Below are 288,358 nucleotides of genomic sequence, written 5' to 3' on the forward strand. Positions count from 1 at the left end.
AAAAATAATCTGTTACCTCCGCAGAATCGACCAATAAAATGTCTTTATTCCAAACTCATTTGAAATTCAATATGGTGGCCAGATTTATTATGGGGTGAGTGGTTTATTTATGATCATGGGTTTACATTATTAATTTCAAAAAAAGTCGTCTCAATTTTGCCTCCAGAAATTACGTACAGTTATTTTACGAAAAAATAATGCATTTATCGTTATACAATGAGAAGGAATCTTTTTTTAAAGAATCGAAGCTTCCGAGAAATCCAGTTGCTTTGAAAGGCAACAAAATAAGCAAAAACATTGTAGGTCTACGACAAAAACAATTTTTTTGTTTTTATTTCACAGTATTTTATTTAGTCATTACCATTAGTATTTCGTGATATTTCTCAGTGCCGTGCGGTTCAATTATATCATCAGTATATTCATGTAATTTTTTAAATGTATTTTGCTCTGGTGACTCATTATTAAATTTGCTTTTTTTACGGATCAAAGAATTGGTGAAAATATATAAAAAAAATTTAACGAAAATAAACTATCGTTATAAAATTATTGAAAATTACAGATACAATGCATGATCGGTTGATTTATTTTGGCTGTTCTCTCTAAAAAACATATACATATGAGGGAAATCACAAAAGTAAAATAAAAATCTTTATTCTAAATTTTTTATCTTATTATATTTACAGGAATAATTATTCCAAATATTTTTGTGAAATGGCGCTGTATAAAATTTACCAAATAATATTGAGCAGTTAATCAGTAAAAACAGAATTACTACGTCGAAAATACTGGGTTTATACTTTCATTTGCGATCTCGCTGTGTTTTTGTCTACCGTCTTTAAATAAATGTATGTACATATATAATGGTTTATGGCCCATGTAACTTCTTTCTACATATTATATATTATCTGTGGCTGGGAATGTTTATCATTATTTAAAAAAATATATATTATTCAATAAGTTAAAGACATTTTTATCACTAAAATAACACCAAATATACATTCTACAACTCCAGTTTTAGCTCTCTTGAAATTCTCTGTATGTCATTGCTCAAAGTCTTGTCTATAAGTTCGCACATGTAATTCTGTCGTTGCGCACAGTCGAAGCCGAGATAGGAGTAGGTCCTCAGGTTGGGGGTGTACGAGAGCTTGAGGCAGCGACCCTCGCCCCTGATGTTGGCGGGGTTGGCAATATTCGGTGGGGAGTTTGTGGCATTGGAGACGATCTGCTGTTCGGTTTGGCCTCCACTGGAGACGGGGCGGGCAGAGTTGGACCAGATCCATAGCAGGCCGGGGTTGAGACCCCCTGTCCAATAGTCGTTACCTGAAATACATATTTTAATTTATATATTTTTACAGTGAACTTGTAACGCTGTTTTGTCATATTATTATAGCAATGTATATTCATTGTTACATTAGTGACAATCTCTCAAATATGGTGGTTTCAAAATATCAATGTGTTGGTTTTTTTCCACACACAGATGCCCCTGGGGTAAATAATTTTCCTCGGGACCTGTTTCATCTTTAGGGATGCATCGTGAAGGTTTTTTTATGATGAAAGGAAGAAGTGAACAAACGTATTGAAGAGACCCTTGTTGTAGGAGGGGCGAAACCCAGAGGCCAGCAAATCATTCGACAGACGAGCTGTTGAACTCAAGAACAAGTCGTAGAAACGATTCGTTCTCATATTGTGACGTATAGTAATAAAGTTGAGTATTTAAGCGATAGATGGCGCTAGTCATAAAGCTTACTCCTGAATCCGACAGATGTCGCTAGAGTGAAGCAATTACTTGTGAGATGAGATTGACAGGGAACAAGCTTCTCGAACCAGAGAATTACCAAGTTGGTAATACCAGAGGCGGATTTGCAGTCTTGGCCGCCCTAGGCCCCAGACCATGTAGCCGCCCCTTTCTCAGTACCCATCATATTGACCAGGAGTATCCAAACTTTTCAGTAAGTTCCTAGGGTCAAAACCGTTTTAATTTTCCTGCCATTATCATTCACGGTGCATGGGGTGAGATTTGTCCAGGTCTTGGCGGCGGATACGTCTGCCCACCTGCTTGCTGCGTGGCGGGCCGGATCGAGAGAGACTGGGAGAGGGAGGCCTTTCGACCTTTCCAGACGGACTATCTTGACCCATCGCCTTGCACCGCAGTTGGAGGGATGTATTCATACGTATGTCACTCCTGGACACACTAATCCCCAGATTCCTACCCACCCCTCATACATTTTCCTTTTCAGAACTTCCTATCCTTCCCTTCCTTAAAAAGACCCTCCACACAGCATCACCTAAGATGACATAGGTCGTGAGGGAAAATATTTTCCTCAAAGCCTCCTGTATGGAATTAATGTAAAAAAATACGTTTGCTAAATTCGCTAGTTCAATTACTGTATAATTGTCGATTGTCGCAGGCCGGATTGATGACATTGGCGGGCCGTTGTTTGGAGATCCCTGATATAGACTATAGACTACATAATGAATTTACTTTATTGACAACTTTTAGCTATTATGCATAACAATACCTTACGCGGTTCAGTCACTAGCGCAACTGAATCACGGTAGGGATTGGAAATACGCGAGCGGGCGAGCGTCGGAGCATGATAGGTGTGGCGAGGGCGGCTGCGGGGCGTGGGGGCGCGCTGTGTGCTGTGTGTGAACACGCTCTTGCATATCGCTATTTCGTACGTAGAATATTTAGGTACTTAGGAAGTAATTTCTTGTTATCATCTGTGACTTTTTTGTCACGATTGTCCGCCCCTAATATCTGGCCGCCCTAGGCCCGGGCCTACATAGGCCTAAGGGCAAATCCGCCTCTGGGTAATACCAACCCTCGGGTAATGAACAGTGTAGCTAAATCCGAACCTATTATTTGTAACGTGAATAAACACAATTATAAGTAGAACGTTTTACTTTTTACAAAGAGTTCCCAACACTTAAATCTGCAAAGTGAGGTAGATATAACACATATTGTGACAATATCAACCGTGTACGCGCGTTTGCTTATTTTCTGTCTGTGAACTGGTGGCACAGAGATCAATAAAGCAAGTTCCATGGAGCATCTTCCATTGAAATATCCATAGAACAAGGATAGCATTTCCACCTGTGCTTATTTCTCAAATAGAATTTAAACAATTAATGCATTGATCTTTCGGTGAAATATACTGATATAATAATGATCGATAGTGCATATACTTTTCATGGCATTTTAATTTGTACGATGCGGAGTAAACTAAAATGCTTTGAGTTAAAATACTATGAAAAACAATCACATATTACCTAAAATGCCATTAAGAAGATTAGAAAATTATTAAAGTTAAATTCGACGCTCGTTATAATTTACGTGTTCATAGATGGCGTTAATTAATTAATAATAACTCTACAATATTAAGACAAATTATTTGTTTGCGACCGTATATATGCAATATGAATATGAATAAATAGTTTTGTTCGTTTAAAAACTCAACTCTTTCGAGAAAGGCATACAAATACAATATATTTTACCGATGATTCAATCCATTATTGTTTTGTATGCTTTTCTTGAAAGAAATAATATTTTTTTCAGTACCTAAACCCTCAATTTACATCTCATTCTAACGTCTAATAATATATTCTCATTATCGTCCTGACAAGAGCCATCATTCAAAATCTAAAATAGGGTTTTAGCTATTAACACATGAACATGAGCAGAGTAGATATCCTTTAAGATGAGGTTTAACAAGGTGCTAGTAAAAACTTCAAGGGCGGTATATTAGGTGTCGGAGCGGACTGCTCCAATTGCAACTGCACAGGGCCGGCCTTGACAGGGTGATAAACAAAAAAAGTCTTCTAGACCATTGTAAGCTTCTGTCAATCCAAATGACTGTGATGGACTAGTCATATGAAAAGAATGCCAGATGAGAAGACGCCAAAAGTTTTGACTGTTTGGGTGCCACAGTGCTCCCATACCCTAAAATTCAATACACCATTCCTGAGAGTAGCATTCTTGTATTGCCTATAAGACATCCTAATCATACTTTTCTTATTGGATTTAGGAAGATGAATTTTGATCAAAACCTTGTTCTGCAGTACCACCCAGCATGAAATTGGCTTTTCCTTTCCTAAACACGCTCATTAAATACAAAAATATATATTATTAAAACAAATACCGGATAGTCCAATTTTCAACTATGTCCTGTGCGTGGGAACCGTATTTAAATTTCTATAATAAACAATAAACAATGTTAATCTCAAGTGACTTACCAAGTTATGGTATTCTTTATTATCTGCCTGTACAAAATTTACATAAATAAGAATAATAACACATGTACATTCTAGCATCATGTTCATTAATCAAATGCATTGTACATATTCATATATTTATTTCATTACGGAAAATTTAAAAAGCAAGACTTAAAAAAGATATACTACGGGCTGTGTAACTCAATCATAACCTGCGGTTGCATTGGGTGGGGAGGCACAGAAATCTATTTTACGTGTTATTATGAAGAAACCTTTCAGATATTCGAGCGACGCTCTCTTCAAGGAATTTAATGCACGAGATGTCCGACAGTGCTATATAAAAAATAGTAATCCATGTTCATAAAAATAAAAACAAAATGAAAACAGCCGAACACAAACATCAAACTAGAAGTAAGGGAAGAAATGACCTTTCCGTTCCAACAAGCAACAGAGCGGCTTATCAAAAAATATTCTCATATCTCGGTCCTAAAATATATAATAAATTCCCCTCTCAGCTGAAACTGTGTGAATTGTCATCCTTCGGTCCAAGAGTGACAAAATGGTTGTTGGATCTAGGCAGGACTGATTCCGAAATGAAACTAAAAAATGTAATTTGATAATTATTTATCACGAACGCCTTTATGTATCTTCGTTTTAACAAATGTACTTATTTTATCTACCTAGTCTTAAATCCTATATTACTTGAAACCTGTAAATTTGACTATCCTAAAACGGGAATCCTTCCTAGTTGACAGTCAAAAGCATAAAATGTAATCAATATTATAAAAAAAAATAGCTTTGTATTGGACAAACCGGTGGATGCAATCTGTTATCCATAAATTGATAATAGTTTGACTAGTCTACTCGTGTAGATAGTAATAACATAAATCATTGTAGAAATGTATTATATATTTGTAGAGCGCCCTTGATGTGAGTTTGCACAAAAATGGCGCTATGGAAATCATCCTAATATTTTTATTATTATTACAGTGAAAGAGACCCTGATGCATCAAGGAAGATGTGCATATTTGGATAGACTTCGTGGACGGATTGGTGCAGGACGGGAAAGACAGAGAACTGGAGACGAATTGCGAAGGACCACAGTCACTGGAAAACATTTGGGGAGAATGCCAAATCTCAACCATGTATTTCCATAGTGATGGAATAATCAATAACAGCAGAGAGCACCAGAAGAAGAAATATACGATAACACTCACCTCTGAGAGGTGCGTTGGCCTGTATGAATGTGACCACATCCTGATTTTCTTCTATAGTTTCCATCTCAGCCAGAGTGGCCCCAAGCCCCTTGCAGGCGTCACTGGCTGATTTCCAGTTCAGGGTTTTGCTGATGCCAAAGTGGTAGCAATTGGCACCCACACGAGTGAAGTCTTTAGCGCAGGGTTCTGGAAAAGGAAGTATTCCAATTGAAAGCATGGGATACACAAATTCAAACCGACACAAAAACCCCTTGAAAATTCACTGGATGTTATAAATTATTGCAGGATTTGTGAAGCAGAAAGTTTACGTAAAGAACAATGAACGAGGAACTAAGAAATTCACCTTTTAACTTAAATACCAGAATGTATTTTTTTATATGAATATCGATTTCATAGATAAAATAAATAGGTACTTTATCGCTTGTCTGAATCTTTACGCAATCAGTTCAAATTGTTAAAATTACACATGAATTCAAAGCAAATCCGAGTTAATTGAACCAGAGTCATGGACAGACATACAACCAAAATAAGTATTTTTGATAACATATGGTTAGAGACACCCATTCATAGCTTTAATTTTTAAGAAATGTAGCATTAATTATTGAAAAAATAGCTTTAATTTTGCGTTTTCATAGCGTTTATAGCTAATGGCGTTTATAGTTTATAGCGAATGGGAGTCGGTAAGATGGGAAAACAATTAAATTAGCAGAATAACTTGAAACATGTTTATTGTATTAAATTTGATTGAAACTCAACACGGCACATGTTTCTACTGTAGAGTGAGTCATGTTCGTTCTAAGATCTGTCAATACAAGATTATAGCGACTAAAAAATCTTTCTGCGTCAACACTATTCACAAGGGCCTGCACAGTCATCAGAGCTGCCTCAGCAAATTCTCTGTGAACAACAGAGCTTTACAGCTAAGAGTAGCTGAATTATGTCTACATTGACTCCATCCCTCACTTGCTCTACAAGCTGTCTTTGAAAATAGCTGTTACCTTCCAGGAATTGACTGTCATCAACAGATTTGAATGTTGGTGCAAGCCTACTTTTACTTGCTAAAAGAATAGCGTCTGATCGCTGGACATTCAGTTTCACAGAACTCTTCTGACAACTCTCTCTTATTTGGGTTAAGATGATAATCTTGTTCTTTACCTCCTGCACAGCCTTTAAGGTTCGCTAAAAACACCATTTATCGCTTATGAATGGGTGTCTCTTCATACGGTTAATATGGTACAACTTTAGGAAGATGGACCAGAAGTAACTTAGTTACCAATGGATTCTACTGACCTGTCTTCTTCCCACTCCCCGCCATAATGTAATATATCAACTCTTCCGCCTTCTTCAGTCGCTTTTCCATAAAGTCCACGCGATACACCAACTTCTCTATCGCTCCAAGCAGGTACAGATCCGTCTCCGATACTTCCTTCCTGCTTGCGGTGGCTGGCTTCTGACCCATACTTACACCATTGTTCCCAACACCACTGGGACTGTAGTTAGTAGGACTTTGATTATTGTTGATGATGGGTTTTTGTTTAGGGTAGTTGGTGTATTGGGCTGGTCGGTTGAGGATTTTGTTGCCGGGGGGTGGTGGTGGTGAAGGGGGGTTGTATTCTTGAGACCATGTAGATACTGGGGGAGGGGATGCGTCCACCCTATTTGAGATATAGTATCCGCTGGTGTGAGGGGCCTGAAGTATCCGTTCTTGTCTGAAATTTTGAAAACAAAAACTTTTATTACGAATTTCCATCGACAAATAACATACTTTCCTTGGAATATCTTAATTAACAAATTTTAAATTTTACACAACTGATAAGAAACTATTTATGTACCAATAAAAGTTTATTAAGTTAAAGTTTAAAACGTAATTATTTGAAATTTTCTCAATAGATAATGCTCCAAAAACACATCTAGTTATGTTATGGGTTCATGTTAAAGGTACGAACAAAATTCACAGTGTGTCTTTAAATGCTACTACTGCGGAGCCATACATGGTATTTACCTTCATGGCGGTAGTTCAGTTGCGTTAGCTTGGCTTAATTGCTTGCTTACAGCATGTTTCAAATTTATTTTTAGATTTTTTTTTTCAACTGTACTAACTACTTTACTTTTTTTCACCAAATACAATAAGTAGGCGTAATCAAGAAAAAATGATGTTTCTCAGTGATGCTTCTCAAGGAAATATCACTATGCGAAGTGTGTACATATGTACCAACACACAATCATCTCTAATCGCGCGACCAATTTTCATATCTTCTTTGTCATCAGAACAGGATTGTATTTTAAGTCAGTAGTTGTTATATTATGTACATAAATATAATACAGTATATTCGCTAACCTGTCACTGTGCCCCACTGCCCAGTCCTCAAGCAGGGCGCTCCAGGGCCCATTGCTGCTCCCGCCCCCCGCGGGGCTCACGTCCCCCCTCTCCACGCCCAGCTGTGAGATGGAAGGACACACAGCCAAAATCAGAAGCCACCAGCAACATTGGATGTATTTTGGTAACATTCTGAAATTGGAAAAAATAATGATTATAAAACATATTTTTAACCCTCCGCATGCCATGTAGGGTCTAACAGACCCGTAACATTTTAAAATATTCTATAACTATTTAATGTTCGACGCGTGAATGACGTGCGTTATGAGTGCCGCTAGTGAGTAATGCTTGCATTTCTTTATTTATTTATTTTAATGCATACGGCACAACATTAACATACTATAAAGAATAAACAACAACACAAAGTATAAGAAGTGAAGGGAAGAGAAGCTAGTTCTATCCACGCTGTCCACAGCAGCATTCACCAAAGTCAGCGCGGGTATGTGAGCCCTACCAGGCATATGAAATAGTTATTTTCTTTAAACAGTGTTTTTCGTTTTGTGAAGTGTAATTTTTTTTCACAAATATTATTTACCAAGTTAAATATTGAAAAATGGTTCCTGTACAACATAAAACGATCATTTTGTTTTTGACTTTATTATTATTTTAAGTTTTACGCGATTATAAAAAAAAAGCGTTATATTTTGGCTATAACCATTAGAGTGTTTGTTTTTAGGCTATCATGTTAAATAAAGGACTTTCTGAAATGTTTTGTGTTTATTTATTAGAACATACATTAAAAAAACGAAAGAAGAATAAAAAAAGAAAAAATTATTTATGCAAATGAAAAAGTCGCCGGGTCCCACAGACTTCATCAGGCATCATTAGTGTAATAATTTCACCGGGCATGCCGGTGTTAAATTGAAAGCGGGCTAGTTTCATAAGCTTATAATCCGTGATTTATATGATATAATAATAATAAAAATACAGTGTGTGGCAAGCCTACGCACGACGGAAGTGAAACTTTTAGTATTCTTCTCTCTCTCTTTTCATTTCATTCTCTCTTTTTTCTGTCTATTGACATATTTATAAATAGCATGTGATAAAAAAATTAAAAGTTATAAAAATATGGGATTCGAACCCGGGTCCTGCATAACGAGTGTCGAACGCTCTGCCTCTAGACCGCGAGGAAAGATATTTCGCGCGACGCGGCGTTATCGGCCTTGATTAGTAATTTTAATGATTCAAAATAAAAATAATTAATCAAAATTTGTAAGCTTTATTTCGACCAAAATATCATAAAGGTACCGTAAAGTAAATTAAATTTAAATTAACAAATTAATCTAATTTTTTACTACATTATTACAAATCATTGATAAAAAAAATTAAAAGTTATAAAAATATGGGATTCGAACCCGGGTCCTGCATAAAGAGTGTCGAACGCTCTGCCTCTAGACCGCGGTTATTACGTATTCGACCAAAATATCATATAGTCAAAATATCTAAAAGTCGCAGCACGAGAGCATTTTATCACTTTTAAAAAAATTATTATTAAAAAAATCACAAAAAGAAAAAAAAAATAGTTAAAGCGGGGATCGAACCTCGGTTATTCACGACGACAATCGGGCGCTTTGCCTCTAGACCGCGAAGCTGAGTTTGGAGAGCGACCGAAAGTAGGTATATAATATTGATGATCACGGTTTTTGATGACGGTCATGAGTTGGTTTTACTCCGGTCCTCAAAATTGCATAACGCGCGTAAAGAAGTTTCACTTCAATAATATTGGACAATTTGTATAGCGCCGCTTTTGTCAGATATCACCTCAGGAGCGCTTGTGTTTCTTGCTAACCCAATATTTAAATGGCGAAATATTAAAATGCGTGTTCCTTTTATTCCACTGCGTCCAATACCATTTATTTTTGTTTTTATTCATTACTTTGAAAAAGAGATACATATTATTTATTTTTATTTCACTCGAGCATTTTTTGGCATATCAAGTTTGTAAAACGTTTTAAGCTATCGCTTGTCATAAAAATATAGGATAAACGGAGAAATCTAGGTGGATTCATTGGCTTTAAGCTTCTGTAAGCAGTTTTATATGTTTTCATATTAATATTTTGAGGAACGGCATTAATTAAATAATATGGTAAATGTATATATCGAGTGGATGCACTTCACTAAGTATCATACCTGTTTTGAGGTTTAGGTAATTATTACAATAATTGTTTTATATTATTCTGTAGTGATTCGAATTTCAAATATAAAAAAAATTAAAAACGATTAGTGTGTTGCTTCTGTTAGTTGTGAGATTTGATCTCCCCATTCCATTAAAATATGTGTTTTCACCTTTTTTTATTTGGACTACTTTTCCGAAAATTGACAGAGGTTTATTTTAAACTAGTTGATGTCTACCCGGCGTTGCTCTTCTTTTCTCTAATTTCAATAAATATAATATCAGTTTTATCTCTCACGCAAATAATATAATAATTGACAAGATCCGGTATTTTACAGTGGTACAATGGTGTTCGACCTACATAATATTTGATTTCTAAAATGGCTGTATATAATTTATTTGATTCAGTACTGATAAATGAGTAACGTACAATATTGTATTCGAAGTAGATTACTTTACAATGTACCTTACAAATTATAAAGATTATCTCAATAGGGTTCGTGATAGAAAAATAGGCTCTGAAAATTCATAATTTTGTCGAATGTTGGTAGGTACACAAACTTAAAACGTCAGATAAACGAGTCAAAATTCAAAGCATAAAGTTTTTTTAACGTTAATTATACAGGAGGTTCTAATGAAAATGGTTTCCCTCAGGGCCTATGTCATCTGTGGGGATGCTGTGTGGTGGGTCTTTTTGAATAGAGGAAGGAGTGAACATGAGGCCGGCATTTTCACAAAATGTCTCAATAATAATAATAATTTATTTCACATAAAAATCATACAATAAAACATGCGGAAACTTTGACTAGCCGACTAGGAATGGATCCTGTTTTAGGCCAGTCAAATTGACAAGTTTAGTTCATATTATAATTTAGCACTTAATATAAAACAAAACCGGTAAAGTAAATAACAGCCAGATAGTAGTAATAAAAAGACAGATCAGCACAGGAGTTGTAAGGTAGAAAAAATGGGAAGGGTAGTTTATAAGTTTATAATACAGGGTGTCCGGAAACTCGTAGTACAAGCGGGAAACTGGTGAATCTACATCACATTTGGAGTCGATTTTGTAGTATATATTTTTTTATTTGAGCTTTCGTTATCGAGTAAATCGAGTTTGAAGTTGATTTTTTTTTTTTTTTTTTTTTAATCAAATTCTTATAAATTATTACTGAAGATCAAAGTACCCAACTAATTAAAACTATTTGAAAGTAAAACAAATGAAGAAACTCGGATTTGAAGCATTATTTTGAAATCACCCTTCATTTAACCCGGTGTAATCATAAAATATTTCTGCTCTGCAGGGTTAAAACATCTGTTATTCAACCCTAAACACCAGAAAAAACTTTAACCCTAAAATAGCCGAAAAATATATATATATTTTTTTTTGAAAATGCTCAAATCAAAAAACTTTATGTTTTTTTGGGTTCCCCATGTGGTGTAGATTCTCCAGTTTCCCGCTTGTACTACGAGTTTCCGGACACCGTGTATAGTTGGATGATTAGAAAATAATCGATAGCATTGATAAATAAAGTACAGATTAATACAGAATTGACAATTGTGTTCAGAGGTGATAAATATGTGTTTTTGTATTGTATGGACTTTAAAAAATTATGTATCAGTGTTTTGACAATAATGTAGGTACATATATATTTTTTATAATGAGATTATCCATTGATCAACATATCTTCACTTTTTACCTTCCCTAAATCAAGGAGCCAGTCGTTGACCAATTTACGCAAAACATTTGTACTTTTCGTTTTCCAAGCATTAGGAATTGGATTATTAGTTACTATTGGATTATTCCTTGAAAGTCGGGTGTCGTAAAGGTGGTCGATGGAAGGGAAGTGCTGACGTTGTTTTTGTGCAAGTAATATAATCTTTCTAGTATACAGTTGTCTAACATCGAGAACTTTTATTTCCGTGAATAATGCATCACTGGGATACCGGAATGGTTTTATTTAGTTAATATTTCTAACTAGGTAAGGGAGATAACGATTTCTCTAAGACTATATGAGCTGTTTCGTAAAGCGTTTCCATGGGTAATAACTGTTTGTTCCCAAAACCGAACAATTAGCCAGAGGATTTAATTTGTTTGTTGATCCACGGGCGGAGTGGGTGGACCCGCATGGGCGTCAAATGTTAGACAACTAAGCGAGAGTTAAACGCTACGATTATTTCTATTTACATACGTCACATCATTTCTAGGAATCGCTTTCACCTGCCGGCATCACGCTGTGACATCAATGTCACACACATACACTACACAGATAAGGTACGTATATATTATTATTACCTATGTGGCTTCGTTACACATTACGACATATCGGTAACACATGCGGGAATCCCCGATGTCTGCATTGCTTCATAAAATCTGAGAAAAATTGGCTGCTTTGTGCTGTGATCTTTTGAATTGTGACCTCCCTTTTGGGGAACTTGTGAGGTAAATTTAGTAAAAGGAATGTTTAGGAGGAAGGAGATGGGAAGAGGAAAGTTGCTATATATATTTAGGTAATTATTTCCATAACTGCCGCACTTTTAGGCACAAATTAAGGAAATTACACTTTGTTTTGACAATTACTACATTAAAGAACTATGTACATTCAAAGCAGTTAGGTTATTAGATTCTTAAGTTGGGTTAATTGAGTAATTTATGCATAGTTAGATTGAAACCAAACTTACGCAAATGTCACTCTATACAAAAGGATTCCAGTATAAAGGCAAAGGGTTGGTTTTATAAAATGGAATTATAATGCATATTTTATCATATATCCCGACGTAAATAGTTTTTTCTTGTAGTAATTAAGTCGAAACGAAACTTAATTTCCATAATCTGTCCCTATTAAAAGTGCGGTGGTTAGGTAAATATTTACGAATATTTAAAGCGACCAATACCCAATTCCAACCTTCTATCATGATCTTTCTACAGTGTTAAAAAGTGATATTGGCAAAGGTGTTCCAAATGTAGGTTGGATTAAGGAATCCCATTTAGAGGGATGTTGTGATGTTGTAAAAAGTGGAGAGGGGAAGGAGTTGATGAATAAACTTTAGCCACCTATTTAATAAGCTTATTTTCTGGACTCTTACATTTAATATGGTAAATGAATAAATTCCAAATGCCCGCATCCCGTTACGCCAGAACTATAGCCTCCCTATTTAGGGGATCCTGAGAGGTTGAACAAGTGGGGAAGGGAAGAGGATGAAGAAGATGATTGTTTCTAAACCCATTTCAAGCAAGATTTCGGTTGCAGGTATTGATGGTAGAAACTACCCGGATGATGCGCTTGGATGATTGCGAAAGGTTTGGCAGACAAGATTAGGTAATTTAACTAAAGGATATGTGATAATGGCTTTGACCGTGTTTAGAGATGAGCAGAGGCGGATTTGCCCTTAGGCCTATGTAGGCCCGGGCCTAGGGCGGCCAGATATTAGGGGCGGCCAATCGTGACAAAAACGTCACAGATGATAAGAAGAAATTACTTCCTAAGTACCTAAATATTCTACGTACGAAATAGCGATATACAAGAGCGTGTTCACACACAGCACACAGCGCGCCCCCACGCCCCGCAGCCGCCCTTGCCACACTTATCATGCTCCGTCGCTCGCCCGCTCGCGTATTTCCAATCCCTACCGTGATTCAGTTGCGCTAGTGACTGAACCACGTTAGGTATTGTTATGCATAATAGCGTGTTCACACACAGAGCTATAATATGCGTGGGATGGCGTATTTCAGCATATCGCTCGCCAAGACCTGGACAAATCTCACCCCATGAACCATGAATGATAATGGCAGGAAAATTAAAACGGTTTTGACCCTAGGAACTTACTAAAAAGTTTGGATACTCCTGGTCAATATGATGGGTACTGAGAAAGGGGCGGCTACATGGTCTGGGGCCTAGGGCGGCAAAGACTGCAAATCCGCCTCTGGAGATGAGATCTGAATAGTCAGGTACTTCCTAATCTCTCCTTTCCTCGACTCCACCGACCGTTCCCTTCCCGCTTCTTTCCTCGTAGCGACATACCAAAATCTCGTGCGATGTTCACTGTCAGAAATTATTAATTGAAATTCCTGTATGAATAACGAAATGCCTAATACGGACGATGTACAAGTATGGAAACGTATGGTGAAAATATCGTTTAGTTTCTAGTTGGAAATTTACTAGATTCAAACAAGAAGTATATCCTTTTTTTAAGAAATCACGAAATGACACTAAATCGCTTCCATTTTGGCAAATTTTTAAATTGTCTTTTGTATTATACGACGTAATAACGAATAACGACTAGACCAACAATGATGATGTGAAAGTTTTGAATAATTTTCTAATATACCTAACTATTGATGAAATCTAAATATTATCGATATTTTATTATTTTCAAATATGACTATTTGAATTTCAATTTTGTTTTCGGGAATAAATTAATGCAATTCTTCGAAGCCAAATTTAACCCACTTTCCTACATCCGATCGAGCTGAAACTCGGCAGATATACTAGTTGTTGATGACAATGCATTCTATTAACTTTTGGTGGCAATCACGTATACACACATGTAATAATTTTTTAATGTAAAAATTCCAGTAAATATTGAATAATTTGGCGGGTTTAGAATAAGCCAACATAGCTCAATTGGTAGAGCATCTGACTGTCAATCAGAAGATTGCGGGTTCAATTACCACCGGCGGCATGTATTTTATCTAGGAAGTTTTTTCAATTTAGGCTAATAATTATTGCTTAAAAATAATTAGTTAATTTCTTTCAATTTCTTACCTTTTGAAAAATCGATAACTTTTGCAAACACAATGTTAAAACTATTTAATTTTTAAATTAAACACACGACATCATTATTTTATTAAAGTTTTCACTATTTAACTTTCGTAACACTAAAATTTATTTGTTTAATGAATAACAGAAGATTAAGTTTGTTTTATAAATCATAGAAACATTAATTTGTTTACATGGAATATTCACAAACTCCGACACGACAAACAAGTTAACACTTTCACCGCTCTCAAACAACTAATGGAAGAAATATCTTTTTCGATGACCAGTGTGTGAAATACTCCGTCCCACGAGGCTAGGCCGGATAAAACTTTTACTTAATCAAATTATTTTTGGAAATTACGGCCATTCTTCCTGGGATAGAGTTTTTTTTTTTTTTGATGTTTCTTGAAGTTTTTTACTAATCAAATACCGTTATTAAATAATTACAGGTACAGCTCGACACAGTTAACTTTTCAGTCTAGAATAGTATTAAGGATAATTTTTTGTTGTTATTCGGCTTTAAAAATATTTTAAATACACCGTTTATACAGGGGCATACTTGACTTATTTTAACCAGTGATTTCTGACATTATTTGGAGAAAAAACAAAAAACCAAATATTGGTCGCCTGTGAAATTTTTGATTTTTTTTTAGTAGGAATTGAATTAAATAAAATAAAAAATATTTCCGAAAAAAAAATTTGCCCACCAACTCTCGGAACCCCTGTAACCCTTCTACAAAAATCTAGGGTTCCGCGGAATATATTTTAAAAATTGCTGTGATTGTTGACGCAACTTTATACATATCCCTTTAACATATGTTCCTGCATTCCACCACACAATTACTTGTCCATGTTTGACAGTGTGGACTACCTACATCAGTGACATCGCAACAATTTATTCTTTTTATTATTTTATTTTATTAGTTTTAAAAAGAAAGACAAACATTCCCATGTTACGAATAACCTGAAAATATTTGAAAATCTCTTACTACCACCATAGTAAGCGGAAAATGTTGCTTGTGTTGTGATAGAGGACTTAGCCAGCCGAGGAATTGAACACGCTACACCTGGGTGGGACCCAAACGCAATCTCTACTCAGCCACCGACTCTATATTACCAGTTTGTTAAGAAAACCTCTAGAGTGAACATGTTCCCTCAGTGCGTTTAATTCGAGTATATTACGGAACCTTGTGCAGTAATCACCAATATCGATTTGCAACAAGACGTCTACCAAAGCCAAGGGTAAGACAAAATCCCCTACTAATTTAATTCTAACTGTTAACCACCGCTACCCCAATACTCCACAATAAAATCAAAAATTGATTCGCAGACAAGATTTGCGGCTCCAGTGATCTACACATATTTTAAAGAAAACGGCTGCGCCAATTCACATAGACCTTTCGACGAGTATGCCCTCAGACAGGATAATAAAATTGAATATCTGTTCAAGAATGATTTTTCAAATCCATTTATAAAAATGTTTAACTAATTTCAGCCGAAATAAGATAATATTTATCTTACTTCGGGCACACGGACTCGGCCACAACTCAATTAAATCGGTTTATCTCAGCAGTGTCCATTAACAATATAAGTTTTGATAATCTTTGTCCGCGAGAGAGCAGAGAGTAGCAGGATATGTTTGGTGGAGAGCTGGTGTTAAGAAAGTATGACCTCATTGACTCATCGCTGGGTATTGCCGTTCCCTACACTGTACCGGCTGTGAGAAGTGACCAATTTAAATAATTCCGCAGCAGCAAGAATACAGGACCGTAATCACAAATTTGCAGTACTCAGAAAGTTTTTAAAAAAGTCTCGGTATCAATGTCGTAATTTTTTTTTCATCACTTACATTCGTTGGTAAAATTTTATTGTGACTACCACAAAATATACGCATATTTTTTTAAATATCTTCGATTCAACCTAATTACAATAATAAATCATCATTTCGGTTATCGAAAATAGAAAACAGAGCCATTTAAATAGCTATTTCGTTCAAATTTAAATTATTTTGTTTGGCCGCCATCTTTAATTTCTACAGAATTAAAGATAATAATAATGAAATATGTAGGTTTTTAGGCTTTTTATTTTTTGCTGCATATTTATTTCATATTACAGCTAAAGAAATATAAGCATTTCACTTAGTAACTAAATATAAGATATATTTATATATATTATCACACATAACAATTATAATTTTACACAATATAACAATAGTACATTCTGTTCGCTTATTTTAAGATTGTACATTTTTAAACCCTCATGGCCTATGCTTCTCTGAACACATTTAGTCTTTACTGTATAATTAATTATATTGTCTTGTATAATGTTCGTGTACTTGTGACGTTTTTATAAATGTTGTGTTCGTGTGTTTAATAAGTCCATTTTGTATTATGTAGATTAAAATGCATATTATGTTATGTTCAAAAAATAACTTTTAAATTAGTTAATTTCTTTGTATAGTTTTTTCGTGGGAGTATCTGAGTTATAGTTGAAAATTTTTTTGTATCGATGTGTATTATTTGTAAATCGTTTAAGTATGTAATACGTGTGTTTCCCCATATTTCTATCAGAAAATTTAGGTGGGACTGTATTAAGCTAATGTTTAAGCACCTCTTTACTTATGTTGGCAAAAGATGAGTGATGTGCTGTTCAAAAGTCAGATGTTTGTCAATGTATTAGGTCCAGGTATTTTCCATTATCTACAATGTGTCTTCTTTCTTCTATTTGTAATGGTTAAATTTTTAATTAAACTCTAAATAACGTTAATAATTCTAATGACATAACTTTTCATTCAATTTCAAATCGATTTCAATATTTTCAGCCGAGTGCATTGCAATAATAGAATCTCTCAAATATATAATCAAAAATAATTTTGAACATTCCCTCGTTCTCTCTGACTCTTACAGTTCCCTCCAAAAACATCAATCCAGTCCTTTTTTTCAACCTGATGATCAATTTTTATGCCTTTATTCGAGTAATGATAGCCTCCATTCAAAGCTCTGGAAAAACTGTAACTCTGATTTGGTTTCCTGGACATGTTGGTATCATGGGTAATGATATTGCGGATGCCTTGGCAAAACAAGGAGCGTCCAATCCTGTTGTTACCCTCGTAAACCACATTCCCCTATCTGACATTTTTTCCATCATCAAAGATAGATCCCGCAATGTCTGGGCAGAGTATTGGCACATTGTGAGCCTGCTATGCTTCAATACAAAGGAATATCCCATCAAAACCGTGGTTTCAACAATTCCCCCATTTTTCCAAAAAAGAAATTTCTTCACTTATTCGAATGAGGATCGGACATTGTTCCGTTTATTCCCACCTTTTTAAAATTCACGTCATTGACTCCTCAGATTGTACATTCTGTGGTCTATAAGTGGGAATTTTAGGTCACATATTTTTTGGTTGTACCTCTCTAAACAAATATCCTCTCTTCTATCAAGCCTTATCCAAAGTTGCCTCCCCTCCATTCAACATCTCATCTCTTCTAAGTCTGAACTCGACTCCAATTTTTATTACAATTTTGAAATTTGCCTATTTAAATAAAAAATCATATTTAAATTCACCTTTCATTTCTCAATAATTTTAAATGATGGCCAAGAACACCCTGATGTTTTACGCTCTGTATTATTCTTTTAAAACTTCACACCAGCACTAGCCTTTAAAATTTGATGTCTCATGTTGATAGTGTCAATGAATTTGAAAATTTTCAAACGAAATCGTCTGATTTCAATGTTTATGATTTTTTTCTTTCTATAAAAAAATCTGCAATCTCGATGAAAAAGTCGCACTGCAAGGTCATCCATTTTTCTTTGTAGTATTTGCAAGCTCGCCTCGTTAAGCAGGTTTATTTTAGTTGATCTCTGATGTGGATAATACCAGAAAGCTGGAGGGCGGCTTGTAATCGGATTCCGGTCAATGGAGAAATGAAAAGTCACGAATGAATGTTGCCAATATAAAGACGATGACGATAATGTTTACTGGTGAATAAAATAAATATTTATAATAGGTAGGTATTCGCTACAGTCAAATAAAAGACGGGTACTGGTTCATTTTCATAGTAGGTACCTACTTACTTCTTTTGCACTATTGTTATTATACAACTTACAATTTAGGAGTCGGGCTTGGGTACCGCCGCCCCGGGAACCATTTATTGAATAACCAACACCTCTGCCATATTTGGTACCATGTTTGGTGATCTAGCAGGAGTGCCCGGGTTCATCGGGTAAGGTGTTTTGAGGATACGCATGCCCGCCAGCTGCCGGCGTGGCGGGCCGGATCGGGACAAGCTGGTTTGGGGAGACCCTTTGACCTCTCCAGCTGGTCTCTCTTGACCCATCACCTTGAGCGGGAGGGATGAATCACACATACTGATCCCTAGATTCTTTCCCAACTTTTTCCTACACTTTTTTTTCTCAGTACCTTCTCTGTGGGGTTAATGTAAAATAAAGAAGAAAAACACACTTATTGAACTTCTTTGTTTAGTATGTTATGAACTATATATTATACAGGGTGTATCGGCACGTACCCGACAAACTTTAACCAGCTATTCCTTGGCACATTTGGAGTAAAAAATGTTATGGGCACTTTGCTGTCTGGTAACATTTTTTTTTAATAAAAAAATTATTATTCGTATTTTCACCATATTTCACCAATGTTTTATCCTTTGTCAAAGTTTGAAAACCCGTCTGGCAATATTTTGTTCCAGTTTCGGTGAATAATGTACGTACGTACCTACGTTGGCGCGCTTTTACAATCACAACGAAATGGCACGGCACCATTCGTCTCATTTTTAAGTATTATTATTTAGTGTGTACGAAAGAGCGAGGACACTCTTTGACAAACTTGCTAATAACAGCTGTTGAACACGAGAAACAATGCAAATGACAGTGACGGAGTGTGGATTTTTTTATTTATTTTTTGTTTTTAATGGAAAAAAAATGTTACCGGACAGCAAAGCGCCCATAACATTTTTTACTCCAAATGTGCCAAGGAATAGCTGGTTAATGTTTGTCGGGTACGTGCCGATACACCCTGTATAATATATAACTTATGGTTATGATTCTTTCTACAACTTACCCATAATAATGTTTACATGTAAAGCCTTCAAAGCGTGAATAAATAAATACATTTTTGGCGATCACAAATCGCGATGTGCTAATATTCATTCCACGAATATTTTGAGGAAGCTAAAAGCCAAAAATGTGTATATTCTTGGTATACCATTGTAGGTAATAGGCATTAAAATCACTTGAAAAACGGAGTCTAGAAACGTTCGATTTCAAGCACAAAACTGGTTTTTATTTATTTTGTAAATAATTTTATAGGAATGCAAAACATTTTATAAAGTGAAACTGTCACGAATAACCTTAGCTATAATACTGTATTTTTTTTAAGTTGTTTCCTTTACGCGTTTATACATTTCTAATGAGAAATTTTTTTTTTTAGTAGTTTAAAATTATAATTTTTACTGAGTAATTTATTTTTTTAATTGTATTCCACTCAAGCGAAACGATAGGAAAACCTTCAATAAATCATATTTTATTACCTTTTTGAATATTTTTAATCTTCCAATATAATATTATGCTTCGTATATACCATTGCCCATGGTCTTACGAGATCGATATATTTGATAAAAACACCTTAAAAACTTGAAGGAAATATTCATCTATGTATATAATTGATTATGCTCGAAAGATTCGGCCCTGTATTGTAGGAACAACGACCTACAGATTGTAAGTCGTTTATTTATGTACAGATTCTAGGTCACCTTCCAATATGCCTCTGTCAGGCAATGGAGAAAAAACAACGTAAAATACCTATTATCATAGTATGTTTTTATAAATTGAAATTTTCGATTTACGGCCGTAACATTGCCAATTTACTGGCCTTTTAAGATGTTTATAGTTCCTCCAAATAAACTTCATAAAATAGTAATTAATTATTTTAGTAGGTCACGCATTTTCAATACAGGTAGGCTGGTAGGTACTAGGAAGGCGATTCACCCATTTTTCGATATGAAAAATGTATTTATTGAATAACTAGCTGACGTTTACCCGGCTTTGCTCTATCTCTTAGGAGATATACGTATACCATCTTGGAATTTTATGTAGGCCTTTTAAATATATACAATTCCGCTGTACACATTATTTTGATGTATCTCATAAGGTTTAGCCAACGTTAACAATGTAGTGGACGCAAATATATTTTAACGACTTGATTATAAAACATCGACTTTTCTCTACTTTCTATAAATAATATATGCATGTTTTATATATGTAAACCTTTCTGAAGAAAATCTCTAAATGATAGTGAAAACCCTATCAAAATCTGCTCCGTAGTTTAGAAGACTAAGCGCACAAACATACAGTTTATAGAAACTATTTAGAGAAATATTACAGTTTTTTTTTCGTTTAAGATAACTTACTATCCTTTACATAATTTCCCCGCATTGGTAGGCAGAGTGGATAGACCGCCACACACCCCTTTCTTCTTTCACTTTTACACATCCTCTCATTTAAACTAATCTGTTTTTTTTACGCTAGAAATTGAATGACTCAAAGTATTATTTGATTCACTTGATTGTGTCATATTTTTCCGAATCTTACCATATCTGATTCTTCTTACAATTCTGTTCAAACTTTCTATGCGACAAAAGAAACCATCACAGTACCTAATGCTAATGGAATAATTAAATAATATCTTATCTTTTTGTAATTACTGTTTGTCAATTTGAAGCAATAAGTCTACGGTATTTTTTAGTATATTGACCACTTTAAAAATACAATATAATAACATACATGCAGCTGTCCAACAGAATGCCATTTTATTTGGAAAATACTAAACTTTATGGAAGTGAGAAAAAAGAATATATATGTACTTGAAAAAAAAAATGTTTATTGCATTATTATTATTTAATTTATAAACTTACTAGTTGACGTGTACCCGGCGTTGCTAAAGGGTTATTTACGGCTTTATCAGAAAACATTAGCTTTTCTCTACTTTCTATAAATTTAATATGCATGTATTATATGTATACATAAACCTTCCGGAAGAAATTCTAAATGATGGTGAAAACACTGTCAAAGTCCGTTTTGTAGTTTAGAAGAACTAAGCGCACAAACAGACATACTCGGATAGCGACTTTGTTTTATACTATTTAGAGATTCATTACGCCTACATCAGCCTTAGGTTCTTTTTGTTACCTTCTTTAATTTTGTTTAGTTACTTGGCAATGCAAAGAAAAACAAAGTAATTCTTTTAAATATTTAATATTGTGTTTTTTACAAATACTTATAACATAATACATTAAATATTTACAATAATAAAGCAATCATAGTAACACTTAATTTGTATATAATTCGATGCCTTAAATAATAACATGTTTTGATTATTATAGTATTATGTATTATTACTATTACAGGTAACAAATTTACTAGCCTATAAACAATATATGTTGTGCATAATATATTTATCAGGTTTCAGAAAAGCTATTCAAACCTCTTTGTAACTAGAAAATTGGCTGTCTAGAAAAACGTGGAAAATTATTGGAAATTCAAACAGAGTTGTTTCAAACAGAAACTTTAAACTAATTCGTTTAAATAGTGTGAATGGTATTTAGTGGAAATATTTTATAAGAAATTAGGTACATAATAAAATATACATATATTCATAAAAGAAATATCACATGAATATAAAATTGTCAATTATTTTACAAAAATGTTAAATAGTGAACTAAAATTTGATCCCAAATTGCCAAGAACATTGAATATATTCCATCATATTTAGTAGTGGTTTTATTCAGGTTGTGAAAATTCCACTGTTAAATTGTTTTTGTGATTATTTTTATAATAAATATAATATCATATCTTAATGCTCAAAATTATATACTAAGCTAAATAAAACAAATATATTTAAATTATATATTAGGGTCAGAACTATACATCATTATAATTAAACGGGTGTGTTGAACTGGGATAGATTTATAGCCTATGGTCCCTTTTCCGCATTTGTTTAAACATTCAATTCAAATACTAACTAATAGATACTAATACTTATCTATTTAATAAAATAATAATACTAAATTATTTGTGCAGTTATGTTTGGTATCGCAGGCTAGTTGTACTTAATTCTATAATATATATATTGTTTTTTAGCTATATCTATTATATAAGGGTACAAATAAAGTAATATCTAATTTAAAATTTATTTAATTATTACAACAATAAAACTAAAAATACACTGTCAGGTTGTGATGCTCTGAATTGGGGTTCCCTGTGTCAGTCAAGTCGGGTCCGCCATTCATACCCTGGAAATTAAAACAATATTTAAAAAACATTTAAAAAGCCATATAAGTTTATTCTGGCTGAATATTCCAGTCTTTTTCTCTTTAGCACACGCTACAAAAAGTCACTGAATTGCCCCCTAATGCCGGCGCCAGACATGTGTTCAAAGAAGTGTTCACATAAGTGTTCACATGTGTGGAACGGGCATTTGATACTGTGTTCACTTATTTGCGCACTTAAGTGCGCTTTGCCGTTCCGTGTCGGTTTCTTTGGCGCACATCAAAGGGAACAAAGTCAAAATGTTTGCATGCCTGCCACACTGCGCGAAGCCCAGAAGCGCGTGCGTCGCCGTGGAGAGTTGTCGTGCCGCGTGCGTACACAATAGGCCATAACCAAGCGAACTAGCGATGGAGTGGAACAATGACGGCCGGCATAGTCCAGTGGTAACGCATTGGACTGCCATTCCGAAGGTCGCGGGTTCGAACCCGGCGTGTGCAAATAAATTTTATTTGATTAATTTGTGTTATTTCACAATTAATTAATTAAAATAATATATAGTATATTTGCGGCACGTTCCAGAGTGGAAGATACTACCAGTATCGCCCTGGTGTAAGACCACCATTCAGAATTGAAACGTTGCTCCAAATGGCTTTAGCCGTGTTTAGTGACTAGATCTGAATAGCCAGGTACTTCCCCACCTTCCTCTTTCCCTTCCCCACTTACCTTCAGCCTCACAACATCCCCCAATTGGGGATGCCATAGTCTCACTGGCTCCAGACGGGAGCAGTTGGGACTCTTGTGAGGTATTCACTATAAAAAAAAATAAAAAATTAAAAAAAATGAGGGCGTGTTTGAATTCATTGAATTATTACAAGGAGAGCCTGACATATGGGACCCAAAACGAAAAGGGAATAAAAACATAAATAACATTAATGACGCCTGGAGTAATTTAGTGTAGTAATGTAATGTAATGTACGCACGTGTAGTAAATAATTACTAGCACATAAATAATATAAGCAAACTGTGTCGACCAAATCGTCGTCCATGTTATGTGAGGTCTATTTGAAAACTGTGAGCTCAAAGAAGTGATCAAATCTTTGAACACATATCTGGCAGAGACACACATAAGTGACCAAATGTGTGAGCAAAGTCTTCAAATAAGTGTTCACTTATTTGAAGACATGTCTGGCGCCGGCATAAGTGCATTGTGTTAAAACTGGACACTACTGCCATCTATGAATGAGCAAACTTCAAATGGTAAGGTTCTCAGATAAGTAGAGATTTATTTTGACACAATAAAAAATAATTAAACGCCAAAGAACAGATAAAATAAAAACGTTGAGAATATGGCATAAAAGCCGCCAACCAGGCTCAGTACGAAAAACCCGAAGATATTGATCTAATGAGTGGTTCATTTATGTCGCCAACTGTCGACGAGCTACGACCAAATTGCACGGGCTATCAAAGCAATGGAGCCATTGATGTAATTTAGTCAATGAATGGAGTCAATGAAAGTTATGCATTTGGTATGTATGTTGTACGCTGTGCATTGATGCGATTAGCAGTAGCATGGGTGAACATTGGCCACACTTTCGTAGCGTGGTTTCTTGTTAATAATGGTTCATGGCCCATGTTCCTTGTTTTTATTGGTAACTGGAAAAAACAGCACACTGACAGAACAAAATATAATGATAACATAATAAGTTGGGTTGGGTTAAATTAGGTTACGTTTGTTCTTTGTCTTTTTTTCTTCAATGTACTGTTTTATCACTGGTCTTGTCATAGAACAGTTTCTAATACATATATCTATCGCGATAGTTTAATTAACGAGGTTATAAAATGATGCGATAGATGTCAGTATTATAAGAGTCGCCCCTTCATGTTGAGTACTAAGGTTCAGGGAGCCATGCGATTTTGAGATGCAGAGAGATTTTAGAGCATTGTGGAGAGGGCATCAACTTCCAGGCCGTCCTATACACTTGTTCCTGATCATAAGAGTTTTCGGTCTAAATAAGGACCAGAGTTTTGTTGAGAAGAAGGAGTCATTAGTTCAAGAATCAATACACAACACGTTTGATATCAAAGTAGAGTGTGAGTGTTACCTTGGGGTCCCCATCGTCCCAGCTGAGCTTCTTGACCGTGGCGGGCATAGTGGCGGCTGGCCACGCCACGCCCGATCGGCCGCCCCCCGGGCTGTGCCCCAGGTGGCAGCTCATGGTAGCGGGGGTGCCCGGGGGGCCCGGGGCGCCCGACGGGGGGAGGCCCAGGCCCCCGCCCGCGAACCTGTGCGACGCGCGGGACATTATACCTGTAACACAAGCCTGGCCAATGTAGGGGATTATATTTTGTACATAATGACCTAAACAGCAAAATGAGAAATTGGAAAACGTATCAATTTTTCAGAAAACATGCACATATTAAACAAATTTATGCTAAGAACCAGAGCCATAGCCATCGCCGGGGCAGGTGGGGCAGTGCCCGAGCCGCCAAGTGGAGGCATAAAGAGTGAACGTTGGCAGACCAAAGTTTTTATCAAACTCATTTAGTTTCAAACAATATTATTTTTACTTGATATTGGCCACAATCCTACATCTGTTATCATAGTCAACTGGCTTTATATCAACTAACACTTTAGTTTCTTCCAGTGTTCCCCAAGGGTCTAATATTGGCCCATTCTTATTTATCAATACACTTCCCAACTGTCTTAGCTCCAGTTATCTTCTGTACGCAGATGATAAAAAGTATTTAATTTGATTAATGAATGTTTGGAGTGTCTGCACTTAATGGACTTAAGAGTCCAACGTGAGGCAACAACTCTATGATACAAAGATATATATTATATCTCTTTGTGAGATTAGAAGACTAATGTATCAAGTCAGAGGTTGCCGATACTACAATCACAATCTCCAACCTCAAGAGAAACCATGTTGGGCACACAGTATACCTTACACATGGTTCTTGAATTTCGGGAGAATTGATATTTTAGTTCAGTATTTCAGAGAAAGAAGTTTTGTTGATATAGTTGACAGTTAAGGCAGGTACCTCTCGGGAGCGTGCCCAGCTGACTGTCTCCGTGCTCCTCGTGACCCCCGTGCCCCCCTTGGCCTCCGAGCCCACCGAGGCCCCCGTGCAGGTTCAAACTGCTGCTGGAGTTGGCTAGGATGGTGCTGGCCCCTGCGCTGACGCTCAGCAGGGAGCCGCTCGCTGCGCCTGTGAAGATACAAATGATCTGTATGAGATAAAAGGAGAGACAATGGTCTACCGAAAACAAAAACCAGATGCTTATTGGAATGAGTAGGTACATCGGGTTTCCTAACATTTCTTCCTGTCTCCGTAATCGGAATCTCTGGAAAACATTATCTGTTTAGACGGTACAATTTACAAAATCATAATTTTGCAAAAAACAAGTAATTTATTACGAAAACAGAATCAGCTGGAATGAATACTACAATATACTACAAAATAGGCCCGATATGATGTAGATTTACCAGTTTTGGGTTGTACAGTGAGTTTCTGGACACCGTGTATAGAGCAGTCAAATATGGCGTGTCAAGATATTTGTGCTGTGCGATTATAAAGAGTTTGAATGAGATAATGTACATACGGACGTGCATGCAGCAAGGAGTGTGTGTCAGGACAGATTTGTGCAGCGGAATGGCGTGATGGTTAGTTTGTTAGAAAGTTAGTGACGAGTAATAGTTTACCAAGAGCTCCCGTGATGGCCGCCAAGTTCCCGCCACTGCCCCTGCCTCCTAGGGTCTCCGGGTGCCCCATGCTCCCTCCGCCATTCACCCCGTTGGAGCCGGGCATCTTCTCGTGCTGGACCAACACACCCACACCCACTTTGTTGCCTAATGTGGACTTGGGACGCTTGCTGGAAAGAGAAAGAATAAACAATGAAGATCCAATAGCCAGTTCAGATTTGCATAGCAAAAGACAAAAAAGAGTAATGTATTAAAATTTCAATTGAATTACGAGAGCACGACGGAGAGGAACATTAGAAAATTAAAGTTATTGCAATACAAATATTCATTCAGTCATGAACTTGTTAATCATCAGGACTGAAATCACCAATGACATTGGAGCTGCACAAAGTTTAAAAAAATGTTTTTCTTTATTTGCATGTTTTGTGTCAATGGCCGAAAATAAAAGTGATTCTTATGTTGGCATTTTCATAATAGTGTATTCTGATATTCCCATCAATGTTCCAGTATTTTATTGACTTACTTGATAGTTGAGAGCAGCTCAGTGCGTTGTACGGGAGTCTTGTGGACGTAACCATTCATAAAATATAAATTTGGAAGGTTGTTTTAAAAGACTATTTAGCTTCTCCTGAACATTAGGTCCTTACTAATAAACTTTTTTAAATTTTACACAACTTATAAAAAACCATTTACCAGTTGATTGTGTAAAAATTAAAACATGTTTATTAGTAAGAGGTAAGGATATTGTTATGTTCAGGGTTTCAAATTTATTCAATATGAAGGTAGAAGCACATAACCAACAAATAATAAGCCAAAGCCGTGAAAATCACAATGTGCCAACGTATATAAGTACAATAATATCATATGAGGTCAAGCGATGTTGAACTTACACTTTGTAGATATAACCGATCAGCAGAAAGATGACGACGGCCAGCAGTCCAAGAACAGTCGCAAATATGATTATCAGTAGGAGACTACTGCCCTGGAGAGAGGCCACTCGAGTGCTTCCCATTAGAGCCTCGGAGAAGTGGACGATGATTGGCACAGATGACTAGAACATAATAAACAAAGTCTTGTATTGAGCTATAATGGTTCATGGCCCATCTTCCTTGTTTTTATTGGTAACTGGAAAAAACAGCACAGTGACAGAACAGAATATAACGATAACATAATAAGTTGGGTTGGGTTAAGTTAGGTTAGATATGTTCTTTGTCTTTTTTTCTTCAATGTACTGTTTTATCACTGGTCTTGTCATAAAACAGTTCCTGTTATATCTATCGCAATAGTTTAATTAACGAGGTTATAAAATGATGCGATAGATGTGAGTATTATAAGAGTCGCCCCTCCATGTTGAGTACTAAGGTACAGGGAGCCATGAAATTTTGAGATGCAGAGAGATTTTAGAGCATAGTGGAGAGGGCATCAACCTCCACGCCGTCCTATACACTTGTTCCTAGTTTTTGGTCATTGAGCATGGGAATGGACAGCATGGTAACAGAGGGGCGGATCTAAGACTCAAAAGGCAGTCAGCAAACATAACCAAAAATGTTACATATTTCTTCCAAGTCCCGTGTTCTCAATGTGTATCATTTTGGCACCAAGCCGGGGCAACCTCCGTGCCTGGGGTAAGGCCAACGTGCTCAGTTTCAACATCTCAAAAACTCAAGCGTGTCTGATTTCAGCAAAGAGGGAGATCAATGACTGTCTTGTGCAATAAGATGAAGCACCCTCCCCAATACAGACTCCATTAAAATGCTTGGGGTAAGTATCTCTGACAGGCTCAAGTATCGGGGATCTATATAAGCCCGAGTAAATCTGGCTTCCAAAAAACTGGGGATGTATACGACTAGCAGATTCTTCAATAGTAACTCGCTGCTAACCCTATACAAATATCAGGTACGCCCAAAAATTAAATTCCGTAGCCGCTTCTGGACTGGAGCCCAACAATACTTGATAAACCTACTTTATTCTGTGCAAAGGAGGGCAGTCTGTCTGATTGACAATCCATTGTTAACAGACCGATTGCCATCTCTAATGGAGTCTGTTCTACTGGTATTTTAATGCCTGCTTTGAGGAGCTAGCAGTATTGATCCCCGTTGCACCGGTGAACATGCGTGAAACTCGACGTACACAAGCGGAAAACCCGTTCACCGTTGATGTTGGCTTCATGAGAACGGGCCGCTTCTTCGACTCGTTTTTGTGTAAGACAGCTCGTATATGGAACAAGTTACCGGCATCTGTTTTCCTCCTTCTTATAATCCAGGCATCTTCAAGACACGCATTAATAAATTCCTCTCTACAGCTCCTATCTTAACCCGCCTCACAATGCTGCCCAAACGGGTAGCGACAGCTCCACTGCCTTTACACTGTTCAGTCAGAAGTGATTTGTACGGATAGTGTAAGACACGGATATCCGTAAACGTGTACAATGAACATAGAATGAAGGTCAGAGAACGGTATGTAAAGAACGCAGTAAAAATGTAATATAAAATAATGTGTTACCTGACGAGGAGGAACTCCTGAGTCTGTTGCAATGGCCATCATGTGAACAAGCGAGGAGTTGACTAGAGGCAGAGCATTCTCGTTCATGAATATCTCTCCCTGCTCGTTTATGTAGAATAAACTGGAAGAAAATATCATTGGAAATACCCTACTCGATGCAAGATTTGGTGATTAATGTATTATAAATATTTATTTGGTACATTTACGGGTACTAGTGTAATTAGTGCCCGATTACTGTAATCTCCTTCCTTAGATTTTCCATGTTTGCCCATTTTATGTATCTACTTACATAAAATAAAATATGAATGTCAGCTCTACCCGAAGCACATCAAAATCGTTGCAGCAAAACCCGACGCTGAATGCTATTGAGTAATTGGAAAATCTCAGCTTCCCCACATAGGAGGTAAAATAATAGGAAAGAAATCCATAAAATGTAAATACATAAAACGGTCGGTTTTTCGGATGATCGGTAAATAAAATCAAATGTAAGCAACCAACACAATTTCAATTAAAAAAATATTCCTAATTTTCTATTGAATAGGTAATTGTAGATTACCTTGCATCTGCTCCGCTCAAAGCCAGATGCACTGCATCCCCTTTATCTCCGTCGGCAGCCTCCACCCTCCCTATGTGCAGGTGTCGGTGCGCTCTCGGGGGCTGTGGAGTGGAGGGGGCCACCCCATCCGCGGGCGTCTGACCCACGAAGAACTCGTACTGGGGATACCTGAAGCGGGGCTCCCAGTCATTTACGTTGAGGACTGTGATGTTGATTGTAGCTGTGTCATTCTGAATTAAGAAAATTAGGGATAAGAAGTTAACATATATGTCAGATCTTGTTTTGAAGGAATTAAGAGAGCTGTACATCGAGAATGAATTTTGTATATTTTTGGGAAGAAGACATTAAGACAAATCTTATTACAAAGAATATTGCGTCTAATCACGAACTATACCAAATATCTGAAGAGTTCTTAATAGCAATATTTATAAAAACTAAGGTTGGTTTTGCTGAGCAGGATACATCTCTTATAGCAAGGATCATGGATGGATGATAGGCTTATCTATGATGGTAGGCTTGCAGGACGAAGGAGTATTGGGTGGGGTAATCATAAGTGGCTGAAATGCGAGGAAGCAAATACCATATTTTCTTGCACAAGGACCTGAATGGAGACCGTAAAAGAAAAGCAGGAGTGTTTTTCTAGGAAGGTTTTAGCGACGATAATGTTGTTGAAAACGTATCTATGACTCAATTAGAATTAATGAACTTGAGAGACTCTTCAGTTACATGGTTTATTGAATTGAAATTATTTGATGATAGTTTGAAATTGTTTAAAGACAGTAATTTGAAATTGTTTAAAGAAGGTAATTTGGAATCGTTTACTTTTCTTTGAAGAAATTGTTTTTTATATTAATTTCAGAATGTTTAGTGGTAGTAGTAGTAATTTGAAGTTATTTTATGATGGTAATTTGAAAATTGTATACTTACAGCTTGGCCATCAGTGACCATAACTTGAAAGGTGTATTTGTCGTCCTCTTCGTAGTCCAAGTTCTTGCGGAGCACCACCTCTCCCGCCGTGCTGATTGCGAACTTACTGAGGAAGCGTCGGTCAGACACGAAATACTTCAAACCCTGTACAAAATAAAACAATTTTATTTTCACCTTAAGAGGCATCTTATTAATATTTTAAATTCCCATGTGCAATCATTTAAAATTTATCAAGAATTTAGAACTCGGGTTTTGGACATTTAAAAATAATGTGATATTTTAGGATTTTCACAAGGATCTATTTTCAGCCCAAGTTTCTTTTTTCAATCAACAATAATGCACAATTTATTTACAAATTGCTTTATCTAAAAAAATTGCAATTTTACTTAGTGGCGTCAATTACATTTAAATATAATAAATAACTTTGTATACACTACTATTTAATAAAAATAATCTACGACCTAATCTACGATCTACATGTTTCAGAACCAAAGGTTCCTTCATCAGGAAATAAAAATAAAAAAATAAACAACTATTGTATATAGAAAAAACAAAATGGCGCTGAGTGGCCATTTGACGACTTTGTCAGGCTGCGAAACAACTGGGCCTTAAAGACTTCTTTTTCCAAGAACACTATTGGGTATTTTTGTATTTTCTTTAGGTGTTTTCATACTAAAATCGCAATATAAAAAGCTCACCCTGTCTCTTGGACGATTTGTGTGAAGGGTCATGAGTACTGAGTTGAGTGGTAGATTCTCTAGCACAGTGGCGTAGAAGTGTCTCTGGGAGAAGTGGACTGCTGGTAGGGCCGATGACTGCTTGCTCACCGTGAGGGTGGCAAGAGCATAGCGGTCGGGATTGTCATACTGGGTTGCCTGGAGAGAAATGGGTTAGTTATGGTGTATCCGGCTCAAAGGACCAAATTATAATAAATTAGAAAACTAGTCATAGACAAAACTACACTGAAAATAATGAAGAAAATAAATTATGAAGAAAGCTTATAAAAGCGGTCAGCGCTTTATTTGTTTTAACAAAACCGTATTTTAGATAAACCTTTTTAATGTTACTAATTTTCAAGTTTTTTTTTTTGTTTCTTTTTTCCACATAGTAATTTCCCTGAAGGCCTATGTCATATTTCAGAGGAATAATCATAGAGAGGAAATTCCATTTAAAATCAATGGAAAACCTACCCTAACGACCAGGGTAACAGGCATGATCAGGTCATCGTCAGTGATCTCTCTCGCCACCGTAATCCTGGCAGTGTCCCTGTCGATGTTGAAGCTGGGGTGGTCAATGTTAAAGGTGTAGAAGAGGGCTGCATTGATCCCCGTGTCTTGGTCGGCGGCAGATATCTCCCGTGGGGATATCATCACCACAGAACCCTGGGAAACAAAAAAATGTTGATTATTGACTAATATTCATGGCACATGGCACTACCTCTCAGGTTGGGATTTGGCTTCTTCACAAATGCTCTCTACTGGCTCCGGTCTCTCGTCATTTGTCTTCAGTCATCATCTAATACAGCACCGAGACAACACTTGAGACTGGCGCCAAGGTCCGTTTGGCTCAGGGCTGGCCCTGACCATCAGGCCTTCCCGGCTTGCTCTACCTAATCCTCATCCAAAGAGTGTTAATGATTGTCTAATCTGTTCATATTTCGTGGTTGGATAACAGTTGGGTGTTTTTAATTTGTTGTGTTAAAAAAACCTTTTTTTATATTAAGAGAAAAGACAACAAATTAATGTGATATTTAGTCTGTAGAGATACTTGCTTTTCGAAATTATACATCATGTGCAGGATATTTGCTCCACTATAAAAAACCACCCATTTCGGTAATATTCAATTGAGCGTTGTTACTGAAGACAATGTCATATTGGTAGTTCCAATGGAAAATGTACCTTACCCAAAACACAAATATTTCACAGACCTTTGTTTTTAACCAATCATAATTATTATTGGATATAAATCCGGTCAGGTTATATATAAGTATCAAAATAATAGGAACACGGAAATTGGTCCAATGACAAAATTGAGGCCAAGATTTTGACAACTACTGTTTCAGAATATAACGAATGATAAATAGGATTGATTAAGCGAAGCATAGAGTTGACGAATAGCCAATTTCACCTCACACACTATCCAAACTTACCTGGCTGACTCTATCTGGTAGCACAGCAGTGTATCTGTCTTCCTCGAACTTGGGGTTCTGATCGTCGGAGTCCAGAACTTGCACGTGCAGCACCGTATCGGAGAACTTGGGTGGGGTACCCTGGTCTTGCGCGCGGAGGCCCAAAGTGAAGTTGGGTAGGGTCTCGTAGTCCAGCGGCTTGCGGAGCACCAAGGTTCCTTCCAGGGAGTTGACGAAGGAGAAGTAATCCTGAAATAGATATATTAAAATTAAAATTTATATTCTTGAGTTGTTTCCTCTTACTACTACACTCCCTATGGTCCTGCGCTGCATGTAGAGCCTTGGACACTTACCATCCCTGATCAGTCTAATGTATTCTGCTTTGCCTTTCACTTTGCTAGTGACCAGATCAGAGTTTTCAGTTTGCTGCCGATGTGTTCAAAGTATCTCAGGTTACGCTGAAGCAATACAGTTGTGGTTAACTAGCTTTTAGAGAATGGATATTTTTCAAACATGTTGACAAATAAACTTTGTAACATGGGCAGAGATTTGTGATGGAGTAGACCGTGTTGTATTCCCTATTTCTTTCATTACATGACATTTCAAAAATAGTTCTGCCCAGAAGAACAATTATTTGTCGATTGTGGCCGAACGCTAAGCTCATTTGTTGTGAACCCAGAGGTTACGGGTTCAAAATTTAACCTTCGTTCAGGAACGTTAGGGTTGTCCCCCATCAAGCGAAATGTAATTGGGATGACAGTGGATGACAGACTGTCATCACGATGACATTAAATGACACGAAATTTTCGTGGCGGCTCTTTACTTTTGAGCGTGCTTTTTAAGTGTTTTTTTTATGAATATTTTCAAGAAATTTAAGCAACTCCCCGCCAAACTAAAAATCTTCATGCAAAAAAAATAATATTCAAAAATAAAAATTAATATTTTGGGCTAAGACAACATCAATAATGTCGTAATTTTCAAACTTAACACTCAAATAATACTCAACCGCCACACTTCATGATATTGCAAGCTTTTGGAAATGATTGGTAGTTACTCCGAAATTCTACATCAAAAGTAGACTAAGGTAAAATATAGCCTTTGATAAGGGCGTGCACTCACGGCATGCGGCCCAGGTAGGACCTGATACTCCACTGTGGAGAAGGGCCCCTGCTGGTCCCGGTCGCGAGCCCTGGCCGCCTGCAGAGCCCTGGTGCCCGGGGCCGTTACCTCCGCCAGCCGCAGCCGGTAGGGGGCCCCGATCCACTCCGGCGCATTGTCGTTGGCATCCGTCACGCGGATTGACACGGGAATGACGAAGCCCTGGAGAAAAGAACAGTATTTTAGTGATATTTTTGCAGATGTTTTTGTTAGTTCTGAAGCACCCAGCGTTACCCTACTATATATTTATTTAATTTAATTTATTAATTTGATCCTATAGAAACAAACGGTACATGAGTTACAGTGATGAAACAAATTAAATAGTTCATGTTAGGTACCTATGATATGTTTCCTTGTGATGTCTTGTAAGTGGTATGTATATTCCTTAATGACCAGGAGAAATTTGTAGTGTATAGTTGTGTATGTGTGTGTATGTATGAGTGTATGTGTGGGTGTGTATAAGTATGCGCATTGAACAGTTTATATTATTGACATGATGCCACGTTTGAATTTGTGCAGTGAGTCCGAAAAAATGTGAGTTTAGACAAATATTATTTAGAGTATGAAGAGCACGGATAATAAGCTCCATTTCTTTTGTAATTAAGCTTGTGGAATAGCACTGTATGTCGTGTACTTCTCAAAAGTATATAAACTGAATAAGGGAGAGAAGTTCGATACTGTCGATGCTGTTGTTTAAAATTATATGTATAAATGTTAAATCAGCTACCACTCGCCCTTGCTGCAATGTTTGAAATTACTTTATTCTACTTTAAGGGGAGGGAAGAGGGAATGAGGTGGTTTTTCTTGATCTTATGTAGACCGTGACCCAAGTTTTTTTTGGTTTTTTTTCTGTGCATAAGAGAATATTGTTAATTTACAATGCACATGTAACATAAACTAAATATAAAAAAAATAGAAACACAAAATATATATCTATAGTGGGTAATAAATGATATTTACATGCCCCTTGAATCCTTCAAGGCTACTTGTTAAAAATGTCAACAGTTTTAGACATTTTATTTACTAGCGTGTGTTGCCATTGATATGGTTACTGCGCAATCAATGAATTGTGCCAAATGTCATAAATCTCGGAATAACACTGCAGATTTGGATAACAAAAAAAAACAAACCCACACACACCCTTTGTACAAGATTTTAAAAGTAAAAAAATATGACTTAATAACTTTTGAAATTCCGACGTTTCAATGTAAAAAATATTAATTGAGTTGAATGAAAAAATTAAAATATTTTTGAATGGAATATTTGAAAGAAAAAATCTTGTCAAAGTTGTTTATCTTTTTTACTTCTAGCATCATGTAGAATCACCTCCTGAAGTTAACGCACTTTACTTCTAGCATCAAGTAGAATCACCTCCTGAAGTTAACGCACTTTACTTCTAGCATCATGTAGAATCACCTCCTGAAGTTAACGCACTTTACTTCTAGCATCATTTAGAATCACCTCCTGAAGTTAAAGCACTTTACTTCTAGCATCATTTAGAATCACCTCCTGAAGTTAACGCACTTTACTTCTAGAATCATTAAGAATCACCTCCCGAAGTTAACGCACTTTACTTCTAGCATCATTTAGAATCACCTCCCGAAGTTAACGCACTTTACTTCTAGCATCATTTAGAATCACCTCCTGAAGTTACACTTTACTTCTAGCATCATGTGGAATCACCTCCCGAAGTTAACGCACTTTACTGCCAGACAACCGGTAGGTATAATTTTTTTTTTTTTTTGTATTTCTTTGGCATTCACTATGTAACAATTTCTAGACATTTTTTGTTTTTAATGAGTTTTTATTATTCACAATGTACATTTGTTACGTATAAATTTTTTATAAAATTAGCGACCGGTTTCCCTCCCACCCAAGAACCAAACTAAATAAAACCCCATATTTCTGCACTTAAAAATTTAGTTTTAAAATAGCTAGTTAATGACACGGACGTGTCGAAACCGGTCGCTAATTTTATAAAAAATTTATACGTAACAAATGTACATTGTGAATAATAAAAACTCATTAAAAACAAAAAATAATTATTATTACTTACAGAAGTTAGATTCGTCCTTCACTTAGAAAGTCTAGGTAAGTGACATCTTTAGGGTGCGTATGAACAGGATTAAATTAGCGCGAGCCGAACCACGAATTACGGGAAAGGAACGGCCGTTTGTGGTTGGTTCGTTCCTTTTCCATGATTCGTGGTTCGGCTCAAGAAGATTGTGCCACTTTAGTAACATTACAAAGCATCCTCAAAGATTATGACATCAAATAAAAAGCATCATCTGAAATTAACACAACGTCCTGTGATGTTGACAAAACGATCAACATAAAAATATGCACTTTCACAAATCCAACAAAATAATTACAACATTCAATAACAGAATCGCTGAAAACTCTTACCGGAACGCTTGTCCCAGCCACTCGAATATCCGTCACTTTGTAATATCTTGTTCTTTTCACCTCCAGAATGCATTAAACATGTTATTAAAAAAATTAATCACCGAAGCATTGTAACCGTTCTTAAAAAATTATACATAAATATAACTGACATGGTTTTCCGCATTAAGACCAATATTTTATAAAAATTATCAACGTATTTTTCAGGCAAGGTGTAAGGTAGGTAAATAGAATAATCGAAATTATCATAACTATGTCTTACCGCGTTGCTCGTTTCCGTCCCACGAAGATCTGTGGTTTTATTGTGTGCTTTCTCCTTGTATTAAAATAAAAACATATCAAAACACACATAATATTGGTCAAATATATTGGATACAGTTAATAAATTAGCTGGCAAGGAACGTGTTTTGGGCACTTTGGTTATTTTACTCGACCTAAGCTATAATATCTTTTGCACTTTTTGGAAACTCCACAATTTGTGAAAGTCATGATTGTTGTGTGAACCACATTTAATTAATTTAGAAATGTATGGTTATTCAAACTATACATGGATAATTGTATGCAAGAATTGAAAGAGGTAGGATTGGGCACGAATTTGAGTAATCTAGGAGTATGTTGCCTGCTGTATGCTGATGATGCGGTGCTGATTGCTAAAAGAATGGCAGATCTACAGTCTCTCGTGTCTAGGATGAACGAAGAATGAGTTAATGATGAATGTAAGTAAGTCTAAAGTAATGGTGTTTGAAAGAGAGAGTACGAAAACAGTGAGCAATATAGTTGTGAATGAGGAATACTTGGAGCAGGTGGACGAGTTGGTGTATTTAGGCAGTATGTGTACGAGAGATGGGAAGGCTGACAGGGATGTTGAACGAAGGGTAAATGCAGGTAACTCCGTTAATGGAGGGCTGAACGCAGTTGTCGCCAACAAAAAAATGACCAAAGAAGCGAAGCTAGCAGTCCACAATGGAGTGCAGGTACCTACCCTGATGTATAGAAGTGAGGCATGGAACTGGCAGAGAAAGGATGAAAGTAGACTGAATGCTGTAGAAATGTGATCAAAGGGACGCTTAGATGGTTTGGGCATGTCGAGCGAATGAGCGAAGAAAGGAGTGTAAGAAGAATATACGATGCAAATGTGAATGGTGGCGGACGCCCGAGGAAGACATGGCACGACCAAGTGAATCAGATACTTGAGTCGGGCCATGTCAAGAGCCAGAATAATAGAAGAGTATTTATGAGAAGATGTATGAATGTGAATGAGACAAGGAGTGTGTGCCAAGACCGAGTTTTTTGGCGGTCCATCCTCTTTGCCTACCCCTGCGAGGAAACGACGTGATGGTTAGTTAGTTAGTTTATTTTATTATCTTCAATGAATGCTGCCTGTAAAGATAATATAAATATATTTGATATTCGCTTACCGTGTAGTTCGTCTTCGTTGCTTGGGGTTCTGCCGTTTTATTGAATGTCTTCGGTTTGCATAAAAAAGTTACAATGAGATAACGAATTAACGCTTTTGACGGATACAAGAAGTGAACTTTACTATCATGTTAACTTTGGATAATGTCGGTAACTTGTCATCGTTCCCAATCTCGACTGCAGAACGCCAATGAACAAACAATCGTTCACAACGATTAAGTGTTCTCAATTTATTCGAAGTGAACTGTTGTTTTTACGTTAGAGTTTTGAAGTCGTGCTCAGAATGATGACAAGTTATCGATAAATTCTTTACCAACTGATACCCAGGTTTATAATTATTTTACCGCGGTATCTTCCTTCCCATAGAGATTCGACAGATATTAAGTGGGAGAAGATGTAGAAGAAGAAGTGGGTGAAGAATTAGGTTTAAATTTTGAACTTTGCAGCGCCCTGTAAATGGTCCCTTTCTTGCACAGATTTTCCAATAAATGTCCCATCGTTTAACCTTCCTCAACACAGAGATGTATATGAAGTAGGAGACGAAGTAATTAGGAGAAAGAATAGGAGAAAAAGTCGAAGGAAGTGATACACTGGTACACCAAAATTCAAGCAGCATCATAATCAAATTTATTAATAAATGAAAATTATATTATAGTTTACCGGATCGCTGGTCCTCTTTCTGTCGCAGATGACGTTGACGTACACGGAAGACGGCCCAAGAACACCTTCCTTGTCCAGGGGTCTGTAGAGTGTGAGGTTCTTGGATCCTGGGGCTATCCTCACAGGACTATCTGCCTCCTTGAGGCTCAGGGCTATTGTCCCGGAGGACTCGTGGGGGTCTCCGTGTATACCGAGGACACCTGCGATAAAAAAAACTGTATATAAGACTCTATTGATTTGTTCTATCTACCTGTTTTTCTACATTAATTAAGAATCACTTGTTCACAAATATGTATTAGTTGTAAGCCACAAGTTATACGTCTAAGTATCATCACTTATTTGCTATCTATGTCACCAGTAGTTATAAATCTTAGTTGCAAGTCACTAGTAGTTATTCTTAGCTGTAGGTTATCAGTAATAGGTTAAATAAATAAAATTGTAAAGCGCCCTTGATGTCATTTTCCTACGAAAAAACAATCCAATCTACATTATTATTATTATTTTTTTGTTATTAATACATGATTTGGAGGGTACATGTGGTTTTTGTGATATTTCACCCTCCATGCTAGGGATGACCCTGTGTTATGGCGGGTGAATTTTACAGTTTGTGGACATAGAATGTATACATTACTATAATATGAAAAAGAAAAATTATGTATAGCTAGTTTGGGTTGCAATAAGAGAATGGAGAAGTTAGAGAATTATTAGTAGATGAAAAAAATGATAAATTATTAGTAAATAGATCACAGTAATTAATTATGTACATACTATACCGCTAAGTTAGGGAATAAGGATATATTATGTTTTGTCTGAAAGGTGATTAAATTGATAGAGTGTAGAATGAATGGGTATTGTAGTTGTAATGTATTCCGTGTGTAATACTTACTTAATTAATATACTTATAAATCCTGGTAGAAATAGGCACTGGAATGTTATTATCTTCCAATATTGGTTAACGGTCCACTTGCATGCATTTTTAATTTGTCTTAAAAATGTCAGGTGAATAATACAGATTTCTACGAATGTAAATTTTAGCTTCTTAGCATTTTATGCTGTTCATTTATTGATGAAACCCCACACCCAACGGTTGGTCTTTCCAAATTTTATGGGATTTTTGGTTTTAACGAAATAGTTAAGTTATTTTCAATTTTATGATTTATTATTTACTTTTCTAAATATTTATATGCCTGTGTCTAACACTTTTATATAGCATTTTTCGTCTCTACCAAATAATACTGTGGCGCTGTAGTAGATAATGGGTGACTGGCGTTTTCTGTGATCTCACATAAATAAGGTACATCCTGTAGCTTGCTTTGGTTCAAGTCCGCTGCATGACTAATTCCTGGCCAAATTCTATAGTCACCCACACGTATCCAAAACACTTACTAAAGAACAATGTGTCCCAAAAGATAGTCATCCTAAATGAGTTTCATGCTGGACGTTATAATGCAGATACATAATGAATCATAAATATACGAAGAAATATAACGAAATTGTATTCAACAACTGTTGTAATGTATTGCAAATGGTTGTTTATCAGTTGTGTAAATTTAAAACGTGTTTATTAGTAAGGGGGATTATTTTTAAATGTAAGGGAGGTCAATCGAATTTATATTAATTTTTGTTTTGGTTACGCGTTCCATTTGCACCCATGGTAGATCCGACACCAATCAGAAAGAGTCCAGGACTGGCCAAAATGTCGACAAGTAACTAACGATAATATAATTTTTCATCGTTCCCGAGCACGACTGCAGATCACCAAGGAAAAAAAAAACAATTCACAAATGTTGTTTACTCTTTGGCCATCTACAATCGTGCTCTAGAATGATGACAAGTTACTGACGTTATCGATACAACGTTTATCGATGTGTTTGTGCTAGGAGGCTTGGAGGACCTTTCAGAGATAATGAGCCAGAAACCCAGTCAATATAGAAAAGACCATGGACGTAAGAAAGCATGAATTGAAGATAAGTCATGGAGACATTGGCATACGAGGAATTTCCTTCTACCATGGGAAGTGTTGTAACTCCCAGGATCTCTATACTCTTCAACAAACACTCCAGAAGGTCTAGCCCGAACGATCGATAAAGCCCTATGTCAATAAGATATTGACGAAATCCGTCATCTATGGTCAGTTGGCGATATTTGCGAGCACGGTCAGAATATGATTCCGACGGCCGCTACTTTTGGCGCGGCCTCCAAGGTGTCGGAAAAGCTTGTCAATATGTACAACTTTTTGGATAATGTCGTTCGATATGCAAAATAACTGGTTTATTAATGAATGGAGGCGAACTCTTAACTCAAAGTGCTTAGAACTGAAAGAAATTGTATAATCGATCCATAGCCTTAATTGATTCATCTAAGACGCGATTATTTGATTCCGCTTCAGCTTCGGGAAACAAAAGTTGTTAGTTTTGACTAATGACCTCACGAACGTGTTAACTTTCTTTTTCATGTCAAAAATTACATGCGGACTGCCAATGTACATTAAAGTTAATATTTCCAATTGATCTTGCCAATTTATTACTATTTTTAACGTTTGCGTAGCCTTGACAATTTATTAGTAGATATTTTTAACTTTTGCGTAGCCTGACGTTTAGGAATGTCAATTCATTGAGAGATGCGCCAGCGGTTTTTTTTTTAAAAGACTAACATTCCCGGGTTACGAATAACCTGAAAATATTATAAAATCTCCTACTACCACCACGGTAAGCGGAAAATGCTGATTGTGTTGTGATGGAGGACCGTGGAATTGAACACACTACGTCTGGGTGGTACCCAAACGCGATGTCAACTCAGCCACCGACCGGTCGTTGCCAGCTTTATTGCGTTATCAACATCAGTATTGGTTGGAAAATCGGTATGAAATTATCGGTAGTTATGCCTATCAATCCAATATTGTGAAGTTTTTTCGATTCTACTGTCCTAGACTCCCTCTGGACTCTTTATTGGTGATAGATTGTAATGAAGCTTTGACAGGCATTAGATCTGCGTCCTCGATATCAGGCAGCAGTAATGATTATGGGCGTGATTATTATTAATGGTACTTATCTATGTGTCAATCCTTGCATTATAAGAATAGCTCTACTGTTACAAATGCCATCAGTGAATAATCTCTTAAACTAATGTCTACAATGCTACATGAAGGATTCTATAATTTAACTTACCAATTACAGACCCAACTGCAGCATCTTCACTGACAAAGAAGCTCTCCACAGATCCACCGCTCTCCAGATAACATCGGCTATCACCAACAGCTGAAAGGAAAGAAAATATCTTAGCAAATTATGTAACAAAAATGATTAATTATTGGACATCATTAAGAATTGGACTGTTCGACACCACAATTTCTGAAGCCACTTTCCAAAAATCGACAATGGGATACATAATATGAGGAAGCTTTGTACCCCACAAAATTCCTATGTCCCGAGCCAGTTGTACCACGGCATCTCAAATAAAGGAAATTTGTGAGGCTGAAGAAAGAGACAAGGGAAAGGACATGGGCAACAAGAAGTGTGGGATGTAGGCACCCGGTGATTCAGAACTGATCACTAAACCATTACTGATCTAGAACACTGCAATGAAGTTAAGCTTTCTGAAACCAGCAAGGAAAGTAGAAGATTAGTTTTTTGTGACACCATGCTATAATTTCAACTTAGCCAGTGGACCACACAATAATACATTCCCCATTGAAGTTGTGAGTATAACGGAAGTGCGGTGAGAAAGGAGAAGTGGACGAAGAAGGTTTATAAAATTTCGCTTAACCTCTAAGGCTTTCAAATATTATTTACAAAGACATGGTAAAATGTCATGGAGTTTCGGAATGCTTCCCGTGTAATTTAAACAGGCTATTTATTTCTTATTTTTTACGCTGTCATAAAAATACTATTTTGAAAAAAGATTATGTTTGAGATGTTTATATTTGAAATAAACGTTGATATTGTTAAATACTACATTTTTAATATCAAGCATGAAAATGTTAAGAAAAAAAAATTATGTACCGACATATTTAAAAAAACATACTGATTTTGTGTAGAGAATAAGTAAGAAAACTGTCAGTTCGTTTTGAATCCCATTTTTGCAGTATTTTTTTTTTTTTTTTAACTTTCAACTATATAAATATTTGATATACACTGAGAATAATAACTACTTCTCTTTCTAACGACGAACAAATCACATATCTCTGCAATATAGAAAACAGAGATAAAAATACATTTATAATGTGTGGGTGTCCCAGCCAGATCTTTCCTTCAGAGGCTATTGGAATGTGATGTTTGTGGCTAGTAATGTCCTTGCGAGGCAAAGTTTCTCCCGTAATAAAAAAAAACTATTATACGTGAAAAAAAACATTGTTTTTTCCAGGATTAGAACTAGCTACCTTTGGGTTACAAAAAACAGAAATTATAATGTGCGCAGTACCTAGTAAATAAAAACGTTTTAAACAATTACGTAAAGAATAATTGATTTGACACAATCATTACCAAAACAATGCAGCTGCATTCAAAATATAACAATGTAATGGAATGATGCCACGTAGTTGGCCGATTAGTTTGTTTGTGTTGTATCCCAAATTTGAAATGCAGTTTCTTTTGTTCTGCTTATGTTGTCATGATGTTGTTGGCATAATTCTAAAGACGGGTTGTTTCAAGAATTTGAACAATTCATCAAATTTCATCGTGATTTTTCAAGCTCTGTAAAGATTGTATTCAAGTTTTGTTACTTTATTATTATTGCACAGTTGATTCACATAATAGAAATGAAAACAGAACTTGATTAGAACCTTCACAAAACTTAAAATTTGATGAATTTTTCAGATTCTGTGAAATAAATCGGTCCTAAGAGTTTTTTAACGTATGTACTTTAAGCGATATGTTTGCTTTTCTAACTCAAATCTCTTTTACAGAAATACACACTGAAGGGATGAACCGATATAAATGTGTGCTGAGCGTGTCTATGTTCGCGAAGTAATCTCCATTTCCCTATAATTCGGATAGTAATTATCAAAAAATTTCAAATATCGAAATTAATGTTTGTTTATTCTTGAATAAACACAAACAAAAAACTTTATTGGCCTTTATGGGGGCCTATGGATCGAAAGGTAAATTGGCGAAAATCTCTAAATAGTATATAACAAAGTCACTATCCGCGTCTGTCTGTTTGTACGCTTCGTTCTTCTAAACTACGCAACAGATTTTGATTGGGATTTCACTATCATTTAGAGAATTTCTTCTGGAAGGTTTATACAGGGTGCGGCAGAGAGGACGAACGGTTTTAAAAAAATCATAAGATAGTTAATTTTTACTCAAAAACAAATTTATTGATGGAATCAGGTTCGCGAGGAAATAGCATTTGAGACAATCAAGTGTGGAAAATCACATCAGGCATGTGGCGGCCGAAATCGTTGATGCAGTGCTGGAGGCGTTCTTGAAAGTTCGTGTAGACTCTCTCCAACATCGCTCTCTCAACTTATTTACCGAACTCTGCCTTACCTCTGCCTTACCGAACGATCACTGAGGCGAAGTGCAGCAGCATGTTTCCGGGCAGATCGAGTCGTACTGCGAAGAAAGACTTGTCGAACGCGTTCAACATTTTCAGGAGTTCGAACTGTTCGCGGAGCTCCTCTTGGTCTTCTGTTGATCAGTTCACCACGCCTGCGAAGTGATTCAACCCAACAAAGGATGGTGTTTCGAGATGAAACAGCTCTATTCCGATGAATGTTGAAGTGGCGACGAAACTCACGCTGTACGACGGTGACTGACTCATTATTTCGGACGAAACAATCATAGGCAAAAACGCGGTGCTCCACCGTCCACGGCTCCATGACGACAACAGAAAAGTACAGAAAAGTCTCAGATGGTATATGTCTATATCCTAAGGATAACCCCCAGCAACACCGGGTACACATAAGCTAGTTTTCAATAAAATCGGTAAAGATCCGTGTCTTATATATAACGAGTTCTGCACAAATTTCCAAGGTGTGTAAATTTGAAGCTCAATTTCAAGTCCAATTGAATGCATTATTTATGTCAGTTTGATGAATCAATTGCATCTAATAACGCTATCTGACAGGAGAATTATGTCAGACCTGGTTGTGTTACACAAATTCATAAAACAGGTAACAACAATAAACAGCGCCATCTGTTAGACGTGAAAGCCACGCGCGCTATTGTTTTTCTCTCTACACAGACAGATTAAGCCACAGCAACTTTCTTTGAATTAGGATTTTTTAGCTGTTGATTCTGAAACTAAAAGCAGAAAACCTCTTGGCCTCCGTGTTCGAGGGATTTTGGACGGAGATCGCTGGTTGGAATCCCGGCGTGCGCAAGTAAATTGTATTTTTTTATTTTTTATTTTTTTTATTTTTATTTATTGAATTTTTTTTTTATACATACATGGTTACATAAAATATTGAAAAATGTATAAAAAATATTGAAATAAATGTACATAATTTAAAAAAAATCCCACGAAGGCGAAGCCTGAGTGTGGGTATTATTAATATTTTTATCTTATTTCTATGGTTTAAGTGAAGATACAATATTAAATATAAATTTAAGTTATTTTAAAAGAGTTACTGTAGAGATACAATACAAGAAACTAAATCATGTAACATGTAAAAGTTTTAAAATAACACAAAAAATAAGGTAAATACTAGTTTTTGAAGACATCTTAAAAAGTGAATTAGCAGACAAAGCATTACAAACAATAAAATATATCCGCTGTTTTGTATGTATGTGAAATAATAAAAAATAATGTATACATTGATATAAATGTTACAGATAGCTTTGCTAAAACTTATAAGAAAAAAATATCTAGTTCAGTGTTTTTTAGCCAAGATTTGATGTACTTTTTAAAAGATTGAAGGTTTACACACGTGTCCCTTTTAAAGGTTGTACATAAAGAATTATACATTTTTGGAGCAATAAAACTAATATGCCTTTGGGCCAACCTGGTTTTGCAGTGAGGCACAGCATATTCACAAGCGCCATGTCGTTGGCTGGCACGATTTGAATTTTTAATAAAGTTGTTTGGTCGCGTATAAATAAATTTAAGACATTGAGCACTATAAGTCTGCTTAAGGTCCAAAATTTCAGTTTCTTGGAACAAGATTGATTTGTGTTATTTCACAATTTAATCTCTTCAATATTTATTCTTGATATTTATGGCACGTTCCAGAGTGAAAAATACTCTCAGTATCGCCCCGGCGTAAGACCACCATTCAGAAGTCAAATGTTAATTTAAACGGCTTTAGCCGTGTTTGGTGACCGGATCTCAATAAACCCACCTTCCTCCTCCCCATCTCCTTCCCATACCCGCCCCTTCAGACTCACAATATACCCCGATTGGGGGTGCCGTAGTCTCACTGGCTCCAGACGGTAGGGAACAGTTGGGACTCTTGGCGGTATTTATAATATCAAAAAAACAGGCTTCTTCCTTCAACAAAGTTGGTTCCACGAATATGAATATTACGATTATAATAACGTCGCTAAGGTCTCTGCGGTAAATCCACTAATGAACAGTTTTATGCATTATTGTTGCAAAAGTTTTGCATAACAATAATAGCTCTTCAACATTGCGTTAATGCGAAATGATTTTAACATAACCCGCCCACACTATTAAACCAACATCAGCCATGCATGGATGGGTGCTATTTTACAACGAATTCTTGCCGTTTCGTAACTTGATAATTTTGCATGCAACAAGAAGGTATGTGTACAATAAATTTTATTAGTCACCGTATGCAACGGAATCTTCAATCACAAATCGCATGACATAACTAAGAAAACGGTTATCTTATAAAATAGATATAGGCGAGAGTCTGTTAAATTCGACCACTTTTCGGATAGTAGTAAATTTATTGGGATGACATTACATTAGAGGACTTCAAATATACTGAAATGAAAGTTGCGTTATCAGACTACAAAGGCCGTTTATAATTTTATATTAAATGATAACAGTTATTTTATTAAACATATTTTACTTCATTTAGGCATTTGTTCCAAATTAGCCGACCGGTTTGTTAAATTGGACCTGTGGGTTTTGTAAATTGGACCTAGGATTATTCTATTGTTAGAATGTACACTTTATTTACCTAAAAAATAACTGTTATAAATGGTGTTAATATGAAAGCTTTCTGAGCACCACGCGCCTTTTTCAAACTTACACTGTTCCAGTGTTAGGAGATGGTTCACTAAATCATTTTCAACTGCTTCTGAAAAAAAACTGTTAGGACGGGTTGTTTCGGAGAATTTGAACAATTCATCAAATTTCAACGTTCATTTTCAAGTTCTGTGAAAGATTTTTTCAAGTTCTGTTTTTATTTCAGTTTGTCAAGCAACTAGCCTACAATGATATAAAAACAGAACTTGAATAAGTCTTTCACAGAACCCGAAAATGAACGTTGAAATTTGATGAATTGTTCAAATTCTCCGAAACAACCCGTCCTTAGTTGTCCTTGTATATTATTCTAATCTAGATCCCTCTTTAAAGTCGGTTTTGGAATTTTATAAACACGGGCACATTCATTCAAACCAACATGTTCATAACGAAACGCAAATATTGCATGCCTTAGGTCTTCTTTTTTCCTTTTGTAATAATGTTTACTATCCACCATCTAAAATAAATACAAATTTAACCGCAGTCAATATTTATTTTCACTTGTAGCAGCATTCAGTAGGATAAATTGGACCGGTCCGATATGCCGAACTCACGGTGCTCCAATTAATCGAACTTCTTAAAATAAAAATTTCTAGCAAACATTACCTAAATATTTGAATATTCGGGTTATAACGGGCATAAAACTATGAAAATTGTTGAGTTTATTATGAAAAGATAGTAAAAAACGTTAACCATGGTTGAAGTTAAAGACGTATGAACGTTTTCCAAATATTACATCGAAACAGAGAGATTTCTTTTTGTCCCTGTCACTTCTGTTAATTCTTCTTGAATGTGATGCTGGTTGGTAAGTCAACATTGAAATTAGCTGCGCATCATTCGGTATTGCCAGGATCAAGCAAATTTCGACTCAAAGGAGGAGTCTGCCTCTATAGTCGAGCTGACGTCAACTGTGTACGACTATTGAGTCTGGAAAACTCCAGATTCGACGTAATGTGGGTGCGCGTCAATCTTGCCAGTACGGCAAGATTCTACGCATGTCTATACCGCTCACCGAACCAAAGCGAATCAGACACTTCCGAGCTCTTCAAACATTTGAGCGATACTATTGATGATCTCTTGCCCCGCTACCCTTCGGCCGAGTTTGTTGTTCTGGGGGACTTCAATGTTCATAACGAACCATGGTTGAAGTTCTCAGGCCCAACGGACTCGGCTGGCCGACAGGCGGAATCCTTTGCCATTTGCTACGGATTAGAGCAATTAGTTCAGGAGCCTACAAGGGTTCCTGATGTCCAGACTCACCGCTCCAATCTGTTAGACCTATTCTTAACTACTGTGCCACACGGTTATAAGATTGACGTCACAGCGCCTCTGGGATCATCTGACCACTGCCTAGTGACGACATCAATCCCTGTTAGCTTCAGACCAACCAATGAGAGACTGAGGAGAAAAGTGTGGCACTATAGGTCAGCAGATTGGTTCGGTATGCGGGCCCATTTCAACGCTTTTCCGTGGTCAGCTGTTTGTTTTCGGACTTCGGACCCTTCAAGATGTGCCCAGGAGATTGGTGAAGTCATCAAATCGGCGATGGATGGCTTCATACAATCGACTACTAAAGAAACTGGTGTGGGCTCAAAGCCGTGGTTCAGTCGACAATGCTCCGAAGCAGTTCGACGAAAAAACGCGGCTTACCGAGCCTACAACACATCTCGAACGCCCGAAAGCAGATTAGCATACAACAAATCGGCAAAGGAATGCAAGAGAATCATTAATAGGTCAAAATTCGAACACGACCTGCAGATCAGCAAAAAGCTGGCTGCCTGCCCGCATGGCAGCAGAGCATTCTGGTCGCTTGCGGGCTCAATAGGTCGAAATTTTTGCAAACCCAGTTTGCCACCTCTTACCAGACCTGACGGCTCACTAGCAAACACCGCCACCGAAAAGGCTAACTTATTAGGGAAAATGTTTGCGGAAAACTCGACCCTCGACGACGGGGGTGCTGTTCCGCCGTCGGTTCCTCACTGCGGCTTCTATATGAAAAAGCTGAGGATTCGGCATCGGGATGTACTCCACGTCATACGGGGGCTCGATGTTAACAAAGCTAGTGGACCTGATGGAATACCTGCCCTGGTATTGCAGAGGTGTGCTGCGGAAATAGTTCCGGTTTTGACAAAGCTCTTCAAAATGTCCCTGAAGTGTGGCACTGTGCCCTCTGGTTGGAAAAAAGCGGTAATTCACCCTATTCCCAAGAAAGGTGACCGCTCCAACCCGGCCAACTACCGCCCCATAGCGATCACATCAGTTCTGTCCAAAGTGATGGAACGTGTGATCAACGACAAACTGCTCACATACCTCGAGAAGAACAAAATTATCAACGACCGTCAATACGGATTCCGGCGGAACCGCTCGTGCGGTGATCTTCTCGCGTATGTGACGCATGTTTGGGGGCGGTGCCTGGAACGTCACGGTGAGACCCAAACGGTCGCACTAGACATATCCAAGGCCTTTGACCGGGTCTGGCACCGAGGACTTGTCAACAAATTGCATTCTTACGGACTTCCCGCATCCCTGTGTACGTGGATTGCTAACTTTTTAAGGGATAGGTCGATTCAGGCGGTTGCTGACGGTTTCACCTCTTCCTCGCACTCCATAAATGCTGGCGTCCCACAGGGATCGGTTCTGTCTCCGACTTTGTTTTTGTTACACATCAATGACCTTTTGACATGTGCACCGATTCATTGTTACGCGGATGACAGTACAGTTCATGATAGCTTTTTGTTTGATAAGCTCCCAAAGGGCACACAAACTCCAACGGCTCGGAGGGCTTTGAAGCAGAGAATGGACGGTTATCTCGAGAGTATTTCCTCCTGGGGTAAAAATAATCTCGTCGAATTTAATGTTTCAAAGACCCAATCCTGTCTGATTACGTCTAAAAGGGATCCAAATGATAATCTAGTCTCCTTCAACGGAAGCAATCTTCCGAACAGGCCTTCCATTGATATGCTTGGTGTAACTATAAGTGACCAGCTCAGGTACGGGGGCTCCATCGAAGCCAGAGTAAAGTTGGCCTCTCAGAAGCTGGGCGTACTGTACAGGGCCCGCAGATACTTTAATAGTACACAACTGCTCACCCTGTACAAATCGCAAGTGCGCCCTACGGTCGAATTTGGCAGCCATCTCTGGTCTGGAGCCCCTAAATACCTGAAAAAAACCCTTGACTCTGTGCAGAAACGGGCGGTCCGATGATAGATTCCCCAATCTTAACAAACGGACTGCAATCTTTAGAGCACAGGCGTCAGGTAGGTATGCTGTCCTTGTTCTATCGGTATTACAATGGAAGATGCTCTGAGGAACTAGCGTCATTGATCCCTTCGGCACCGGTGCGTAGTCGGGATACACGCCAAACGCGCGCCCAACATTTGTACACAGTTGACACTTGTCACATGAGAACGGGTCGCTTCTACGATTCGTTCTTAAGTTCAACAGCTCGGCTGTGGAACGAACTGCCGGCCTCTGTGTTTCCTCCCTCCTACAACATGGGACTCTTCAAGACCCATGTTCACTCCTTCCTCTCCACAAAAAGACCCTCCACACAGCATCCCCAAAGATGACATAGGCCCTGAGGGAAATTATTTTCTTCAGGGCCTCCTGTGTGGAGTAAATATAAAAAAAAAAATTTAAAAAAATCAAAATATGTTTTGTAGTTTCGTTAATTTTACGCTGGTCCAATTAAACGACCGGTCCAATATTCCATAATCTCCCCTATCATAACATATAGACCAGGAATCTGATTGTTTTCCTAATGAAATTATCTTAAATTTTAAAATAAAACAATAAGTTACTACTTAATACAATTTTTACTACTTAATGCCAACCTGGTTTCGCTACAACCGTAGCTTCTTCAGGGTGGTATAACACTACTAAAATCTACATGTAACATGTGTTGTAACTATACACTCGGTGTCACAATAATCGTAATCTTCGAAAATAAGTTTCTAGCGTAATTTTCCCAAGCAAATACATCTAATCCAAACAATATTGATATTATTTGAAAGTACATTCTTCAACACCTTACGAACAATAGTGTCATTTCATAAACGATACAAATTATGTTTCGAGTACGTAAAGTGCCACAACTTGTGTCATCTTCCTGAGTATAAAAGAAGCAGTTTAACTCAAATGTAGGTCATTTATTATCCGAACGTTGAAGAGGACATAAGTGAATAATTAGGGCTAGAAAACAACCCCTTAAATGGACTCCACTGCTAACGAAGCCGCTCAAGTGGTGGCACTACTGCAATTAGAGATGCGGTATGTGATGTTGCTTGTTAACTAAATTTAAGCCGTTTTGCCGTTCGTCGGTTTTCCAACGGTTTCAAGAGACTGGTGGCTTCGATCAGGGCGACGATGCTGCACATCCAAGAGAGGATTGCTTTATTGTCTCGAAAGATTATGCGTTTACAGTTTGATGCAAAAATAAGCTGAGCTCCAGTGAAGAAAGTACTAGTAGGTGGAGGATTGTGAAGAGACTTTCCCTTTTTCCCGAAGAAATTCCCTTGGCTATAGGGAAAAACCCAATTTTCGGACTTTTATTTAGGTTTATGTGGTTGTTGATTATGTTGGTTATCTTGGCTATTAATGTTTTTGGCTTTCCGTAATTCTAATACATCTAAATTGTCTAGTCTGCTCCCTATTCCTTAGTTTTTTTTGTTTTAATTTAGCGATAAATAGAATTTTCATTCCGTTTTCCAATTTTACCGGAGACTCGTTGTCTTTAGATAGAGGTTAGAACAAAGCTATCAGCGGGAGGACTATATAATAAAGAATACCACAAGAAATGCGATGTGGGCGTGTTTCCTTTTTTAAATTTCAAATACAGAACAGTGTTTTACCGTAAATACAACATTTTCTTTTTTGATCGAACGGGATGGCGATATACGATATCAGACAAGTGTCAGAGAAACAGCATGCATACTGAATAGGTTAGAACTAATAGTTATTCATAGGTAGTTAGAGGCAAAATTCTGGTTTCCAATAAAATCTACATGAAAGGCTTATCCAGTATCTAGTGCGTATTATCTATTCAGTGGGGAGGACCATAGAAAGAGTTATATTAAAGATGTACATCAGCAATTAATCGATTACGAAACCATTTTAGGTAAATTTTTTTGAACTAAACAGTTCCTATCTTCAAATATCATGACTTATTTTAATTGAATATCCACGACTGTACAATTATTTACAAAAAAATAATTCATGCTAAAAATATTTCAAGGTTTAATAAACAAGACTGAAATTTTGATTTTATGAAGTATACAGGTTTATGCAAATCTTTAATCAAGTGAAAGTAGATGAAATCCTGATTTTCAATGGATCGTAGTTCATTTGATAGCAGATTGAAGAGAAAAGATAAGCCGGCCATATATCTCACTTTTGTACAGCATCTGTTACACCATCCTCTCCAACGGAACAACAATGGACCGAGCAATCAGTGCTGCAGCCTTTCTTTCGTTGTTTACACCTCCAGAATCCGCAGTAAGAGAAATAAGACGAGAAAGGTGTTTGTAAATGAAGAGATTTTGGTAGGTCAGGGAAAATTATAGCTTTGATTGGATAACAGTTATATGATTGGAAAGTTCATGGGAACGGCGTATCTTGGTATGAATTCTTTTAGTCTTGTTTGTACTCAAAATGTTTGGGTAAACTTGTCGAACATAAATATTTATTTATTCATTTTCGGGAAATCGACAGTTTACATTTAATCAGTTTGTACATAAGTATTATATAGTAAAATAAAACCAATTATGGATTTCCTCCTTTTGACTTTGCCTCTACTGAGACAGCATAATATGGAATAAATTGTTTAAATTTGTGAGAAAGGAATATGAATTAAAAAATTTATACAAAACAAAAGATTATATAAAACGAAAAATTTACAAAACAATACATTTATAGCCAAGGAGAGTGGTTGTAGATATGAATCAAATCATAATAGAGATATAAACAATAGAGACATAAACATTATTCACAAACCATCAGAGAAATATTCTTTTATGGACCTCTTGTATTTGCTAAGTTTGCAACTGAAAATATCAACCTTGGATAATACGCTATTGTAATTACTGGATAGTCTGTTCAGGCAAGAATGAATTATTATATCTAATGGAGACAACTATTTAAGTCGGGGTTTTAAGTAAACATGCACAAAATAGGTTTTTAGGGTTTAACTTGGGTTATTTTTAATAATTTATGTATATTTCCTAATCTCCTAACTTAACTTTGATAAAGAAAGAATTGAACTTTAATGCATTTTTTACCATCTCCCACCACATAATTAGTTATTTCTTGTAGAAATTAAGTTGAAACCAAGTGCTTTTTATATTTTTTGCGTATTTAGCATGCAGCGGAATTTGACAAGCTTAATAATATTTGTTATGGTTAATTAGGTGTTAAGCATCTCAATATGTAGTGAAAGAGATAAATAAAAATGATATTTGAATATTTTTTCTTTTTGAGAGGAGGTTGTGGTTTTTAATCGATATCTGCAAAGATTTTGATGGATATATAATAATATATCATAGGATTATTCTTGATGTGAGGTTTTGACGGTATGTTATATTATTAGGTTGTACTGTACTATTGACATCCTGGTTTTTTTTTTGTTTTCGTCTGACTGACAGCTTCTTTGTTTAAACTGAGTTGTTGCTTTAAAGCGTTTGATTCTGAGTTCGTATGAGTAGCTTTCTCGGCCATCTTGGATTTCAGAAATGTCACATCCTTAAGAATTTTCGTGACGTCAACGTGGTCAAAAGTCACCGGTGGTAACCTATTAAGGTTTCGGGCCTCAAACTTTGGAAGTTGATTCGGATCTGTTTCGTTAATTATTTTTTAATTTTTAATTGTTTTCCCGTCTGGAAGGTCTGGGGCGGTTCTACTGCGTCTACCATGACTGAGACATATTACACTTTATATTTCGTCTTCCAGGAAACTAGTGAAGCATATTATTTGTACCGCGACTGAGACATATTATTTGTACCATGCCTTACTATTTAGTCTAAAACGTCCGCTTTTTTGTGTAAATTTTAATGATTCGTTAATTATTATGCGTAAGATACATTTTTGCGTCATTTTACAAAAAAATAATAATTTGAAAATTAACTGTCAAACCGCCAGGGTAAAGATTAATAAATAACCTATCAATTTTTCACAGCGTTGTTTTGTGATTAACATAACCCCAAAACTAAAATAAATCCTCATTGTTTATCGATTATTAACAAACGTGTTTTAAAATTCACAAAACTGATAAACAAAAATTTACGATACATTAATCGATATTTATCAGTTGTGTAAATCTTAAGAACATGTTCATTTTAGTAAGGCCCTTACTATGTACTTATTGTTTTTTAATAAATTTCACAGCCATGTCTTGCAATGCTGAAGTTCCTACTCCGTTTGATGGTAACGGAAATAATCATTACCTCAGAGATAACGTCTTGGTTCTTCTATGTCATTACATTACTTTAAAGATTCAAAGTGGATAGTTAACGCTTTAGACCAGAATTAAAACTGTCAGTGGTAGAACATATTTGATCCTTGATAATAATTATTATTGGTTATGTGTTGTGTTAGTGAGTTATTTCAAAAATTTTGTTTTTTTTTAATAGTTTTGAATAAATTGCTAATTTCATTTGAAAGAACAATATGTCTATTTCACATAAAATGGTAAATGGTAAACTGTGTACAAATTTGTAATTTTTATTAAATTAAAAAAAATAAAGCATTGAAAAACACCTCCAAAGCTTAAATTTAAAAAAATAAGAATATGAAAATAACATTGATTAAAATGGCTACCGCCTAAACAAGTAACTAAAATCCAATAAAAAAAATATTAAAAATATTTTAAATCTAAGTATTTTCAAATATGAACACGGTCCGAAAGGGTTAAGACTTATACAAAGTACGGTTAAAGAAATGTAAATTTCTGCAGTCTAAACTGCGAATATTGCTTCTCATTGTGTGAATAGGTGCTGAGACTATTAGGTTCTCGTTTCCTTCATCTAGCCATTGCCGAAACTAAGTGAATCAATTTCCCCACAAGTGAGCAAGAACGCGCGGTACTTGACGGAACCAGCGACTCGAGTATGTTATAACCGGACTGGTGAAATATTGGTCTCGGAGGGTGAACATAACCCACATTATTATCGAAAACATTACGGTATACCTATGTGGCTTGCAGTTGGAAATATGATACTGCAAGACAACGGGGAAATGGATTCATCTTGTACTCGTACAGTATTGGGTATTTCTCTGCAACCATGCTTTATTCAAATTGAGCTGTTTGATGCAACAAAAGCCCAACACACAATTCAGTAAAAATTTAGTTAAATATATGTTTGAAATCTGATCTTATTTGACTATAACTTTAACAAACACCCAACCCCGTACTAAAATTTAATGGTACATGGTAATGGTACACGGTAATGGTACATGGTAATGGTAAAGTAATCCGAACATGTAGGTACATTAATAATTACATTCTTCCAGTACTGATGTTCGAACGCAAACATGGACTAATGAAAATAATATTGCAGGTTTGCTAAAAACAAAGATCAATGATAATAATGCTTTGGGAGCATGTCAAAGGTTTCCTTTTTTTATCTGAAAATCGCACAAAAGTCCCAACTGCTCCCAACCCTCTGGAGCCAGTCAGACAATGGCATCACCAATTGGGGTATATTGTGAGGCTGAAGGTAGTTATTATGTATCCATCATTATCTCCAATATTGTGTGAGGTTATGCTGGGTACGTGACACGATTAACATATTATGATAGAACCCAAATAAGATGGCATCATTGGTTGGGAAAGAGAAGTAGAAACTGGCCACGTAGTAAATGGGTTGAAAAGAACTACTAGCTTTCCAGTGGATGAAAGCCGCCGATATCGAAGTATCAATAAAACTGTAGTGATTTGAGTGAGACATAATCTATGTCAAAAACTAAAGTTCACGAAGAAAATTTTGGTAGAATATAACATGAATACAAAATACGCGTGACACGGAAATATATTTTTTCTTATTAATCCCATAGCCATAAGCCATAAGATGTGATCTAACCCCGATACGCTATATGGTTTCAGCTATGGCAAATGTTGTTTGGCTAGTTAATCTGCCAACTCCTAGTAGTTATCTCACTTCTAATCTCCTGTCCAACGTCTTCAGCATCCATGACTAGAATAACAACGCGTTTTGCTGACTTTGCCAAATCATGGCCTCGATGCCTTTTAATTTTAGCAAGTTTCAATTTTGATGTAGGTTTGGAAGTAGGCACCATGTATAACGGAACATAAATTGGTGTGTCAGTAGGTTGTTAGGTGTTTACTAATTATTTCTTAGGCCCGATTGTTCGATGTACCGCATCCTCCCCTTAACCACATAAATTTCATTGTGAGATTTGAAAATTATTGTAACAAAATAAATTTTATCTAATTTCGGGTAGATACTTCCTTCCTAAGACTTTGGATCATGTGTATTTGAACAGTTATCATTTGAAAAGCAGTTTTGATTTAGTGCTGGAGAGATAACCACTTTAGTAATAAATGATTGTTTATTTTATTGGAATAACTTTTGAAGGTTTTATACCCATCAATATAGGTAATATTAATACTTGAAGAAGAGTATAATACTAATAGATCTAAACGAAACATGAGATTTCTCTACATGAAGGAGTATGACTCTATTCTACCGAATTTCTTTTGGGTATGCTCTGAATGAACCATTTACGGGTCAAAAGGTTTATGCTAAACATTTTTCTCTTCTGATTCGTGGATGGTTTGAAAACTGAGAGGTTTGTTATTATGGAAAGCATTCATTTCTTTGTTCCCGATGGTTATCCTCATCACCGACAGCCTAGACTGTTCAATCTCCCAGCCTGCAGGACTAACTTGCCAATGGTCATGCCTGTGGGGAGACCAATCTTGCTGCTGAACAGAATCAATTCGGATTCAATTAGATTCAATTAATTCAGAATCAATTAGCATCAATCGAGCTGTATATTACTAGTATATTGATGTACCCACTGTCCATATTTATGGAAAAAAAAATTTAAAACAGAACAAGATAAATAAAATAAATAAATATAAATCACAATAGCCTAGTGGTTAAAGGCGTAAGAGAGACATCCTAAGTTCGATTCCCATTTGCGACCGTTAACTTTTTATTTTCTGTAGCTTTTTCTGTTTCATGCTTATTTTAGATTTATTAATATTATCTTCTTCTCCAATGATTAAGGCCCCGTAGTAAGCGTTCAAATATTGTTTGAATGGGAGATATGTAAATACGAATGTTAGAGGGAGCGCGTTAATATTTAAAAAAAACGATAAAAAATGAAATAGAGCAAAAATCTTTATAATATTATATGTTATTTAAAAAAATGTTTTAGTTGTATATAAAGATAAACTTTGAGAACGAAACGTGTTTTTGATAATTTTCGGAGCTTATTTTGCGATTTTTTTCTATCGAGAGAATTTCAAATAATTAACCTTTCGGCATGACGAATGTATACATATATCATCTTCAAAAACACATATATTTTTTTAGAACTTAAAATCTTAATTTTTTAAAGAGAAACTTGTTATAAATCGATAGAAATTGGGAATGCGTTAAATATAAGATAAATGATTGTTTGAACTCGGACGAAACCAGTAGTAACGCTAGTATTCTTATAAGCATTCAGTATCTGTTTTACCCTCGGAAGTTTACAATAATGACAAATAATATTTCCTAAACGATACTTAGATGTCGTAGATACCATTGTGTTACGTGCATAGACATAATATTATCATATCGATGATTGCGTGCGTATGAATGTATTCAGTAATTAAGAAGTAATTCTCAAAAAACCAAATACCTTCCCAAGTGAAAGGATTTTCAATGAGTCAGTAAAAACACCAACATAGAATCAATATTTAGTAGAGTTTCACCCCTCTCGTTTAAAATGTAAGTCAGTGCAGGGTGTATGAACATAAATATATATAAGTTGCAGTGGTGGGAAGTGTAGTGAGTTGAAGGGGAGGTAGTGACCATTGGCCGATGGCCAAACAGGTTCAATGCTCCGCCAAGAATACATTAACTTCTTGACTCTTGGTACAACTTTCATTTGGCAGGGGTGTTCCGCAAGGATTCAGGGGCAGACCACTTTTATTTTTTTTTTTTAAATAAAATGTTTTTAACAATTGTGGTGAACAAGATTGTATAATAATCTGAAACCCACATTACAATATGTATGTACAAGCTATTGAAAGAATAAAAAATAAATTCTTACGTTTCCTAAGTTTTAAAATGGGTATTCCAGCATTTTTGTTGAACTTTGACACTCTTTTAAATGTAATGTATATGCTTAAACAGTCTGACAGAAGGATTTTAACTGACTTAGTATTTTTATATAAAATACTAAATACTACATTTGATAGTCCATAATTGCTTGCATTGATAAGCTTTCGGCTTCCACTATGTAATACTAGAAGTCCGGATTTATTTCAGTGCAGAAATTCTAGTACTAACTACCATATGTATTCTTCTCTGCCCATAATACTAGTGGAGGGAAATAATTACACCGAGTCAGTGGACTTTTTTAATATACCACCTAACAAATACAAAAGATTGTTACTGAGGCAGTTTAGTTATGGATAATAAACATTTACTATATTAATATATAAATTTAACTATTCTCACGTAAAAGACCCTAAAAAGAGCATTAATAAAGTAATAAATAATATAAATAATTTGATTTTTTTCATAAATATGGGAACGGAAGCTTTTTGATTTGAAAAAAATTTATTTTCTGCTTTTTTGCAGTCTAGTCTTTTGGGTTCCATTTTCCAACAACTTAGCCATTGATTGACTTACCGGCTTTTGTCTTACTATCTTCTACAATATATAAATATATCTCATCAAAACCCAGGATAACTTTTTCCTACACTAAAAAGACCCTCCACACAGCATCCCTAGAGATGAAGATAACCTTTGAGCCCCCCTGTATGGGTATTATTTTAATGTCAATGTTTTGACATTTTTGTCTTTGTCATATTTGATATTAAACCTATATTTAACAATTATTTTTATAAGCAATAATTATTAGCCTGAAACACTCATCCACATTGAAAAATCTCCTAATAAAAGATACATGACGCCAACGGGACGTCATGTATCTTTTATCAGGAGATTTTTTCAGGTCCCGTTGGCGTCATGTATCTTTTATCAGGAGATTTTTCAATGTGGATGAATTATTATTGCTTATAAAAATAACTGTTACCCTTTGTGCTATGCATAAAAAATCTTGTCTTAAACATTAGTTTACCAAAAAAAATAAATTATTCTTATATTTGCCTACGATACCTTACTTATCTATAATACGTAATTGGCAGCAACCCTAGACCAAACTTCCCCCTTTTTAAGCTATTTCATTTAACATCGACTTTTATCTCCCAGAGGATCTCTACTGACCCAATCTATCGAATATTTCTCACACTACGCAATGAACACCCCAAGAAAAGGCACCACAGGGTGTTTCCCTGAGTTAATTTATCGGTCTGCCTTCATGATTGTTAAAAGCCTTCTTGGAAACGCCATGGAAAATCGTGGACCTGTTTTCCTGCATATCGTCAAGATATCGTTGCCGAAAAGGGTCAATAATTTCACAGAAAATTTGAAACAATTAAATTTATAACATGTTTTATCAAAATACTCATCTTCGACAAAAATTTCAATGCACTTTATAAGAAATGTGTTAAATTTATAGCGTGTGATTTCCAAAATACCCTGCTTCGACCAAGATTTCAACACACTTAATTAGAAAAATGTAAAATTTATAGCATGTTATTTCCAAAATATCCTGCTTCGACTGAGATTTCAACATACTTTGTTAAATTTATGGCATTTGCAAAACCAAACTTTCTATGTGCATTTAAAAGTACAAAAAAGGTTATATTTATAAATAACCTTTATAATACAGTAATTCAAATACATTATATACATAATAATGTTTTTTTTAGTATGGAATAAAGTAGTAAACAATACAATTTACAAAAACATAAGTAAGCGATTTAAAAAACTTTAACTCTGTTTGTGTTCAAATTTTCAGTAGTTTTAATAGCATTTGCCCGTTTGTAAAATTAAAACCTCGAAGAGTCTTTTATCAACATTCAAAAACAGTATTTCATTTTGCGATACATTCAAAAACAGCGAATCTATTTTAATCCAAGTGTAAAATACAAACTTTTGCTCGCCAACATTTTGCCAATTCCTTAAAATTAAAATTAATAAATATTGTTATTATAAAAAAATCGAATTTGCTAATTCCTGCTTTATAGTACCTAAATATAATATTTAATTTCACACTGCCTGGGGTCAACTTGGGTCACTTCCCTTTGCTCCTGTACTCCTGTTCACGCTCTCGTCACGCTAGCTTCTTCCTTATTCATGAATTATTCCCCTTCTTTAAATACTTGGCGGGACTACAGCAGCTGATTTAATGCACCCTCCAAATAAAAACAATTATTCCACAGGGGTCTTTCATTTATTTATTTTTCTCATTATATTTTAATTTTTAGTTTTGGAAAACATACAATTGCATACACATTTTGACAAATTGATTGTTTATTTGGTTGCATCAAAGGGTTCCGCTAGTGATATATTTTTTTTACAAAAAACATGGAAAATTTAAATGATAAAGTGGGAAAAACAGCATATTCACAGTGATATGGAAATAAATAGTAATATAAATTAATAATGGTCTGTTCGTCAACAAATTTTTAAAAATATACTTACGCATATAAGGTTGAATAAAACTTTAAAAAAAATAATGCACGTTAAGATAAAAAACGTGATAAAAATAAACAAAATAATAGAAAGAAAAATAATAAAATGAGAAAATTAAATAAAATAACTATAAATCTAAAACACATATTTATTTCATAATTGATAATTGAAATAATAATAAAACATCTAAATGAAACGTTAAACACAACAAGACATAGAAAATAAAATAAAAACGGTTACAACTGGGAATCGAACCCAGGATCTCTGACAACCCCTTTAACCACTCGACCATTGTGACCTAATTTTTTGACGTTATTTTGGTCGATCTCATATTTCAAATTCAGAATTAATAATATTATTCTTCAACTAATTTTCCCATATTATCGAATGATTACAAATCTCTTACGAATTTATTTGTAAACTAAGTAGTGTCATATTAGATTTTTATCTATATTTTTTATTTTTTTTATTTTCTGTGTCTTATTCTATTTCATATTCCGTTTAGATTTATTAGTATTATCTTCATTTTCAATCACTAATATTAACTTTAGAATTTGTTCCAATAAAATCATATACATATTTATTGTAAGTTTTTAATCCAGAGGTACTGTGGGTGGTGCAAACCTAATCTGCCATATTACACGACTTTCATGAGATAAAATGTACAAATATTAGTATTACTATTCTTTTAAAAGCAACTGGTTTACTTTTGTACTGGAATTATTATAAAACCTTATTCATGCAATTTCGAAATAAATAAAGGGTTTTCCAATAAGAGGTGTTATTTTGAAAAGCCCGCTATTTCGGTAGATGTTACTTTTGAAGCTGCCATTTTTTGACGTTTGACAAGTAAAAACTACGCCATTAATAAAAATGGAACGATACACGCTTTACTAACTCATTAAAATTCACTTGAGTGAATCAAATGCAAATCATCTTGAGTGATGAGGCCCATTTCCACCTCGGTGGCTTCGTCAACAAGCAAAATTGTCGCATCTGGGGCTCGGAAAACCCAAGAATTATTGTTAGAAAACCTCTCTATCCTCAACTTGTGACTGTTTGGTGCGGTTTATGGTCCGGCGGAGTCATTGGACCTTACTTTTTTGAAAATGAGGCTGGAGCAACAGTTACGGTAAATGGATTGCGCTATCGAGAGATGATTAATGATTTTTTATGGCCGAAATTGGGTGGTTTTGATCTGAACAATGTTTACTTTCAACAAGACGGCGCTACGTGCCACACAAGCAACGAAACCATCGATCTTTTACGATTAAATATCAAAATAACACCTCTTATCGGAAAATCCTGTATTATTGCTATTATTATTTTTTATTTGAGATTTAAATGTTATAATATTTATGTGAGTTTTGAATGAGAGTGAGATTTTGTTGTAGAGTTTAGTACCGTAGTACAAGAGTGAGGCTCCCTTTTACCGGGTAGTTTCCCAATGCCGGGTAATTCCATTTTTCGAAACTGCGCGAACACATCGATTGGTAAAACAGGAATTGAAAGAAGACGCTGTAGTTGAAAACAGCCTACTTACATGATTTTGAAACCTAGGTAAATTGTAGAAAAAAGTAAGTAAGATTGTCTTAATAATAACCACCCTCCAATAAGACAGTGGACCAAAGGAGAGCACATCATTCAACAAACTAATTTTACTACCAACATTCAAACGTCTCTTACTAACTCCATTTAAGCAAAACCAAAATAAAAAGCGTAGGCATTACAGTAGACCACTGCCTAAAATGGTCCACAGTTATAAACATACTCCAAGACAGAGTAAGGAAACTAACGTACATATTTAGAAGTCTAAGACATGTACTAAATAGAAATCTAGCCACGTACTTCCTAAATGTAGTTAATCAAAATATCGATATGTTTTTCATGTCCTACAACGCTCATACAATGTTTTGTAACTGCAAATACATTGTATAAACGGTACAATTATAACGACATAGACCCAAATCTGTAATGTTATTAAAAAAATTGTACAAATTGAATTAAATAAATAAATAAATGTACTAAAATTTACGAACTTTACCTTCTGCCAATGAATAATACAATATGGCATTATAGGATGCGTTAGAACTTGAAAACACACACACAACAGCTTTACATAACACAAAAATTAAGTTTAACAACAATTTTACTTAAATCATAAAATACATATTCATGTTTAAAGAATGTAAAGTCTGAAATATTTCTACAGTGTAACAAATTTACAAGAACAATATTTTTAGTAAGCCGGCACTATTTAAAAGTAATAGAAAACTCAAGACAAACATCAATTCTCTCAATTCCAAAATATAAAAAAAAACCATGGGGCAATTCAACTACAAGTATCTTGAATTTAAGTTTTTTAATACATTACCGAAAGTATCAGAAATATAAATTACAATCAATATTTATATCATCTCAAAAAACACAATAAAATTCTAAACTGAATACTTTAACATATTAACCCTTCAAGCCTTGGAAGGACATTACTAGCCACAAACATTACATATATTCAATTATAGCCTCTGAAGGACAGATCTGACCGGGGCGTCCATACATTAAAAAAAGTATTTTGATCTTTTTTTCTATAATGTGTAGATAGATGATATGTTCGTCATTGGAAAGATAAATAATTATTCTTTTCAGTTTGTATCAAATATTTATACCGAATTAAATGGATAAAATAAATAAAAATGTCAAAGTGCATGATTACGAATCGGCAGGATTTTAAGTTAAAATATGATTTTTATCGTATAATAACTATAAAAATTGAAGTGACAGTTTTTTTAAAATTACCCACACAAAAGGAATGTATTTTATAAATATTGAATTCTTTCAAAATTAAGGACGTTTCGATTCAAAATGTCTACGTAAGTTTTTTTGTTAAAATTTTAATGTTTGATATTAAAAAAAATATTTTTATAACTATCAATGTTTATTTCAAAAGCAAACATTGCAAATATAATTTTATCCAGTTTTTAAAATTGTATTTCTTTTAACGACAACTTCAAAAATAAGCAATATACTCGTACGTATAGCAGATTTTAGATACCTCAGAAGCATTCCGAAATTCCGTGAAATTTCATCATGTCGTTGGGACTTGTTGGTAAAATTATTATAAAACCTGAAGGTTTAATAAAGAAATAACGAAGATAATAACACATCCCCCATGCACACAAGCCTAGTTTTATTATCAGAGATGTGCTTTATTACAAATAAATCCATTTCAAATGGAAATGCAAAATGGGTATTTTCCATTTTGCATTTTAAATGCTTTTCTAAAAGCCATTTTGCATTTTAAATGCCTTTCTTTATGCATTTTCCATTTTAAATGCTTTTTTGTAACATTCTTCCTACTACAGGGTTTTCCAATAAGAGGTGTTATTTTGATATTCAATCGAAAAAAAAATAGTTTCACTGCTTGTGTGGTACGTAGCGCCGTCTTGTTGAAAGTAAACGTTGTCCAGATCAATACCATCCAATTCCGGCCATGAAAAATCATTAATCATCTCTCGATAGCGCAATCCATTCACCGTAACTGTTGCTCCAGCCTCATTTTCGAAAAAGTAAGGTCCAATGACTCCGCCGGACCATAAACCGCACCAAACAGTCACACGATGAGGATAGAGAGGTTTTTCAACAATAATTTTTGGGTTTTCTGAGCCCCAGATGCGACAATTTTGCTTGTTGACGAAGCCACTGAGGTTGAAATGGGCCTCATCACTAGATGATTTTGCGATGGAACTCCGGATCATTTTCACGCATTTCAAGGACCCGTTGTTGAAGCGTGTATCGTTCCATTTTTATTAATGGCGTAGTTTCTACTTATCAAATGTCAAAAATGACAGCTTTAAAAGTAACATTTACCGAAATAGCGGGCTATTCAAAATAACAATATAAGAATATTGTAAAAACTTGTATCTCCACTCATCTTTTTTTCATAAGCCCAAAAATCAGTTCCTCAACCTCGCTATGAGAGATAATTTACATTTGTCAAGTTGCTCCCTGGTAGGAGCCCTGGCAATTGAGTGATACCATTACAAAAAATACTGATTCAAATACTAAACATGGCCATGACGCTGTAATATTAAATGTTAGATAGCAGTTTCTATGTTTTTACGTTGGCAACACTAGTCCCGCTCAAATTTTTTGTGGTTTCATAATCTGTATTCGTGGTGTTTTTGGATTTACCATCATGTAATATGTTTGTTCTACATTGATGTCCATTATTAAATGACAAAATTGTTTAAAAATTCTATAATTATTTTAATTGTTTGACCTGAGAAACCATTTTGCATTTTCAATGCATTTTGAAAATAGGTATTTTGCATTTTGCATTTGAAATGCTTCTCTAAAAACCATTTTGCATTTTCAAATGGAAAAGTTTTGACCCATTTCTATTTTGCATTTCAAATGGTTTTGGGTACCCATTTTGCACATCTCTGTTTATTATGCTGTTAAATCTCATGTTGTACCTGTAAGATTATATAAAATGACTATTGTAACATATTTTTTTGTAACATTATTTATTTAATAAACATAACAAAAATATATAAATAAATTGTCACGTTATTTGAATCTATGAAAGGTTCTTGTAAATAAGTCACTTGATAGTAGAAAAGCATTGAAAGCACACAGCGAAACGTCTTTTCAACCTTTATTATTTCTTGTACTGGAACGGATTTCAACCAAACGCAAAATTATTACGGACCAATTCTTTGCATAGGCAATAGACAATCATTTATCTGCCGTGAGGTTTTTTCTTGCTCAAATAACGCCACCTGCCTTTTCCAACTGTTTCTTAACCTGTAACTAATATATACGATCACCTGTAAAATTCTGTTATTTTTTCAATCGGTTATGGGAAGTATTTGTATTTCTAGCACTTTATTTTGTGACATTGATTATTGCTTATTCATCTAACTAACCTGTTGATTTTCTCAGATAATACTAAGCAGTAGGAATCAGATTTCTAATATAACTGCTAACTCAAGAAGTTTTTTTTTTGCATTCTGTACATACTCTCCTGTTTTTCTTGTATTCTATGGTGCGAGTTTTTAAACAAATGAAAACACTGACGTATTTCTAACCCCTATTACAATATTCAAAAATCTGTAAATGAAAAAATAAGAAAATACACAGATCTACGAAATGAGATAAAAAGAATTTGGCATTCTCAAAATATATTACCATTTGTTATTTCGGCAACTGGCATTATACCTAGCTCTCTCATTATAAATTTAGGCGTATTAGATCTATCAAAAAAATTATATGTAAAGATGCAAAAGTCGGTCATTTTGAATACATGTAGGATAACGAAAGATTTTTTAAATATTTATGTTGAGGGATCAGTAGGATTTATAGGCCCTGTTAGGAGTTCTACCGAGCCGAACCCTCTGATATGAAAATATCTGGAGTCGGTGAATTATTTTCCCATTTGATCTCTGGTGAGTTGACGTGTTGTTCTTGTATTGTTTTGTATTTATTTTCCTTATATAATGCACTTACACAATGTTGATTGACTAGATGATCATTTGTGGTACAGTGTGTGGAAGGGTTTAGTTTATCCTATGGGGAAGATTTAACCCGGACATAAAATCGGAAGTTTAAAATTAATTTATTTGGTCGATATTACATTCTTCATCTCATACGTTTTAAGAAGCATTGACCAAAATGCATTCATTATATAGGTGTATTACATTTGTTCTATTTCCATAATATACTTGTTACTTAGTCCTGCTTTTTATATTTTATTTTACATTCACTAAATACTTAGTTATATATTACCAAATCAACCGTTTGTGAACATTTATAATTGGTCTGTTTCTTTTCCATCCTACTTTGTATATTAAATTAATATTAATACTGTTTACGTTCCCGAAAAACAAATAAATATATAAATTCGTTTGTTTTTAATCATTGTGGAAAACACAAAGACTTGTACCTAAGTAAGGTTAGTAAATGTTTGATTGTAGAGGCTTTTCAAAATCATTTTCCATTCAATCTTGTAATATTTGGTTATTTTCCATTGCGCAAGTGTTTTAAAAAGTTCAAAAAGTAACTTTAATTTGTAGTTAATGAGTAAAGCTTAGAATTTTCCGAAAAATAGAAGGTTTCGATTGCCAATTATGCAGGTCATTTGGTTATGGACTGTAATTAGGAATTATGAAATGGTAGAATATCTGGCCTAGTGAGTAATGATTGTAAAACTATGAACTATTGATTAGGTATAGCTCTATTGATTGAAGTCTTGCCGATATTTTATTTCGAAGAATTTGATAATTATGAGTATGATGTCATACTGGGGGACCACTCCAAATGGTATCTCAACCCATCGTCTTGCGCCGCAGCGGGAAGGATATATTCCCACTCATTGATCCCTAGATTCCTACCCTCCTCTAAAGCCTTTTACCTTTCCTTCAAAAAGACCCTCCACAGCATCCCCAAATATGTGGGGTTAATGTAAAAAAAATGACGTAACGTGGCATAGTGGCGAGAATCCTGTATCTGGGCCTTTAAATCGCTGGTTGAGCATCCGTGTGAGGGCATATAAACTTGTTTTAGATATGATTTGAAATTTTGACAGCCAAATGTATTATCGTGATTTAGTTTTGGGGTATTATGCCATGTTGCGCTACCTCATTCTTAAGCCAAAGTTCGCAGGTTCAATATCTGTTCGAGGGCATATAAACTTGTATTAGACATGATTTGAAATTTTGACGGCCAAATGTATTATCGTGATTTATTTTTGGGGTATAATGCCATGTTGCGCTACCTCCTTCGTTAGCCAAAGTTTTGAATAGCGTTATAGTGTCCATCATCAGGGCAGATTTATTTATTTATACATTTAAATTTACACACAGTACAATATGATACAAGATATAATTAAAATATTTTGTGATTATCGATTATTGTACCTTATCAAGTCGAAATTATTGGTTCCTAACTAGGCAAATTGCCCGTTCCAAGAAACCAAAAAATATGTGAAAGTAAGTGTGTGATTTGTCTATGTCTATAATATATCTTATTAATGTATTAATTTGTGATGTTTAATCGTTACAATCTTATGATAGAGTCGAACTTGAGCTCTTGTGTATGTTTCAATTGTGTATGAGCAATAATTAGAATAATGGAAGATATATATAGTGTGTGATTAGTCTATGTCTATTTATTACGTGACGTTTTTTAACATTTTTTCAGATTCTCCTCTGCCCAGTCCAATCAACCATTTAGGGTTGGGTTGGACCAACCGTTTAGTTGGGCCTACGTATGAAATATTACAAGTTTTTATGTTTAATTCAGGGGGGATTTTGTTGTACAATTTAGGTCCCAAGTATGTGTGTGTCTTTTGGTACTTTGCCGTATTGCTCGTTGGGATCATAAGGTCATTTTTGGTGTGGCTTCTTGTGATGTGTTTATGGTCAATTTTATTAATATTGTCTAGATTTTTATGTACATGGATAATAACCTTTTTTATATAGTTTTGACGAACATCAAGTACATTAAATTGTTTAAAGAGCTCATCGCTAGAGAACCTATATGGTTTGCGCATTATGACTTTAATTATTGATTTCTGCGATGTGTAATGAGATGTGTAATCTTATTCTATTAGATACAATCCTTTGCACAAAATCGTAGCAATATATATGAAAATGCACATCATGGTTTTAGAGTGAAAAATACCATCAGGATCGCCCAGTTGAGACATAACCATTTGGAATCAAAAGTTGCCTTGATATTTATGGCTTTATCTAAGTAACCGAATCTGATTAGCCAGACATCTCTCTACTTTTTTCTACCCTCTTTTTTATTCCCAGGGGAGAGAACTGATTTTCTTCAGTCCCAGCAAAATCCCTTAATTGGAATGTTTATTTGTTCCTTAGGCTCATTATTGAATACTATTTGATCCTCCTGTACGGTATTTAAGTCTGAAAATTTCGCCTGAAAAATATTTTTTTTTTCTAAAATTACACGAAGAAAAATGACTATCGCTAATTAATTGAAAATCTATTCAAACTATTTGTAATCCGGTTAAAAACGGGATTGCAGGCCCTTAACGAATGAATTGATAGGTTTATTATCACGATGTCGGAACACGTTTTTATAAAAATCCTAATATTTCGTATTTCATCATTATATATGCAGGCGCATTAACACGTATTCTGATATGTTAGAAATTACTGAAAGTTTATCAGGAAACTGCCTGCAATCCTGGTTTTAATCGGATTACCAATAATTTGAAGAGATTCTTAATTTAGCAATACTATTTTTTCTCCTTGTGTATTTTGTTTTCATTTATAGCTCCGTCCTGACTGTCACGAACGATAGGAGCGCGAAATTTGGACAAGGCTTGTGTGTTGCATTCGCCATAGAAGAACGATTCAATTAAATCACTTGGTAATGGTTTTGATAATTTTTGTTAAAATAGTAGCTTAACGAAGTTAATTATTTTTTACAATTGATGAACAAATTATTATTATTTTTAACAAAATTAAATCTACAAGATTACATCTGAAACATAATACCTGGTTACTTCTGAGTTCAAGGCCATGAGAACCAGCCAAGATACCTTACTCTTGATGAAATAAATGGCTCTGAAAAGTAACAATCAAAAACTCGCCGCGTAGACAGATCATGGGAAACTAAAAAAAAGAACATTGGACTACATAATAACTTGTATGAGGATCATTGAACTTGCGTTAAGTCATACTTATAATATAACCTTTAAAACGTTTCAGTCTATAGATATTATTACGAAATTCTTATTGTATCCGAATAAGAATGGCAAGGGTAACAAGGGTTGTCAACTGAAGAATGTTTCATTTCAAATGGGATTTTTGAAGAATATTTTTAATATTATTAAATGGTGTATTGACAGTTTTTTCAGTTGTTAGAATATCTATGTTAAAACTGATATACAGGATTTTCCAATAAGAGGTGTTATTTTGAGTAGCCCGCTATTTCGGTGGATGTTACTTTTGAAGCTGTCATTTTTTGACATTTGACAAGTAGAAACTACTTATTTAATAAAAATGGAACTATACACCCTTCAACAACGCATTGAAATTATTAAAATTCACTTGAGTGAATCAAATGCAAATCATCTTGAGTGATGAGGCCCATTTCAACCTCGGTGGCTTCGTCAACAAGCAAATTTTTGCATCTGGGGCTCGGAAAACCCAAGAGTTATTGTTGGAAAACCTCTCTATCCTCAACGTGTGACTGTTTGGTGCGGTTTATGGTCCGGCGGAGTCGGACCTTACTTTTTCAAAAATGAGGCTGGAGCAACAGTTACGGTGAATGGATTGCGCTATCGAGAGATGATTAATGATTTTTTATGGCCGGAATTGGATGGTATTGATCTGGACAATGTTTACTTTCAACAAGACGGCGCTACGTGCCATACAACCAACGAAACCATTGATCTTTTACGATTGAATATCAAAATAACACCTCTTATTGGAAAACCCTGCATATGATGTACGACATTGAAGATAAAACAGAACGCAAACAAAGATGGCGATATTGCATCATATTTTTACATGACTTAAGTAACCAAAAGAATATAGATTGTTGATTGGAATAAATCATGAAAGGAAATTGGAAAGAAATTGACTAAATAAACTTAAATGTTGTTTCTTTTTTACAGGTAGAAGTGTTAGTAAAAAGTGTATTAGTTTCGTTTGTTTTTGCGATATAAAACTGAATGTTAATTTGGTAAGGTTCTCGACTAGCAAGCCGAAGGTCACGGGTTCAAATGTGAATTTTATTTTATGAATTTGTGTAATTTAATTATTTATTAATTAAAAATAATATACAGTATATTTGCAACACATTCCAGTATGGAAGATACTCTCAGTATCGCACTGACCACCATTCAGAATTGAAACATATTTGGTGACCATATCTGAATAGCCAAGTACTACTCCACCTATCTCTACTCCATCTCTACGGCCTTCAGCCTCACAAAAAACCCCAATTGGGGATGCCATAGTGTCACTGGCTCCAGACGGTTGGAAGCAGTTGGGACCGTTGTTCGTTATTTACATTTAAAAAACTGTACTACTGCTGAATAACTTGCCACCTAGTTTTCACCATTGAATACAAAAAAAATATTGAACTCTTGTGCGATATTCAAAAAAATAGTAGTTTGGGCACGAAGGAAAACCCCCAAAGTTTCACGATATGAGCGTATTCCCAAAATCTGTATTAGAATTTATTATGAATTATCTACAGCGATTAATTCTTGACATCATTCATTGGAGAGTGAAATAAAAAAGAAAACCTGTAAAATTACCCAGTAAAGATAACATTACTTTAATTACGCTATCCGTTTCTTTGGAAATGATTTTATTTCTTTAGATTTGGTAATCATATAATTCCAATAGTTAAAATCCGTGATACTTTTCAAATTTATTTAAACCTCGGCCAAAAATGATTGAATTCTTCAACGAATCAAAACATTTATTCCGGTGGATCATAAACGCTTCAAAATCCATTTTATGTTAAATGCAGCCTTTCTCTTTTCGTTTATTGCGCGATTAATATTCTAATTGTTGAAATGTCTTTTGAAAATTTGCAAATTGAATAAGTGCCGCGGGTCTTTCGGAGGAAGCACTTTCCATTGTGCGGAGTGAACTTCCTTTTCCTTCAGAATTAGTTTCGACGACTGGCGTAATGACGAAACGTGCCATTGCTAATACCCACCAATTTAAATTGTTTTAATGTTAAAATTATTCAATTTCGTTTAGTTTTAATAGTTGCACAATAGGTCTCAAGGCTTCAGTGCCATGGGTTCACTGACACAAAGTAACACGAGTCGTGTATATACATAATCTATTACCACGTAAAAAACATCTTTTCGATCCAGTTTCCAATTAGTTCCATATTCCGTAATGCAAAATCTTATTAATATTCACAAAAGGACAGCTTGAGTGATAGCAGATTCGCATGAGAGGGTCGGGCATGCCGCAAGGCTCGCCGCCAGACCCACAGGTATTCTTGTAATTAAAGAAAGATCCATTGTGGTAATATATGTAAGTGCGGCAGCTGACCCAAATTCTTCACTATCTCCTATCTTATCTTCTTTGTTAGGCTTACAAAATGCGCAAGAAAGCGAAACTCCATTCAAAATATCAATCTTGTAACGGCGAACAGTGCTTCGTGGGTTTGCTTGACAGAAGTGGAAAAGATAATTTTGATTGTATCTTTTCCGAGATTTCCGGTTACTATGCTTTTTAAACTTTGCTTTGGGTTAGCTGAGGGATTATATCTTCGCAACACGCGAATTGTGTAAAAGTGGAACGCATTATACTGAGATTTATAATGTGCGTAGCCTATTTAAGAATTATAAATGAAAGTGTGTCCCTGAATTAGTACAGCTCAGACTGGTTAATTATCGCTTTAAGTCGATGCACCACGCTGTGTAATAATTGGAATCGGACCGCAAATAATAAAACTCCTTATGTAGGTGATGATAAGGTTTAAATTCCCGCTTAACACAAGTCACGTGATTTGATTTATGCATGAAAAAAGCATCGCCCAAAAGTGTGTTTAATTTAATTTGCGAAGTTCAGGCAGAAATGATTAAATGTTTTACGATCATTTTCTAAAGAACTTAATTTGCCACATTATAAAATAAAACGATAACCGAAAATGGGTTCGTAAGTAAGGGATTTTGAACGTTAAAGCAGTTTTTATAGGCCTGATACTTTTTTTCGGGCTTGTAAAAAGACGTACCAAATAATGCTAGATTATTTCAATTCATTTCTGATTGCAGTATGTAATCAAAATTAATTAATTCAAACCAAATACGCATAATTTTGTTTGTTTGTTGTTTCACAGAATTTGAACAATTCATCAGATTTCAACGTTCATCTTCTGTGAAAGTCCTATTCAAGTTCTGTTATTATACCATTATAGGCTAGTTTCTTGACAGAACTCAAATAATAACAGAACTTGAAAATTAACTTTAAATTTGAAGAATGATTCAATTTCTCCGAAACAACCCGTCCTAAGTAGTATTTCGCCTTAATTTCATTTTTTTCTTAATATTCGTTTTTTCTCATACTTAGGGGACCAGGAGCACAAGGGTCTTCTGATCTTCCGGTGTTTATTCCGTTTAGTGCCACAACATAAGGTAAGGGTTACTCGTTGCTTTTAGAGAACCTAACCTTAACTAAGCTGGTGCATGGGCTGTTTCGGGATGTATGATGAAGATAACCGGATGATAGCCAAACGTAGAGATATCACAAAAAAAAAGAAATACGCATAAAATAACCAAAATTAGAATATAGGAATGCAGCTATAGGTGTTTTCTGGATATTTTAGCTTTAATTATTATAATTATATAATATATTTATGCTCAAATGTATATTTTGTGTAAATACTTTTTTTTCTTAAGAATGTTAAAATAAGAAATCTTGTAAATTTGTCGTACATAAATTAAATGATAACAAACAAATATACGCAATAAGCATGCATTTATAATAACCCACACGGAGAAAAATGGATATTGCTAATCTATTAAGAATTGCATTGCGGGATTTCAGGCCATAACGAATAATTTAACAGGTTTTCTGGTAAAATTTTAGTAAATTACAAATGATGTCGGAATACGTGTTCATGAAATTTTCGCATTTCGTCATGACAGCAAGAAACACCAAGTAATAGATGAAGTATATAATAATACTTGTAATATCAAGAAATCCGTTAATTTATTCGTTAAGACCTGCATTCCCGTTTTTAACAGAATTACCAAAAATTGTAATAAGTTCTTACTAATTTTTTTCCGTGCAGCTGTCCTAGCACCACTGGAAATCTATAGCCACTTTGACAAAAAATTGCTTCAATTATACCAATTTATTGATAAATTTTGATTTTGTAAATATCATCAAATCATTTCTTCAATTGTCTTGTCAATATAAAAAATATTTTGGTGAATTATGAAACAGATCAATATGAATGACCCTCCTGAAGGAATCCCACACCCAACATGAAAAGTTGGTGTTCGAAGCATATGATTCTGCTTGGTCGAGCACCGAAGTGACCCGAGCGGTGTTCACTTGAGCAAGTCTCCTTGTCAACCTGACCACCTGAAGTAGATAGTATCACTTTGCAATCAGGGGTGCAAACTTGACTAAATATTTTTTTCAAAAAATTATAGACAGAAAAGGGTTTTTCTACTTCCTACAATCAAATCATAATTAATTTATTTTTTATCAAATTCTTTATGTATGGGAAAAATTGAAAAGGAATAGTAATACTGGAGTGAAAGTTTTATATTTTTTTAAGTGAATACCGCACAAGAACACCTACTGCTGAAGAGAGTAGGAAGGGGAAGGATATAGAGATGGAGGAGTGGAAGGTTTTGAAGTAAGTAAGATACTGAGAGTATCCAATTTTCTTTGAAATTACATCGCATAGACAATACATTTTGGTTTAGACAAAATCATAGGAATAGCATTTTACATAGCTACGTTTATTATAAATTTCATAAAAGAAAATAAATTTATGAAAACACTTAATTAACTTCTTAAAACACACTTCGGGCGAGAAAGGTAGTTCTACCCGTTCGAGTTCGGTCGATTGATGCTTTTAACCGCAGGAAGGGTAGTTCTACCTTTTGCGCCGTCCTCATTTCAACGGCAGAAAAGACAGAATTATTCAATGTTTTTATATGAATATTATATTCCAATTTCTATGTAAAGGTCCCAACTATGTGTACATAATTATCGAAACGTAATACAAGTCTTTTTATCTATGTGCCTTTCGTTTACATCGGTATTTCAACAAAATTATATCTTATTATTTAGATAACATATTTCGTTATTTTAATGAATTAATTCCTGGAATGAGGGTTTTTATAACCCTGAAACCCAATTCACGCTAGCAAGCGAGAGATGTCGGGCGTATTTAAAAAAAGCAGGTATGTGCAAATACTGATAGGCGGACCGTAATAAACATATTGCAAGGTTAATTGAGTTGCATTTCAAATAATATTCGATTTTCGTTTAGTAATTTTATAGCTTGGGTATGCTGAGTTACTACGTAGAAATTTTAATGAAAATATTTTCATTATTTTCGAAGATATAGGCGATTTAAAACCTTTATTTTCGCCCGTAGACTCATCGCGAAAAATACCCTCCAGAAATGTGTTAACGTCAACTTAACACCAATAAATACTGATAGTATTAACATATTAGGGTCACCTATTAGGGTCACAAGCTTTACGTATTTCGAACCTCACATCAGCTTAGATTTACATCGTAGTAATCTAATCAATTATCCGTGTTCCGAATTCTGTACTGACCCTTTATCGTTAATCTAATTCAATAAAGGTTTGGTTGAATTAAACTATCAAAACGTAACAAACTCTCAACTGTAAACATGTTTAAATTATCAATTGGAGTGTATTGGTATTATTTTGGTAATAGACAAAACACTCTCTAATACCTACGTTAATAATTTACAGAGCCCAATTTTTTAAAAAGATCTTTTGCACATACGATGTTAAAATTAAGTTGAATCGTACGTTTGTTATTGTATCGATTGTTCTAATTTAAATTAAACGAAACTGCGCTATATAAATGATATGTTATTATTACGATGTATGATTACTTGTATGTTCTGTTGGTACGAGTATTGTTAATTTTTTCATGTTATGTACATATCATTTCTAGGCACTAGGAGTGTATGATTACTTTGTTCTGTTGGTACGAGTATCGTCAATTTGTTTAAGTGTATACATAACATTACCAGAGCTACTTAAGATTCCCACTGTGGTTACAAATTCCACCTGAACGTATGGTAAGATAAGGCACTAATAGTGTATGATTACTTGTCCGTTCTGATGGTTCGAGTATCCTCAATTTGTTTTAGGGTACCTATCCCAATTTAAAATTTAGGCTCCCTTTAGCCTTCAGTGTTGTTTGTTTATATGTCCCTATTTCAAAATGTACCTTCCATCCTGTGTGATTCAAAGTTTGAATCAATTGTCTCATTACTCGTGATGTAATTTCCAAGTGATACTGATGACTTAATGGCGTCGATGACGATTATGCTATCAGCTGAATGAAGGGGAGATGATGAATTATGACATGTTTACGATTCAAAAATGATCATTGGATAAAGGATTATTGGATGAAGTCCATTGCAAAATTTTTGAATCAGAATAATTAATTTATATGTTTCTTTTTTTTCCATATGGCTTCGAAACATGGACACTCAACAAGGTGTTGACATGAAATACATAAGTTAGTCTTTGATTTGTGGATCCAAAAGTGCTTCCTCAAAATACCTCTCTAGAAGTACTTCACCGATAAATAATCATTGAAGAATAAGCCACCTCAAAAACGGCAATTTGAAAGATTATACGAATATTTGTATTTACAACTAGCTGTACCCATCACGCGTTGCTAATGCTCAGTCTGTCTAAGCAGGCAGAGAAACAATAGAGCGTGTAGCCTTTAAGTCCAACAGATGGCGCTATTTAAAAAACATTTTTGTCCAACAGATGGCGTTGTTTTTTAAAAAAATATGTTGTTACGCGTATTTGAATGCAATGGTGTATCAAAATTTCAAGAACTTTCAGAGATTTAAGATTTTGAACGAACGAACATTAACATTTTTATTTATATAAGATATAAGATAGACAGACAAACAGATGTACACAACATACAGGGGTTAACTTAAAAAATACAAATAAATAAAAAAAAACAAATACCAAACGTCCAATAACGGTGTGTTTGAGAATAAAACAAGATGTAAAAATATCAACAACAATAAAAACAAGAGACGATAACGTTTGGATCCTGTAATGCCCGGAACATGTCCGGAATCTTGCCACTACAGTGGATGCTATGTAGCGATACATTCGCATAAGATGTTGGGAGAAGGTTAGGTTGTTTCTTTGGAAAGGAATATGGAAAGTTTCTGGGTTTCTTAGTAGGCGGTGATTGATTTTGATTCTGGAATATTGAACGAATGAAGATACATTATTTTTGCATTTACATTTGGGAAGAAAAGTTTAATTTACAGTGCAAGATTTCTTATTTTTACATTAACATTTGTGAAGAAAAGCGTAATTTACAGTGCAAGATAACTTATTTTTACATTAAAATTTGGGAAGAAAAGTGTAATTTACAGTGCAGGATTTATTATTTTTACATTAACATTCGGGAAGAAAAGTTTAATTTTCAGTGCAAGATTTCTTATTTTTACATTAACATTTGGGAAGAAAAGTTTAATTATCAGTGCAAGATTTCCTATTTTTACATTAACATTTGGGAAGAAAAGTGTAAAAAAAAGTTTTAAGATTATTTAAGGAGTAATAGGGTATTTTAACTGTCTGTTTAATTCTCGGAGATAATTACGATCCGGAAGGTATTTTTACTATATTTTTCATAAGAAAACCATATGCTCGTTTTTATTCGTGAATTTGGCGGCGTTGACGTCACGTCGGGTAACGTTTGCGACAGCCGTATTACCAGAAATTTTCGCTGTCAATGTTATAGTGACGTTGTAGCCAGTTGGAACCATTTCGGAATGTGCGATTTTAGATCATTTTTTAAATCAATAACTGTGAAAGATGATATAAAAACTATAAATTTTTATAGATACGATAATCATAACCAGAAAAATATACTTTAAATCTTTCAAAATTTTTAACGGTATTCGAAGTTTATGAAAACCCATTAAATATATTAACTGTTTTAGAAATTTGCCAGAAAATCGGTTCTGCCGTGTGGTATCTTGAACAGAGTGAAGATGCAAAACCGCAAAGTTCGATCTCTCCGTTTGACATATATTTTGACTTGCGGTGTAGATGCTGTAATGCGAATTAAAAAATCATATGTCGTCAATTATAGTGTTATATTGTCATACTGACACAAAAATATCAAAAATAATAATATACCAGAGACCCTTTTCCACAGCCCTGAATAAAACAATATGTCCGGTGAGCAGCTAAGCGCAACGCAGCAAATTCAGGTACTGTACCATAGAACTGTAGTACACCTAACCCAAGCACAGGTAAAGGTAAAGGCTTATAATGTTGCAGGTAGTTATTTAGCAGGCTTACAGCTGGTACAGGTTGAAGTAATTTTACATTCACTGACTTCAGCCATTGCATTATTTTTAAAAGACACTACATTCAGCTTCATTAAAAATATTTATAGATTTTTGTACATTTTTGGCGGAGTTCTATTTTTGAAACGTTTAGAAACTATAAAATTAAAATTAAAATTTTTAAAAACTAATTAAATGAAACTACTACTTTTTCGTTCATTTACAAAAGTGTAAGTATAAACAAACTTTGTATTGTACTTCTAATAGTTAATGAGTTAATAGTTATGACTTATAAAAATGTAAATGGTGAATGAAGTACTTATTTTTAAATTTAAAGTATATAATATGTATTCAAATTTATTTCAGTACCTAAACAATTAATATTTTACAACAAGCAAAAAAACAAAGAAAAAATAATTCACCTTTTTTTATATAATTTTCGAGTGATGGCTGTATAATTATTGTTATATATCTGGTATATGTTTTTTTTTAAATGTCACAATATAATATATTCTACATGTTTGTCTTAACAATGTCATATCGTAATATATTCTACATGCAAATCTTACAAATGTCAAACTCAGTGTTTCACAAATTAAATTTAACCTAACTATCTGAAAATGAGAGTTTGGATCACAATTTTCAAAGTAATATTTTTTTTCACAAATGTCGAATTAACCGCTTATGTAAAAATCAACATTAGAAAGATTAAGCCAGCTGTCACACTTACAAATTAATATATATAACCTAGAAGAACTGATTTTAAAATACATGTCCAAATAAACTATCTATTTACATGCCTATATCAAGAAGTGTGTCTGTGGATGGGTTTGTTTTTTATAAAAACCTACAGTTTTTTTCCGAGATTGATGAAATTTTATACACTTGACCTTCAATATAAGAAAAAGGTAACGGTAATATTGAAGCTATTCGTTCACAGCACAACTCAAATTCTAGCGTTAAAAATATAATTTTATTAGGAAATTTTAATATTTAAAAAAAACCCTTAATTTTTTTATATGGTTAACATTGATTAAAAAATGCTAGAATTCCTGAAAAATAAATAAAATCTCCATACACAATGGCTACCCAGTACCACAGACGGTAAACTTGAGAGAAAAATCAAATTAGGAGAATTAATTTGACTATGAAAACGAACTTTAAAAAAATACTTGTATTTAAGTTTGAAATTGCACATTGATAATATGTATATAAAAAATGGTCTTAAATTCCTTGTTCATAATGTTTTGCTGCTTGATGTATCTGATGGACAATACCAAAGTCATACACTACAATTATTAGAAGAGCACGCTTCATGTTTACCAATGTTTACCTAGTTTTTACTTTATGGTTGTTTATGATTAGTGTCGCGGACTACGGTTTAAATTAAATACGCGGTACACCGTTCTATCATTTGCAATTAAATTTTAAATGGCATGCTAAATAACGGAAGATAGAAGCTTTTATGGATCTATGTAGTTCTATAGGCGTAACTTCAGAATTTCTGGATGTCGAATTATGTACATCATAGCTTAATTCAACTGTACCAGATTTAATGCACCCGTATCGCTGTCGGGGTGGGATATTAAAAAGTTACTTGTAGGTATACTCGTTTTTATGATAATTCAAGATACGAGATATAGATGGTTCTAGTATTAATAGCTTAAACAAGTGTTAGAGTTCTTCAACAGATTTCATTAGTGTATAGGTTCGACCCTCCATAGTACCAAGTGTGGAGAGCAGACAGGATTCTAGAAACACAGAGATTTAAAGAACACAAGAGAACTCACATACATTCGTCTCATATACATTCGTCTCGTATACATTCGCCTCGTATACATTCGCCTCGTATACATTCGCCTCGTATACATTCGCCTCGTATACATTCGCCTCGTATACATTCGCCTCGTATACATTCGCCTCGTATACATTCGCCTCATATACATTCACCTCATATACATTCGCTAATATACATTCGCCTCATATACATTCGCCTCAAATACATTCGTATTTGATGTCAGGGTGGCAATTCATGGTCCTCCAGCGTTAAAGGGTCATATATGACCACGCAACCATATTTTATAAAATAAGTTTTATCTTTTTTTCTATCACGTGGAAATACTTAATTTTGAGGTTAGAAAAAGAAATGATAATTTTTTTCAGTTTGCCTTAAATATTTATAATTTTCAAAATGAATAATTTTTAAATCTTATTTTTATTGTAAGAACGAGATAAATGTGAAGGTACAATTTTCTTACAAATTCCCCAAATAAAACGAACATGTTTTCGAAATATCGAATTCTTTCAATTTTTCTATGACTGGAGTAAAAAATTATAAAAATGTGGTTAGCGTTTTTGACAATTTTTTTCACGTTTGATATTAAAATTTTACTATTTAGAAATAGTGTTGATTATTTTAAGTGGATACACCGAAAAGATAATTTTATTTAGTTTCTAAAACAGTATTTGTTTTTACGGAAAATTAACAAATACAATGAATATAACGCATTATAAATACACAGAAAACTTTGCAAAAGTGATTATACTTTAGGATTAAAGGAATTTTTTTCCAAATGGACAAATAAAATTGACAATTTTAATAATATTATATTTCAATCCTATGAATATTATCCGGCCTTATATTTTATTCTACGGCCTCCGTGGTCGAGGGGTAAGGTCTTCTACTACAAATCCGGAGGTCGCGGGTTCGAAACCAAAAATTAATACAAAAAATAATATGTAATAACTGTTTTAGCACGTTCCAGAGTGGTGGACACTCTCATTATCGCCCTGGTGATTCAATACTATTCAGAATCGATACTTTCCCTGAAATCGCTTTAGCCGTATTTTGTGACCAGATCTGAATAGTCAGGTACTTCCCACAACTCCACTACCTTCAGCCTCACCCTTCATACATCACAGCTGGGGATGCCATACACGGAAAATGAGTATTGCCAGTTTATTAGTTATTACAAGTAAACTACACGGAGAAAAATGACTAATATTGAATATGGCTAATTTGTAAAGAAGCTCTTCAAATTATACGCTATCTGGGTAAAAACGGGATTGCAGGCCGTTTCTTGTTAAACTTTTAGTAAATTCGTAATATGTCGAAACACATGTTAATGTATGCACTTGCATTTGCCTCGATAATATACAAAGATGAAATTTGAAAAACATCAGAATTTTAATGAACACGTGTTTCAAAATCGTGTTAATGCATTCGAATTTTACTAAAAGTTTATTAGGAAACCTACCAATTCATTCATTAAGGGCTTGCAATCCCGTTTTTAACCAGTTTACGAATAATTTGAAGAGATTCTTTATAAATTAGCAATATTTAATATTATTTTATACGTGTAGTTTCACTGGCTCAGCTTAGTAAATCTTGGGACTCTTATGCGGTATGGAAGTATGAACCTAAAGACGAGTTGTTGAAAAAACACGGGTACCCTTGATAAGAAACGCGTTATAAATATGTCTTATTACCACGTTGCAGGTATGGCTAAAGCGACCTAAAACTGGGATTCAGTCTGGTTTAACTGTACGAACGCTGAACCCACGCGTAAGATTAAGTAGAACGGCGGACGCCTTAGAAATTCCCGACCCTGGAAAATTCCATCAGTAAAACTCAAGTATTTTGCAAATTTCAAGTCTGCCCAGATGGTGTAAGGCAGGTTCCACACAGGCCCCCTTCAGGCATGATTCACAACCTCCACTCCTCCATTAAATAATAGCGGAAACGGAAACAGCTCAGTTCGTTCCCCCCGCCCCCACCCCCCGCCATTCCACAGTCTGGGCTCGAGTTTTGTTTTGGCCGGACATTGGGGGGCCCAACGAAAGGGTTTATCAAACAAGTTAGCATAAAGGCTCAATAATACGTATGATTAAATCAATTTAATTCAAAAGTTAACTAATTAAACTATTTAATCTCTCAATTCGAATTTTTTAAACTTTGAAGGTATACACATCAATGAAATCGAATTAATATATGATAGATATAACGTATTACTTAATTAATTTCGAAAAATATTATTTATCTTTTTTACTTCTACCATCATGTAGAATCACCTCCCTAACTTAAGGCACTTTACCCCCGGACACGCTGTATATAAAAATATATTGTCTATGGCGGGCGGCCTGGCTTAATTCTCTATAAAAATCTATAGTTTCTTCTCGAAATTGATGAAATTTTGCACTCTTGACTTTCAAAACAAGGTAGGTCGCTGTCTACATGAGAATTCGAAAAACAGGTGCTTTTTGCAGAATTTTAACAATTCTTAATGAAATTTTGGATTTTTTTTTGGGCATATATTACATATATTTTGTAAGGTATATTACATATATTTTTTGGGATATATAACATATATTTTGTGAGATATATTACATATATTTTTTGGGATATATTGACTGGTCGGTGGCCGAGTTGACATCGCGTTTGGGTCCCACCCAGGCGTAGTGTGTTCAATTCCTCGGCTGGCTAAGTACTCCATCACAACACAAGCAACATTTTCAGCTTACTGTGGTGGTAGTAGGAGATTTTCAAATATTGTCAGGTTATTCGTTTGACTTTCTTTAAAAATATATATATCGTTTGTTTGATATATTACATATATTTTGTGGGATATACTACATATATTTTTATTTATTTATTTATGTATTAACGCGCTTTTTCGTAAATAATCGCAATAGGTATAAAACTCAACTAAATTATTTGACATAATAGCCAGTATTCGTAGGTTCGAGCACCAAATAATAAAATCGGAATTTATAAATAATTAAATAGTAAATCGAAAATACGTTATTCTGTGGAGTGCTTATCAAGAAGAAGTGATGATGCCATAGACCTAACAATTTATTTATTTATTTATTTATTTATTTATTAACAATAGATGTTACTGGCGCAGTTGACTCTTAAACGGTATCACAATTATAAAAAGGTTTGAACCACTTAAAAAATAATTGCAAAATTAAGTGCAATCAACATAACTCCCTCCTTAACGCGACAAAGCTGTTAGATGCATCTATCATTGCATATCAGACATCGGCTTTCTCCAAAGCAGAAGAATGCAGAAATCTCTGTGACAGATGCTAAACCTTCTGTGACAGAGATTAACGAGATAAATCTTTTACATTACTCAAACTGCGAAACTGGAGATGAAATCATTGACTCAATTCCTGGCTAATTGACTGAGAAAATGATTTCTAAAGATATTTGTGAGACCTTGGAATAGTGTTTGATTACCCACCAAGAATATAATACCATACAGACCTTATGTAAATCTGTCAATAAATCTATTGATAGCCCATTCCTCTTGGGATGCTATGGCTTAAATCTGCCTGAAAACTTCAGTCGTTGTCGTCGCCTCGACTCGTTCAAGATACCACATGGCAGAACACTGTTCTAGCATGACAGGTCGAATGCTGATATTAAATGAAATTTCTAAAACAGTAGAGATGCTATTATAGATATAATATAAAACAGTAAATGGACTCTGTCGTACAATAAAATAAACAAAAAATCTTGCCTAACCTAACTTGATTTTTTTTAATGTTTCCGGAAAATATGATTATATTCAGACGTCACGAACGTTGAACGGCTTTTCTATCAGGAATCTCCAGCTCAACCCAACTGTTTTAAATTTGGGTGGCGGGTATGGGTACCGCAGCCCCGGGAACCAATTTTTGGATAACCAACACCCCTGCCATAGGCCACCTCAAGTGGTTTGTGGGATGAGGTTTGTCCAGGTCTTGGCGGTGGACGCGTTTGCCCAACAACTGCGTGGTGTGACGGATCAGAAGAGACTGGTTGAGAGAGACCTTTTGACTTTTCCAGCGGACTTTCTCGACCCATCGCCTTGCAACAAAGTGGGAGGAATAGATACATCCATCAATTCTGGACACATTGAAACCCAGATTCTTATCCACCAGTCAAACATTCTTCGATTTTTTTTGTCAATCCTTTCCATAAAAGACTCTCTACACAGTATCCCCAAGGATGACATAGGCCCTGAGGGATTTTTTTTCCTTAGGGCCTCCTGTTTAGAACGAATTTAAAGAAATCAACATTTCCATTATGTACACATCCAATACGAAAATGCGTAATTTCGTTAATGTGAATTACTAAATTCTTACCGATTTCGGGTAGTAAAAACTAATGCTAGTAATTGATAAAAAAACTAACAAATAGTTATAATAAAAAATAATAGAAAATTAACAAATAATATATAAATAGTATTAGATCTATCAAAGAATTTATTTTAATTTCATTTATATTAATTTCATTTTAAATACATGTAGGATTATGAAAGATTTTTTGAATATTTATACTGAGGGATCAGTAGGATTTATAGGCCCTGTTAGAAGTTTTACCGAGCCGAACCCTCTGATATGAAAATATCTGGAGTCGGTGAATTATTTTCCCATTTGATCTCTGGTGAGTTGACGTGTTGTTCTTGTATTGTTTTGTATTTATTTTGCTTATATAATGCACTTGCATAGTGTTGATTGACTAGATGATAATTTGTGGAAAAGTTTGTGAAAGGGTTTAGTTTTTCCTGTAGGGAAAATTTAACCCGGACGTAAAGTCGGAAAAAAAAATTCATTGACAGTTTGTAATTTGCGCTGTTTATATCTGGTTCTATGATCTGAAAGTATCTCAGTATTAAATGTGGACGAAGTTCAGTATTTCATAAACTTGAGATGAGTAGGTATAAAAAAGCAGTGTACATTAATTACAACTTCTTTATACAGTTGACGTAGTAATCTGTCTTTACTTTCTTTTAATAAATTGCAGCTGCGCTTAAGTTATCGGCTATCACGACTCTTGATGGGATTCTTATTGCTAAATCACGTTTCGTCTGCTGCAGAAGTGGGATGGTACTAATTATTATCATTTGTTGTTTGGTAGACACAGATGATTGTTCAAAACAAGGAGATTGTAGTCTTTGGCGTCCAGTTCAGTAATTGGATTTGGTTAAAGTTTAATATTATACTTTCACGGTAAGTATATGCGAAAAACTCTTCTCTTTTTTTTTGTTCAAGTAAACGCTAGAAAAATCGAGGTGCAGCAGTGCGTTAGTTGTTATGATTTCCGGCTTTAGTTGTGATTTTTGTTTTGCTCTTTATGTCTTATTGCAATATCTCGAAACTATGTTTAAATTATTTTCTAGATAACCACTATGTCGAAAATTTTATTGCCCATAATGAAAATAATAATAATAATAATTTTTAAATACTGAAGACAATATTAGTGATTTTTTCAAACGAAAATCTGAAACAGAAAAATCAGAAAAGGAAACGGTCACATCTGGGACTCGAACCCAGGACAAATGAAGACAACGTTGGTAGTTCTTATTCGAAGTATGATACAGTTAAAAAAAAGTGACCGAATAGGATAGGGTCCCATTAGCGCAGTTGGTAGAGCATTGTCCCGGAAAGACAAGGGTCCTGGGTTCGAGTCCCAGATGTGACCGTTTCCTTTTCTGATTTTTCTGTTTCAGATTTTCGTTTGAAAAAATCACTAATATTGTCTTCAGTATTTAAATATTATAATTTGAGGTTTTACTCAATAAGTTATTCCGAAAAATAATAATAATAATTTTATCCAGAATGTATGCAGGGGGTAGTGCAATGCAATACATTCCATATTTGAAATAATATACATAATTAGCTTAAGAAAAATCATAATAAAACATGGGTGATTCCGATAGGCACAAAAGTGCCAAAAGTGACAAACAACTTAGTCTGCGCCATAAGCTTCTCATGTGATGGCGGAGAAGCGCGTACTGAAAGAAAGTGTGTACTCGTCCCTCCAGGAACATTTCCTGCTGCAGTAGTGTGGCGCTGCAGTATCTCGGTAGGCGGAATAGTTGGCGATAAGCATTATTGTAAGCGACTTTTAGCTTATGCCATTGGGATGCAGTGTAATCCACCCACTGTTCTGGCGTGTATAGCGAACTGCAAAATGCGTTGAAAAGTATCTTTTTCACGTTTGTACTGCAAAGGTGAAAATGCCTTTGACAGCATACCTACTCTAACGGATATCGTTCTTCTTTGCCTTTCCATATCCTCGATGTCTTTCAGGTCGCCTGTGAAAATATGTCCCAGGTATTTTACTTTTATTACACTTTTCAAATAAAATGGGTTGGAAAACTCGCCAGACCATTTCACCACATTTTCTTGCTGCGTGTGCCAAATTCAAAGAATCGCTATTATATCTTCCGAAACTACTCTTTTCCTGAGTTTTTCCCAGAGTTTATTGTGACAAACTCTATAGGTTTCCTGAAAAACTTTTATTAAAATACGAATATATTATCACGATTTTGGAACACGTGTTCCTAAAAGTCATTATAAATTATCAGGGCAAATGCAGGTGCATGAACCCGGGTTACGATATGCCGTTTTTAACTGGATTATCAATAATTTGGAGAGATTATGACATTCAAAAATTCCAACTACGATTCACGATTTACTCGAAAACGAATACACAAATATAACTGACAAACATGTTTCTATATCTGCACAGAAGAACTAAGCCACAGTAACGCGTGACGGGGTATAGCTAGTTATGAATAAAAACTCAAGTCTTGAGAACTCACCTTGCGCATCCATTGGCTTGGTGAAGAGAAGTACCACGAGCAACAGCAGGGCCCCGGGCCCCCGCGGCCAGGGGGGCCGAGCCGTGATCATGCTGTGGGGGCGGGGGAGAGGGGATGACTTCACCAGCCCACGTCAGAGAGGACTGGATAGGCCTGCATTCTTGGCAAAACTGTAAAAAAGAAAAAAATATTAATTTGTTTAACTATTGACGAATTGTAGACATTTGTAGTAAACATACTTCCATTATAAAATGATCGTAATGATGTATTCGGTTGTATTTTTAGTAACAATACTAACCGTCTTATTCAAATACCTGTTTTTCCGAGTGGTTAGTAGTTAACTATTAGTTATGTTACAGCAGACCTCCGTAATGTTGATTATTCCGATTTGACAGCTTGTAACGCTCATGCGAACTCTGGCGGAATAAAAAGGTACTATCAAACACGGTTACCATCTTTGACAGGATTGACCGGACACGGAACAAATAAATAAATTTACGGATAGACGAAAAACAAAGCGCTCGAGTTAAAACAGGACTTAGCTACACTCCGTCAATAAACGTTTAAGAGGAAGCTACAAGCCGAAAATGTGTATATTCTTGGTATACCTTATATTGTAGGTAAGACATTAAAATCGCTTGACAAACGGAGTCTAGAAACGTTCGATTAAAAGCACAAATCTGGTTTTTATTTATTTTGTAAATAATTTTATAAGAAAGCAAAAAAGTTAATCAAGTGAAACTGTAACAGATAATCTTAGCTATAATATTTTATTTTTAAAGTTGATTCCTTTACGCTGTCATACATTTCTATTGAACAAATGTTTTTTTCAGCAGTGTTCATTTATATTTTTTATTGAGTAATTTATTTTTTTATTTGTATTCTACTCAAGCGAAACGATAAGAAAACCTTCAATTTATCTAAAGAATATTTTTTGTTATTCATAATGTACACCAATTCGTTATAAAGATTAATCAAAAAAGTGATTTGGCATTAAGGTTAGACGCAACGCTCGTTGTATTCTACGTGTTCACAGATGGCGTTAATTAATTAATTTTGTTTAAATACGCTTTTGCAAGGTATTGCTTTACAGTATTAAGACAAATTATTTGTTTGCGCCCTCATATGCGCAATATGAATATGAATAAAAAGTTTTGTCCACATAAAAACTCAATTCTATCGAGAAAGGCATACAAATACAATATTGGATTGAATCATCGGTAAAATATTGTATTTGTGTGCCTTTCTCGAAAGAATTAAGTCTTTAAACGAACAAAACTATTGATTAATATTCATATTGCGTATATGAGGGCGCAAACAAATAATTTGTCTTAGTACTGTAAAGCAATACCTTGCAAAAGCGTATTTAAACAAAATTAATTAATTAACGCCATCTGTGAACACGTAGAATACAACGAGCGTTGCGTTTAACCTTAACGGCCCTCGCTACTAAATGTTTCTAGCGCGAATTCGAATATCTAACTCGCTGCACCTGGCAGCTGGCCGGTGCGTTCCATTCAATACAAGACACGCACACAGCAAAACAAATTATTATTAATTAAAGATATTGTGATTATGAAAATTATGTTAAAATATATTTTAGAATGTAATGCAATATTACAATAGCTTGATTCATGGAGGAGGTTCTCAGTAACAACATTTAATATAACTTTTTATTTGGATTTTTTTTTTGATAAATACAATTATAAAGAGTTACAAAAGGCTTCCCTTTGTTCCAGACTGGTTTCGCAGTGCGGCGGGGCACTGTTAATACTAAATTGTATAGTTTAATTTGAGGTCACGGGTTCAAAAGCCGGCGAGGACAAAACAAATTTAATTTAATTTATATAAGTATGTCATATTATAGAATTAAAATAATTTTTATATAGTTACATATAATGAATCTGTACCTCGTTCAAAAGTGGAAGATACGTTCAGTATCACCCTGGTGAGAGACCATAATTCAGGATTGAAAGTTGCTTGAGAACGGCGTAGATATGTTTAGTGACTAGATCTGAATAGCCTGGAACTTTCCAACCCCCCATCCTCCCTATCTCTAAAAATGTAGACCACATACATAAGGAATATAAATGAAATTTCTTTTGAGGACACTTCAATGAAAATGTTATTGATCTTCTTAAAAATTCTTACATGTTTTGGTTTTAGCTGAAACCAATTTTACTTTACTTCTTTTCGGTATTATGCACTTTGAATTACTCAGGATTTATAATAGGCATGCAGCGATTATGTCCAGGATCAATTAATTCGGGTAGCATGCAAAAATTTTAAAAGCGATTCAGCTGTTCAACCATATTAGTCTGCCGAAATTCGTCATCCCGTAAAATTTTTTCGATTTTTATCCGAGTTCAGTCCATACAACAAACATACAAATAGCTTTTTTTGTTACATGTAATTGGCCCTGAACCTGGTAAAACCAATCGTGAGATGTATTTACCAGAATTTCTCCATTTTTGCTAACATAATTTTTTTGGATTTTACTGCTTCTTATATGAGCATGCTGCGTGCTGCGAAAGGACATTTAATTTCAATCACGGTGTATTCAGAAGAAATTCCATCTGGTGTCGCACCCATATACGGATACTCTTCATGTATGAAAAGACCACACTTTTCTATGGTAATGCTTTCTAGTTCTGCAAGCTCCTTCAGGACATTGTATTCATGTTTGACTTTGACTTTGGACAATACCCTCAACACTACATCACTTGTTCCTGTATTCTCTCTGAAACCAAACTGATTGCTAGAGAGTATATTATATGTTTCTAAGAATGATACCAATCTCGACATAGCTAATCTCTCTATTACTTTTGAAAGAGTATTGAGTAAGAATATAGGTCTGTAATTATTAACATCTAGACGATCTCCATATTTAAAAAGGGGAATTACTTACAATGAGAAGGGAACATCCCACTCCCGAAGCTAATACAGTGTTTTCCAATAAGAGGTGTTATTTTGAATAGCCCGCTATTTCGGTAGATGTTACTTTTGAAGCTGTCATTTTTTGACATTTGACAAGTAGAAACAACGCCATTAATAAAATGGAACGATACACGCTTCAACAACGCATTGAACTTATTAAAATTCACTTGAGTGAATCAAATGCAAATCATTTTGAGTGATGAGGCCCATTTCCACCTCGGTGGCTTCGTCAACAAGCAAAATCGTCGCATCTGAGGCTCGAAAAACCCAAGAGTTATTGTTAAAAAGCCTCTTTACACTCAACGTGTGACTGTTTGGTGCGGTTTATGGTCCGGCGGAGTCATTGGACCTTACTTTTTTGAAAATGAGGCTGGAGCAACAGAATGGACAACAGTGAATGGACTGCGCTACCGAAAAAAAATGAATGATGTTTTATGGCCGGAATCGGATGGTATTAATCTGGACAACGTTTACTTTCAACAAGACGGCGCTACGTGCCACACAAGCAACGAAACCATTGATATTTTACGATTAAATATCAAAATTTCACCTCTTATTGGAAAACTCCTGTATTTACAAGGTGAGATATGAGACAAGCTAATTCGGATACATGCATTTTATACACCATAACACTTAAAGAATCAATACCGCACGAGAAAGACATTTTTAAATCATTTATCACGTTTGTGACTTCAGAAATGCTAGTTGGTTTAAAATAAAAATTGTCCCCTGCAACGTGAAGTTCAGATTTAAAATCATTCACCAGACACATCTCAATAGTTTTATTAGCACTGCACAAATTACTAGCGAAGCTTGGACCAATGTCACTGAAGAAGTAATTTATATGATTAGTAATTATATTTGGACTCTCTTCTATTGAAGTAATAATACTATTAATTTTCAATTTTTTAAGGTAGTTTGTTTCTTTAGTTGTTTAGTGACTAGATCTGAATAGCCAGGAACTTTCCAACCCTCCTTTTCCCTATTTCTAAAAATGTGGACTACATACATTAGGAATATAAATGAAATTTCTTCTGAAGACACTTCAATGAAATAAAATGTTATTGATTTCTTCGAAACAATTCCTTTTTACATGTTTTGGTTTTAGCTGAAACCAATTTTACTTTGTTTCTTTTCGCTATTATGCACTTTTCTAAATACTCAGGATTTCTAATAGGCATGCAGCGATTATGTCGAGGATCAATTAATTCGGGTAGCATGCAAAAATTGTAAAAGCGTTTCTTGACATTATCAAGCTCGAAGTCATATTGGGTACGTAATTAGTGTCGCCAGTATCCCGTTTGCAAAAGTATGCCCGTTCCTTGCATAGTGAGTGGTCTCCAAATACATGTTTTGGACCATTCAATATATTAAAATAAAACTGTTTTATTTTTCCTAATTCATAGTCTTCCGGTACGTTATTGCACAACGTACAGCCGTTCTCAGGCGTAAAATACGGCTTGACACAATCTTCCTCAATGCTAAGGGATACTTCTAACAGTGATTTAAGTTTTTTGCAATAATTTCGAAGTAAGTGATTTCGGCATTCGATCTTTTCGACTGAAACATTTTTATACGATGTGCTTCTTTTATTTTATTGTAAGTGCTGGAATATTTTATATACTTTTATATTTTAAAAACATCAAATTGTTTATTACTATATTTATTAGAAACCAGAAAAAAAGTTAACAATAAATTAATTCTTAATAATATAAAGTTGTTTATTACCTATAAACCCGAAAAAATGTTAACAATATATTAATTCTTAATAATATTAAATTGTTTATTACCTAGAAACCCAAAAAAATGTTAACAATAAATTGAATCTTAATAATACTATTTGACACAACACAGCTTCGACGGAAACGCACAGATGAAACATAAAAAAGGCGACACACTATTATAGTCCCTACGCGCAACGCATAGAGTGGAATATTGTTGAAACGTCTCATGGAAGTGTAATAATTACGCGGAATTTCGAACTTTGAAAAAATATTGACACGACGGACCGTAGAAAGCGTGCATTCACGGCCACCTCATAGAGCCGAATGAGTAGGAGAATTCTTAGATGTTCATTATATAGTATTTAACGAAAATAAATTGTTAGTAAAAACATATATCACGACAGAAAAATGTATTTACGATAGCCAAGCGTGGCTACATTATCGATATTTTGACGATTAATAACTTAGATTGTCGTTTGAATCTGACAATTCATGATTCTTCATACAACGATTGAGATCGCTAGTAAGGAAGGCCCTTAAGCTTCGCCTTAAAGCTATGTTATAATACACTTTCAGACAGTTGACAGTTCCTGGATTAGATTCCCGTTTGAGTCAGTTATCTTTTTATTTTCTGTGTCTTCTTCTGTTTCATGTTTCATTTATATTTATCATCTAAATATTATCTTCTTCAACGATATATTATATTGATGGGTATAATCACCAAAAATTGCACAGTGTTCCAATAAAAAAATAAAAATAATAACACGTAAAATAAGATCGAATTGTTTTGTACGGAGAGTAATTAATTGTGACATAGGTTTTAATTAAAAACTTGAACAATATTATTAAATTAAATTCCACCCATACTAAATAAATCAATGAACACAAGATCCATCTCGGAATGAATTATACTCGACAGTAGGTACAACACACAGTACCTACCGCATATCCGATTGATGTTAATTTTTGCTCCGTGCCTCCTACTGCTACCGGCATAACAACAGTGATATAAAAAGTTAGGGCAATGCCAAGCCTATTATAAGTTTTAAAACATGCTTTAACCCTTTCTACTACAAATTATTTAATTATTATATGGTATATCAGCTACTGCATAGAGTGTAATGTAAAAATATGAAAACAAAATTACGAAATATTTAAAAAATTAGAAAAAAGTTTTTTGGTAAGGCAGTAAATAAAATGATATAGTTATAATAATAATAATATTTGGCTAATTTATATAGCGCCGTTTTCGTGAGAAATCACCTCAAGGGCACTGTACAAATTTATTTCTTAAATAGTTAATACTAGAACTACTGACTTATCTCTAAGACTTATATCTAGTGACTTACGACTAAGGCCTATAACTACTATCTTAACGTCATATATACGAGTATTTACATATTTAGCAACTAAAATTAATATTAACAATCTAATCTTACTAACGCCAGAAGAAGAAGGAAGTTCCATTATATTAGGGTGTTTTTATTGTTAGCTGGATATATATGTTAAATTAATGAAATTAATGAATAAAATCAATCGTCAATCTTAAACGCATTTAGATGATTCATCTGCCAACAATTAAACCGATTGTCGTATTATGTTCCCGCTGATATTGTCCGTTGCCCATTGGTAGGCAAGTCAATAGCAACATGATAGAATGACGGATTTATGGAAATGAGTGTCTGAAAAAGTGAGTTTTTAGTTTGGATCTAAATTCTGTTGGGCTGGTTATACACCTCAATTCCATAGGAAGTTTATTCCAAGCCTTAGGGCCGGATACTCCGAATGCACGATCACCAAACAGTGTTCGGATTTCGCTTAGGCTCTTTCAACCTTCCAATTGCAGATGATGTCGCTGATCTAAGAGTTGTCTGCCTTAGACCGGTATTTTCCGGAATGCATAGCTCTTTATATTAATAAATATGTATTTACTATTTATTCTTTACTATTAAATATGATTATAAATATGATTATATTAATAAATATATATTTACTATCATATATGTACCAAAATTTGCATATTTTAATCTTTATAATTTTTTTACGTGTGGTATTTAGAAATCAGTCGCCCAAATGCATACGTGGACACCGTTTCTCATTCTGGTGCATAGATATAGCGTTAAGAATTTCTAGGGCGTCCCCGACTTCTCAAACCATTCTCTAAACACTCATGGCACTAATAAGAACAAACTTTGAAAACTTCAGCGATATCGGTGAAGAAATTTCATATATTTAAGATTTTGAACAAACGAACATTTACTTTTTTTATTTATATAATCCCTCTATGATTATCCCGTGAAAACTCACGGGATAGTCATAATTCTACACAAATCAGGCCCAATTTTAAAAAAGGAGCATTAAAATAATTTTCTGTCTAAATATTATATTATGGTTATTATAATTTTTATTGTTATTCATCGCACAAGCAATTATAATTTTGGAAACGACTCCATAATCATATTTGAGTTCATTAAACGTGAATAATTTCACAGACAACCGAAATTAGTATGTTTGATAAGTAATATTCAATTCAAAGATTACGAGAACTATTATTTCTAATTTTTACTATCATTTTACTATAACTTATTATATTAGTTAATGTTTTGGGTTGTTTGCGCATTTTGCGCCATATACATAACTTTGGTCGAGGTTGGCGCAACCCTGTATACACTATGTCATGTATAATGTTGTACTGTTGTAGAGACATTGGCGCAAAAACGGCGTTTTACTGATTTCCTTAGCCGTGAGAAGTTAATGGTGGATTTCTTCTCACTCTGTTAAATAATATCAATCATGGAATAAAAGTTGTTTGTCTTATTGTTATTTTCTATTTATTAACGCCCTTTTAGGGGCTTTTTACATATGAATGGTAAAAATTATACAGAAAATATTTATTATACGTAACCAAACTGCCTCAGTAACAATTTTTTGTATTTGTTAAGTGATAAATTAAAGATGTCCACTGACTCGGTATAATTATTTCCCTTCATAAGTATTTTGGGCAATGAGGAATACATATGGTAGTTAGTACTATAATTTCAGAATAAATCCCGACTTCTAGTATTACGTAGTGGAATGTGAAAGCTTATCAATACAAGCAATTTTGGAATCAAATCCATCATTCTCGGGTTAAGAATAACCTGACAAAATTTGGAAATCTTCTACTACCACCACAGTAAGCGGAAAATATTGATTGTGTCGTGGTGGAGGCCAGCCGAAGAATTGAAATTGATGCCAACTCAGCCACTGACCGATCAAACTCAGCCACTGAAGGTGTTATAATGGATCTTTTTCGTGAATAAGATGTGATGGACATAAATAATTTTCACGTATTTTATTTGCTTACCTACTTAGGGTCCTAAAATTACGTCAAATTGTACCGGCTGCGCCAATTTTTTGTGTATGGATTCTTGACATAATAACGCCTTCTTCACAACAACATTCTGTCTTTTACTTAGACTAAAAGCTCTTATATTTAGGAATAAGTGTATAGGACAGCCTGGAGACCCTCTCTATCATGCTCTCAAACCCACTTGGTACCCACCATGGAGGGGCGAACCTATATATATATTTTTTTATTATTTTAATATAGATCATATGGGTTACATTAATACATACATATTTTGCAAAATATAATATTAAGGTTCATAATTGGTCATGTATACCTTATCAGAAAAGAGGAGCTCTTGTGCCTGATAAGGGAGCCACGATTCTTACTTAGATTCTTAAATGTAAACTATATATAATAATATATATATATTTTTTTAATATAAATTTTTTACGATAATAATTTTTTACTATAAATTTATATTTTTTACTATAAATTTTTTTGGAAAAAAAGTTTGATTTTATTTATTTGTTCTTGTTGGTTCGTAATACAGCGCAATTCGGAAAGGAGATTATTGTAGTTTTTTATGGCTTGGTAAATATAATGGTTTTGCATTTGAGTTGTTTTAAAGATTGGCGTAATAAATTGATTTCCATTTCTCATCGGTTTGTAAAATTCTTGATATTCTGTGTTATTTTTTCTTTGCACATTTTTATAATGGAAGTTTGCTTAAATATATCATCAATATTTGGTACTGGAAACAATTTAAAAAGCAATTTTGTTGGGAAAAGTACAGTTTTTTTTTAAAGTATTACCTTTATAATAGTTTTTTGCGAGACTTTTACTGAGTTTAGGTTGTTTTTATAAGATCCTCCCCAACCTATGATTCCGTAGATAAGCAGGGAGTGGACGAGAGCATAATACACTAATATACTACCGATATCTTTCGAAAATCTTTATAACCTCTATAGTCTATCCACACTAGAGCCATCTATACTTCCTAGCTAGAACTATCACAAATTATAAGGCGCCAAACCGAAAAAAAGTTGGTTGAACTCTTTTCTGGTTTATTTAATTTCATATTTGTGTGGCTCTGGGCATAATATTATTAAATTGCTTCTTAAGATGTAAATTACAGCTCTATACATAAAACAATTGATGTTACCTCCCATTAAATCAATTACTATTTATTTATTGATAGTTACATTGTTACTTTAAAAGCCAAAGGCCCCCAGGAAGAAGAGAAAGGTACATTTCAGAATATCATTGTTTCTGTGAGGTATATATTATCTTCCACTGAAATAAATAAAAGCTACCATTTACAGTTAAGAGATATTATTTGCTTTTAGGTCAGGTCCGGAGAATGGATATTGCTTTTCTATAATCAAACTAACCTCAAATTAAATAGACACATAATATAATGAAGAAAAAGTGACTTACGCTATAATCTACGCTTTGATAGATGGCGTTAATTTTTAATGCACTTTTTGGGAGTCATACTTGCGCCTGTACATACGCAATACGTATAAATAGTTTTGTCAGTTCAAAAACTCAATTCTTTCAAGAAGGGTATACAAATAAAATATTGTATCTGGGATTCAAAGTTATATTGTATTTGTTTGCCTTTCTTGAAAGAATTGGGTTTTATACGGACTTGCAGCTATTTTCAGCTCGTTACTTAATTTCCACCATGAGTTATGGAGCGTCGAAATTTCCTCTAATCTCATATGATTTTGGATTTTCGCGGCCAAAATAATTGTCGTGATTTAGTTTAGAGTTATTATACGCTTCCCCCTTATTTAGCCAACGTTTTGGACACTAACTTTGGCGTTACAGAATCCATCATCAGGACAAATGTGTCACATCTATATCAATAGAAACCCACTTAAGAAGACTTTGTTTTGAACTTTTAAGAGAGTTACTAGTGATAATTATATTTATAATATTATCTTCTGTTAAATATATACAGGGTGTATCGGCACGTACCCGACAAACTTTAACCAGCTATTCCTTAGCACATTTGGAGTAAAAAATGTTACTGGCACTTTGCTGTCCGGTAACATTTTTTTTAATAAAAAAATTATCATTCATATTTTCACCACATGTCACCAATGTTTTATCCTTTGTCACAGTTTGAAAACCCATCTGGTAATATTTTATTCGAGTTTCATTGAATAATATACGTACGTACCTACATTGGCGCGCTTTTACAATCACAACGAAATAGCATAGCACCATTCGTCTCATTTTTAACTATTATTATTTAGTGTGTATGAAAGAGCGAAAACGCTTTTTGACACACTTGCTAATAACAGCTGTTGAACACGAGAAACAATGCCAATGACAGTGACGAAGTGTGGATTTTCTAATATTTTTTTGTTTTTAATTGAAAAAAAAGGACAGCAAAGTGCCCATAACATTTTTCACTCCAAATGTGCTAAGGAAAAGCTGGTTAAAGTTTGTCGGGTACGTGCCGATACACCCTGTATAAAGAAGAGTGTCTGTGGCGGGCGGCGTGAATTTGATTTTTATGCAAATATCTACATTGTTGAATTCCTATAAAGACGAAATTTACAAAAGGAGGAACATCACTGTTTAGTCAATTTACAGAGTATAATCAATAATGTTAACTAAAATAATTCATACAATTAGTTTTAACTGCTTTTGATTTTTTAATGTTCTTCTTCTATAGAAGCTGGCGCTTGTGTCTAGAAGAGTGGTGAGCATCAAGATGAAGAATATTTAGTGTTGGTAATTACGAATATTAAAATTTATAATGAATTAAAAAGATAGTTTCATCATTTTGGTATTTTTACATCGAACATCTCTTTAATTAATTTTAGTAGATGTTTTCGTTTTCTATTGTTCTGATATTTTCGGGTAGGCTAAAAGTATTTTTTCCCCAGATATATTGTGATAATGTTGAGCAAAAGTGGTGTTAAATTTTTGTGTTGTAAATTTTCCTTTTCCTTTTCCACCCCTTAAAGCAGAAATTTGATACTTGTTGATGAAATTTTCCACACTTGACAATCAAAATAAAAGGAATATTATTGTCTACAAGATATTTCGAAAAACTCCCTCCAAACCTCTTTTTCCACCCCTTAAAGCATAAATTTGATACTTCTTGATGAAATTTTGCACACATCTTATTTCGAAAATGTCTGCGTAAAACCCGGAAAACGCCGGGGAGTAAATCTGATGTGTCATAAAAGGAACAATGAAAAATTATTATGGTAATCGGTAGGTGACACCAACTTCTGGTCTTATATGTGAAACAAAACATTTTATGTTTCGTTTTTTTATAAGAAGTTGACTGAATGTTCATTAGAACATAGCCATCATAAAATATGAATTAAAACAGAACAATTTTTTTTAAGTAGAACATTTTTTTGGTATAAACTTTGACATTTTATATCTAGTATATTTTACTCTTTAACCTACTATATCAATTAAACCTATGATTTAAAAATAAAATTTCACGATATTTTATTTTATTTATTTATTTACTCCATTTTTAGGGACGTGATAAATTTAAGATGTCCACTGACAATGTATAATTATTTCCTTCCTTAAGTATTTTGTGTAATGAGGAATAAAAATGGTAGTTAGTCAGTAACATTGAGACATATATAATTAAGACTTTTAATAGTTCTTTACATTTAAAGGTAAATTATTGAACATTTAAAACCCGTTGTTTACAGCGCAAAGGTACCACCTAAACCCCAAAATAGATCATTAAAAATTAATAATATTCAAAACAATATATTTGCTAACTTAACTATACGCATTTCCCTCTAACATATGTCCTCGCATTCTGTCTCTGTTACACAATTACCTGTCCCTGTCTGTCAGTTTGGAGTAGCTACATCAGTGACCTTTTCAACAATTCAATTATACATGAGCAGTCTGTTAAGAAAACCGGTACAATGAACATTTTCCTTCAGTGCGTTTAATTCGAGTCTGTTACGGAAGCTTATACAGTGATGACCACGCAGTATCTTTTACAATTCTAATTGTTAATCACAGTTATCCCAAAAGTTGTATCAAATATTGATTACAGTCCTTAATAAAATCACAAACTGATTGTAAATATTAGTAAATTAATAATAATATCTGAACATGTGTTCTTCGTTTGTCTTAATAATATATCATGTCATGATGAAATGCAAGAATGTTAGGATTTTTATAAACAAGTGTTTGGATATCGTGACAAAAAATTGATATTTTACTTTAAGTTTACCAGGATACCTATCAGGTTTTTAAGAGGAAGCTACGTGCCAAAAATGTTTAGATTCTTGGTATACCTTATATCGTAGGTAATAGGCATCAAAATCGCTTGACAAACGTTGTCTAGACACGTTCTATATCAAACAAAAAACTGGTTTTTATTTATTTTATAAATAATTTTATAAGAAAGAAAAAAAGTTGAACAAGTGAAATGGTCACAGATATTCTTAGCTATAATACTATATATTTTTAAGTTGTTACGCGTACGCGTTCATACATTTCTATTGAAAAAAAAAATTTAGTAGTTTGTATTTATATTTTTTATTGAGTCATTTATTTTTTTATTTGTATTCTACTCAAGCGAAGCGATAGGAAAACCTTCAATTTATCTAAAGCATATTTTTTGGTATTCATAATGTATACCAATTCGTTATAAAGATTTATCAAAATAGTGATTTAGCATTTAGCTTCGCCTTAACAGGAATACAAATACTTCGAAGAGATTCTTAAAAATGAAATATTTTTATCAGGAAGTTTTCTCTGTGTGACTACGTATACACGGTGTCCGGAAACTCGTAGTACAAGCGGGAAACTGGAGAATCTACACCACATGGGGAACCCAAAAAAACATAAAGTTTTTTGATTTGAGCATTTTCAAAAAAAAAAAAAAACCAAAAAAAAAATATTTTTCGGCTATTTTAGGGTTAAAGTTTTTTCTGGTATTTAGGGTTGAATAACAGATGTTTTAACCCTGCAGAGCAGAAACATTTTATGATTACACCGGGTTAAATGAAGGGTGATTTCAAAATAATGCTTCAAATCCGAGTTTCTTCATTTGTTTTACCATCAAATAGTTTTATTTAGTTGGGTACTTTGATCTTCAGTAATAATTTATAAGAATTTGATTAAAAAAAAAAAAAAAAAAATCAACTTCAAACTCGATTTACTCGATAACGAAAGCTCAAATAAAAAAAAATATACTACAAAATCGACTCCAAATGTGATGTAGATTCACCAGTTTCCCGCTTGTACTACGAGTTTCCGGACACCCTGTATAAATATGCGAAGCTAGGAAGGTAGCATTACCCTAAAAGTCTTCATTATTAATTATTGACTTTCCGGTCAAATTTTAAGTGTGTTACTTATCTTAAAGCCGGCACTATAATCTCCAGTAATAATAATGATCATAATTGGCGTCTCACGATTTTGACTCCTCCAATGATAATAATTATCATACATAAGAGAGATTTTTTTCCATCGGAAGTAACACCTTTATTTATGATCGTATTAAGGCGAAGCGTAATACTAAATAGTGATTTTCGATTTATCTTTATAACGAATTGGTTTACATTATGAAAACCAAATAATATGTTTTATATAAATTGAAGCTTTTCCTATCGTTTCACTTGAGTAGAATACAAATAAATATATTAATTACTCAATAAAAAATATAATATGTTAACTACAAAAAAGTTTAGTTATTAAATAGCAATGTATGAACGCATAAATAAAACAACTTTAAAAAAATACAATAATATGGCTTAGATTATCTGTGACAGTTTCCTATGATTAACTTTTTTGCGTTCTTATAAAATTGTTTATAAAATGAATAAAAACCCCTTTTGCGCTTGAAATCGAGCGTTTCTTGACTCCGTTTGCCAAGAGATTTTAATGCCTATTACTTATATTCGTGACGATATAAGGCATACCAAGAATATACACATTTTTGGCTTATAGCTTCCTCTTAATGACAATGAAACAGTTATTCTCTTATTGGTCTAAAAGCTGGTAAATCTTAGATTTACTGGGTATTTGCACATATCTACATGGTGTAAGAAAACTAGTGGTATAAACGGCAAACTGGTAAAAATATTTCCAATTTCAGTGGTTAAACTTTATCTGGAACATTTATGTTGTATTAATATTAATATTACAAAAAAAGCTCTACCAAAAAATGTCCTAATAAGCGAAGCTAGCAGTCCACAGTGGAATGCTGGTACCCACACAGATGTATGACAGTGAGGCGTTGAACTGATAGAGGAAGGATGAAAGTTGAATGAATGAAGTAGAAATGAGATCCTACGATCGTGTGAGAAATGTAGAGATCCGCGAAGAATGCAAGGCAAATGTAAAGGTATTGAGTAATATTAAGAAAAGGACGCTCAGATCGAATAAACGAATAAAGGAGTGTGTGTAGAATATATGACGCAAATGTTAATGGTAGAAGAAGCGGGGATGCCCGAGGAAGAACGGAGAAAAATGAGTAATACTGATATGTTAAAAATCTCTTCAAACTACAGGTACTCCTGTTAAAAACGTGACTGCAAGCCGCTTGCTTTTTTGCGTTTTTCCACCTGCGTTTGTTTTAATAACATGGAGAAAGGAAAACATTAGGATTTTTAAGAATATGTTTTTAAGAATAATATTTTAAAGTTTATCAGGATACCTAATACCCATCAATTCATCCGTTAATGGCCTACAATGCCGTTTTTAATACGAACACGAAATTTTTTAGACAGGATGTTTTCTTCGTGCACAGAAGATGTGTGAATGTGAATTAGGCAAGGAGTGTGTGGATCTCACCAACGCCAACGACCCCGGGGGGCCATGTTGCACACGTTGGGAATCACTGCTCCAGACCCTGAGGGGTTGAAGGATGATCTTTACATTCAACGTCTGAGATCTCTTGTTAATAGGTTATATCAATTAAAATTCTATGTTCCAATACGTACACTTAGAATAATTTATTTATCACTAGCTGAATCTGTTATAAGGTATGGAATCACAGCTTGGGGACTTTCATGTAAGAAAAATATAAACCATGTTCAATCAGTTCAAAATTCACTAGTTAAATTATTAGCTCATAAAAGTTTATACGAACAAAGGCATAATGTTCCATACCTTTATCAGAATCTTAAAATTTTCTCAGTAAGATCAATTCTGTGGTATAAAATTATATTTCAGCATATGAATAGCCCTATATACATAAATAGACTGGACCCCCCTTACAATACTCGTTTTACGATAAATGAAGGACTAATTGTACTGCATTTAAACAAATATGGACAAAGAACACTGGACTACATGATACCTAGTTGCTTAAATATGTTACCTGCTGAAATAAAAAAATATACAAATGTAAAAACAAATATTATGTTGAAAAATTGGCTCGCTGAAAGAAATAGTTTGTATTATAGTCTAATACAAACTATAGGTAGATACTATCACTGTTGTGTATATGTTTTTATAGTTTTAAAACAAATTGTTATTTTTTATTGTTATCACTGTTGTCATTAAGTAAAATAAGTTTTTATCTTTTTTTAATATTTTTTATGTGAAAAGTTGCATTTGACAGCATCTATTTACTGTTAGGTAGTCGCATTAGAAACGTAATTTCTCCGTACGTTTGTTGTGCAACAACTCGGATGTGGGACGTATAGCAACCTCTGCGTTTCCCACATGTATTCACATATAATCCGAGTCTCTATAGATCCGGACTGGCCGACTCATCAAGCCTCCCGCATCCGACAAAGCAATTTCCTGCAACTGCGAGTGTCGGTCACAGAGACTTAGTGGTTTGGGTCTATTTTTGTTGTGCATTAAAATACTTTTGACCAGTTATTAGCTGGGTAGGCAAATGCTTCGGGTTTTGGTGTTTTGATTTCAATTCCTTGGCTGGCTAAGTCCTTCAATTTAATTTATTAAACGCCCGTAGGGCTTTTACAGACATAATACAGTTAAAATAAAGCAGAAATTTAATACCTAAGTACATTTTTATTTATTATTTATTTAACGCCCAGAGGGCTTTTACATGGTTGGTGGTATAATTTTAATTTGACAGATACTTTGAAACATAAAAAAAAAGAATAAAATTACATTTGATAATAGCTATGCAACAAGTCATACAAACACAAGAAACCAAAATTACAACTATTTGTAGGTTTACATGATGTGTTTTTTTTTTTTTTATATTGTTGATACATTATTTTACAATATTTCATATTTTAATTCAGTAATGTTGGCCTCACTGGGTTGTTTACCCGTGCTGAGGCCCCCATTTTATAATATAAGAATTTATACATTTAAAAAAAAAGAAAAACAACATTAAAATAAAGATAAATTTAAACTAAAAATTAAGATTAAAAATTAAAATATAATTATCACACTAAAAGAAAAATATAAAAAGAGAATGTAAATCGGCATTTATAATGATTTATGTGTTTGTGCGTGTTGCGTGTTTTATATATTTTTTTTATGTTGCGTGTATATGATTTATTCTTTTATGTTATAGAATTTTTATAATATTGTCTTTTTGTTCTTTAATCCATTTATTTATTTTGTGTTTGAATTCATTTTTATTTTCCTCAATTTTTGTTTCAAGTGGAAGACTGTTGAATGCTTTAATAGCGTGGTAATTATGGTGTCTTTGTCCAAAGGTAGTGTTTACCGTCGGAGTTTTTATGTTTTCTTTGTACGCTTGTCTGACCGGTCTATTAGTGATATTTTGTGTTTGTTGGGGTTTGTTTTTTTGGTCGAAAATGTAGTTTAGTAGTGTTTTAACATATAATTGGCGCATATCAAGTACGTCACAGCTTTTAAATATTTGGTCTGTGTCGGTTAGTTTATGTTTTTTGAGTATTACCTTTAATATCGTTTTCTGTGCGATTTCTATTTGAGTAATAGCTGCGTTTCTTGCTCCTCCCCAAGCAATTATTCCATATTCTATTATTGATTGGCATAGTGCAAAATATATTGTTTTCAATTGTTTTATTTTATATATGTTTCTTATATTTAGGAAAATGTGTATTGTTCTGAGGAGCCTATTTGTGATTTGTTTGATGTGATGTGTCCATCTAAGATTATGGTCAATTACGATTCCTAGATACTTTATTTGTTCTGTTTTTTGTAGAGGGGGGCAATCGCAGATGTTGTTGTTTATGCATTGTACGTGTATTTTTATGGTGTTTGTATTGTTTTTTGGTTGTCCTGTGTTAGTTATGCTGTACTTTGTGAATTTTGTTTTCGATATGTTTAGTGTAAGTGTATTTGAGTCCAACCATTTTTTCACTTGCGTGATTCCTAGATTCGCTATGTTATATACCTTATTCCAATCCTTAGATTTAAATAGTAAAACTGTGTCGTCTGCGTAACTAATTATTTCTCCATCTATTTCCATGTTGCAAAGTTCATTTATGTAAAATGTAAAAAGAACGGGCCCTAGTATGCTTCCTTGTGGAACTCCGTGTGTAATCGGCAGTGGTTTGCTAGTATAGTTATTAATTTTGACTTTCTGTGTTCTGTCGCTCATGTAACTTTTCAATAGTTGGAGTTCTTTGTCTTTGATACCCATATTTTCTAATTTTTTAAAAAGTGTTTTGTGGCAGATTGAATCAAAGGCTTTAGCCAAATCTAGATATATCGCTATGCATTTAAACCCTTGATCTAAGTTGCTATGTATATAATCTATTGTACTTGCCAAAGCTTCTTTTGTGCTTCTTTTTTCTCTAAATCCATATTGTTTGTCCGAGATTAATTTGTTTTCTTCCAGGTATTTTATTATTTGGTTTTTTAATAGTCTTTCGAAAATCTTTGAGAGTGAGTTTAACAAAGTGATTGGTCTATAGTTAGTTTAGGAGTATTGTTGAAATAAATATTTTAAATGATCCACAAAACTTGCCAAGTTGGTATTGAATATGTCAACATCACCCAAGTAATGATTTCCCATGGTGTGAAGTCGTTGTATCGGAGAGTGGGCAATGTAGTTACGCTTATGTGTGCTGCTGTAGAATATTGTATTTTGTCGTGTTGTTACTGTGGGTGTATGTATGTTTATAAGTTGCAGGAGTTCACAACAGTCGAATTTAGAGTTAAGTATTTTGAATAAATATTATTTGATCATAAGATACAATAAATCGATCAACTACATTTTGCACATCCAGAGTCTTAAAGCTGTTTGGCTCATAATGGTTAACATTTCACCATATGAAACAGTATTAAAGCGAACTTATATTGGAATATTGTTGAGCTAAATATATCTACAACATCGGAGAATGTTTCCCAAATTTTGTTTTCGTCTCATAGGCGCGTAGTACTGCGAAGTTGTAAAAGAATTGCTACAATAGTATGGTAGGTACTGTCTTGTAATTGTCCTGACAGGAACATGGAACGAAATTAAATGTAGCAACTCAGGGGTATTCAATGAAGAATTAGTAATTTTAAACAAACACATTAAATAGTTCTTCGTTCGGGTAATTTTAATAAACTTTATTAATAAAGAAGGTACCTATCTATTAATACCTGGTAATACCTATTCTAAATTTTACATATTTTAAGAATTTATTTTGGATTCTTTCAATTGTGTGCGAATGAACTTCGTAATTTGGAGACTAACCTGTGGAATTATACTCGAAATGACTCCTTACTAGTGACTTATACAATGTGCAGATAAATTGTGAAAATCATTAGATAATCTTAAAATAAAGCCGAATCATATCCAACAAAACTTTTCCAAAGCTTTGTTGGATATGATTCGTATATGCTTTATAAAATTGAGTTTCATATCAAACCATATACCCAAGTCATTGATTTCCGAGACAGAAACTAACGATATACCTATCACTAATAGAATAATAAAAAAAATCGTATATGCTTTATAAAATTGAGTTTCATATCAAACCATATACCCAAGTCATTGATTTCCGAGACAGAAACTAACGATATAATTATCACTAATAGAATAATGAAAAATTATAGAATTCCTTATTCGATAAAGGAGATTTTCAAATATTCTCTAAGCTTTTCGTAACCCAGGAATGTCTGTCTTTCTTTAAACTTTCCAGAGCGACAGATACTTTCAGTATCGCTCTGGTGAAAGACCAACAAGAATAGAAACGTTGCTTGAATTGGCGATCAGATCTAAATATCTAGGTACTTCATCTTGCCGATCGCCTTCAACTTCCCATTACCTCCAGCCTCCCAATATAGACCAATTGGGGAGGCCACAGTCTCACTGGCTCCAGACGGTTGGAATCAGTTGGGACTCTTGTGCAGTACTCACATAAAAAAATAAAATATATTTGCCAAATAAGTATGTTGTAGTTATAATGAATATTTTTATTCAGTTTGACGCTCCCCGAGGTAGACCAGAAATGATAAAATGAAATGAATCTTCTTGTGTTCAACAGTCCGGATGTGAAACGATATGCCAGCCTTTGTGTTTCTTCTCTCCTACAACATGGGTCTCTTTAAGATCTATTCCTCTCCTCAAAAAGACCCACCACACAGCATACCCAAAGATGACATTGGCCCTGAAGGAAATTTTTTTCAAGTTAATTTATACACAAATGTCGGTCCTACCCATTGATGTAATTTAGTCTATTGTCCTACCAGTTTATGTAATTTAGTCTATGGTCCTACCCGTTGATGTAATTTAGTCTATGGTCCTACCCGTTGATGTAATTTAGTCTATGGTCCTACCCGTTGAAGTAATTTAGTCTATGGTCCTACCCGTTGATGTAATTAAGTCTATGGTCCTACCCGTTGATGTAATTTAGTCTATGGTCCTACCCGTTGATGTAATTTAGTTTATGGTCCTACCCGTTGATGTAATTTAGTCTATGGTCCTACCCGTTGGTAGATTATTTATCGATTCCAGTTCCTGGGTAGGAAGGTTCAATACTCAGTGAAATCAAGAAAATATTTTTTATTTTGTTATGTTTTAAAAGACATTTTAACATTTTAACATAGATCTATTTATTATTGAATAAATATTGTTTTTTTATATAATCTTAGATCTTCGCTGTAATCTTAGATTACTTTTATATAATACTACAAGAATTTGATGTTCAGAGACTAAATTACCACTAGTGTAAAGAATGCTCGTACAAAATATTAACTTTCATCTTAGACAGAGATTGTCGGATTGTTTAAGATTGGACTGTCAACTCCTCAAAATTCATCAACATAATATGTATATTAAACGGCACAAGATTCAAATGATAATTTTGTTTTGTTGCATAAGATGGTACCTAGGAAAGTTTTGTATATGGACTTCCACAGGATGCAATAAACCCCAAAGCATTAATTTATCTCGCATTAGTTCAACATAATTACTGTCGGAAATCAATTTATTCTTTCACGAGATACTAAAACATTAATTACCTTGTAAATTTGCATATTTTATTAGACGATAAACGTTAGATTCGAATACATCTATCACTAATCATGAGACATTGCAAGTTATTTATGATGAAAGCATTTCATGCGGGCTTGGAACAAAGTCGTTAAAAATAAAAGAATACTCAGTGAAAGTTTCAAAAGTCCAACATAACATCATCACAACATAAAAACATGGAGAGATTATTGTTTTTTTTTGGTAGCCAAATTTGAATAGGCAAAACATCTTAATTCCTAATGTAGTTTTCGTGATTGCTGTACTTATAACTACCGACAAATATTGCTCATAAAAACATTTCTTGTCTCTATTGCCTTTCTCTGTAGTAATGGTAATGTTTGTCTTATTTTTATGGCACCATTATTTATGAAACATTACCGTAAAAGCGCTTTAGAAAACTAGAAAATAGCATAATACTTAGTGCTTAGATTCGGTTTAATGAAATAAATGAATATTATTTGAGTTTTCATATTAGTTATCACGTCGGACTTATGGAATAAATAATTACGCAAATTTATTAAAAAACTGCAAAAATATTTTGTGTATGACTAGTTAAATATATAGTGAAAAAACTTTTCGCTTCAAACATTAAGACAGGGGGTAAAGTGTAGGTAATGTAATCTTGTTTATTTACTCGCTTACCCGTATTTTGTTTCATTTTCTTCCTTGCAACAAAGTCAGAAAAACCATTAAAAAAATATCTAGGGGTACCGCAAGAATCAGGATTGGGGCCAATATTGTTTAAATTCTATAAATTTCTAATTCAAAGGTCATTTTTTTCTATACGATAATAAACATGAACCTTACTGTTATATTTTATCATTTATATATTTATTATTGAACGTATTGGATAGACCCGCAGTGTCTATTACGTCTTCTCTGATGAAGTACCTATACAAAAAGCTTATATTTCAACCGAATTGTGACTTTCTAAGCATTCTGCCTGCCTCTACAAATAAACAACCAGTTGATATTGATATATAGTAGCCTAAGAGCAGATGACTTTTGGAATGCAAACAACATCAGATAGTTTTCTTTGCTGAAAAGGAGAAGCTGAGGTCGTCCATAGAAAAGTTGACTAGCGACCTGAAAAGAACTACCGACTTCTGAAAACCAGACTCTCGAAGAAGAATAAGATAAAATTATGATAACAAAGGAAAACACCGATTGTTCTACAGTTATGCGAAAATTTTTCAATGATAGGTTACTTTTATGAGATCGTTGCGAGATTATTTCGTATATCTTGATTTTCATGGGTCTTAGAACTATCAAATATCCAAGATGATATTATCGTTCAATACACAGATATATCAATTACTGAATACGGTTAAGGACATCGGCGTACGCTTTCTTCAGAGTTAATAGTTTGTTTATTATTCCAAAAGATAAAGATACCTTTGGCTGATTACCTTTATTCGATATTGAGGTAACAATGCACAATGCGGAGGCTATTTTTTATCTTGGATAATTCCTGATCGCAGCCAAGGATATTAACTTTACTAACCTTCAACGAGGAAGCCGCCTAAGCAATTTTCACAAAGCATTTATAATTTTTTTTTACATTTTATGCCAATTTACACTTCTAAAATCCCTTCGGCCTGGGTTGATGATAACCTCGACATGGTTAGAAAAAAATTATACCCTTCAAATCAATGAAATAAGTTTTTCATTTATTTTCATCTACCGGCAAATATAGATGTTTTTTAAACCTTCATAAATTAAACAAACACCTGATTTTATACCAATAATTTCTTTATTTTTTTACCAACTGGTTTCGCTTGGTTTAAGCTTCATCAGGGTGACAAATTGAACTTAACAAAAATACATAGAGTGGGTATGTATATATAGGTTAAGAGGGAGTCAGAATAAAAAAACAAAACAATGGAATACTGAAAACAGAGATAATTGCTTTCTGCGAAAACAATTATTGTTACATTAAGTGCTACTGCTAACGGCGTATAAACTTTTGAAATGTGTCCTATCGTTTCCTGATCCTTATTGAGTTAGGTTTTTGGTTTCAATATAATTTCACGCGAGGCCGCCATCACAGGTTGTTACGTACCAACTTGATTGGTTAACTGCCTCGGATGAAATATGGACATTTTTCTTATATGACCTGCAGCAAAAATTTAAGTGTGAACTCACTTTCAAGCTATAAGAATACATTAAAACCATAATATTTTATTGATGTATTGCATGATTGTTAACAAAATTTGAAAATAAAATAAATCTAAAAACTTTCTGGTCAATCTGTCGGTGATTGTATTATTATACCTACTGAACCTAATTTGCACACAATAGCGATACACTTAGTTCTTCTTCCTAACCGAGTCTGTAAAAAAACACAAAAAGATTCTGTTATGTACCGAGATCTAATCTCGTGTCCATCTGACCTTGTGAAAATATCGTATTCATTTTGCTAACGAGCTAGCGATGAGTCGTTCATGAAAGAGTCGCACAATTGAGCTGAATCTTCATGATTATCCCTATTAGAAAGACTCTCGATAAACCGTACCACTCAATTGAGCGGTAACTCTTTTTTTATCAGATGTTTTAGAAAAGTAGCGCCTTTAAAGTATTTTGTTAATTACGTACTCAGAAACGTGAACGGCGTCTGACAGTCCGACATCTGGACTTGAACACAAATGTTTCTACACTTACTAATTAACATGTAACGTATCTGATACTATATCAAGTGAGGACGTTGGCACGAGCCTACTGCGAGCCGCTCGCGGGTGGAGCGCAGTGTGCTCGCAGCGACGACGCGACGGCGCACTTTGGACGGAATGGAAAAAAAACGCGAATTAAGTGGTTTTTGCAAATGTTAATTTTTTTAAAATTTATATTTTTTTTAGTGTAGTACAATAGTTTCTGCATTTTATGTGTTAATTTAAATATGTCAATAGGGCTTGATGGAAGTTTGGCAACGCTGCAAAGTGTGTCGTAAGTTGGATGTTCTGCATCGCGTTTTTCAGTTCACTCCTACGCGTGAGCAAAGACGGTTGTGTAATAAGTGACACTTGGATATATTTACAAAAGTTTGTTATGGCTGACATTCCTCAAGGTATTCTTAATTTAATTTACTAAACTATATATCAATATATCATATGTGTGAGATTTTAACTAACATCTAATTTTACACTATTTTTGAATTTTTTTGCTGTTAAAATGCATATTTCAATTAGCATTTAGAAACAAAACATCGTTTGTTCCCATTTATGAATATATAAGTATTGTAGACTGAAGTCTCACCTTTAATGAAATATATAAATTGTGATCATCTTTTGTCCTTCCTTGAACAATTTTGTTATTTTTAGGAAGGCCTATATGCATTCCCCGGAGAGAATTATTCGAGGCATTAAAAGAACGGGGTACATTAAATGCCACTTCTGTGAAATCAAAAGAGTTTTTAATTAATTACGTAACACAAAAATACCACATAGCGGCGGGTTCTAACATTTTTAGCCCTACATTTTACAAAAACATTAAGAATTTTTCAATACAATTAATGAAGAAATGGAGAAAAAGCCGCAGTTATATTGTGAGGTTTGAAAAACATAATTTAGAGTGGTTGCAAGAAAAGCTAGTTTTCTCCAAATCTTTGGGTAGACCAAAACAAATATTTTTTTAAAAAACTGGCTTATTGGTAGATATGCCAAAGCAGGGTTTCAGTAGTACCAATGATGTCAACACTGCCCGTCGATTTTTTGACAATCGTATTCTGTCTTCGGAAATAACAGAAATCGATGCGGATTTAATATGGCGATTTTCATTAATTTTAAAAGTAATGTCCAGTTGATATGATTGACATTGACGAAAATAGTTTCGAACAATATGCTTTAGACACTGCCAGACTTTATGTACGTCTATATGAATGGTACCCCATGCCGACAAGCGTTCATAAAATTCTAATACATGGTGCGTCAGTAGTGAAATTATTTTTACTCCCAATAGGACAACTAAGTGAAGATGTGCAAGAATCGAGGCATAAAGAGATAAGGTACTACCGAGAACATCATAGCCGAAAAGTTTCCAGAACAAGCACCAATCAAGATATATTAAATAGCTTGTTAATCTCATCAGACCCCGTAATTTCCTCAATTCGACCACTTCCTAAAAAAAAAGTTCTGTGTTACCAACTGAAGTTTTAAGTCTACTAAGAATTCCGTCCAATGGCTCTGGAAATTTGAGTGATGATTTAGACTCCGATGACAACGGAGACACCTTTAGTACCTAGATTTTCTATATGACCATATTTATAATAAAATATGTGTATACCTGATTATTGCCCATCTTTTTGTGTTCATAGAAGTGACTTATAATATGTAATACTTGTGATTAATATGTGTTATTTTCCCAGATATTTGTATATCTTCAAATTGTATTGAATTATTTAAATTAAATTAATTATTGTAAATTTCTACATAAGAGTGTATTAATATTTTTACTTAAAAATAGTTATAATTCATTAATAAGATGAAAAAAAATATGTTGCACTAATATTTAGCCAGCAAACAATTAATTCGTGTTTTTTCTTCATTCCGTCCACTGTGCGGCGGTTTCACTGCGAGCACCATAGCGAGCACCAAAGGCGGATCCGGGAGCTCGTAGCTGGATACGCGGTTACCGTGGACGAGCCTTACCCACTTGCAGATTGATACAGTATCAGATACGTTACATGCTACACTATTGGTGAGTACCCTGCTTAAGAGGCGACGTGCCGGTACCAAGAGTCGTACGATGATTCATACTGGGAGCTGGAAGCTGTATCGGTAGAGACGTATTTGGGGCGCGGTATCAGCGGGTCGTATAGGGTGAGCACAGTATGCACATAGCTTGTTCAATTGAGCTATCGTTCAATTGAATCAAACGAAAATATTGAGCTGGTACCATGACTCCTACTTTTAAGAAAATGAGTCATTACCATTGATGTATTATATGTAGGTGAGACATGAAACGAAAAAATAGGTTTTGCTTTTTTACCTCCAACTGACTTCCAACTCTCTAACTAAAACTACCGAATCGAGACTACGCGCACCGCTTATCGCATTCTAATGGTGCAACAAGTTTCGACGAGATATAAATACGCAGTAGTGCCAATAATTTTAGCACTATGGTCATAACTCATAACCCACCTCTATAACGATCATTTCATACTTTTTCATAATACATATATTATCCTTTAATCATTTTGGACAATTTTGTTGGAAAACGTGTTGACTCTGAATGATGGTTGTTTAGTATTGAAACAGTTTGGGGTAATACCTACCATCATTTCCCATCATATACTATCATACCTACTATCCATTTCTTTCCTTAAAAAACAGCCTTACCCACATTGGAAAGAAGATGATGATTTTTTTTGCACTGTAAATTGTCGCAAGTCAGTACATATTCACATTCGTGTCGTCGTGGCAAGCAGTTGAAATCGTTGTGTCGTCGTGAATTGGAGACGTGTGCTTTGTGCTCTGTTTGTAAAATATCATCTCGTTTCGGAGGAAATTTTCACCCTGTTTACAGTGCCAGTTTGTCGAGAGCCATACTGCAGGGATTCATGGGAATTCAAGGTAGGCTGTTTCCATCATTCCACATTTAACGTGATTTTCAAAATCAATTGAATGTGCTTTATATTTTCGCATCCTTGTCGATTTGGGTTACTGTCCATTTCGCGATAGAACACGGTACAATAATTATTCACTGGTTTTTCAATATTGAGATAATCTATTGCTCAGGGGGTCTAGCACGGAGAAATGTAGAATATACGGGCCGATAGGCGTAACTATCGATGATTTTATACCGATTTCCCAAGCATGGTCGCGATGATTGATATCCAGACCGATATTGGTAACGAAATAAATGAATCGATATACGCTGACAACACTGGTGCATCTCTCTATGAATTGACATTCCTAAACGTCAGTCGGCTACGTAAAAGTAAAGACATACTAATAAATTGACAACGTCGAATTGAAATATTAGCGCATGTTATTTTTGATACTAAAAAATAGTTAATAAGTTCATGAGGTCGTTAGCCATAAGTAAGAACTTTTGTTTCTTAAAGCTGGAACGGAATCAATTGATCGCGCCTTAGGTGAATTAATTTAGTCTGAGGATCGTGTATACGATTTCATTTATTTCTAAGAGCTTGGTTAGTTCAACCCCGTCATTAATAAACCAGTTATTTTGCATAACGAACGACATTATAAAAAGAGACGTTGTGTATATCGACAGTTTATCTGACACCTTGGAGGCAGCGCTAAAAGTAGCCGCTTTTGTCAACCGACTATCAGAATCATATTCTGACCGTGCTCACAAATATCGCTTACTGACAAAAGATGACGGATTTCGTCAATATCGTATTGACATAGGGCTTCAGATCGTCCGAGCTAGACCTCCTGCACGGAGAAAAATGAGTATTGCTGATTTATTAAAAATCTCTTAAGATTATTCGTAATCCGGTTAAAAACGGGATGTCTGGCCGTTTCCTGATAAACTATAAATACAACTCTTTTACTAAAAGTTTAACAGGTAAACTACCAATTCTTTCGTTAAGGGTCTGTTATCCCGTTTTTAACTGTATTACGAATAATTTGAAGAGATTCTTAAGGCCCCGTAGTAAGCGTTCAAAGATGGTTTGAAAGGGGGATATGGAAATACGAATGTTAGAGGGAGCGCGCTAATATTAAAAAACGATAATGGTAAAAATATTTAATAAAACACGACTCGTTTGAAATAGAGCAAAAATCTCTCTACAAATGCTTTAGTTGCATTTAAAGATACACTGTGAATTTTTTCATGCGTGTAACATATTAAATAACAGAACAAAACGTGTTTTTAACAATTTTCGTAGCTTACTTTGCGATTTTTACCTATCGAGGGAATTTCATATAGTTAACGTTTCAGCACAACAAATGTATAGAGATTACCTTAAAAAATAACATATATTATTTTTAGAATTTAAAAACTTAGAGAATAAACAAGAAACTTGTTATAAATTGGTTATCCGTCTGCTTAATAAATTATAAATACTAATTTTTCTCCGCGTGGGGTTACCATAGTTGTTCTGTCTATCAATACATAAAAAACAGTCGTGTAGGTACCTCACTTTTAAAGGTAGCGCTAGACTAACTTGTTATTTAACACTATATAATATATGTATAACACTGCCAAAAACCGGATATACCAACAAGAATGCACTTTTGAATATAATTATATTATGAGACATTTCCAATTGAATTTTTAATAGTTTATTTTGACACCTTTACGAAAGGGGACCAAATAACACTTATTATTTATCGAGTAAATTAATTAATTTTTTAGAGGTGCACGAACAACTATCAATTACGGTCACTTTCATGTTGTTGATTTGATAGCAGATCATAACAAGTAATTGATTTGTGGACATTAATCTCTCTGTAAACGGATTAGTTAAGTAAGTACAACATTAGTTTAATTATTTTATAACGATAATATTATGGGTCGGTAGGTATGTGGGTAGCTACTTATACAAATGGTTTCTTTCACATGGAAAAAAATTGGTACAAATTTACTAAGAATCTCTTTATATTTTGGTAATCCGGTTAAAAAGGGTGTTTCCTGATAAACTTTTAGTAAATTCCTACTATATTGGAACACGTGTTCATGCACATGGATTTGCCTTGATAGTATACAACGACGAAACACGAAAATTTTAGAATATTATGAACACGTGTTCCTACATCGTTATAATACATTCTTATTCTACTCAAATTTTATTAGGAAACCAATGAATTCGTTCGTTACGGGCCTGCAATCCCGTTTATAAATGGATTACGAATAATTTGAAGACATTCTTAATAAATTGGCACTATTCAATATTATTAATTTTTCTCCATACGTGTTTGAACGTTACAATTAACGTTACACAATGTTACATAATTTTAAGATTTTGGTCATAAATATATAAATCTAAGGTTTTGACAGAAGCATTTTTAGCAGTGAACACAGTTAAGGATAGAAAATTTGTAGAAAAATATATGCCTAGTTATAGAATTGTATTTTGAGGAAAACAAACGACATGACAAATTGTTAATGGACATTATATTAACTAGTCATCATTTCTCCACAGGGTTGGGCAGAGAGGGTGGACCGTCAGAGGCGGTTCCTTGGTATGTGCATTGCACTGCTTGTCTTCAGTCTTCAATAACTTACAACAAAATCTGTACCCCAGCCATCGATAAACAAAAGTAATTATTAGAACTATTTTCTAGTACCAGACTCCCGAACAAGCCGTGTATATTCCGATGTGCACAAAACTTTATTGGTCCACCGAAACGGTGACATGAGCGAGACAGATTACGCTCATAACGTCAAATCACGTGTTGGAGTAGTGCAGATATATAACCCATCCCGGGCATTATCGACGCGTGCGCGAAGCGCCTCGAAGGCAAGTGAATTTTGCACCACTTTGATCATGCGTAATCGAATGCCTCCGGAATGGATTCGTTTAGAAATATGTACTAATTTACAATGTTAGCGCTACAACATTCACATTTGTGCGGGGTGAATTTAAATGGTATCGCAAGATTTTCATCCAAGAATTGTTTATTTTACAAATGTAACTTAGTGGAGTGAATGAATTTCAGTACCCCCATTAATTAATTTGCTACATCTATAATACAATCATTAGGTATACGTATATTTTAAAAGCGAAATGCACTGCAGCCAATTTTAGTGACGGGCCGCCTCTGGTCACGTATATCATTTCTGTCTTAGCACATGTATCTTACTTTATCCACATTATATCATCTCGTCTGTATTATTATGTTATGCCGACTCTTGACTTCTGACTGAATTATTCAATTCACTTCATAGTGTCCAATTTTCTTGTTAGGGTCCCAGGGCGTTCTCGACTTATTCTTCCATTCACTGCTTCCCTAGCCTGTTATACATTCTTCCACGACTCCTTTCTCACTTGAACTGACCATTCCGGTTTTTTAAGTGTTGAATTTGAGTAATGGATACCTGTACTTACAAGAAAGAGAATGCAATGTTTTAGAAGTAGGTAGCTACCTATCCATAAATATGAATATCTACCTACTTAGAGCTTTGAATGGATAACTTTGCAGAAGTCAGATAAGGAACTAAAGACGACATTATGTTTTTTTTTTTAATTTCATTATTCCGTTGTTAAAATATTACTAACTCTTGTATGAATAACAGTAACCATTTCATGTACTCAATGCAAAACCCCACGGGCTTATAAAAGAGTAAATAAATATTTAAAATTGTGTTCATTCAAACTTAACAGTATACCTAAAGCGTACAAATAATGGGAACATTGATTTGGTAAACTTTAAATATGTAATTTTTTGACAACTCCACACAGGAGGCCCTGGGGAACATCATTTCCCTCGGGTCCTAGGTCATCTTTGAGGGTGGGAGTGGAGGCTCTTTTGAAGTAGAAGAAGGAGAATAAGTGCTGGGAAGGCAAATGGAATGAGGGGTGGATATAAATCTGGGTATCTGTGTATCCAGGAGTGACATATGAATCCATCACTACCAGAAGGTGTTGGGTCGAGGAGGAGAGAGTCCTGCTGGAGAGGTCTGAGGGTGTTCCTCAACCGGCCTCTCCCGATACAGCCCGCCACGCAGTTCTTGGACAGACCCATTTACCATTTACCTACGCTAGAGGTATTTGGTAATTCAATGAAAAGTTCCTGGGGCGGGGATACCCATACCCGCCTCTCGAATTCAATACAATTCCAAAAATTCAGTAGCTCCTCCATTTTCAGTAATGTTACCAGCTTTGCGAAAAAACTATTGATAGTATATTAGAATATTCAGTTTTGTAATAAAGTAGAATTTTATTGCACTGCGAAGTTATCCGTATCAACATGTTTGTAATTGTAAAAACAACTGGACACAGTCGATGTGTGTGAAACGCGGGTTTTTGTACACGATTGAAATGATGTATGATTATTACAAGAATGATTTTATGTGCATGTTAATACATTAGAAAGCGATGATGCTTTGTTCTATTGAATATAATGTCTTGAAGAGTTAAAAACAAAAAGAAAACTATAATAAATTAAAGATACTATGTTAACCTGTTTAACTCTGCGCAAATAAGTACTATGATTGATTATTTATTTATTCAAACGCCATATAATGGCTTTTACAATATAGTGATAATCGAATTACAAGCGTACAGTGGTAAAGAGGATAGTAACAGTAATAAATTAAAGAACAATTAATTTGTAAACAAAAACAGTATTTCAAGTGATGCAGTTATTAATATAAGTTCAGTAAGACAATGCATAATTCAAAAGAAATATATACCTGTGTAACAATAGTTGAACTAATTTATACTAGGCTTGTATAAGACCTGTCATAAGTCGAAGTGTGAGGTGTCTATGATAATAGTCAGTAGTGAGTTTATTGTTACCCACAAAATTAATTGTACTTGGAACAGCTATTAATGAAGAGACAGTGCGCCTTGCATATCTTCGGTTGGTTATTATATCTCTTGACTATAACCCAGCCCTTTTGCAGGGTGAAGATTTCTATGATGACAGCCAACATCCGATAGGAGAGAGCACCAGAAGAACAATCATGCATAACTCTGATGGCGCAAGCAGCATCAAAACATCTCAAACAGTGAAGCACTAGAGCAGGGCTTCCCAAACTTTTTTCAACTGTGACGCCCTTGGGAAGTTGCCATATTTTTGCGACCCCCCCCCCCTCCCTCCGGTGACTAAAAATCTAAGCCCCCCGCCGCTCATTTGTACCAAGCGTAGTATTTTGAAGCCCCCCCCCCCTGAACGGGTCACGTAGTATGGGTACGTTACCTAATAACAATTTGTCAGAAAAACTCCAAATAGTAGGTATCTAATTTTTTTATTAGAAAATAAAGAACACAACATAAACACTAAAATGGAAGCAAACAAAAAAGATTAAAAAAAAAATTTCTTTGGTATTAATGAAAAGGATGTGCTTGCTTTTCTGAGCATAGTTTCTCAAAACGAGGTTGAAGGTTCGAAATCGCCACTCTCGTCTCTGCCTCTAAATTTATTTTTGATCTGTACGTATTCTTAATTACTGCAACTGCAGAGAAACATGTCTCACACAAGTATGATGTCGCAAACGGTAATAAAACCCTTAACGCTGCAGTGCTGATGGAACGATATTCTCGTTATAAAGATTGCCTCACGACGCCCCTGGGATGATCTCGCGGCGCCCCGGGGCGTCGCGACTCACAGTTAGGGAAACCCTGCACTAGAGTAATTAATTTTCCAGAGCTATTTGACATTATGTAATTCTTGGTCGACGTCACTATTTAGGGCTTTCTACGTAATTCCATCACGAGCTATGGAGCCTTGAAAGATATATTTCGCTGTTAAGAAATACCTGTGAACAAAAACTTTAAATTTTAGTATGTAGTTACCGCACAAGATTACCGACTGCTCCCAACTGCGAAACGGTTTAAGGCTGAGGGTTGTGGGAAAGGGAAGGAGTTGTGGAATAGAAAGGTGGCGAATTATCTGGCTATTGATTGTTCACCAAACATGGCTAAAGCCATTTCAAGCAACGATTCGATTCTGGAAGGTGGTCTTTCACCAGGGCGATAATGAATGTACCTACCACTCTGTAACGTGCCTCAAATATACTAAATGTTATTTTTATGTATATAATTCAATTGAATAAAAAATATACTAAATGTTATTTTAAATCCATAAATTATAAAATAACATGCATTAATAAAATAAAATGTACTTGCGAAGCTGGGATTTGTTCTCGTGACCTGCGGATTCGTATGCAAGGATCGTAACCAGTAATCACTCAACCACACGGAGAAAAATGTGTACCTATTGCTATTTTATCAAGAATCTCTATAATTTTTTGGTAATCCGGTTAAAACGGGATTGCAGGCCTTTAAAGAAAGAATTAACAGGTTTTCTGATAAACTTTTAGTAAATTTCGAATATATTATTATGATGTTGGAACAGATTTTCTTAAATATCCTTATGTTTTCGCATTTCGTCAATATATAATATCAAGGCAAATGCAGGTGCATGAACATTTATTTTATCAATAAACGGCTTTAAATCAGTAGCGGCTCGTGAATTTTGGGTTACTAGAGTGCTAATATTACAAAAAATGGCATTATTGATGTTGTTGTAGCTGAAAACGATTTTTTATTTTTTTTCGAAAAATTGTTTTTTTGTATGAAGATTTTCAGGAATTCCGTGCGGCGCACGGCTATACTGAAATTTCCTGAAAATCTTCATACAAAAATCGATTTTCGAAAAAATATTAAAAATCGTTTTCAGCTATAACAACATCAGAAATGCCATTTTTTTAAATGCACTCTAGTACACCCAAAAGTCACGAGCCGCCACTGCGTGAAATACCGATAATTTGAAGAGATTCTTGTCCGTGCAGGAGAAAAATTAGTGCGGATATCGTCCACGGCTGAAACTTGGATGTAATCACAGACATATGAATATATAGACTAGAAATTAAAGGTGAGGGGTAAAATCAACTGTTGAAGAACGAAGGGGGTAAAGCTGACTGTGATTCGTCAATAAATCAATCTGACAGTATATAAGCATCTCGCATTATAATATCACCATTTACTTCTTAAAAGTAAAATCTGCTTTTGAATGAATAGACATTTTTACATGGGAGCGAAAATTACTCGCCACGTTATGAACAAATGTGCGAATTCCAAATTCGGCAAAATAAATTTCTTCTATTTTCAGAGTCGAATATTTCGTTTACGTATTTAGTTAAGACACTTTTATAAATGTTCATAATTTACTTCCCAGCAACCAACCAGCTTTGTGTTCAGACGTATCTCGATGTGATAGTATATGTTTCTACAACTGATCCATATTATACGATGTGAATATGCTTAAAATAAATTAAAATAATGCTTATTTATGGAATGTAATACGACAATTGGGTTTATTCTCTTTTTCACATCTATTTTTACAAGTTTTCTTACCACAAGCCACCATTTTGCCGTGTTATTTCGTAAAATGAACCGATGATGCCTCGACCATAGTTCGCACAAGAATGATGACGTCACGTTTTCTAAATTCACTTGAGGCCATACGCGAGCACAGCCGGCTCCAATGGAACCGGTATGGGGAGTGGGGATAGTACGCTTTTAATCACTTAGGGCAGGTCTACTAATATTCATATGTCTATGGATGTAATCAATATATATTATAAAAGAAAGTGTACAATGTGCGTGTCGCTAAACCTCAGAAACGAGTCCCAGTACGATCAAGAGAGTTAAATGGTGTGGTAGCCCTCTATCCCCCATCCATGAAGAAGGTTCCCGTTTTTACCTTACGAGCGTGCTTTTGAACATTCTGGAATGTTGTGGAATATTCGGAAAATAAAGAGTATAAAACATAGTCACTATCCGCGTCTGTGTGTTTGTGCGCTTAGTTCTTCTAAACTATACAACTGAGTTTTATACGGTTTTTTCTCTATCATTTAGAGAATTTCTTCCGGAATATGTCGAAAAAAAAAGAGAAAAGAAGAGCAACCCCGGGTACACGTCACTAGGTAGTAGTAGATAAGTAGTAAATGTACAAAAATATTTAAAATTACGGTTAAATATACATATAAATAAAAAAAATGTATACACTTTCACGGAATTCAGTTCCAGATTAATTCAATGGAATTCACTCCACATTAACGAAAGGTCCAATGATTCTTCCCATAAAATATTTATAATTCGAAATTTCTCGGTTCAATCTTCAATTTAGCTTGGAAAAGTGGAATCATTGGCTTGGAGATGTTTTAGCTGAGAAGTAGACTAGAAAGATGATCTAAAAGTGAGAAGCAGAAGTAATTGGTTGATTGAGAAATTGATTCGTTGTAATCCTGTTAAAAGAATGTAATGCGTGTATTTACTTTCAGTATCACCCTGGTAGTGCAGACCACCATTCTGAATTCAGACGTTGTCTCTTGAAATGGGAAGTCCACCTCGACGTGTAACATTCAGATTCGGGCAAATAAGGTTGCCTATTTTGATTTACGCTAAAAAATCGCCAAAATGTAGGTTTTATTTTATTTTATAAATTTTAGGCAGAAATATAAAAAATGTTTTGCTGTCATAATCTAAAGAACATATTTTTCCACATTATACAATAGAACTATATGTGAAAAAGTGTTCATAAATAGGAGATTTTGCACTTCAAAACATATTTTTATAGATCTTATATGTAGAATAAAGAATAACACAAGAACTGCCTTGTGGGCGTGTTTTGGGATCCAAATATTTGCCTAATTTAGGCTTAAATTTCAAATATATATATGTTTACGAAATTCAAAGTACATGTAGATCTAGAATGTCAGGAGAGGGTAAAAGAGACGGAGCGCTGAGCTATTGGGCTAAATGGAACATTTCCATCCAAATTGGCATTAAATGCACTTATTGTTATATGTTATTCTTTATTGTATGGTCTGATAGTTTATTTCTTTTTCTAGGCTTATGAAAAGACTTGTCGAATATTTCGCAGTAGATATCCAAACAAAAATTCAGTTATAGCTGTGATGTATAGTAATAAGGTTGAGTATTTAAGCGATAGATGGCGCTAGTCATAAAGCTTACTCCAGAGTCCGTCAGATGTCGTTAGAGTGTAACAAGTATTTGTGAGATGATATTGACAGGGAACAAGCTTCTCGAACCAGAAAATTACCAACCCTCGTGTAATGAACAGTATAGCTTAATCCAGTCCTATTTATTGTAGCGTAAATAAACACAATTATAAGTAGAACCTTTTACTTTTTACAAAGAGTTCCCAATACCAAAATCTGTGTAGTAACGCAGATATAACAATATCGAAATTACAAGTATTTTTATTGCTATAGTCGAGGCATTAATTTATCAATTATTTGTTTACGTTTTTTTGACTTGACTAATTTCCGACGGCTGAAAATTATTGTAGTTATTTACGACGTATTTAATGAAAAACCGTTGTAGAAAATACACAACTGTTCAACACAAGGCCGACGATGCAAACTTGAATTGCAGCTAAAGTCGGTGACCCCAAAAATGTTTCATAAATCAAAAGAAATGTTACTACCAGATTTCGCAATAGTTTCAAGATTAAACATTGTTTTTTCTAAACTTTTTACTTATTACAGTCGAAAAAACAGTGGAACAAACACTCATACATACTAACTATATTACCAAAAAGAGTGGTGAAAATTTTATTCCATTGATTAACGACCGTGTATGTGAAAACCTTACTCATTGAAACGTAAAATAAAAACTGACATAAAATAGTATATAGAAAGTTACATAAGATATATATTTCTTACCCAGTCAAAGGGGGTTGTTTATCTGTTGTATTAACTTCAAATAATAATAATTTCTTTTCGAATTTCGGTATTTTTCCAAGGTATATTAAATGTTCTATGTTTTAATGAAAAATTTCAGAGAATTAAAAATTCTAAGAACACAATCCTTTTATTTAAAGATAACTGCAACTTCATTTTTTATCTCGTTCAAACAATTAGAAATTATTGTACTTTCGTAATATATTTAAACATGCGTTTATCCTGTTATTTTTTTAATTTTATTTTATATTATAGAAACAAACAGTACATGATTTACAGAGATAAAACAATAAACAGGAATAAGATACTTCATGTTGTGTACCTATGATATGTTTCCTTGTAATGTCTGCTAAGTGGTATGTTTATTCCTTAATTACAAGGTGACTCGTGTAGTTTATAGGTGTGTGTGTGTGACGTGTGTAATGTAAGGGTGAGGGGGTATGTGTGTGTGTGTGTGTCTGTATGTTTGCGCATTGAATTCTTTAAATTATTGACATGATGCCACGCTTGAATTTGGGTATTGAATCCGAAAAAATGTCAATGCTAGAGTTAAGACAAATAATATTATTTAGAGTATGAAGAGCTCAGTTAACTGTCGAATTAGATGCTGCATTTGTTTTATAATTTAGCGTGTGGAATAGCACTGTATGTTGTGTACGTCTCAAAGGTATGTTAAAGTTAATAAGGGACAGAAGTTCAGTACAGTCAATCTCATTGTTTAAAATTCTGTGTATAAATATTGAGTCTGCTACTGCTCGTCTTTGCTGCAAAGTTTCAAATGTACACTCAAAATTATTGTTGAATCTGTGGGTAATATATTTTATAAATTTGTTTTGGATACATGGTTATAATACATATGGTAGTTAGTCCCACAATTTCTGCACTGAAATAAATCCCGACTTCCGGAATCCGAAAGCTTATCAACGCAAGCAATTCAAATGCGAATATGAAATGCATCATTTAGAAATTTATATAGAAATACAAAGTCAGTGATTCCTTCTGTCTGACAATTTAAGCAAAGTCATTTCAAAGTGTGTTGTATTTCAACAATATTGATTCCAGCAATATATTTTTAAAAAAATTTAAAAAAAAAAATTTATTATACAAAGGTATAATTTTAACAAATAATCTTATTTTTTACAGTTAAATGGATACTTATTCAAAACTCTAGAGCTCATGATGTAAATATCGTTTCTGAATAACTAACTAACCATCACACAGTTTCCCGTTTAGGCAGAGACAGTAGGCCACCACACCATTCTGTTTTCACACTCCGTGCTTTATTTACATTCCTACTTTCATAAGCCCGACCCAAGTATTTGATGCTCTTCCTCAGGCGTCCCCGACCTATTCTACCATTAGATATATAATATTCTCTTTACACTACTTCCTTCGTTCATCTTCTCTAAACTTCCAAAGGAATCATCTTTTCAAATAATGCAAAAAAAACGTTTTAAAATACTATTAATAAAAACCTGCACAAAAGACTATTTTTTTTTCACCTTGTAATATTTAATTCCAAATTTAAATTTATAACTTACACCGTAAACTCCATAAAGCATACAAAAGTACATACTAATAAATATACATGGTGTACGAAAGTTAGTGGTAGGTACAAGAGGGAAACTGCTGATTTTACATCACATTTTGAGTAGATTTTGTGGTAAGTATAACTTTTTTTTTTATTACAGCTTTTGTTTTCGAGTAAATCGAGACCAAACATGGATTTTTTTTAAAATTTCAAATCAGTCTCTGCAAGGTTACCATAAACCTTTTATAGTATTTTAAAATGCGTCGAAGCTTAGAGACAACAGTTCAGTAGAAAAAAATTGAAATAAATACAAATTTGAGATTAAATTTTTTTTTATTTGGATTTCTGTGTGATGTAGAATTACCAGTTTCCCGCTTGCACCACTGGTTTCCGGACCCCGTGTACTCAAGAAAAAAAGGTTCCCCCTATTTCCAAGCGTGACGCCCAACGTAGGGCATTATCGGGGAATCCGGAGGGGCGCTACTAGCTCCCTCGTGTTATATTTGCCTCAGTGTTACGGGCAGGTAGTTTTAACCAAGTCGAACAACGGTTGAAGTTGAAATTTTTTCTTCGGCTTCGTTCAGATGGGAGATATATAAATTTTCGGCAGCGAAACTTTTTGAGAATGTTTCAAAAATGCAGACAAATGCAGGTGCATGAATACGTGTTCTCGTGTGTTAGGAACTAGCTAACACGTACCCGGCGTTGCTAGGGGTTATTCTTAGGAGATAGGAGATAAACATATTATACCATTGGAGAATTTCTTGAGGCCTTTTTAAGATATACAATTTCGTAATATATAATTTTGATGTATCTCATAAGGTTTAGCCATCGTTAGCAATGTAAGTACCGGAAAATATTATTTTACGACTTTTTTACAAAACATCGACTTTTCTCTACTTTTTATAAATATAATATACATGTATTATACATATAAACCTTCGGAAGAAATTTTCTAAATGATCGTAAATCTTATCAAAATCCGTTGGGTGTTTTAGAAAAATTAGCGCACAAACAGACAGATGCGGATAGCGACTTTATTTTATACTATTTAGAAATGTAAAACGGTCTGCAATCCCTTTTTTAACAGTATTTTAATAAATCAGCAATACTAATTTTTCTCCGTGTACAATCCACCTTGAATCTATCAATTGATGCAGACTTTATACTCGTAGTTCCCGGCAGCGCATTATAGTAAACAATTTTGTGTATTGGCTTTGTCCTTTTTTTGGTAGCCTAATTTCATTGCCTGTCCTTGTGTTATCTCTTTGTGTCTGAATGTCCTTGTGTTGTCTCTTTGTGTCTGTAAATGTCCTTGTGTTTTCTCTTTGTATCTGTGAATGTCCTTGTGTTATCTCTTTTTGTCTGTGGATGTCCTTGTGTTATCTCTTTGTGTCTGTAAATGTCCTTGTGTTTTCTCTTTGTATCTGTGAATTTCCTTGTGTTATCTCTTTTTTTCTGTGAATGTCCTTGTGTTATCTTTTTGTGTCTGTAAATGTCCTTGTGTTTTCTCTTTGTATCTGTAAATGTCCCTTTGTTATCTCATTGTTTCTGTGAAAATCCTTGAGTTATCCCTTTGTATCTCTGAATGTCCCTGTGTTATCTCTTTTTGTCTGTGAATGTCCTTGTGTTATATATTTGTGTCTGTGAACGTCCTTGTGTTATCTCTTTGTGTCTGTGAATGTCCTTGTTGCATATAATTTTGTTTGAAAATTATTTTGGTAACAAGTTGTTTATTATTTTATTCATAAATATCATCGCGTTGAAGTTCAGCACCTGTTTCACTGTTAGCCAATTTAGTTGCTTTAACATTGTGTCATTTTTTTATACGCTTGATGTGTAGGTAGAAACAAAGATAGGTTACCATCGATGTAGGATATACTACTTGTTCTATGCGGGATTAGATTTGCTGTAGAAGGGGTGAACGGTGTTGTCTTTCTACATTTTTTTTAATATTAATTAAAATATTTTTTTTTAAATATTCGTTCATCTGCACTGCAAGTTTCATGACATTTATTTATTTATACTGGGTTTTACAGATGATCACACTTACGTGAGAACAATCCACTTATAAAAACTCAGTTATTGTACAATTACAAAAATCTACAATTAAATAAAAATACAAAAAATTAAATACAGATACATATAACATTAACGGGTAAGTTAGGTTGTTGTTTGGGGTACACCCTGTAGGGCGTGTAACACAGGTGCGTAGTTACCTACTGAAGCACGTGATACAGGATGTGCCAGACAGGAGCAGGTGGATTCAACCCAATTCAACTCCATAAGCCCTTTTTATAGCAAAAAAATCAATTGAACAATTAATAATAAATATATATAATATTAACTATAAAGTTTAACTATTGATGGCATGCGGCGAAATGTGTGGAAAACGGTTATCAAAATAGTGAAAAAAATACTTACTTTTAGAAAATCTCTCAAATTGTCTCGTATTCAAACTTCGCAAAATAATTGAATCAGTATATTTTTTTTATAATTCAGCAGGTATGCATTTTACTACCTACTTACATTTTTATAATTTCAGATTATTATAAAGTATTTCTACTGATGAGCCATGTTTTCAGCATATATCTGAATCTATATGGGAATTAACTTTTTTAATGTTCCTTGGCATCATGTTGAACATTCTGCACGTTATATTCTAGGGTTCGCTGTCCGTATTTATTGCTATATTTTGGAACAAGCATGCCTGCATTCTTTGTGAACCTAGTGTTGTGTTCATGTTTCAATTTCTTTTTATATTCAGAGACAGATATTTGCTAAATCAATATTTTGTCCAAAATTGTAAATTGAAAATTTATGTTTTAATTAATTAAATAAGAAGACAGGCGAGAGATATCCTAAAAAAATTCTTCACACCTTGAAGGCCCACACTATTGAATAATGATTACCCCTGACCGGGAAGGGTGTAAACCCTGATAAGGAGTGGAGGGATGTGATTATTGAAGCGGTGCATAAATTAGCGGCCTGACATTGGGTACTCCGATACTCCTGTCTGCAGGTCAACAAAACTATGCCTACCTTTAAAATTGATGTAAGTGCACCAGATATAAACCTGCTAAATAGCTAAGTACTAATTCAATTCAATTCTGTTTATTCGTTTCAAAAACATTACAAAATTGTTAATTTGAATGCGTTTTTAAAATATTTTTGTAATAAGAATTCTTAGATTAATATTAACGGTGTGTATATCAACCAGAGATGTGCAAAATGGGTACCCAAAACCATTTGAAATGCAAAATGGAAATGGGTCAAAACTTTTCCATTTGAAAATGCAAAATGCAAAATGGTTTTTAGAAAAGCATTTAAAATGCAAAATGCAAAATACCCATTTTCAAAATGCATTGAAAATGCAAAATGGTTTCTCAGGTCAAACAATTAAAATAATTATAGAATTTTTAAACAATTTTGTCATTTAATAATGGACATCAATGTAGAACAAACATATTACATGATGGTAAATCCAAAAACACCACGACCATAAATATACCACTCTCACCACGACTACAGATTATGAAACCACAAAAAATTTGCGCGGGACTAATGTTGCCAACGTAAAAACATAGAAACTGCTATCTAACATTTAATATTACAGCGTCATGGCCCCATGTTCAGTATTTAAATCAGTATTTTTTTAAATGGTATCACTCAATTGCCAGGGCTCCTACCAGGGAGCAACTTGACAAATGTAAATTATCTCTCATAGCGAGGTTGAGGACCGACTGATATTTGGGGCTTATGAAAAAAAGATGAGTGGAGATAGTAGGAAGAATGTTGCAAAAAAGCATTTAAAATGGAAAATGCATTGAGAAAAGCATTTAAAATGCAAAATGCAAAATGGTTTTTAGAAAAGCATTTAAAATGCAAAATGGAAAATACCCATTTTGCATTTTGCATTTCCATTTGAAATGGATTTATTTGAAATAAAGCACATCTCTGATATCAACTATACCAGTAATAATAGAGCTTGCCTTTTAAAGGAAAAATATAAAATATGAAATAGTTGGCACTAGTAATGTTGTATCATTTGTTTAAGGGTGAGTAAGTATAAACACGCGAACCGAACTGCCGAGCTGAGCCACGACTTATGGGAAAGGAACGAAGAAACCGCAAATGGCGCGCAACACAGATTGCAATTGCTACGTTCCGTAATTCGTGCCTCGGTTCGCGCGTTTTTTCTCATGTCTATACGCAGCGTAAGAGTTGAATACATTGATGTACGAACTGCTGAAATGCAAACAACGACAGCAAATTACATTATAGTTAGCGTATAATGCTACGTATACATACGCGAGCCGAACTGCCGAACTGAAACCTCAACTTATGGAAAAGGAACGAAGCAAACGCAAATGGCGTGAAACGCCGCTGGCACGGTTCGCAAATGTGTACGTATTATACACATCCAACGTTCATTCGTGGGGTTTCTGCCAAAAGTGGGTAACTACATTTTTTTTGAGTTAGCAATGATTTTAATGTTTATGTATTATAATCTATTTCTGGAATAACTTTGAGTCCCATCTTTTGTCATTAATTAGGTTTAAAAGCAGTAGCTTTTTTTATAAACTTTGTAACTTGTTTTACAATTAATAGACAAGAAAAAAAATATAAAAGCACATAAAAAATAAACATGTTTTTTTTTTAAGAAACAACGCTCTGATGATTTTTTTAAAATTAAGATTAACATTATTTCCCAAAACACTTACTTCATAATTAAAATCAAACTTTAAAATTGAGTTTACTCCAAAACATGTTTTTTGTTAGATACCAACTTTTGGCAGCAACTTCTGCCCAAATTCAAACGTGAAATCATGTCAATAATTTAAACTGTTACAGACACACAAACACACACACACACACCCTCACACACACACACACACACCCTCCCTCATACATTACACACACTCCTATATACTACACACGTCACCAAACATACCACTTAGCAGACATTACAAGGAAGTATATCATAGGTATTCAACATGAAGTATCTTATTCCTGTATATTGTTTCATCTCTATAAATCATGTACTGTTTGTTTCTATAAGATAAAAAAAATATAAAACTCCCTACCTATTACACGAGTAAAATAAACAAAGGGTTTACATAGGTATAGCTATTCCCTTTATTGAGAGCAAACCTAGCAACATATAGTAGGGATGTAATGTAGGTACAGTATTTCCCACTACACTGATTGACGATGGTAGTAAGATAAATTCAAATACTTAAACACGATTTATTTATTAATTGGGTACATCTTTATCAAGTTTTAAGTACGTATACTTGTACTTGGATAGATAGATACTGGTTTAAAATAGTAATTGTATTCATTTGTGGAACATCTTGTACCTAAAAATTTGTTGAATATATCTACAGTGTTTGTTTTCATGGAGACATTGAACTTTGAGTATAACTTTCGTGATTAATTTTTGTGTCTTCGATAATGAATCCATGGCGTATAGTGTTACACCTCACCATGCAATTATTCTGTATTAAATACATTGATTAAATTGTCGATTTGCAAAGAGAATAATAGGCACATATTTAATTCAATGTTTATAAAGATACTACTTTCAGACTCTTTTAGACCTACTTTCCTGAATAAACAATATATTTCGCGGTCAGCACCTACTTTCGTATTTTAAGTGTGTAAACAAAAAAAAATTTGTCAGCTAATTGATAATAATTAACTGTTATTATTGAATCAATTACCTGCCTACTACTTACAATTATTTTCCGGTCATGTCAATATTCGTGTCATTGGAAACATGCAAACTTTTAATTGGTTAGATGACAACGCCATGACATCTCGTGAATATCCAATTCATTAACTTTTTACCATACGTACCTAACAGAAAGACTTTTCAGCATGTTAATTAAAATTTCAGGTACTTACTAATAAGGTACTAATAGTTACTACCCGGTTTAGTCCGATTTTCTGCAAGCTGTTTTCAGTTAATTTTTAAAAATTGCAATCAAAATTTATGTGGAACGAACAATAGTGACAAATTTATTGTTTTTTAAACTTGAAAATATATTTTTTCAAAGCCGAATAGCTCAAGTTGATAATTCCGTCCCGTTCCCACAGCATTGGACAGTATCTAGCATCCTGTCATCCTGCCGTTTCGTCATCTAGCCATCGTGTAATCCAGTCATCTGGTCATCTTGACATGTTTTCTGTTATCCCGTCATACTGTCATTCATTCATCCAGTCATCCTCTCAACCCGTCATCCATTCATCCTGTCATCCTGTCATCGTGTCATCCTGTCATCCAGTCATATGGTCATTCGGTCATCCCTTCACCCTGATACCCAATCATTATGTTATCCCATCATCCTGTCATTTAGCCAACCAAGTCATCCTGTCATGCCGTCATCCTATCATCTAGACATGTCATCCTGTAATTCTGTCACATTAGCCATGGTATCCACACGTAGCTTTCGGAGCAGTTCCGAACCAACAAAAAAGGACAAACGAAATCAATTGTTACTTCAATAATTGCAATTTCACTTTGTGGCGTCATTTTAATTTCAATAAAATTAATTGTGACCGTAATAATATTTCAACACTTGCATTAATATTGAACTATTTCTTGATGCATTATTTTTTATTTATACTTGCTCGCACTCGTCTAGCTATCACGTCGCATACTTTGTGGTGTCGGCATACCTATTGAAAACAATGAAAACATGTTGTTTATTTAAAATAGCATTAAGTGTGTTTTTCGTTTTCGCAGCTGACTATGCATACTTAATTATGATGATCATTATATTATGGCATTTTAATAAAATCGCATGTTGATTACCAACTGAATGAACAGCTTTTTAACAATGGGTATTTAGCAACGAAGAGAAATTTTTCATAATTGGTAATCTATTATTTTAATCTTACCCAACCATAAATGTTTTATTATGTTTAAAATCACATTGCCTTGACATAACTACAAAATAAAACGTTTTTAAAATGTAAAGGTAAAATCTTATCTGAAGATATCAAAGGTCTCTGTTTATTTTTGTGTATGTATCCCACGTTATACATAAATTTTACGGAATTAATATTTTTATGGTACCATTTTCGTGTAATATTACCCCAAGGGCGCAATAAGGCTCTATGAAAATAAATTATTCTGTTTTTTACGTGAATTCCCCACAAGATTCCCAACTGCTCCCCTGTCCGGAACCAGTGAGACTATGACGTCCCCGTTTGGGCATGTTGTGAAGACGAAGAGAGTGGGGATGGGGGAGGGGCAAGAATTAGGTTAGAAAGTAACTAGTTATTCAGATCTGGTCACCAAACATGGTTAAAGCCACTTAAAGACACGTTTTTATTGCGAATGGTGCCGTCTATCACCAGGGTTATACAGAGAATATTTTTGGCCGATAGCATATTTTTTCAACGAAAGTTATTCATATATTGTACTAGTGATTACTTTTCGATTTCGCCTGGATCACCTTTTATACAATTTTTTTATATCTAGTTAGTATTAGCAGTTAGTTCCGTGGCTCGTGTACGAAATCGGGTTGTGAGCTGAAAATAGCTGCGTTTACCTTTAATTCCAGACATTTAATTCTGATCAAATTTCGTGATGCCGTAGCTTTAGCTTCTTCAAAATTCAAATTCAGATAGATCCGTACAATCTACTACGAACTCCTTTCTATTTAAATACTATATCTTCGTTTTTCATAAAAACAGTATTTTTCCAATGTTTCCTAAACTTCCTTACAAACATTGTGAGCATAAAATTGGTTTTCTACCTACTTAAGTAATACCTCATTAAGGCGATGCACTACGTCGTGTAATATTTTAAATTGAGCCGCTATCAATAACAACCCTTACGTAGATGGAGATAAGGTTTAAATTCCCGCTTAACACCATCCGCCTGTTTTGATTTATGCAAGAAAAAAACATGGCCAAAAAGTGCCTTTTATTTTATTTTGTGGATGTTCAAGAATAATATTTAATTTTTTTTTCGATCATTTTATAAATAACTTAATTTTCCACATTATACAATAAAATCATTACCGAAAATGGGTTTGTAAGTAGGAGATTTGAACTTTAAAGCAGTTTTCACAGACCTTATACATTATTTTTTTCTGGGCTTATAAAAAGAATTATCCAAAAAATACTCGATTATTTCAAAGGTCAAGATGTATTCTACTCGCAGTATTTAATTAAAGTATCTGAAACATTTCTAGGCGACCAAATTTTCAAACCAAAAACACATGATTTTGCATTACTACGTATGGCATCGCCTTAAATAAAGCAGTAAAACGAGAGGATATAAAGCAAAATTTTAGAATATCGCACACTTTCTCTTTCCACACAAACACACATTTTCAAACAATAATCAATGAACTAGTAATTAGTTTTAATACTTACAAATAGGTAAAAAAAAATACTCCAATGTTTTCTGCACAATATTATTCAAAATAAAACAGACTTCACAAAAAAATCTTCGATAAACACAGTTCACTCTGATAATTTCACTTCACCAACATTTTTTTTAAATTCGGGAGTAAAATTCATGCGTGTTTTGTTACAAAAACTGTTTATGCGGACACGCTTTCTTCACAATAATTTTAATTTGCACACATAATATTAGATAATTAATGAATTCACAATGAAAAGTTTAATTAATTTTTATTTATTTAGGCAGGTACCTATCAAATCAAACAAAATTGTGAGAAACTATTCAACAGCCGAATAAAAGAATATTTAAAAAAATATATGGAATAATAGAATTAATAACAGCTCATTCACTCAAAAATGGAACATAGTTTTCAGGAAAAAAACACATGGTGACTTATTTAAAATTTGAACTTTTCGAACGCAATGTTGCCAATTTATGAATAATTCACTGATTACCCAAGTATGAACTGTTTTACAAGCATATATTATATTCAATTATTATTATTATGTATTTATGTTTATTGTTTTAATATTGTTGGACGAGAACCTTCTATGTTGAAGGATGGTTCTTCACTGATCCGGTGAATAACCACGCCGGCTTGGCTTACGGCACCTGTACTCAGCGTAGCGTGTATTTAGTTTAGGTTAGTACTGCGAGTATTATGTTCGACTGGGATGGATTAGGGGGAATGGGCGCCATCTTTAATTATTTTTAAGTGCATTAAATTGAGGGTTGCTCACTGAATTTATAAAATCAAATTAATAAATCGACTACACATCAAGATATAGATATCGCAACCAAATTTGAGTCGAACACATTACTTAGATGCAATAACAGTTTTCAAATAACTGAAATAAAAAACTTCTAATGTTGAAATTTGAGCAAAGTGTGCCTACAGGTAAATTAAGGGATCCTCGCTTGTACAGTGATGTATTAAATCGATTAAACATTATTTTAATTAATTTTGTTTTGATGAAGCCTTCTTTTGTTTTGAAAGTTTCTGAAAAATTAAACAAAAAAAACATTAAAAAAACATTGTTTAATTGAATCGCGAACGTCGCTACGTATATACTGTCTTCAACCATTTGCGGGGTAAGAGGGAACTGCGAAATACTAGTTTTAAAAAAAAACTAGCTAAAAACAATTAATAGCTGTGAACGAGACAAAATTGTGTTTTTCAGTTATGCATTGCAATGACATAGCTGTTGAAGTGTACATATTTATACCAATTCACACAAGCCTAAGTTTCTCCTCAACTCTCGTTGCGCGGCCCCGTGAGTTCAGTTCGGTTCAGTGCCGATAAATCAGCGTTTAATGAAAAGTGAAGTTACAGTTATAAGTGAAGTTACATTGGCAGCATCACACCAGCCCACAGGTGATATCACCATGTAGGAACTTACTAATGTTGTCTCCCAAACAATAGGCAGATAATCTGAGATGGTTCAATAAATATTCAATAGTTCATTCATTACCAAAACAGAAAAAAAATATGCATTCAATTTTGAATCTTATAAGATTACAACAAGTTTCTATTTTATTCAAATAATATATAGGTAATTGACCTAAATATTTCCTCTTCATCTTTCTCAAACCGTTTTTTTATTTTAGCCCTCAGATGCCTGTAGATATGTATAAAATAAAAAAAAAAAAAACGACAAGTAAACATATATTACAAAATTTTTTATTATGAAACACGAGAGTGATTTGTCGGCTCCAGCCCTGGTTCATATAAAACTTACATGAAGACTACAATCACAATAGTTGCACATTCTGCTAAGAATTTCCTGCTGTTGCAAATACACACTGAGGAAATAAAAGTGGTTATAATATAAATTTATTACATAAAATGGTAAATCGGAATATAGAGAAAAAAGAGTAAAATAAAAAAAAACATTATTTGAAAAATCCAAAAAAGAAGGGCCAACGGCACGCGGTGTTCCCAAGCGGTCACCCATCCAAGTACTGACCGCGCCCAATGTTGCTTAACTTCGGTGATCGGACGAGAACCGGTGTGTTCAACATGGTATGGTCGTTGGCGAAAGACCAGGAGAAAATTGTTTTTATGAACAACTCTTTTTGCAAAATGACATCTATTGTTGATGCAGTAAACTATTTATAAACATGTTCGGTATTTCAATTTAGTCGCGCAAGTGTTGCAATAAGTTTAAACGCAACGCTCGTTGTATTCTATGTGTTCACAGATGGCGTTAATTAATTAATTTTGTTTAAATACGCTTTTGCAAGGTATTGATTTACAATATTAAGACAAATCATTTGTTTGCGCCCGTATATACTCAATATGAATATGAATCAATAGTTTTGTTCGTTTAAAGACTTAATTCTTTCGAGAAAGGCACACAAATACAATATTTTACCGATGATTCAATCCAATATTGTATTTGTATGCCTTTCTCGATAGAATTGAGTTTTTATATGGACAAAACTATTTATTCATATTCATATTGCATATATGAGGGCGCAAACAAATAATTTGTCTTAATACTGTAAAGCAATACCTTGCAAAAGCGTATTTAAACAAAATTAATTAATTAACGCCATCTGTGAACACGTAAAATACAACGAGCGTTGCGTTAGCTTACTTTGCAATGTTTTTCTATGGGGGGAATTTTATATAATTAACGTTTTGGCATAACAAATGTATAGGTATTATCTTAAAAAATAACATATTATTTTTTAAAATTAAAAACTTTAAGAGTTAACGAAATATTTGTTATAAATTGGGTATGCGGGGGCTTGTGAGCGGTATATCCAAAGATATTAGAAGAACGAGATGTGCTATGAGCAGTTCATACTGTGTGGAATTGTTTTGCCCAGTGTCGCCGGTTTTGTTCACCAATACTACTGCACACCTTCGCTTACGCTAAGGTATCCGCACTAATACATAGAACAGATTTCTGTGCGTACACGTCCCGATAGTATTCAAAGTAGGTACCCTAATTAGGTAGTACTCCGCCTACCGTCCGGCGGTCAACATAGCATATCTCGTTCTTCTAATATCTTTGGGTATATCTATGCAGTAGGCATTTATTAGGAAACGCGGCCTCCAACATCGAGAACATAATAAATCAATCGGGAGAATCCATTTCCTACGTCCGAGAACTGGAACGAGTGCAAAAATTATATTATTACCACGCCATGATTCGAATCGAGACATCTATGTCCGGAGTCAAGAAGCTTAACCCTCAACTACACTACTACTCATGATATTACTGCTGCTATGGAGGTCGTAATTGTAATATATATATAGAACTCCGCTAGATGGCAGTAACAAAAATTCGTTAAGAATACTTCGATCTCTTGGTTTGACAACGTTCCATATGACGTTGCACTATTACGCGATAATAAACTCTAAAGAAACATTTTATAGGGCTTATTGTCGTGTAAAGTTGATGTATCAGATGAAACCTTATTTTCAAAAGGGGTCGCTTTATCAAGGTCTTTTGCCGGTTACAAACCGTAGTTCTCACGTTTTTATCGCACGCAGTTACCAAGTTGGTTGTAGTGGGGAGCAAGCGGAAAATTCTCTTGAAGGTTTCATTTATTAAAACTGCAAAACTAGTTACTTTTGTTCCTTGGATCTTGCCGTTTGCACGTCAGGTAAGCCTAACCTTCAATTATAAAGCCGGCGTAATCATTAATTGTAAATCGATGAAATATGTACGTTATTTTGCACAAATTTACCCTTCTGTCAGTTGATAAAACCAGGTGATATTTTGACATTTATTGTTGTCACGTTTCCTCAAATATTTACCGCTTTTTCCTGTAATGTTTGATATGTAATTTTTTGTCGTTGTGTGAAAGTAAACCACGTTTAATGGCACGCTTCTCAGACCGGCATATTGCGCAATATAATTTGCGTTTGAAACAGAAAATGACAAACAATCTCGTGTTTTTATAACCGGCATCGTAAATCGTATAAATTTCATTCAATATCATGAATAAATCAATCGTTTTTTCTAAGATGGATTATAAAGTAACAATTCTAGTTTATTCTCGAAACTTCTTTGTTTATAAAAATGTGGTATTATTTCGCCGACGTATTTGAACCTTACAGTTTATTTGTCGGCACGTGGAATTTAGTCATTAGTTGCGTGAAAAGTGAACGTTTCATAGTTGCCTTTCGTATTACATAAGCCCGCGTCATTTCAGATTTAAATTGAATCAGGTACCTTCCTACATCGTTTTTCCTTACAATGGAATGACTAATAAAATATCGTAAATTACTGCATATTATTCATGTTTATTAGTAAACTTTGCAATAGAAAATGATCTCTTATAATAATATAATCGATTGGCAGTTTTTCCTATACACAAAGAATAACAGACGTTTTTAATTTAAAAAACAAAAATCTTGACATTTTATGTGTTGCTATTTAAAAAAAAATCTTGGTAGCGTAGGTGCCTACCTCTTTCCATTTTTTTCCATTAAGTACTGTATTTTAATGTAGTAGGAAAACACTGTTATACAATTGATATAAATGGAATAAAAAAGTATCCATATTCTGGTATTAATGTAGAAATAAACCCATAGAGGTGTGTTTTGGACATGTCCATTTGCCCAAAGTAAGCTCAATTTTTCCTTACTTATGAAAACAATTTTTTTTGGTAAATGTTCAAAAAATATGGACACGTTTAACATGCACTTTCAATAGAAACAAAACGCTTCAAATCAGTTGTTCAATAGTTATTCGTTAAAATTAAAATCAATTTTTCACTTGGTGGCCATTGTTATTGATGTTAAAGTTTTAAGGTTAGTTTTTTTTCTTCTCTTATTTAACCGAAAATATGAACACCTATGATCCTAAAATAGGAACACCTATGATCCTAAAATAGGTTCTTAGGTTAGTTTGTGTTATATAAAAAAAACCAGCCTGATAAAAAATTCTTATATTATGTCAAAACACATCAAGAAAAAAATGTCAAATCATCCTTTTTTTGTGAAATAGCTATCAAAAAGCATTTTTTTCATTTTTCAGATACTGAAATAAGTATTTCTCATTGTTATCAATGAAAAAGTGCGTATTAACCGTGTCCCCTATTTTCTGTACCTACATTTACCCTTTTTACATATCGGCATTCTTGAACAGAAAATCAATTGTACCTGTTTTTCTTTGTTCTAGGAGTCTAAAAGTCTTAATTCATATTGATTACAATCGTTTTATTGCAAATAGGTGTATATCGCATTACGTGTTATCTATTCAATGCCCACATTAAATTTTAATACCATTTAATATGCATTTTTATCCTGGCACAATGTAAATTAATTACTCATGCTTTACAACTTCCTTGAAATAAGAAGATAAACTGTATCTTGAGCTATTCATTTAGAATTTATAATTACATTTGTTTGAACGTACGCAATGTGACAAGGATTACTGAAACAGCGAAATACTTGTATATTTGTGTTAAAAAGTGTAATTATAACATGTTTATTTTAATTTTGTCAAATTAATTCCATTTCAAATAAAAATAAATGTACATTATATTTTACTGTTAAATAGTTGTAACCCGTGATAAATGTCCTGATGTAATTTGATTAATAATGAATAAAAAAATACTACCCATCTCTAAATGGTATAAAGCAAAGTCACTACTTGCGTCTGTCTGTTTGTGCGCTTAGTTCTACTAATACAGTGATAATCGAATTACAAGCGTACAGTGGTACACAGGGTAATAATAGCAATAAATTATAGAACATATACACTATAATTGCAAGTGATGCAGTTATTAATATAAGTGCAGTAAGACAATTCACAATTCAAAAGAAATATATACCAGTGTAACAATAGTTGAACTAATTTATACTAGGCTTGTATAAGACCTGTCATAAGTCGATATAAGGTATCTATGATAATAGTCAGTAGTGAGTTTATTGTTATCCACAAAATTAATTGTATTGGAATAGCTGAATAGGCATCGCAACTTGGCATTAAGGCGATGCACTACGTCTTGTAATATTTTGAATCGAGCTGCCATCAATAACACTCCTTACGTAGATGGCGATCAGGCTTAAATTCCCGCTTAACACCATCCAGCTGTTTTGATTTAGGCAAGAAAAAAACATGGCCAAAAAGTGCCTTTTATTTTATTTTGTGGATGTTCGTCACAAATATTTGAATGTTTTTCAATCACTTTAACTAACTAACTAACTAACTAACCATCACGCCGTTTCCCCGCAGGGGTAGGCAGAGAGGACGGACCGCCAAACAACTCGGTCTTGGCACACACTCCTTGCCTCATTCACATTCATACATCGTCTCATACATACTCTTCTATTATTCTGACTCTTGACATGGCCCGACTCGAGTATCTGATTCACTTGATCGTGCCATGTCTTCCTCGGGCGTCCCCGACTTCTGCTACCATTCACATTTGCATCATATATCCTCCTTACACTCCTATCTTCGCTCATTCGCTCTACATGCCCAAACCATCTAAGCGTCCCTTTCTTAATCTTACTCATTACGCTTACATCAGCCTTGCACTCTTTGCGGATCTCCACATTCCTCACACGATCAAACATGGTTTTACCACACATACGCCTCAGGGATCTCATTTCAACAGCATTTAATCTACTTTCATCCTTTCTTTGCCAGTTCCATGCCTCACTTCCATACATCAAGGTAGGTACCAGCACTCCGTTGTGGACTGCTAACTTCGCTTCTTTGGACAATTTTTTGTTAGCGCCTACGGCGTTTAGTCCTCCATTAACGGAATTACCTGCATTTACCCTTCTTTCGATATCTCTGTCAGCCTTCCCATCTCTCGTAAACATACTTCCTAAATACACAAACTCATCCACCTGCTCCAAGTATTCCCCATTCACAATTATATTGCACACTGTTTTCGTACTCTCTCTTTCAAACACCATTACTTTAGACTTACTTACATTCATCATTAACTCATTCTTCATGCATACTTCGTTCATCCTAGACACGAGAGACTGTAGATCATCTATACTATTAGCAATCAGCACCGCATCATCAGCATACAACAGGCAACATACTTTCAAATTATTCAAATTCGCGCCCAATCCCACCTCTTTCAATTCTTGCATACAATTATCCATGTATAGATTGAATAACCACGGTGACATTACGCAGCCTTGTTTAACACCTTTTGTGATATCAAACCACCCCGTAAAACCACCGTTTACCCTAACACATGCAACGCTTCCCTCATACAGAGACGCAATTGCCTGAATCAGATTCGTATTCACTCCATACTTGGACAACACCTTCCATAGCTTTTTCCTGTCGACTCGGTCGTATGCTTTTTGTAAATCTACAAAGGCACAGAAAAGTTTCTGGTTTTTTGCCAGAAACTTCTCAGTGAGCATACGCAATGAGAAGATCTGGTCCATGCACCCCCTTCCACTCATGAAAGCACCTTGCACATCCCATATTTTATCCTTTGTTTCCTTTCTTACTCTTTCAATCAAAATTCTACCATACAGCTTGCCAACTGAACTAAGCAGGCTAATAGCCCTATGATTCCCACATTCCATACGTGACCCTTTACCTTTGTATAATGGCATGATCACAGCCCTTCTCCAATCTAAAGGCGTGTAACCTTCCTTTAAACATTGGTTAAAAAGATTGCACAACCATGTGAGAATTACACGGCTACCTCCTTTAAAATATTCAGCAGCAATATTGTCAAACCCAACAGCCTTACCATTCTTCATACATTTAATCGAGCTTTCTATCTCATCCATGCTAATTTCGGTAACATTCACTCCATCGTCATTCATAACTGATTCGCCACTGGAATCACTGTCATTCACTTCGCTTTCGAAGACTTCCTCGAAATAATTCATCCATCTCTCTTTTATTTTTTCCTCATTCGTCAACATTTTTCCATCTTTTGATTTTATACACTTTCATGCTTCCGTTTTCTGGGCCACTCCGGGACCTTTTGACTTCTTTCCAAAACAACTTAATGTTTTCTTGGAAATGGTTTGTCATTTTCATTCCTTCTTCCTCTTCCAGGCGTTTCTTTCGTTCTTTCACTCCAACTCTTACTTTTTTCTTACATTCCTTATATACTTCTTTCGCTCGATACTTCTCTTCGCTGGAAGCACTGCCAGCCGCAATCAGACACAACCATGCTTTCTTCTTTTCTGAGACCAGTGCTTTAATCTCATCATCCCACCATGCATCACCTTTCTTCCTACCTTGCGTACTTATTCCACAAACCTCCCTAGCAGATTCACAAAGACACACTTTTATGTGGTTCCATGTTTCGTCTATGCTTAGACCATCCATTTCCTTCGCATTCAATCTTATCTCTGCACAATTCACATACTTACTTCTCACATTATCGTTTTGCAGTTTTTCTATTTTGACTCTTGTCGGAGCTGGTACCGTTTTCACTTTAGAGCGCCAACCGCGAAAGAGGTTTACTCTCGACACTACAAGAAAGTGGTCAGTTTCGACCTCAGCCCCTCTGAAAACTCTTGTGTCCTCGGTAACAGCTCTCAACCTAGAGTCAATTACTACAAAATCAATAATTGACCTCTCATTTTCTCTTTCCCACGTATATTGGTGGATACCTTTATGATCGAAGAAAGTATTCGACACAAACAGGTTCCACTCTAAACATACTTCAAGCATTCTGTTCCCGTTGTCATTCGTTCTTTTATCCCCAAACATACCTAAGACCGAATCAAATCCGTCACGTCTAATTCCCACCCACCCATTCAAATCGCCTGCCATTATAATCCTTTCGTTCATATTTTTTAGTCTCATTACAACATTCACACCAGTCCAAAAATCATCTTTCACTTCATCGCTTTCAGAATTAACAGGGGCGTAGCAAATAACAAGAAACACCCTTGTCAAACCGATTTTAAATCTGATCCACATTATTCTCGGACTTACACATTCATACTGCAACATACATTCAATCATTCTGGGAGACAGTAGCGCTGCAACACCTTGACAAGCCCTCTCCGTATCTGGTCTCCCAGACCAAATGACGAGCCTATCATTATGCTGCATTGTACCGCTACCTTTTTTCATACTCTCTGTTATACAAAGTACGTCCAAACATTTGCTCACCATAGTATCACACAGTTCGTTCATCTTTCTTTCCATTCCTCCTCTAATGTTCCATGTACCAATTCGACATTGATCACGTTCCGTCCTCCTCTTTGCGCCACCGAAGGGTTGGCGATGTGATGGATAGCGAACCTCATCGACAGCTCATCACATCACTTTATAAATAACTTAATTTGCCACATTATACAATAAAACCATAACCGAAAATGGGTTCGTAAGTAGGAGATTTTGAACTTTAAAGCAGTTTTCATAGGCCTATACATTATTTTTTTCTGGGCTTATAAAAAGACTTATCTGAAAAATACTCGATCATTTCAAAGGCCAGGATGTATTCTACTCGCAGTATTTAATTAAAGCATCTGAAAAATTTCTAGGCGACCAAATTTTCAAACCAAAAACACATGATTTTAAATTACTGCGTAGTGCATCGCCTTAAGCCGTCGCCATCGCCGCAACAATTTAAGGCTGTCAGCGATACAATAATACTTATGGATAAGAAATAATAATTTTTAATAAAATAATACATTGTTAGCTAACACTATAAGATATCTGAAGTAAATAGTTTAGATGTAGTATATTATGTAGGTAGGTACTTTGTAGCTTAATAATAATAATAATAATAATTGGATAATTTGTAGAACGCCGTTTTTGTGAAAAATCACCTCAAGGGCGCTGTACAATTTATTTCCTAGGATCTACATTTGTTATTTAGAAAAGATACCAAAACATACTTACCTGGCAAGTCACTTCCAACAAACACACTTATATTAAAAAGTTTATGCTTATAAAAGATAGAACTGCACGCAGAGGACACTATATCAAAAAACACTGGTCGTCGCATGATCTTAAGTCTGCTATAGTTTTTATTTTAATTTAAATGTATTTTAACTGTCTTAAAAGCCTACAAATTGTTAGTTGTTATTATTTTTATTTATTTTATTTTATTTTTAGTATTTTTACATTTTGTTAATTTAAATTTAAATTGCCGTCAACTGTGAAAGTGGAGGTTTCTGAAATTATGGGTACGACTGTCTGAAAAGGTGCGTTTTAAGTTTAGACCTAAATTCTGTCGAGTCTGCGATCATTCTCAAATCATGTGGCAGTCCATTCCAGGCTTTAGGTCCTGACACGGCAAAGCTTGTCTGAATTCTCCAAACAAACACTTCCAAGTTAGAATATTACACTTAAATTCAAAGCAAAAGTTCTAGAATTCAATGAACTGTACCAGATAGACAGATTCACAAACGAAATTAGTACTTTTATTGTCGCTGCTGAAGCTTTTGAGAAAATTGCGATTAATACTTGATACGCATATTGATCATGTTATGCTCGACATTTGATCACAATTTGACTAAAAGCGGAAGTGGGCCAAGCAACGGCATCCGACGGAAAGCATTAGAATGGCGCTAAATTTCAAATTAAATATTCAACTGTTTTGTTTGTTTTGGTGTTATTTTTAGGTACTTGTTAAGTTTCTTGTTTACCAAGCCCGAATCACTTGTTAAAATTCATCTTGGAACAATAGCTCATCGTGTTACGTTTCTATGCTTGCAAAAGTATCCTAACCTAACCTAGTTTTAAATGTAATTTAAAATAATGATAGTTAATGATTCCTATATAATGATTATTAGCAGCTAATAAGGACAATCTTGCCTTTTTTGTCTCAATGGTTTAACACGACCATATTTCCAAGCAGTAATTACTGCATTTTTAACTAGATGTTACAAGTGATTGCAAATAATATTCAAGAATGTTTCAGGAAATATTACGACCTTGATATTTTTTATTGATAATTGAATCAATACGTGAGAATTTATTTACATAATTTGATATATTATAATGATTTTAAATTAAGTTAATATTTAGTATAGTTGCTGCACATTATCATTTCAGAATGATAAATACTCTCAGTATCGCCCTGGTTAAAGACCACCTTTCGGAATCGAAACTTTGTCACTTGCAATGGCATTAGTTGTGTTTAATGAGCAGATCTGAATGGCTAGGTTCTTCCCAATCTTCCTCTCTCCCCATCTCCTTTCCATCTCCACCTTCTACAAATATACCCAAATTGGGGATACCATAGTTCCAATGTCTTCATGCAATTGAGATTCTTGAGTGGTATTAACAAAGAAAAAATATATTGATACCATCACAGGTTTGCTTTATCAAGTCACGCACACAATGTCAAGTGTGTCTGATTGTAGACCACGCTAGATTTCCGTCACTAGCTGATATATGTCTTATCATTTTATTTACGATTACGCATTCTAATCTCTTGAGGCGCCTACATGTATCTTTTTGATCTTTTCATAGACCTACGTGAGACAGCTCATTCGTTATTGTAATCAATGATAAGACAAAATATGCTACAGCGTGACACACTCAACTTTATGGTGGTGTCACCGGTATATAAGTATATTACAGTTTTTAAATATTCTGTACTTTGTAATATGCGTCAATATGAGTCATTCCATAGGGATTTGTCCCTTTGAACCTTTGATTTACATAATAAATATTTCAATTAACATTTCTAAGCAAAACGTTAACCACTCAGGTCACATAGTGGCAAATATCCTCATAAGATTCATTCTATCTTATTTTCTATAATGATCAAACAAATGCTATAAAAGTTTTAGAAAGAGAGAACACCAAGCTTTATCTTTGCATTTAAAAGTTTACTATGTACACTTAAAAATTAGAAATTAGATGGCAAACGGGAATATTTGTAAATAAATCTAAAATTACTGATATTAAAAATAGAAAAACATATACATATTTTATTAGACAAATGTATTATACACATTATTGTCATCTCACTTTTTTGTTGTTTCATATAAAAATAATTAATAAAAAATTCTGAAGTTTCATAAATTTTTCTCAAACTTTGGTTTCATAGATGTGCACATTTTAACTCTTCTGTGGTTGACTTCTAGATTTGAATATAAAGCCTGGTGTTTTCTCTTTCTAAAAGCGTTTAGATCATATTTCTCACCACAACAATAATGGAGACACAACGATTTCTATGATACCTATGTAATATAAGCGGTGACCGGATAAATCATCAAAATGATAATTCATCACATCTTTTAAAAGTTATGTAAAGTCATGGAAAGTGATGAAACAAAAACTTTATTTACTGAGTTAAGTAGGTTAGGTTTAAATTTTTTTTTTCGTCGTTTCTAATGACTTTATATCACATTTTAAAGGTGTGTTGAATTGTCGATGTGTTGATTTATCATGGAACCAATATAAGCTATTTCCAAAAGCGAACAATTTAGCTTGAGAGGTTAAATATGTAACTTAGTATTTCCATGATAAATCAACTCCATTTTATACTACATGTTTTATTTAATCTCTGTTTGCTCGAATGACAATCAGTTATTCTAACATTGTTTTAATGCTATAAATCCATGATATCGTGACATTTATTATTTGCTCCATGATAAAGTGTCTATTTTTTATTATTATCGTAATATTATTAGGTTGCTAAAGTCAGTAATAATAATGTATTATGTACTAATAATATTAATGAAAATTGTTATGTTTTACAAATGATTTTTAATTTTTTATCATGAGTTTATCAATAAACATATTTAATTCTTAGCACCCGGTTTATTAAACAAATCTATTTTGATTGAATGTGATCGATTCCGATTTGAAAGAAAACTGATATCGTTAACTTATGTAGATAGGACCTTTTGAGTCCTCGAGTAATTTTTAAAAATTTGCAAATATGTCCTCGCTTCGTTCACATTAATACATCGTCCCAAACACACTCTTAACATGACCTGACTCAAGTATTTTTTTCAATTGATTCCTCTGGCATCTCTTGAATTTTTCTGCCATTCACTTTCCCATATATATTCTGCTTACACTCCTTTCTACGTTCGTCCGCTCTACAAGTCCGAACCATCTTAGCATTCCTTTCTTAATCTTGCATGTTACATTTATATCAGCCTCGCATTTTTCTAGATCTCAACATTTTTTTTTATAAATTACTCAAATTACTCCATGCTCAACCTTCAACAACTGTAACTTTGATAAAAACATGATTTTCATATTAATAACAAAGGAAAAATTCGAGATTATTTGGAAATTGACAAAATTGTTAAAAACCAATTAAACGTAATAAATTGCCTCGTTATTAGCATTAGCATGCCTATTTATCTTCTCTTTAAGGCTACATAACACTTTAATAACGAGAGTTTACTCGACGCTCACATTTGAATTATTTCTGATGAACGTTTACTAATATCTCAAATGTTTCTAGAGGGATTGTAAGTTATTTATATTTAAGATTAATAAAAATAGGACCATAAAATATTTTATGTAAAACGATTTGAAAATTTTACAAAACGTTTTTCAACTACAAAATTAGCGGTAAACACCAGATTTTAGTTTTCTGGACGATGAATTAGTAACTTCTCGAGGGATCCCTCTAGAAACATTTGAGATTTTAGTAATTCGTTCATCAGAAATAATTAAAATAAACCCTACGTAAATATCGATTTTCTTGGACTACTAGAGCAAAGTTGACCGTAGGTTCGTTTATTACGCCAGGCCACGCACCGAATATTGTTTTTACACATCTTCCTCACTTACGTTGTTAAGATTCCTACTTTATTTTAGAGATTTGATTGGGAAAATTCAACGGCAGGTCTGTTCAATATACCCGGGCTGCACGTCGCATATTTGGCTTTATTTTAGCTCTGCCATCATGAAGTTCGCGCCTACTTTTCTTTCTGGTATTTCTAGTTCTGCAGTCGGCAATGGCAATTTAGGCAAAGTTTCAATCAATTTTGCCACTAATCTCACAATAACATTTAATGATAATCGTAATAGATCTCCTGTTCTGAAACTCCCGCACTGAGCATAATAAAACAAAAATTGTATTACAACCCGGAAGAATGTGTCACGTCACCTTTGTCCTATCTCCACATTATTTATGATAACATATTTTTAGGAGATAGAAATTTTGTAAATAATGCTTTATCCCGAATAGCAGTTGTCAGCAACCTTTTTTCGAGCGAGATCCATTTTTAATTAATATTATGTGTTTTATGTAAAATAATTATTATATAAAATCGCGTCGGATCCCACCCAGGCATAGTTTATTCAATTCCTCAGCTGACTTAAGTCCTCCATCACAATACAAGCAACATTTTGCGCTTACTGTGGTGGTAATAGGAGATTTTTAAATATTGTCATGTTATTCGTAACCTGGGAATGTTTATCTTTCTTTTTTAATCAAAAAAGACTTGAGTGTAAGTTTGTTTTATTACCTTGTAAAATGTAACATTTTTTCTTGTGTAATCTGTTTTTGTTAACATTTTATAAATTGATGTATAAAATTCTGGAGCCTACACCATAATCTTATGTTCCCTCGTGTCGACTCCTAACATTCTGGCATTTTTTCAATTCCATCGAACTCTTAGACCCCTTGATTGCCGTGCAGCGTATCCTTAAGGATACTATTAAAAAATCATAGCTATTCTGTAGAAACTACTTAACACGTTGAACGCCATTGTGAAAATGAAGAAACATTACCATTTTAAATTTGAAAAAAAAAATACTCACATGGCATCGGCGTATTCCTTTTTTTTTACCAAAATTTTCCATGAAAATCAAGAAAATTAATTGCGATCACCGGTGACAAAAATGGTGAGAAAAATGACGATTTTCGTTATGAAGTCACCGTAAGTCGAGGTAGATTATACCGGGTGTCCGGGAGGTAAAGTGCACAAACTTCGCGAGGTGATTCTACATGATAGTTTTTTCTTCTAATTTTCAACATTTAAAGGTAGTTTTCAGGTACAAAAGTTAAATTGTTTATATGAAAAAAATAATATTCTTCTATTGAAATTGGAATTTTTGTATGCAAAAAAAAAATGGAATTTCTAAAAAAGTTATTTTAATTTTTTACTTCTACCACTATCCTATATACTACTTTTATAATTGTATGTATAAACATATTATCTGGTGAAAGATGAAATAATTTACAAAAACATGATTTTGCAAAAATCAAGTAAGTTATTACGAAAATAGAATCAGCTGGCGCACGGCGAAAATTTTGCATAGGCGATCATTAAATTAATAGCCGCTTTTCTAAAATATGATATCGAAATTTTTACTAATTAAATATTTCAATATTCAACATAACATTGGTATTACGGCAGTAAAATGACTTTAATATAATCTCGCAAAATATTCTCTTCATAGCAACAATGCTTTTACTATAGAAAAAATAATTGCTTGAAAATCCCATTATGTACGTCAATTTTAGTGTTGCTGTTTTGCCATAAATGCGGTATAAAAATGGAAGAGCTGCATTTAACCACGGGTTGCCAACCTGTGTCCTAAAACATCATCATACATGCTGTTTGTGTGATAAGCGATGACCTTGACTCATAACAGTTCCCACATGTTTTCGCTATCTCTATCGCGTTTTTCGCGTGGCCACCTGGCACTGGGGTGACGGAAAGTTCCCAATAGGAATTCTGTTTTCCAAATAATAATATGTACGTTTCAACTTTTGCAAACACGACATGTACTGACGTCAATTTTGATAAGGTATTATGATATAGATTACTTTTTTTCTGGTTCATATTATGAAAACATGTCTAGTTTTGTATTGGAGTAGTATTTACATATACCTGTACAACAATGGCATTTCTTTTCTAAGAAAATACAAGTAAGATAATTTCTCATCGCTATGTCACACTGCCATATCAAATATATTTTTTTAAGTATATTATCTACCATTATACCGTTATCCTTATGAGATAGACATACAACATTGCGGACTTTTCTGTAGGCCTTTTTAATATATACAATTCCGTAGTACATTATTTTGAGGTATCTCAAAAGGTTTAGCCAGCGTTAGCGAAAATATATTTTTTACGACTTGATTTCAAAACATCGACTTTTCTACACTTTCTATAAATATAATATGCATTGATTATATATATAAACCTTCTGGAAGAAATTCTCTTAATGATAATGAAAACCCTATTAAAATCCGTTGCGTACTTTAGAAGAACTAAGCGCACAAATAGACAGACGCGGATAGTGACTTTGTTTTATACTATTTAGAGACAAGTAGATTATCCAGGATAGCAAGTTACTATCCTGATATTTCACTATTTATCCCATATTTTAAAATTTATAAAAAAAAAATATGAAGTTGTAAAATTTATAAACGTGTGAATTTAGTTATTTTGACAACTGATTTTTCACAATTGTCAAGAATTCAGACAAGTGATAACGTACCTACCTATAAATTAACACTACTTCATGAATATTTTTCTTGATCATTTTTCAGTTGCAAGTTTCAGTTTCAAAAATCCTACAATGATAATATCCTGTGATTTTTCACGGGCCTGCGCTAGTATTATACTAATTAGTGTTTTTTTGTTTGCAGAATCACTTCATCATCATGACTCCCAAGCTCCAGAAGCCCGCCCCCTCCTTCACCGCCACGGCTGTGGTGGATGGCCAGTTTAAGGAAGTCTCCCTCAGCGACTATAAGGGAAAATACCTGGTTCTTTTCTTCTACCCGCTTGACTTGTGAGTTTCCACAGAATTTAATGTTTACACTTCCTATTTTATAAAAATTCAAGGTCGCTATTGTTTTGTGGTTAACCAATGTATTATTTGTGGTTAAAAAATATACAAACCATAATAATCTTAAGGTGATGCCATACGTAGTAATGCAAAATCATGTGTTTTTGGTTTGAAAATTTGGTCGCCTAGATATGTTTCAGATGCTTTAATTAAATACTGTGAGTAGAATACATCTTGGCCTTTGAAATAATTGAGTATTTTTTAGATAAGTCTTTTTACAAGCCCAGAAAAAATAATGTAAAGGCCTATGAAAACTGCTTTAAAGTTCAAAATCTCCTACTTACGAACCCATTTTCGGTTACGATTTTATTGTATAATGTGGCAAATTAAGTTATTTATAAAATGATCGAAAAAAATTTAAATACTTAATAATTTAAATGCCTGAACATCCACAAAATAAAATAAAAGGCACTTTTTGGCCATGTTTTTTTCTTGCATAAATCAAAACAGGCGGATGGTGCTAAGCGGGAATTTAAACCTTATCGCCATCTACGTAAGGGTTGTTATTGATAGCGGCTCAATTTAAAATACTACACGATGTAGTGCATCGCCTTAAATCATACTGCCAAGTATTGCAAAATCATGTGTTTTAGGTTTGGAAGGACTAACAAACACACTATCGCATTTGTAATTTTAGTTGGGATTAACAGAGCCATGTGAATGTTTGAACAGTTTTGTAGACTAACAATTGGATAACGTTGACCATGTAACTTATCTAGGTGTAAAAATTGATCAAAATTTAAAATGGACTAAGCACATTAACCATTTAAATTATAAAATTAAAAAAACCTATTTCTTTAAAACCATCAAGAGTAAAAGATCACATGGCTCTTTGCCAATCGCTCTTAGAATACGGTATTATCGGATGGGGAAGTGCAAATGATCCTAAAATGACTCATTAAAATCCAAAAAGCCATAATGAAAAAGTTTTACCTTACAATAAAACTTATATTATGTACTTAGCTTTATTTAAAACCTATAAAGTGAGATAAACATTACCATTTTGCAGCCAAATCGACGTTTCTTACCAATTTCGTGTGTAATTCTTAGTTTAAATCTCCCGCCAATGTCACCTGCTAGTTCCAAATGCATCCTTGAGGCGGCGCCAGTAGTGGGACGCCACCAGTGACGCTATAATTTCATGCTTCATTAGATCTCATCAGGCAGCCCTTGCCTAGGTTTTAAATAAAGCTAAGTACATAATATAAGTTTTATTGTAAGGTAAAACTTTTTCATTATGTAGCATAGGCTTTATTTAAAACCTATAAAGTGAGATATTGTTTGTTATCGCCTGGTGACATTATGCTAATGTGAATCAAATAAAAAGAAAATAGGGGCAAGATTTCCAGAAATCAGCTAACCAGTTACAGAGGTTGAAAAAGGTCAGCGACAGATGGGTCGGTGTTGACTCGGCCAGCCGATTCTGCAATTTCCCTTCTATAGAACCTGGCAAAGGTATTGGGACTTCTCCAGTTACCACGTGACAGTATATCGTCCAGCTTATAATTCTGCAGCCAGTTCAGAGATGCCACTGCTGAACGGATGCTGCCAGGTGGATCCTCTACACCAGCATCCCTGAGGACTGTCCTAATCCAACCTGCAATTACTGCCCTGGAGGCCGCTTTCACTGTCCCACAAGTTGTAATAAATAGGCTAGGTAGTATCGCCTGCGCTCTCCGTTCCTTTGACAGTTCTATGACCTTTTCCGTCCAATAGACAGGGTCTATGTTCCTAGACTCCGAGCGAGCCAGTCTCCACCCTGATTGTTGCCAGTCTGCCGAATCTGTCTTGCCACCAAACACTGGCCAAATGGAGATGCCTTCACTGTCCACTGACAATCTTTCAGCTGTGCAATGGAGCAATGTGAGATCGTGGACTCGGCGCCCTGATGCCAAAAGCAGGATGGTGGCTGCTCTCCTTGATGCTTCAAAGAGAGTAATATGTTGAGGCAAATTCTTCTCCAGCCATGATGATACAATCCTCGGGTCCCAAATGGGGGGTTTTGAAGGCCTTAATCTAGCTAAAGATATCCCTTTTAATATCTTCTTCACTATCGGATTGGAGCTCAGCTCTCTATTGTCTTCGGGAGAGCCTAAGGTACACACCACTGACTTGTGAACTAAAATGGTACTCAGCGATAGCTTTTCTCTGATGTGTAGATCGGCTAGGAACCTGGCTAAGTCTTCAGCTTTGGGACGCGTGGCATCGAGCTGATTCTCTGACGCCCAGCGCTGCCACCTCCGCCATGCCGGAGCATAAGTGCGAAGGGTGGAACTTCTCCACCCGGATCTAAGAAGTTCCTTCTGCTGACTTGACCATCTTGTTAGGTTTTTGTCCCACCCCCACAAAGCCAAATCTCCAGAGTGAAGGACTCTACTTGAGGAGGGGGGTTGTTGGTCCTGGTGTCTATCAGTGCTTCTCCTAGATTGTGAATCGTAAGAGGTGGACCCAAGGCCCGACACTTCAGATCCGCTCTCCAAAATGCCCTTTCCCAACGAGGAGCCACTACCAGGTATAATCCCCTTGCCCTGTTCAGGTGGCAAAGAACCCTCGGCATGAGGCACGGGGGAGGGAAGATCCAAGCCAGCTGATAGTCCCAGTCCCTGCTCCAAGCATTGTGGTAGTCTGCCTCGTCGTCCTGAAAATCAAGAGAAACATACCTTTGAACCACATGCGCTGTCCTAGAGCCAAATAGGTCTATCTCGGGTCGTCCCCATTTTCTGAATGCTACCTCTGTGAAAGAGGGTAGCAAGTGCCATTCGGGTACAGCACGATGACGAGATAGACAGTCCGCTACTTCATTGAAACGACCGGGTAAGTATTGTGCTGTCATGGAGACACAGTGTTTATCCAAAACATCTAGCACTAGTCGAGTACAGCTCAGGAGTTGAGTTGATCTGGTACCACCCTCCTTGCGGAGATAAGATACGACAGACCTGTTATCCGACTGGATCAGAAGACCCGAGCCAGATAGCTCAAGCGCGTGAGGAGACAAGGCAGCCAACACGGCGAGCATCTCCTTTACATTGGAGTGAAGATTCAGCTGGTGATCAGCCCACACACCGCTGAGAAGCTTTTCGTCCAGCTGGGCACCCCAACCCTGATCAGAGGCATCGGTTGTCAGGTAATGCTCAAACAGCGGCAGATGTATAGGTGACGTCATGGTGAGCGATCGAACCCACCATCTCAATTCCCGAGCGGTAGCTGCCGGAATTGGTGATGACTCCCAAGGGTGGTAGTGTCTGAGTCCTAAGCACCCTTTCTGTATGTACCGGCTGTTGAGCCTGCCTCTTGGAACTGCAAAACTAGCAAAGTTTAAAGAGCCCAAGAGGCTACGCCCCTTATCTAGTGACCACCTACCTGTCTGAATAAAACCCTTTAACAAATAAGATAGGGCTGAAACCTTGTTCTGAGGGAGAGACTTTTCATTAGTTAGAGTATTCCAGCTGATGCCAAGAAATTGAACTTGTTGTGATGGTTCTAATATTGACTTATCAAATTGTATATGCCATCCCAAGCCTTGCAAAAACTCCACCATTTCAATAGACTGCTGTTTTAAAGTAGGCAGGCATTGGTTTACTAATAAAAAATCATCCAGATACACTAGAATTCTCATCCCTCTCTTCCGCAGTTCCTGCGCTACCCAGTTAGTGAAGGTTGCGAATGCCTTAGGTGCGGTGGCCAAGCCAAAGGGGAGGGATGTCATCTGCAAGAGTTCATTCCTATAGATAAGTCTAAGGAAACATCTATGCTGCTCACTCACAGGTACATGAAAGTAAGCATGTGTGAGGTCCACTTTAACCATCCAGTCATTCGGTTGTAGAAAAGTAGGAACTCGATAAACGTTTACCAGACGAAATTTACTGACAGTCAGAAAATTGTTTAAATACTTTAAGTTAAAGACCGGCCTCTTTGAGCCATCTGATTTGGGGACCAGAAACATGTTAGAAATAAATGAGGGAGTGGCAGGTGCCGACTCTAAAACCTTAAGGGCTTTGAGTTTTTCTATTTGTTCTGTCATTGCCACAGAAGTCTTAGTGGCGAAAGGGGAGTTAAAGAAATCAATATTATTATTTAGTGGAGGTTTTGATGAAAATGGAATTCGGTAGCCATCTAACATCTTAAGGATGATAGTAGGGGCGCCAAGGTTCCTCCACTCACCTGCGAATGAGCGCAACTGACCCCCTTGAAAAGAGGGCCCACTGTTAAAACCTCTTACGGTCTGGCTTCCCTGCTCTTTCCTTGGGCCGGAACCTACCTCGGGGAGGGAAAGCTTTAGCGGCCCTACGGGCTGGTTCCGGACCTCGACTCTCAGGGTGCTCCCTTCTCGCGATGGTTCTTCCCTGCTGCACTCTAGGACGAAAGGGCTGCGAGCTCTGCACAGTCACAGGTTTAACGGGTGGAGCTGGTCGCGACGTGCTAGGCTGAGGAGCGAGGCACTTCTTCACTCCCCCTAACTTATCCAGCTGGGCCGACAGGAGGTTCGGGTCAAAGAGATATTCCGATGTGGGCGGAATCTTCCGTAAGGCATCTCGGACGTATCCGTCACTGATGCCTCGCAATGCCCCCTCTCGTCGATACTCAATGTGGCTAGCCCGTTTTCCGCAGACCATCTGCATGATGTCTTTGGACACCTTCTGGGACTCAGACCCCGCCGCGAAGAGAGACTGCACCTTCTCGAAAAGAGTGGAAGTGCTCAGCTTCGTGCCCGGTTCCGCACTCCAGTTGACCAGCTCCTGCAAGGAGGCCTTCAGGAGATCAGCCTGCAGGGAAAGAGCATTGGTCAGGGAGCCGCAGAAGGAGTCCGTTGAGGTACTGGCCGATTCCTCCTGAGCTAGGCGCTTCAATTCAGGGTTCAATGCCAACATTGAGAAGAGGGGGGTTGCGGCATACGACTTCTGGATCTCGAGGTAGCGGACATTGTTCCAGTTGGCCGTCCCCAGATGCTGAAGGAGCTCCACTTTTTTCACCCTCCCTGGGTCGGCCGATGGTATCTTCGGCTGCTTTAGGTCAGTTGTCCACTCCCCGAGATCCAAGTCGCGAGACGGCTTATTCGGATGGATGAGTCCCATTCCCAAATCTCCTGCCAATTCCTCCCGAAGCGACGCAGGGGTGTCCAGGGAGATGCTGTCCTCGTCATCGTCGTCCGAGGCGCCACGGACGGGAGCCTCCGAACGCTTCTCTAGCAGCAGACGCAACATTTCCTGCATCTGGGACATCTGCTGTGTTAACAGGTCAATTCGCGGGTCGGCGGGAGCTAATTCACAAACCCTCTGCCTTTTGGCTTTGTCTTCCGCGCAGACCCTCGAACGCTTTCCCCGCGTGTCCGTGTGGATCACCTTCATGACTTCCGCCCTCGAGAATTCGGCTTCCCCGCTCTCGGAACGTTCGGAATCCGACATAATCGCGAAAACACAAAGAAACCACAAAAAAACACTAAACAAAAACACACGAAACTCTATAAATCGCAATTTTACGGAGTTCGAACAGTCACACTGTTAATAACCTCGAAAAAAAATATGTAAATTTTGCGCAAATACTGAAAAACAGGTTATTTTACGGTATTTGATGTTTGTAAACAAACCAAACGTGTTTGACCTTCGCAAAATAAATGCTAATGGAGCATGAAATTATAGCGTCACTGGTGGCGTCCCACTACTGGCGCCGCCTCAAGGATGCATTTGGAACTAGCAGGTGACATTGGCGGGAGATTTAAACTAAGAATTACACACGAAATTGGTAAGAAACGTCGATTTGGCTGCAAAATGGTAATGTTTATCTCACTTTATAGGTTTTAAATAAAGCCTATGCTACATAATGAAAATTATTCTGAAAGTCTCGGTAAGAACTAGCAATGATGAAATCTTCAACAAACTCAACATCATGTCACTTAAACAACTCTATTCTAAAACAATACTTATTTACATTCATAAATACAAAACACAAGAAATAACCTCTAACACATATCTTAGAAATACTAGATCTCAGGGTCAAAAACATACCCAACAAGCAACTACAAACACAACATTTGGGCAAAAAAGCTTCCTATACCATGGTACTAAACTACAACAAAATCCCACTAAACAAAAAAATACCTTGTATTCAATATATTTATAATTACTTTATATTATCCGTACAACTTAATGTTAATCATATGTAAATGAAATCCTCGGCACGGGATCTCAGTGAGGATATCATTATATCCATTAAAAAAAAATGTATTACAAATCAAAACCAATAATTTATTTATTTATTCACTAGCCTTACCCCGCCACGCGTTTCTGTGGCTCAGTCTGTCTGTGCAGATAGAGAAACAGTAGCGCATGTTGCTTTTACATCCAATAGATGGCGCTGTTTTTTTTTTTTTTTTAGCATGTTTTCACCTGTCATCTATACAATACGTGTATATAAAAACACAAGCTTATTCAAATGAATTCGAGAACTTTCAAAGATTTTGAACAAACAATAATAATATAATAATATTTTTATAGCATCATGAACAAAGCATCAATGTATAGCGTCAAAAGAATATAAAAAATAAGATATGAACAAAATGAATTCACGTAATACACATCAATATAACAAATAGGTACAGAAAAATAGAGACCAGAGAAAAAAGGTATTATTTACCTGCCTGGAGTAAATAACAAAAATCAACATAAAAGAAAAAATAAATTATAAGTTAAATATTTCCATAAAAAAGTAAGTCACATTATTATATAATATAATAATGTTAGCGTAATAAAATGTTAGAAACTTGTGATTTACATTTTAGTATGGAATGAATGAAAATATTAACGGAAAATGAATTTATTTTTAAGCCTATGTAGCCTTTAGACTGGGGAATTAATAAAATAGTTGGTTTTAGATGAATGAACAAAGAACAACTCAGGAAGTCTGGTGTTACGATTTGTTACTCGGAACTTTATTAGTTTAGTCAAATCAGGTGCATCCATTAAGTCATTAACTAATTTGAATAAAAGTACCAGTTCGATCATGGTTCTTTTGCAAGATAAGTCGGTTAAATCAAGTAATTTCATTAAATTAACATAATTAATTTGGTCTACCCTAAAAATTTGTATAGAACTCTCTCAATTTTAAATTGATGTGCTTTATATTTATAGTATGGGGACCAAATAGTGGAATTGTATTCTAAATTACTTCTTTTTAAGGCAGTGAAGAGAATCTTAAAAGAAATGTGTGACGTAAAATCTTTGACTGTTCATAAAATAAATCCCAAACATTTCGTAGGCTTATTTGTTACTTTGATGTTTCGGACAAATGTTCAATTTTCATCAAATAAGATACCTTTTTAAGAGGGACATTGTTGATGCTATAATATTATTAATTTTGGAGCAGAAATCTGTGTGTTTGTCTAGGTAAAAACTCTTAAGCAAGTGAGATCTGGCCTCACGAAATTTACAAAGCTTTTCTGTCTGGAATTTAAAAAAAAAATCAACTATTTTCAGTTTAGAAATGGAGTTATTAGATATCCGTTAATCTATAATAAATAAGACAAGGCGCTACACTGTTAGCTCCACATTTTAAATTTATTAAATTTATTTTTAAAAAAAACACCTCTAAATAATTCAAATTATTTTTATTTGCAATGCAATAATGTTATTCGTTTCGATTCTATTATTTTGCAATCTGTAAAAGTGTTCAAAAATTTACATAGCTTACACAATATTTCATTTATTAAATATTTGCTTAGGTTTCAATAATATTGTTTTCAAAGAATGCAAGATCATTTATTTATAATTTATATTGTGAAGCGTTAATCGTTACCAACTGGTACACTTTATGCAAACAGTTATTAAAACAAATTCTATAATAAATCATAAACTCTATGGAACCTTAGACATAATATGTCGGTATCAGCATGGCATTGATCATAATAATTTCAGATGACTATCTGAGCTGGCAGGTTATCCCAACATTCCTCTACTATTTCTCTTCCCTTTCTCCATATTATTTCTATTGAATAGACTATTTTAGAAGAAAGGAGTGTATGAAAATATATTATTTGACCCTAAAGTGAATCCCCACTATTAAATAGATAAATTAAAAAGAAAGACAAACATTCCCGGGTTACGAATAACCCAACAATGTTTGAAAATCTCCTACTACCACCACAGAAAGCCGAAAATGTTGCTTGTGTTGTGATGGAGGACTTAGCCAGCCGAGGAATCGAACACGCGACGCTCGGGTGAGACCCAAGCGCTATGCCCACTCAACCACTAACCGAAGCTGACCGATTAGCGAAGTATTATACCAGTAATACTTCGCTAATGTCTTTCTTGGGCGTCCCCGACTCCTTCTACCAAACCGCTCTCTAAACACTCATGTCACTAATCAGAACAAACTTTGAAATTTTCAATGATTTTGGTTGACTACTTTTAGAGTTTTGAAGCACAAACATAATCAGGCTTAATTTTTATAAATTAATTTTATTCCATTATATTATTGTTAATACTAGTCCAGATACTTCAGTTTTTTTTTACATTTATTTATTCAAGAGTGATGTGTTCTCGTTCACTTAATCTTGACAAAAAAACATTTGCTTGTTAGTTTTTGTGTATTTAAATGACCTTGTGGCTGTTACCTATTGAAGCATGATGAAGGTACATTAAATAACTAGTTTTTTTCTACTTTGCCTACTGTATGAAGGTTACAAGTACCATTAAAAAAAAATAATAGCTAAATTATTAAAACAGTATCCTGTGCAAATGGTTGTTTCTTTGGAAGTACGCATTATTACTTTAGACGCAGTAAAAATAAAATAAAGCTTGAAGGTTGTGATATTTTATTATGTACAAAATCGTGACTGTACGGTACAGCCATAGATAATAGAGACAAATGGAGATATGACATGGGAGCGTGCATACTGTCGCTAAGGTACAATCAAACTGCACAGACTATAAATGCGTCTATGTAATGAAATTTATGCGTTCGGTGTCTTGGAAGAAACAAAGGTGGGGCAACACTGCATAGATGCGATTTGCAGCAGTATGAGTGAACGATGTTGTTGACTTTTGTTTGGGACAGCATTACAGTGTCCATCATCAGAGCAGATGTGTCCTCAGAACCTTGGCTAAAGAAGGAGGCAGCGCAACGGCATAATACATTGCTGTGTCTCATTCTGTCTGTGCATATAGAGAAACATTAATGCTTGCTTCTTAAAATTTCAATGCAATCGGTGAAGAAATTTTGAAGATTTAAGATTTAACAAACAAACATTTACATTTTTATTTATATAGATAGACAGCGTCCGTGTGTATTTTAAGAAATCTAATATACCATTTCCTTTTCTTGTTTTTCCCATTCCTGTGGTCAAATTGATGATACTGTCGGACTTAAATAATATTATTGTTCAACAACAAATGAGCATACACTTTATTTTTGTGGTCAGTAGATATGACATTTAGACGCAGTAACTACATATATTTTTCTATGCATCAATGATCTCGTCGCAGTACATTACATTACTTAAATATATTATTACAACAATGATTTTGCATGTACAATATTACAAAAATCATGAAGCCTTGTATGGCACATTAATAAAATAAATATATATCAATGTAAGTCACTTAACGTGACATTGCAGCTGTTTTGGGTTAGGTCAACCCTTTAGGAGTGTTGTGCCGCTATATCGGCGTGACCCTTTATGCCCCTTCGACAGTCTTAACGTGTGTCCCTGTCATTTATTTAGAAAATTAAAAGAATTATAATAAATAATTAAATGTTATAAAAATAATAAATATCACTAAATTTATTACGAAACTATGAAAAAATAGTAAACACTCCTAAATAGTAAATTATTTAGTAGAATAAATTCACTTAACCACTTGTTACCAACGTATCATAAGAATACTATTTAAAAATCATTTCTCTGAACATAATGTAAGTCACTAGTTATTATGAATCCTAGTCGTTAGCCAGTTGTATTTATTATTTAATAAATATATTTGTACAGCGCCCTTGAGGTGATTTTTGTCCTCGTGCCATATAAATTAGCCAAATATTATTATTATTAATAGGTTTTCTGGGGAAACTACTGATAGATTACGGCCATCCACCACCACGTAAATCATATTTGACCACTTTTCAGGAGAGACAAAAAACTAGCGATGTTTTTTCCCAAACGGCAGTCAATGCGTGGTGATACTATTTTCATTGTTATTATACTAAGACAATTCCCTAACATTGGAAAATCCCATAGGTTTATTACCACAATCAAATGGTATTGCAGGATGACTTACGCGGTGATGTTACATATGTGGTGATGTTATATACGCGGTGATGTTACATACGCGGTGATTTTACATACGCGGTGATGTTACATATGCGGTGATATTACATACGCGGTGATGTTACATATGCGGTGATTTTACATACGCGGTGATGTTACATACGCGGTGATTTTACATACGCGGTGATGTTACATACGCGGTGACGTTACATACGCGGTGATGGATTACCGGTGACGATATACTGCTTTTATAAATATGCAGGGTGTCAAGGGACGTGCTTGACTTACTTTAAACCAGTGATTCCAGACATTTGACATTGACATTGTATAAAGGGGGTAAATCGGTACAATTTACAATTTTACAATTTCCAAATATAAGTAAGTTATTATGAAAATGGGATCGTCTGGCGCACAACGAAAATTTTTAGACTCGGCGATCAAGAAGTTAATCCGTTTAGTAAAATTTGTATCCGTTAATCAAATTGTAACTTTTTATATAAATATAATACATATCTTATGTATCAGTCCTTTCTTTTTATTTTGCCGTCATCTGTTAATCAAATTGTGACTTATTTTAAACATGTTTTGTTTCTTTGTTGTTCAGCACCTTTGTCTGCCCCACGGAGATCATTGCTTTCTCTGACCGCGCGGCGGAGTTCAGGAAGATCGGCTGCGAAGTGGTGGCCGCCTCTACCGACAGTCACTACACCCACCAGGCCTGGATCAACACACCCAGGAAGGAAGGTAAACATCATAAATTAATCAATAAATTGGGTCCCATCAGTGGCACTACATACCTATAGACACGTTATTGTCTCCCAAAAATTACACAAAATGTGGCAAATAACAAACACATTTACGTTTCTAGTAAATTCTTAATTCAAACGTTGATCATGTAAGACAAAGATAGACTCAATGAATTTGTATGTATAACCTAACCTATCCTAATGTTACATAACCTAACATAAGTAGACAGAGAAGGTAGACCGCCACAACTATTATGGCAAACACACTCCTTGCTTTATTCACACTCATACATACTCTTCTGTTATTCTCTCTGTAATGTTTTCTTCCAGTGTCCTATTTTATCGGAGGTTGCCTATCATCAGGGAGGTAATCATTGTGGCAGAATAAAGTAACCACTTAGACCTCGTTCCTTTTGCCCTTGTTCCAATCGTAATTAATAAAATACATTGTAGTTTTAAAATCATAATTAGGTCAAAGTTTTTGTAAAATAAGATTGTCACTAAACAATTCAGTACAGATAAGTCAGCATTATTCTTCAATGAAATGATGTTACATAACGACATTAAGTCTGCTTCGTAGTAACCACGCTAAAAATTAATTAAGTCAAAGATAAAAACGGTAGATTCGACCGAGGGAGTAATAAACTTTATAAGCTCGTCAAATTAAAAATAGAATTATGTTGTGTGATTCAACTGTCTGTGCGTAATTCAGGGAAATCCGTTGTGATATCATTTCATTGTGCATTACGTCAGTTTAAGGTGTAAAGTTGAATCTACGTCTCAGTATGCTTTTTTAAATGTTGTATTAAAAAAACCAGGTCATTTTCTTTAAAATGGTAATTTCTCTAGTCAAAGGATTGGTTCACATAATTAGTAATTTTTCTTTTTGTATCTTGCGATTTTTGGTTTTCATAAAGTACTTTGTATTACATGAATTTAATAAGACGTGTTCTGGTAACCTCCGTGGTAGAAAAGCAAACTTAATGGCTTTGGATCCAGAGGTGGAAAATCCGGAGAGTACACAATAGAAAATATCTTTTTTGGGAAAAATTCAACAAAAACTACATTTACTAAGTACAACTCCATTATTACTCCACATTTTAACTACTGCTCAACGATTCTTTTCTTGTGTAACGACAGAGAACAAAATAAGTAGCAAATTCTCCAAAATAGGGCAGTGAGAATAACACTTATACTGCTAAATAGATTTTTTTAAAGTAACTAAAATGTTAAAGGAATCAAATCGGCAAACAGTGAAATAGATGTTGATCTTGAACGCGGCGATATTTATACATAAAATAATAAACAACAAGGACATTCACAGAAATAACACCCTTGTGTTTGTCATTTCATTGCGAGTGCAGTGAAATCAGGCTACAAAAAAGGACAAAGCGAATACGCAAAATAGTTTATTGTACAAAGGGGTGAAGTATTATAAAGCGCTGCCATAAACTTTAAAGTCTGCACCCATTAATAGATTCAAGATGTATTTGTAGGAGTCACATAAGCAAGAGAAAATATAGTATATAAGTTATAATTAATTAGTCATTTCTAAACTTTGATGCACAAATTACTAAAATAAAATTAGTAAATAAATATGCGTTAAATTTATTTAGATTAATTTGCGTTCTTCTTTATTGGTTTCTGAATTGCTGACGATCGTGACCTCCACCCTAATTTCCCTGGTGGACAAGGTTCCTTCACTCTTCACGTTCCGGAGGCCAGTGATATTTGATCTTTCCAAAGCATCGGTGACTTTCCTCTGCTTCTACTGCCTTCCACTTTGCCAGTGACCATTAGCTTCTTCAGGTTCCAAGTTCTCAATTTGGCGATAGATAGTAGATAGTTGACTGTCTGCTTTGGAATCTTGGGCATGTTCCTTCAGCATGATTCCACTACTCATAGAAATATGAGGGAAATGTAATATGTTATTATGTAAAATGTTGAATCAATACAGCTTCTCCACTGACCTGTTTTGTTTGTTCCAGGTGGTCTGGGCAAGATGGAAATCCCCCTGCTGGCTGACAAGAACGGCAAGATCTCCCGTGACTACGGAGTCCTTGATGAGGAATCCGGCATCCCATTCCGCGGCCTCTTCATCATTGACGCCAAGCAAAACCTGCGCCAGATCACCGTCAACGACCTGCCCGTTGGAAGGTAATACAGTTATTCGTTGTTTTACGTGAATTACGTTCATATATAATACTGATTGCCTTCTCCACAGATGCTCTCTGCTGGCTGCGGTCCCTCACCATTCGACTCCTTCAAGTCCTGCTCCAATCCTCTTTTATGCAATCTATCCACCATCTGCCTCTTGGTTGCTTCCAAAGGAACACCCACTCATAATTTTTGATTTGGTATCTGGCATTCTTTCAACATGTCCAGCCCTTCATGGTCATTGTACGTTGCAAACAGAAAATGATAGTACATATCCGTACAGATATCGATTTCTATATAATGTCTATGCAATAACTGAAATAACTACATAATTAAATACTGTATTATTTGAGCATATACAACCACAAAAATGTGAGGTTAGGTTTTTCATTCTGTCAACTTCACTCTTTTCTCACTGTTAAGACCAGTCCGAATGCTTATATGTTACATGCTGCTATCCTCGGCGTTGGTCGGGCCTTGCGCAGAATATTTCGAAATCAGATGTAGACAGTAATTTTCCCCTTGTTTTGAAGGTCAAATGTGCAAAATTTCATCAATTTCGCAATAAAATCCACCCCGGCTTGCCCGCCCGCCACAGACACTCTTATTTATATAAATAGATAAATAAATATACAAAGATAAACTGCTGTCTTGTTAACACTTATTAATAAATTATTATTAATATCACTGGTCAATAAATTGTTTGCAAATCACTAGGATCATAATGTCTGATAAAGCTATCAATCATGAGGGTTTTTACTCTTGTTTTAATCTTTTGTCTACTAAACGAAGAGTTCTAGGAATTTAATAAATACCGTTTATCAATGTTCCTTATGACAGTTGTAAGACTTTTTTGTAAAGCAATTTAAATTTAACACCAATAAAATAATTCATTCCCGGACTTGAAAACCTACACACAGCAGTGCATAGTCGGCAAATAGATAGTTGACATTTGTCACATGAAAACGGATCACTCTTGAGTTTCTACAGCTCGGCTGTGGAACGTTTTTCCGGCTTCTATGTTACCTCCTTCCTCTCCTCAAAAAGACCTTCCACACAGGCTACCCAGAGATGACATAGGCCCTGAGAGAAATATTACTCTCCTCAGGGCCCCATGTTTGGAGTAAATGTAAAAAAAAAACTTGCCTTTGATCATTGGGCAATTCATGCATACCACTGGTTAATGATTAGTTATGGTTCAAACATTGTTACAATATTCTGTCAAATTACCCATCTGGTAACACATCTAATACTTATTTTTTCTTTAACCTGTTAACCGGGGAGTTCAGTTTTGAATTACGCAGCATACAACGGGCGCGAACTCCTTCACTAGGACGTATCAATACGTCACGCCCGGTGGACGTTAATTTTATTTTTTATTTATTTATGCATCAAAAAAAGTGAAAACATCGAATTAAAAAAAATAGAATATTTACAAACAATTACAAAGATTACAAAAAAATATTAAAAAAGTTATAATTACAGAACAATAAATAAAAGCACACAGATAAAAGAGAAACATTGAGTTTAAAAAATATAAAAATGAAAAACTCAATTTCCGTGTGATATGTTCGGAAATATACGTCCCGCTCGTTCCAGGGTGCAACATATATTTCAAGGACGTATTTATACGTACTACCCGTACCCGATACTGTTTACGTTTGACGTATTTATACGTCTCGCCCGGTTAACAGGTTAATTTTGAAATATTTTGTGTTTGTATGTAGAATTACTTTATGTTTGTGATTACTCTTATGTTTGCTTCATTCAAATGTAAATTGTTAACCTCGATACAGGCTCAGTCCTAGTGAGGTTGATTTTTATGAGAAAAAAAAGTGTTTTATGTATAGTAAGATGCAATAAATAAACTTGTCGTGTCCTATCCAATACTAGTTCGGTGTCTGATAAATCCACCGTAGATTTTCTAGTTGCTCAACGTACTTGCCACGATTTTATGGTATTTTGAACCTTAAAAAATGCTACTAGCGAACTAAAATATATTTGATTCGCGTGGCAAGGAAATAAAGTATCATAATTATCATTTTGTCAATTGAAAATGTGTTTATTTTATCTATGAAAAATGGCATTGCAAAATTCTGTGTCAAATGTCATAATTTCGATTTTCAAAAGTCGTAGTATGTATTTATTTACAGGAAATCCTCGTACATGACATATTTTTAGCGTGAAGAATGCTTATTTAGCTGGAAAATATAACAAAGTTATCATGAAGTGTCAGCCAGCGTACGGCGGGAGATTGGCATTTTACTCGTGGCATTTGAAGGGTTATACTAGCTTAGGTTTGTTTATTTATCTTAACATTTCTTCAATGTTTTGTTTTGTAATGTAACCTTCTAACCTTTTGTTTGTTCTCCTTCGGCAGGGACGTAGACGAGACCCTGCGCCTGGTGCAGGCCTTCCAGTTCACAGACGTTCATGGCGAGGTGTGCCCCGCCGGCTGGCGTCCGGGACAGAAGACCATGAAGGCTGACCCCAAGCTGTCCAAGGAGTACTTCCAAGCAGCTAACTAGACCTATTAGACCACACGTCACACCAGCGGGCCATCCTGGGACTGCCTGATAACCTAACCTAACCTAGTTACAGACTAGTAATAAACCTAATCTATCATCTTTTGATTTTGGTTCAGTAAACCTAACCTAACCCATTACCTTTTGATATAACGGCTAGTGAACCTAACTTAACTTTTGATATGATGCAAAAGTAGAGTTAGTCGCCGAGTTGACAGATGTGTTGGGTTCCCATCCAGGCGTCTTGGGTTCAATTCCTCTGCTAGGTAGTTCAAGTCCTCCATCATTGCACATGCAACATTCTCTGCATAAAACGATGGAAGTAAATGGAATTCAAATATTGTTAGATTATTAAAACCTGAGAATGTTTCTTTATTTTATAAAGAAAACATAGAGTTCTACATCTAAGAACTCCATTGTAACCTTTGTTTTTTGTTGCATGATGTGTCATTTGTGAAATAGAGGGAGAGGTCACAACAGAGCTATTAAGCAGTGTACTTTGTAAGGCGTAAACATTGGCTGCATGGATGCAAGAAAAAATAATTGAAATGGGTGACAATAATAATTTTCTCACCATATTTGAGGTTAGGTTAGGACAGTTTTATCACAGCGATATTGTGTCTGGTACACATTTGTATTTCCCAAGATAGCATTTTTTTAATCTCACCCGTGAAAGTTTTGTTTTCACTGTTGCTTTTACATTAACTTACACTAATGTTTAGATGGGTTCTTAAAATATGTTAAAATGAGGGATTCCTGAGTTTATCTTGTGTTTAGATTATTTTTACACTTGCGTCCGCAAATAATGACATTTTAATTTTATAGTACAATCGAAATTGTTGTTTCTTTTCAATTTAAGAATACCTTTTTAATAAATAATATATTTACACAAATCATTAATTTTTACCAGTGGAACTTGCTTCCTTGATATTAATTTAATATTATGTTTAAAAACTTTTTTTTTGAATTTTTTTTTTTTTACTTCCATTCTGATAATTTTAAATAGTGGTATTATAATGTGATAGAAACACGAGGCTTCTTACATTAAAATCATACTTGATTACACTTCTTCTAAATGTGCATGCAGCAAATTTTTTCTTTGATGTATGTATATAATATTTATATTTTCTTTATAATATTCAATACAGCAAAAACTTTATTTTGTTACTTTGATTTTATTTTCTCAATCTTTGTAAGGTTTGTTTTACTTTTAACATTTCCACAGTCATTGTTTTATTTTTGCTGGTGTACATTTCGAAGTTGTATTAAGCTAAATATTCAGACCTGTGAGAATATTGTCAGTATTGTAAGAGAATTATACCTAGTTGTAGCTCTCTGTATTAAAACAAACACCCTTTTGTATAATGTAGTTTATCTTCGTAAATAAAGAATAAAGTTTACACACTTCAATTGGTTTTTCTTTTATCTATTCAATAATATTATTATTTATTTTATAAACATGTTCTGTAGAGTAGTTATTATTGAGCGTGACAGGTTTTCCGCCTTCTGAAGGCATTATCAAACTGTGGTAAAGTCACTTACAGACAATCTAAATTACTTCCATATAAGTACTTATAGTGGAAATCTAATTTGCTTTTATTTGTACATATTACCTATGCCCTTACTGATTTACGAGTAAATTGTGGGAGATTATTGATGATGTTAATTACCCCATAAAGTTTCCACACTTCTTGCATTGTTTAAATTTGACTCATCATCATCACTTTTGGCTCTACAACTCCTGGTGGGTCTTGGCCTCCTCAAGAGTCTTCCTCCACTCATCTCGGTCCCGCGCCAGCTCTCTCCAGTTTCGAAGCTCCAAGGCAGACAAATCTTTGAGGACGTTGTCGCTCCATCTTAACCTTGGCCTTCCCAGGCTCCTTCTCCCTATCGGTCTTGAGCTCAGCAGGGACTTTGGTTCTTGATGCTCGGTCATTCTCTCCACCATCAGGTGTTTAAATTTGACTAAAGGTTCTTAAAGTGAGGTTTCCGAATTAATAATTTGGATGACTCGGAGGTTTCCTTTTCTGTGCATTAATATTACACTAACTTGTTTCTACTATCTTGGTACGAAAACACTCAATGATAGGCAGGAAAACACTTCCTTGGGTTTTTCTTCACATCAGTTTTGTTTTTGTATAATATGAACACAAATATTACTGATTATCACCTGCAGCTGAAGTTTACTGGTAGGTAGCAGAATAAGGGTATAATTTCCCTTAATCGGTAGTGGAATTCCACTACCTACCACTTCTGACAGACTAATGTCCGAGACTCACTATCAGCCGCAGTTGAGATTTACTGGTAGGTACCAGATTAAGGGTCTAATTTCCCTTAACCTTTTGAACGCGTTAATTTGCTCCGTTTTATCTATACCCGTACGCGGTACACATTTTCAAATACCTATGCACGCAATTAAATGTCAAATTATAGCATTCTGGCATTATTTATTGGACTATATAGACAGAACAGATTATTCTCCACAATATGAAAACAAATCCTCGTGTGTCAACACTCTTAGATGTTTATAAAAACAAAAACATAAAATTTCATACAAAGACGTACCGTATCTTTTGAATGTGGTCCCGCCATTCACTCGCCGTGTGTGTACTTAGGCCACTGCGTTGATAGACATAAGTGGGACACCATGATCACTTATCATTTTTAGTTCTGAAAACTTTTTCTCAAACTCTTTTCTAAACTCAACACTTAAAAATAACACATAAATTTTATATCACTTAATAAATATTGTTTTTTAAGCACTTTAGAGGAATCTCTGTCTGTCACATTTTTTTGGAACTATGGTAAACTTTAAAACAGGGTTCGATACATAAAGACACACCACATTCTTTACATACGTATCTCGTTAACTGCATTTTTTTATTTTTCAATCGGCATACACGACATCGTCTACGCGGTTTTTTTATTTTGCCAGTTGATGGAATCAATTCGGCCATATGCTTAGCGGCATATTTAGGCAAAACCCGAAACGGGTTGAGGTGGGCTGATGTATTAGGATCTGGTATTTGAGAAATCTCTGGTTTATATTTCTCAACTAGTTGCATAATAACCGCCAATTGAAAATCTGCTAGAGATTTTTTTATACCTGTCACTTGGGTGTACAAAATAAATGAATTCAATAAATATAGGTCAAGTATGTGAAAAAATACTTTTTTATACCATTTTATGGTCTTCCTCATACAGGATAAACTGCTCAGCATCATGTCGCTTTTGTCAACAGCTCCCATAGATTTATTGTAATCAATGACACAGGCGGGCTTGCGAATGGGTTGTTTAGTTTGATGATTTATTTTACTGGTTTCCTTAAATGAGTTATCGTGCAAGGTAGTTAGCATGTGTACATCCCTTTTATCACACCATTTTAATGCTAAAAGGGGACCGCGGCTTTTTGACTCAAATTCGCCTTTTTTCAGTTTAATAAATTTTGGCATTTCCTTCCGGTTCTTTTCTACCGTCCCACAGGCATTTGTTTTTTTCAAATGCAAAAAATTGAATAAATTTGGACTTGAGTACCAATTGTCACACCATAAATTGTGCCCTTTGCCAAAATAATCAGTTAGGAGTGTAGTAACAACAGCGCCGGTTATTCCCAAGTTTTGTTCATCTGTAATTTCCGTGCCTTCTCCGCAGTAAATTATGAAATCTAGAATGTATCCAGTTTTCACATCACACAAAACAAACATTTTGATTCCAAAGCGATGTCGTTTTGATGGAATATATTGCTTAAAAATTAGCCTACCCTTGAAAACAATGATACTTTCATCTATACATATGTCTTCATAAGGTATCACAGACTCCTTAAATAGTGTTCGGGTGTGATTTAAAATTAACCTTATTTTATAAAGACGATCTATAGGAAGCGAATTTGAGTCACAGAAATGTAAATTTTGCAACAACAATTGATATCGGTCTCTACTCATGATCTGGCCAAAAATAGGGGAACTTAGAAATATATTTGTACTCCAATACTCTTCAATAGTCAAGTGTTCGTTTCTTGTCATAAGCATGGTTATTGCAAAAAATAGATACATTTCTTCAATACTTGTGTCCTTCCACTTATGAATTCGTGACTTCGCACCAAATTCCTTTGAAATGAGAAGAAAAGTATGGTAGTCGTTTGTTTCTCGAACAATTTCATTCATAATCGAGCGATTTAAAAAATGTTCAAAAAATCACTTTCTGTTGAATTTTCGTTAAATTGTACAGAAACGCCGGATTGAAAATCATCAAATTCGTGTACTATTGGAATATGAGGTCCAGACACCCAGGAGTGTAGCACTTCTTCACTTACAGACTCATTCGCTTGAGTTTCTGTATCTGAAAGTTCCGAAGGTTCAAATTCATCTTCGGACATTTCATAATCAGAATCCAAAACGTTCAATATATTTTCAATTTCATCATCTTCCAAACTATGGGCCATTTTTTATCCGAAAAATCAAATGAATTAAAAAAACTAAAAACTTGTGAACGTTTCCTAATAAATTTTGGAATAGTATATAAAACACGAAAATAACACGCACTTTAGTAATATATAACTAATACATGTATATAACAAAATATATTTAAATTAATAAAGTATATAGTAAAGTCAATAACTCAGTTTTGTAACACAGTAAAATGTTAAAAAATACGCGCAATCGGCACAATATGGTCACTCGTGAATACAGTAAAATTGAATTTGCTAGACGAAACACAAGAAATCAAAAAAAAAAAATGATTTCTGAAGTGAACAAATTAATTTGAATTTTTCGTAATAATTCAATATTACAGCAGAACACAGAATGTTATCGGCGCAGATTCCACAAATCAACTCGGCGCGCGCAAGCGCAGATAACATACTAGTACTAACGCCATCCGTTGACAAAATTGTGAACTAAAGCACTCAAAGGCGCGAAGAGGCGCACTTGATTATGGATCTTTTTTTATGAAATACAATTTTATTTTTGAGAAATACTTGTAGATGTCAGCATCGTGATAGTTCTACGAATGTCCAAGCGAGCAAGAAATACATTTATGACGAAAGAGCGCTGGAATATCGGCCGTCAAAGTTTCCGTATCAACTGTTGATACGGCCGCGTGTGAGTATAGACTTTTTGCCGTAACAACAGTTGATACGGCCGCGTGCAAAAGATTAATCAGTAGTGGTACTACCTACCACTTCTGACAGACTACTGTCACAGAATACCCTCCGAGACTGACCCTCCAAGACTGCCTCTCGATGACTGACTCCCCGTTTAGATTAAAAATACAAAAACATATTTTAAAAAGTTGACCTTACTAAGGCCCTTTTCTCCCACGCCTTGGTTGCTTACTCTAACAATAATTTGTGGCGTCAAGAAGAATCCAGATTGACTAATTAATAATAAACCGCTCGACCTACTTAGTACCTACCTTCGAGTACTTCTGACAGCTCGGATCGTAAACAAAGCAACCTACCTGCTACAAGCACCTACTTGCCTATCGGCGACAATACGATCACGCAGTCAGTCTGGCACATTACGAGAACTCGTCAGAAGGTTCGAGTCTACCGCCTATGCATAATTGCCGCGCGGCCGAAGATTCCCGAAACACACAGACTGCGAGTGGCTCCGATTTAGTTGCAATTCATCTACCTACTGTTGCCACCGGCCGTACGGTATAAATAAGCCCGACGCAGCAAGTCAGTCAGTCAGTCATCAATCTGCCGTCAGTGGACAAATCTCACGAGTAATAATTCGCGCACCTTTGCGAAGGACAATACACCCGGCTTCGCACGTACGCATCATGGACTCCATCGGGACATCAACTTAGCGCCTTGGCCACGTCCCTGGCCAGCGCTACACGGATTACAGCGCCCTGGTTCCAGCGTCTCTGACCAGCGCTTCATCCACGCATCATGACCACCACGAGGACACGCAGCATCCTCACTGGTCTACGCAGCTCCTGCTCAACCGCCTACAAGGTGGTCCGCCGCACCTTCGGCCTTTCCCGTCAGCACTGGAGTATTGATACCCCAGATCGCCAGTGCCTGACAGTCAACGAGTCCCGGTCACCAGCGCCCGGCGTCGACTCTCTGACCCGCGCTTGACCAGCACATCACCGCAGCGTCCGGAGAATACCACATCTGTCCAGCGTCAACTCTCGTTACGGCTACTCTGACTCAAATAAACACCGTGACCTTCACGACACGTCTTTCATTTCGTGCCTCTCACCATTGATCCCCATAAATTTAAAGGGACGTGATATGAACAATAGAAATATATTTACAGTATCTTAGGAATACATTTTGCAATTTGCAATCTCTTCTATTATGTGTTTACAATAATAGTGTTGCCTTGGTCAGAGGCATCCTTGCAATTATTACACCCCAGCAGGCCATAAAAATCGGCATTTTCTTTAGAGCTGAGGGTGATCAAATTTGGAAGATCTTCAACTAAACAAACAATATTCAAGGACTTCAGAAGGTAAGTACTTAAGAGTATTGTTCAATGCAAACGAACAGACACTTAAAAATTTTGCAGAGATAAATAATTTTTAATCCTATAAGGACATTGTAATTATGAAATACCAGGCTGTTAGATGTTTTTATTTTGGATTTTTCATTGCAGATACGGGAAAGAAATATTATGTTGATGTTAGACAAAATGGATTATTATTGAATGTTTTAAAAAAAATATAAGTGGAATTCTATAAATTCTACATGAAAACTATAAAGAAACGAATTTTTAGATTTAATCGTACACAACTAGTCTATAAAAGCAAAATTGAGTATTTCAAATCACATTATGAAAATGATGTTGCAAACTGAAAATAATTCCATTGACCTTAAAATTCTGGACAGGAAAATTGCTGTCAATTTCATGACAGCACAGCTCATGTTTTGTAGTTTTGCCTGCTTCGGATAAACAGATTTCCGCTTCACGCCACGGATGTTAAAAAATAATTTATTTTCTTGGTTTTAGTGACATCTCTGTTTCGTTGTTGTAACTATTACGATGCAAAAAAAGGTTTGCATACTTGATAAAACATTGGGTCTATTAGAGCTACTATTTCATAGATGGCAGGAGAAATACAAAATATTCGACTTTCAACTTTAAAATGCTACTGTTTGATAGATGGCAATGATTTTCAATTGTTCCGAAAAGATCTCTCGTTTTATTTCCGAACAGAAAACTACACCAATGTAATTTATCACATAAGCAAATTCTTGAAATTCAGATTTTTTTGTCTTGATTTCTTGTAGTTCCTGATTTTCAGCAATATTATGTTCCTTTATCTTATATTATATTGTGAAACTCCGTTACAAAAATCCGGAGGATTTATAATATTCACTATGGTTTTATATCTTTGAAAACTGCATTATTTGCATAGACATATGAATGATTATTTGGAAATAATGCCTTCCTTTATAAGATAATTTAATGTTTGTTTCATCAAACATTTAGGTCTATCTGTTTGAACTCCAGTCACATTTTGACGTTGGGACAATTTTTTTATTATCTATAGGTACCCATATATCTCGATATTATTTTTATTAAAGTTCAATTGAAGAGTGGTAGACATTCTCACTATGGCCGTAGTTATAGACCACTGTGCAGGGCCGGAACATTGCTTGGAATGGCTTTAGCTACATTTAGTGAACAGATCTTTTCCAGGGTGGTAATGTACTGTGCTAGTATCATTCTGGTAAAAATACCACCGTTCAGAATCGAAATGTTGCTTAAAATGGCATCAGCCGTGTTTAACGACCAGATATTAATAGCCAGGTATTTCCTCACCTTTCTCTTCCCTATCGCCCAAAAATCCTTCACCTTTTATCCTCACAATATAACCCAAATTGGGGATGAGATAGATACGAGTACATTTATTTATTTATCTATTGAACGTCTCTAAGGATTTTACAAACATAATACAAGTCGAAATTATCTCGATGCTGAAATGCTGGCAAAACTCAAAAAGTAGTCTACCGATATCGCTGAAAATTTCAAAGCTTGTTCTTATTAGTGCCGGGAATGTTTAGAGGGTGATTTTAATGGTAAAGAAGTCGAGGACGCCCGAGAAAAGATATATTCAATAGCGAAGCATTGCGGGGTTAACTAGTATAATATATATCAGTAGGTACAATACATCTTTCAAAACGAATTATTTTCGTTTTATTGCAGGATGGAGAGGTTTTGAAGATATCGAAAAGTTCGGTAAAATCACTCTAATGGTGATTGATTTGAATAGTTAGTGCTATAGTTGTTACAGTGGAAAAGATGGTGGAGTCAAGTTGATTGACAGGAAAACGGATATTTATAGCACTGAAATAAAAACAAAAAAATGTAGATAAAAAACTAAATCCGTCCCTGTTCAAATCTGCATCTGATCGCTAATATTGTCGTTCAAGTTTCATTTCTTTAATGTCACTCAGAGAATGAACAATGACTCCACCGCGACTGCCGTGGGTGTCTGTTGAGTGTAGACGGTGGAGTGTGAGTTGGAGGTGAGGATTGTGGATGTGTGGGGGGGAAGTAGAGGGGGGAGGAATGTGGGTCACGTAACAAGGTTACCATTTCTCCAGCGGAGAATACTCTGCTACTAGACAGATAACGCTGACTATGAAATTAAAAGGAAACCATCTTAACCTATGAATCATTGATTTAATATGTTAAAAAATATTAATCATTAGAAAGGAAATACTTTATTAATTAATGTGTTTTTATTTTCGCATGTTTTTCATTTTCAGTTGAAATTTCATTACGCTACATTATTAGGGAGTTTTAGCTGCTTCAAATGTTTTAATTTTATTCGATGGTTATGGCTGTGAAAACTATGTAAGAATATAATATACCGGTCGGTGGCCGAGTTGACATCGCGTTTGGGTCCCACCCAGGCGTAGTGTGTTCAATTCCTCGGCTGGCTAAGTCCTCCATCACAACACAAGCAACATTTTTAGCTTACTGTGATGGTAGTAGGAGATTTTCAAATATTGTCAGGTTATTCGTAACCCGGGAATGTTTGTCTATCTTTAAAAAAATAGATTTATTAAAGAAATATATATATATATTTTTCAATCAATTTTCCGATGAACCTTTCAAAACAAGCATAACCTATATCTTGTACTGAAGGTTTCTGTGACACTTTCAACCGAGACATAATTTATCAAACATGAAACAGAATAAGACACAGAAAAATAAAAAGAAAACGGTCTTATCGATGGTTTTCCTTCAAAAAGTAGTTCTAATAATAATACTAAAATCTTTAAGGGTTTTAGAAAAAGTCAATAGGTGTCCCATATAAATATAAATCTGAATCTGAGACACTATCTACGTTACAAAGCACTTCTTTATAACTTTGTAATCACTCAAAAAGATAGCTGCCAAAAATATGGAAAAAATTAGTTGAAGATAATAATTTGAAAAAAAGATCGAAAAAAATTACGTACAATAATTATGTCCCAGTGGTCTAGTAGTTAAAGACGTTGTCCCGATAAGACAGAGATCCTACGATAGATTTCCAGTTGAGACAGTTTTATTTTTATTTTTCTGTGTCTGGTTCTGTTTCTTAGTAAAACTTGAAGAATGTTTTTTTACACGATATTCTCGCAAACTTTAAAACCATTCCCCAAGCTCATAATATAATTTCCTAGTAATATCATAAATAGTTTTTTTTTTCTCCCAATATTGTTCATTAGAATAACAATATTGTTTTATCGCTCCAGCGAAACCGGTTAGCAAAGCAAGTAAACTGTATTTTTTGCGTATTCTCTTAGTTTCTTTACTCTAGTTCGCAAAATCAGCAGTCCCATACCGCGAGCATAATGGACTTGGATATACAGGAAGGACAGAGACAGCAGTAGAGACAGTAGTTGTCTCCGTCGCACCATCTTGTTCCGCTTTCTCAGAAAACGTATTCGAATTTGCGGACACGCTGTACCTTCAGAATGCATGGTTGCGCGAGAAGCGATTTTCTTAGGATATATACCTCAGCAAAGAAAATTCAAACTATTAATAAATTTAGGTGATTTACTGAAAAAAAAATACTTTTGCCTATCTAGGTACCTAATCTTTCTTTGTTAAGGCGATGCAATACGTAGTAATGGAAAATCATGTGTTTTTGGTTTGAAAATTTTGTCGCCTAGAAATGTTTCAGATGCTTTAATTAAATACTGCGAGTAGAATACATCCTGGCCTTTGAAATAATCGAGTATTTTTTAGATAAGTCTTTTTATAAGCCCAGAAAAAAATAATGTAAAGGCCTATGAAAACTGCTTTAAAGTTCAAAATCTCCTACTTACGAACCTATTTTCGGTTATGATTTTATTGTATAATGTGGCAAATTAAATTATTTATAAAATGATCCGAAAAAAAATTAATAACTAATTTATGCCTGAACATCCACAAAATAAAATAAAAGGCACTTTTTGGCCATGTTTTTTTCTTGCATAAATCAAAACAGGCGGATGGTGTTAAGCGGGAATTTAAACCTTATCGCCATCTACGTAAGGGTTGTTATTGATAGCGGCTCAATTAAAAATATTACACGACGTAGTGCATCGCCTTAATCCGCTTTATATGTCAACAGTATATGAGCGTCCCTTTCTTAATCTTGTTCATTACGCTAACCCCATCTTCCTCATTTCTTCACTACATTTAACCACACAATATTCCTTACAACTGGGGTTGTCATGGTCCCGATAGTTCCGGGCAGTTAGGTCTCTGTGCGGTGTTCACATAAAAATAAGACAAAAAGTTACACCTGGAAGTATTTATATCTACTAATTTAATCCCAAAACACGTCTAAAGGCATTCAGGTGTGTTCAATTATTGATTTTGCAGACAGCTCTGGTCAAGAAACTCAAAATATTAAAAAAAACTTTACACCGTGTCAAAACGGTCGGTCTGTTTGATAGATTACCCCAAACTTATAACAGTATTTACAGGCGTCAGCTGTGTAACGATTTGCCGGCCTCTGTGTTTCCTCCCTCCTTCAACATAGGTTTCTTAAAGACCATAGTATTATATTACAATAGTAAATAACCCTACTTGTTCCGGATATTTGTACTTTAATTAAATAAAATTATGTTCAAGTAATACGGAATTCAGCTCGCTTCAATAAATTAACATAATCAAGTAGATCGCATCACCTTATTTTTTTAAACACACATTTGCATAAAATAATAATAAATTCGTGAAAAGTTGTTTGATATTTCAACCGGGTATTTTATTAAATAATTAAAAGCAATAATTAGTCGCATGAAATATCAATACAAATTGAAAATATTTATAATTAGCGGTAATTGTTGATTGAGGTACTAGTACATACTGAATTGTTTGGCAGGTCGGAAATAAGCCGACATAGCTCAGTGGTTACAGAGCTCCTGACCGGACATCAAAAGGTGCGGGTTCAATTCCCGTTGGCGGCATTTATTTTAAGTCGGGAGATATTTTTAATTTGTATTGGTATTTCAGGCGACTAATTATTGGTTATAATTATTTGTGCTATGCATAAAAACCTTGTCTTATAAACATTAGTATATCATTAAAAAAATAAGTATAAAACAATGTTGCTATGCGCATCTCTCTGTTTCATGCGTATTATATTTATAGAATGTAGAGAAAAAATGACAACGCCGGGTACGCGTAAGCTAGTAAACAATAAATTCACCTGAGATTAATCTAATACTTTTTTCTGTTTGTTTCTTAGCAAAATTTAATTCTTCTTGCTTGTTTCATTTTGCTTCGCACGGACAAGTCTCCAGCCAACCTAACAATGAATTTGATATCAACTAGACTTTTGAAGAAACGTTTTTTTCAAGAATTCATCTAAATCTGGAGCATGACGATAAGTACTGTGCTTTTTGTTCAGATGTTATATTTTTAAACAATTTTTGTAACTGTAGTGTAAAAATGAGAGTGTTTTTGTTGTGTGGGATGGTTTGGGATTTAACACAGTTTAGAGTTTAGATAGAGAGGAAACAGACTGAGCAGTTTATATACGTAGCTACCTTCTACGAGTATAATTGAGCGTAGTTCTGTCACAAAGTACAGGATTTTCCAATGAGAGGTGTAATTTTGAATAGCCCGCTATTTAGGTAGATGTTACTTTTGAAGCTGTCATTTTTTGACATTTGGCAAGTAGAAACTACGCTATTAATAAAAATGGAACGATACACGCTTCAACAACGCATTGAAATTATTAAAATTCACTTGAGTGAATCAAATGCAAATCATCTTGAGTGATGAGGCCCATTTCCACCTCGGTGGCTTCGTCAACAAGCAAAATTGTCGCATCTGGGGCTTGGAAAACCCAAGAGTTATTGTTAAAAAGCCTCTCTATTCTCAACGTGTGACTGTTTGGTGCGGTTTATGGTCCGGCGGAGTCATTGGACCTTACTTTTTCGAAAATGAGGCTGGAGTAACAGTTACGGTGAATGGATTGCGCTATCGAGAGATGATTAATGATTTTTTATGGCCGGAAATAGATGGTATTGATCTGGACAACGTTTACTTTCAACAAGACAGCGCTACGTGCCACACAAGCAACGAAACCATTGATCTTTTACGATTGAATATCAAAATAGCACCTCTTATTGGAAAACCCTGTAGTTTTAGACACAAGTCGCTTCTGCGCACAGTGGCGTCCCGCCTGTTTTGATGGCCTATTCATCAAACGCATAACTTTCATTGCGTTGCCGTTTGATAAGTCCGTGCAGTTTAGTCATAGCTCGGCGACAGTCTGCACGCTTTCATGTCATATATTAATTTGTGTCTTTTATCTATGCATTTTTCATTTTTTTTAAATTTATGTCGCTCTGACTGTAGGCCGAACGCAACATCAGATGAGAGTAGAGATGGCAGGAGTTCCACTAAAGAACACCAAGGAGTTTGTCTATGTCGGGAGCAAAATAACATGGGACGGTCGGTCTAAGAGCGAGGTCGACAGCCGTATACATCAGGCTAGGCTTGCATTCAATAAAAGGTCGAAAATAATAGAATCGAATAATATAGACCTAAAACTGAGAATACTCCTCATCAAGACCTATGTATGGAGTATCTTGATGTACGGCTGCGAAACATGGTGCCTATGCGAAAGAGATAAACGGAGACTAGAGGCTTTTGAGATGTGGTTCTATAGAAGACTGTTAGGAATTTCCTGGAGAGACCATATTACAAATGAGGAGGTTCTCCAAAGAATCGAAGGAGGAAGGCACCTGCTCAGGACCTTGTCCGAAAGGCGTGCAAGATGGATCGGCCATGTTATACGACAAGAAGGCCTCTTGCATGTCATAATGGAGGGTATGACCGAGGGGACCAACTCTAGGGGACGCCCACGCCGAGAGTACCTGGAGGACCTGCTGGTGGACGTGCGCTGCTCATCATATGCAGAAGTCAAAAGAGCCGCACAAGACAGGGAAGAATGGAAAAGGAGATTAGATGAAATTGCTGCAAACCAATCCCAGGATTGAAACCAGAGAGAGAGAGAGTCCGCAAATAGTAATTATACACTAAGTCGGCACACGGAGAAAACTTACTGATAAAAATATTGCTAATTTATTAAGAATCTCTTCATATTGTTCGTATTCCGGTTAAAAACGGGACTGCAAGTCTCTAATGAATGAATTGAAAGGTTTCCTAATAAACTATCAGTAAAACACGAATGTGTTGGCAATGTCAGAACACGTGTTCATAAAAGTTCTAATACTTTCGCATTTCATTTGCATTGTGTGCTATTTGGACAAATGCAGGTGCATGAACACGTGTTCCGATATTTCATGAATGTACTAAAAGTTTATTAGGAAATGGCATGCCATCCAATTTTTAACAGGATTTTAATATATCAGCAATACTAATTTTTCTCCGTTTACAGTGCAGACACAGTGCTTCTACCTACCTTGATGTACGGTAGTGAGGCAAGGAACTGTAGAAATGAGATCGCTAAGATGCATGTGCGTTAAAATCACGCATGATCGTGTGAGAAATGTGGAGATTCGCAAATAATACGAGGCTGATATAAGCGTAGTGAGTAAGATTAAGAAAGGGACGCTTAGATGGTTTGGGCATGTAGAGCGAATGAACGGATAGACTGTAAGGAGAATACATAACGCAAATGCGAATGGTAAAATAAGTCGGGGACAACATGCCTGAGGAAGATAACGCACGATCAGTTGAACCAAATACTTGAGTCGGGCCATTTAATCGGGTATGAGACGATGTATGCATTAGGCGCGGTCCGTCCATACATGCTGAGAATGCTCCGCATCCCTTGTATTTTGGAGTAAAAAGATTTGGACTTGTAGCTGTAAACAGCAATACTGCAATTTAAATATTTTAATATTTCTACAGCGACCTTAATGTGATATTTATTTACAAAAACGGCCCTGTAAAAATCATACAAATATTGTTATTATAAGACATCGTGCATGTTATCGTCCCGTTTCTGTATAGTACGCACAGCGAACGACACGATACAAACAGCGCGGTTGAGTCAAATACTGTGAAACGCGTAAAACTCACTGTGGTATGGAAGCGATCTGTAAACCGTATCCAAAATGCTAGAAGGTACAGTCTTTCCGCGCATGCGCACTGAGACCCGCAAGCCAATATCTTCGTCAACTTTATACGATATTAACGACAGCATCCAACGTACAAAAACCGTCTTTAAAATGCTCATATGTATAATGCACACAATCGTATACTCTATTACTAATCCATTGGGTGTTACTATTGACTGCTACATGAAATGGGATGTACAAATTGCTAATGTTTGTAAACGTCTACGAGCTATTGTGGGTAGGATTTATAAAATAAAATATTTCGTGCCTATAAGTACTTTAAAGTTAATCTACTTATCTCTGGCTGAATCCACTATACGTTATGGAATTACTTCTTGGGGACATTCTTGTAAAACTAATATAAGCTATATACAAACATTACAAAACTCCATTATAAAATTGTTAATCCATAAATATGACAATCAACACAGAAGTAACATTAAATTAATATACAAGTCTCTGAATATTTTACCTGTCAGAGGATTATTGTTTTATAATATTGTAAGTCAACATGTTATATTGTCTGATTCATTGTATAGGGAAAGAGTTTGCCATAAACATAACACAAGATTCACTCAAAATGAAGGACTGGTAGTTCCGAAATGTACTAATAAATATGGTGAAAGAACTTTAAACTATATAGTACCCAAAATGTTTAACTTATTACCAATGACAATTAAAAATAATAACATGTATACTGCTAATGTTAAATATAATCTAAGGAAATGGTTATTGGATAATAATGATCTATACTGATGCCCCTGAAATGGAATTCATATTCTTAGAAAATGGAAAAACAATTATTTTGTAATACCTGACTACCTACCTCTATTTATGAAACTATTGATGTACTTGTTGATAATACTAATTTGTTCATACATTTATTTTTACTTGCTTATTTTATAAGGCTTTTATGTTTTATGTTGATAATACTAATTTGTTCATACATTTATTTTTACTTGCTTATTATATAAGGCTTTTATGCTGCTATTTAAACTTTTCTGCAATGTAACCAATTTATGTAATTATGTACCGTTCAAATTGTATCTTATGAGTGTATAAATGTTGTCTCTATGTCCCTGCTGACAAACTACACAAGTAGTTTAGCGGGTTTAAATGTGAATAAAAAAAAAAAAAAAAAAAAAAAGATTGTATGCGCGCGCTGCTTTGACAGTTTGCTTTGAGCTTGAATACTGAAGTCGAATTCTTATTGAATATTATTAACCTGCGATTTACTTTTTAATGATAATTTAAATAAATAAAAATGAATACCCAAAATAAGATGCATACTTCGCCAACGTGTTCTAACTGATAATAGTGAATTGTGTGATTGTATAATTGAATCATTAATGCGAAAAAGTTTTGTGTCTCGGCCATTTGAAAAAAAACTTTGGATATTGGAAATATTGAGTTATGGAGCTTAATGGATTTATGGAGATAATTTTAGATGGTTCCTAATTGTTACCTTGTATGTTTGTCTCGCAGTACGCGCCATTCTATCGGCAAGGGTTAATACTACATTTGCCCAATGCAACAACTAACTGTACCACTTGCATACCCATAAGTTTATAGGTATCACCAAAAGTCCCCCACGAGAAAGTGGTAGATTAGTGCGGTGTCTTCCTCTAGCTTGTCTTCCGTCAATCTTTACTAAGATTATCAGATGGCTGACCTTTGGTGATATTCATGATGTAGCCATGACATTGTAGATTTCTTTTTCTATAATATGGACAAAATGTATTATCGCTGGGTGAATGCAATATGAACGCAAGTCAACAATAGTACTAGTAATCCTGTGAAAATTCGACCTCTCGTCCAAATAAATTATGTTTATATTTTTTCTGATTTAATAAATCAAATCCAAAATTTGCTCCGAAATCATAAGACTTGTAAGTAGGTATGAATAGATCTGAATATCCAGTATCTTCCTCTTCCACATATCTTTCCCCTCCCAACTACTTTCAGCCTTTGTGCGATATAAAAAAACTTTTGACCCCTAAAAATCTGACATTTTGAAATCAATTCTGTTTTTCAACATATTTCAAAATAAAATCAGATGAAATACTCTTACTAGTATTACAAATCGACATACGCAATTGTAAATAGTAAAACTTTGAACGAAAACAAAGACAAAGTTTCAAACAACGACAAGAAGCCACCGAGGTGGAAATGGGCCTCATCACTCAAGATAATTTGCATTTGATTCACTCAAGTGAATTTTAATAATTTCAATGCATTGTCGAAGCGTGTATCGTTCCATTTTTATTAATGGCGTAGTTACTAGTTGTCAAATGTCAAAAAATGACAGCTTCAAAAGTATCATCTACCTAAATAGCGGGCTATTCAAAATAACACCTCTTATTGGAAAACCATGTACAATATAAGAGATTGCCTATCTTTTATGACACCGTATAAGGCTGGGAGATATATCTCCCAAAAAGACTCTACGATTGTTTGTTATCATCTGTGAGGAATCTCCTAATTTTTTCGCTCTAATATAGTCTCACAGAAATCGTTCTGTCTTCCTTATTCTTATGATGAGAAATCTGTTCTAAACGGTGTTAGAAAGAGAAAACACTACGCTTTGTATTAAAATCTAGAAGTTAACCACAAAATAATTAAAATGTGCACCTTTTTGAATCCAAATGTTCGACCGCAATTTGAAAAAAAAACTTACACGAGACTTCGTTAATTTTTTAATAATGATTTTCATATCAAACGACAAAAGACGTGATTTTAACGTTTTTAATACATTTATCCAATAAAATAAGTTTTTTTTAAATATGTTCTTCGTTTTCAGTAATTTAAGTTACAAAAAACATAAAGTGAACCATTTTAATTGACTTTTATGTTTGCATTAAACATTTGAATATTTTAAATAAAATATATTTATTCCTAATAATAAAATTTTATAGCGAATTTCATCACCTTTCAAAATCAGTTTTTAATTTTCTAATACGTTCAGTAATAATCCATTTATTTGGATTTGATTGCAAAGCGGAAATACTCCGACCTTCTGAGTACTTATGACAGAATATGGCTGAGACCTGAAGAGTTAATATGAAATGTTAATTTGACTTGAGTTGATCTTACAGTCAGCCAGCTACAATCAATATGTGACCCGTTTTACAAGGTTGGTTGCTTGGTGAAATGTCAATAGTAATAATAAGCATCAACAGTTAGGTTAGGAATTGATGTCAGTAGCGCACACAAACTCTCGCTTTTCTTTTTTACCAACAAAATGTACTTATACTAATAAGTTTTTAGCGGCAAAAAAAACTAGTTGACGGCTTATGATACCGGTGTCAAACTCCGTTACTTTTGACGGGAATTAATAAAACAATATTTAAAAAATATATTTCTTTAAATTTTATTATTTTGTTCTCCCAGGAATGAGTTTTTTTTCTCATTGTGACTAAATATGATTTGAGAATTATTTTATAAGCAATAATTATAAGTCCCGTTGGCGTCATGTATCTTTTATCAGGAGATTTTTCAATATGGATGAGTGTTTCAGGCTAATAATTATTGCTTATAAAATAATTGTTACCCTTTGTGCTATGCATAAAAAATCTTGTCTTAAACATTAGTTTACCAAAAAAATAATTATTATGATTTGAGAACTTTATTAAAAGCATTATCGTGATTAATTTCTGGTTATTATGCCGTGTAGCAGTTCTTTCTTCTTTGTCAAGAAATCAGGGCAGATATACATCTGATATTTGGGTGATAATTTATGATAGTCTACGAATAAAATCCTAAAACTGGGTTTTATATTGAAACACTTTTATGGTTATTCCAACAATCCGGTTCTTACCTAAATTGTCTTCTCCCTTCGAAAAAAGAAGTAAGAAGATTTGAAAAATAGAAGGCCAAAAGCAAGTGTTTTTTGTTGATTGATGTTATATCGTTACATATCGTTGAATATTTGTCGCCCCCTCGTAATAATTATCGGAAAACAGTTTAATATATCAGCCCTAATCATCATACATTCAATAAATATTGTATATTATCGAGAGTGATCAAATAACCATTCATGTTGCCAAACAATAAATATTTGTGATACAAAAACCGTGTGGTAAAGCAATATAAGATGTACATCTATAAACTATAGTACCCATCGAACGTTCAAGACCAACATCAGAACTTCCAATTGAAGCAACAAAATTTACATGGTAAAGACCTCCTCCCCCCTCCTATTTTTCCTTGTGATTTATTTATTTATTCATTTTCGGGAAATAGACAGTTTATATTTAATCAGTTTGTACATAAGTATTATATAGTAAAATAAAACCAATTATGGATTTCCTCCTTGTGACTTTACATCGACTGAGACAGCATAATATGTAATAAGTGAATTAAATTTATGAGAAAGGAATACGAATTAAAAAAAATTATACAAAACAAAAGATTATATAAAACGAAAAATTTACAAAATAATACATTTATAGCCATGGAGAGAGGTTGTTGGTTGTTCAAATCATAATATTGATATAAACAATAGAGATAAAAACATTATTCACACACCATCAGAGAAATATTCTTTTATGGACCTCTTGTATCTGGTAAGTTCGCAACTGAAAATATCAACCTTGGATAATACGCTATTGTAATTATTGCATAGTCTGTTCAGGCAAGAATTTTGCTTAGAGTTCGTTTTGCTTTGATCAACCCCGAACAGGACACAAGAGCGTGTTGAACGCGCAATTTCCTTAAATGGAAACTTGTTTAGCAACTCTGGGCGTTGAATATTATTGTTATACTTTATGCAGGAAAAGTGCATTGTTATGATGCCTCAGTACACTCAGTGAATCAATTTTAAAGTCTGAAGCTGCCTCTGCATAATTATTAAATCTTACAAATGACTTGTAACAAAGATATTTTAGGAATTTGTTTTGAATTGCTTCGATTTTGTTTTTGTGGATTTTGTAAAACGGAGACCAAACAACTGATGCGAACTCCAAATGACTTCGTACATAGGCAAAGTAGAGTTGCTTAATGATATCGATGCTATTAAAAAGTTTTGTGTATCTTATGATGAAGCCTAACACTTTAGCAGCTTTATTTGTGATAAACATCATTGTGCATTCTTATTTTCTTGTTCAAAATTACAGTCCATTCGTCGAGTACCAATCGATTCGGTACGCATCACAAAGTGTTTTTAAGTAAGCAATTCTAATTACCAGAATAATAAAATAAAAAATTGTCCAGAGTACTTACTTTTGCACGTGTTCGAATAAGAAAATGGCCGCCCTCACATTTCAAATCTTAAATAGAACAGCTGACCGAGTGGGAATCAATAATAATTATAAAGGTGCGTTTATACAAATGCTTTGTAAACCCCACAAAAATAAGTCAACTATCACAATTTTTTTACTTATGTTTTGAATTTTTTTAATTTTTCAGTTAATTAAATCACCCCTCAAAGTTTCCTGTATGAGCGTGGAACACGGTATACTGGCATAAAAATATAATCACTATCATTGTGACTGATATATTTCTTTACCTACCTATTTTTTTTTTAAATATGTAATGAATTTAAGTTAAATTTTAAAAAATACGAAACTAGGAGGTCTTTATGGAAGACCTCCTTCCAGCTCCTATTTTTCCTTGCGATAAACACGATTGTTCATTATTATTTTCTCGTTAAAAATTATAGTCCACTTGTCGAGTACCAATCGATTCGGTATTTTTATAATTTTCTCATATTTAATAATATTAAAATAATTTCCGATTTGGCGTATAGATATTAATATGACTAGAAAATTTGTTGTATTCTGAAAACTCAACATCTGACCCGAAATTATATATGTGATACATTTTATTTTATTTAGCGTGGTCTCAGTGGCAAAATTTACATAAATTTACTAATTACTGAATTGCAAAACGCTATAATACCTGGAAAGACAATTTCTGAACCAAATTAAAACTTAGTATCGACGGTAATATTATCATAATTTGGATGCAATTTTAATCCTAAGCCGTGTTTGCAGCAGTACATTTCGTAAGCGTATATTTGAATTGTTGAAAAAGAATTTTTACTAATAAAATATATTATTGTGCATATTAATAACTTAAGAGGAAGCTACAAGCCAAAAATTTGTACATTCTTGGTATACCTTATATTGTAAGTAATAGGCATTATCGCTTGACAAACCGAGTCTAGAAACGTTCGATTTCAAGCTCAAAACAGGTTTTTATTTATTTTGTTAATAATTTTATAAGAAGGCAAAAAATTTAATCAAATGAAACTGTCACAGATAATCTTAGCTATAATACTGTATTTTTTTTAAGTTGTTTCCTTTAGGCGTTCATACGTTTCCATTGAAAAAACATTTTCTTTAGTAGTTTCCATTTATATTTTTAAGAGTAATTTATTTTTTTATTTGTATTCTACTCTAGAGAAACGATAGGAAAACCTTTAGTTTATCTAAATCATGTTTTTTGGTATTCATAATGTACACCAATTCGTTGTAAAGATTGATCAAAATAGTGATTTAGAATCAAGCTTAAATTGCGACGCCTTGAATGTACTCGTATATATGTGTCCAAAATCAGCCCACGAAAATATGCAAATTTATTTGAATAAAATCCAAAGGCGTTGTCACGTTTTTTTTCTCCTAAATCATTTAGATGTTTTAAACGGAGTAAAATAGAACCATGTTTTTCTGGTGCCCTCTACTATTGGAAGTTGACCATCATATGATCAATTTTAACCGGTTATGAGATTCTTGAGGCGTACATGTGGTAAAACTACGCACTATTGTTTTACCGATACAGTCATTCATTGGGAAACTGACGTGTTAGACGTGTTAGGTCTGAAAATTGTAATATTGTTATTGGTAATAATTCCAACTAAACTGTGTATAATATTTGTACAATGTGTAACTAAAACACCGTTTAACGAATGTGAAGTGATTTTTATTTAGTAAGGCGGTTAGTGTATTTGCGGCACGTTCCAGAGAAATAGATACTTTCATTATCATCCTAATAAGATACCACTTTTCAGATTCTAAACGTTGCTTGAAACGGCTTTAGCCGTGTTTGGTTACCAGATCTGAAAAGTCATGTAGGTACTTCCCACCTTCCTCTTCCCCACTATCTTCAGCCTCACAATACCCCAATTGGGGATGGTCTCTAGACGATTGGGAACAGTTGGGACTCTCGTGCGTATGGTAGATACTCAGATGAAAAAGAAACAATTATATTGATCGGACAAGTAGAGCGGATGGATGATAAAAGAGTGTCAGTAGAATATATGACTGTAAAGTCGGAATAACAAGAAACGTGTTTGAGACAATGTATGAACGTAAATGAAGCAAGGAGTTTGGCCGAGACAAAGTTGTGAGGCTGTTTATTTGTTCATCTTATCTGCCTACCCCTGCGGAGAGGATATGATGATTTAGAAGGGTCGTCGCACAGAACTCAAACAATTCGTCAAATTTAGATGCTTTGTATTTTGTAAGTTTGAAAAGATTACAATTTTTGTGATTTTCTCAACTACCATACTAGGCTCATGCCCGTATTATGGTAGATGCACATAATTTATGTAAGAATAACAAAATAATATTTTTTAGAACAAATAATAAAACAAAAATTTTAAAATACACATTATTATAGAAACCATATTAGAAATAAAAATAAAAATATATTTCAAAGAAAATAGAAATAAAAATATTTAAAGTAAGATTAAAATACATGCAATTTTTTTTTCTTTAAACACAGCACTTATCTTAAAATGTACCGATTTACGGTTATATTATCACATTTGAATTTAGTGATATATAAAAATAAAACTTTGTTGGGAACTCATGTATTAAATGTAAGAAATCTCATCCCCTTTCAAATAGCCAATGTTGAACACGGATAATAAACATGAAATAGAATTATTTGACCATATATCAGTTAAAATTCAAGTTCTGTTTTATTTTTCTTTCTTTTTTATTTATTTTACCATACGTAAATACTATCTGTACTTATATCCTCTATGGGATGTGTGGGATTGCACTAACCTCCCCACATCCTGGAATAAAGAATTTATTATTATTATTATTTTATTGCAGTTCTGTGAAATACAACTGACCCATACATGATAATATTATCGCATTACTTGAACAGAACTTTAATTGGTGAATTGTTCAAATTCTGTGAAATAACCCTTTCTAAGTTTCTTAGACTTTTATAGTAACGAAAACGCAATTTTAAAGAGTAAGGACGGGTTGTTAATCATGTTGTCAAATTTCAAAGTTTTTTTGCAAGTTTTGTGAAGGTTCTATTCAAGTTCAATTAGTATTAAACTATTATTGGAAGTTGCTTCACAAAACTAAAATCACAACAGAACTTGAATAGGACCTTCACAGTACTTGAAAATCAACTTTGAAATTTTACGAATTGTTCAAATTCCGTGAAACAACCCGTTCTTAGTAATTTAAATAACTGGGTATTATAGGTACCTACCTAACTGGGAACATTTAAAGCCAATCTTTTCAATCTCTTGAATTTCACTTGCAAATCTTGGAAGAGGAAATAAACTCACTTCCTGACTTACAATCGAGCTGAAACTCAGCAGATATGCTCATTATTGATGACAATGCATTTTAACATTTAGTGGAAATCACGTATACACACGCAGAGATATACGCATTTCTCTGAAATCGGATGACATTACAGCTATTAATTTACGAAATAATTGGCGGTTCTACCCGATCAGCATTTGGCAAGGTTTGTAGAGTTGTTGACATCAGTTTCTGGATAGAAAGTTATATAATAATACTATAAATAAAGTTTAAAATGGGTGAATGTAAAACTTTGTTTTTTACGGGGTAGTATGGGGTACTTTGTTTACATTTTTAGGTATGTTTTATTTAGCTATAAAATGTTAACATTTTATATATAGTGTTTACAATTTAGCTTCATTAATCTACCTTCTTTTATATCTAGTGTATACAATCTAGATTCGTTAACATTTTATATCTAGTGTATACAATCTAGCTTCGTTAACATATCTAGTGTATACAATCTAGCTTCGTTAACATATCTAATGTATACAATCAAGCTTCGTTAACATTTTATATCTAGTGTATCCAATCTAGCTTCGTAAACGCCTTTGAGATAATATCATCATAAATAGTAATTTCGGTTGTAACTGTGAGTGATTATAACTATAATGAGCCCGGAACTCTTTTGAATTTAAGTAGCGATTTCAAAATTGGAACTGATTGTGTCAAGAATTTAGCTGTAAGTCCGTGATTGTTTATATCTGCACAGTTAAAATAATAAGAACCATTGAGAATATGGCATACTCGATTGAGGTATGTTGTGAGTCTGAAAGTATTAGAGAGGGGAAGGAAATCGGAAAGGTGGGGGGAGTACCTGGCTATTCAGATCTTGTCACCAAACATGGCTAAAGCCAATTCAAGCATCGTTTCAATTCTGAATAGTGGTCTCACACCGAGGTGATACTGCGAGTGTCTTCCAGTCTGATATGAATTTAAATAACCTATTGATATAAGATTTATTATGATAATATGTATTTATTGAATGCAGGTACATTACTTTTGTCCGTCTGTATTAAACTAACGCGGGCATAACACCGTCATTCATTTATCTGGGTCATTGGCATACTTTCTTCCTAACTACTCTGCTGACTAGTCGATCATGAAAACACTCAATTCTACGACAAACTTCAATACACCTGTCTCTTTCATACAGGATGTAAATCATATCGCTTAGCTACTCTTTCATAAAAAAAACGTTGGTGATTTATAAAAAAATAATCACCTTTTTTTAGTGCGATATTTCGCTCGCGCATTAGAGAAATGCTATCTCGCGTCCCTTTCGCATAACTTTATAATGACGATCATGAAAATACGTGTAATTGACGATCGTTTATATTATCTTTGTCTCTTTTGTGCTTAAGTGAAAAAGTATGTCTAGACTTCTTGCACAAGAAAATTTCGCGTTTTCCTCTCATTATGTCTCTCTCGCGCTTCAGGAAAATTATATTTTGCATTTCATCGCATTTCTTTTGTATCAGTTTTGGCTAGGACCACGCTGACTGTTATCGTTTTGTCTCGGCCAGTCGTGGGCATGCAGGTATAGCTGTACTCTTTTTACGGATGTTATTAAAAATGTTTTCCTCGTTGCGCGTTCTCTTTCGCACTTTTGGAGAAATTGTATTTTGTGTCCCGTTCACACTTTAAAGGCTGAAATGAATGGTGGATTATTAGTTGGAGTAGGCAGAAAAGACGGACGACTAAACAACTCGCATACACTCCTTGCCTCATTCACATTCATATATCGTCTCATACATACTCTTCTATTATTCTCTAGACTCTTGACATGGCTCGACTCTTTCTAGGGCGTCCTCGACGTCTACCATTCACATTTGCGTTATATATTTACATTTCTTTCTCCGTTCATTCGCTTTACATGACCTCTAAGCCAACGGAGTCGGTATAAATAAACAACGTCATATTATTTTCATTAAGGCAAAGCTTAATGCTAAATCACAATTTTGATTAATCTTTATAACGAATTGGTGTACATTATGAATACCAAAAAATATTCTTTAGATAAACTGAAGGTTTTCCTATCGTTTCGCTTGAGTATAATACAAATAAAAAAATAAACTATTCATTAAAACTAAAAAATATATTTTTTCAATAGAAATGTATGAACGCATAAAGGAAACAGATTAAAAAAATACATTATAATAGCTAAGATTATCTGTGACAGTTTCACTTGATAAAATTTTTTTCTTTCTTATAAAATTATTTAGAAAATAAATAAAAACCAATTTTTGTGTTTGAAATCGAACGTTTCTATACTCCGTTTGTCAAGCGATTTTAAAGCCTATATTACCTACAATATAAGGTATACCAAGAATATATACATTTTTGGCTTATAGCTTCCTCTTAAGGTATCTAAGATATCTATTTTCAATATGATCACTGGTTAATGCAACATGTAAAATATAATTATTTATATAAAATTTTAAAACTGTTTTTTTCCTCAATACACTAAAATAAAATATTACTTAAAATAAGGCCCAGGCCTACGTAACTGTAAAATTAAGAATTCAGTACTGTCGCTAAGTAAGCTTCACTATTTTAAATAGTTAAATCACTTTGTTTATTTAATATGCTTGCGGTAAAAAAACACACAAGTAAGCAGTAACAACGAGTATCAACAACAATCGCCACCATTTGCAAACTGTCGTCGCTCGATGGCACTGACTTGATCACGTGACACTTCACTAAATTACGCAAACTGCTTGCTTCTTTGCAATCATATTGGTATCGCACCATATATTACACCAACTTCTGATATGACCCGCCACAACAAAATTGATCTGTAAAAATGATTTGAAATTTTTTGTACAAATTTTTTCGGGTTTTTTGCTTGTCCGTGCGTTGTTTCTTTGAGAAACATTTTAATGATTTATTTATCAACGATTAAACCATTAACATTATAACTTTTAATTTCTTAGTATTTGTTTTACTTGATTGTGCCATGTCTTCCTCGGACGTCCGTGACTTGTTCAACCATCCATTTTCAAGTCACACATTGTCCTCACACCTTTTCCTTCATTAAAACAAATAAAAAATATATTATATCTACAATGATTCGACTCCATATCTCATTTCAGTGCAGAAATAAGAGTAAAGTCTTCCTCGGGCATCATCGACTTCTTCGACAATGCACCCTACTATATAAACACTTCTGGCACTAATAAAAAAAACTTTGAAATTTTCAATGAAGCCGGTCCAGTAATTTTGGATTCTACAGTCTACACCCTATAGACTTCAACCAAAGAAACAATAATTTAAAAGAAATTGGATTTAAATTACTGTCAGTTTCTCTTAGAATACATTGATTGTGTTTATTGATTGGATAGGAAATGCCAGATACCTAAGATTCCCAAATATGCAGGTTAACTAGGTATAGTTACTCTGGACTAGGAATTTCTAGATTGTTACATACATTCAGTTTCCTGAAATGGCTTTAGTCAAGTTTGGCGACTAGATCTGAATAGCCAGGTATTTTTCAAGTTTCCCCGTCCTCATCTCCTTTACCTCCCCTCCTCGCTATCTTCACCCTCATAACATGCTGAAGATTTACCTTCTCCTGACGGTTGACAGCAAGCTGATAAAACAGAAAAGTCACAAAACAGAACACGATAAATTAATAGCTTAGATTAGGTTTGGAAAACTTTTTGGTTACGTTTTTCTAGAATTGGTTAGGTATGTTTATGTTCATCACTTGTATTACCTTTTAATTATTGAAGACAATATAAGCGATTTCTAAACGAAAATCTGAAACAGAAAAACTAATTAATAATCAATAATTGAATATTACAATTTGAGGTATTACTCAAAAGTTATTCCGAAAAACAAATATTCATTCAAGACTTGCATGAAAGTCAAAAGATGTCACACATTAAAAATAAAAAAATAATATAGGTTTATCTAAAAAGACGCTGTCTAGATTGCATTTAGTTCGGGTTGAATCTTGCGATCATACATAAAGATAGTTGCCATTAAAAATGTGCAATGGAAAAAAAAACAAAAAAAAATGAAGACAACGTTGGTAGTTCTTATTCGAAGTATGATACAGTTAAAAGTGACCGAGGGGGATAGGGTCCCATTAACTCAGTGATAGTTGTGTCCCGGCAAGACAAGGGTCCTGGGTTCGAGTCCTAGATGTGACCGTATCCTTTTCTGATTTTTCTGTTTCAGATTTTCATTTAGAAATCGCTTATATTGTCTTCAATAATTAAATATTACAATTTGAGGTATTACTCAATAAAGTTATTCCGAAAAACAAATATTTATTACCTTTCTTAATCTTTCTCTAATGTTCCGTTTTTTCACTGTTCTTTTTTGTCGAACCGGTAAAAAACAATCAAAATTCATGACAACTATTTCAGATTGTTATGCTTACTAAATTAAGTTATCTAGAGTAACTTTATATAGTATTTTAAAAGAAAGTTTAACTTGTTGGGACTCGAAAATCATGTAACAAAAACTGATCATTTTATATGTAATACTGATAGTTTTATTTGTATTGGCGCATAATATATTCGCTTCCGCTTGCCAAACGTAACTGAAAAACAGTCATTTATCTTTGTATCATTTATCGAATGTTTATTGTTTTTTTGGAGAGAAATGCAGCATAATAGTATATCTAGGTACGTTCGAAAATGTAAGTGAGGTTAAAATATTCGAAACCTAGGTATATCAGTTTTTTCTTCATTTCTTTGATATATACTATAAGCAAGCAATGCTTTTGAGCGAGTTCTGTTTTTGGTCAACTATAGTAGCGATGAGTATATTTGTTATTTTTTTTTAATTGAAAAAATACGTTGGTTTTGTGCCCCTGATTAATGTCTAAGACCGGGAGAAATTCTGTTTCTTCGCCTACTTACTGACCGAACGTTTTCTCCGCATATCCAAGTACGTACGTGCTGCATTGGACGGCAACCTTTTTACAATAAATACTGTTATTACATTATTCTCGCAAAATTATGTTTTCATATGGTGCATAACTCCATTGATAACGCATTCATCCTGAAATGTTGTAGCTTTTTACGTGGCTGAAAATTTCGGCCGTAGTCGTCGTCACGACTTGTTCAAGATGGCAAAACAATTGTTCTAGCACAGGATACCAAGGCAAGATAAATGGCGCCTTTACTGCCATTGAATGAATTTCTAAAACAGTAGATATATTTGATTGCTCTTTGTAAACTTTTAAACTTTTTTATTTACTTGTCTTCTCAAGCGTTAAGAATCTTAAAATAAAAATATCTCGTATTGTAAATGAGTCGTGGAGATGTAAAACCCGTTCTAGAAATTTATGCAGGTTTTTATGCATTAAAAAAAAGTACTTATGGAAATTGAAAATAAATAATGTGTTCAAAAAATTTTTTGTGACTGTACATCCAGATTTCCGAAAAATTCCAGAGCGGGTTTTGCAATCCCTCGACTCTAGTCAAATAGTTAATTAATAATAATAAAACTAATTCTTTTTAAATTTTATAAACTGGAATAGATTTATCACGTGCATTAAAAAAAGTTTGCCATTTAATATCTGTGTACGTACAAAAAAATCTCGTTATGTTGTTTTATGTTACGTTCTTACCTCTAGGATTTGTTTTCAGTTTACAATTTCAAAAGTTCAATTCATAATATCTTAATTTTTTTGCGTAACAGCCGTTTCGCCTTTCAAAGACAATTGTTACAATTTACGAAGGGTAGGTACGTAGTTCATTGCGCTAAGCCTGCAAACCTTACCAACGTCTTCTCATTAATATTATTGTTTAAAAAAATTTCATTTATCCCAAGGTTGGCCATCACATTCAAATCGATGCTTCTGTGCTGTGCATACCTTCATGACTGCACAATTCTGACCAATCAATAAATGTAAAACACCAAATCACGATAGTTATTTGTGGGTACATCTTACCATATCAATATCCTCTGTATATTAATTTATTTGTCTTAAATACCATTGGCATTATCATTACGAACGATGATTTTTGGATTTTTCTTCTTTTTTAATTATAATATTAGATACAATTTGTATTAATGTTACGCTGGTATAGTTACAATTTGTATTAATATTAAGATGGTATATGTATAATATTAGATACAATTTGTATTAATGTTAAGATGGTATAGAAAAAATATTAGATACAATTTGTATTAATATTACGCTGGTATAGATATAATATTAGATACAATTTGTATTTATATTACGCTGGTATAGATATAATATTAGATACAATTTGTATTAATGTTACGCTGGTAAAGATAAAATATAAAATTAAATTTTACAAAAAATAAGTTTTCCATAGAGTAGTTTTAATATAATCTATCTTGACGGCTTTCGTGGTTGAGGGATCACGATCCTCGGTTGCAAATCCGGAGGTCGTCAATATGGTCCAATATGTGGTATATCAATTTCCAGGATGATAGATTCGTTTAGTATCACCCTGGTGAAGGACTGCCATTCAGAAAAGAAACGTTGCTTGATACGGCTTTGTATTTGGTGACTAGGTCTGAATAGCCAGGTACTTTCCCACTTCCTCTTCTCCATCTCCTTCCATCCCCCACTACCTTAAGTCTTACAACATACACAATTGGTGATGCCACAGTTTCACTGGACCCAAATGGTTGTGAGCAATTGGGACTCTTGTGGGGTATTCATAGTAAGCGGATAAAATGTAACACGATAAAAAAAAGATTAGGTTAGGTTCGGTATTATTATTATATTCTTATCCCGATGGTGACCGGATAACTCATCAAAATGACAATTCAACACACATTTTAAAAGTGATATGTCATGAAAAGTGATAAAACAAAAAATAACAAGGTTAAGTAGGTTTATGTATTTGTTTTTTTTCATCGCTTTTAACAATCTTAAATCACCTTTTAAAGGTGTGTTGAATTGTCGTTGTGTGGAGTTATCTCGAAACCGTTTGTCTATAATAGATTTGATATTATTTCATTGTGCTTTCACACAAACGAAGTATTTAATTCCGTAAATCTGAACATAAACTTTAGGGCGCACCTTTTTTCAACTAAGTACTAACCATCACGCCGTTTCCCTGCAGGGGTAGGCAGAGAAGATGGACCGCTAAACAACTCGGTCTTGTCACACACTCCTTGCCTCATTCGCATTCATACATCGTCTCAAACATACTATTCTATTATTCTAACTCTTAACGTGGGCCGAATCAAGTATCTGATTCACTTGGTCGTGCCATGTCTTCTTCGGGTCCCCGACTTCTGCTACCATTCACATTTGCATCAGATATTTTCCTGAAACTCCTTTCTTCCCTTTCTTGATCTTACTGATCTGATACACTTGATCGTGCCATGTCTAATGTTCTGTACTGTCGTTCACATAAAACATAATCAAAGTTTGTGATAGCTATTTCGGGAATAATCTCACATAGAAGCATAGTGAAATTAGGTCTTATAGGTAATAATTCTGATATGTTCATATTATTGCTTGGGATGTTTGTAATTGTTAAAAATGTACGAACCATTAGCAAAGTTCACCACCAGTTACTTTACAGGCTCCTACCTAGCACCTAGCGGTCAGAGGTAAAACTAGGGCTAACAGATAAAACAGATGTTTTGCCTTATCAATTGGCTTTCTTTGACAGTGTTTGTTAACAATTAGCTTGTCAATGTGTTTTACTTGGTTAGATTATAAAAAGCCTCGCCGACTGGATTCCTTCTTCTTCTCTCCTATAAAATAGCAACAAGCAGTCATTATTGGTCTACAGACCCTTAGTAAAGGTGTTTTGTCCGGGTCGGGAATAATTTAACTCTTTGTAATATTAAATAAAGTAAAAATGCAGTTTTGTGCAGTAAAAACAAAAAAAACCATGCGTCTGTTATTGAAGACTTCATCAAGCCCAAACAAATCTTAACAGTAATGGTATGTTATTTTTATAAGTTGATTTGTATTGTTGGCTACAGTATAAGATGACTATCTGCATCTATAGAGGTAGTGCTGCTAGGCACAAGGTCAAAGAAAGTTAGCATTTTGGCTTCTACTCATGCTGAAGACGAATCGTGCGAAAATTTCTAATCTGGTTTGGCCTACAAAGCAAGCAAAAGTCATGCCATTGATTATTTAAATAAAAATACATTCAAAATCTTTTTAAATTTAACTTCAGACACTAACCCTTTTACTAGTAAACGTGTGTTGAATTTAAAACAACGAATAAACAATTATTTATCATATATTAATGATTGTTTAGCAGTTGTGTAAAATTTCAAACATATTTATTTATAAGTCTTTTGTATGGTTTTAAACACCGTTTTTTTGTTATTGCCATATTATTAAAAATTCATTTTATATTCTGTCTATATTATTTCACATACAAAATAATATTTATATTTTATCTTACATTATGTTTTATATATTTTTTATCACGTATAAGTTGGCATTTTTCAATATTCGCTTGGTAATAATTTAGTTTTACAATTTTGAAATTTTAACTATAGTATTAGGACGGGCTGTTTCACAGAATTTAAACAATTTTAAAATCAAATTTCTAAGTTAATTTTCAGGTTTTGTGAAAGTACTACTCAAGTTCTGTTTTTTTTATTTCAGTTCTAAAAAAATACTGGCTTACAATAAAATAATAACAGAATTTGAATAGAACTTTCACAGATCTTGAATTTTACCTTTGAAATTTCGTGAATTATTTAAATTCTGTATTATTTATGTAACGACCCGTATATTCATATCATTTTTCTGATATAAAATTTAACTTTTGAATATATTTTTTCCCTTTTTTTGTTTCAGTTTATTAAAAAAATATATTTTAAAATATGAATTGGCTCTATAACTATACCGTGCTGTAAAACCAGCACAGCCAAACAATTTAATGCAATTTAATATAATTGGAGTTAAATAGTTTAATTAATTGCTCCTTAATATCGGATTAGAAAAATTCAAAAGCACCATTAAATAAACTATTTAAATGAAATTTCTCACAACACTTTCTACTAAAATATAATAATAATGCATTTGTACAGCGCTCTTGGGGTGTTTTTACATGAAAACGGCGCTATATAAACTAGCCAAATATTATTATTATTAATTCTCTATAATAATATTAGATATATTATTTTTTTTCTTATTGATTTTTTTTTCTTTTCTCTTTCATATCTTTTATTTTCTACTATTTATTACATTTTTTTGCACTCTTGCTCTTTCTGAAAAGTTTCTCAAAATTATGTATCAAAATTTTATTTTCCTACGTTTCTTCGACTTTTTTAAATAAACGTGTTGCTTTATTAACTCGATATAATATTATATAAAAAACACTTTATATCTTAATTATTAGATTAATAAATATTTTTCTTTTTTAAATTGTTTATCCGATTTTATGAAATAAGATTGTTTCTCTATTACAACTTAATAATAACTAAGTTACCTAATAATGTTGATAAAATGTACATATATATACATATATTAGCTTTTTGAAATTTTCCAATTTAAACAAAAATTAGCTTTTTAGGTGTTTTTTTTTATTTTGAAATATTGGTTCATTTGTGTAAATTTTTCCAATTTCTAAATGTTAGATTATTTATTTATTTTTTTACATTTTCAAATGATTTCTTATATTTATATAATTTTTATATTTTTAAATGACTGCTTTTATTTATATAATTATTTGCCTAATTTTAAATGTTCGCTTATATTTATGTAATTTTTATATTTATAAATGTTTGTTTATATTTGTATCATTTAATGTAATTTTTATATTTTAATTTATTGCTTATATTTATGTAATGTTTATATTTTTAAATGATTGCTTATATTTATTTACTTATATTTACTCTTAAATGTTAGCTTATTTATATAATTTTTAATATTTTTAAATGTTTCCTTTTCATTATATAATTATTTACCCACTTTAAAATGTTTGCTTATATTTATACAAGTTTTCTATTTTTAAATGTTTGCTAATATTTATACAAGTTTTCTTTTTTTAAATGTTTGCTTAAATGATGTTTCAATTTTTAAACGTGTGCTTATATATTTTTTTTCTATTTTTACTGTACTACCATTTTTTGTCAATATCTACATATTGTGTAGAGTAGATTTTTTTATATTTATATAATGTTGAATCAGTAATACTTTTTAAATTACTAGTTGAAATATTTCCAATTTATAAACATACTTTGTTATTTTGTTCACTCTGATGTTTTAACTTTTTTGTTCTGCATTGGAATGTTAGCAAGTCTGTAAAAGTATATATGCTTTGTGTTTTCCGGTCATAGTTCGAACACAACTTTTGATTATTTGTTTTTTTTACTATTCATTCACTGCTTTCTGATCCAATCCGGGATAAGTAGAGTCACTTGGGAGGGAAATAAAAGATGTATTACTTTAATTATTCTTACACAAAGTATATTTATGCTTTTTTTATTTTACAAATTATACACGCGATAAAAAAATATTTTAAAAACCCAAATTATTTATTATTACCGTTTTGATCTTCAAGTGAACAAAAACATCTTCTTGTTATAACAATTTAACTACATTTGATTTAACTGAACAAAAAACATTAACAAGTACATTCCTATTTAATGAGTGAAATATGAAAATTGTTTTCTATACAATATTACATAGTGTAACTAATATAATAAAAAATAAATAAATAATAAAAAAACTCATACGAACTTAACAAGGTAATAAATGAAATTATAACAAAAAATAAAAATTATATAAAAGTGTTTGAAATTTATTCTAAGCTTGGCGTTATAATTTGAGAAAATTTACAATTTAAAAATATCTACATGTACGTTTAATGTAACAGTAATTTGAGATTTTTGTACTAAATAAACCTCAATTATAACCTAAAATAAATGTTAAATTATACTACACGTTCATGTTTACATTCGTCTTTAACTTTACAAATAATAAAATTAATTGTTTTTTACAAAACTTTGAGAACATTAATATAGTTTTGTTCTAGAACTGAGTTATCTCTTAAACTATTAGGAATAGAAAAGAGAGTTACAATAATAATTGGTAAGGAAGGTTTGGAAGAGTTACAAAATAATAAGGCTGTCTTATATTGCATTAAAACGGTCTTAAATTGAACTTATATAAATGTACAAATAATATAGAACGATTATAATATTCAAATACTGTTTAAAGTTAACGGACTATTTTATAAAATATTTGTGAATATCTCTAAATTAATTGTGTGATTTTATACTTTAATTTTAAATAGATTTTATTAATACCAGTGATAATTATAGTTAAACTTTTTTCGTCATTTTATTGGTCGATGATTTTGGTTTTAATGTTAATTTAGCATTTTGAAGAATTTCAGTTAAGATTTTTATGATTTTTAGAATTCTGACGTCATAGGTACCCAATTCAATATCTATGACAATCGAACTGATAACTGGTTTGGAAAAATTGTGACTCTAAGCAGATTTTAAAACGTACACGGAGAAAACTTAAAATATTGCTAATTTATTAAGAATTTCTTAAAATTATTCGTAATCCGGTTAAAAACGAAAATGCAGGCTTTAATGAATAAATTAATAGGTTTTAATTATAAACTTTCATTTAAACACGTTACCGCGAGGTCAGATCACGTGTTCATAAAAATTCTAATAATTCCACATTTCTTAATTGTATATTATCAGGAAAAATGCAGGTATATGAACACGTGTTCCGATATATTATGAATTTACCAAAAGTTTAATAGGAAACGACCTGCAATCCCGTTTTTAAACGGATTTTAATAAATCAGCAACACTCATTTTTTTCCGCGTATATCATGAAAATGACCTCTCATAAAAAAAATTACTGCTGTTGAAGTTAGACTGTAAAAAAAGTTAACAAATCAATTATTATTAGACTGGAATCCTCATATTATATTTGAGTAAAAAAAATAAATACGTTCTTTTTTGTAACCGTTTCTAAATAAGTACTTGCAAAAGATAATTTGATTTAATAATATTGTACGGTATTTTTTCTGTCACACTGTACATGTTCTGCTTTCACGTATCAACTGAATATTTAATCATAATAATTTGTAACGTTAATAAATAAATATAATTATATCTAAAAGTGTCCTTATTAATTAGTGCTTTTTATTTAAACTATGTGTATCTATTTGCAATTTGTTCTTATCCCATACTTAAATTAATTAATGTTATATACACATGATATAAAAGGTACATGGTTATATCACCTTTTTGAACACCCGGTATCTCATAAGTACAGGGTGTCATGATTCATTAGACTTGAATGAAAAAATGTTTTGAGATCTCAAATTGTCACGTAAAAAAGAAACGCGTAAAAATATTTAATAAATATATAAAATTGAGAAAAAACTTGCATTCTGTCTGAGTTGGGATTTAAGTAACATAACAAAAAAAACATTGAAATAAATTAACAATTATTATAATCACGTAATGTGTCGCAAAGAGATAAAAAAAGCACTTAAAAATTTAAGTATAAATAACTTTAAAAAAACACAATATTTGATAATATCTAAGACATTTATCTCCTCGGTGGAAATGTTTGTAGTAGATATTAAGAGAAAAAAATCCTGAACTATTCGATTGTATTATAAAAAATAGTGAAACATGATAATACGTTACTGTTTAGTTTAATAAATAATTTAGATGACCCGTATTATAACTTCATATTTCAATTTACATTATAAGTCTTCAAATTTCGTTTAATTTATAATATTAAAGTTCATATTAGTATAATTCTTAATCATAGGTAATAAATATTTAACACTAATCTTAAATAATAAATAATCTATACAGATACTTTAGCATAAATCTGTTTACTTCATTTTTTCATTACTGTTGGTCAATATTTATTATGCATCTTAAAATATGAATATTTTTACAAAATTAGAAAAAAAATACTGAATAAATAAGTAGTCAAGAATAAAAAAATAATTTAAAAAATGATTTACAAAGTTCTTATTACATCTTAAATTAATACATATTATAGAATGATGCACCAATTGTAATTATTATTTTGATGATTTAAAAACTAAATAACATTGCACTTGTCCATAGGATGTTTTTATATAATGCTGGATTATTTTTAATAACACTAACATATATATAGCAACAGATATTTTTTTTTTAAAAAGAGATTCCATTTTTTCAACAAATCCACATCGCTCTTACATTATTATAGGTACCTTTTCAATAGCACGTTTAATGCGACAGCCACAACGCGGAATCTGAAATTTTCTCAATCCCAGGCCTTCCCCTCTTTCAAATCATCATTTAACATCGGATTATATGCATATAATTATAACTAAGATTACAAAGTCGGAATCTTAACGGCGCAAGTGAAGAAGGCGTCTACAAAAATATTCGGCGCGCGGCCCGGCGTATTCGAAAGACCTATGGTCGATTTTGCCCTAACAGGCCTAGAAAATTATTTTGATTAATTCTGATAAACTTTTAATAAAAATCTCAGATGTTTCTAATCTAATGCCCGGGAAAGTTACTAATACCGTCTACAAAAAGAAAATCTGTATAGCTAATTTTATTGGTAAACATTACAAAATATTTAAATCCTTTTTACGTAAAATATTTTAATTGTAAGGAACTGTTTTATTAATCCTTACATTCATGGGTATCGGACAAAGAAAAAATGTATTATAGTTTATGAATTCGTCGAAATTAATTAAATTGTGTGCCTCGAGCAAAACCTCCATCATTTGAGTGTTGTGTCGCCTTATTAATAGTAATTTGCCAGGACTCATTAAAAGGGTAATTGGGATGTATGATTGTGTTCACTGGCTTTTGAAATACGACTTCCCTTTCGTTGTCAGTCTAAACAAGTCTGGTAGTAAACTAGCAGTATTGCTCGTCAAGAAACAATGCTGATTAGGCACTCCGGAGAGCTTGCAACAGTCGCAACGCTCAAGCACTCTGGCGGAATAAAAAGGTACTATCAAGCACGGCTACCATTTTGACAGGATTGGACAGACACGGAACCCACAACAAATATATAGACAAAGTAATGCGAAGCGGTCTTCAAAGGACTTCGCTATGCTCAGCCAATGAAACGGTGCGTGTTTATATTGATATTTTGTTTGTACGTACGATTTGTTTTTTAGTGCATATGCATTATATATAATCCGATGTCTAATGATCGTTAGTGTGAATGTAGTGACGAGGGAAATTAAACCACCAGACTAGCGGAAAAAGTAGCTGTTCTCGTGGTTGAAATATGGTGGGAAAGAGACGCATGTGCCGATGAACACGAATCTTAGGTACGTTGAGATCTTCTAAGTGTTACCGCTCCACGCCGAGACCTCGCTTCAAGAGAAACTCCGAGCGGCTTAACTTCGGATGGCTTCACAACCAAACGACACCCAGCAGAAGTGTTTCGTGTTCCGCTGTCGAGGCCATCACAAGCAGACTTATCCAGTCCGACTCTGCTCTAGTCCCTGCCTATTCTCTTGTGGATTTGCTGGTGTTTGATCAGATGCGCCTTTTGTCGAAAGGCTTTGGAGCAGACGTCACACCGGAATGGTTTTTCTCCAGTGTGGGTGCGGAGATGGACCTTGATGTTGGACTTGTTGAGGAAGCCCCTATTGCAGATGTTGCATCTGTGCACTGGTTTTTCTTTGCCCAACAGCCCACTCAAGTCTGCAGCGCTTTGAAATGCTATGCTATGGGTGACTGCCGCTTGTTGCTGTTTTTTCTGCGCTCTACTCCTCTTGCTCTTGTTGGACATTGGTGTGGTGGTGGTCGTATGAGGATAGTTTCCCAACATGTGATCTGGACTACATAGACCTTCCGGCTTTAGCCCTATCGCGTAGTGATGCTGCATGTATCTTCCGTTCAGTAAAAGATTGTCTGTTGTCGATACCACATTTCCAGGTGGGCTCGATGTTGAAATAATATCCATTCCGTAACTTGTTGAACTGGGCACTTCTTGTTTCACCGGTGGTCCGTTCTGTAATCTGTTTTGCAGAAGTGGCATGTATCCGTGAGTGAGCAAACTCTGTAACGTAGATCCGCTGTGACTGAGGCTCCTCTGGATGTATTCTTGACTTTTACTTTGAAATTCCTGGTTAAGTTTGTTGGAGTACTCTGACTTGGTGAAGTAATCTTGATGCGTGTGCTGGGGAGAGTGTGGCAGAACAAACTCCGAAAGATTGTCAGGAGATATGATGATTTTGGTGTCTTGCTGCGCGCAGGTACCTTCAAACCACGCGTCTAGATCCATCCAACTGTCTCTAGACCCGCTCTGTTCGGGGTCTTCTACCTGAGAAGGCACTGTTGTATCTGCTATTGCCGATCCTATGATGGCAGCTATGTCTTCGATGGAAGAGATGTCGTATATTTCAGATTTCGTTGTAACCGAGTCTTGATGACAGCTATCCGGGTTAATGCTGTACATCTTCCCACCTGGAGAATCTGCGTGAACATTAGCGCATGAGTCCGCATTAACATTTAGAAACAACTTCGAGTCTGTATTTTCCGCCGTCGAGGAAAACATTTTAGAATCACAGTCAGAGTTCATTGGATAGATTTTAGAGTCTTCCATATTCCCTGAATCTGATGCACAAGTCGAGCTCGAAACAATGTTTTGTTCGCTTCCATAGCCACTTTGCGAAGGGAAATTGTTGTTTTCTTCAGGGAGTCGTTGGGCAATAGCGTGGTAATGATGTCCAGAGATTCCGTTGATTGATAAATGTCCAGTGTACCCTGTGAAGGGCGGTAGCGGTTTGAGCTCAGCCAGGCTAGAGCTGGGGAGTTGGGAGCTCATGATGAGGTGGTCCAGCACGTCTTGTGGGGAGGGTGGAGAGGGGGGTGGAGACGGGGGCGAGGGTGGGCCCTTGGCGGGCAGCATCTCGCCCTGCCAGCACTGCAGCAGGCTGTCCACCTCGGCGGCGTCCTGAGAGCCGGTGGGTAGCACGGACATGTTGGCCGTGGCGCAATACTTCATCCTCGGGGGCAAGAGCGGCGCGGAGGGTGGGGGCGGAGAGTGTCAGGAGCAGGGGGTGGGGAAGGTGTATACAAGGGCCTCCCGCGAGCAGAGGATGTTTCTGAAACAAAACAAACAATACGTTAGCATTCAAGATTTTTGATAATTTATAACTTGTTCCTTATCTCAGCAAGAATGGTGAAATCTGACGAATTCTAAATAATACATTGGAAGGTATAAAAAATTAATGCTGTGTAAATGATTGCTATTAATTTCCCATCTCTCTGTGGTGTTTCACAAAACAGGTGTTGAGTGAAATAGCTTGTATGATTTTAAAGATAACCGATTCCAAATTCAATCATCAAAAAACTAATTCCGGTTGTCTATGCTTACTGCTTTAACTCTGGTGCGGTGAACTCAAATATGTATTGAATTAAGTGACATTTTCAAAATTGAGATTGCATAAAGGATTTAGACAAATTATAAAGTAGGTTTAAATTAATTTAACTGTTCTTTTTCAAAATTGAAACTAATTTGGCTGCGCAAATATAATACTAAAAATGACATTATGTAGGTACCTACATATATATGGAAAATTACAACAATAAAACAAATGAATGTAACATAAGTAAATATGTAGCATGGTAATCACCTAGCTCTTTCCGAGTTAAATCCACTTATTTAAAAATTAATATTTTTAAATTTTGATCAACCTGCCTAATGATTTAAATGAAGTAGCCATTTGATAATTTTAGCGTTGAATTGAAAATCCTTCGATTTCAGTATTACAAATTACAAAGATTTTACTGCTTTATTCGAATAGTTGAGATAGATGACTGTCTCAAAACTCGTCAGCTGTTCCATCATTGTTTTCGTAAACGATTTAACTTGCCACTACGATACCCGTTAACTAACAGTAACCCTTCTTTGGGGTCAGTCGAGTGTGACCAGTGCTAGGCCAGGTCCTGTCCTTGGGCAGCTGAAGGTAGATAGCCGCCTTTATTACATCTAGTCCCTCAACAACAATATTATATACTACACTAGCGCACACCCATAAAAAATTACGGGATATTATACTTGTGGAATTTGTGAAGCTGAAAGTAATTAAAAATGTAATGTGGCAAATTAAGTTATTTATAAAATGATCGAAAAAAAAAAATTATGCCTGAACATCCAAAAAATAAAATAAAAGGAACTTTTTGGCCATGTTTTTTTCTTGCATAAATCAAAACAGACGGATGGTGTTAAGCGGGAATTCAAACCTTATCGCCATCTAGGATAGCGGCTCAATTTAAAATATTACAGTACGTAGTGCATCGCCTTAACAAAATTATGTAGTTACCTACATTATCGCATGTCTGATATGCTTTTTATAACTGTAAGCAGTTCCAAAATTGAAAATGAAAAGTTCATTGAATTGTATAATTTGATGTATTACGCATAATATCATTACATCACCCACGAACCGACAACCGTAATTAATAAATTTAATAATGCCATGCAAGTGTTCACCGTAGTGCAACAGTTGGCCAACTGCACTGTTTACAAAGAATCAAAGTGCATTTAAAATTATATATATATGTGAGGTTGATTGTTGAACTCAATTAGTGAGTGTTTTTTCTATCAGTCAGATAGGTAGGTATAGAAGTTTTTCATTTACTAGGTAGGTACTTATTGTGATTTTTTAACTATACTTAATATATTATATATCTATTCCTTTATTATAATGTTATCCAGACTTTTCTTTCAATCACAAGTACAATTATGAAATCAATCGCTACTCCACAGAAATTTACTTTCGTTTGGGGTCTCCACAATCAAATTAAGTGGAACCCAAAATAATAATACCCAAAAATAGGTATGTACAAAGTTTGCACAAACAATTTTAGAACTCTTCCAAAATGTTCAAAAAGCTAAAAGCACTATGAGAATTTGGTATGACTTATCTCTTTATCTCAGCATGTTTTGTACAGACATTTAAATATTTACTACATTACGTTTTTGCGTTTCTTTCATATTTTTTACTGACAAAAGTCTATTAGGAGGATGAGAGGATTGCATCTTGACACAATTCTCGCTTCGCTCAAATTCACACATACTCTTATTACTCTCCTAAACAGTTTAATCCAATAACTGACACGTTTAAAATAGAAATCTTTTACATTTAGACAAAAAAAAATTACATCAAAAGTAAACTTCTAAATTTCCATCCTTAAACTATCAAAATAGATTAAAAGTGGTCCAATTTTTTGGCCTTTGGGGATACCCTTCTATATCTGGATTTGAAAAATACGTAGAACGATAATACCTACCAATCAGCTTCTGGCTTAATTGAGTAGCGAATAATACTGTTATTGTTCAGTAATTGACCAGATCATTGTAATAATAACTTATTAATGTTGCCACCGTAAAGTTGATCAGTGTTTGGTGTTTATTGTTTGGTGTGGTAACACTAGCGACAGGTACTTGAGGTAGGTACCTGAGTAGCCTACAACTGGGCATGGCTATTGGTTATTGAGCGTTTTTTACGTTTTTCCAACTATTTCACTATTTTGTTATGTGCAAGCGTTTTCGTGAGCAAACCGTATAACAGAGCCGCGTTCGATTGCCCGAAACGGTCCATACAAACTGGAAATCAAAGGTCTAATGAAAATCAGCATAGTAAAAACCATGATTCAAATCAACCTATTTCCAATACATGGCCATCAAAATTAGCGACATCTACGGCTAATCAGATGTCTAAAATCCTTCATTCAAGGACAGAAATTCTATAATATCATCTGGTAAGGCACTAGATATAAGTCTTAGATGTAAATCAGTAGTTATAAGCCTTAGTCGCAAGTTACTAGATAATAGTCTTAGATGTAAGTCACTGTGAATTATGAATCCTAGTCGTAAGCTAGCTGATCAATACAAATTAAAGCGCCGTTGAGGTGATTTTATTTTTATGTAAAATGACATAGTAATTTTATTATTATTATCATCTACTTCCTTCTATTTCGATTTCAGAAAATTGCCTCAATATATATGCGGAAAAAATTCCCCGAGTTGTGACAAACAGGTGAGTTGTTCTTCCACTAGAGCAATGAATGAAAGATGACATAGGCCCTGAGGGAAATTATTTTCTTCAGGGCCTCCTGTGTGGAGTAAATATAAAAAAAAAAAAAAAAAAAAAAATGAATCTGCTCGCAAGGCGTCTAGTGCGTTTGATATTGACTCGTGTAAAATTTTTTGATCTTCCGGATGAAAAAGGTATTATTTAAAAGTACCTAGTTTAATTCTGAATTTGAAATATGAGATCGACAAAATTCACAATGGCAAAGTGGATTGAGGCGTTGTCCATATATCCTGGGTTCAACTTTCAATTGCGAGCGTTTTTTTATTTTATTTTCTGTTTGTTTAGATTTATTAATGTTATCTTCTTCTTAGTAGATTAATATTATTTGTAATTTGTGTTGGTAACACTATTCTAGAACAGTTTCTTCAGTGGTTATTGCTTTGATGCACCGATATAGGTAATACTGTTATCACGGCCTAACTTCTAACTTGGATGATGGTATAAAAATAGACTTGGCGAGGTCGCGCTATTCTGTATGAAGGCTAACATATACTAAGGTGGTAAGGAATTGACAAAACTGGTGACCCTCCCAAGAAAAATCCCACAACAAAAAAAAATCCGTAGTGAACATTGCTTTCCTGCGCATGGTCTTCAATTTATCTCGATTCCTTACCGTTGCCGATTCAGTAGAACGACGGGTTTATTGTCGTCTTAGAAGAAGTGAACCATACATCAGAGGAAACACTAAAGGGCATCAGGATATGTGACTTCAATCAAACTTTTGATAAGTGGAAATTATGGGGTAGATAAGTGTATTACATAAATACATACATCAAATGCATATTACTTTAAAAGCGACCAAAGTTTGAAAGTTAGGTAAAAACTTTTTATAAATGAATTCCGGGTACTTTTGGGTCCGTCTCATGTTAATTATTATAAATATATTGTTAATGTTATTAATGTGATATTGATTATTTCTGATTTATTGCAGAATATAGAATTTAATTAAAAATGATAACAGTAAGTTATTTATCTAATCCGGCCCTGCCAGTGGCCGTCAAGGGTTGCGCCACGGTAGCCGAAAGAAAATGAAAAACTCGCCGCGCACGACAAGTTGGGGAAAAACAACTAACAATGTGCCAACCTTGTTCAATAGGTACTTCAAACTTCAACAGATGCTTTCGAAACAACTCCTTGTCCGATATCAAAAAATATATAAACCAAATTATTGTATCACAACTTTTTTAGATGACATGCCCATTAGGTTACAATGGGTACTTTTTTTTAATAACTTGCTGAGATTTTATGTAAATATTTATTCGTAATCATGAGGGATGAGTTGATAGGTTTCTTGTAAAACTTTTAGTAAAAGATGAATGTACTATCACGATGTTTATCATAATATTTGACAAGTCAAAATATTTCACTAACAAATGTAGATATAATATGTCTCGACGCCATCTAGTGAGAAATTTAGCACTAACAAAGCCTTTCCTACAAAAATAAAGTTGGTTGTTTACAGCTGGAAAAAAATGTATAATAAGCAGTAATTGTTGATTGAGGTACTAGTACATATTGATTTATCTGGCGGGTTGGAAATAAGCCGACATATCTCAATGATTTAAAGCACCTGACCGGACATAAGAAGGTGCGGGTTCAATTCCCGTTGGAGGTATTTATTTTTACTCGGGAGGTATTTTCAATTTGTATTGATATTTCAAGCGACTAATTATTAATAAATTATTAAAAGTTTATCAGAAAACGGTCTGCAATTCCGCTTTTAACGGGATTACGAATAATTTGAAGAGTTTTATAATAATTCAGCATTGTTAATTTTTCTCCGTGTATGTCGTTATCAGTGAAATTTCAGTAGGAGTCCGTCATTAGTCATTATATAATTAGCATAAGATGTCATCTGCCAATAAATCTGCTATTTCTATCCCAATCGACATAGCGAACAAATAAAATAAAAATAAAACAATGGGAAAAAACAGATTCAAATCCACAACGCTGAATAATAATTCTGACCCACAAACCCATTGCGGTCTGGCGGACTATGCGCCCGGCAGACCGAAATCGAAAACGACCAGTCAAAAAAAACCAGATCCAATTTCTCCGGCACGCGATACACTGTCGCTTTTGTTTGCGTTTGGTGGGGGTCAAGGTCGGTTTTGGCCTGTGGCCGCGCGGGCGGTTGGGACCTTGCCGTCCTGGGCCGCCGGTGCTTTCTAGTTTGGCGCTTACGGCCTTACGGCGGATGACACACTTAGCGGTACCGTTAGTCGCGTTCTTCTTTTAATGGTTACCAATACACTGAAGCGCATTGCTGTCACGCCGTTGTTAGTATTATCTAGGTATTTCGTGTTCGGTGGGCAACTGGCTGTTGGATCTCCCCATGGCGGCATTTGCTGACTGAAGAAATTGAATACTGACTACTCTAGGAATTTATTATCTATTCCTACGCAGGAGAGAAAATAATGGTACACAAATCTAAAGTTAACCCTTTCAGACCTGAATTAAAACTGTCAGTATAGAACATATTTAACGCTTGATAACAATTTTTATAGTTAAATTTATTAAATCTCTCAGATAGAAGACTTGTTTCTGACCTGACGTTTATTTTTAAATTATTAATGCCATTATAGACAGCCCTGATTTACTCAGCCTAATCACCAACATACCAACTAGAACTAATCGATCGAAAATTATTTTAATTGGAACAATAGTATCAGGACTGCGTCATTTAGATTGCTTGCAGTTGGCAATACTTTCAAGAATATTGTAGATGTGTTTAACTTAACGGAATATAGTTAAAGAAGGCTATAATAAAATACCTTAGTAATAATGAAAATTATGGTTAGCGTGATACTATTCTTCTGCAAGGGTTATAATTTTAAATTCAAATTTTACTTTTGATTAGGTACTATTCCACTTCATTAATATGTACATATTATCAAACGTTTGTAAAAGCCCAAATGGGGATAAAATAATAATAATAATTGACCAATTTATATAGCGCCGTTTTCGTGAGAAATCACATCAAGGGCGTTGTACAAATACATTTCTTAAATAGTTAACATTAGAACTAGTGAATTACGTCTGATACTTATATCTAGACACTTACGACTAAGGCCTATAACTACTATCTTAATAAAAAATATATTTACATATGTAGAAACTAAAATAAACATTAACAATCTAATTTTACAAGCGCCAGAAGAAGGAGGAAGTTCTATTATATAAGGGTGTTTATAAAATTAGTTTTTATTATTAGCTGGAAATATATCTTAAGTGGATGAATCTAGTCTTAACTAAGAACTTACCTTTTTTAAAAAAAACTTACCTTTTTAAGCTGTCGTACCCTTAAATTAAATATACCATTCCTAAGAGAAAGTCCAGTTATATTCAATTTTTCAATTAAGTCCTAAATCCTGTATCTAAATTTCGCTAATAAACAATTAGATAATGTTAATTAAGTGTTAATCTCAAGTGACCTACCAGGTAAGTATTGTATTGTATATTTTCTCCATAAATAGTTAAGTAATAACATAGATCAGCTAAGTTTGTACAGCGCCCTTGAGGTAATTTTGTAAAAAAACGGCGCTATACAAGCCATCCAATTATTATTATTAATGAAATTAATCGTCGATCAATATATAAATAGGTGTTTTTTTTTCAGTACTTCAGAAGTTATTGTTAATTTCATTTGAAAGAAAATTATAGGTCTCAGAGGACTATAATGAAAAAAAATCAGTTATATCAACAATTAAATAACGAAAACTGCTAATTTTTATTCACTCTAGAAAGGAAGGAAAAAAATCTTAAATCTTTGTATTTTCAAATATACGCAAGGTCCGAAAGGGTTAAAGTTTGGATTTTTTATATTTTTTTAATTATGGTAGGCACAAATTTCTCCTAACGTTCTGCAGCCAATGGATTTACGGCATCCTCAATATATGGGATATATGGGATGATATTGACGGTAGTGGGACGGAGATGGGAACTCTTCAGATCTGGTCATTAAACAAGGCTGAAGACACGTCAATCAAACCACTCTCTTAACACTCCAGGCACTAATAAGAACAAACTTTGAAATTTTCAGCAATTTCGGTGGAATTTTTATAGATTAAGATTTGTAGAACTTTTTTTTAGTTTTTAGAGACATTTAATAAAATAAAAACGTTTTTTATGAAGCTATAAAAATTACACAGCAGAAATTGTTTATAAAAAAAGTTTAAAAAATAATATTATTAAATTCTATACAAAATATTCGGTAATTACACAATATAATTTTTTTTTAAATATTACTAAAATTAATATTGTCAGCATTAATAATTTGGGATAGCTTTTGGTAGTTGGTTTGATCACCAAACATAGCTAAAGAAATAATAATGACGTTTCTTTAATTGATCGGAAACGCTATTGAAAATGTAAATAATATGTCTTATAATAATTTTTAAAAACGTCTGCCATTTTACCTTCATAAGTCATAACAGCGTATCCCCGTTTTCCATCAATTAATAACAAATTAGCTTATTTCTATACCGATGTATTCTCATTGTGTTCGTATGTATGAATTGTATACATATACTTGCAGTGCTTATAGTAGTGTACGTGCCTTGAATGGGAACACTGCTACAACTCCTCTACCCATAACGATGTGAGAGTGTGTGGGTTTTTGTGTTCAACGTGTGTACACAATGGAGTGTAGGGTGGTCGCAAAATGAATAGACCTTTCTCCAATAAACTTGATAATTATTTTTTTTATCTTTGAGAATGACTAATTTTTCACGTACGAGTACTTTTGTGAATATTTTCTGTCTTTTGTAGGTATATCTATATTAACTTGCCGTACATATATATTATATCAAAAACACATGATGATATTGTAATATATAGTATTGTGATATCTAACATAAAATCTTAGGTGATTTCATCTAAGGGATATATTTTTGTTGGGATAAATCGATAATAAACTTTTTTAAAAGATGTATATATGACTATTAGTATAATGAAAACCAATTTGACTTTTTACTAGCTGAATTCCCGGCGTTGCCTATGCTTACTGGGATTTTTAGAAATTTCACGTAGACAGTAACCTTTCTCTTGTTTTGAAGGTCAAGTTTGAGTTTTTCTAGGCCAAAAGTATTACCGTGATTAGTTTTAGTGTTATTATGTCATTTTATAATTCACACTTCTTTAGCCAGCACTCTATGAAACTTTGGCTGAAGAACGAGGAAGCATAATATGGCAGATTACCCCGATAATTAATCAAGACCAATTATTTCACTTGTTTCATTTGACTGACCTGACTGGTTTCAGACAGTCACATCCATCTTGTATATTTTTCCTTAATTTTATGGTAGTTATACATTTTTGTGGCACGTTTGGTCAACAAATTATATACATATTACGACAATGGTATTCCAAGAAGATTTAAGTAACAGGTGTTGAAGAAGAGACATTCTACAGCCGTTGACACTCTTTTATAGTCGTTTCTTCTCCCTCTTCTATTCCGTCTCTGTCATGAGACGTACGTCGCACGGTGTTTATAATTTTGACAGAAATATTTGTTCAATTATCATTTTTTACAGAAATTGAATGGCTACGTGGAAGTAGGGAGGCATTAGTAAATTTTAATGGCATCATTAAAGTAATTTTGGTAAGGTTCTTAAAACTTAACAATCAAGATCATTATGTGTGAACTAGATACTACTTTTATATCTCAATTGTAAACCAACCACACACAACGAAAATTGATACAAAGATATGACTTGAGATTTTCATACGGATTATTATCGTGATTAATTATTGGGTTTACGATATGTTGCGCTTCTTAAAATACAAATACAAAATGTACTGAAATTATTAAAAAGCGGATTTGGTCAAAACCGGTACTTGATCACGGGGCATCCACTCCAGAAGCTCCACATTTATCAAATTTTATATAGGTACCAAAAAATATATTAATTATTTTTAATGATTAAGTAATTTAGTTGCAACCCTGTATTGGGATGAATGTACGGGCGGCATTTTAAACGGCCGTGTCAAATAAGTCAGTCAGTCAGTAGGCGATACCAATACACTCACACAATACACGTTCTGCGATCCTCTCGCTCTAACCCGCTGTGTTCCCACGCGTGTTGTTAGCCGTTTCTCGCTCGCACCATTTCTCCGAACTCCTTTATAAGCAAAAGCGGGTTTGGCTCAGGGTTGGCAGACATGCATATTATATTTAAAATAATGATAATTATTATTATTGTTTATTTTTTTGTGGAAAGAAAAACATTTCCCTATCACGAATAACCTGTCAACATCTAAAAAACTCCGACTATACTACGATCCTTGTGTTGTGATAGAATATTTAGCAAGCACACGAATCGAACCCAACTTCGACGCTTTTTAGTAAGGCGTATTTGTGTTTACAGAAAACTTTATGTTTTAATCCTAATTACCTTGCATAAGGCGACGCTGAGACTATAATAATACACATATGTAACCTATTTAACCTAGTTTTTGTTTCATCACTTTTCGTGACTTTATGTCACTTTTTGTAGGTGTGTCGAATTGTCATTTTGATGACATACCCGGTCACCTTTAATATAGTATATACAAAAAATACTTATCGTAAAGATGCCAATATATATTCCGTAATAAATTAGTGATTGTTAATGTTTTTCTAAATTTTAAATATTATTAAACTTAAAAAAATATGTTGGGTTGGTACACTTAACTATTAAATTATTATTAATAAAATGCAGGTTTTACAGGTTCTTCCAAGAAAGACATAGAAATATAATGTCGTATCGATGATTCAATCCAATATTTTATTTGTAAGCCTTTCTTGAAAGAATTGAGTTTTTATGCTGACATACTCATTTATTCTCAGTCATAAAAAAGAATAATTCATTTTAATATTTAAAAGTATTACTTGCAAAGTGTTTTTTCCCTACAATAATCAAACTAGCGCCATGTTTGAACGATTTTTTTTTATAATTAATTATAAATATACCTTAGGATAGTAAATTGTGGGAATGTCGGTAGAGGATCGATAATTATGGACGGTTTTTTGGGCTTAATACTAATGTGTTTAATGCGAGTGGTTAAATACATTCTCATTTATGCAGGTAGAAAAATGAGTCCTGTTAAAAAAGGGACTGCAAACCGATTTCTATTAAACTTTTAGTACGTTCCTAATATAACCTGCATTTGTCCTAATAATATACAATTACCAAATGCTAAAATATTAGAATTTTCCGACATCGCGATAATAAATTCGTGTTTTACAGAAACTTTATTAGGAAACCAAAAAAATCATTTGTTAAGGGCCTCCAATCACGTTTTTAAACGGATTTACAATAAGTTGTTTATAAGTGAAAAGATTCTCAATAAATAAGCAATTTTTATACAAACGTTTTTTTTAATGTTTTTCATATAGGATGCTTAAAGAAACTAGCGTCATTGATCCATTCGGCATAGAATCAAATTAACCAAAAATAACAGAAGCGTCTTTTGCGTGGTTCATATCCCGTTACACACTTCACTTTACATTTTCTGCCAAACAACAGAATAAAGGCTTTTAAAATTTTATTTATAAAAATAGGTCAAATTCTCAATAAGCAGGACGCCTGGCAGCCCTTGTTGCTCCCCATCTCTCTTACACTCATACAAATTCCCACGCATTATCTGATTTTTCTCGCTCGCACCATTTCTCTGTCCTCTTTTCCTCGCACGTAGGTAAGTACAGCCCAGTTTACATGAACCAGTATTCAACCAAGAATCGTGCACAATTTGTCAATATGAGAAATTGCATTACAACTTATGATCTGGTTATTAATACGTAAAATTACCTTTTTAACAATATTATTATTAAAAAACTATATAATAATTATTAAAACATAAAACAAAAGTTTTTTCGTTAGTAAATCTGTCCTCTGATTAAATTTCCAGCTCATATAAAATGGGAATAATGCAAAGTACGTCCGTTCCGCTCGCACCAGTGCGATTTCCCACGATTCGTATTGCCGTCTCGCTTTGACATTTATACGTGTTAAGGTTAAACGTATAAAAATTCACCGTCTCTTTTTTGCGCGTGAATTTTCACACGCGAGCAGTATGGCTATTTCATCCTTCATTCGCTAGGAAAACCTACTAAGAACATAATTATTTGAGGATACTATTTTTTCTATGTTTAATGATATTTACTAACACGTGTTCCGACATCCCGATGACACATTCCTTTATTACTAAAAATTTAACAGGATACCTAACAAATCATTCGTTTAGAACCTGCAATCCCGTTTTTAACCGGATTACGAATGATTTGAAGAGATTCTTATGAAATATTTTATGTCAGTAAGTTTTCTCCGTGTATGATTGATAACACTTATTATAGTTTTAAACCTGCCGAAAATTACAACATTAAACTTTACTACCCGGTTTCGTCCGAAATAAAAGTTTTTATGGTCCTTTTTCTAATTAAATATTGAATTTCGCAATATGAATTTTTGGGTTTGAACAATCATAGCCCATGATGGAAATTAAGTCATAATAGTTCTGTAAATTTCAAGATGCTAGAGCTCAGTGTTGAGGATTTTTGTTGTTTTGATAGGTAGGTATTTACCTACCTAACATACCTACCAAGAATACATATTTGCACATTCAGGTTTTCTTCTTCCCGGCCGTTCAAGTCTTTATGTATGAAAGATAATTTTCTTCGAATCTGCTTGGAACGGTTTTTCAAAGCCTGAGCCAAAGACTCTGAAAAAAGATCAGAATCTTAACGACTTAAGTGAAGAAGACGTATACAAAAATATGTGACGCACGACCAGGGCATATTGGACTGACCTACGGTCGAATTTACGCTGGCAGGCCGGCATTTTCTAATTGAATCTAATGAAGTTATTAATTAATCGTCTAGAAAAATAGTATCTGGTGCTTACCACTAATTTTATGTTTTAACATGGTAAATTTTCTAATGGTATTTATATATAATAATGATTATGATAGATTAACAGTGATTAAGATGTATTTTGAATAAATTTTACACCTTAACATTTAATTATTATTTTTTTGGTAAACTAATGTTTAAGACAAGATTTTTTATGCATAGCACAAAGGGTAACAATTATTTTACAAGCAATAATTGTTAGCCTGAAACACTCATCCACATTGAAAAATCTCCTGATAAAAGATACATGACGCCAACGGGACTTGAACCCGTGTCCTTTCGATTTCCGGTCGACAGCTCTGACCACTGAGCTATTATTATTATTATTGCTTGTAAAATAATTGTTACCCTTTGTGCTATGCATAAAAAATCTTGTCTTAAACATTAGTTACATTACAATGTGGATGAGTGTTTCAGGCGAATAATTATTGCTTGTAAAATAATCTTAACATTTATTTTGTTTTCATGACTACCATACTAAGATAATTCTCGTATCATGGTAGCTGTACATAGTGTAGGTATATTGTAATGTAACAACTTGAAAAATAATTTATATTCAAAATAAAAAGAAACAAATTTAAAGAAACAAAAAAAAAACAAAATGCATAGCTAATATGTAAACAATAATATAAATTAATCAGAATGATAAAAACAGAAATTTTATAGAATTATTAAAAATACTTACATAATATTACAAATTAAGATGAAAATACATGTATCTAAATAGTATAAAATAAAGTCGTTATCTGTGTCTGTCTGTTCGTGCGCTTAGTTCTTCTAAACTACGCAATTTATTTCACTTCAGTTTTTTCTTTCATTTGGAAAGTTTACATATATGAAACATGTATATGACATTTATAAAAAGGAGAGAAAAGTCGATGTTTTATGATCAATTCGTAAAAATATAGTTTCGGGCACTACATTACTAACGATGGCTAAACCTTATGAGATACATCAAAATAATTTACTACGGAATTGTAAATCGTAAAAAGGCCTACAGAAAATTTTTAATTGTATATTTCTATTTTATAAGGATAACTCCCAGCAACACCGGGTACACATCAGCTAGTTAAAATAAGAAAATAATTATAACATGGGTTAATCAATTGATTCTGAATTGCATAAAATAACCACGAATACATCCAATCATATTTCGTTTTAGGGTCAAATCATTTCGTCGTTTTAAATCTGTCGAAATCTTCTGAAATATCCATATTATTTAGGTAATTTCGACAAAAATAAATGTCTGTAAAAAACGTACGGGTTTGAATTTATTTATTCCTTTTGTCACAGGTCGGCAACAGACTGGAGATTTCTTAACTTCGTAACACACTAAGTCACTCAACTGGCAAATATAAAGACAGCAGTAAGTGACAGGGGCGGACTAGTTTGAGATGGGCCATGAATTCTAGCTCCACTATTAGTTTTAAAACCGCGCGCACAAAAATATCTCCTACATCTTCAACCCAAATCATTGCAAAAACGATAGCATCAACGCGCATCTGTCTAAACCAGGGGTTCCCAACCTTTTTTACTCTAGAGCACATTCTAAAATATTGGAAGGGTGGCGGGCACCACCTATTTTTAATCGACAAACTCGAGGCAGCAATCACAATCAAAATGACAATAACGCGGTTCCAGGCGGGGAATGCTATTTGCACATCACTCCTTGTACACGCCGAAAACCCGAAGTGAGCCGATAATCGCCGAACCGATCGGGACGGTACGAGTACGTGACTACTGTCAGTTTGGCTGTCGGGGCTATGCTTATTGCTTTCACTGACAGACAGAGCTGGCAGAGTGATGTGCCATGTGTTTTGGCGCCTTCGGCGTTCATCGGCTCAGTTCGTTCACTTCGAGTTTTCTGCGTGTACAAGGAGTGATGTGCAAATAGAACTCTCCGTTCCAGGCTAGCGTGAAGAGTGCAGTCTGGCTCGCCGCTAGACAGGTTGCGACAAGTACTGTCAGCAAAGGAACCACTCATACATACAATATCGCAAACATACGAACGTATTTAATAAACCTAGGCACTCAAAAAAATAAAAACTCTAACAAATGAATACAAATAATTCATATTTTTAATTAATGTAGATGAAAAAATTATTTCACTATCGAATAGTGGCGGGCGCATACGAATCACGTTACGTACCCATACGGGCACGGGGTTGGGAACCCCTGGTCTAAACCCTTACTGATTAAACCCACACTACTATATGCATTTATAATTTTCGTCCGCTTTATGATCAACATTTTTTTAAATTAGTATTGCCAATTTATTAAAAATCTCTTAAATTATTGATAATCCGGTTAAAAACTGGATTGCATGCCATTTTCTGATATTTGTCTAAATCAATATTATTGATTGAAACTTCCAATTTTAATTTTAAACCCGTGTTCATTCACCTACATTTACATTTTTTTATGGGACACCTCACAAGGGCGCCCCTGACTGTATAGTATAAAGGCAGGAAAGTTATGTCGACACCCGGTTGGACAGCGTTATAAGGCGGGTTATAGTAGGGGCTATAGGCAGGAATTTGTTAACGCGGGTCTTGAAGAGGCCCGGATAATATGAAGGAGGAAAAACAGACTTCTCATGCAGTCAACATCAACAGGAGTGTTCCACTCAGCCTTGATAATGTGGAAATATTAGGATTTTTATGAACACGTGTTCCGATTTACTTTAGGTGCTAAAAGTTTATTAGGAAACCTATCAATTCATTCGTTTAGGGCCTGCAATCCCGTTTTTAACCAGATTTATCAATGAATGAACGAATAAGAGATTTTTAATAAATTAGCAATTTTCAATATAGGAATTTTTCTCGGTATTTGAAAATAAATGTTTTTTTAAATATTTTGGGGCCCAATTTGCTAACTAGTCCTCCCCTGTCGAGAAGTTGGCTTAACTTAAACGTAATAAAAACAGACGCAAACATTTGCAACAATAATAATACGTCTATTATTTTTGTTAAACGTGCGCTTAAAACATTACATTGTTAGAGTTTTTGCCATCGTGATGAAGGGTGTTATTTTTATTGATTCGTTTCATCATCAACGGTGAACTGAACCAGTTCATCACATATTGTTGTTAAAAGTGGTGTTATTTTGCAACAAATCTTATGTTCCCTTGTTGGTATTTTTCATGAAAAAAGTGGCGTGATAGTTTTTTTTAAATCTAATAAGAATGAGAGTTCGCAACGTTTTGAAATGAACTTTGCTGCGTTTCAATGTGTTAGTATTCAAGCTTGTCAAACCATAGATAAATAAATATTTAGAAGATATGATATTCCTTTATTTTCTTACATATCTATCGCTTGAAAAATATGAAAATTCGCGTTATTTACCCAAAAACCGCGATATTCAACTGAAAATTGCAAAATTGGAGATTGTCGCCAAAAATAGCGAATCTCGCGTTATCGCAAACGCGAAAAATTCCGGTATCCACTATTATTTCATCAGGTAATGATTTGAAGATGGAAATTATGGCCGAAGAGAAATGGTATTAATGTAGCTAATTTAAAAATAAATAAATTATAGAATACCGGAGTCCAACTGTCTGGTGCCAGTGAGACTATAGCATTCCCAATTGGGTTATATTTCGAGGCTGACTGTAGTGAAAAGGGGAAAGAGATAGGGAAGGAGAAGGTGGGAAAGTAACTAGTCACCAAACACGGCTAAAATCATTTCAAGCAACGTTTCAATTCTGAATGGTGGTCTTACACCAGGGCGAGTCTGAGAGTCTCTTCCACCCTTGAAACGTACCGCAAATTTGCCAACTGAGCCTTACCTCTCAACCACGGAGAAGAGATTAACAATCTTAAGCAGTATAGTTAAGTTCTATAGGAGAGGCCACAGAAAAATAACAAGTTTATGCAGAGGAATAGACCCAAACAATAATGAGATACATTTTGGTTGTCTCGTACGAATATAATATATTTTAATATGTTTTTGATGGTCACGTGATTTATATAATGTTTGTATTCTCTTTCATTTGACTTAACTACGATAAATGACGACAGTGCAATAATTTTATAAAATTCGACATGGAACGAGATTACCAATGCAACCAATCAAGAGATGAAGGTTGTCAAAAAATGGTACGATGACAATCCATTATCAACCAACAAAGAAAAAACTTATTATAATTGCTTCTATCTACAAGAAAATGGGCCAAAAAATTAATTGACATAACCATTCATTAAAAAAAATATTTAAATGTCATTACATGTAATACCGACTGCGCTAAACTAAATCACAAATCTAATAGAGATAAAAATGTTAAATGGATAGACAATATCAACATCACATAGTGGATGAATGAGAAACTTATCTATGTCTTCTATAACATACGAGTATGTAACATATTAAAAAAGAAAATTGTCTATTATGAATTAATAGAGTCTCTATTGCAGTTTTGGAATTATTGGATGGGGAGAGGCCTTTAAGAGGAAGCTACAAAGCCAAAAATGTGTGTATTCTTGGTATACCTTATAGTATAGGTAATAGGCATTAAAATCCCTTAACAAACGGAGTCTATAAACGTTCGATTTCAAGCACAAAACTGGTTGTTATTTATTTTGTAAAAAAATTATAAGAAAGCAAAAAAGTTGATCAAGTGAAACTATCACAAATAATCTTAGCTATAATACTGCATTTTTTAAAGTTGTTTCCTTTGTGCGTTCATACATTTCTATTGAAAAAAAATTTTTTTTAGTAGTTTACATTTTTATTTTTTATTGAGTAATTTATTATTTTATTTGTATTCTACTCAAGCGAAACAATAGGAAAACCTTCAATTTATCTATAGCATATTTTTTGGTATTCGTAATGTACACCAATTTGTTATAAATATTAAACAAAATAGTGATTTAGCACTAAGCTTCGCCTTAAAGCAACCTTACAGCCCATAATAACAATTCAAACAATAAATATTAAAATTATCCTAAGGAAACCATACGGCTTCTCAACTCTAAAGATATTTCAGGAATTTAATGTACCATCTACCACAGAATTATACCAAATTTATAAAGAATATTTCATCAATAAAGTTCTCCCCTTAGAAAGTATAAGCAATAGATTCAAAACAATGGACCTAATAACCATCTCAATGCTAAGAACGACCAAGGCTCAGCACCACTATTTGTATTTAAGTATGAAGTGGTACAATATATTATTGTCCAAAAACTAAATTAAGGTAACCGAAACATTGAAAAATGAACAATTCAAAAGTTCAATTAACTCCCTGAAATTGGATGATGATATATTGTACACTTAATATAATATGTTTATTTAATCCATACCAAGTAGCATTTTAAAAAAACTTTGGTTTTTGTTATAATACTAATACTCTAAAAATTTGTATACCTACTTAATTATGTTTGTAGTTAATTTGAAGATTGAATTATGTCAATTTGTACGTTGAATTACGTTTGTAGTTATTTAATAAGACGTTGAATATTTTAGTGTTTGTTTTTTGGAATTATGCCGTGTTGCGCTACCTCCTTCTTTAGCCAACGTTTTGGGCAGCATTATAGTGTCCATCATCAGGGCAGATGTGTGGTGATGGACACTGCAATGCTATCCGAAACATTGGCTAAAGAAGGAGGTAGCTCAACACGGCATAGTACCATAGTTTTATATTACATCTCACAATAGTGCTGTTGTAAAGACTGGATGAACTATGTCGCTACCCGGTTGGTCAGTGCTGTGAGGTGGATTATATTAATGCGGGTCTTGAAGATGTCCAGATTGTAAAGGAAGTGGAAGGAGGAGGAGGTTTTGAAGGTACCTAGATTATATGAAGGAGGAAAAACAGATGGCGGTAGCTCGTTCCACACAAAAGCCGAATTACAGAAAAAAAATCGGAGAAACATAAGTAATACTTTAGAATGGACTTCATTCTAAAGTATTACTTATGTTTTCTTCATTCTTCGTCTCTGAATCAGATATGGGAATCAGTTTGTCAACAACGGATTATCAATCGGACAATTTACTGTTTCAACATTTTGACATACTTGCCACATTCAGATCAATGCTGTCAGCTCCTTCGAACAGATTAAACATACCAAGATTGCGTCTGTGCAATAGATTTAGCAATTGGTTTGTTAACAACGGATTATCAATCGGACAATCTTCAGTTTTAAACCGTGGTTGACAGTTTCTGCACAATTCGTTTGAGGAACTGCCCTGCGCATTTGGCACGACTCACGGATGAAGGTTGAAATCTAAGTTTCATCGGATATCGTCCTTATCGGGAAAGAGAAGCAGTGGTCGCCCATAGATAAGAAGGGAAGATGATTTGAAGTGAGCTGCAGAGAGAGAAATTATAGGCACTTGTCCAAAGTAGGACGCCGGAAAGCACACGATGAAGGGTCAATTTGAATCAACTCCTGTATGGCAAGCTCCAAATAAAATGAAATTCGCCGAAACTATTGCATGTTTTGGTCAGTTTTAATAACCGTTTTAATCATTTGTAGTAGAGTATTTCACTGCGCAGTACTCCGAGGGTTTCATCACCAGAACCTTGAAAAGAGACTATCAGGTATCGCTTGGCTGCCCTGCGCACTACTGCGCATGCTCAGACTATTGCTGCGACGGGTGTTGCGCGCGCATCGGACACCGCCGCCATTAGACGAAGGATTGTGTAAAACAAAACGTTCTTTTTGTGTTGGATGAAGTATTTAGAGCAACAAATATCTCGTAATAACTGTGAATTGTGACGTAAACTGCGAAGTGGTAATTGTCGATGTGCCTCGTCGTATTAAAAATTATCAAATGATTGTCAGAACTTATCAAAACTTCGATAAATAATGAAAATTCTAACGGTTTATGCAATCATAGATGATAAAAATAAGGGAGATGAACCATGAACTATTAGTCAGTAATAAAGCTGCGCGCACAAACGTGTCGCTAACGTCGTTCAATATACTACTGCAAATCGTAACCTACAGGGAGAAAAAATGAATATTGCTAATTTATTGAGAATCTCTTCAAATTATTGGTAATCCAGTTATAAACCGGATTGTAGGCGTTAACGAATGAATTGATAGGTTTCGTGCATTTGCCTTAACAATATATCATGATGAAGTGCGAAAATATTTGAATTTCATGAACACGTATTTCGGCATTGTAATATATACGTAATTTACTAAGGACGGGTTGTTTCACAGAATTTGATGAATTGTTCAAATTCTGCGAAACAACCCGTCCTAAAAGTTTTATGGGGAACCTGTTAATTCATTCGCTAGGACCTGTAAGTCACCCGCCTTGGTTTCAACCTACACACCGACGCAAAGCTTTTATTGGATAGTCGACATGAGAGTCCGTGCAGTTTGGATGCAGCTAAGTGACAGTCTGCATTTCGTCTGTCTTTAATAACCGTCAGGTCAATCTTGTCAAGATGGTAGCCGTGTTCGATAGTACCTTTTTATTTCGCCAGAGCGCATGAGAGTTGCGAACTGTCAAGTCGGAGTAATCAACATTACTCGAACTCTAATACTGAACTAGTAGTTGTGTATTAAATAGTGGACATCTTTTTAAATTTATTGCGTTGCTTAGTTTCACGATTTTTGTTATTATTATTTTCTGTGTGTTTTTATTTAGTTTTAAAAAATTTCATTTTTAATCTATTATAAACATCTAAAACTTATTATTTATAACATAATCCACGAAAAGCTGCAAAGCTTTTAGCTTCCTTAATATCCGTCGGTAGTTTATTGAATGTCTTGATTCCTTTAAAATAGTGATTATCTCTAAATGATATAAAATTAAGTCACTATCCGCGTCTGTCTATGCGCTTAATTCTTCCAAACTACGCAACGGATTTTGATAGAGTTTTCACTATTTTTAAAAAAAAATCTTCCGGAAGGTTTATATATATGTAATACATAATATGACGACCTTTCTTTAAATATTATATGAGTTCCTAACACAAAAAAAAAATATATATAAAAACTTCTGTCCAACTTGTCTCATATCACGAAAATTAAAAGTAAGTGTTGAACATAAACATGTTGTCTTATAGATAATACCTACGATAAATAAACTTGCACACAAACAATTATATGCATTAAACAATCTATATTAATTATGTTTATATTTTAATCTTAATGTTTAATATTTTTAATTTGTATTTGTAACTTTTTAAATATACATATACTTTTTCTTTATTTTTCAGGTTTCTATTAATTTTAATATATTTGTTTTTAGTTTTATTTCATGTATGATTCATACTTGCATACTTATGTTTCTATAAAATAGTATTTTTTAGTTCTTTTAAGTTATTTTTATTATTATTTCATGTGTGATTCATACTTGCATACTTATGTTTCCATAAAATAGTATTTTTTAGTTCTTTTAAGTTATTTTTATTATTATTTCATCTATGATTCATACTTGCATATTTATGTTTCTATAAAATAGTATTTTTTAGTTCTCTTATGTTATTTTTATTATTATTGAATTAAATGATGCCTATAAATGAGAATTAATTTTAAAAAAATCAAACAAATGTATTTATTATATTACCTATGTATAGTATGATTTTTTAGAATGATAATTGACGAAGAGAGAAGTCTTGTTTTAACTCGACCGTTTGAAATTTCATTTGTTTTTACGTTCTGTTTCGAGTTTCTAAAATCTGCTACCTCCAACGCATTATTCAAGTAAACCTACTTTGACTAGATGGCCAATAACTTTGACTGAGCTTTTCAATATTACGTTACAACAGCCTGAGGAGAGTTGAACAAAGACTTATCATTGAGATGGTGACCTTTCTTTGGACTAATTGTTTATTTTTTAAAAGAAAGACAAACATTCCCAGTTTACAACTAGCCTGACAATATTTTAAAATGTTCTACTACCACCACAGTAAGCTGAAAATGTGGCTTGTGTCGTTTGGACTTGGCCAGCCGAGGAATTGAACACACTACGCCTTGGTCGGACCCTGGTGCGATTAGCATAGGTATTAATATTATGTAAGCGCCTTTTTATTTATTAAATGCGATATAATTAGAAACATACAGGACACACAGGACGAAGTCTACTAACGGTTCACAGAACTACTAGAATGTATGGTGTATGTAAGTAATATAAGGAGAATATATAATGTGAAAGTGAATGGTAGTCGGGAACATCCGAGAAAGATATAACACGATCAAATGAAACGATCACTTGATAGGGGTTATGCCAAAAGTCAGGATGCCGGAAAAGTACGTACGAGACAACGCATGAATGTGAATGATGCAAAAAGTGTGTTCCAAGACAGAGTCGAAGTCGATTTATCTTCCATCTCTCGGTTTGTGTCGTTATTAGTATCGTAATTGAACAGCGGAAACTAAGTAACCAATCTCTGGTAACCATGGTATCAGTGAGATGAAGAATGGATATAAAAACCTGTCCGGCGTCATCAAACAGCTTCCGAAGAAAGGGGAGAAAGAGGCTGCTAGACCGAGCCATAGACTAAAGACATTAAACCGAACAGGGTGACCGCAAAAAATATTGATAATTATTCATTTATTTTTTCAGGGTAAGTGCAATACCAATATATATTCCTTAAATTATTTTGAATGAAATGAAAGCAAGTAACTAAATCTGTATTTTGTGTTTATATTCAGAAAACTTATTTTTAGCCTAAAAAAATTTATTTATTCATTGCCTGAAATTAAGAATATTTCTCAAATATCGGCAAATTAAAAAAAATAAAAACAATTTTTTTCAATTTCACTAGAATTTTCGTTTATGTGTTTGCATTATGCTGTATGTAAGCAATGCATCTGTAAAGTAATCGGTTCGTTTCAACTAACGTTTGGTTTCGATATCTGCTAATAACATCAATATGCGTAATTATAAATATTTCTTGAGGTAAATAAGATTTTTTAGAAAAGAAATGATGGACCACTTTTTTTGATGATCACCAAAACTCACTTACGGAAATTTCGCAGTATGAGCGCAAACACGTTTAAAATACGTACATATTATAATGAATTAGATTATAAATATCTTATTAGTCACATATACGTCCTGCCCACCTTGTGACCCTAGCGGCCGTACCAAGGTGATAGGAGAAATGCCACAGAACCGGTTCGGGACCATTTAATGTTTGTGAAGGCTGTACCGAGCTGCACTACCACGCTGCCACCACGCACCACGCACCATGCACCACGCGGTACTCTCAGTTCAAGTGCAAGGCTCTTTTGTACCCGCTGACACTACAGCCTGTGTTACATGAGCCAACAAATGGGTAAACCAAAATGATTCCGTGTAAAATGCGCAGAAAATTTCACTTTGAATAAATATGATTTTTAACGATTTTTGATTTTAGAAAAATCTCCTTTTGTTTTCGGTTCGGTTTTGTTTGCATTTTTCATTTAAAAGAATAGAATAAATGACGTTTCGCCTTATTTTTTACCTTTTTAATTGGTTTCTTGCTGAAAGTGATTCCGTAGTGAAAATAAGAGCAATAACTTTGAAGATTTTAAAAGAGCTATACGAAAGAGCTCCACGTTAAAGAGATATTAATGCTAATAATGAAACGTCTATTGGGCACTTTTGTCATCTGATGAAAATAGAGAAATTAAATACCTACAATATTAAGTACCTACACATTTAATGTCTTGTAAACTATTATACTATTAGTAGGAATTTTATTACTTGTCTGACAAAACGTCAAACAAAACCAAATCATCAAAAATAATCACATAAATTAGGGATCGAGTGGTGTTCAATTATATTTTCTTGAATCATTCCACATCAGTATTTTGTCTGCATTTTGACATGCAAGATTTGTCGTCCCATGAAATATGGGCTGTATCACCATACAGCTGTATTGGTACAGGTACATACTACAATACAAGCTTCAGTACTTCGAGACTGGGTCACCGATACTATATGTATTGTATAGAATGAGAGACGGAGGGCTAAAAGTTACGATACGTATTGCATACAATGAGAGACGGACTACAAAGGACTGACGGAGAATGATAAAGCTGAATTCATGTTCCAATGAAACAATTATCGGAACTAACGGGATATTTGTAAAGTTTCATTGCATGTTTGATTCAAAAATGAAATTTTCTTTCTCTCTGTATATCAAAGATACAATATTGATGAAAATTTTCAAGACACATATTTTTTTAAATTACGTAGATAGGTAGGTTCTAAGATTATTTTGATTTTTAGGGTAAGTACCTATTTGCAAGTATTTGTTTTTCATATTTTAATAGGTTTATTCCTAAGTGGTTGATTTCAAATTAAAAATGATTGTGAGAGTGACAAAGATGATAGATTCAAATGAGTGATGGATTCTAAATGAATTCTGTATGTGATACACGATATGCCAAGCAATCCATTAGCTACTAGGGGGGGCAATTTATATAATTGCCTTCTAGACGATAATAAAAATTAATGAAAGAATGATAAGGTAGGTACCTTTTTTAAATATATATTAAAATCTTTTCTGAAATCAAATTAACAAACTAATTAAGCGCAATATTTGAATGAATTCATTTAGGAAATCATTCTAGTTCTAGTTGTAACTGAATGTATTCATTTCGGAAAACATTCTAGCTCTAGTTGTAACTGAAAATGTAATTTCTTTTTTTCTGGAATAAAAATAAAGTATGTTTGGAACACTTTCCATAATAACAGATAGGCAATACTCTTAGTATCGCCCTGGTTAAAGACCAACATTTAGAATGGCAAAGTTGCTCGGAATGGCTTTAACCGTGTTTCGTAACCAGACCTGAATAACCAGGTAGATACTTCTCAACCTTCTTCTTGCCCATCTCCTCCCCTTCCCCACTTTCTTCATTATCAGAAATAATATTGCAATTAATTTGCACGATCCGAGGCTGATTTGTCAAACGCGCCTTGTTCTTACACAGACGTCGTAGGTTTAATTCCTCGGCTAGATAAGTCCTGCATCATTGCACAAGCTACGTCTACTCCTTATAATTAATGATTATAGAAGGAGATTTTCAAATATCGTCAAGTTATTTGTAACCCGAGAATTTTTGTCTTTCTATTTTAAATATACCTATTTATATTTCACTTATGTTTTCGTGAAAAAATGCAAATCTTGGAAGTGAAATTAAGGCAACTTCCCGACATCCAATCGAGCTGAAACTCGGCAAAGTTACTCGTTGTCGATGACAGTGCATTCTATCATTGCATTATATCTATGGAATTCTATAAAATAATGGTCTGGACTCACCAGAACTTACCAATTTAATAAATTTTGATATTCCGTCTAGATCAACCCGACAATCTGATTTATTTTATCTACCCTCGTGTAGAACAAACATTCGAAAAAATTCCCCAATTCCTCGTATATGTGCACAATATAATAAAAAAATTTACAGCATTGACATTTTTGGTAATAACCTAAAGAAATATCGATATGAAGTAATGCGTACGATCGATTATTAATATGAGAGTATGGAATGTATCGGCAGCATCTCCTATCCTCTTCCTATTTTCCTCTTCCTATCCTCTTCCTATTTTCCTCTTCCTCTCCCCTTCCTTTAACACCAAATTAATTTTTAGAAACAAAAACTTCATTTCTAATGCACTTTAACATAAGAAACTTCTGTGGCTTGACTTCATTTAACATGTATATTTATATCTATCACTGCATATTATATAAAAGCTGTTTGTTTCTTACAAAATAAATAAATAAATAAATATTCTGTTGTAAGATTTTTATTTACAATATATATATATAAATATATATATATTTGTAAATTTAGTCCCACTTAAGTATTACCTATGCACCTACATAAAAATAATATCCGTTTTACTAAAGAGCAATATGGCGTGAGATCCTTTTGCCTTGTTTGTAGAAAAGAAAGGACCCTTTTTTACGCATCCTTTCGAAGGTTATATCAGGTGGCACCCTCACAAAGCAAAGAGAAGGGTTAAAACTGGGTCAAGGATCGGGTTTTGTGGGAGTTTATTGGTTTCATCAAACCGTTTAATCATTTCCTTCGAGGAATAATTTATGTACTTTATAAAAATCTCTCAAGGATGCTGGGAAACGATGAAATGGGTTAGTAATAATCACAGGACGACAGATGTGATCTTCTTTTGTGTGCCCTGGGATGTTTTATACGCGGTATGAATAAACACAGGTTATTTCAAAATAAAGGATGTGTGTAATTTGTTTGATAATGTAAATAAATCATAACACGTTAATCTGGAGATGTATATTGCATTAAGGAATGAAGTTGTTGATTATATTTGGTGGAGGATGATTTGAGATGTTCAAATCAGATATTTTGCCACTGTTAAAGTCTTTGTAAAAACCCAGACGATTCAAATACCGATAATGCATTGTTTTGCGTACATGACTTTGAGTATTAAAGTTGCTTATTCAGATCCCACTTATATGTATAAAAAGTACGGTCTTCGGTAATAAGATACAGATACAGACAGATTCAGTAATAATATACAGTTTGAGATACAGACAACTAGCTGAAGCACCCAGTTTTGCCTTTTGTCCTGTTCTAAGGGGATGTCAAGAGGACGTTGTTTTTCAAAATTTATTTATTTATTTATTACACGCCCTATTAGGCTTTTCTTTAAAAAAAATACAAGAATTTTGTATCAGAGTAAACACTTAAAAATTAATACAATAAAGAAGAATGTAAACATAATGGCAAAAATGAATCATCACGCATATAATTGAATTTAAAAGATTCAACAAAACAATATAGTAGAAGCGGAGAAGTTATATGGGTACATAGGTCTATTTGTGTCTAGAAGAATAAAAGTGATAGAGTATACAACATTTATACTGATTAGTTTTCAAATGAAATATATCACCCAGATCAGAATATTTTTTTCCCAGATTGTGAAGTAAAACTAAACTATATAAATGTAGATTTGTATAAAAATCAAATGATTGCCGCACGCTAGCCATAACACTTTATCATCTTTATAAAAATAGATGTACGATATAAGTTCGGGGGTAAAGTGTGCTAACTTCGGAAGGTGATTCTATATGATGGAAGAAGTAAAAAAGATAAATAACTTTTTTCGACATTTCAATATTTATTTTCCCACACAAACAATTCAACTTTTTTACCTTAAATAATTGAAATTTCTAAAATAATATTTTTATATATTTTTTACTTCTAACGTCATTTAGAATCACCCCCCCCCCCCCCCCCCCACTGAAGTTAGCGCACGCGAAAAGAACAAATCTACTCAAATATTACACACCAACTAAACATGTAATATATTTTTACCATTTGTTAGTTTGTCCAAAAACGTATTTTCCAATCTAAAAGGTATATTAGAATCGGTGTTAAGATTTTTTTTAAATGCACGTCTTAGAAGTTTTAAGATGAAAAAAATTAACCTTAAATATCGTTCGCTTCGTGTATATTGTACTGATTTTTATCACACTATTTACGATGGCTCTTGTAAATCTGTAATCATGCATGGTTTTGATTAATATCAATGTCAATAGAATAACTGTAATTCAGGTTACTATAGTATAATTTTAAACAAACTTCGCGAGAATAGTACCACTGAATACGTAATTAATTAATACCCAACCAAACGTGAAGTGTTTAAGTTACAGGAGAGTAAAGCGAGAGGAAAATAAGTGTGGGTAAAATCACCTAAATTTGCACCGTAAAATTATTTTTATCAGACAGGAAGATGTTGAAATATGATTATGAATGATGAACATCGATGTATAACAATAGATTAGCTCTCTCATATCAAATTTGAATCTAAAAATAACGGTTCCTAGGAATAATTTAATAATACATTTCCCCATCGAATTCCGATTCCTCGATTTGAAAGCCTGGATATAAAAGCAAGTTTCCTACAATATAAAACAGAGTACAAAGTTATAACTCAAATCCCATCTTGTAATTTGTTAAAGTATATCGGCCGATAGCAAGCCCGAAAGCGTCAGAAGATATAAAGATGAGCTTAACAATCCAACTCGATGGAAACTTTTTAAACAGGCTTCTAAAAGCGTAAGCTAAATCAGCGAAGATCATTAATTTTGTGGCAAAAGTTCTGTCATAATTTATTGCGTGACGTAGATGTATTGCTAAAAGGTAGTTTATTTCATTTATTTTATAGATATTAAATTAAGTATTTTTAAATTCCTCATTTTCGTGTTTGAAAATGTTTTTCATAAATAAGACAATTTTGCTCTGTTGAAACAAACAAAGGTATAAAACAGTGCCTTTTTGGATCTCTTGACTGCGAGATAATGCATTTTCTTTTTGATAAATGTTTTTTTAAACTAATATGTTTCATTTCTGTCTAGATAATACTAGATCGATGTACGTGACTGATTAAATGGTTTCATTAAATGAATCATATGAATAACACAATGGTTTTAAACTATAGTTATCGATTCACCTTGATTCAACCCTTTTCACGGAGGTCGTACTCTAACTTAACCTAATTAACATTCAACACGAACCTTCAAACATAACTGTAATACAACGGAACCCCAAGAATGAACGTTGTTTGGAGATGTGACTAAAGTCAACATTCAATATAGGGTAACGTAAAATTGTAAAGTAAACCAGATTCAAACCCGACCCTAAATGCACTAAACAAGCAATTATGTGTTACCACAGTATCAAAAGGATCATAAGTCCATAAAATTTAAAACATATTTATTATTATTAGAAAAATCCTTTTTGATGTACGTTCGCTTTTACTGTTTTACCAGAGTGAGATCAATAAGGACTGCCGGTGAAAGTCCGTGAGAAAAATTAAATAAGTAAAATTATTGGTTCTGTTCCTGTGCTGTTATGTCAATATTTGTTCTTACATAGTCCTGATTTAAGAGGTAACGTGTTTTGTGGGAGTTAATTCTTAATTTTTGTAGGTTCTTTTTAAAGATTGTTGAAGAAAGACAGCTCCAAATTAATGTAAATTTAACATTTTTTTTAAATTCACACATTATCGTTGCATACGTCTTCCTACAACTCATAAAAATATATTTTATTTTTTAATACGCAGTATTTAATATATGCAAGTTAATTTATAGTTAGTTTTAATTCCTGAACTTCCAGAGCTGTTAAAAAAATTATAATATTTAATAATTTTGCTCTGACTTTTAATTGAATTCAAGAAAATAAACATTTGCATTAATATGTTTCTAACAATTAAAGACAAAAAATATTGCGATCGAGGGTAAGGCTCTCGACTAGCCGAGCCGGGGGTCGCGGATTCAAATCAAGCGCAAGTAAATTTTATTTGCTAATTTTATGTTTTGTCACAATTTACTTATGTGAAATTATATATGGTGTATTTGCAGCAAGTTCCAGAGTGGTAGATACTAGGTACTAGATGTAAGACCACTATTCAGAATTTAAACGATGCTTGATATGGCTTTGGCCATATTTGGTGACCAAATCTAGTCTATAACCAGGTATTTCACTACCTTCCTCTTCCCTATCTCCTTCCCCACCACTACCTTCAGCCTCACAACATACCCCGATTTGGAGATGCCATAGTCAGATCAAATATAATATTTTCCATAAAATGTCAATAATTGATATTCTTTTGCACTTTCTTCATAATCAATCAAAAATAAAAAAAATTATAAATATATTCATGAAATGTATATCTTCCTTTCTATATTATAAATTCATTGAAACTTATATCACATATACATTACATGTTATCATAAAAGAATATAAGCAGTTTCAAACCAGTAATGTTTAGCATTCAAGTTACTTGAGAGGGTTTAGAATATTACCGTGCGTTGATGTCTTTAACTTGAAGATTTCTCAGATTATTGAAAATTGTTTTTTAGTATCCATATATATAATTTATAAGTAAATCTCGACAGTATTTAACTTTTTTAAACCTACTGTAACAATATATAACAGGTATGTACTAAAATTTGTATTTCATAGTTCACTTAACATTTAAAAATAATATTATTTTGTGAAACCTTTAAATTTAAAAAGCCTAACATCGTAGAAACTTCCCGTACGGTAAACGGAAAAAAAACTTACTGATATGAAATATTGTTAAATTATTAAAAATCTGGTCAAATTATTCGTTTTCTTGTTAAAAATGAGACTGGAGGCCTACGACAGCGCCCTTGAGGCGCTATACAAGTCATCCAAGTATTATTATTATTATTATTATGACGAATGATTTGACAAATTTCATGACAAATTTTCGGTAAAGCACGAGTATGTTATGAAGAAGTATAATATGTTATTCAAAATAATAATAGTTTTGCATCTCGTCGGTTGAACACGTATTCAGATATATTCTGAATGACTAGTATTTTATTTGAAAATGATCATGTAGTCACGTTTTTAACAGTATCTTGATTAAAAAAGCCGCACTCATTTTTCTCGGGTAACTATGAACAAGGGGTGGTTTGTCGAAGAAACTCATCATGAATATTTATTTAAATTACAGTATTTGTGCGTTCATCCATGGTCAAACAGATTTTATAAATCAATAAGGAGAAACTAACTAAAGAGATATTTGTTTATCATTTGCCATTGTCAATATGATTTCATTTTGAACACCTCACTGTGAAATTTTGTAGGCGAGAAGCAGATGTAAATATGAGCCGATTTCAAACCCATTTTCTATCCGCGTTGTGATGGTAATTACTAGATAAAAATCGTTATACTTAGTATGTGAAAAGTGGAATGTAATGTGAAATTCACACCTACTTACCACGCGTTAATCACACAGCCTCTCAAAATGTAAAATTAATATTTATTACTCGCAATTAACAGTTATACTTTTACAGCACGTATTTAATTTAGCAGACGCGATTTAAGTGATATTTTAGGTAAAATATAGCGATATAAGACATAGATATCACTTGTTAGTGCATACAACGATAAGTGATTCATTTAAGGCGATGCCATACGTAGTAATGCAAAATCATGTGTTTTTAGTTTGAAAATTTGGTCGCCCAGAAATGTTTCAGATGCTTTAAATAAATACCGCTTGGCCTTTGAAATAATCGACTATTTTTTACATAAGTCTTTTTATAAGCCCAGAAAAAAATTTTATAAGGCCTATGAAAACTGCTTTAGAGTTCAAAATTTCCTACTTACGAACCAATTTTTGGTTACGGTTTTAGTGTATGATGTGGCAAATTTAATTATTTATAAAATGATCGGAAAATATTTAAAAATTTATGCCTGAACATCCACAAAATAAAAAAAGGCACTTTTTGGCCATGTTTTTTTCTTGCCGCGGGAATTTAAGCCTAATCGCCATCTACGTAAGGAATGTTATTGATGGCGGCTCGATTAAAAATATTAGACGACGTATGACATCGCCTTAAGATATATATCCAGTTAACACATTGGGCGAATTTCGCATCCGTGTTCTAAAATTAATTATAAAAACACCCTTATATTATAGAACTTCCTTTTTCTTCTGGCGCTAGTAAAATTAGATTATTAATGTTAGTTGTAAGTTTCTATATATGCAAATATATATGTCAATAAAATAATAGTTATAAGCCTCATTCGTAAGTCTTAGACGTAAGTCACTAGTTTAAAGTCAGTAGTTCTAGTTTAAATTATTTAATAAATATATTTGTGTTCACTAAAACGGCGCTATTTAAATTAGTCAAATATTATTAAAACAAAATGGGAGGCATTTCAACCATTCATTGTATAACCAACACCTCTGCCAAAGGTCAACCCAAGTGATTTGATTCGTTTGGCGTTTAGCAGGAGTGGCCGGATTGGTGGGGTAAGGTTTCTCTCTGATTCTATCCATCTGCATGGCGGGACGGATCAAGAGAGGTCGATTGAGAAAGACCCTTCAACCTCTTCAATTGGACTTTATCGACACAATGCCTAGCACCGCAGTGGGAGAGATGGATTCATACCTCACTTCTGGACACACTTACCCCAGATTCTTACACACTCATTATTCATTTTTCCTTCCCAATACTTCCTCTCGTTCCTTTACTCAAAGAGAATTTCTACATAGAATTCTCAAAGATGACAGAGGCCCTGAGAGAAACTATCTTCTTCAAGGTCTCTGTGAGGAGTAATGAATGTTATTGTTTTTGATTCACAGCTGTATTACGAGTAGATTTTATTTATAAGATGAAATTAAAACGACTGAATTAATTAAGTACACAAAACATAATTATTTCAATCATTTACTAGGTAGTTGTTACCTCTGAAATATCGTAGGAAGCAATTTGACTAGCCAAAATAAAAACTGAGATATTTTTAAAAATAATCCCTTCCACAAGTTCTGGTACCTACCCTGATGTATGGTAGCATCACAGATATATGGAATTGGCAGAGGAAGGGTGAACGTAGACTGAATTTTATAGAAATGAGATCCCTGAGGGGTATGTATGATGACACCATGCATGATCGTGTGAGAGACGTCTAGATTGGAAAATAATTCTAGACTGATTGATGTAAGCGTGGTTAGTAAGATTAAGAAATGGACGCTTAGATGGTTGTGGAGCAAATGAACGAAGAAAGGAGTGTAAGGGGAATATATGACGTGAAAGTGAATATAGTGAGGAAGACATGACACGATCAAGTGAACCAGACACTTGAATCAAAATAACAGAAGAGTATGTATGAGTCGGTTCCATGATAACTCAACACAGTGACAATTCAACACACTTTCAAAAAGTGATATAAAGTCATTAGAAAAGATAAAAATATATTTTTTTTAACCTAACCTAACCTAACCTAACCTACTTAACCCAGTTAATAAAGTTTTTGTGTCATCACTTTCCATGATATTATATATTTAAAGATGTGATGAATTATCATTGTGATGATTTATCCGGTCACCGTATGAGTCAATGCTTGACTGTGAATGATGCAAGGAATGTGTGCCAAAACCGAGTTGTTTAGCAGTTCATCATCTCTGCCTACCCCTGGGGAAATGACGTGATGGTCATTTAGTCAAAATCACACAAAAAAAAAGAAAATAAAATTTTATTGCAAAATAAATTAAGTGCACGGAGTAAAATGAGTATTGTAAATTTATTATAATTTCTTAAAATTATCGGTAATCCGGTTAAAAATGGGATTGCAGGATTAAAGGGTTTCCTGTTAAACTTTTAGTAAAATACGATTATATTATCACGATGTCAAAACACGTGTTCCGCATTCCGTCATTAGATATAATTAAGGCATTTCGTGCAGGTGTATCAACACGTGTTCCAATATATGCTGAATTTACCAAAAGTTTATCAGGAAACCGCCTGCAATCCCTTTTTAACAGGATTACCAATAATTTGAAGATATTCTTAATAATTTAGCAATATTTTTCTCCGTGCGCAAGGTTTATAAAATTGCATTTTAAATATATTTTCTACATGTACCTACGTACTTTATCGCTAATGTGGATTTGAAAAGAATCATTTTGAATTTTTTAAAATTGAGAAACACTGTTTCAGACGCATTTCCAGGTTATTTAAGCCATATATCACCCACACCTAGAGATTAACTTGCATACTGCTGACGGTGCCCACTCTGCCGTGGACCGCTTCTCTCCTCAACAACTGTACAATCCGTCATCTCTTATCTCTGCATCTCTCTCGGGCCGGATAATCGGGGTCACGATCCATTATCCAACTCGAGAGAAAAGTAAAATTTGGGGTCACGCTCTTGAAATAACGCCACGATTCGCGCTTGGTGATAACTGAACAGACTGAGCAAATATCACGCTTAAGCGACTTTATTTAAGGCACGACTCTTTTGAGTTTAAAAATGAGAACACGTGACTTAAGAGTAATCGCTTTATAGGTTCAAGTGAACTTTAAAATTAATATAAATCTTTTCCAACTAGAGCGTGTTATTATTTTATGAAGTTCTGCTCATAATAATGTCTTTATTACGAAAAGTGAGGAGGTTTGTGTAACCTCACATATCGCATAGAAAATATAAGTAAAAAATATTATATATTTTATTTAAGTATATTATTTAAATAACAAACACAAAAAAAAAAATAAACATCAGGTAAAGATCATTTAGTTTTTCCAGTAAATAGAATATGTTTTAAATTAATGAACTGTTAAAATTTTATTTGTTTTGAATTTAAGTGTCAATTTAAAAATTGGAACTGATTGTGGGAACATTTTAGACAAGCGATTAAGTATATATAAAAATTATAAAAATTTTGAAGATGTCGTAATTTTTCAAGTTTACAAGTTTCAAGTCTCTAAAATTGATATTGTTTAATTTTAAGGCAATGATTCTGAGGCAATTTTTTAAAAAATAAATAATACTTTCAGCTTCGTAAATCGTAAAATTATAATATCCCGTGATTTTTCACTGATTTGCGTTGATAATTTCTACTAGGTTTGAACCTGTGAAGGCTTTTTGGGACGATTTGCCTAAAAAATCAGTAGGTATATTTATGGAGTCAGGTGTAGAATTTTAAAGATCACAATTTCAGAATTTTACTACTTGTAAAAAATTTAAATGTTACATGCATCTGTTGTACCTACATTCTGCCGTGGTAATTAAAAACATCGCGTCTTTCTTGAGAGTCTCAAGGAAGATACTGTGTTTATACTTAAAACGGCAGCAAAGAACACAATTGTGTATACAATAAAAATTTTAATAATTTGAAAGTGAAATCCGTAAAAAACTCATTTTCAGAAATCATATTTATATTTTCACTTCTAATGTGACCAATTTGATATTAACAGTAATAAGCTCAATTACTAGAAAGTTTCAATATACTTTATAACCTTATAATTAATTATTATTCATATTATAAGAAAGTCTTTTCACGCAATTACAATTTACCACATTGAAAAAAATTACGTATGACAACATAAAACCACAATTTTTAAGAGAAAAATAATTAGTGAAAAAATCAGTTTCGTAGAAATCAGCCGATATATTCAGATTATAAATTTATTGGACACCCTTTAAATTACAGTTAACAGTACACAATGAAGTTCTGATTCCAACTCTGGTGTAAAAGAGCAAAGCATAGATCTTTCAAAGGTAGGATCTACTTTCATCCTACTGAATTCAGTAGAAATGATATAAGTATCTGATAACTATTGTGCGTTTGTAATAAATTCATGCACATCAAATCATTTTGAAGAGGACACGTTTTAATGTATTTTTGCACACTGATAGTATCGAAAGATTCAATTTTTTTTCTAACTAGTTTTAAAACCCGCCCCTAGTTCCCTCCTACCCAGTAAATCCCCAAAAATACTAAATGATCTTTTGATCCCTCCAGTACACCACTGTTCTATATGGTTTCTTTAAAATAATTTATCTGTACGACCGTATGACTGGTTGAGGGAGATTTTTTTAGCTCTCCAACAGAACTCTCTCGCTCCATAGCCTTGCACCATATTGGGAGGGATGAATTGACACTCTGACCCCAAGATACTACCCACCACTTATGTTCTTTTCCTTACCAGATCTTCTCCTTCTTTTCCGTAAAAAACCTCCACAAAGCATCCCAAAACATGACATAAACGCTGAAGGAAATTATTTTTCTCAGGGCCTCCTGTGTGGAGATGATGTAAAAATTAAAAAAAATATATATGCATTGACGAATAAGCGTGATGAAAAGGTTAAGAAAGGGATGCTTACATGGATTGGCCTTCGGATGAAAGTAGTTATTTCACGCTTAAACAAACTAAAAATAAAGTCGAGGACACCCCAGGAAGAAAAGTAATGATCGAGTAAATCAAATTCAAAATTATAACACGACACATGTCATCAATTTCTATCGGAGGGACATTGGTTTAACATGACGTATAAATAAATGTACTACGATGGGATAAAAATGGCGTTATGAGTTCTGATTAGTTAGTTGCTACTACGCATAAGTTTTTAAAATTCTTGCGAAACTTACCAAGAACATAACAAACAGGCATGACGACGAAAACAACATATAGGTATATTACTGTAAATTGAAACATTATGCAATTCTGTGACTCACAACAACTTAACTCTCCAACAACTTTCATTTGAATTTCTAAGAGTAGCGGTTTATTTTGTTCAATTTCCCCGAAGGATCTGATTGGATAACTGTGCATGAATGGTTGGAAATTACTCTGTCCTGGGTCCAGTCATCATCTCGCCGCAGCATCCTTCGTCTTGCATTTCTCCGCAAATTTGACACAGATTTGACTTCTTCCGCTATAATAAAACGGCACAGTGGTAAACAACTTGATGTTATTCTGTTAGTGTTTAAACGACCCAACTATACTTTCTCTTTCGTTGAATGTTGGACACCGACATATTTATTGACTTATAATTATTTTTATGATTGAAAATAAAAATGTGTAACGGTAACATTTTGCGGAAAAGAAATTTAGTTGTGATAAGATGTTAAATTGTATCTTTAACCTAGAGATAATGAATCAATTTGTGTGAAATGTTAAGTACCTAATAACAGAACGGTAATTTATATTTTAAACCTATTATTTACACCTGTTTTGATTTCTCCCGTTCGAACATACTCGTCCGATGTCCGAGAAATTGAAAAATGGATTATCTTGGTTTTTAAATTTAATATATCCCTTTGCAACCATGCTACTATACATGGTGTCGGGAAATTAGTAGTACAAGCGGAAAACCCATGAATCTAAAACACATTTGGAGACAATTCTGAAAAAAAAATTGTTTAAGCTTTCGTTTAGAGTAAATCGAGTCCAAATTTTTCAGTTAAAATTTTAATAAAATTAATCCGCTACCCTGCAACTATGAGTTGTTTTTTTGAATTATAAAATGAGTCATGGCGTACGCAAGGACCCTATTTTATGGGTTCTCTAAGTTTATTAAACCTTAATTTTTCGAAAAATAATTTTTTTAAAGGTTCAAAAATGAAAAAATGTATATTTTATGGGTTTTCTGAGCGATGTAGATTCCTCAATTTCCCAATGTACCTAATGGTTTCATTTTTACAACGCATATTCAGAAGATTGACTGATTGATAATATAGTTTTCTTTTTAGTTAATATTTTGTTCCAAAATGACGGGTTTGAATTATAAAAGTGGAAACAATGCGATGTTGCAAAAATGAGTTTAAATGCGTTTAGTGTCAAGATGTGAAAAGCAAGAGTTAAACGCCTTTAGATATAGAGTGAGCAGAGGTTGTCGATAAGGAATTGGTATGCCCCAAGTCATTTATAAAAAAAGTTTTTATTTTCCTCAATTTAACACTTTCTCCGCCCCTTGACCAAAGTAATAATTCTTGGAATGCATAGTACCTACGTAGCACCTGCTGCTAAATTTAAATTATTTTGAAAATAATATTGACATCACATCTTGCGAAACATCTGAATGCTGACATTTTTCAAATTCGTATATTTGAATTTCGTTTAAATTTTTTTCCCAGTGTCAAATATTATAATTTCGGTTTTGTTATATCCCCGGGTTTTCCCACAAACTCTCTTATTAAATAAAACTCCGGCTTAGAAAAACACTTAGACTTTTAGGACGGGTTGTTTCGGAGAATTTGAACAATTCATCAAATTTCAACGTTCATTTCCGTGTTTTGTGAAAGTCCTATTGGTTCTGTTATTATATCATTATAGGCTAGTTGCTTGACAAAACTGAAATTAAAACAGAACTTGAAAAAATCTCTCACAGAACTAGAAAATCAACGTTGAAATTTGATGAATTGTTCAAATTCTCCGAAACAACCCGTCCTAAATGTTGTTTGATTGATTGGTTTGATTGACAATGGGCTCTGTCTCGCTCAGTCTCTACAATACTCGACAGCTAAACGCCATCTATGTGTAGCCTAATATACTCATATCTAGTGCCATCCATGGGTGAGCTCTTACACTAACATCAAGGATATTGTAAGTTGTTTGTGATATGTGCTATTTCTGCGTGAAATTATTCACCTTCAATGAACTCAGATTTGAATTGAAATGTAATTTTAAAACTCGAACTGATTGTGTGAAGAATAATTCAGACAAACTGTAAAGTAGGTATCTACCTAATTTACAATATTTAACAGAAAATTATTTTAATTGTCTGTAAAACTGAAATTACAATATCCGACGATTTTTATTTTCTTTCCAGATTCTCACAATTAACTGCTATGTTCTTAGGATTAACAAATTAAGTTGATTGAAAACTATATCATTTGTTTTTAGTTGTCCGCTCTATACAAACATATTTTTTTCTAGAATTACTTCCACATCTTCCAAGAAGTCTAAACCCTATTAAAATTATCTTTCTCTGCTTAAATAACTTGATAAATATATAAATTTGCCTCCCCTTTCTTCATCTACTGAAGCGAGGGCAAAAAAACGTTATATGAATAAAAGTCATATTGTAAAGAAAAATAATCATCCACCATCTTAGAAATAATTACTATTGGATTATTGGCCATCTTGACTGTACGTAATTGTTAAGGAATTAATTTAGGTAGAAGTTGTTTTGATCCCTATATATTTAAAAATAATTAATATCATTCTGTATTCTGGTTTATTCGTCTACGGTTGGTGACCCCTGCCGCCTTCGGTCTTCGGTGCCACACGCGGTCTGCCGCTGGTCCGGATAACTTTTGGTTTTACGTCCCACGAGTGGGTCAGGGCAGACAAAGCTCCTCAGCCTGATTCACCGGGTCCGGGTCACACCATACCACAAGTGGGTCACGCACACTCACACACATACACATGTACACACAGATCTCAGACGGTCGGAACGACACGTCAACCGGCATGAGACTTGATCTTTATATGGTGCGATGTGAAGCGCCCAAATGCAAGGTGAAGGCTGGATTAACCGAATGGTTAATGTACAAATATAGTCGATTTTTTTTACACGCTTTGTAATAACACGGCCCACAAAGAGTAATCGTAATTTTTTACTATCTGTGGCTTGCTTTTAAAGGTCCAATATCAGCATTTTTTTTAAATTTGTTACTTCACGACGCCTATTAAATTTATAGCTACTTTGATTTACTATTTTTAGAAAGTTTTAATTTAAAAAAAAAACGCTTTTCCAATAGGACATTGGCTCCCGAAAATCGAGGTTTTTTAAGAATTCCTTTTCAAATATAAATCGAAAAATGATGTAGGTTTTTTAACATTAACTTCTCGCTTGAGGCCCGAGGAAAATAAATTCTCTCAGGGCTTGTGTCATCTTTGATGATGCTGTGTGGAAGGTCTTTTTGAGGAGAGGAAGGAGAAAACATGTGTCTTGAAGAGATCTAACACAGAGTCCGGCAAACCGTTCCACTGTCGAGCTGTTAAACTCAAGAACGAGACGTAAAAACTACCATATTATTATATTTATTTTTTTTTTATTTATTTATTTAATTCAAAAAACAGTTTTTACATAAAAAGCATACTCTGCACATCTCACTAGGGCATTCCTGTATCGAGATGTGCAGCTTTACAATAATATCATTTAAAAAAATACATATATGTAAATTAAAAATAATAACAACATTAAATTAAATTTAAACAAAAAAAGAAAAGTTTATGACACTGACGTTTCGAGACCGGTAGACAAAAATAAACAAAATTTTAGTAACAAATGTATGAAAAAAATAAAAACAAAAAACAAAAAAGTCAACAAAAGAAGCATTATTAAGTAAGTTGGCAACAATAATATTCTTCTGTTAACTAAAGTACAAGGTACCTGTGCTGGCTTATCAGACACAAGCATAGGGTAACCATACTAAAAATTACAACATGGATAGTATGAATAATAGATTATAAGAAAAAATAAAAATAACTAAATAAAAAAGGTAAATAATAACCGATAGGTAAGTAGATAATGTTATAATAAAAAGTAAGTATTTTAGCTAGACAATAATTAAAGTAAATATTAATACGATAATTAAGTAGATAATAATAATAATAAGTAACATAATAATAAATAACCAAAAGTTATTTTAGAAGTAAATAAGTGCATGCGCAGTAAGTAAATAAGGATTGTATCGAAACAGAGCTTCCACAAGGAATTATGATATAAGCGATAACATGGGTGATCCAAAATCATCATTCTCAGCTAGTACGGAGATTTTGACCATTTTCTTGAATGAATTTAAGGTACCTATAGTTTTTATATTTTCTCCAAGCATATTATATAGCAACGGAGCTTTATATGAAAACCTCCTTTGTCCGAAGGATGTTCTGGTATACACCGGCTGATACATTAAAGAAGAACCCATTCTAGTGCTGCGCACTTGTTGAGATCTTTTAGCAGTAATAGTGTTGTTGAAAAATTTACAGAGAGCCTGTATTATGTACAACTGCCTTATTGTCATAATTTTGCTTTCACTATATAATAACTTTGATGGATACATAAAATTTCTCTTATACATTATTTTTAAAATTAATTTTTGCGCAACATTCAAAGGCTCTAAGGTAGTCTTGTTACAAGAACCCCAACAGACAACATTATATGAAAGCATTGATTGAACTAGAGCATAATATACAGTTTTTAATGTAACTTTGTCCAATATGTTTCTTAGATTTTTGAAAATGTAGGCTAGCCTTCTTATTTGGTTTCTTAATGTAGTAATGTGATTGTTCCATTTAACAATAAGAATAATAATGGGTGTATATTAATTTGAGCCAGTGAAAACTTGTCGAAAATGTAGGTATATCCCGTGAAGGTACAAACGAAGGAAATTATGTTTACATAATTATCAATCTTAAAGTAAATATTTATAATAAAGTGAATAATAGCAACAAAAGTGGTTATAGAGTGGTAGTAGATCTTTTGGTGGCAATAGATTGGTAAGATAAATAAGTTAGCATCAAGAACGCAACTAAAATGACAAATACATTCAATAACATTAGAAATACACAGAATGTGACTAAAATAGTGCGCAGGTATTTGCAATGATTTTATGATATTAACAAAACAACAATTATTAAATGATATTAACAAAAAAATATAGCTCAGAGCATGGAGCGTACTAAAGTTGTAAAGATGTTGCAAAGAATATGTTGACATAAAATAAATACATACAAAAACATTTGAAATACACAGCGATGTGGCCAAAATACTGCGTAGGTATTTGCAATGAAAATTTTTTTTTTTTTTTTCAGGTATATGCACAGTTGTTATTTGTATGTTATTACCTAATGACAAATTATATGTGATAACAACAGCTAAGGGTGGTAGGTAAATATAGAATACATCACATTGCTTATTCATTATCCTATTGAAAATTATGAAATGAGTCTTAAATGAACAAGTAATGAATTTCATAATTACCGACTTATTATTCTTAATCAGAGCACGGTGAGTACTCAATCTGTAAATATGTAGGTGCGACGGGTGTGTTGCAATAGAAAAAGAAGTTACAATTACCTGCGAACTATTCCAGAATCTGACCATAAAAGGAATATAGATATATTCATTTATTTTTTTCCCAGATTTATATAGATTTACTAGAAGTATGAGGTTGCATGAGATCTTACTGATTGTGATAAAAATAAATGAGTATATAAATATTCTATAACAATATATTACAATATGAGAACATGAAATGATATCTTCATTAACAGCCATAATGACAGAGTGAAATAGAAGTCAGATAGATTGACTTTTTAAACGTTGCAGGTCATTGGCATTATTTATTGTTATGATTTTTGAGCTGTCAATTTTCTTCAGTAAGATACGTCCTGAAGATGTCCATGCATATTTAAAATTGTTTTCTCTGGCGAATCGTTTAGTTTGTCCTAGGAGGAATTTTGCTTTTTGTGTTAAGTGATCCGATATATATATTCGTTGGGCATCTTGCGATATTCCTAGATCGTATGTATTTAATTTATTTGTGCTGGGAGTTGTGGCCTTTGTGTATGTTTTTATTTTGCATAAGAAATTATCTCGATCTAGTGTGTTATTAAAGGTCGCAATGATTGATCTGGGATTTTTTTCAGCAATTTTAGGTCCCATTCTATAGATTTTTTTTATTACCGAGTTCACATTTCCTGAAGAGTCCTCAAAGTTGATAATTTTTGTTATTTTATTTAGAATTTCTAAATAGTTATTAGAGATGGATTCTGGAATGCCTCTTATTTCAATATTACATATTTGAGACATATATTCTAGTCTGTCGATTTTGAAGTCTTGTTGTGAGATTGTATTAATTAAAATGTTGTTTTGGTTTTTTAATTCGATTAGATCAGCATTATCTTTAACCTGTAATTTTTCCATAGAAGTCACACGCTTTTTTAGATCTTCCTGTTGATCCGCCATGAATTGGAATGACTTTAGTAGATCATTGTTTTGTTTTAATATTTCTTCATATTTTTGATCATAGATGCTTACATAGATGATCACGGATATATGCACTACGCGTTTTTCTTTACTTAGATAGGTACTGTCTTTTTTCGACATGTTATTCTGTGGAAGATATTTATATATATAGATGAAGTATTTTTAAATCGACGTGATTTTTATAAGATTACAAGACTAAAAAATAGAGTGGTTACTGTAAGAATGGTTGATTTGTGGGACGGAATCAATGGTCAGAGTCATTGATGACGAAATGTGTATTTAAATATTTTCTTTCAAAAGTTTTCTACGCATTTGACGGAAGAATTTAGCAAAAACAATTCCGTATGTAGTCCAGCGATCAAAATCGGTGGACATGAGTAGAAAGTGGAAAGAAACCCACTCACAGTAAGTTAAGTCACTCACTCGTTCCCTTACTGTCAGTAAGGGAACGAGTCGTTTCTTGGTGGTTTCATCCTTCATTTAACGATTTCTTTTTTACACTTGGAAAACACTTCCAGTATCGCCTTCGTTTGCAATTTAAAAGCAGCAATCAAACTCTGCCAGGAAGCTTTACTTATATCTTTTTGGCTATTAAAATCCAGGTTTTATAACCTCCTCATTTCCTGCTCTACATCCCAAATAACAGCCACCTCGTATTGGGGTGCAATTATTAGTTCATTTGATCCATGACCTATAAAAATCTCATGACAAAGTTCATATTTACCAATCAACGTCTTAAGACAGTAGTATTTTATTAAAAATATTATGAAAGTGATTACAATCGAATAAAACGAACAAAAATAAATTAATCACGGATATCTTGCAACCTGCGTAACTTTTCATAGAAACCTGACGCTTCAGATCAACATGCCACTATGCGGTGAAATGATTAAATCAATCTGCCATATTAGCTTCTCAGTGCTCATATCATATATTTTTTGGACCAGTGGAATTTCCTTTTCAATTATTTTATGATTATAAAAACTGTAAAGAAATGCAAAACGAAAATTTTCCATTCTGTATTGCAAAGATTTTTTTCATGTTTAATTTCACTGCATTTTTGAAACAAGTGTATCACACAGGAAATTATAATAAAAAACGACACATTACAGGAATAAAAACAAAATAAAAATTGTTTCAATTCTATTAGATGAGAACAAAAAAAACCTTTTTGAAATCGGGGCAATACAAACAAAAAATCGTACGGAACAGTCCTGTGAAAAACGACCATTTTTCACGACCCGGGTCGCTTGCCACGCCTATTACGGTCTTATCGATTAAATGATCAAGTACTTTTATGAAAATGTAAATCGTTCGATCATTTGTGGTTAGTGATCGGGTCAAAATGATCGGGTCTGCCAAAATCGAACCGGAATGAAATATCAAGATGGAGTGGTAAGCTCCTGAGATCAGTATCAAGTCGTCGGGAGTGGCAGTAAACTCTGAGTATCGCCTTGGTGAAAGACTACCAATCAAAATGAAAACATTGCTAAAAATGAACTTGGTACTTGTCTGAAGAGTCAGATCTTTCCAAGCATCCTCTTTTCCATCACGTTCTACTCACTACTTGAGCCAGCTTTATCAGTTGGCCAAATTTCGAATGCCGTAATCCCGCTGACTCGGCATCTGGGGCTCTTATGCGGTAAAAACATAAAAAAAACATTCTTGCCAAGGAAACCTAAAAAGATACCAACTTGTGAATTAAACCACTAAAAATCTTTTCCCATCTGAATTACGAATTGCATGACACCAATAAATTATAGGTGTGAACTTAAACAGAAGTAAGGCGCCTAATAAAGTTTCTTTTTATCTAAACAATTAATATAGAACACAAATATGTAGATTATTTTCCGATTGAGGTTCGTGAGAATATTTCTAGTAATTTCTATAAGTCTCCGGCGTTGTGAACGATTTACACAGAGTTTTTAGAATTCAAATATATTGTACAGTCATTTTCCTCTTATTTTAAACGTAAAATTTTATCTAAGTTCTGCTTTAAAGGGTGGAAAAGATGATGGGGGGTATGTTTTTGAAATCGAACGTAGACAGTGACATTTTTCTTGTTTCGAAGGTCAAGTGTGCGAAATTTCATCACCCCCGGAATAAAATTGTAAATTTGTATGAAAATCAAATTCATGCCTCTTCTTTATGTATACATAGAAGAAAAAATGATAATTAATAATTCAAAAATTTATCGGATTAAAATTCATGAACATTAACATGGTATAACTGTACATTATTTGTTACAATATGTAAAAAAATATATATTATTTAGAGTAGCTGATTCTTCAATTCTCTCTTAGAAGCCGGGTAATATATTGTAAATATCTCAGAGCCAAATATAATATATATATATTTTTTTTTTTTTTTTTTTTTTTTTTTTTATTGTACAACAGAACATTCGTTCCAGTTACAGTACAATTTTACAAACAGTATAATTTTACAACATATCAGCATTTGGGTAAGTGACTCTTCAATAATTGTTTTAGGTCGTTTAAAGAACAGTCATTTACATCCAAATTCTTTGCTAGTTCGTTCAACAGCACCATTCCCCTCGTCATGCTATGCTTTGCCAGGACGTCGGTTTTGCCTTTTGGTACTCTAAATAAGTCATGGTATCGACTTCGGCTGTAGTGGTCTGGTACATATAAATCATAGCATCCCAAGAGGAATGGGCTATCAATAAAATTGTTCCAAATTTTGAAAGATATAGTGGCTAGGCTTGCTTTCCGCCTAGTTTCCAGACTCACAGAATTGGTTTCCTCAAGTAAGTCGATATGGTGCATGAACCTGGGATAGGTTCCATGCGATATTATTGAAATTTATATTTGAAATAATTGACAGACATCTACAATATCAACATTTTACTTTAGAATTTTCATAGACAGTATTGAAATGCGTTCAAAACTTCTAAAACACATAAAGGAAGTCATGATTTCACTGAACTGCTATTGTAGTTGGTCGGATCCTAAGGGAAGAAAGACTAAAGTTTACTGCTAAATGTTTTTGCAAAACTGAACAGGAACTGTGGAAAATTCTGTACCGCAATTTTTTTGTATATTTATTTAGTCAAGAGGATTAAGGCAATGCACTACGTCGTGTAATATTTTAAATTGAGCCGCTATCAATAACAACCCTTAAGTAGATGGCGATAAGTTTTAAATTCCCGCTTAACACCATCCGCCTGTTTTGATTTATGCAAGAAAAAAACATGGCCAAAAAGTGCCTTTTTATTTTATTTTGTGGATGTTCAGGCATAAATATTTAAATTTTTTTGGATTATTTTATAAATAACTTAATTTTCCTCATTATGCAATAAAATCATAACCGAAAAGGGTTTCGTAAGTAGGAGATTTTGAACTTTAAAGCAGTTTTCATGGGCCTTTACATTATTTTTTTCTCAGCTTATAAAAAGACTTATCTAAAAAATACTCGATTATTTCAAAGGCCAAGATGTATTCTACTTGCGGTATTTAATTAAAGCATCTGAAACATTTCTAGGCGACCAAATTTTCAAACCAAAAACACTTGATTTTGCATTACTACGTATGGCATCGCCTTAAAGTGGATTGCTCACCAATGCACAAGATTTTAAATCGTCCACACAGCATCTTTAAAGATGAGAAAGATAATATGAGGGAAATAACTGGCCAAAGTTTACCACGCTTTGTTGTGGCTCAGTATGTCTGTCCAACAGATGGCGCTGTAAAAAAAAACATATTTTACTTGTCACAGGTGACATCTATATAAAATAGGTATATAAAAACACACGCGTATTTAAATGCAACATTGTGTCAAAATTTCAAAGCAAATCATTGAAGAACTTTCGGAGATTTAAGCTTTTGAACAAACGAATATTTATATAGACATTTTAGCATTTAAATTAATTCATTTATTGATTTATACTTATAAATCAACATGTGAACAATAATAATTGGTCTGTTTTTGTCAATCTCTTTTTTATATTATAACAGTATTAGGACTGTTTATGTTCCTTAAATAAATACAAAACAAGAAATTTGGAACACGGTTATGGTAATTTTTGCTATGTGAAGATCTGGTAGGTAATATAAAGTCTAATAACCTACACTAATAATAGTTTAATCTCAGTTCGATATTGTAAAATAATTAGAAATTAATCATACAGCATCAAAAATTGGAACATGTTATAATAACGATTTTTTCCTTGATATACTTTGCAGCTCACAACATCTGGAGCATCATCAATCAGCTGGCGGTTGCGCCAGTTATCCCGATTCACATTAGACTAACATAACCACCATCCACACTTAGCCAATAGCCACTAGCCAGTATCTGCAAGATAACTAGCTGCCACTTGTATTATGTATAGGTATAATGATGAATCGGAACTGCAGCCGTTCCCGACTGTCCTAGCCGCCGCACGAGGCGATGGAAGAGTTTTTGCCACACGCATTCCGACAGTACTAGTTTGCTGTTTTCAGAAGGCACGGGAATTCAAATAGACTTAGATCGAAAATATGCATTTAATTAAAAAAAATTACGGCCTCCGTTTTGTTCAAACGACCAAAATTTTACAATGGGTCTAAATTAATTTCTGTATATTATTAAATATAACCTACCCAAAATTTTTATTTTTTAAATCCCGGGATTAACACAAGCGCGACACTGGGATTACAGTGCTGATAAAGTTCCGGGATTCCCGGAAACCCGTTCCTCGAGATCCAGGAATTTAAAGCTCTAGTTTAGTGGTTGCGGGTTAAAATTCCAACTTGTTAAATTAAATTTTATTTCATTAATTTTTGTTATTTCACAATTTATTCGTTTGAAAAAATATATATATTATTTTTGCGGCAAGTTCTAGAGAAACTGAAAGACCACCTTTCGGAATCAAAACGTTGCTTGAAAGGGCTTTAGCTGTGTTTGGTGGACACTTCCCAACCTTCCTCTTTCCCATCTTATTTCCACCCCACTACCTACAGCCTCATTGCATACCTCAATTGGGGATGTCATATTCTCACTGGAAGGGAGAAGTTGGGAGTCTTATGCGATACACGCATAAAAATGGCTAGTCACGTCCACAACATATCTTGAAGATATGGAATAACTATTTTAGTAGTTGCAGTAATGACCAAAAATTGTGATTTTTTATTTACTATAAAAAGAAGGAAACTCTTATAAGATCTTGGTTATAATATTATAAGGAACAGATTATACAAGATTTTAAATAATCGAATTAATAGGATTAAAAATAATTGACTTCAAATTAATTTTACCCATAAGGCATTTAGGCACTCTTCATTCAACAATGGATAGAGGACGGATAAAGATTATCACGGAACCAGGTTTCTGAGTAGGCCAGTAATAATTGAATCTAGAATTTGATTTAATCATATCTCTGATATCTGCGATGAAACTCAGTATTCTAAAATAACTTTTTTTTTAAATCTATACTATTTAAAAATTTAATCTTAGATTAATTAGGCTTGAAAGAAGATAAGATTAACGTGGCTTATTCCAACTCTGATTTGAAAGTATTGAGTGACAAAGCCAAGATTTAGTAGTCAACTAAATTATCTAAAACAATATAAATAAAATTTAAACATGTTACAAGCCACAAGTATTTATCATCGCATTCTCAAATGCTGCATAAAACTATCAATCTAACCTTAATATAAGCTAAGCAAGGTTGAACGTAAAAATTTTCTTGATAATCTTATTTAAACTATAAAAGTTTAGGGGGTCATGCTTTAAAAAATAAGTTTTGTGCATTTCCGTTATTTAAGTCCGCTCAAATTTAATCCTAGATTAAGCTCAGAGATAAATGTCAACCTTTAAACTTACAGCGCGAAACGAGGCCATTGCTAGTTGGTACCTTGTCGGTACCATGATGTTAGTAGTGCCATCAGCGCACGGAATTTACCGTAATTTAGCTACAAGAGTGAAAGTTTCGCGTGCGGTGAATGTGTCCGTATACTTAATATATGTACGTGTATATATAACCACCTCTCGATAGGTACCTACTACAGCCCATATATTGTTGTAAAAAAACTACATTGTGCGGTCTTCTGAATTATTGAGGGTTTTGGTGGTCAGGTGTCAATGATTTAAGTCGAAATCATAACGACGTAAGTGAAGAAGACGTGTATAAAAATATAAGACGCGCCGCCCTGGTGTATTGAACGGACCTACAGTCGATTTTGCCCTAGCAAATACTTTATAAGACAATTTATTCATATTCATATTGCGTATGTCTGGGCGTAAACAAATAATTCTTCTTGATATTTTAAAGCATTCCTTAAAAGAAGTGTACTTTCATAAATTCATTAAATTAAAGCACATGCACACACAATAGCAGCGTTTTTCTTTAATATTTTAAAATTAAGGCAATGCCATACGTAATAATGCAAAATCATGTGTTTTTGGTTTGAAAATTTGGTCGCCTAGAAATGTTTCATATGCTTTAATTAAATACTGCGAGTAGAATACATCTTGGCCTTTGAAATAATCGAGTATTTTTTAGATAAATCTTTTTATAAGCCCAGAAAAAAATAATGTATGAGGCCTATGAAAACTGCTTTAAAGTTCAAAATCTCCTACTTACGAACCCATATTCGGTTATGATTTTATTGTATAATGTGGAAAATTAAATTATTTATAAAATGATCGAAAAAAATCAAATATTTATGCCTGAACATCCACAAAATAAAATAAAAGGCACTTTTTGGCCATGTTTTCTTGAATAAATCAAAACAGGCGGATGGTGTTAAGCGGAAATTTAAACCTTATCGCCATCTACGTAAGGGTTGTTATTGGTAGCGGCTCAATTTAAAATATTACACGACGTTGTTCATCGCCTTAATTAATATCGTTAATATTGATCCAATGCGTGGGTACATAGAAGTTCAGTAGCCAATATTTCAGTCGTGTGTAAACCTAACACTGTAACTACATACCTGCATTGTGTACCTGGGTGTACTTGTATATTGTAAACATGTGTGTACCACATTCCACATTGTGTGGTAGGTAGGTACCTGTACGTTTACTAGTGCAATGTTCACGTGTATGGGGCTCTTTACCTTTTTGACAACGGTTGTTCGATACAATGTTTATGTCGGTTAAATTACACATGTCGAATTAATCCCGTATGTTCAGTAGACCTACATAATATATACATGAATTTAAACGATTGTAAAATTGAACAGTTCCGATTTACAAATTGAAATGAATTTATTACTTTTTTAACTACTTATAAAATATAAAAAAACAAATTTAAAGAAATACAAACATTTCTATACGGAGAAAACTTACTGATATAATATTAATAATTTATTAAGAATCTCTTCAAATGATTCGTTTTCCGGTTAAATACGGCATCGCAGGCCCTTCAAAAATATTTCCTGATAAACTTTTAGTAAAATAGCACGTCTGAGCACGTGTTCATAAAAATTCTGACATTTTCGCATTTCGTCATTATATATTATTAAGACAAACTCAGATGCATGAATAAATTTTCCGATTTAATTAAGAATTTACAAAAATTTTATCAGCAAACGGCCTGTAGTCTTGTTTTTAAGTGGATTACAATTAATTTAAAGAGATTTTTCTACTCGTCCACTGGGACTTTAATCTTTGTTACCGTTACTTTAATTTTTGTTTTTTTTTTTGTCTTGTTCTGTTTCATTTTTTGTGTAGATTTATTGGTATTATCTTCTTCATTGGTATATTAATTATTGTTTAGATTTTTTTTTAAATTGACTAAATGTTCTCGAGTTAAAAAAATCGGAAAGTTTCCTAGTAAAAAAGGTACCCACTTAAGTATATTTCACGATTGGCTCGCGTGAGAAGAAAATGCTAATTATCTTTTCCTTCCGCCTCATTTCTTCCTATAAATTGTGACTCTCTAAATAAATAATGACGACCCCTGCTTGCATACTGCAGGTGTTGCTACTGAGGGGCTCTGGTCAGCATTTGTGGCTTCACTCAGGTGCGTGGCAAGAATTTGACAAACCCCTGGGCAATGAGTTTTTTTTGTCTACATGACGAATATATATTAGAGTTTAAGTGTGCGTTTAGTGATACTCTGAGAGACTCAATAAATGTGAATTTTATGTGTCGGATATTCTAAATAAAAAAGAGGTTCTGCTCACTAAACATAGCTAAAGTAATTTACAACTGTTTTTATGTAACATGGTATTATATATAAGTAGGGTGTTACTGATAGCATCATACAATATGCTTTGTATAGTTATTATGTTGGAAAAAGCACCCTAAAGATAAGAAATCAGTAAGTAGAAGAAAATCCTAATGTAAAATAAACAAAATTTCGTATTCAAAAACTTGTTTTAGTAAATAGACCCCATTTTTTTATACAACCTCTTCCCAATTTATCGTTAATAATTTAAAATATAGTATAGTTTAACAGCATACCCATAGATGGCGCATAGCTGTCGGTAATGCAGGGATCGAAACTATAATAAATACTATTGCAACCCCAAGGTCGAGGCCCAGAATAATTCCAACAGCATACTAATAATAATCCGAGCTAGTTGTTACCTGTCATAAATAAAGTTCTAAGTATTTTGTTGACTGGAAGTTTAAATTTAAAGAGTTTGTGAGACAAACCCGGAGTTAAAACAATTTTTATAAGGGATTATATTTTTTTCAGAGTTCAATCTGTTTTGGTTGCATTAAGTTAGTCAAAAATCATAAATATCTGTAGAAATCACGGAGAAAAATAACTATTGCAATTTTTTTATGAATCCCTTTAAATTATTGGTAATTCCGTTTAAAAATGGGATTGTAGGCCTTACGATTGAATTGACATGTTTCCTGACAAACTTTGAAATAAATTACGAATATTATTATGTTAATAGCATTATGTCGGAACACGTGTTCATGAAAATTAAAATATTTTTGCATTACAACGAAAATTCGCTGTGCCTTCTTGATATATTATCAAGGCAAATAGATAAAACATTCTTAAATTGATTTTTTATTAATAAGGCCTGATAATTTATCGTGAAGTCAAAAATTGATTTCTCTCTTAAGCTGCCCGTAGAGAAGTGAAAATGGCTGATTTATTAAAATCCTGTTAAAAACGTGATTTCTTACATGCAGGAACCCGTTTTCATGCAGCTGCGCTTATTCTGATAAATATAATGACGAAATGCGTAAATATTTGAATTTTTATCAGCACGTGTTCCGACATCCTCATAACAAATTCGAGTTTTACTGATGGTTTGTTAGGAAATCTGTCAATTTATTCGTTAAAGGCCTGCAGTTGCGTTTTTAACAGTGATACGAATAATTTGACCAGTTTTCTCCGTGTGCCCAGGCTGCCCCGTGGTCTCTACGCCCCTGACCATAGGTTTATATCATTACTTATTGCCCCAAATAGTGTACTTGGCAGGTTAATACCTTGATTGGCGCCTGAACCACCATAAGGTGGCAAACCTGATTATGCGTTATGCTACCCGGGGGATGTGACAGATGATTTTAGTTGTGACATCTGTCGTACTGTCAAGTGACAGTACATTTCTTTTAATAAAATGCATAAAATCCTGTTAAATTTTACTATATTCCAAGCGAGAAATCATGATGCCAAAACTCTAAATAGAGGATATTACAACGCCCTTGAGGTGACTTGCACATAAATGGCGCTATACAAATCGTCCAAATATTATTATTACTATCTTACTAAAGATCATAGGGGTCTGTTAAATTCCATAAAATTCAGAAAATGAAATTTTGAATTATGTTACGAGTATTTTGGTTACCATTAAAAAGTGATACAGAGTTATAAAAGTTATGAAACAAAAACTAGATTAATAGTTACTTATGTAACCTTAGTTTTTGTTTCATCACTTTTCATGACTTTTTATCAGTTTTTTTAGATGTGTTGAATTGTCATTTTGATAACATATCCGTTCGCCGTTATTTTTTGTTTATGTACTTACCTACTTGTGTTTTTTTCTTCTCTTTCGAATAACTAAAACATGTGATACCGATACATTACTTTGTTATTCGATTTTTTAATGTTAATACTGCACAAGAGTCTCAACTGCTCCCAACCGTCTGGTGCCAGTGAGGCTATGGCATCACCAATCGGGGATTTTTGTGAGGCTGAAGTTAATGGGGAGGGGAATGAGACGAGGAAGACCTGACTATTCAGATCTGATCAATAATACTGAGAGTATATTCCACTCCGGAACACAAATACATATAATAAAATTTACTTGCGCACGCCGGGATTTGAACCCGCGACCTTCGCATTGCTAGTCGAGAGCCTTGCCTCTCTACCCCGGAGGCCCTTGCTTTAAGGCGAAGCTTAATGCCAAATCACTATTTTGATTAATTTTTACAGCGAATTGGTGAACATTATGAACACCAAAAAATATGCTTTAGATAAATTGAAGGTTTTCCTATCGCTTCGCTTGAGTAGAATACAAATAAAAAAATTAAAAAAAAAAGCAAATTACTAAAAAAAAATTTTTTTCAAAAGAAATGTAAGAACGCATAAAGGAAACAACTTTAAAAAATACAGTATTATAGCTAAGATTATCTGTGACGGTTTCACTTGATTAACTTTTTTGCTTTCTTATAAAATTATTTACAAAATAAATAAAAACCAGTTATTTTCTTGAAATCGAACGTTTCTAGACTACGTTTGTCAAGCGATTTTAATGCCTATTACCTACGATATAAGGTATACCGAGAATATACATATTTTTGGCTTGTAGCTTCTTCTTAACATGTGACATTTTGTTACAGAAAATACTGTTTCCATGCAAACTCAGTTTTGTATCTAACGATTTCAATGTCGCTAAATTTGAAATAAAGCTTTAATTTTAAATTACATATTATGTAGCGTTATATGACTTGTCTTCAGATGACAATGTTTCATTTTTTTAAATGTTTTTCAAGCTAGTTTTCACCTGCTGTTTATTACTTTCTTTAAAATAACAGCAATGGCCAATAAAATGTAATTTTAATTAACAACTCAATTATTATTGTGCAGGATTATAAAAAATGGCAGCTGTTATCAACGCATTTATACATACACAATCACAATTAGCTAGAAAAAAATTATTGATATAAAAGATGGGTAGGTAGATACATTTATATAAATTTCTAAAGAAAGTAACTTGACAACTTGTTCGTTAATAAAGTGACATCTGACGGATTTGATTGGCGTTAACGTTAAAAATAAACCACTCTCATTAACCTAACACAACTATATTTGGTTAACTTTCCTAAACTTTAATCGTAAATAACGGTCTGGACTCAACAGAACTTACTAATATAATAAATCTTCATATTCCGTCTAGATCAACCCGACAATCTGATTTATTTTATCTACCCTCGTGTAGAACAAACATTCGAAAAAATTCCCCAATTCCTCGCATATGTGCACAATATAATACAAAATTTTACAGCATTGAAAATTTTGGTAATAACCTAAAGAAATATCGATATGAAGTAATGCGTACGATCGATTATTAATATGAGAGTATGAAATGTATCGGGAGTACCTCCTATCCTCTTCCTATTTTCCTCTTCTTCTCCCCTTCCTTTAACACCAAATTAATTTTAAGATATTAAAAATTAATTTTCGATGAATTTTAACATAAGAAACTTCTGTGGCTTGACTTCAGTTAACTTGTATATTTATATCTATCATGGTATATTATGTAAAAGCTGTTTGTTTCTTACAAAATAAATAAATAAACTTTACAAGCTTTCACACAAATTAAGTATTTAATTCATTTAATGACTGACGAAGGCGCACTGTTTACACAAGCACTGTAAAAGCTAGTCCAGAGGATTGAACTGTTACTTGGCGATCTCAGTTGCACAGTGAGAAGCACATGGGCTACGGTCACAACGGTTGTGGATTCGAAAGCAGGTGTGAAAAACACCAATCTTTTTTTACTGCAATACATCTATTTTGAGTTTGTGATCTAGTGGCACCATCTCTTGAGCCGGCTTGTTACCAGAATCAAATGTCTTAATTTAAAAAAAAATGGTTTGACTGAGGATTAAACCTTCCTCCCCACTGACAGGAGTCAACAACGTTAACAACTGAGCCAAATCCAGATTGGGTAGGACCAACATTTATTTTGTAAAAAAAAACTATGTAACCATCACGACGGTTCCTCCGCAGGGGTAGGCAGAGAGGACTGACCGCCAAACAACTCGGTCTTGGCACACACTCCATGCCTCAATCACATTCATACATACTATCCTATTATTCTGACTCTTGACATGGCTCGACTCAAGTATCTGTCTTACCATTACCATTCACATTAGAATCATAAATTCTCCTTACACTCCTTTCTTCGCTCATTCGCTCTACATGCCCAAACCATCTAAGCGTCCCTTTCTTGATCTTATTCATTGCGTTTACATCAGCCTTGCACTATTTGTGGATCTCTACATTTCATACACGATCATACTTAGTTTTACAACACATACGCCTCAGGGATCTCATTTCAGCAGCATTCAGTCTACTTTCATCCTTTTTTCTGCCATTTCATTCCTCACTTCCATATATTATTTTGTAACATCAAAAAGGAGTCTATCTGCCGAATTTTAGTTCGATCGGATATCGACAAGTTTCTTTATTATCACCTCCAAGATTCCATTTCGTTCATACAGGAAAAGAAAATCGAAATTTAAAATAAAATAATGCCTAAATATTGACTACACATCATTCTGATCGGTTGGAGGATACTCTTAGTATTGCCCTGGCGAGTGGTCACCGCTCAATCAAATATTGTTCAAAAATTTGAATAGTTGGAAAGCTTCCCAAACCATCCCCTTTTTTCTTCCCCTCCCTATCATCTCCCGGACTCACAATATTCAACTAAATGTGGATGCAAAAGTCACACTATCTCTAAAGAAATCATTTAACCACTGGAGCGATTTTTGACATATTATGCCAACTTTACCAATACTCTTAAGCGATCGCTTGCTATAATGTGCCGAATCTATAGAACCTAAAAACATGGGATAGACAGTGAAATCTAGGTGGAATAATTGGCTTTCAGCCTCTGTAGCAGTTTCATATGATTTTAAATAATATTTTAAGAAATGGTATTAATCAAATAATGAGGTAAATGTTGGTGTCATACATATACATATATATATGACACCAATCGCTCTAGTGGTTAAAGAAAACTTTAAAAACAAACAAATATACATAAAAATACACAAACGATGATGAAACACGTTGGATAGTGACACCTGGCGACTTTAATTAGTGTTAAATCTAAGAAAAAGTACTTAGGTACCTAATTAATTTATAACTCAACCTCAACACACAAATAATGATCTTTTTAACATTATGATCAATAGCGTAGGAATAGCTGTGTAATTAATTCGGTAAAACAAAATATTTAATTAAATCCAAAAGAAAATAACAGTGAAAATAAAACATCAATAAATGAATCGATATCTGATGGCATACTTATCAGCGGAGTATTCAGGGCAAGCGAATAACGAATAACGAATCGTTACAAATTTAACCCGAAAAGATTTCCCGTTACAACTTACCACTAACGTAGAGTCGGACAGTATTGGTAACTGATCGACAAAATCATAACTTGTCAACGGTTCCGAGTCTCTTTGTTTTACGGTTGGGTTTGGTTAATTAGGTCAGACCGTTTGAACCGGTTTCCGTTATGATTTGGGATGAATTCGGAATGTTTTACATTTTTGGAAATCATTCAATTGAGATCGAATTTAGGTTAACGGATAATGGCGTCATATTTGCAATAAGTGTTAAAATGATTCAGCAACTGAAATGTTAAATGTTAGGAATTAGAATTAGGTCGTTAGTGTGGAGGACTGCGGAATGAAGAAAATAGTAGGTTTTTAGAGAAAATAAATGGGAACGCCTCAAACATTCTGGAACGGTGAGTTCTAACGTCTTGAATTTTTTTCTTTTGTCTCTCTTCTAGGTCAAAACACCTTTTTTAAAATGATAGCGATTTTTCTATGGCCAGAAATAGTTTTTTTTTCTATCGCGAGAAATAGTAATATTTTTTCTATGGCCAGAAATAGTAAAAAAAAATTCTATCGCGAGAAATAGTAATATTTTTTCTATGGCGAGAAATAGTAATATTTTTTCCGGAAAATAGAAGTAATTTGTCGATCTAATGGTTGAAAGAAAATGTATTACTAATGTTAACTAAACGTTAAAATATTATATGGTAAACGGTAATTAAGATTGGTCCAAGCCCTGTACCTTGGGAGATTCCAAAGTCTGACATTTTTTGATAAGTATAAACATGCTGGTAATCCATTGAATTGATTAAGGTTGTTGAAATTTGGGCAAAGCCTGCAAGGAATATGATAAATCGTTTATAATTGTCACCAAACAGATTTTATTTCGTTAAACTAGCATATTGTTCATTGCACCAGGTTGAACATATAATGTATGAATACATATTTAAAAGTGTCAGTTAATATAAAAAAAACTCGATTTTGAGGCAGCGTTACAATTCCTGGCGATAAGATAGGAACACACATATGATTTGGAAATATAGATCGCCTGAACGAAGAAAGGAGTGTTAAGAGAATATATCAAGCGGGAGTGGGTGATAATTGGAACATTATTTAAAAATTTATTCCATTGAAGAAGAAGATAATACTAATCACGAAATAATAATAAAAAAAATATAAAGATAACGTTCTCAACTGGGAATGGAACCCTGGATCTCTGTCTTACTCTTCTTACCACTCTGCCATCGGGATCTAATTATATTACGTCATTTTTGTCTATCTCATATTTCGATTTCAGAGTTAACAGTATTATCTTAATTGTTTTTTGGGTGCTTTATTTTTGAAAAATTACAAAGTTATAAAGAATATGTTTGTAACCTAGATAGTGTCTCTAATAAACACTTACGATTTTTACTAACACAGAGATCCTGGGTTCGATTCCAAGTTGAGACCATCTTTTTAATTTATTGTGTCTTTTTATGTTTCATATCTCGTTTAGATTTATTAGTGTGATCTTCGTATTCCATGATATATTACATTAATGGACATAACCTTCAAAAGTTTTTAAAAGTAAATAAAATTGAACTAAAAACCGTTTTTAATTTTGGTTTAAAAAAAAAACTAGTCGCCATCTCAAGAGTGAAACAGAACCGTCACCGTCAAAGCCACTGACTGCAAAGTTGAAGGTGTCAATCTTCATCTAAACAATAGTGTAACAAAGTAGGTTACGGTACCTACCTGACAAAAGTTGGCCGGATTCGATAGATTTTAAACGTTAGACTTTCGTTGTCGTTGGGGAAATTTATATATTTTAATCTCTGCGTCCGGATTTCCATGCTCTGTTAACTTTGACTCCGTTTAGTCTTAACTGTTTGCCGTTATTTAAATAAAACGCTGTGGATAGCTGTAATTATCTCGTCGACTATCAAATCCTTTGCTGAAATATCAAAATAAGATAACTCCGATTTGTTGGAATGTTTGAGAATGGTGAAATTATAGATCTTTAAGTTAAACGGCATTCCATACCGGCGACAATACTTGTAAAAGATCTAAGTAAAAATAGAGCTCCACTAACCTAACATAAATACGCTATTGAAATTGTCTAAATACCTTGTACTTTGTACAACACTTCGTTACACACCTTATTCAGCCGGCTAAGATATTCGTATAATGTACATACTTCATTCAGAAATTTAAATTTTGAATTCGTTAGAAGACCAGCAGAGCTGCGTAGGTAGTCAACTTATTGGTGGATTTTTATTTATTTAGTTTCAAACAATTTTTAACAGCATTTGTAGCAAGTAATTTTAGGTATTAGAATTTGGTAGCTAGTGTGGAGGACTGCAAAACGAAGAACATAGTAGGTTTTTAGAGAAAATAAGTGTGAACGCCTCAAAAACTCTGGAACAATGAGCTCTAACGTCGTGAAATTTATTTGTTTGTCTCTCTTCTAGGTCAAAACAACAAATTTTAAATCATACGGTTTTTTCTATGGCGAGAAATAGTAATATTTTTTCGGGACAATAGAAGTAATTTGCCGATCTAAAAGTTGACAGAAAACGTCGTTAACATATTGTATGGTAAACGGTAGTTAAGATTGGTCTAGGCCCTGTACCTTGGGGGATTCCAAAGCCTGACATTTCTTGATAAGTACAAAAATGTTGATAATCCATTTAATTGATTAAGATTGTTAAAATTTGGGCGAAGCCTGCAAGGAATATGATAAATCGTTTATAATTGTCACCAAAACGATTTTATTTCGTTATACTAGAATATTGTTCATGGCACCAGGTTGAACATAATAATGTATGAATACATATTTAAGAGTGTCAGTTAATATAAAAAATCGATTTTGAGGCAGTGTCACAAGTTGTTGCATGCGGGTGCTAATATCCCGATAGTAAGGAGAAAGCAGACAAATTATCTTGGAAATGACACCAAATACCTCACCGGTGCACTCTTCCATGGCTTTAAATATTCCAGCAATAATTAATATATAATAACAACATTACACTAAGTTTCCCTTTCCTTCACTCAAGCATTATGACTGTCATGAGTCATTTTAAGTAGGCAAGGTAGACTAAGTAGGTATCAACCTTTCTAACTAACTAATAATGCGTAATACACTAGCGTGTATAATATATATCATAAATAGGAAAGTACCAACTTAACTACTAACTTACATAAATTACACTTATATATTTTTAGTCACTATAATACGGCGTATAATTTTTTCTGACAGAGAGAAAAGGTTATACAAATTTCAGCGATGGAGCACAGTTTACACTGATCAAATAGATTAGATTCTTTAAAGGATTTTCATTGCAGATATGCGATCATTTTTAGAAGGCAAATAAATTGATGTTTACGAACGTTCCTTGAATCCAATAACCACCATACCGTTAACGTTCAAGTGATGTAATATGAATACTATTTTTATTATCAGCCGTACGTTTCACTGTCAGATGAATGCCCCATAGGCTTCCTTGCTATGGTGGATTTGATCAACCTAAAAATCACACTACCCCTAATATAAATAAAATTAGACCGATTAGTAACTTTTTAATGGGTGGTGGTAGATGGTAGTGAAAGACTACAATTCAGAAAAAATGTGCTTGAAATAGTTTTGTTTGTGCATGGTGACCAGATATGAATGGCCAGTTAGTTCAACTCCTTCTTTTTTACAACTCCTCTCCCTCCACAATACTCTCAGCTTTACAACATACGCCGATTGAGGGTGTGAGAGTCCCAATGGCTCCTTAACAAGTGGGACTCTAAACGCCGATTGGGGTGTGATAGTCTTAATGGCTCCTTAACAAGTGGGACTCTAAACGCCGATTGGGTATAAGATAATTCCAATAGCTCCTTAACAAATATGACTCTATACGCCCATTGGGGGTGTGATAGTCCCAATGGCACCTTAACAAATGGTACTCTAAACGCCGATTGGGGATGTGATAGTTCCAATAGTTCCTTAACAAGTGGGACTCCAAACGCCGATTGGGGGTCTAATAGTCCCCATAGATCCTTAACAAGTAGGATTCTAGTGCGGTAATGAATAACGATTAATGACATGAAACCCTGTTATTTAACTTCAGACAACGGGTCAAAACCCTATGGATCCACAAAAACTAATCAATTACTGTCTATATAAAAAAAACGAAACTTTCCATATTCCTTTCCAAATATCCAACTCAACCCTCTCCCAAACTCTTGTGCAAATTTGTCCACTGTGTTGACAAGATACAAGACATGTTTGAAGATAATTCCCAGAACTTTTCTAATTTTTTTTTATTTTAACTTGACTTCACTTGTCTCTTGTTTTTTTGTTGTTGTGGTTATTTTAGATACTTGAGGTACATTGTTAATTGACGGTTGGTATTTATTCTTAAAATGCAACTTGGAAAATCATTTATGAATTTGTTGAACCTGTCACAAATGACGACACCGCCAGACTTCGTCCTGCCACAACGAACATGACGTTTGGCGCGACATTTGACAGAACGGAACAACTGTAAACAACGGCCATAATACCTCAATGTTATGCATGTCTGAGCATGTGTGCGCACGTGTACAGACGTGTACCTGCGGTTGTATTGCGAGCAGTGCGCATTGTGCTCGCGGTAAGTGTGTCGACTTGTGCTGTGCGCCAGATTTGACTTCATTACAGCGTTTTACGGGCCGGCCTGCGCACAACCATTGTGTAAAGGTGCTCCGTAGGAATAAGACATGTGCGCCAGTACAATATATCCAAATCAACGGAATATTATTCTACCTTCGACCTACCTAACTCATTGCAAACACAACGAGCAAATCTTAGTCCGGTTAAAACTGTAAATTATTTCTGTTCATAAAATTAAATGATCTCATGTTAGATATTGAACACGATCTCTAGGTTGTCATCATTTCCTGTACGAAAATTATTGATATTTTATATCTCACTAGTGATATATAGTTAATACTCGGGATAATTAATTGTTTGGAGCAAAGTTTTGAGGTTATGAGATCTAGTGTACCTGAAAAATGGGTCTATTTTTAAGGTGGATATAATATTATTTTAAAAAATTGAAAAAGATTACGTTTTTTTGATCGTGACATGTCTTCCACGGACGTCCCCGACTTCCATCATTCACCTATGTATACCATATTGTTATTACCAATCAAAAACTACACTATTTCGACTTTTGTTCAACTCCGTATCTCATTCCAGTGCAGAGATAATGCGTTAAGTCTTCCCTCTCTAAACACTTCTGACACTAATAAGAACAAACCTTGAAATTTTCAGTCTATAGGAGACAAATAAATAAAAAAATAAAAAAAATTGTATAAGTAGATAGATAACACGAAACTATATTTTGTATAAGTAGATAGATAACACGAAACTGTATTTTTAATAAGTAGATAGATAACACAATACTATATTTTCTATAAGTAGATAGATAACACGAAACTATATTTTGTATAAGTAGATAGATAACACGAAACTATATTTTGTTTAAGTTGATAGATAACACGAAACTATATTTTGTATAAGTAGATAGATAACACGAAACTATATTTTGTATAAGTAGATAGATAACGAAACTATATTTTGTATAAGTAGATAGATAACACGAAACTATATTTTGTATAAGTAGATAGATAACACGAAACTATATTTTTTATAAGTAGATAGATAACACGAAACTATATTTTGTAAAAGTAGATAACACGAAACTAAAGTAGATAAATAACACGTAGATAGATACAGGAAAAAGGTGTATCTACGTGTAAAAAGTAAGAAATACAAGTGTTTGGTATATAGCCTGTTAATTCTTAACGTAAGTATTATTTTGGCATTCCAAACTCACGTTTTTGATAAAACTTTGATAAATGAGTAAATAACATTTTAACGAGAACGGTACCCTTATATTTGAAAATATACAGACATGCTTTATGTCTAATGGGAGTCTAGCTAGATAATTAATTTGCTAATAATAATACTTTAACGGAAATTAACCGTTTATTTATTTATTGAATATCAACGTTATAAATATACCATACATTATAATTCATGTCACAGAATAACAATTAATTGTGGCATTTGATCATAAAATGACGACAGAAAGTATAAAATTAATACTAGAAGGAGATACAAGTGAATACAAAATATTGTCAACAAGGATGAGTAGACTAACATTGTATTAGTAATGATTTAGAAGATATGATAGTATAGCTTTCTAGTACCTAGCTTCTGTGCACTTAAACAGATCCACTACATATTATTGTAATAAAATGATAAATTTCTTCACTTATTTTTTTAAATATATTTAAAGTACGCTATCTACATATAAATGTGCTAGGCTATAGGTAACTGCAAACTATGATTATAATTATTGGTAGTTACCACCTACCATGATGACAATAGGTTTTCATTATTGGTAAAGTTAATTTAAAACCACTCGAGCCACTTAGTGCTATATCTGTCACCAAATGATACATCCTCCTCTAGCTCCTTTTCTATTATGGTTAGACAAATAATATAAACGAATATAGAAAGAGACAGCACTAAATTGTCTTTAAAAGTTTACAAAAGTTTTATTTTAATATTTGTAAAACTGTCAAGGTTTACCAATATTTTTAAATAATTGCTTTGTGAAAAAAAATTCATACAGAAGAGCGTTTTTAAAAACTTTAACTATGTTTGCGTTTAAAAATGTTGTATTTTCAATTGAATATGTTTGATTGTAAAATCAAAATCTGGAAGAGTCTTTCATCCGCTTTCCAAAGAAGTATTTAATTTTTAGAAAAGTTCAAAAACAGTGAAGCTATTTGAAATTGAAATTGAATTTTTTGGTGATATGAGATTATTTTGTCCAGGCCATTAAAACGATTGAAGTCAAATACTTAATTCTGTGACCTGTACCCAGCCACGCTTTGCTTTGGCTCAGTCTGTCTGTGCAGCTAGGTAAACAATATCGCGTTTCGCTTTTACGTCCAAGAGAATGCATTATTTTTTTAAAACATGTGCTCACCTATCACAGGTAACATCCATATAATTAATATATGTGTATAAAAACACACGCGCATTTAAATGCAAAGTTGTGTCAAAATTTCAAAGCAATCTGTAAAGAACTTTCCGAGACTTAAGCTATTAAACAAACGAATATTAAAATTGTTATATATAAAGATTAGACAGTTTTAATGTGATCTGTTTTAGTTGGGCGATATAAAGACTAATATTGAGTAGACAATTTAAACTTTTTTGCATGATAAATATCGGTAACTAACAGTATTTCTGTCAACTAAGTTATTTATAAGTTACAGGCTTATATTATATTAATGTGGGTATATATTTCCCAGCATACGGTGTGATTAGTGTTATAAATCGAAGGAAAACAATGGATTACTTCATATGTATGATCCGACACGGAATGGGGTTGCAGATTAACATAAATTACTGTGCTTTAAAATATACTCAAATCATTTAGTCATAAATTTAGCAATTTGCTCTCAGTAACGACTTTCTATGAAGAGGTATATTTAAGGTAATGATTCAATCAGTATACAATTTATGCATACTCTCAATATCGCACTGCTGCAATCTCAATATTTGGAATGCCGTAGTTCCGCTCGTGGGTTGTTGGAACTCTTGTGCAGTATTCGTATTAAGAACATTTATTAAAAATATTTTAAAAAGACAAACGATTTTCGTTTCTTATTTAATTCTGAATTTAGTTTTAAAACCCATAATTTTTTTGTACATTGCATAAATTCTAGTAAGATTATGTAAGTAGGTATTTAATATGGTACCATGGTAGTACACAAGTGACAATTCAACACACTATAAAAAGTGCTATAAAGTCATTAAAAAACGATGAAAAAAAGCTAACCTAACCTACTTATCCCAGTTAATAAAGTTTTTGTTTCATCACTTTCCATAACTTTATATAACTTTTTAAAGATGTGATGATTTATCATTTTGATGAGTTATCCGGTCACCATTTAATATCACATAGAAAACTTAAGAATTTTGTATCATTTAAAATATTATTAACCCCTTTCAAGTAATGTCACATATATTTAGGACATCGTTGCAAGGAACCAGTGTACCAAAATGGAAGATTCTCTCAGTATTAACTGAGATAAAATTAAAAACTTTCTTTTAATGGCTTTAGCCATGTTTGGTGATCAGATCTTCCCCCAATACATTCAGCCTCGCAACATACCCCAATTGGGGATGCCATGGCAGTTGGCACTCTTGTACGGTATTCGCAATAAAAATCTATACAAAAAGGCGGGCTGTAGAAAGAACATTAATATTAGGTATAGGTACCTACATACTTTGAAATGGTTGATAATGGCATTTATAAATGCATATTGGGATTAGGAGTTTATATTTTAACGTCAATCTTTATTAATTCCTAATAGGGTATATTATTCTATACCCCTTTCGCCCCTGGCCATAATGTTGTATGCATTTTGTAGATCACTTTTATAATAGAATATTTATCTTTATTTTCTCAGCATAATATTATTGAAAGGAATAAATGAGAAAACTTTAGGAATTATTTTTTTTTAAATTCTTATGAACGAAATAAAAACCCAACGAATTTTCATCAAATTCAATGCATTATTTGTACCTAGATAATTATTTGAATTTTTTTTCAAATATTTTAGTATAAATATAAAGAAACAGTGGACAGATATTGTTATAGAAAATAAAACTATATTAGAAAGAATATATGGAATTATGAATTTGACGTACCTTTTAATTAAATTATCCATATCATTATATTGTCCTTATAGTTCCATCTAAAAGTTCCAACTGATGTTCCAGCTGCAATCACATTTCACATAATATAGAGTTCGTTTGCAGGTCGCACGAAACAAGGGTGGCGCTTATTATGTGATTTAGGGTTAAGAGAACCGGTAGTGAGGGTTCGAAGGGTTAAGAGAACCAGATTCACGTGATTCAAGACAACTACTATAAATATACCTACAATAAAGTGAAATACCAAAGAAAAACGATAGAAAGGGTTCGTAGGGTTAAAAGAATAAGATTCACGTTATACAAAGTGATAAGAGAACCAGACGAAGATAATTTAAGAGTTAAGAGAACTTATGTACATGTTTTTAGGGAAAGAGTAAAGATAACCAGTGGAAAAGGGTTAATAGAAAACTCAAGGCGTTAATAAAACTTTAAAATACACATAATTCGAACAGAATTGAAGAGAACAAAATTAACTACATATTTAAAAGGGTAAATAAGTTTCAAAATAAATATATTATAAATTGGAAAATATTAATATTAAAAATTGGAATCGACAGTATGAGTTCAAATGGTTAAGAGAAACAGTTTAACGTTATAACAGAGTTAAGAAAAGTAATACATACACATAAGTGTTGAGAACGAGTTAACCTTATTTAAAGGTTAACCCTTACGAGGCTTGGAAGAAATAAATACTTCTTTTTAACCTAAATCTCAATATCCGTTTTTGTAATGTTTGTAATTTCAAAAAATTTTAAGCTTTTAGTAAAACTTAATATTCTCTGCCCTTCCCTGTTGAGACTTTTCTCATTGGTCCTAAAAATAAATAATAAAATTTTAATAAAACGACATTTTAGTTATCTATTTAAAATTAATGTGTGAAAAACATTTCGCAAGTTGGCCACACATTTCGATTACGCGGGTTTACTGCTTGACCGCCTTTACAGATCTTTACTAAGAAATAACGCCATTTACGATTTTACACTTTCATTAATAAAATTTTTATACGTATCGTAAACAGTACTAAAATAATAACTGTCCAGTGATTTCAACGAGTCGAAAAGCTATTAGAAACACTAAAGAACTGTTTAGTTAAACCATAGAACGAATAACCGTAATGGAAATACAAAATATTTGTTCTAAAAAATTCACAAAATTATCAATCCATTTGTAAAAGCCAGTGATCCTTTTTTTTAAATCATCGTTATTCTAAATATTTTAACTAAAAAAACATACATGTAACCGAAGCGAAAGAGTTATTTTTAAATATCGGTGTTCTAAATATATTGACTCAAAAAGCAAGCATACGTATACGTAACAAAACGATTTATTTTTAAATATCGGTGTTCTAAATATATTGAATCGCATTCAGTTCAAATAAGAATATATGTTTTTTTTAAATGTCAGTGTTCTAAATAAATTGACTCAAACGTACGCACAAAGTTCTCTTTAGATTGTGGGCGTTTTTTTCGAATATCGGTGATCTAAATATTGACTCAAAATATGTGAAAAGTTCCGTCTAATAGACAGATATACTTTTTCAAATATCAGTGGTATAAATACCTCAATTGACTCAAAAAACATACATAATTCTATGTAACAGAAAGCGTTATTATGAAATATTAGTATTCTAAATATATCGAATCGTATTCAGTTCTAACTAGAATATATTTTTAAAAAATGTCAATGATCACATTAGGTATTGACTCAAAAATACTCTCTGAAGTAAATTATAAGCATACTTTTTTCGAATATCGGTGTTCTAACTATTCAATACTTACTGAAATAAATGTACGAAGTTTTATCTGGTAGAGAGCATTATTTTTCAAATGTTTGTTTTCGAATTGCATTTAATCAAAACCTGCAATAAGTTTTAACTAGTACACAGTAGGTAACCTTTTTTTTTCAAATATCTTTGTTCTAAATAATATATTGACTTAAAAAATACACAATGTTCCAACTTTTTTTTTTAATTGAGTATCTCGATTCCGTACCGTATGGTCATAGTAGTTTGCAGTAGACTTTACAGTGACCCCAAAACAATGTCAACTGAACGTGTTCAAACGATCACGAGAAATTTCACATAAATCTCGCAGCCGGAACGAAAAAGTCGCACCGTCTTATTTTGTTACGGTGTCGCTAAGTTTGAAAAAAACACTTAAAAATTTCTTCCGTTTTTTTTTTGTCGGAGCAAAGTGAAATGGAACATTTATACGAGAAGTTTTGACAAAGCCTGTTCAAAGAAAACAGTTCTGGTATCTCAACTTTAAATACATTTTAGATGACGTAACAGATTGTACCTAATGGATAATTTTTCTAGGTTCATTATTATGTACTTCAATTAATGTAATTTTTAACTATATTGGCGCTACTCCCCAATTCAAACACGAGAAATAATTTCTCAATTGAGTTGGGCAGTTTCGTTAAGAAAATACCGTTTTTCGCAATTAGCCCTGAAATACCTTTATTTGTAAATCTCTTAATAAAATAAGTGATTTGCTAAAATGAATTATTGATACGGAATTTAAAATAAGGTCAACTGTATTAGTACCTATATTCCTTCACTATGACAATATCGAAGTTTTTAAAATTTTTCAAAGTGTTGAGTTTTATTTTCATACTCTTTGGTATATCGTTTCAATTTATTTTTTTAAATAAAAACGATTGTTTTTCATTGAAGAATAAATTGTTTAAATAATTTGCCGTGTTCTTGAAACCGATGCCATTTCGTCTATATAAAGCGACATCTCGCGGAATGAAATGAGAACTCAAAAGTAGGTTAAATCGTATCCGGCAATATTGACTTCATTATTGGCGGTATTCAAATTCGGTTCTGAACCAGATACGGTATGATGTACGGAGCTTTTAATAATATCATTAAAAATGATCTGTTCGGGAATTAATTGAAAACAAGAACCTATTTTAATAAATGTTCAATTTTCTAGGAGATTAATGATGTCATTAAAAGAGCCTATTAACTACATAAAAATTCTACTTATTAAGTTCAGATTTCAGTAAAGCTAACATCTGGATTTTAATATATTGACTCGCACTCAATTCTAACTAGAATATATATTTTTTGAAATGTCAGTGTTCTAAATATATTGACTCAGAAATTTACACATAGTAAATTAAGAGTTTTCTTTTTACGAATGTCGGTGTTTTAAATTTTAAATATTGACTGTAAAATAGACTTAGTTCTGAGTAGCGCACGCTAGGTATTCTTTTTTCAGTGTTCTCGATTCCGTACCGTATGATCACAGTATAATTTTTTTTTGAAGAAGAAATTATGTTTGATTAAGATAGAGTTTGTTTTTATTTTAATGAAAAAGTGGTTAGTTATGCAAGAGTAAATAAATCATGCATTTAACATTTTACAGTAGTAATTGTATTAATTTAAAGGATGAAGTATCCGGAGCACAGAAAGTGTGAAGAGGTTAGTTTATTTAGTTAGTAATTAAAACAGATATAATAATATTATAACAGATTTAAAGTAGTACTCACAGAAAGAATGTGTTATGGTGTTGGGCTTCAGCGAAGCAGGGGTGACTCGAGGAAAGGGGTGAGCGGTGAGGAAGGGGAGGGGTGGGATGTCTTATGGTAAACTTGAAGAGAAACAGAGACAAGAGAGAGAAGAGAACCTCGCTACAAGTATATTGAGGGTATTCGGAAGAGAGTAGCTCTCTCCTGCGATCTGGGTCAGCGTGATACTTGTCGAGTACAGTCGGCACACTGCACTATACTCTACGCTAGGTGTACACTAGTATACATGTACATTTCTCCGCCACTACCTTGCTTGACACAATTCAAAACTTAATGTCCACATTATTAAAAAAAAAAAATTAAAACTTTTTTTTATTTTAATATTTACAAAAAATAATCGATAGTAAATAAAATGAACACAATTTTTTTTTGTTATTGTTTAACGTTGTTTTTTCTCAGCGTTTTAATGTCCTTGTCAATTTTCTCACTAGATTTGCATAATGCGGTCGCTTTAATCGCGTACAGGTTCAGTTTCACGACACAGATCAATGTTTTCACTAATTAACCATAGTTCACACGCGCACAATCGACTTTAAAAAAACCAACGTTTATTTTTTTTAAATATTCAAACACAGAAGCGCTCAGTTCACGAAGAAACAAAGTAATCCAAATTTTGTTCCACTTTCAAAAAAACACAAATAAAACGTACTGTTTACAATCACAAGGAAAAATAATAACTACTGTTTGTTCGATTCACTGTTTTTGAAATTTGGAACACTGTTTACAAAAACACAAAAACGAGATAAATTTTTTGTTGTTTTTTTTTTAAATTTTGGAACGATTTATTTTTTAAATGTTGCGGAAGCGATGTTCGTTTTCGCTTCCGTGGTTCGTGTCGTGTGACCGGGTATAGCTAGTGACGGGTTTGCCGGGTATAGCCGTATCGCTGCCGGCGAGCGATCAGAGGTGACTGAGCCGTGGTAGGCTGAAAATAGGAAATCAGTGCCAGGCGGTTTGTATTCCGTTCTCTACCCTGTTCGCAGACGCAAACTTAGTAAGGCTTCGAAGCGATGATACTCGAAGGAACTTGTATCAAATATCAAATATTTTTTAATAGGAAAGTTATTTAATTACATTGACAGTATTACTATTAATATTTTTACTAAACGTACTTATTGTGGCTTTTATTTCATTTTTTAATAATAACAAAACAATTTTTGTTTTTAATATGTACATTTATCTACTCGAAGATTGTTAGGAAATATTTTGTTGATGGATTAAATGACTACCTACATACATAAGCGACATTAAACCGGATTTTTTTCTTTAAATTGCGAATAGATTGTGGTAGTTTATAATGAAAATATTTAGAAAAATTTGTATTATAGTGGTTTATTTTTGGTTTATTATGCCGTGTTGCGCTACCTCCTTCTTTGGGCACTTTTCAGCCAGCATTACAGTGTCCATCATCAGGGCAGATGTGTATTCATTCATTGTATTCAGATTTAAAAAACAAGGTAGTTATGACTACCTACGTACCTACCCGTAGAAAAAAAAGGTGTGTGAAGAATAAGCTCTTTTTTACAAGTCAATTTTATTCGTGTTTATTTTATGCGAATTAAAAAAAACTTTTGTATGTCCTATGAATACAAGCATTCATTTTTATTTAGTTTGCAGAGTTAAGTTCACATAAGTACCTACCCACATAAACATGTTTTATTAGTCTTACCAAAAAAATATTCAAAATATCAATTTGTTTTGCATAATTTTTACAGTGCCATTTTTATAAAAAAATTCTACTTTTATATAATTTTTGGTATTTACAAAACTAGAACTTAACAAATCTGTTTTTTTTATTATTTTCTAAAATTATCTTTAAATTTCAACATTTTTTTTTTAAATTAATAAAAATAAAATATTAATTATATTAAAATACTATCCCATTTCTCCTGCCGCAATCACGTAGCTAACGACAATACCAAAACTGTCTTCGCATTTCTCCGCGGCCCCCCCACCTTTTCAACATACTTCCTATAGAACCACACCGATCACAATATTTCAAACAGCCACAAGACACCTACACAAAAATATTACTGAAATAACCACGATAACCGACAAAATCAAGTAATTACTTTAACCTTTTGGAGTGGTGGTATGTTTTGCTTGATTGCATTTAGAGAATTTTGTGTGAATTAAGTCATATTTTAAAGCTTTTTCCATCACGTACGCTGAACAAGTAGTTGGTTGTTGTATGCATTTTCTAAGTTCCTTATGTGGAAAACACATGGTGGTTGAATGTCATAATGGTTACTCGCAATTAGATACTTTTTCCATGTTTTCTAGGTTTTTATGCCGCGTGTGGGTACCTACTTACCTTTGTAAATGGATACTTGCATATCCAATAATTATTATTAATACCTACCCACATAATTTGCTCTGTGCAAAAATTGATTGTCCGCTTCATAAATTATGTCATCTTAATAATGCTATCTTCAAAACATAAATATCAGGTATAAATACTGTGGTTGTTTTACCGCTATTTAATTGAAAGGTGCTCAAAGAAACCATCATCTTTAATATCTTAGGCACACTTTGAACGCATATCCATCATTTATACATGTTTGACTATTTAGTAAATACTCTTTAGAATGTTCTGTAGGTTAATTGGGAATTCAGTGTCTGTTCTATTAGTATTTTAATGGAAGGTACACCAATGAACTAGCATAAATATTAAACTAGCGTATATCCCCTTGACACAGTTATTGTAAACGGCAAATAAAGAACGTAGTTTTTGCATAAAATACAAAATAAAAACATTTTTTACATTTTGTTTAAACACACTGAAAGTAAGTAAGTAAGTTGATTATAATATAGGGTTTTCCAATAAGATGTGTTATTTTGAATATTAATTAAGGAATTAATGATTTTTTATGGCCGGAATTGATCTGGACAACGTTTACTTTAAACAAGACGGCGCTACGTGCCACACAAGCAACGAAACCTAAGGTCTATGCCAACAGCCCAACGTCGATTCAAGAACTCAAAGATGGAATTCGTGAGGCTATCGAGGACATAAGGCAGCCACTTTGCGATTTGGCTATGGAAAATTTCATGAAAAGGATATGGTCCTGTAGGCGTGGTCGTGGTGGTCATTTGACTTATGTTATTTTTCACTATTAACGGCATACCTTCCTCTTTATAATGAAATAAACATTTGATCATTTATATTTAAAAAAAGCATTTTTCTTTGAATATCAAATTAACACCTCCTATTGGAAAACCCTGTAGTTTTTAATTGAGTCTCTTCATCTCTAAAGACCCGTCTTCTAATGAATCTTGAAACTTTCCATATTCCTTTCCGAAAAACCAACTTAACCTTCTCCGAACCTCTTTTGCAAATTTGTCGACTATGGCTCGCTATATTAGACAGTCCGTTTCTTCGCTACGTGCGACTTAGGGCAGTTTGTTTTCAGTAGTTAGTTATAGTTAGTCATAATTTCCAGAAGAGTGCACTACAGCAAAACAAATACTATTTAAAATTAGTATCATCGCATATAGCACCACTCTGATTGGGAAACTTTCTCAAAAATCACCTAAACATCAAATGCTGTCGTTAACATTTTGAAATCATAGATATACCACTCACGTAGAGGGGCAGTTTGGTTTTACAAAGTTTAAAAATAAATTACTCTATTAAAATCACTGACAAAACATGTAATGTTGGTAATATCTAGGCTTACTTACAAGCCGAAGGTCGCGGGTTCAAATCACAAGTAAATTTTATTTTATTGATAAATACAATTAAAAATTATGTGTAGTGTACTTGCAGCATGTTTCAGAGTAGAGGAGGGTTTTCTCCCACCTCCCTCTTCCCTATCTCCTTCCTCTCTCCACTACCTTTAGCCTCACAACATACCCAGTTGGGGACGCCATAGTCTCAATGGCTACAGACGCTTGGAAGCTGTTGGAACTCTTGTACGGTATTAGATTATTTTTTTAAATACGGATTATTTTCTAAGCCACGCTAAGCTCGACATTCAAAATCAACTGAAATACCGGGCCTGAATTACTATAATAACCACTTTAGTGATAAGATCACGGACGTATTTAGTGATAGCCACCAAAACTTAATCACTAAATTTCTCGAATCTCTTGTTTTAACTTGATTTAACTTGACCTTAACTGTATTGTCACTTTATTCTGTTGTTTTACATTCATATTGTTTTATTCGTACATATTGTTGTACACCATTATTAGACGGTTAGTATTTTTTTTTTATGTTCACCTTTTGTATGAGGTGTATATCAAAGGTACAAGATAAAATTAAAATACGAATTGACCGTAAAACTAAATATTGTCATCCATGTGGCTTATGTTTATAGTAAAAAGTGTCGATTTTAATGATGACACACCGAAGTTATTAGGCAAGCTCGTCTTGAGTACAACAATTTTGGGTGAGTCACACATGATTTTTTTTCCCTTGGTGGGATATGATTTGTGATACCTATCAATAGGGACGACGTAGCTAAGCTTAAGAGTTCTAGGTATTCAGTACTCAACGATTACACCAAAACTAAACGCCGAAAACCACATTATTTTCACTAATCATTATACTGAAATATCGACGCTAAGAGGATTAACGCGCGCAAAACGGAACAACTCCTGCATACATAAACACAAATTTCAACACAATCTACATATTTGTCAAGATGACGGCCACTGTAACGTTGTCCAAATCGTAGGCTAAAGAAGAAAGAAGTGCAACACGGCATAGTTACCCAAAAATTAATCACAATAAATTTTATGTTATGTGTCTTAATCTCTTTCTACGATTAAAAACTTATAATTTTCTATTGAAATTTTCTATTGAATCGAAAGAAATTCTGATATGTTAAAGTGTTTGCTCATTTTCAACAAAAAGTAAGGTAAAATTAACCTTACTTTGGGCATATAGACACGCCCAAACTACACGTTCATTGTGTTAACTCTTCAATATTTCTAACTCATTAAATACATTATCAAAAACTACTCATTTCGGTAACTCTGGTTCAATGAACTCGGATTTGCTTCGAATTTAAGTGCCATTTTCAATATAAGAACTGATTGCATGAATAATTTAGAAGACTGATAAAATACCTACCTATAAAATAATATTTTCAAGAATTTTTTAAAATTTGTCATTTTCAAAATTGGAACTGATTGTGTAAAGAATTCAAACAGGCGATACAGTATCTACGTATAATATGATATTTTAACAGAAAATTGTTATAATTGTCATTTTCATGATTAGAACTGATGAGTCGTGACTTCAGATTTATCTAGTATACATTTTAACAGAAAATTATTATAATTGTCATTTTCATAATTGGAACTGATGAGTCGTGAATTCAGACTTATCTAGTATACATTTTAACAGAAAATAATTTCTAATGTCTTTTTCAAAATTGAAATTGATGTGTCAAAAATTCAGACTTACCCGTGATTTTTCACGGGTCTGCGCTAGTATATTATTACAAAACTAATTGCTTTCAACAATTCCATTTTTCATTTTCGTGAAATAATCAGCATCCGGATGAAAAAAGCGTCCTCTGACGTTTCCGAGCACTTTTCGCCATGCGTCATCAAGACATCAAGGCAAAGATGACATTGTAACATCACGCTCCAAAATGCGCCAATCGCAACCTGATCTCGACGCGACACAGTGACCCCGTAAACTACATATTCCTGTACACACAAGCTGCAGCAAACTGTATATTGTACAACAAATATAAGAATTATGGTATATTTATTAGGTTATTAGTACTGAATGAGTTGGAATGCGTTTAGAAAAGATTAGGTTAGGTTATTGTTTAGTGAATGAGTCAAGGTGTATTGGCTGTCAGATTTGAATTTGAGAAGTGGGTATGGCGGTAATCATTTATTGGATAACCAACAACTCAGAGGTCATCAGCAAGGTGCCCGGGTTCAAGGGATGAGGTTTGCCCAGGTATTGGTGGCGCATGTGTCTGTCCACCGACTGCATTGTGGGCCGGATCGGGAGAGGCAGGTTTATAGAGATCCTTTGACCTCTACAGCCGGACTTTCTCAATTTATCTCCTTGCATCACAGGGGGAGGGATGGATTCCTACGGTATTCCTCTACACTAACCCCTGGATTCCTAACCACCCCTCATTCATTTTTCCTTCTCAGAACATCCTCTCCTTCCTTTATTAAGTAAGTCCCTCTACACAGCATCCTTATGGCGATGCACTATGTCGTATAATATTTTGAATCGAGCAGCTATCAATAACACACCTTACGTTGATGGCAATAAGGCTTGAATTCCCGCTTCACACCATCCACCTGTTTTGATTTATGCAAGAAAAAAACATGGCCAAAAAGTGCCTTTTATTTTATTTTGCGGATGTTCAGGATAATATTTAAATGTTTTTCGATCATTTTATAAATAACTTAATTTTCCACATTATACAATAAAACCATAACCGAAAATTGGTTCGTAAGTAGGATATTTTGAACTTTAAAGCAGTTTTCATAGGCCTATACATTATTATTTTTTTCTGGGCTTATAAAAAGACTTATCTAAAAAATACTCGATTATTTCAAAGGCCAAGATGTATTCTACTCGCAGTATTAAATTAAAGCATCTGAAACATTTCAAGGCGACCAAATTTTCAAAACAAAAACACATGGTTTTAAATTACTACGTAGTGCATCGCCTTAAAAGATGATATAGATCCTGAGAGGTTCTTTGTTTAATAACAACCTAGCAGAAGATTATTATCATTTATTTATGTATAACGCATCAAAGTCAAAACTGGGCGGAGCCAGCAAGATCATGGTATTCCCGATTCAGGGTTTGTTGGGAGGTTCAAGGGAGTAGGTAAGGAAAGGAGAAGGGTGTGGAATGTTGGGAAGTATTTAATTATAGAAAATAGAACCTACCTAGTGTAGAATAGAAAATGACAGTTAATACCTAAATTCAAGCAGCTCGACTCGTCAATCGAATTTGCACCATGAATATTTTTCTACTTATATGTTTAGGTCAATAGTGAATAACGAGGCAGGAATTTCCAATTAACTTTGCAAAATGAAAGTTGTCAGGTATTGGACATAGGTATTTTATAATTATTTCTATTAGCCTTGCAGAATCACCCTAAATTTGAATATGTCATTAAGCTAAAACCCAAGCAAAATGTTTATGTTAGGACAAGTTTGACAAAGGATTGTTGACAAGTGACTTATTAAATTACATGCAATGTCTGCATATTTTAGTCTGAAAATTAATTACAGGTGGAGTCAGGTGGGGTACAAGTACGCGGTGGGTATTTTTTAAATTAATATGACCACCATTTTTACATAAAAGTACCTTCCTAATTGTAGGTATCCAAAAAGGGCGATGAGTCATTTTTGCCCAACTCAATAACGACCTATCTAACCATCCCCCATTTCCCAGCATTGATAGATAGGTATAATGCAACCCCATAAACTTCTGGGGTTGAATATTTAGAATCGGGCAGCTAACAATAATACGCCTTAGGTAGGTGGCGATAGGGTTTAAATTTCTGCTTAATACCAGCCGCCTGTTTTGATTCACGAAAAAAAAACTACGCCCAAAGATGCGTTTTATTTTATCTAATCTACAATCTAGTATTTCAATCTATTAATTTATTAAGAAGGTACTGATTTTTTATAATTGACCTTTAAATTGAGAGGAAGGGTACTGTCACCCCCCCCTCCCTTCGCTTATCTATCCACTAAAGCAGAATTTTGATAATTTTTTATGAAATTTCGCACACATTTGAAAGGAAAATTACGAATTACATATGGCTTCAGAAAACATATGTAAATTCCAAGTAATGATATACTGGAGACTGCTCTTCAGATTATTCGTAATCCGGTTAAAAACGGGATTGCAGGACCTTCGCGAATGCATTGATAGATTTCTTGTTCAAACTTTTAGTAAAAGAGGAATTTATTATCCTATTATAATTTTTATGACCAATCACTTGGTCATAAAAGTCATAATGTTTCCGTACTTCGTCATGATGTATGATCAAGTCATGGTGCAAGTGCATGAACACGTGTTCCGATATAACAGGAATGGACTAAAAGATTACGAATAATTTGAAGAGATTTTTAATAAATCACCTATACAATTTTTCTCCGTGTAGGTACTTGAAATGTAAATGCGACAAATTTGCTATAAAATCAAGTGTTCAACCCTTTAACGTACTTTTAAAAATTTAAAATTGAATATAATTCCAGCCCTCATTAAAGGCAAAGTCATTATTTAAACAGGTAAATCGGAACTAGTAATTTAAACGTGTGGTCATGTGGGGAAGTCTAGTCGGAAGAAGTCATTAAGATGGCTAACAAGACAAAAGCTAACAATGTGTCATCAAGCAAATAAGTCATTATAAATCGGTAGTAGTTATTAGTCATTTTTCGGATATACATGCAGGTAGTCAACGTTATCAAACAGTTTTATGTCAGTTATATACTAAACAACCTAAAGTCCATAAGGTTTCATAAAGGACTACTAACCGTCGTTCACTTTGCTCATTAACTGTGTTATAAAGCACTAGCTTTGCTACTCTGTTTTGTGCGAGATTCAGATCTCTCTAAAAATATTCAAACAATCAATAATATTTAATTTTATCTACTATTATTTGACGTGTACCCGGAGTTGATCGGGGACACATGTCGGGATCACATGACACACGGGGACACATCGGGGACACCTGGGTGCATTTTAAAATCATTATAAGCAATGATTAGTCGCCGGAAATATCCATACAAATTGGAAATATCTCCCGAGTAAAAATAAATGCCGCCGTCGGGAATTGAACCCACACCACTATGTGATGTATTCTGTTGGTGAGCCAATAAATAAATAAAATAAATCGCACGCTACTGAAAGTTGCATTTCAGTTCTAATAATTGCTGGTGTATCAGTTTATATGTTTACCAGTAGGAATTCTGTACCCAGCAAATCTTGATGGAGTCTTCGTGTTTCCCTGGTGGATGCATATCATATTAGATACATCACGCTATGATGGTCAGGTGCGCGCGCAATATATCGGTATAAATCAGGGCCCTTCAGTGGCGTAGCCCACTCTTTGCAGAGTGGGTAGCTAGGTGCCTGGGGACATAATTATTATCCTTGAAACTGTGCGTCTAGTTTAGGACTAGCAGATTCTTCAATAATGACCAGCACCTAAACCTATTTGTACAAATCTCATGTAAGTTCAACAATTGAATTTGGGAGCCACCTCTGGGCTAGAGCTCTAAAATATCTGAAAAACATAATTTGTTCTGTGCAAAGGAGGGCGGTCTGCCTGAATAACAATTCGTTGTTAACACACTATATCTGCACAGACGCAATGTAGGCATGATGACTCTGTTCTTCAGATATTTCAATGGAGCCTGCTCAATTTTTTCAAACTCGACTGATACGAGCGAAACACCCAACCACATTTGGTTAATGTCATTTTCATAAGAACGGGTCGTTTCTCCGACTCGTTTTCTTAAGTGACTTGCATTTGGAATATGTGAAACGAGCTACCGGCATCTTCAAGACGTGCATTAATAAATCCACTCCTGTAGCCCCTACCTTAACCCGTCTCATAACGCCGCCCAATTGGGTGGCGATATTGTTCCTACACATACAAGGGCACTTTTGTGAGGTGTAAAATTTTCAAAAATGTATGTATGATGTGAAAGTTCACGGAAGAAGAAATCGGGGACGCCCGAGCAAGACATGGAACGATCAAGTGACTGAAATATTTTAGTGAAGACTTGTCAAAGGTAAGAATGACACAATATTATGTATAAATGTGAATAAAGCAAGTAGTGTGTGCCAAGAGTTGTTCAAAGATTTATACAAAAGTTGATATTATTTTTATACCTTTTCTGTTTTATAAGTTTACCTCAATTAAAACCAATTGTAATATCTTCATATGTTTGTCTGTGAACTAGATTTAATAGCACGCCTTGGGTCCGAAGTAATTATCACCACCCCACTGGGAATATTAAACCTATTACACCTCGGAATACTCGGAACTCAACGCATTTCCATATCCGGTGAAAATATTTTTTCTCTCACGCACAGTGGGTGAATGGGGAATCTATGACGAAACATTATTACCATTATTTAACTAACTAACTAACCATCACGCCGTTTCACAGCAGGGGTAGGCAGAGCGTACGGACTGCCAAACTACTGGGACATTGCGCACACACTTCGCGTCATTCACATTCATACATCGACTCCTACATTATGTAAATAGATACTCTTCTGCTATTGTGATTCTCGACATGACCCGGCTCAACTATTTGATTCACTTGATTGTGCCTTGTCTTCTTAGAGCGTCCCCGACTAGTATTGTTCGAGGAACGAACAAGGGTTGGGATAGCCGTATTTTAAAGGGCTATTCCACACAGATAAAGCATGGATGAAGCCTATGGCTTATGACAGGCAAATGCGATAACACAATTTGTAAGGTTAATTCACAGTCAGCTTACCGGGTGGCGAACGAAATCTGCATCTCGAGAATCATCTGTCAGCACTGGAACGGTGATCGTTGTACGGTAGCACTCGTTATGTTGAATTGGATTGCGATAAAATACGTTTAAGGGATTATTCCGATAAATAACCGGCGATAGTACACACATTGTTTTTGACAGGACGAACGTTTTGATTCGATTGTACGGCTTACGGCACTCCGTGGTTATAGCTGACGTGTGTGAATTTAAACTGTACAGTTCAAATTCTGACCATACTATTGGTTAGCACACGGCCTGTCAAAAGCAATCGGCGTGACGGAACAAGTATAATGCATCAATTTCTTTTTTGATAAGAATTCGTCAAAAAAACTACAATATATACAACTCCATTATTTTTCCACGTTTTGAAAACTGCTCAATGACGTTTTTTATGTAATGACAGAAAACTAAAAATTATTTGCAAATTCTCTAAAATAGAGCAATGAGAATAATACTTATGTGAAATAGATAAGAGTATAATGTAACTAAAAAGTTGAAGGAACTAAATTGTCTAACAGTGAAAAAGATACTGAAATTGAACGCGATGATATTTATACGTCAAATAAAAAACAACCTACATAACAGAAGAATGAGCAATTAAATTAGGCTACAAAAAAGGACACAAAATAGTTAACCATACATAGGAATTCAATATATATATATATTTACTCGCTGGATGACCTCAAATAGATTGAAACTGAATCCCACAAAGACTGAGTTTCTGTGGACTGCTACAAGCAGACGTCAGCATAACATTGAAAACTCCCCAATAACCATTTCCGGAAGTGACATCACTCCAAAAACGTGCATCAAATTACTGGGTGTCAATCTGGATGCTAATTTTTCCCTTAAAACTCAGGTGAACAGAACTGTAAGCACGGGGTTCTTTCAATTAAGGCAAATTAAAGCAGTGCGGAGAAACCTGCCAACAGAGGCGACTAAATTGCTAGTCAATTCCTATGTTGTTTCACGTCTAGATTATTGCAACGGAATATATGCAAGTCTCCCTAAATGTCAAATCAACAAATTACAATCCGTTTTCAACGCCGCGGCAAGGCTTATCACCGGAGTATCTAAATACTCCCACATTTCAGAGCATCTCAAAAATCTGCACTGGCTCAAATGTCCTGAAAGAATCCAGTTCAAGGTATGCTGGATGGTATTTAAGTCACTTAACGGAATGGCTCCGGCTTATTTATCAGAATTGTGTATTCCAGAAGATTCCAACTCCCGACAGTCAACCCTTAGGTCAGCAACGTCATCAGCTATCGGAAGGTTGAAGGAACCAAAGCGCACACCAGATACTAAGTTCGGTGAGCGTGCTTTTGCCGTGTTTTACCTAAAGCCTGGAATGGACTGCCACATGATTTGAGAATGATCGCAGACTCGACAGAATTTAGGTCTAAACTTAAAACGCACCTTTTCAGACAGTCGTATCCATAATTTCAGAAACCTTCACTTTCACAGTTGACGGCAATTTAAATTTAAATTAACAAAATGTAAAAAATACTAAAAATAAAATAAAATAAATAAAAATAATAATTAAAAATAAATAAATAAAAATGATAACAACTAACAATTTGTAGGCTTTTAAGACAGTTAAAATACATTTAAATTAAAATAAAAACTATAGCAGACTTAAGATCATGCGACGACCAGTGTTTTTTGATATAGTGTCCTCTGCGTGCAGTTCTATCTTTTATAAGCATAAACTTTTTAATATAAGTGTGTTTGTTGGAAGTGACTTGCCAGGTAAGTATGTTTTGGTATCATTTCTAAATAACAAATGTAGATCCTAGGAAATAAATTGTACAGCGCCCTTGAGGTGATTTTTCACAAAAACGGCGCTCTACAAATTATCCAATTATTATTATTATTATTATTATTATTATTTATTTATAAATATTATAATGTTTGAAACCATAAAGTCTCCACCAATTAATAGATGAATCAAAAAAAAATAATAATATATGTAAGTAAGTAAAAACAAATTAGACGTTTATAAATTTGGATGTAAAAATGGCTAAAATAAAAAGATTAAATTAAGAAAAATAATCATAGGAAGTTGCCAATTTATTCATTTATTTTTAAACCATTTTATTTAACTTAAATGTAACGAACAAATAAGTTAAATTAAAAGTGACTAAAAATCAAAATAAACTGTTTTATCATATTATGTGCTTAGTTAACAGTTCATGCGACGTAAGACTCTAATAACGGGGGTTTGCTCGATGCTCACATTTTAATTATTTCTGATGAACGTGTTACTAATATCTCAAATGTTTCTAGAGTGATCCCTTCGAATGTAAGTTATTTATATCTATTATTAATAAAAACAGGACCTTAACATTAAAATATTTTATGTTAAACGGTTTGAACATTTTATAAAACGTTTTTCAATTCTAAAATAAACGATAAACACCAAATGTTATTATTAGTAACTTGCCAAGGGATCCCTCTAGAAACGATTGAGATTTAAGTAATACGTTCATCAGAAATAATTAAAATAAACCCCACGGAAAGACCGATTTTCTATGCCTGCTAGAGCAAAGTCGACCGTAGGTCCATCCATTACGCCGGGCCGAGGGCTGAATATTGTTTTTACACGAATTCATCACTTATGTCGTTAAGGTTCTCGCTTTATTTTAGAGATTTGATGGGGCACATTCAACTGCAGGTCTGTTCAATACAAAGGGCCACGTATTGCATATTTTTGTGCACGGCTGCTTACTGGTTACTTGAAATGATTTTAATCTATTTGATGACCAGATCTGAATTGCCAGGTACTTCCCCACCTTCCTCTCCCCTATCTTCGTTCCCTCCTTACCACAATCAGCCTCTCAACATACCCCAATAGGGAATTTTCACTTTTTTTATTACGAAAAAAAAATTGCGATAGAGAAGATATTTTTTCTTAACTTTTATTTTGACGAATAAATTTTCTATGATGATTTATAATGTACCATTTTAGATTTGCCGCCAAAACGATATATCCGTTAATTCGGCGGAGTTGACGTCACGCCGGGCGACATTGGTTACAGCCATTTTACCAAACATTGGCGTTTTCTACGGTGACATTGTAGCCAGTTGAAACCGTTTCGGGATATGCGGTTTAAAGAGTTTGACATTTTTTTAACACCAGAATCAGAAAAATAAACTTTACACCTCCAGGCATCTGGCAAATAGATGTTATATTTCTTAGAGATGCTGTCAGACAGTCGGAGAATTTGTGTGTATTTCCACTTTTAATAAAATTAAAATAAATGGAAGATTTCTGAACGTATCCGAAAACTAAAAACTGTTTTTGGTAGAAAATGAATTACAATTTCAAATTTCATCGTTATAAGTTAACATAATTGTTCAAAAAGTAAAATTTTAAATCATATAAGAAAGGGTTTTAAAAATGGTTCGTGTATAAACATGCTCTCACCTCACTTTTTGGTCCTTTCATATAATATTTATTTATTAAAAATTCACAACGTTTCATAAAATTTTCTCATATTGCGTTCAGAACTTTTGGTTTCATAGAATTGTACATTTTAAACATTCTGTAATCAATTTCTTTATTTGGATATAAAGCTTGGTATTTTTTCTTTCTAAAACCGTTTGGTTGATATTTCTAACTGTGATGGTAAGGGAGATGCAACGATTTTTATGAGACCATGTGAACTGTCATATATAAATTGACTCTTAATTACTTGGTAATAGCTGTCTGTTCCCAAAACCGAACAAATTAGCCTACTGAGTTAAATCTTGTACATTTTTACGGTATTTATAGTCTGCGAAAATACCCCAATAGGGAAGCCATAGTATCACTGTTGGGAGCAGTTGGGACGCCTGTGCGGTATCCTTTCAGTATCTCCCTGTTGAAAGACCAATATCTAAAATGGTACAAGTTTGGTGTAAAGAATAAAACTATAAAACAAAGAGAATGATTACATTTACGACATGTTTCCGTGAAGTTAAATATCCGAGTCACCCAAACGTTACGGATTCACATTCCTCACGTTAATAGAGGGATGGCACGTCTGCCAGAATGCTTGCACCAACAACATTTCCAAAAATATTTTGTTAAAAAAACCAATAGAAACCACTTTATTATTTTGGTAAACTAATGTTTTAAGACAAGGTTTTTTATGCATAGCACAAAGGGCAACAATTATTTTACAAGCAATAATTATTCGCCTGAAACACTCATCCACATTGAAAAATCTCCTGATAAAAGATACATGACGCCAACGGGACTCGAACCCGTGTCCTTTTGATTTCCGGTCGACAGCTCTGACCACTGAACTATGGCGGCTTATCTCTTACCCGCGAAATGATTCAATATATACTAGTGTTTCATTCAACAATTACTGCTTGTTACATTTTTTCACCTGAAAACAACCAACTTTATTTTATATGAGAAAGGCATTGTAAGTGCTAACTCTCTCACTAGATGGCGTCGAGACAAATTGTCTACATTTTTAGGTGAAATACTTGAACTTGTCAAATATTAATTATTATTTTGGTAAACTAATGTTTTAAGACAAGGTTTTTTATGCATAGCACAAAGGGTAACAATTATTTTCATAATCATTTCGCGGCTAAGAGATAAGCCGCCATAGCTCAGTGGTCAGAGCTGTCGACCGAAAATCGAAGGGACACGGGTTCGAGTCCCGTTGGCGTCATGTATCTTTTATCAGGAGATTTTTCAATGTGGATGAGTGTTTCAGGCGAATAATTATTGCTTGTAAAATAATAGAAACTTTTTTGTTTATATAATTTAGAATCTCCACGAACGGCTGCTTTTAAAATAAATCTATTTTAGTTTAGGATTAAGTTTTGCGAATGATGAATGCAAATCTTGGAAGTGGAAATTAACACACTTCACGACATTCGATCGAGCTGAAACTCTGCAGGCAGACTCGTTATCGATGACAATGCATTATATTAACTTTTGGTGGCAATCACGCATACACGCGCGGACGTATACGCATTTCTCTAAAATTGGATGAAATTACAGCAAGTAATATATGAAATAAATGTCGGTCCTACACAATCGCGATTTGACTCATTTGGTTGACTTTAATTTTTCTTTAGATTATCATTCGGAATGAACTGAAATTTTTTTTTTTTTTTTTTTTTTTTTTTTTTTTTTTTTTTTTTTATTATTATTGTACGACAGACAGGTAAGTCCAATTATGGTACAATTTTATTAAAACTAACAATACATGTACATATATTTTTTAAAACATGGTATAGTGATATTAAACACATCTATATCCGCTGGTAGGGCATTTAGTAAGGTCATACCTCTTGTCATGCTATGTCGGGCAATGACATCTGTCCGACCCTGCGGTATACAGAATAGGTCGTGGCTACGATTTCGACAGTATTTATCAGGAACGAATAATCCACAGCATGACAGGAGATATGGGCAATCGATAAGGTTTTTTAGTAACTTTAATTCAAATACCATGAGTCCGGCATTACGCCTAGTCTCCAGGCTTTGGTAATTTGTCTCCTTTAGCAGTTCCACGTGATGCATGAATTTCGGATATATTCCGTATGATCGCATGTAAACATACCTTAGGAATTTTTTTTGAATTTGTTCAATCATATTTATGTATTTCAGTTGATAAGGTATCCAGACAGTACTGGCGTACTCCAGCTTGCTTCTGACCACTCCGTTGAACATGGAGGTCATTGCTTCTTTGTTATTGAATTGTTTGCAAGTTCTAATTACAAAACCAAGAGTTTTGGAGCAAGCCGAGGTAAGCTGGACTATGTGGTTTGAAAATGTCAGCTTGGGATCAAAGATCACCCCAAGGTCCTTGATGATGTTTACGCGTGTAAGTACTTCACCATTCATTCTATACTGGCAGAATACCGGATTTTGTGAACGACTATAAGTCATAACAACGCATTTTTTAATATTGAAGTTAAGTTTATTTTCTACCGACCATATCATGATTGAATCGAGGTCGGCCTGCAGTTTCGAATAATCATAATCTGATTCGATTTCCTTCATCAGTTTCATGTCATCTGCGAATAGTAGACATGAGCTGTGACGTATGCAATCCTGAATGTCATCAATCAGAATGAGGAATAACATGGGACCGAGATTCGATCCTTGAGGAATTCCTGACAGAGCTGCGAACTTATGGGAGTCGTATCCATTTATATTTACATACTGACTTCTATCTTTTAAATATGACGCAAAAAATGTCAGTAAGGGTTGATTAAAACCTATTTTATGCATCTTTTTTATTAGAATATCGTGATCTACTCGGTCAAATGCCTTTGCGAAGTCCGTGTAAATTACGTCCGTCTGATGCCTGCAGTCTAGGCCTTGTGCTACCCGTCGAGAGAAAGAGAGTAAGTTGGTTACCGTTGATTTCTTCGGTAAGAAGCCATGTTGATTACCTCTTAAGAAAGGCGTGATTTGTGGACTGATTTTATCACAGATAATCATTTCAAAAATTTTTGGAATTGTTGACAGTACTGCAACTGGTCTATAATTTCTGACGTCAGTCTTTTCATCAGCTGAAATGAAATGAACACATTAAAGTTTTTTGTAAAGAACCGAGACGGGCGGATAAGCTAAAAACCCGAAATCGAAAATTGTCTCAAAAATGAAGGAACTCAGAATTGAAAAATCTAATTTGATAGATTCAAGGATTAATTCCACATGTCACAGATACACTTTTTGACTATTGATCCTTCCTCTTTCTCATTCTGCATTCCTCTCGCACATAAACAATCAATTATTTAAAGAATAATTATGGGTTAACTATTATTTTTATACTGCAATACTGCCAAGCAGGTAATTTATTTTAGAAGCTTATGTTTCGATGTGAGTAAATATACGTTATTTACTCGTTTGACGGCCGGCATAGTCCAGTGGTAACGCATTGGACTGCCATTCCGAAGGTCGCGGGTTCGAACCCGGCGTGCGCAAATAAATTTTATTTGATTAATTTGTGTTATTTCACAATTAATTAATTAAAATAATATATAGTATATTTGCGGCACGTTCCAGAGTGGAAGATACTACCAGTATCGCCCTGGTGTAAGACCACCATTCAGAATTGAAACGTTGCTCCAAATGGCTTTAGCCGTGTTTAGTGACTAGATCTGAATAGCCAGGTACTTCCCCACCTTCTTCTCTCCCTTCCCCACTTACCTTCAGCCTCACAACATCCTCCAATTGGGGATGCCATAGTCTCACTGGCTCCAGACGGGAGCAGTTGGGACTCTTGTGAGGTATTCACTATAAAAAATAAAAATAAATACTAAGAAACCCGAAACTTTTCATATTCCTTTTCAAAGAATCAACTTAATCTTTTCCCAACCACTTGTACGAATGTGTGGATTATATAACATCCAATGAAAAGGATTTCCAGAAGTATTTAGCGATAGCCCTCAGAAGTTTTTGAAATCTCATGTTTTCACATAGTTGTTTTTGTTGTTGTTGATTTACATAGTTATTCGACTTATTATTGTGTATTTATTCTTTGTAAATTTTGTTATTTTTACCCTTCTGTCTGTTATTACAGGAATTGATCTGGGTTTTTATATTTTGTTCAGATGTTGATTTTGTGTTATTTAACAAACATTTACTACAAACAGGAGACCTTGAATAAAATAATTTCCATCGTGACCTATTTCATCTTTGGGGATGCTGTGTGGAAGGTCTTTTTTGATGAGAAGAAGGAGTGAACATGGGTCTTGAAGAGATTCATGTTGTAAAAGGGAGGAAAGGCTGGCAAATTGTTTCATAGCCGAGCTGTTGAACTTAAGAACAAGTCGT

At 33.9% G+C, this 288,358-nt stretch overlaps 5 protein-coding genes and 2 non-coding genes across 8 annotated transcripts; 2 read left to right on the forward strand and 5 right to left on the reverse strand.

Annotated features, from left to right (window-relative positions):
- Positions 1-1,000: 1,000 nt before the first annotated feature.
- Positions 1,001-7,940, reverse strand: LOC149411321 (uncharacterized). Its single transcript, XM_089647679.1, has 4 exons — positions 7,771-7,940; positions 6,723-7,141; positions 5,433-5,618; positions 1,001-1,320 (listed from the first exon to the last, which is right to left on the reverse strand). Exons 1-4 carry the CDS (start codon positions 7,938-7,940, stop codon positions 1,001-1,003), a joined length of 1,095 nt encoding a protein of 364 aa, XP_089503805.1.
- A 14,910-nt stretch (positions 7,941-22,850) lies between these two features.
- On the reverse strand, positions 22,851-132,258 carry Cad96Cb (protocadherin Fat 4-like Cad96Ca). Its single transcript, XM_089647106.1, has 16 exons — positions 131,669-132,258; positions 86,013-86,182; positions 41,587-41,676; positions 38,420-38,619; positions 33,902-34,102; positions 32,804-33,031; positions 31,845-32,036; positions 31,353-31,529; positions 30,655-30,798; positions 29,728-29,957; positions 29,172-29,292; positions 27,560-27,720; positions 26,670-26,839; positions 26,008-26,175; positions 25,068-25,273; positions 22,851-22,988 (listed from the first exon to the last, which is right to left on the reverse strand). The coding sequence occupies exons 2-16, from the start codon at positions 86,101-86,103 to the stop codon at positions 22,911-22,913; spliced, it is 2,457 nt and encodes an 818-aa protein (XP_089503232.1). The 5' UTR covers positions 86,104-86,182; positions 131,669-132,258; the 3' UTR covers positions 22,851-22,910.
- Positions 132,259-133,617: 1,359 nt separating this feature from the next.
- Positions 133,618-133,736, reverse strand: LOC149411323 (5S ribosomal RNA). The gene has a single exon (XR_016304942.1). It is a non-coding gene; the product is annotated as a 5S ribosomal RNA (ribosomal RNA).
- Positions 133,737-135,174: 1,438 nt separating this feature from the next.
- On the forward strand, positions 135,175-165,498 carry Prx2 (Peroxiredoxin 2). The gene is made up of 5 exons (XM_089647220.1): positions 135,175-135,317; positions 148,203-148,348; positions 159,265-159,404; positions 161,395-161,563; positions 163,944-165,498. The coding sequence occupies exons 2-5, from the start codon at positions 148,218-148,220 to the stop codon at positions 164,089-164,091; spliced, it is 588 nt and encodes a 195-aa protein (XP_089503346.1). The 5' UTR covers positions 135,175-135,317; positions 148,203-148,217; the 3' UTR covers positions 164,092-165,498.
- Positions 149,366-154,003, reverse strand: LOC149411325 (uncharacterized). 2 transcript variants are annotated; one of them, XM_089647218.1, is made up of 2 exons: positions 152,664-154,003; positions 149,366-151,043 (listed from the first exon to the last, which is right to left on the reverse strand). In XM_089647218.1, the coding sequence occupies exons 1-2, from the start codon at positions 153,805-153,807 to the stop codon at positions 149,770-149,772; spliced, it is 2,418 nt and encodes an 805-aa protein (XP_089503344.1). In that variant the 5' UTR covers positions 153,808-154,003; the 3' UTR covers positions 149,366-149,769. The 2 variants fall into 2 exon arrangements, with proteins under 2 accessions (XP_089503344.1, XP_089503345.1); XM_089647219.1 differs by having other exon boundaries at positions 150,587-151,702.
- A 36,103-nt stretch (positions 165,499-201,601) lies between the features above and the next one.
- LOC149411326 (ichor-like) lies at positions 201,602-203,116 on the reverse strand. Its single transcript, XM_089647312.1, has one exon. It carries the CDS (start codon positions 203,114-203,116, stop codon positions 201,602-201,604), a length of 1,515 nt encoding a protein of 504 aa, XP_089503438.1.
- Positions 203,117-285,160: 82,044 nt separating this feature from the next.
- On the forward strand, positions 285,161-285,233 carry TRNAF-GAA (transfer RNA phenylalanine (anticodon GAA)). Its single transcript has one exon. It is a non-coding gene; the product is annotated as a tRNA-Phe (tRNA).
- The last annotated feature ends 3,125 nt before the right edge of the window (positions 285,234-288,358 follow it).

Source organism: Hesperophylax consimilis, chromosome 26, assembly GCF_061612785.1.
Source record: "Hesperophylax consimilis isolate HC1 chromosome 26, BYU_Hcon_1.0, whole genome shotgun sequence".
NCBI lineage: Eukaryota > Metazoa > Arthropoda > Insecta > Trichoptera > Limnephilidae > Hesperophylax > Hesperophylax consimilis.

Coding starts and splice junctions, on each gene's coding strand:
- LOC149411325 (XM_089647218.1), bottom strand. CDS start 153,807: ATGTCGGATTCCGAACGTTCCGAGAGCGGGGAAGCCGAATTCTCGAGG. Junction 151,044..152,663: donor TAAAGCTTTCCCTCCCCGAG/GTAGGTTCCGGC, acceptor CTTGATTTTCAG/GACGACGAGGCAGACTACCA.
- Prx2 (XM_089647220.1), top strand. CDS start 148,218: ATGACTCCCAAGCTCCAGAAGCCCGCCCCCTCCTTCACCGCCACGGCT. Junction 148,349..159,264: donor TTCTTCTACCCGCTTGACTT/GTGAGTTTCCAC, acceptor TTTGTTGTTCAG/CACCTTTGTCTGCCCCACGG. Junction 161,564..163,943: donor AACGACCTGCCCGTTGGAAG/GTAATACAGTTA, acceptor CTCCTTCGGCAG/GGACGTAGACGAGACCCTGC.
- LOC149411321 (XM_089647679.1), bottom strand. CDS start 7,940: ATGTTACCAAAATACATCCAATGTTGCTGGTGGCTTCTGATTTTGGCT. Junction 5,619..6,722: donor GGGGAGTGGGAAGAAGACAG/GTCAGTAGAATC, acceptor TTCCTTTTCCAG/AACCCTGCGCTAAAGACTTC. Junction 1,321..5,432: donor GGCCAACGCACCTCTCAGAG/GTGAGTGTTATC, acceptor TATGTATTTCAG/GTAACGACTATTGGACAGGG.
- Cad96Cb (XM_089647106.1), bottom strand. CDS start 86,103: ATGATCACGGCTCGGCCCCCCTGGCCGCGGGGGCCCGGGGCCCTGCTG. Junction 38,620..41,586: donor TGCAGTTGGGTCTGTAATTG/GTAAGTTAAATT, acceptor TTTTTATCGCAG/GTGTCCTCGGTATACACGGA. Junction 30,799..31,352: donor CAAATCGTCCAAGAGACAGG/GTGAGCTTTTTA, acceptor TATTTTGTACAG/GGTTTGAAGTATTTCGTGTC.
- LOC149411326 (XM_089647312.1), bottom strand. CDS start 203,116: ATGAAGTATTGCGCCACGGCCAACATGTCCGTGCTACCCACCGGCTCT.